At 41.0% G+C, this 284,889-nt stretch overlaps 5 protein-coding genes, 1 non-coding gene and 3 pseudogenes across 6 annotated transcripts; 3 read left to right on the top strand and 6 right to left on the bottom strand.

The window, feature by feature from the left end:
- The first annotated feature begins 392 nt into the window (after nucleotides 1–392).
- Nucleotides 393–12,014, top strand: CCNE2 (cyclin E2). Its single transcript, XM_075549475.1, has 12 exons — nucleotides 393–447; nucleotides 1,343–1,379; nucleotides 1,490–1,586; nucleotides 1,689–1,742; nucleotides 2,642–2,793; nucleotides 3,401–3,536; nucleotides 5,240–5,386; nucleotides 6,644–6,739; nucleotides 8,048–8,182; nucleotides 9,661–9,772; nucleotides 10,209–10,366; nucleotides 10,693–12,014. Exons 2-12 carry the CDS (start codon nucleotides 1,366–1,368, stop codon nucleotides 10,804–10,806), a joined length of 1,215 nt encoding a protein of 404 aa, XP_075405590.1. The 5' UTR covers nucleotides 393–447; nucleotides 1,343–1,365; the 3' UTR covers nucleotides 10,807–12,014.
- Nucleotides 11,957–60,414, bottom strand: INTS8 (integrator complex subunit 8). The gene is made up of 27 exons (XM_075549474.1): nucleotides 60,106–60,414; nucleotides 58,801–58,975; nucleotides 56,130–56,270; nucleotides 55,737–55,808; nucleotides 54,424–54,475; nucleotides 53,337–53,519; nucleotides 47,760–47,867; nucleotides 45,447–45,602; nucleotides 42,406–42,506; nucleotides 41,846–41,987; nucleotides 37,876–37,946; nucleotides 37,333–37,508; nucleotides 36,091–36,224; nucleotides 33,991–34,101; nucleotides 29,548–29,749; nucleotides 26,267–26,388; nucleotides 22,600–22,784; nucleotides 22,150–22,183; nucleotides 21,437–21,493; nucleotides 21,288–21,349; nucleotides 18,382–18,500; nucleotides 16,570–16,673; nucleotides 15,589–15,639; nucleotides 13,832–13,905; nucleotides 13,689–13,753; nucleotides 13,510–13,553; nucleotides 11,957–12,141 (listed from the first exon to the last, which is right to left on the bottom strand). Exons 1-27 carry the CDS (start codon nucleotides 60,233–60,235, stop codon nucleotides 12,025–12,027), a joined length of 2,988 nt encoding a protein of 995 aa, XP_075405589.1. The 5' UTR covers nucleotides 60,236–60,414; the 3' UTR covers nucleotides 11,957–12,024.
- On the top strand, nucleotides 44,622–45,053 carry LOC142448702 (large ribosomal subunit protein bL33m pseudogene; annotated as a pseudogene).
- Nucleotides 60,415–70,812: 10,398 nt separating the features above from the next.
- Nucleotides 70,813–123,031, bottom strand: DPY19L4 (dpy-19 like 4). Its single transcript, XM_075549476.1, has 19 exons — nucleotides 122,901–123,031; nucleotides 113,694–113,804; nucleotides 107,823–107,947; nucleotides 105,925–106,015; nucleotides 105,542–105,663; nucleotides 105,285–105,430; nucleotides 103,195–103,318; nucleotides 100,888–101,022; nucleotides 97,014–97,145; nucleotides 96,810–96,908; nucleotides 95,249–95,322; nucleotides 91,823–91,981; nucleotides 89,423–89,542; nucleotides 86,569–86,689; nucleotides 84,516–84,572; nucleotides 83,805–83,887; nucleotides 80,113–80,245; nucleotides 73,364–73,522; nucleotides 70,813–71,894 (listed from the first exon to the last, which is right to left on the bottom strand). The coding sequence occupies exons 1-19, from the start codon at nucleotides 122,914–122,916 to the stop codon at nucleotides 71,730–71,732; spliced, it is 2,172 nt and encodes a 723-aa protein (XP_075405591.1). The 5' UTR covers nucleotides 122,917–123,031; the 3' UTR covers nucleotides 70,813–71,729.
- Nucleotides 97,254–97,618, top strand: LOC142448703 (small ribosomal subunit protein eS27). Its single transcript, XM_075550609.1, has one exon. The coding sequence runs from the start codon at nucleotides 97,283–97,285 to the stop codon at nucleotides 97,535–97,537; it is 255 nt and encodes an 84-aa protein (XP_075406724.1). The 5' UTR covers nucleotides 97,254–97,282; the 3' UTR covers nucleotides 97,538–97,618.
- A 276-nt stretch (nucleotides 123,032–123,307) lies between the features above and the next one.
- ESRP1 (epithelial splicing regulatory protein 1) lies at nucleotides 123,308–186,046 on the bottom strand. The gene is made up of 16 exons (XM_075550826.1): nucleotides 185,915–186,046; nucleotides 185,289–185,417; nucleotides 184,042–184,155; nucleotides 180,564–180,678; nucleotides 167,996–168,094; nucleotides 167,810–167,864; nucleotides 166,242–166,352; nucleotides 165,989–166,121; nucleotides 165,846–165,888; nucleotides 164,193–164,494; nucleotides 160,997–161,215; nucleotides 158,817–159,003; nucleotides 155,031–155,199; nucleotides 146,341–146,491; nucleotides 141,084–141,193; nucleotides 123,308–123,461 (listed from the first exon to the last, which is right to left on the bottom strand). Exons 1-16 carry the CDS (start codon nucleotides 186,044–186,046, stop codon nucleotides 123,308–123,310), a joined length of 2,223 nt encoding a protein of 740 aa, XP_075406941.1.
- A 66,153-nt stretch (nucleotides 186,047–252,199) lies between these two features.
- LOC142448704 (small ribosomal subunit protein eS26 pseudogene) lies at nucleotides 252,200–252,556 on the bottom strand (annotated as a pseudogene).
- A 24,659-nt stretch (nucleotides 252,557–277,215) lies between these two features.
- LOC142448023 (ATP synthase F(1) complex subunit gamma, mitochondrial pseudogene) lies at nucleotides 277,216–278,344 on the bottom strand (annotated as a pseudogene).
- A 4,492-nt stretch (nucleotides 278,345–282,836) lies between these two features.
- Nucleotides 282,837–282,999, bottom strand: LOC142449613 (U1 spliceosomal RNA). Its single transcript, XR_012784747.1, has one exon. It is a non-coding gene; the product is annotated as a U1 spliceosomal RNA (small nuclear RNA).
- Between the last annotated feature and the right edge of the window lie 1,890 nt (nucleotides 283,000–284,889).

A 284,889-nucleotide genomic window follows, 5' to 3' on the forward strand; every position in this document is an offset into this window, starting at 1 on the left:
CCGCCCGGAGTCGCCTCCGGCCAGGTCGTACGCCGGCGCCAAGCCGCAGCCTTTCGCCACCGGGAACCGAGAGTTGCGGGTGGGTGGGGACGAGCGAGTCCTGGCGGGAGAGCTGCGGCTGAACTGCGGGGAAGTGGCGCCGCGCGGGAGGGCGTAGCTGAGGGCCCCTTCGCGGCCCGGCCTCGTCGTCTCGTCAGGTGAAGGGGATGCTGCGTGAGAGCGAGAGCGGGAGCGAGCGGTCCCTGCGGGGACGCGCCCTCGACTCCGGCGCGGGCTCCGGGCTGCCCTGGGCGCGGCGCGCGGGCCGGCGCGCGGGGGAGGGGAGGCGTGCGCGGGCCGGAGGTGTCAGTGTGAGGCGCATGCGTGCGGGGCGGGCCCGGCCCGGCCTATATATTGGGTTGGCGCCGGCGCCAGCGCCAGCTGAGGCGAGCAGTGGCGGGGCTGGCGGTGAGAAGGGGCCGGGATGAGGGGTCGGACAGCGGTCGGGGAAGAGAAGGACCCCCCCCCCCCCCGAGCCAATCCATCCCATCCGGCCGGCGGCGGGAGCCTGAGGGAGGCCTGGAGGACTAGGAAGCTGAAGAGAATGGGTCCCTGCATTCCGTCTGTCAGGACTCCCGGCGGGGGGTTAGGGGAGCGGCGGGGGGGGGGGGGTGCCCCCAAACGGGAGGCCACAGAAACCCTTTTATTCTGGGGGTGTTCCCCGCCCCATCCCTCACTGGGGGGGGGCTATCCCCCACGAGAGGACGAGGGTCTGCGTCCCCTTCACGGGGACAGAAGTTTCCGACCAGCCCAGCTTCCTCTCCGCTGGTCCTTCTGACCCGGAGTCGGGGTCCCGGTGCCCCCTCCCCCAGGCGGCCGCGGGGGCTGGAAAGGAGGGAAAGGCGCCGGGAGGAGGACGTGACACCAGCCTCGGTTGCCTCCGCCCCCTGCTTCCCCGCCACCGCCGCTCTCCAAATTGGCGCGGAACCGCTGCTCCGCGCTGCGCCTCCACAGCCCCCTCCGCGAGGCCGCGCCGGGCCAGGGCGGGAGCGGGAAGGTGGGACGCGGCCCGAGCCCCCCGCCGGGTGTGAGGGGGACCCCAAAAGGAGCCATTTAGGGGTGGGCTGCCTCCCTGCGCGTTCCAGGTACAAGGGGTGCTTTGTGCAAGTTTCGAGACCCTCGCGCCCCGTAAACCCAGACGGGTACCGGAACATAGCGATACTGAGACAGGAACAACCTGGCTCTCGCCTTCTGGTCTCGTCTCGTGGCGTGAGGGGCTTAGCTGGACCTTCGGAACCAGCGTCGAATCGGCACTGGAAAATGAATGACTTAGGAACCTGACTCACTCTCTTCACCTTTCCAGGGTTTTCAAACACCTGAAAGAAGATGTCCAGACGCAGGTAATTTTTTGGTTTTTCGGTCTTGGAGACGTGTTTTATTCAACCCTAAGTGCTGCCTTCAGGACGCATGACTTAGTAATGAAAACTTCCTTTTTAAAATTTCACCACAGTAGCCGTTTACAAGCTAAGCAGCAGTCCCAACCCAGTCAGCCAGATTCCCCTCAAGAAGCCCAGGTAGTTCAGGCCAAGAAGAGGAAAACCACCCAGGTGAGTTGAGAGGAGGGAGATTGATGGACTCATTCATTCATTCCTGGCTTACACCTTGGTTTACCAGTGGGTTATTTTATTTTTCTTCCCTCCATTTTCCAGGATGTCAAAAAAAGAAACGAAGAGGTCACCAGGAAACAGCAATATGAGATCAGGGTAAAGCCAAACTGGGCTGCATGGGTTTGAGGAAAAGAAATGTAGGTTAGGGCAATGGACAGAATTATGTTAATGCTTTGCCACGGAAAGATTCCTCTTTGATTTTTAATGCCCCAGAGGTCAGCAGGAAGGCACTTAACCTATTCGGGGTTTGTCTGCACTTGAACTGTGCTACAGCTGCAGAGTGAGGTTCTCTTCCAGCAGCAGGCAGTTCCTCTTTGTAAATCCCTCCCTCTTGGAGCTGCCTGGTATGCCAGGGCCCGCCTAATCTATCAGATGTACTGCTCTTTGTTCCCACTTTGACACTGTAGTGGCGAGTTGTAATAGCTGCTTCTTGGGCATAAGGGATGTGAGCTCACTCACTGTTACCTACCTATTCTTCCTGTGTGTTACACAGAAAGCACTTGAGGGGACAGTGCTTCTCTTTAACCAGCTTTGATGGCAGGAAAGGGTCCTTTAAGTAATTGATTCCACTTTAAGGTTTGCTTTTAAGTATTCCAACGTAACTGAGCAAGTTTTACTTTATAAAAACTACCATCACCAAAACAAAAATGACCCTGCCAAGGCCACTCCTAGTAGATATATAGGGAAAATTTGATTTTATGATCTTGAAAATGATTTGTATTTTAGACTTTAGAAGCAATTGTGTTGCTACCCCTCCTCCCTGCAATTTCACATATTACCAGAATTGTATTTTATTATATAAAATGGCCAGATTGTTAGTCTTTATGAAGACTGATAAGTTATATGACATATTAGTGTCAAGTTAAATTAGCTAGATGGTCAGCTTTGTTAGCTAACAATAGGGAAACTACAGACGGTTTAGAAATACTAGCTTTCATTTATGAAAGATCCAAGACAAAAGCTGGTTTCTTATTGCACTTATATTGTTTTTACAGAACTGTTGGCCACCTGTATTATCTGGGGGGATTAGTCCCTGCATTATCATTGAAACACCCCACAAAGAAATAGGAACAAGTGACTTTTCCAGATTTACAAATTACAGATTTAAAAATCTTTTTATAAATCCTTCACCCTTGCCTGATTTAAGGTAAGAAAAATTTCAGTAATTTTATATTAATGACTAGCTTTGTACTTAATATATGACCTTATTTTGAACTTTTTTATTGCCTTTATAATATAAACAAAGAAAATAGCTTTTTTTGATCATGTTAAAGAATCTTGCCTATAAGCATCGTATTCTTGGCAAATTATATGAATATTTAAAACTGATTCTCAAAATAATTAAGAGTAGTAACTTATTTCTGGTTTAATAATCGCAGTTAATACCTAAATTCACCGCCACCCCTAGGGCTTTGTTCTACTTTACCCTTAATGGATCCTCTTCTTGTAGATGATTAAGACTGTGATCTTATATAAGTGAGAATTTGAAAGCACTCTTTGAAATCTATTCGTTTAGGTTACTTTTAGTTCAGGTATTTTCTTTAGTACCTGCACCTTCTGCTTTTTCAGTGCTAAAGAAATGGCTTCCAAAATGAAGTTTGAAATATTTTCATAATTAACCGTAAGAGCTCTTCCTTTCAGGTTCAAATACCAAGTTGGATTTCAATGTCTGAAAGTTGAATTTATTTTATATAGAACAGATAGTTTGAATTATATAGACCATACAATTTAAACTATCCCCACCTCTTTCTAAGCTGGGGATGTTCAAATGAAGTTTGGCAAAATATGTTGAAAAAAGAGAGCAGATACGTTCATGACAAGCATTTTGAAGTTCTGCATTCTGACTTGGAGCCACAGATGAGGTCAATACTTCTAGATTGGCTTTTAGAGGTATGTTTAATTAAAAAGTACTAATGTCTCTGTATGAAGTGAGACTGTTTAGATGTAAAAGTGTTTTCTGTGTATACCCAATTAAGAGTATATTATTTGCTTCCCGCTGCCATCTTTTTTTAGTTCTATGATTGTTAGTGACAAAGCAGAAAATCAGTTTAAGAATGAAACCATATGGACACAGCCACTACATCTCTTACAAACCATACCCAAATTGGAATTCATATGATCTGAATATTGCCTTCTACCGGTGTCAAGAATACTAAGTGCCAAGGATACTTAAAGAGGTACAAAATGTCTACCGTATATACTCGAGTATAAGCCGACCAGAATATCAGCCAGTGCACTTAATTTTACCACAAAAACTGCATTAAAAATATGCTGAAACTTGGCTTATACACGAGCCTATACGGTAATTGTCCAGGCTTTGATTTCCAATAAAAGTAAAGAACCGGGACTAGACTTCAGGGACTTCAGAAGCAGTTTCTCTATCTGCTAAGACTCTAAAAGATTAATGATGGAGTTATTGTGTTAATACACACTGATTTTCCTTCAACCCTTAGACCTTGAATCTTTAATTTTTAAAAGTTGGATATAATAAATCCTAAAGAGGAAAACTGGGTCTTTTGACCGACATAACCATAAAATTTGCAGACTACAAAACAGCTTTGAGTCCAGTCATTTCTTATTAGAATGTAATTAAAATGGAAGGTTGTATTTCAGTCATGTGGGTGGGTATAAGAAGATAGTTGGGCTTTTATGAGTGTCTAAGGATCCTGGAAGCAGCATTAGCAGAGTTACGTTTTTTTTTCTCATGTGTAAAACCAACAGAATAGTGTTAAATTTAGTCTAGAAATGCAAAGATGGTTCAACATTTGAAAATCTAATCACCTTTTCTAGTTTAAAGGAGAAAACCACAAGATCTCAAGTGATGGAAAGCAAAGTTTTTAAATCCACATTCACTAATTTTAAAATATGCATTAAAAGATTTTAGTAACACAATAACTATCAGCAACTGCATTATCTCTACACTTTTGTTTCCTTGTTTTAAATTTTGGCATGATAATGTTACCTGTTTTTAAAAAGCCAGTGTTCTACCTAACACAAATGGAGTTGGAAATGATTTGATAGCAAGTGACTTATTATCCAGAAAATACTGCCTTTGAGTCAAATTTTGACTCAGTGACACAATAGGACAGAGTGTAATTGTCCCTTGTAAATTTTGAGTCAATTCTGACTCATAGTTAACCTTAAAGGACAAGGTAGAGCTGCCTGTTTTTCCAAAACTATATATCTTTACAGGAGTAGAAAGCGTCATCTTTCTCCTGAGGAATGGCTGGTGGTTTTTAACTGCTGACCTGTGGTTAGCAGCCCAACATGGCAAGGTCCACAGGAAAAAGAAGGGCTTTCTACTCCGGTTAAATAGTTCGTCTAAGGAAACTCAAAGGGGCAGTTCCGCCCTCTTCTATTACAGTAGCTATGTGTCCTGTTGACTCTGGCAGTGAGTTTATCTTATTAGGTCATAGTGACCTAGGTTCTGCTCCTATATTCACTGAATCACATCTAGTCCATAGCAGTGGGTTTTTGGTCTTAGCTTTGATATCCTTTAAAAAATGATTTTTAACATACAGTATGCTAAGAGATGACATTCTAATTTGGAAATTTTTAGAGGATAATATTTAAATGTTTGAATTCTTCTCTAGGTATGTGAAGTATACACACTTCATAGGGAAACATTTTATCTTGCACAAGACTTTTTTGATAGATTTATGTTGACACAAAAGGATGTCAATAAAAACATGCTTCAACTCATTGGAATCACTTCTTTATTCATTGCTTCCAAACTTGAGGTAAGTTCTGAAAGGTAATTCATACAGATATTCTAACTTTGTTTTTCTAATTAACATGTTAGTCCTAGAGTACACTACTATTTTTTACATGGAATCCTTTGGAAAAAGTCAAGTATACCTCTCCCCACCCACCCCTAGGTACATTTTCTCAATATTATCCTCACAATAAATTGTAGTTCCTATTATGATTAGGTAAATGTTTACAGAATAATCAGTTTTACCTCAAGCAACAATATCTTACCGTTTCATCTCATTGACGCAGTCTTTCAGTGTTACATTACTTCTTCCCTTTGTTTCCTATTTGCATTTCTCTTCCTTTCCTATAGACTTGTCTTTGTTCTGGCTATAAATTGAGCCCTAGGGCTGAGTTACTATCCAGACCTAAAGGATGGCTAAGGGCTATAGTCTCTGGGATCCCGTCTGTCTCCATCCACCTGCCCAGTAAATGTAGTCTTTTTTTTTTTAACTTAGTCCTTTTATTTGACTTATGTTCCCCCAAAAAGACCAACTTATTTTCCCTAAAGAGTATATTACAGATACCATCAGTACTTTTCTCTAAAAAGCTTGGTCTGTCTGGTTTTACAGCCAGGAAAGGGATTACGATTATGCCCTAAATGCAGTTAAATGTATTGTTTTTTTTCCAACTATGCATCTGTTGAACTTTACCAGCAGCTATCCCCAAATCCTGTCAGCTTTCATAAATAACTTTGAATTCATTCTGTCTTCACAGGAAATCATACTGTTTCACATCTTTCTACACTGAAACCCTAATCGTTTGCCTTTTCCTAGACATCTCTTCCTCCTTTCAGCGTTACTTACCTGAATGGCTCAAGTAGACCTCTTGTCAGCCAAAGCACACTTAAGTTTTTTTTCTTAAATTTTTTATTAGCCATACTTTTGTACCAGAGTAAAAGAATTATTGTTTCTAGACCTTATTGCTGAATACCTTGATTTGGCCAGACAATAAAACTAAGTAGTGTTAAATATTACTAATTTTGAAAAAATTGAGGTAAGACTCTAGTAGTAATTTATTAGTTAAGACTCAAGGTCAATTCTATTCAGTGATTATAATCAGTATAGTATGGTTAATTTAGTTATTTAGATACAAGAAATAGAGCTATTGTAGAATTGTTTTATCTATCAGAATTTGGATAGTGTCTATTTTATAACTTTATCGAGGTGTCTTTTTTAAAAACTAGTTAGCATAGAGTTGTTTCAATTGCAGCTTTAATTGTATTTATTAACTCCATTTTAAAGGAAATCTATGCTCCTAAACTCCACGAGTTTGCTTATGTCACTGATGGTGCATGCAATGAAGAGGATATCTTAAGGATGGAACTCTTTATATTAAAGGTAATAAATATTATTATTATTTCTAGTTGCAATTTAGTGACAGTTATAACTAAATTATAAAGGCTGCATTGTAAATAAAGGAGGTTTTAGTACTAGGATCTAGTTTTTTTATTTTTAAATTATTTTATTGGCTCATACAGCTAGGATCTAGTTTCTTATATTGATTAAAAGTGATAAAGGAAAACAGCTTTCAGTACATGTAGATATTTAGCATACCATGTATATCTATGAAATTCATAGTAACTCAAATTTCTATTTTCTCCAGCCCTTTCTCTACATATAGCAATGAAATAATTCTATTAATAGAAGGGTGGAGGAGAGATGCATAAAGGTATTTAGTTAGGCCTTCAATTAGAGCAGTGATTCTCAACCTTCCTAATGCAAGTGACCCTTTAATACAGTTCATGTTGTTGTGACCCCCCAACCATTGCAACTTCATAACTCTGTACAGTTTGCCACTGTTATGAATTGGGCGACTCCTGTGAAAGGGTCATTCGACCCCCAAAGGGGTTGCGACCCACAGGTTGAGAACCGCTGAATTGGAGGTTAACAAGGTAAATGTTATTTAAGGATATGTAGTTAAGTTTAGATATCGTGGACAAATCAGACAAAGAAAACATCTGACACACTACTTACCCATTATTTACAAATACCTTCATTCCACTGTGAACTTTCTGATAGCGCTATTAGAATGAGATCTTACTGGTGTTTAGTAGGGTTTTAATAAGTTCTCCAGATTTAGATTTGAAGTACTGCTGATTATACTTAGGAAGTAAAAGGGAGATGGAATCCTTTGGCAGTCCTATAAACATTTAAACTTCATTTCTGTGTGTTTTAGGCATCTTATAAAAGTGAGGTCCCAAGGCTTGTTGGAGGAAAAAAATAACCTGTGGGATTTTTCTTTTTAATTTTATTTTTTTAACATTTATATTTTGACCATAAGAAGGGCTATCTTTTTAGAAGATAACATGCAAATGAAATTAGCCTTGAAGAAGTCATTAAATACTATTCAAAGGGCAATTTCAATAAAGCAGTGAACAGATGCAGGAGACCACAGGGGTTGTTAGAAATTGGAAAAGTTGGAATAGGATAAACAAATTTTGTAAATTAAAAGACAAGGTGGTCTTCATCAGTAACAGACTTAGTAAAACAAGCAGCTTTAGATTATGTCTTTAAATGTTTTTAATAAAATAAGAAGAGTCAATAATAGAATTCTGAAGATGTAAGTTTAAAGCAGATTAAGTTTCTTAAATGACTGTGATATGGGGTATACATTTGATTACCAAGCATTTGAAATTTCGTTAACAGGCTTTAAAATGGGAACTCTGTCCAGTCACAATCATCTCCTGGCTGAACCTCTTTCTCCAAGTTGATGCTCTTAAAGATGCTCCTAAAGTTCTTCTACCTCAATATTCTCAGGAAACGTTCATCCAAATAGCTCAGGTACTGGCAGTTTTATTGCACCCATGCTAATGTTATTGTTCATTTCTGGATCTGTGTTGGATATTTAGCCTCTACACTTGTATGTATGTGGGCTGTCAAAGGTGACAGCATACTGGATTATTATAGTGAGTTATTCACTCTGTAATTGACTAGAACAAACCTGTGCCCAATATAGTTGTTGCAGAATCTTGACACTTTTATGAGTACTTGCTGTTCTTTGAAGTATCACTGATGACACCTAAGTAGTAGTAAAGGGGAGATGGCATTCTTTGGCAGTCCTATAAACATTTAGTTTCTTCATTTCCTCAAGTGTTTCAGACATCTTACAAAAGTGAGGCCTCAGGGCTTATTGGAAGGAAAAATAACCTGTAGATTCCAACCTATTTATTGCTCTTGAGTCAGTTCTGACTCTAGCAGCCCTCTATGGGGTACTTTGGGCTTTGTAAGTCTTTCCTTGAGCAGCTTCATCTTTCTTCCAAGGAACTGCTGCTGGGTTTAACCAGAGACCGTATAGTTGGCAGTCCAAAATGTAAACCCAACACCATCACCACAGCTGCGACACCAAATCACTCAATTTTGCTTTTTCAGTTTAACTTTTCCAGGTTAGAATAAACTTTTTGACAGTGATGACTTGAGCCGGAGAAGGTGTCTTAAGGTGGTTGTATTAAGAGTGAAGAAAATACATTCTGTGTGGGCTGTGAAGATGCTGCACACGGAACTTAAGGAATGTGGGGTTTGCTGAGGGGGACAGGATGTTCAGTAACCTATGTTGAAATCTTTTAAATTTAGTCAGTATATTATGAACACTAAAACTGGACAGCCATTAAATATATTAGAAAGTTCTTCAGTCAAAATTTCCAGCATCCCAAATTGCCTTGAGCAAATTGTATCCTTCCGATAGAGGAGAAACTTTGGAGGAGCTGATAAATAATGTGGGAACCATTTCTAGAGCTCTAAGTTCACTTCCAGTTCTACACTGTGGACCCATGGGGAACACCATTCACAGCCAGCCTATTGGGTTCTGATTTAGTATAAAAGGCCCTTTTTGACCTAACTTTCCCACTTGCCTCTCCCATTTTTTTAAGAGGAATAAATACCTTATTTATATACTTAATTTCATATTTTCTTCCTGCACTTCCGTTTTAAGGGAAAGTGCTTTAAAGTGCGTTCTCCAGGCTACCCTGTTTTTAAGACTTCAAAAGCCTGTAATACCTGTCTCCCCAGTTGGAATTAGTTGACTTTCCTACCAGTACACATCAACCACACCGCTCAGGACTTGTCTCTTTACTCCCTGACACAGTCCCAAGACTTGAGTTCCTTCAGGTTGCTGCGTTCTCACTGGATCCCTAAAGCTTCAGTATTTCCTGGCATACCGTCAACATAAGCTTTCTAAAATATTAATTTATTACTGTTTATTGTAGGAGTATGTTTTACTCATTTTCCTAACGCAGTTATAATTTGATTTTTCCCCTTGTTAGCTTTTAGATCTGTGTATTCTAGCTGTGGATTCATTAGAGTTCCAGTACAGAATACTGGCTGCTGCTGCCCTGTGCCATTTTACTTCCCATGAAGTGGTAAAGAAAGCTTCAGGTAAAAGTTTTGTCTCACATTTGTTGACAACTTCCAACTTGTAAATATAAACGTTAGCATCCTGTTAAATATCAGGAGGCTTCAAAGAGTTCACATGGAAGTAAAAGATAATGAAAATTTTCCATGGACTTTTGAAGTTTTCCTGCAGACTTTGAAGTGAGTTGACAAAGATTCCTTCTGCTTTGTTCTTAGAATCCTTTGAGATTGACAGTTTTGTATTTAGAAAATACTGGTTAGACAACTCTGAAGTACTGTTCCCTTTCTAGTCATTGTAGTTTGAGAGTGATTTTTTTTAATTTTTACTTATCAATTTTGGTTTCTTTTTAAAATGAGTTTTAAAAGAACTACCTTAACATTTGGAAGCAATTTGTGAGTAACTTCCATATTGATGTACATCAGTAATGTAACCTTCACTTTTTTACGAACTTTTATCTAGGTTTGGAATGGGACATTATTTCTGAATGTGTAGATTGGATGGTACCTTTTGTCAATGTAATAAAGGACAACAGTCCAGTGAAGCTGAAGGCTTTTAAGAAGATTCCCATGGAAGACAGGCACAACATTCAGACACATTCAAATTATCTGGTTATGCTGGTATGTATGTTTGTAGCATTTCCCCCCTTGTCATTTGATTATCTAGTAAATCAGGAACTGATCCTAAGGCTGTGCAGAAATAAGGCAAGAAGACAAAAGTTCTATGACACACTGATTTCAAAATTTAGAAAAGTTAAGCTGTGAATTATCTCAACTCAATGCCAATAGCCCAGATAAGAGTAAAAACACATACTTAGAAGCACTTGAAACTGTACCTTTGAAAGAATGGGGTTACACAGACTAAGAAAGTTATTAGGTCTGGATACACTTGTTTTACTATGTGATGCTTTATCATAGCTGTTCATATCTGGTGTCTTCCCTTATAGGATGAAGTAAATGACATAAACACCTTCAGAAAAGGGGGACAGTTGTCACCCGTGTGCAGTGGAGGCATAATGACACCACCGAAGAGCACTGAAAAACCACCAGGAAAACACTAGACGTGAAAACCAGCAGACGTGTTGGAATTGACCAGTCAATTTAACACCAAAACATGCTGTGATTCTCCTCAGCACTCACTTAAAATGGGCAGTAAGGGAGAAATGTATTGTCTGTCAGCCATTAAACAGCAAAACTTGTTTACAAAAGATGATTTCATTCCCAAGGACAAGACAGAAGCTAGCTGCAATTTGTACCATCGCAATATTTTTTTCAGTCCAGTGTTACTTTGACACACTAGTAACTTTTTATTGGACGTTTGAACTGAAGGGCCACCTTAAAAGGTATACTAAGTGACGCAGGACTTTGTTAGCCTCAATATTCATCCATTCTGATTCTTAAAAAGAAAACTTGTTTACAAAGTTTGAGTTGTAATAAGGTAACTCATTTATCTACAGTTGCCATATAGCAAGCTGTTAAAAACTTGAATTTTTACAAATGGTAAAACTAAGCTGTTTTATAACTTGCCATAATGTATTTAACAGTAAGAAGGGCTTAGATGAACAGATGTTTAAATTGTGCTCTAAACTGTAGGGACTACCAAAGAAATTATACCAAGATAAGCACAATGGTTCCTATTTGGGGTTTGGTTTGGCCAGGTAAGTTGCTTTGTAATCATTTTTCAATACCACAACTTGGGTAAAAAAACATACCTTTTAAAACTATTTATATGAAAAAGTCACTTTATTACTCTGTCCCTAGGAGTTTCTTGAGTGTGACTTTGCTTTTATTTATCTTCCCCAAATTGTTAAGGCCTTTGTAGAAATCTACATTATAAGGGGTCAAAGTGATTAAAGTTTAGCATTTGACCTAAGCTCCTTTCTTAAGGAAGTAGAGCATTCATGTGTGCTGACTCCTAGAGAAATCTATTTATTACCGAAAAACAAACCTTGACACGTTTATGTGTGTATGTAGCCACCTCTACGTAAATCAATTAGGTTTATTAATTTCCGCCTCAAAAATGGAATTAGAAAAGAATTTTACTAGATAACTAGCTTTCTGTTACCAGGTGTGAATCTTTTCTTATGGAAAAAATATAAATTTAAGCTATTGTTATGGTATGAAGTCTGTATATAGATTCTGGGGGTTTTGTTTGTGTTAACTAATATTTCAGTATTTTGTCTTAAAAGAAACCACCACTAAATGTACATATGTATTAATAAACTTTTTTAATACTGTTTATTTTTAGGCCATTATTTAAAAAATAAAATCTTAACTGCTTAAAAATAAAGTTTTGCCATTGCTTGGAGAAACTTTTTTTTCCTTCTCTGTGCCGCCAGCTGTAACACTTCTTCTGGATTGCTTGCATTCAGTTCTGTCTGGCCAATGGCTTTTATCTTTCAAAAACAAAAACATGTGTTACAGCAGTAGGGTAAAAATAAAGTCCTGCTAATATGATACAGAATTACTCAGATGCTAACAGTGAAGCTAGTTTAACGATTAATTGAGCTGTTTCACTAGTAAAATCCATGAGTTATGGACAAATCAGCCCAGAGAGTTACTGCCACCACTCTTCAGAAGACCAGTTCATTACTGGAGCGTTTGTGGATTACCGTCAGTGACATCACATTAATAACGTTTTGTTGGCTTAGCTGTCAACTGAAAAGCTGGCCGTTCAATTACTTCGCAACTTCACTGGAAAACGTGGCGATCTCTTGGAAAGTCTACCTCTAGATAAACCTCTAGAAGCAGCTCTACTCCATCACATGGGGTTGCTGAGTCAAAATCTTTTTAATGACTAAAGCAGAAAAGATGACAATGGAACCTAAGCTGCAAGGACCTGTAAGACCTGGAGTGCTTGCTATACAGTAGGTCTTCAGATATGTGTAGAGCAGTAACCAGGAAAGATGAGCTAATGAGGTCCGTAAAAGCTTCAAGTAAGGATCTTTAAAATGTCATATGTGGCAGAGTTTGGAAATAACAGGAACTGGGGGGGGGGGAGGGGGGGATCCAAGTTTGCCTTGCAGTTCCAAGTAAATGGATAATGAGTAACTCCCAATTATGGGAAACTAGCTTTGTAGGGTTTTTTATTTTAAAGACACAGTATTTCCCATAAGTTATTACCATAAAAATTAGTTTTGAAAGAAAATAAACTATATCCATTTGTTGAGATTCTATGTATGATGGTATTATTACTAATACAGTAAGTGTTGGGAAAATTGAAAAACATGACATTTATGACTTCTTGGCCTGTAGTCAAATTTAAGTCATTCAATAAACACAGAGCACTTAGTAAACTTTGGACATGTATAGACAAAGCCAAGTTGCTACCCTTTGGGGAAATTAAAAAATACTACATCAGAGTCTAATGGGTGTTTGAAAAAAATTTTTACCAGGAAATGAGCATGAGTCTCAAAGGATAGCATAAGGAGACCCAAGGGAATTTAGCATTCCTGGCAGGACAGCATTTCCAAGGCCTGTAAGTGGTGACGGTTCTCACCATGTTCAGAGAACAAGAGGCACGAGGTAGATGGAAGCCACATCATATGAAGCCTTAAAGGCCATTTTAGTTACTGGTTTAGGAGACAGGAAACTAAGGGGTTGAGACAGAAATTACATGATACAATATTTTCAAACAAATTATGATAGCTTATTACCCAAAAAAGCTTTAAAATAAACACATAACCAAATCCTGGCAATGATTTAGGCTCACAAAAGTTTTTTGTTGGTTCAAATCTTAAATCACAAAGATAGAGGTAACTTACCACAATTTGTCTTTTATCTGTTTCTCCTCTTTTATGGTGAAGATCTGATAAATTAGTTATGAAAAATATATGTAATGAATATAGTATTTCAACTGGTTTTCAGTTCTGATTTTAAAAATACACAGTACCACTTTAATTTACAAAAATGATCTATTTAAGTCATTTTCCGTAAAGGATACAAGTCAAGTATTCCAATATGGTAACATCCCATATGTAGTCATAGTAGGAGTCCATAGCATCATGACTAAAAGATAAAAAGAAAATTAAACATCTGCCTTGAGATATACTTCCAACTCCATCTTACCTTAAACTTCATTCATACCTGTTTTGTTCCTGCAGTGATTTAAAGGCTGTCTTGTAGTCAATTTCTCTGAGAAACTGACATAAAATCGCCACCTACACAAACAAACAAAGACTTGAAATACAATTTTACTTTACTAGTGCCAACACGGACTGCCCCGTTTTTTGAAATGTAAATTTCTGGTATTGATTTAGTCTAAGAAGTTGAGAGGCCTTGCAGATCACTGGGTGAGTCAGCTCTTGGTATGGCTTCCATTTTATTTTAATTTCAAAACCTTTTGCATAAGTGTCCTGCCCAATAGATTCTTCAATGGGTGATCTAAACAAAATTTTTTTTATGCCTCCCCCACCCCACCCCCCAACCTAAACAAATTCTTATAGCTCTGTTTATATGTTGACAAGAGTCAACTCAGAAAACTAATGTGAAGCAGATGGAAAACTGCCAAACAGAAGTGTCACAGTATTCAAGGATACAGACAACACAGATTTAAATTTCTCACAGCTCAAGTGCAGAAGCTCATTTTGGCAAGATTTATGGTTCTCAATGCTGCTTAACACAAATAGACCAGATCTATTTTAAGCCACTGGTGGTCATAATGCTGCATCCGTCTTTTTTTTTAATGAACATAATTCATATACCATAAAGTTAATCTTTTTAAGAGCACACAAATATATGTATCCATCACCATCATCAATTTAGAGCATTAGCTTGAACACAGAAAATCTCAGACTCCTTAGTCATTACCCTCCAAGCCCACTTTCTGGTCACAGCCACAAGCAAACAAAACTTTCCTTCATGACTGGCTTCTTTAACTCAAAAGAGTCCGACTGGCACTGTCAAGTAAGTGTTGGACTGCTAACAGTAAAGTTGGCAGCTCAAACCCACAGCCTCTCCACAAAAGAGAGTAGAGACTGCCCTCTCATGTAAAGCGACAAAGCCCTGGAAACCCTGCAGAGGGTCACATTAATCAAAGCAAGCTCAATGGCAATGGTCCCTCAATACCTTGTAGCATTTGTCAATATTTTCTCTTTAGAGCAAACTGAGGTTATTTCTACTTTTGGGCAACATTATTGATAATAAGTAACAGTGTTATTAACAAGGATGTACATTTACAATTCCCTAAATAGACTGTAGAATTGCAGAGTTCTATGATAGCACTATGGGTTATGCATTGGCTGCTAACCTAAAGACCAGTAGTTCAAACCCATAATCCCCCCCCAACCCCGACCAAGGGAGAAAAATGAGGCTCTGGGAAAGATTCATTGTCTTAATAACCCTAAACAGGGTCACTTTGAATAAGCATCAACTTCACTGCATTGATTTTGGTTTTCTGGGTAATTTTATGTTTTAAGTTTTTAAGGAACAAACTTCCAAAAAGGTTGCAACATTTAACATTCCCACCAGAAATTTATGAGGGTTACAACTTCTTTACATTCTTATAGCTCTTGCTATTAGCTCTTTGGATTATATTTATGTCGGTGAATGTGATGTAGTTTCTCTTTATGTGTGTTTTTTTAGTTGTGGTTTTATTTTTTATTTCCCTACTGACTAACGGTACAGTATCTGCTCTTAAATGCAAAGTCAGTATTTTCTAATTCATACCTTTAGTTAAGTATAGTAAAAAAAAGAAAGAATGTGTCTGTCTTAAGTCACCATACACTTAAGTAATTTTGATAGGGAAAATTAAAGCTAATTCCAAGTCCCATGCTTTATGCTTTATATATATCATAAACTGACATACATGAAATTAAATCAATATTATAATATAATTAACTAACCTGTGTGTGGCAATTCAGCAAAGAACAACATTTTATCATTCGTTTTATTACCTACAAAAATAAAATTCTGATTATTTTTATAAACCAGTTAGTAAAACTCTTAAAATTTTATTTCAAAAGTCATTTGTTTTAAACCTTTGTCCTGAAATAATCTTTAGAGCTTAAACCAAAAATATCCCCCCAAATTTTCTTAAAACTAAATAACAGTTCAGCTTAACTAGTAAAGAATGTCTACCATGAGCATTGTGCTCTTGTAAAATCTATATGACATAGATAGAAGCAACTTGCAGGTTTAGCTGGGAAACATGGGACTGAGTTTATATAATTGGGAAAGGACATCTTAGATAAGGTGGTGGGTGAAAACAGCTGCATAATTCAAAGAATGCAATTCTTCGTTAAGAATGTAAAAAAATCTAAAATTGTACACATAGAAACGGGTGAATTGGTAAATGTCTGGCTACGTATATTCTCAACAATAACAAGATGTCATTAATTTTAAGCATTAAAAAATGCTATGTGTTAAATTATAGTATTTGTGGCCAGAAGAAAAAGCGATGCAAATCACAAGAAAATGAAAAAAATTTGAGTTAAGAAGTATAACCAATGTAATTTGACAGTTGATTGTATACTGAGCTTAGTGGAGGAAACTTACTGGCTAAGGGTAAAAAGTAGTGTAAACGGTTGGGTCAAGGTTGGAGGTTTTGCTTTTTAACAATGTGGATAAGTTGTTAAAAACATGGATACATTAATATATGAGTACTTTTAAAACCATGGATATGTTTGGGGAGTCTGGGCTTGGTAAAGTAAGGAATCCGTTTTGGACAGGGCAATCAAAACAGCAATGGTGTGTGGTTGGGTAGAAATCCCCAAGAGAAGCTGCCCTAGAGCAAGGGAGTTACCACCGCCATGGAAATGACAGAGTGCAGCATTGGAACATCTAAAGGTGGGCAAAAGGGAGCAAAATCCACGAAAACAACTTACCTGGTCCGTATAAACATCAGGGGGCACAGCTTTATTAAAGAAATCAGAACACACAGCACCTGCCTGGAGGTAATAGTGGAGAGCTGCCGAATGCTGGTTGGTGGCTGAAGTAGAAAACAAACAAAGTGCCACCTATCATTAGACAACAGCTGAAACCCAGAGGCGGCCATTTTTGAGGAGAGTCGCGTGTAACACTTTCAGTGAGTTGAACCAAAGTGATTCAAATCAGACCTAGGGATAACACTTTATACCTAATAGCTAGCTGCCCAGGACAATAATGAGAAAACCTTGGTATTTTTAAATATCTTAGCCCCTTTCAAGGAAATTGCTCTGCCTCCTAAAATTAATCTGCAGAAAACTTAGCTCAGATTTGTCAAATTTATTAGTACATAATTTAGTATTTGGAGTTAATTATTTCTCAAATGACCAAAGTAGATATGCTAATTTCTCAAGACTGTTTCAGAATCAGCACATCTATTCTGAATACAGATATTACAATCTTGATAATGTATTAAAATACACTTTAAAAAAAACAATGCTTGTTGATGCTCACCTTCCCGATATGATTGCTAGGTGCATAATAAACAAATGTGGTGAAGAAAGCTGATGGTGCCCCGCTATCAAAAGATACAGCGTCTGGGGTCTTAAAGGCTTAAAGATAAACAAGCAGCCATCTAGCTGGGAAGCCACAAAGCCAACATGGAAGAAGCACACCAGCCTGAATGATCATGAGGTATCGAGATAAGATCATGTATCAGAAGACCCACAACAAGCAATCATAGTTAGAGTGGAGACCCAAAGCCCATCTGTAGACAACTGGATATACCCGCACAGAAGGGTCACAAGGAAGGGACGAGCCAGCCAGGGTGCAGTATAGCACCAAGGAAACATACAAACATTCCTCTAGTTCTTTAATGCTTCCTCGTGCCCCCAGCCCCCCCACACTATACCCCAGTTCTACCTTACAAGTCCGGCTGGACCAGAGCATGTACATTGGTACAAATAGGAGCTCTTGACACAGGGAACCCAAGAATACAGATAAACACCCCAGAAACAATGGGAGTATCGATACCATGAGGGAGGGTAGGGGGAATGGGAGAGGAGAAAGGTGGAAGCTATCGCAATCGACATATATAAACGTTCCCGCAGCTCCAAACAGGGTGATGAACAACAGAAACATGGGTGAAGGTAGAATGGGAATATTAGAAATTTCCTATCAAGTCGGAAAATCCAATTTACATATACCAGAGGTCATAAACCTAAAACTCTAATTACCTCCAAGAATATGACTAATTATGAGGAGTGTCTGAAGAGACTTTAGTCAATGACCATCAAATCAATTCTGACTCAGTGACCTCACAGTTGAAGGGAGCGCCACAGGGTTGTGATGGTGTAGTCTCTCAGAAGTACAGCCTTGCCTTTCTAACAAGGTCCCTCTGAGTGGATTCCAACCACCCAACTTTGACTACAGACCATCTGTGCCGCCCAGGCACTCTCAGAGACTCGGCAATCTTTAAATAGCAATTTCATTCCTTAAACAATTTTACCAATTTATTAGATGAACTACTATCACTAAAAAAAAAAAAAAAAAAAAATCAAACCAAAATTTCTACACACAAAAAAAGCCAAAATGCATAAGTATAACAACTCTAATTTTATTATTTCAGTTTTACTGAAGATTTTGATATCTGGAAAATTATACTTGACAAAAATATAATAAAGTATTATAATAAAATACATTAGCGATGTATTTATTTGCATTTGTGGAAGTGCTACAGAAAGTTTCACGGATCATCCATACATCTTACTTACCAAAATAAATGTCAGCTTGGATAATCAGCCAGGCATGGTTGTTTGGATTGATACTTAGTGTGTACCGAACGAGTTCTTTCACTGTAATTGCCACAGCTTCAAAGTCCACGGACTGGAGGCTGGAGGAGAGACACTAGATGTCAATGTCCATGTTAAAAAAAGTTCATTTGAAATTCTGTTTAAGCATTTACTACAAAATAACAACAAATAAGACATAGCCATCATTTAGGCAACAATGAACATGATCAATATTACTAGTAGTAAATGTATAAAAACCATCCAAATACGTATGATAAAATAGGTAAAACTCACTTCTCATAAAAAAACCTGAAAACACTGGTTTCTGTTCTGTTTGCTTTACCCCAAAAATTCCAGATGTTAAGCTATAAGCCAAACCCACTGCCATCAAGTTGCTTCTAACCCACAGCAACCCCACATAGTATTCCTGAGACAGACAGCCTCATCTTTCTCTCAAAGAACAGCTGGTGAGTTTGAATTGATGCCTACCCCATACCACTACCACAGCTCCTTGTACATTTCATTGGTGCTATACTGCACCCTAACTGGCTCGTCTCTTCTCCACGACCTGTCTGTAATGGGATGTCCAGTTGCCTACAGATGGGCTTTGTGTCTCCACTCCGTACTCCCCCTCATTCACAAGGATATTTTGTTCTTTGAAACCTGATACCCCAAAACCCAAAGTATATTTGACTTTTTTTCCAATTATATAAGATGTCAAAATAGTAGAATGTCAAAATGAAACCCATGTGGTGTCTGCTTTTATGACAACTGTAACACTCAAAATTTTCTCACATGGTTCTGCAAAGAACCATAAACATAAGAGCACAAGCATGAACAACACTGCTTTCTGACCTTAAAACCACCTTGTGGCTTTTTACAACTCACTCACTTAGATGACTAGATGTCTCACTGGTCCCCAAGGAGCCAGGGATAGACATGGCAAATCTGCCACTTCAGAGCATTCATGGAAGCAATAAAAAGTCAAGAAAAGGGAAGGGAAAGGGATCTGTTATTCCGACCCTGCTGAGACCTGGAAGGCTTGGGATATAGAATGACATAGAAGATGGAATTCTGAAGATAAAAGCCAGGTTCACTCAACTAACACAGCTATTAATGAGCTCCAACCTCTGAGCCTCAAAAAGAACAGTAGTAGGGAACACAGGCTCTGGATGCACACACACAAGGTCCATGGCAGGGTGCTACACTTTATAAGATGAGCTTGGTCAAATGGCTTCTGTTATCCTCAAGGGCTAGATTTTTACATTCAGTCTCCCATGTGCCTGGAACACTGGCAAAGGAACAATGGCACCCAATTATGTATTTACTAATAAATAAGTTCAACAGATTCATATTACACAGAAAGTTACCAATATTAACAAGTCTATTCTTGAAGTCAATTAGGACTCTGGGTCAAGATAAATACTTTTAGTAATACCAAAATGAGTCACAGTTCATTAAGCCTGCAATGAGTCCTTCCATGCTCTAAACACCTATCTTAGCATTCATGTACTTACTCCTCACATTCCTAACACCCATGTTACAGGTGGGGAAACTGACACAGAAGTAACTTGTACAACGTTATCCACCTGGTACGTGGAGGTGGGATTCAAGGTCTCCAAGCCTGGCTCCAGAGCCTCTGCTTTAAAGCAGTCCTTTAGCTCATTTACAAACACATGTTGTAAACAAAAATCTGTTCAGAGTCTAACGTTAGGCCCCGATTAACACCAACAGGTAATACAACTAATGAACCAATGAATTAAAGAGGTAAAATTACTTTTAACTGATTACTGGACTGTTATCTAATATACCAAACGTTAAGTGAGTTACAGACACACTCCAGCACTATCTGGCTTGGACTGCCATGGAGCTTGCCTCATGTGCTTCCTGGAGACTGGCCCTCTGAGTTACAAACATCACTCAGGAAATGACGGCACGGCCCCTACCCAAGTTTTGGCTCACAAACCCTCGCTGGACACAGAGGTACTTCCAACCTTCTAACAGAAGTGGACATGGATTTCTTTACCATTTTCTCTACTGTCTGGTTCACATGATCTACAGTAACATTTTATTCTCCACAGAATAAACCAACAACTATGAAACAAGGGTGGACCTGTCCTTCAGGTACAGTGTGTAAAGGAGGATTGGGAGACGGAAGAACAGTTAATACGGAGAGGAAACTGGCTCTCTTGTATGAAAAGCTGTTATATGAATGACTTCCTCTTCTAGAAAAAAAAAAAAAAGAGAACATTTGTTCTCCCCGTCTGACTGATTTTCAGGCAATGAATATAAGAGAGACAATTTCTTAAAGCAATTAAGGAACTTCCAAAGACTACCTAAGAGGACGGGGTCCAAGAAGCACAGAATAAAGATTTTAAGGAAATATTAAGAAATAATAATTTTCAAATGGACAATTGTAAAACAGTTAAGATGCTGGGAACGTGACAGCCATCCTTTGGTTAGCTTTCACTTTCCACTTTTACCCACTGCCAAGTAGGTAGAGAAGTGTATTCTAGCCAGGTCTGATACACTTAGTTCTTACTTTAAAAAGGTAAGCCTTATCCATGATTTCTAAGAAGATAACTACTGTAAGAAAGAAACATTAATCTGTGAAAAGATGTATAGTCTTCCAATCAAATTATATTAAGCTTACCTATGTCACGCAAAATGGTTTCTAGGCCCATAAATATTATAACAATACTCATTGCTTTTGAGTCAAAGCTGAGGGTAGAACTGCCCCTGTAGGTTTTTGAGACTGTCACTCTTTAGAGGAGAGGAAAGCCTCATCTTTCTCACGTGGAGTGGCTAGTGGTTTTGAAATGCTGACCTTGTGGTTAACAGCCCAACTTGTTACCCAGAAATAATAGGTAAGCTGTAATACTTCTTACTTGGGAATGGAGGATGGCCAAATAGAAATGTGTTCAGCTGTAATGTCATTCACAATGTCCTCCTTAAAAAAACACAAACACATACACAACAGTTTAAAAAGAAATAGCTTTCAAATCATTTTTTAAAAAAGAAATTATAAAATACTGACCCGAACATTGTGAAGTTTCACAAAAAGTGATAAGATAATAGTCAAAACCAGTGGTTCCTGTGAGAGAGAAAACACAGACACCTTGAATCTTGATGTAAAAATCTTTGATGTATTTCTCCCATCAATTGCAGAGAGACCAAATGCTTTCTCATCTAAGCCCCTTACCTGGTTCCAGTGAAATTTTGGGTATGAGTATGCTTAGTATCAACTTCATTTTTAAGCTCATGAAAAAGTCAAAGTACACGGTTTATACAAGATTATCAAATATAACTGTCTTATGGTTCTACCTCCCGGCTCAATTCGCCGTTACTTTGGAAACTGAGTTAACAGGACCTCTCTTTCTACCTCCTTCCCCCACAAATTAAATTTTTATTCTTCAAAATAATAGCTAGAGGGTGAAATCTAGAACATGTCAATTAAATAAATATGCCATTAATTCTATCAAGCAACTTTATAACAAAGTTAGGTCCCAAACATCCAGGCTCCTAAGGAAACTTCCTTAAAGTTTAAATGTTTTCTATTCACTAAAACACGGCAAGGTAAATGCAAGATGAACTTCTACATTCGTATTATCTAACCTTCAATAATGATCATGGAAGGTAAGCACATTAGCAGATCACTTTTATAATTTAATCAGCACTTGAAGCACTCCATATTTTATGCATATCATGTAAAAATCAGCAGTAATTAGATCAATTTTTAATAAAACTTACCCGTAATTTTTTAATAAAAGAAAGCAGTTCACTCCTACAAAAAACAAAAATTTTTTGTATACACATTTAATATCAGAAATGAAAAATAAAATCAGAAAGAGATTATTCCTAAATGCCCAATTCTATTATGTATAAAAGAAATAAAATACTCTATTGTCAAACTAACCTAATAAACTGTCTTTCTTTTTTTAATCACTTGAGAAATCTTCAGTACTACTCAACCACATTAATTTTGAGCTTCAGTTGATTATACAGCAAGTGATTTTTAAAGCAACAGAGGGAAGACTTTCATGGGTGGCCATGGCAGACAGGTCTATGAGAGATCAGGACAACAGAATTCTTACAGATTATTCCCCTTTACAATACACAAGAATAGAGGTAGGATGTCCTTGATAAAGGACAAGCAGCATAATTAATAACAACTCAAACAATATGCTGGTAGAAACATACCGATACATTATACCCAGTGTTGACTCCCTTTGCTTTATTAAACTAACTCTGCCGTCATTTCCTCGCTTGTGCTGGCTGGACACACTGCAGATCTGAACAACGACTTCCCAAAGGTCTTTAGCAGTCCGTCTGCTTTCTTTAGGGCCTGGAAGTTCTTTGCAGGTAGCTGCTAAAAGCTGCCCAAGCTGGAACATGAAAACAAATAGGAAATACACAAAAGATAATTTGCAATGTCATGTACATATAGTTCTCAAGATACACAAGGTAGGGATACTTGCCAATACATAGCAAGCATGTTCATATTCTACTGTGCCACAGACTACCCTGAATAGGCAGGTTAGAACTCACTGGCTGCTGACAGATTTAAATCTTACTAGGGTTGAAAATCCGATGGTTCTACTGTATAAACCTCCTTGCTTCCAAACAAATATAGCATAATGAGAGCAAAATGAGTCTATTAAGAAAATATGAGGAAAAGTTAGATTAAAAAAGATAATGTAGAGGTATGTAAATTAGCAGAGGACACACCCACATCTTAAAAGGCCTTGTGAACCATATTAAAAATGTTGCTCTTCATTCTATCAGACTACTACCTACTACTGCCTTCCTTGCTAGAATTGGAAGATCCAAGTGTTTATAAATTCGATGTCCTTTGCATTATGTACACAGTTTCCCACTTTGATTGTGGGGGGAGATGAGATGATTACAAAGGGGAAATTTTTTAAAAGAGTAAATTCCTTTATGTGAGTGAAATTAACCAAAGAAACTAGAAAATACATAATAATTACAACACAAACATTAGAATTGCCAAATTCTATCAAGACCGAATAATTGGCATTCTTCCAGACTTTTCCAATGCATATAATAAACTATGGTAATTATCTTGGAATATATTTCACACTATATTCTATTATTTTTATATTTTAAAATCATTTTATTGGGGGCTTGCACAACTCTTACCACAATCCATACATACATCCATTATGTCTACCACATTTGTACACTTGCTGCCATCATCATTCTAAAAACATTTGCTTTCTACTTGAGTCCTTGGTATCAGCTCATTTACTCTCCTCCTTCCCCGCTCCCTCTCCCTCATGAACCCTTGATAATGTATAATTATTTTGTCATGTCTGACACGATCCGATGTCTCCTTTCACCCACTTTTCTGTTGCCTATCCCCCAGGGAGGGAGTTATATGCAGATCCTTGTAATCGGTTGCCCCTTTCCCCCCTCCTTCCTGGTATCGCCACTCTCACCACTGGTACTGAGGGGTTCATCTGTCCTGGAATCCCTGTGTTTCCAGTTCCTATCTGTACCAGTGTACATCCTCTGGTCTAGCTGGATTTTTTTTTTTTAGGGGTGGTTTTTTTGCTGGTGGTGGTGGTCTAGCTGGATTTTTTTTTTTTAGGGGTGGTTTTTTTGGTGGTGGTGGTGGTCTAGCTGGATTTTTAAGGTAGAATTGGGATCATGAGAGCAAGGGGAATGAAGCACTCAAGAACTAGCGTAAAGTTGTTTCATCGTTGTACACTGCACGCTGACTGGCTCGTCTCCTCCCTGTGACCGTTCTGTAAGGTATGTCCAGTTGCCCACAGATAGGCTTTGGCTTCCTAATCTGCACTCTTCTTCATTCACACCGACAGGATTTTTTGTTCTTTGATGCCTGATACCTGACCCATGGATACCTCGTGATCGCACAGGCTGGTGTGCTTCTTCCACATGGGCTTTGTTGCTTCTGAGCTAGATGGCTGCTTATTTATCTTCAAGCCTTTAAGACCCCAAATGCTCTCCCTTTTGATAGCTGGGCACCATTAGCTTTCTTCACCACATTTGCTTACGTACCCGCTTTGTCTTCAGCAATTGTGTCAGGAAGGTGAGCAGAGGCCCAATGTACTGCTACCTTAATACTAAACCTGTAAATATATGTATGCACACAGAGCTACTTCCCCATCATTATATAAATATATTTGAATATGTACATGCCTGTACTTAGACCTCTATAAATGCCCTTTGTCTCCTAGCTCTTTCCTCTATTTCCTTTTACTTTCCTCTTGTCCCACTATCATGCTGTACCTTCATTTGGGTTTCAGTAATTCCTCTTGGTTACACTGTCCTTGAAATCCCTAGCAGGCCTCCTACACCTTTGTCAACACTGATTTTTGATAACTTGTTCCCTTGTCCCTGGGTTTGTTAACACCCACTTCCTTTCCCCCGCCCCCCTCCCTTCCATGTCCCTGCCCCCCAACCATTGGTCTCAGTGTTTTCTCCTCCAGATTGTTTATCCTGCCTATCTTATTTAGATAGACCTGCAGAAATAATAATATGCACAAAAACAGGACAGAGAAAAACAAAGCAAAAAAAGAAAAGCCTGTAAATAGTTCAAGGTCTGTTTGTTGTCCTTTGGTAGTGTTTTCCAGTCAAGTCTGATGGGGCGCCACGCCCTGGGCCCACAGTCTATTTTTTTGGTATTCCCAGGGGACTTCCTTGCTCTGCTCCCCTTGCTGCTCTGTTGCACACCCTTAGTGTTTTGCCTCGGTGTGGTACGGATAGATCGGATGCAATTCCCACACTGTGTCTCCAGTGTTGAAACCTGTGGGGCTGTGGGTCAGTGAGGGATGTCATGTCTCGTGGTGGGACAGGCCATATGGTCCTCCCTTTACAATGGCTGCTCTGTGCGGGAATATTGTCCTCAAGGCTTGGTGAGCTAGTAGGTGCTCCAATCTCTCTTCCTTCCCCTTCATTTGCCCCTGTGTGCTCTGATCAGACCTGTCCCTGTCTCTCAGCGGTAGCTTCAGTGCTGTCCTCTGAAGTAAATTCCTCTGGGGGGGAGAGGTGGCTGTCCACATAGTTGGGATTGGGGCCGGCCCCTAAGACTTCTCCACTGGTTCCCTGCTTCATGCCGGTAATATTGCATTCACATCTTAGAGCACGGGGATGATTGATGTGTGGTCCCTCTTTCCCTTTCCACACTATATTCTAAGTTTGAAAATGGCTCTCAAAATTTTATTCTTGGCAAAATACTGCATATACTCGAGTATAAGCCGAGTTTTTCAGCACATATTCAATGCCATTTTTCTGTGGTAAAGTTAGGTGCCTTGGTGGATATTCAGGTCGACTTATACTTGAGTATATATGGTACCAATCCACACTGTAGATCTCAGTTTTCCATCACTTAAAATTACTAAAAGTTTGGTTATAAGAACTTTAGAAAGGAAAGCTAACTAGCCTCTAGGTTAGCTTGAAATATGCCTAAATATTATTGGTTAATTAAATACTTTTAATTTTCATTGTTTTTTTAAAAATCGGGGGCTCTTACAGCTCTTGAAATATTCCATATTATCAAGCATATTTGTACATATATTGCCATCATAACTTCAAAAACATTTTCTACTTGAGCCCTTGGTATAACCTCTTCTTTTTTCCCCTCCGCACCTTACCCTCATTAGCATTCTTAAGAGCTACAAGTTAGCAGAAAAAATATTCAAGCCATTAAACCATTAAAGTCAAGTTGAAATATCAAAAAACTGTGCTTTTAATTACAAATCAACAAGTCACTTTCCATCCTTACATTATATGAGAAAAATTTGACAAGTTCCCAAAAGTAGTTTAAATCTAAAGAAGCAGGTATAAAAGTATCAGTCTTTAATTTAAACTAAAGTTTAATTACCTTTACATATGGATTACTCTGAAGCAAAAATGCAGGAACTTGCAGTGTAAGGTACTCATTTTCTCTCCAGTTTAACATAAAAGCAACACACTCCTCAGCTATAACTTGGCGAAGAGGAATATCTACAATGCAAAGAGCAAGTATCATTAAGTGAAAATATAATTCAGTTGAAAAAATAAATAAATAAATAAATAAGAAGTGCTGCCTCAGGAGGTGGCCACTCTGCCGGATTCCCGAGGGCTCCACTCACTCAAGAGGACAAGGGAGACTCGGCACCCATGACAGAACCCACCAGAGTCCCGCTGTGCACCGCAACTCCGCACAGCAGTGCAGGCAGCCAGAGTACGGCTAGCACCCTCTTGGTGAACCAGTGAGCATGAGGCCGTGACCCCCACTGAGGAATTTGCTAGGGGAGCACACCAAGAGACAGGGCCAACGCTAGCCTCAGGAAGTCCATTTTGATCTTTTGTAGTAAACAGAAAGGGGAAGAAAGGATGTTGAGGTACCTTACTTATGCACTTTGAAGCATAGCCACAATTCATAACAGTAGCGAAATTACAGTGAGGAAGCGCAACGAAAATCATTTTATGGTTGGGGAGTCACCACGAGGAACTGTGTGAAAGGGCTGCGGCACTAGGAGGCTGAGAACCACTGCTCTTGAGAGAAAGATCTATAACTGAAAAGTGGGACGTATCGTCAGTTAAGCTCACTTGGTGTTCTTGATAACAAAATCTGGTCAATTGCAAATAAGCATGCTTTTCTTTTTGTTTCCTGTAGAGGGTTATGAATCTACCTCTTTCAAAATTAACCTTGTATTACTAGAAAACAATCTTTTTTCCTTAAAAATGAGAGGGCAGGGAGAAGATGGCAAATGATACCAGAGATCGACACATGTCCCCTGGCACACAGAAAATGTGCCTACCAATCCAGCCCTGGCATAACTGCAGTGAGCTACATTTGTTAGACAAGTCGACGCTGACCTCGTTAAGTCTCACCCAAGTGAAAGAAAGATCTGCCCTATGGGAAATACCTGTTCTAACTTTTCCTGTTTGAAACTATACTTCCTTTCCTTCTCATTTAACATATAGCACCAGTTACAACACAAATTGCTCAACATTCACGAAGGTAGGGCTTCTATAAACCCTGTGCTGCGCCATGAGTCCTACAACAAAAGGAGGGGAAAAGAGGACATAAGCTTCAACAACTGAAAAGTCCGAAAGGCAGGACCCAGACATCAGTGATGCAAAGGTCTTCCTTCCATCCACTTAAAAGGGCAGAAGCCAAGTGCTGATGTGGGGCTGGTACAAGGAGCTGCACTTCTGTCTCTCCTTATGTGATGCTGGTACAGTTCTTTCACCTCTCTCTGTCTCCATTTCTTGACTCACAAAAGGAAGATAATGAAATGGGAGCTACTTCACAGAGCTCTTTCCTAGTCATGCACCTAAAACACTTGGGGGCAATGTCTGGTGTGTCATTAGCACTCCATAAATATTAGTCTTATTCTTTTGTTTTTCATTTTAAAGAAACTATGTCTCAAAAACCCATCTGTAAAACTCAAGTAGCAGTCTGCACTTGGGTCCATTCTTCGTAAGATGTCATACTGGAAGGCCCTGGTAGACTAATGCTCAAAGGGCCTTCACCAATGAAGTGCTAACAAGTTGTAATTTGGAAGATCCAGTGTGCTAGCAATCTTTTTGATTTATAGTATTGTAAAGGTGTGGCATACTGTAGCTAATCTAAATACTCTCTAGGGAACCACCAGCCGCTCTGTAGGAAAGAACCGGACTTTCTACTCCCACAAAAAGTTAACAGTCTGAGAAACACACAGGCAGTTCCTACCTTGTTCTATAAGGTCGCTATGTGGTATCAGAATTGATTTGTTGGTAATGAGCTTGATTTTGAATTTAGAAGTAAGAGTTCAATATATAACCTCCTCTGGGGAATGGACAACAGAAAAGTGGGTGAAGAGAGATGTCAGACAGTGTAAGATATGACAAATTAATAACGTATAAATTATCAAGGGTTCATAAGATGGGGAGGCAGGGAGGGAAGGGAAAATGAGGAGCTGATACCAAGGGCTCAAGTAGAAAACAAAAGTTTTGAGAATGATGAGGGCAACAAATGTGTAAATGTGCTTGGACACCATGGATGGATGTATGGATTGTGAGAAGGGTTGTACGAGCAACATATAAAATGACTGAAAAAAGAATTTAGTACTCAGAATATCTAAAGTAAAATTACTCAATCAGAGTAGCCAAGATAAATCAATCAATCCAGTGGCACTCCAAGAAGCAGCGCATGCAATAGCGGCGTCTATTAATCACATGTTAAATAGCTAGTTCTCTCTTTGGTTGTGTAGCTTCCTTTTTCTTTCTCCTTGAAGTTTAGTAACCTTATACTATGATGCAAGTCATAATTTTCCACTACTACTTGAATACAGTTTATAAGCTTGTAACTCACAATATCATTCCTCATTTGAAAATGGAGTCAGAATTGACTTGGTGGCAGGTTGGGTTTGGAAAATACTCTATAGAACAAGTAAAATTAAGAAATAAACTGTCTTAGCTAAGAGATGTTTTTATACAACAGATGTGATGATTTGTTATAAGCCCCTTCCACACTATGATATTTAGAATTAGAATTGGACCCTCCCAGTCTATTCCTAAACAGCAAGTTCCTGGCTCACTACACATCAGTGAGAGAGGGCTTCTGACAGTGATAATAACGATGAACACTTCCTTGTAGCCTTGAGAAGTTTTGATTCTTCTGTAGGACACTGAATTCATTCCACTAGAACCTCAGAATGTGCCTGTACTGGAAACAGGGTCTTTTTCAGATGCAATTAGTTAAGATGAGGCCATCCTAGACAGAGTGGGCCCTACATCCAACGACCAGTGTCCTTACAAGGGGCTGTACCATCCCACAGGAACAGGATGTGAAGGAAACAAGGGGCCAAGAAATGCCAGGATTGCTGGGAGGCACCAGAAGTTAGGAAAACTCAAGAAAGGATTCTTCCCGGGAATGCTTGGCGAGCAGAACCACGCCAATACTGAGAGAGACTTCCAGCCCGCAGCACTGTGCGGTAGCAGGTTCACTGCCACAGCAGCACAAGGACCATTTCCGCTACGTTCCTATGGGACAAACGCCATGCCCAAATTCAGTTTTAGGAGCGACATCACTTTGTATGGATAGTAAAAGTCCACTACGTCCTCTTTTACGTGTCCCTCCACACTCATTTGAAGGTTGAATTTCTGCAACACAACTGTGTTTAGCAATCTTACCAGGAAGTCTCATTTCCAGATAGCCTCGAACCCTACTAATCAGGTCAGAAGGCGGCCGCTCTCCTGAATGCGTCGTTCCAGCTTCATGTGCGTGAATATCCAAAAGCAGCATCTCATTCAGCATGACCTGACGAAGTTTGGGTGAGAACTCTGTCACCAACTCCAAACCAGCAGAGAAGAGTTGTTTTGCATGGGCAAAGTCCTAGAAAAAGACATGTCAGAAGACATCGTTCCTCTGGTGTCAAAAATTTGTGTGTCTCAGTATGTCCAAGAACACCAACTATGTCTAAGAACAGAGTAACAGGGAAAAGAATTTGCTTAAATATTTTAGTGCGAAGTTAGATTTTTTTCTTATCTTCACATTATTGATTTATTCCAATGAATATTAAATTTTCCTGAAATTTTTCACAGCAAATGACCAGTCAATTATAAAGAACAAACTTAGCTTACTTAATAAGGTTCACATAAATAATCAAATAACAAAGACTTTTTATAACACAGATGTAAAACTCAATGACAAGGCACCTTCTCTAACTAAAATGTTCAAAATGAGTTCTTAGACCTTGTATCAGGATTCATATTCTGAAATCTTTCCGTACAACTCTATTAGCCTATATCAATAAGTAATAAATCAAATTGACTAATACATCAAGTCAATCAAGTCAGTAACTAGCTAAGCTCCTTCCTAACCTAGCTCATCGGGAATTGCTCTAAGGGTGGCTGCCCATCATTCTCTTTCCGAGTGCTGTACTCATTCTTCTAAGCCAAACTCTGCCCACATCTCTCCAAAGACCTATGTGCCTGATTTACTGACCCTCTGCCGTTGCTCTCCTGGACCTCAGTGCCACACCCAGCACAGTCCACTTCTCGTTCCCCCAGTCTCCAGTCCCTTGGCTATTTTGATCACACATTTGTCTGGTCCCTTCACCCATCACACCATTTGTTCTTGGACCCTGTGCTGCACTCCTGAGGGTTCTGTGCTGTCTTTTTGTTAGGTAACCTTTGGATGACTATCAAATCTGCATCCTTTGCCATGTCGACATCCCATCAGGCCTACGATGTCAATTGATGGCACAAATTAACACTGGAACCAGGAACTCATAATCCACTCTTCAAATGCATTCATTTGCTAACGCTGTCAATGTCCTATTACTTCCCACAGTCAATTAATTACTAATCAGTTCAAGATTTTACCTCTTAAACATTTCTCCAATAGAGTCTCTTTTGCCTCACCCCTCTAACACTTCTGCCACTTACTAGCTAAGTGACCCTGGAGAATTTTACCTTTCCATCTCTGGTTTCTCACTTTTAAAAGTGATATAACATTTTCTGTCCAGTTTTGTTGTGAAGGAGGAGACTAGGAGATGAAATTGTAACAGTCTGTGTTATTTTGGATATAGGAGAAAAGCTGCTGACACTGCAGATGTAATCAGTTATAGCCTATTATCAGCTTCCCAATGATTCGTAATCATCAAGAACTACGAAGTCCAATAAATACAGCATGTGGTGGTGCAGTGGGAAAGGAACTCGGTCGCTTACTACATGGTTGGCAGTTGAAACCCTCCAGCTGCTCTGCAGGAGAAAACTGAGGTTATCTGCTTTCATATTCAGTGTCTTGGAAACCTCCCCAGGGTTGCTAAGTTACAATCAATCAGATTACAGTGGGTGGCTTCCTCAAGCCAATAAGCATGTGAAATATAAGCAGTACAAACTGAGTTGTACTGTAAATGTGAAATACCAGATTTTGGATTTTAAAGACAGGTGTTGTTGACTCTGGTGCCCCAGAGTCAGGTCTAATTCAGTGATCCTATGTACCACAGAACAAAATACCTGCTCCATTCTTATAATTGTTAGGCTTGAGTCCATTCTTGCAGCCACTGTGCCAATCCATCGTGTCCGAGGCCTTCTCCTTTCCCCCGGCACTCTACCCACCATGCTGTCCTTTTCCTGAGTCTGCTCTCCCGAGAGAGAACATGTCCAAAGTAGGTAAAAAGAAAAGTCTAACTAGCCTCACTTCTAAGGAACATTTTGGCTGGACTTTCCACACAGATTTGCTTGTTCTCTGGAGCCCCTGATACTTTCAATATCCTTCACCAGCACCGTAACTCCAGTTACCGACAACTGCCACTGAGGAGAGTCTCGCAGGCCAAGCGTAGTCAGCCGGACTGATCTCAGCTTCTCGTCACACTGTCAGTATCTTTCGCCACCCTGTACCTGCCTAACTCTTGCTTCACCACTTCAGGTTGAGTTGGAATTCAGGAACTCCAATTTCCAAATGCTGTCTTTTAACAATTCTATAAAACTCAACAGCACTATTAATTGTGCAGCTACACTGTCATATAATTCAGTATTTCACATGCTTCAACTTCCCATACTGCAACTTCGCAAATTACACAGATACTACTATGAAAGTAATTTTAAGGTATTTTTGGTTGTTTTAACCTTCATGTCTAATCTTTATCAACTGAACACTAAAAGATACAAATCATAATGTTGTGTAGACTTGTAAAAAGGCATAGAGCAATAACCATGTGCTCAAACCACCTTTGGTATATGTATGAGGCTAAGAGAAAATGAACCAAAATACCTTTTAAAGTATTCTTTTTAAGGCCCATAACTGTAGTGGTGTTAACAAACCCAGGGGCAAGGGAACAAGAAGTGATCCAAATCAGTAGTGAGGAGGGTGTAGGAGGCTTGGTAGGGCGTGATCAAAGGTAATGTCACCAAGAGGAATTACTAAAACCCAAAGAAAGACTGAGCATGATAGTGGGACGAGATGAAATTCAAAGGAAATAGAGGAAAGAGCTATGAGGAAAAGGGTACCTGTAGAGGTCTAAATAAAGGTATGTACATATGTAAATATATTTGTATATGAGGATGGGGAAATAGATCTATGTGCATATATTTATAGGTTTAGTACTAGGGTAGCAGAAGGATATTGAGCCTCCACTCAAGTACTCCCTCAATGCAAGACTGCTTTGTTCTATTAAACTGGCATTCTATGATGCTCACCTTCCCAACACAACCGCTGAAGACAAAGCAGGTGAATAAGCAAATGTGGTGAAGAAAGCTGATGATACCCAGCTATCAAAAGAAATAGCATCTGGGGTTTTAACCTCCTTGGCAGTAATCCCGAGTGTGGCTTGGGGTAAATGTTAACTGTCTACTAGAGAGAATGAGTAATTTCTTAAGAATTACAGGTCTACAATATAAAACAAATTTTATGCAAAACCATGTACCGCTTTGAGTACAAAATTATTGACATAATTAGACCACCAGGGAGGTTAAAGCCTTGAAGGCAAACAAGCAGCCATCTAGCTCAGAAGCAACACAGCCCACGTGGAAGAAGCACACCAGCCTGCGTGATCATGAGGTGCCGAAGGGATCAGTTATCAGGCATCAAAGAACAAAAAATCATATCGTTGTGTGCTCACCTCTCTGATAACGAACGATCACTGAAGACAAAATGGGTGCATAAGCAAATGTGACAAAGAAAGCTGATGGTGCCCGGCTATCAAAAGATATAGCGTCTGGGGTCTTAAAGGCTTGAAGGCAAACAAGCGGCAAGCTAGCTCAGAAGCAACAAAGCCCACATGGAAGAAGCACACCAGCCTATTTAATCATGAGGTATCGAAGGGATCAGGTAACAGTCACCATCAGAACAGAAAATCTTATCATTGTGAATGAGGGGGAGTGCGGAGTGGAGACCCACAGCCCATCTGTAGGTCACTGGACATCTCCTTAGGGAAGGGTCTCGGGAGAAGATGAGCCAGTCAAGGTGCAGTGTAGCAACAATGAAACATACAACTTTCCTCTAGTTCCTAAATGCTTCCCCACCCACCCATTCCCCCGCCCACTATCATGACCCCCATTCTACCTTACAAATCTAAACAGATCAGAAGATGTACACTGGTATAGATGGGAACTGGAAACACAGGGAATCCAGGGCAGATGATACCTTCAGGCCGAGTGGTGCGAGTGGCGATAGGGAAGGCGAGTTGAAAAGGGGGAAACGATTACAAGGATCTACATGTGACCTCCTCCCTGGGGGACGGACAACAGAAAATTTGGTGAAGGGAGACTTCAGACAGTGCAAGATATGACAAAATAATAATTTATAAATTATCAAGGGCTCATGAGGGAAGGGGAAGCGGGGAGGAAGGGGAAAAAATGAGGAGCTGATGCCAGAGGCTTAAGTGGAGAGCAAATGTTTTGAGAACGATGAGGGCAATGAGTGTACAAATGTGTTTTACACAATGGATGTATTTATGGATTGTGATAAGAGTTGTATGAGCCCCTAACAAAATGATTTTTTTAAAGAGAAAAAAAGGCCCATAATTGAGATTTTTAAGATCAAAATGCTAACAGATTTCGATCCCCGACTTCATGCTATCACATGGAAGCATATCATTAACAAGTAGTTTAACAGATGTTTTTACTAACCTTAACAGTACTGCAGTGCAAACCTTTTGCCATGAGAATATAAACCAAATCTCTTGTTAAACTGTCCTTGATTCCAAGGATAACACCACTATATACAGAAGGTACTTCCCACTAGAAAAAATAAAAATATGTAAATACAGGGAAACCACAAAATCTATATAAGAATATCTTGTAATAATCTTTGAACACATCAAAACATTCATAGATCATGTTCTGAAAGGAAAACAGTAACTGTCATGAAACGCTAATCAAAATATATGAAATGCGCCAGTCAGAAATAGTTACATGGATTGTAAATGTCTGAAGGATGGTCCATAGAAAAAAGTAAATAAAAGCAAAACCCTGATGTACATCTTTTCGTCTTGCAGAGTGCGGCTGTGCGGGGAGGGAGTGCGAAGCAGAGGTGCAGAGGGACCTGACAGTGATACTGCTCCAACTGCACCAGGTGCTGCCCGGCTAGCACAGAGGCTTGCCACCCGCGACAAGTTCACAAAGACCAGCTGCTCTGTGGGAGAAAGATGAGGCTTTCTACCCCTGCATCAATGTGCAATCTTAGAAACTCACAAGGGCAGTTCTCCTCTGTCTTGCAGGGCGGCTGTGAGTCGGAATCAACTTGACGGCAGTGAGCATGGCTTTTGTGGTTGGACTGCTCTCAGACCATGCTGTGGGTGACACCGCTAAGTCAGAGAACAGACACGTTCCCCAGTAGCCGAATCTTTTTCTTATGTCTCTCTAGCACGCCTGCTTTATGTTCCTAAAATAAGTTCTAAAATGTGTGCACCTCCATATTAGTCATACATTCCTCTGGTCTGTAATCATTAGGTATGGACCAACGGAGCTGGTAAAGTTACTGGTTTTGTCTGTAATCAAAATGGAATTCATTGAGCTCTAAGTCGTGCTACTTTCATCTACGGCCTAGGATCAAATGCCCTACGGTTAAACTTAGTCTAATATTGAACAGTCAGTACCTGTCCTAGGAGGTTGATATGGATTAATTCATGTGACCCTCACAACCATACCATGAAGGAGTCGACTACCTCCATTTCACAAATAAGATAACTGAGACAGAGAAACATTTATTAACTTGTGCAAGGTAATACCGCCAGTAAAAATGGAGCTGGGAGTCAAACTCACAACATGTAATCCCACAACTTCCTCTCATAACTATCTGTTGCATTTCTTCATGGGTAACGATATAAATACTGAGGAAGTCCTATTAGTATTGAGAGTATTATTTCAACTTACTGTACTTCTGTTTGTTTGTTTTTGTACTAGTATGTTTAACCTCATCAAATAGACAAATTTCTGGTTGCTTTACAAGTAATGTTCACAGAGGAAGACACAGAAGCATTCCTGTATTACTTTAATCCCTCCTGTATCTATGAGCTATTTCTCTCATCTGTCTACCTACATTCCTCTCAAATAGTACTTGACAAGCCATTTTCCACTTGCATTTCACACGTGCCGAAAAATGCATAAATAGACAATCTCAGAAATATCCACTGGGAGCTGTCTTTTTTTTTTTTTTTTTAAGAACATCCTAAGTTAAAACGAAGTGATTCCAGACCACAGGCAGGAGACTTCAAGATGGCATAAATTTTTTTTTTAAACTCTACACAGGAAATAGCAATGACTTACTTGGTACAATTGCATGACTAATATTATATATATATATATATTTAAGGAGATCTGTGGCACCATGCTTAAGCCTAAGCGTTTAACTTCTAACTGAAAAGTCAGTGCTTCAACCTCACCAGCCTCTCCAAGGTTGAAAACGGATGCTGCCTGCTGCTGTCAACATGTACACACCTGGAAAACCCTATAGGGACAGCGCTATTCTGCTGTTCTCTGGGGTCACTGAGTTGGAATTGACTTGATAGCTGGTTTGGTTTTTATATTTTATTTATATATCTACATCTAAATTTATAGCTATATTTTAATGACATGAGAATACTACGACAAAAATGAAACACAAATTCATTTTTAAAGAATACTTTTTATGGATATTCTCAGGGGACATTATTGCATGTGAAAAGCCTCGATTGTTTTTCATAGAAAAGAGGTCTTTATCTGATCTGTTCTGAACAGACAGTCCTGTACCTTGTTAGACACTGTCCAGAACTGGCGCTCTGCAGTCATACCATGCAGTTCGATTAAAATCTGCCGAGTCCTCCAGGGGTCCACTGACAAAAGAAGCTGGTGCTCCAGCTGCCCAATGGTGACACTTGCTGAAGCTTAAGAGAGAGAAAAATCAGATCTCAACTTCAACCACGCTTTCATTAAAAAGTCTAAGAATACAATAAAAAAGTCTAAGTGTATATGTTTGTATGTACTGCATGTATTAATTCACCAATTAAGTTAAAAGTAACTCTTATACAAGTGATTTACTGAACATAAACCTAATACATTTTATTACTATACTGAATACAAGAATGCAGCTAGGACATAAATAAACTGAAAACTTATACCAAGGTGATAGTGAATGATTGGCTAACAAAAAGACTGTGTCTAAAGAGCTAACTTGTATAAACTGTCCTCTTTGGGACAAAACGCACTAAAAAAGCAAGCACAAATGCTAATCTTGAGTAATATTTACAGCATCTGCTCTCTGAGGAGCAAGGAGGTGGTTTTCTCGTCCAATAGAACCAGGGGTGGGTCGCTGCTGGTTACATACAGCTCAGCTTTCAGAGACAAGTCCTCCAGGGTACAGCTCTGGCATGTAGCTGTCTCCATGTTACTGCCTTTCTTTACAAAAGGGAGGGAGGGCCAGAGCAGCTACAGTTTTGCTTTTGTTAAACCAATCAAATTCTGTCTCATCTGTATTAACTTTTGAAGCTTATGCTTGTTTATAAAATAATGCTAAAAATTATAAACTAGTGAGGCAAAAAACAACAATGCCGCTTACGTTGAACCGTTAGCCCGATGGCAGTATCAGTGAGATAGGTCAAAATGCATGGAATTTGGTATCTAGTTTGGGATTTACCAATATAGTAGTGTAAAAACATCAGTTAAAAGTCCAACATATAAAAGTTGTACCTCCTGTTTTTTATCTTTTTTTACCTCCAACAATCTATTAGCAGCAGGTACACTGGTCTATGGTTCCCAGTTAAAATCCTTTATGTCTCTTGACTACATCCCCACTGTCCACAGACACAGCAAGAGTCTAAGCACTTAGCTATTTATATATGAAAAGAAATATGGAGAGCAGGTAAATTCCCATCAGCTATCGACATACATAAAAACAGTGGAACAATAAGAGGGCATCCTCAATCATATGTCAAGGCTAATTTGAAGAGATGGGCACAATGTGCCAACATTTAGCTAGCAGACTGGAGAGCTAACCTGGGATATCATAAAATGAAGTTACAGGCTTAATGCACAGATTTACTCTAGGGGATCGCTTCCTCATCTGATCAACAAGTAGCTTTCGTTCTTCATCTTTCAACAATGTAATGAAAAGCTCATGTGAAGAAATCATGAAAACATACTGCAGATCTTCCAACCCCAGACACACATTCCTAGATCAGTAAGAAATATTACAAAACAAAAAGTGTATAATTTAGTTGGGGAAAACAGTCATATTAATGAATTTTTATTAAGTTATTTAAAAAGCCCCCCATTCATAAATCATACAATAATACTTTCACTTTGGTTTTTATTTAACACTTTCGTGTCCATGCAACACACACACACACACACACACACACAAAGCAACTTAAATGATCCTAACATTTCATGTGGCAACACAGATTTGAATTTCACCTAGCCTGGCTAAAAATGGCAGTTCTTGTCTGGTTCTAAGATACTGAGGGCAAATACAAACAAAAAAGCAAACTTTTTTCAGAGGACTAAGGAAACGGTTCAAGACAATGTATGCTTACTTACTTTAAAAAAGCTGCCATGTTTTCTTTCAACAAATCTGAGGTTTTTTCTAAATTTATTGATCTTGAACATACCTAGGAATTAAGAGTAATTTTTACATGACGAATACTTTAAGAAATGCAGATTATACCTTGAAAAGTTAACATTATAAAAATTTTCCTTTTTCAACCCAAAGAAGCACAGATTTGGTATTAACATAAGTAGAGATAAGATCAAAGAAATGAATTATGGGACAGGGAGCAGAGACTGAACTTTTGAAAAGTTGTAGGTATTATAAAGATTAATCCAGGATGAGGGAAGAAGGAGAGGCAAAAAGAGGAGCTGACACCAAGGACTCAATGGAAAGTAAGTGTCTAGAAAAGAATTATGGCAACATATATATAAACATGCCTCATGCAATCGATATATGGTGTGTAATAAGAGTTGTGAGAACCCCCAAAATAATTATCTTCTAATTCATTCCCAGAAAAAATTAATCCATTACAATAGCACACATAGCAAAAAACAAAATAAATGAAACCTCATAGAAATGAAAACTTTTGTTCATCAAAAGATTTACCAAAACAATGGTAAGACTGGGAAATTATCTTTGGAAACATTATGTCCAGTAAGAATTTTTATTTTTTATTTATTTTTATGGCAACTACTTCTTTATTTAAAATGTTTTCACGAGTATAATTTTCTATCTATGTGGTTTAGGTGTCCAGTAAGAATTTTTAAGCATGAATAATATATACAAAAATTCAACAACAAAAAGACAAGCCAACCATAAACAAGCAAAGGACTTGACTAGATATTTTGCCAAAGAGGACCCCAAACATGGCAAAAGTTGAGCTAATTAACAAGGATGGTCTGATCTATTGCATTTCTGTCTAAACTTCTGTTTTTGAAATATTTCTTCATTTTAAAGTCAATTCAGCTCAACTGTGGGGTATACATAAAGAGGGATATTATTCCGCCTAAGAAAATAGTAAGGTACTGCTATTTACTACATGAAGGAACGTGAAAAGCATCATGTTAAGTGGAAGAGGCCAGTCATAAAGATCACTTCTTGTGTAACTCCAATGATCGGAAACATCCAGAATCGTTAAGTCCAGAGAGAAAGGCAGCAGGCTGGCCAGTCACAGGTCTGGGACAGGGGAGTGCAGTGGGAGCGATTTCATAATGAACTTGGGGTCTCCCTGAGGGGTGACATTGTGGAACTACCTAAGAGACAGTGGTTACATACTAGTGTGACTAGACTAAATGTCAATTAATTTGTTTAAAATGGTTAATTTTATAGTATGGGAATCCTATATCACTATTTTAAGTTATTCAGAAAAAATAAGACATCTTTATGAATGATGAAAACACTAAACAGATAATAAAGAAACAGTACTAATAAAATTTAATATTTAGATGAAGTGGACAACTTAAAAACATGTCAACGTTAACTTGAGAAAAAGACATTCTGATCATCACTGACAAAATTTAAATGATATAAAAAATCTTGGTACAAAACTATTTCCAGGGCCAAGTGGCTTCACCTGCCTCAATGTATGTGAGGTCAGCATGATATTGGCCCCCAGAAAAGCACAAACAGGGCAGGAAAAAATAACGCATGTATCTTACACATGAATAAGAAAAAGAACCTTAAAATAGGTATTTATTCCAGACACGTCTTGTAGTTTAGTACTTGAAAATCAATCCATGTATTTCACACTAACAGATTAAAGGGAAAAAATAGATGATCATCTAAGTAGGCTAGGAAAAAAGTACTTAATAAAATCTAAAAATCATTCACGGTTTTTAAAAAAACAGGAGGGTTGAACCATCTCAGCCAACTAAGGATAGAAGAAAACTTCCTTAATTTGGTGGGAAGAGTATGTATAAAAAGACCTAGAAAATAAACATCAATCTTAATGAAGTGAATCCAAGCTGTCCCTCTGGGGTGGGAGGAAACTGGGTCCCCTTACTGCCACGTCTACTGAACGTTCTCTGGAGATAAGAGCCAGCCGCACAGCAAGAACAAGTAAACAGAACAAACAACAAATTCCACATTCCTTATTCACACACGGATACTATCTAATTAATAAACATAAGCTACAGGTAATGTATTAGCATTTGAAAGCATCTAGGAAGGGTTTTAGATATAATGTCACTGCACAAAGTTCAACTGTACCTTTCTATTAATGTCTAAGTTATTTGTGTACAACTACATTAATGCATGTGATTTATGTAAGAATTCTATGAAACAATTATAATAAAATTATGAAGAGCATAAAAGAATGCCTAAATGAGCATAGATGTAAATTCTTCCCAAATTAATAAATTCAATGTAATAATTCCAAACTAAATTTAAATATGCTTATCTGTGAAACTTGAGCATCTGAATTTTCTTACATGAAAATGCAAAGGACAAAACAATGTAGGAGAACTTGCTGTACACGGTGCACAGGGATACCAATGCACAGGCAGAAAAAAGGAAAGTTGTGCCAAGCAGAACCCAAAAGTACGCCAACAGATGTCTCGACAACTGGCATACAATGGGATGGTACTATAACTGGTTGAAAAAGATGAACATTCATATGTGCAGGGGAGCGAGAGGGTGTGACATTAGACTTCTATTCCACATAATACAAAAAATTCAATTGTAGGTAGATTAAAGACCAAAACATAGAAAGCAGACTAAGCCATAAAGCTTTTAAAGAGAAAACTATAGACAATCCTCATGATATCAGAATAGGAAAAGTTCTCGTAAAACATACATAATTCACCATGTAAAAAAAAAGCCAACATATACAATTCACAAGTCATAAGGCAAAGACTGAAATTTTATTAAGAGTCTTTGAAATGACAAGAAAAATGCATAGCACTTGGAGTCAGCATCAAAAGATTAAATCTACATGAGCAAAAAACAAAGGAAAAGTTGTTAAATTCCTTAGTTATAAGGAAAATGGGAATGAAAACCTCTGAGAGAGAAATTCGACAATGCCAAGTACTTTTTCTCCTGCATGCTAAAAGGAATTTTAATTGGTGTTACCACTTTGATATTACCAAGTACCTTACAGATACATTTTCCCCAGGGATGTATCAGAGACAAACTGAAACACATATATTCAGTAGTACACTAGTCATTTTCCAGCAGCATAATAGTAAAAAATATATATAAGCAAACTGAATGTTCATCATACTAAGAAAGGACAAATAAATTGTGGCAGGGTCTTATAATACTTTCAACAATAAAAAATATTTTAAAAACTGTACACACAAAACTTAGATAAATGTCACAAATAAAATGTTGGATGGAAGAAGACAAAGACGACATTCTATATGATTCCATTTCTAAAAAGGTCAAAGTGGACAAAATGAACACTTTTTAAGAGTACATGTAAAAAAGTGCATGTAACTATAAAGAAAAGCAAGGAATTGATTACCACAAAAGTCAGGGTGGTGGTTTTCTCAAGAAGGGAGCTTGGTAAAGAGAAAAACAGTTGTTTCTAAACTGCTGGTATTTCTGGAAGTAATTGGTATATTGGTACTTCTGTCAATGTTGATTCTCAATCAATTCACAATTTAGAGAAGCCTTGAAGAAAAAGGTAGAGATCTGGCAGAAACAGATTGTGGAGTTTATAGGAGAAGCTAAAAGGAATGATTTGGGAGTTTTTAGTAAATCGGTGATTATTAAAACTTTCGATGAGAATTTAAAATAATATGAGAAGATAACTGAGTCAAGGACAGAACTGTTCAAACAAAACCCTACACGCAGAGTGAAAGGAGAGTTCACAAAGGATTGAAGAGAGCCAGTGAAGAAAACAGACAAAACAATCATGTCAAAGGAGAAGTTTAAAAGAGCTACAGTAGTGTCAATCATGAGCTAGAGTTGCAGGCAAGTCCGATGAGAACTGGAAAAGGGGTCCTGGATTTGGCAAAAAGAGGTCAATGTTCAACTTAAAGCAAAATCATTGAGCAAAACGAAAAAACAATGTCTTACCTCAAGAAGAAAGTCTATTTTCTCTTTATTAGATCTAAGAAATAGCTGGTTAAATTGAACACTAATCGTTCTACCTTCCAATATATCACGGACTGTGTTACAGGCACAGACTTTAAAACAGATTTCATCCAGAGCTTCATTTCTGTAGAATACAAAAGTAGATCCCCTAATATTATTTTAACTATAAAAGAAAAGGGGTACACTGCAAATCCATACTCACAGGAATGAGCGGTTTATTTTTGAGAAGTGGGATTTTAGAAACACTAGGTAATGCCACATGCCAAGTCCGGGGCCGACAAAACCCAAAATGGTCTGGAATTTATCAGATCACTTATTACTTATTAAGTAATAAGATAGAAGTCTACTGTGCATATTCTTTTCTCTCAAGAGCCTTTACAGCTGACTAGGACATCCGAGTGGCTTCTCTGGCCATGCTAGTATTCCTTATAATTGATAAGACTGACGCCACGGTCCAGACACTTTAGAGATGTGTGTTTGATACATTATAAGAGTACTTGCTCTTTTATTTTAAAAAATCAGTGATTTTTAAATCAACTTACCCCTGTTGAGCTTTCTGACAGAGTTCTCTTAGAACTGACCGTCGGAACTGGACAGGCAAACGAAAGGTTAAGTTATCTTCAATGAAAATCTTTATTACTTCCTATAACACAGACATAAAAGAGCATCATTTCAAAACTTATCACTAATTTCTTAACCAAAGTTTGCCTACAATGACAAATGCAAGTTAAATAAAAACCAAAGAAATATCTTCCTGGAAAAAAGTCCTTTCTTCCTAAAATTTATAGTCTCTTTCTGAAAACTGATGCTCCTGGACCCAAAATGAGCAGTGAAGGAGGAATACAGAAGAGGCACATCAGCTATATAATTAGAAACTTAAAGCAGTCTTCGAATCCACCCTAAGCACAGATTCATGTTACAAATAAAAACTCTTCACAATATAAAAACACTTCATTTAAAATCACTTAGCTGGGAAAAGTTTGCTAAGAAAGTTTCTTTTTTTTTTTTTAATTCTAAATTGGCACAATTTATTCTGTCAGTCTTCTTTTTATTTGATATAGTTTTTTGTTTTTAACATTTTATTAGGGACTCATACAAGCTAAGAAAGTTTCTAAGAAATTTAAATGCCTTAAAATATTACTTGGTGAATTACAGCAAATACACATTACCAAATATCTTTTTCTCATCTCTTAAAATACACATATATAGGAGGCTGGAGGCACAGGGAATCCAGGGTGGACGATACCTTCGGAACCAAGAGTGTGAGGGGTGATGCTGGGAGAGTGGAGGGTGAGTGGGTTGGAAAGGGGGAACTGATTACAAGGATCCACAGGTGACCTCCTCCCTGGGAGATGGACGGCAGAGAAGGGGGGGAAGGGAGACTCCGGATAGGGCAAGATATGACAAAATAACAATGAATAAATTGCCAAGGGCACATGAGGGAGGGGGGAGCGGAGAGGGAGGGAGGGGGCAGCGGGGAGGGAGGGAGGGGGGAAAAAAAGAGGACCTGATGCAAAGGGTTTAAGTGGAGAGCAAATGCTTTGAGAATGATTGGGGCAGGGAATGTATAGATGTGCTTTATACAATTGATGTATGTATATGTATGGATTGTGATAAGAGTTGTATGAGCCCCTAATAAAATGTTTAAAAAAATAAAAATAAAGATCAAATGGCAAGTGGGAAAAAAAAACAACAACCCCATATATATATATATATATATATATATATATATATATATATATATATATATATATATATATATAAAATTCACAAAAGAAAATCCTATGCAAAGATAAAATACTTTCCTAAAATAGCCTGGCACCACTAACATAAAACATTCTCAGAATTGCAACAAAATTGCTTTTGTCCTTAATAAAATAAAATTGCCATTGTCCCTTCCCAGCTAACCCTCACAGCATTTTCTGGTTGACTCATGTTGACACTTTATACCGCCACTGTAACATGTGCCTACCTAGGGATAACACTCCCTTCTTTCTTTCTTTAAAACACCTATGCCAGCTCACCCGTTTATTCCACTGGGGCAGGGATAACATTTCTAAGGTTAGCTGTGTACACATCTTCCTGCTCCAAGCGGCATCTTACAGAAAGAATTCTTATCTTGCTAAAACTGATCCTCACCCTCCATAAACGTGTAGTAGGTAGACATAACTACAAGAGCTCTAGCTTTTAGGAAATCATGTTTCGCTCACCTATCTTTCAAAACAGTTGTATCATATTCCCTCTGGCAAAGTGCAGAATTGGAGCATGACTGGCGACAGGTGGAGGAAGTGATAGCCCACCCCCTTCATATTTTCCACGAAAAAGTACATGAGAAGCGTGAAGTACAGAGCTGAGCTAAAAGCCCTCATGGAGATCTACAACGCCAAGTGTGTCACTTTGCCACTTCATGTTCCCTATTTTGAATTCAGTAACCTGAAGGCACTACTTACGTTCTATAACCATGGCTTGTAAATACAGATTTTAGAAGCACAAACGCTAATTCCTAAGTATTTTCATTATGAAACCAAAGATACGTGCCCAGCGAGGGGTGGGAATCTCAGACTGATTAAAACCTTTCCAGTAAAACTGAGATACCAGCACCAGGTTCACTGGCAAGGTCGGCTTGGCTATAGACCATCCAAACTTGGTAAAGTTGCTTATTTTCCAAGGCCTTATTTCTGGAGACGATCTAGTAAGGCTAGGCCACATATGGGTTCTTAATTTCAAAACAGCCATAAGACTTCAGGTTCCAGGCGGCGGTAGTGGTGTGGCGGCCATGTTCCTAACTGCGGTCTCTTTTGCCACGAGCAAATCAAAAAACATTCTGGTGAAAATGTTGAGCCAAGCTGGGATTGGGTGCTCCTTCAACACCAAGCGAAGCCGGCTTCGGGAGAAACTGACCCTTTTGCATTATGACCCTGTTGTGCAGAAAAAGTCCTCTTTGTGGAACAGAAAAAAATACGCTCCCTCTAAACAATGGATTGAAAATGAATTTGATTTATAAAAGAGAAGACTGGAGGGCGGGACACTGATTCAGAAATCCTGCAGAAGGTAATAAAAGAAGAGGAAATGGTCTAGAATCACTGCCTCGGGTGATTTGAAGGCCATTGTGAAGGAAAACAATACAGTGAAAGAAAGTTCTTCATATTAGGACATAGATCATTGTATCACATTTATTTATCTTCCTAGATATTTTTATCGTTCCTAATAAAAATGTTAAAATTTTAAAAAAAAGACTTCAGGTTCCATAAAACTAAAGATATTTACATAATTTTAAAAGTCCTGCTTAAAGAATTTCTTTCCAGTGTGTATTTTAAATGCGTGAACTCTACAGAAAGGACAATATTAACAATAATGAAGTGACACTGGTACAGTGCTTTGCCTGTGAGTTTATGACCCATCACTTCCCACTGATTCTCCTGGGAGCCTTAGGAAACAGGGTTAGTTATCATGAGCAAGTCTGAGAGTTGAACACACTTGCCCCAATCATGGACCTACTACACTATTAGTGAATTTGAATCCACTATTGTCTGGCTTCCAACTTTCGAGTAATATACCACTCCATCCCCATCATAGATCTTACCTGATAGTCACCAGACCGCAAACAAATGTGGACTTGACTATACGGAGTCAGCTGCTGAGAGGGGCTATCAGAAGAAGGCACAAGAACATCACACGCTTGACAGTAGCCAGCTAAGCGCTTCTCGTCGATGGTACCGTGCAGAGAGGACGAGCCTATCTGTAGAGGAAGAGGACGGACACCATTACCCATCAATGCGACAAACCACAGGCTAGCACGCAGAGAGTACATCCGAATAGTAACAAGATAAAAAAATGACAATTTCAAGGTTAGAGAAACCACAAAAAATGAACAGGTTTAGAATTGGTTTACCGAACTGCTGCCTCAGGCCAAATATGGCCTGTTTCTGCTTTTACACAGTCCTCGAGCCAAGAAGAATTTTTACAATGTCAAAGCGTTAAAAAAGATAAATAAATATATATTCAATTGGTATAGCTTGTGGTACACAAAGCTTAAAACAATTACTACCTGGCCCTTTATATTGGACATGGTTCTCTAGAGAGACAAACCAGATTGCTAGTAATTATATATAAATATATTTATAAAGATAGATATATAACTCAAGAAATAAACCATTAAATTATATACAGATAGATAATACAATAAATTAACAGTTAAATTATAAAGCAGTGAGACACTAGCAGTCCTTCAAGTTTTGAGAGCTGCCAGTTGCCAGTCCCCTTCTGTAGAGAGAGCTGGGCTATATATACCCAGGCAGCAAACAGCAAGGCAGGTCCCCAACTGTCATCAACTGTCAGTCCCCAGCTCCAGAGATGAACATTCCAATCATGTGGGCTTAAAGGGACCTCACCTTACAGCGACACAGTCCACAGGCTAGGCATCCCACAGGTAGTGTACCCCTTTAAACTGAGGCACAGAACAACCAAGGTGAGGCTCAGCAAGTCATTTATCCCTCTGCCCTTCAGTTAATCCTACTTGTGTTTATCGGCCAGGCGGGGACAATAAACTATAGCACCCTTTATAGGAAAACTTTGTCTACCCCTGGCTTAACATTTTCAGGGCAACATCTACAAGGTACACATCACTGCCACTTAAAGCAGGTATGACCATTAAGACCATGATTAACAGAGAGAAATAATATAAATATAAATTTTTAAAAATACATAAAACAAGCAGATTACAGGATGGGAGTGGGGTGATGGAAGAAACAAAGTTAATTTACTCTTCAGTAAATTAAAAAGAATGTTTCTACCATAACAGAAAATTGAGGGGAAAAAGAAATGTTTTGAGTTACTAAACTTGAAAAGCCATAAATTTTTAAGTATGAATTTCCTCAGGCAGACAAAATAGGGTTACCATTGGGTCTAAGATATATCCCTAAAGCATGTAATCTACTTCTCTGGTGAGGAAATGGGAATTTTTCTAGGCATCAGGCATACAAGAACCTAGATATATACTTTAAAATTCAGTTACCTGCATCATAAAAAAGAAATGCCAACTTATAGAACCCCTATGGCACCATGGGGTTTCTTTCAGGCCTAAGAGTAATGACAGAAGCATACTGCCAGACCGTCTCCCCAGAACAGCTAGCTGGTGGGCTCCAACTGCTGACCTTTGGGCTCACAGTCCAACACTTAGCCAAGCACCACCAGGATGTCTCCAAATGATAAAGCATAAAGAAATTTTATCCCTCTCAGTAACTAAGTAAATACAAATTTATAACAGTTTTATTTTTCACCCATCAAGGTAGCATTTGTTTTTTTACATTCACTGCTAATTAAAGTATCACTGAGAAAAATGTACCTAAAAAGCAATTTGATTTTACGTGTTGTAGCTATTAAAAATATCAATACTACACACACACACACACACACACACACACACACACACACACACACACATCAATACCTGTTGATATAGTAACTCTACTTGGAAGATTCTAACTTACACCATACAGAGATTTATACTTGGAGATACAGATGTTTCAGCTGGAAAATTAGTTAAAAGTAGAAAATTTAAACACCCAAATAAAGTAAATTAGTGTCTCTATAATGGAATATGATACATTTAAAATGTCAATTCTAAGATTTAAACAAGATCCAAAATAGTATATGTATAATATGAGTTAATTATAGTAAAAATACACAGAAAAACAAAAAGCAGAGTACATTAAAATACTAAAAAGGGTTATTCTCCAGATAGCAGTACAAAAGATTTGTTTTTTAAAGTTTTTTGTACTTTTTGAATTTTCTAAATTTACTACAATGGCCTTTTATAATCATTAAATAAAACAAAAGCCAAAACATATACCAATGTTTTAAGAGACTATTCAATGTCTGCCACCTCTGTATTTACCTCTGCAATTAGTTCTTTGGTTCTAAAAAATTTTTGTCTGGCATTTTCATAGACAGCTGGATTTGTAGAACCTTGCTGGAAGTATACTGCACCCAAATCATAGCACACCTGAAATGATAATGAGCAGCAAGTTGCTTAGACATTTTTCATGCATTCATTGAAGAGCTGACAGAACTCAACCAAATATCAAAAAAACAAACAAAACCAAACTCGTATGTATGGGTAGTGTTAAGAATTGGATGAGCCCAATAAAATGATTTTAAAAAACAAAAGAAAAACCAAACTCACTGTCATCGCTTTGGGAGAAAGATGGGCTTTCTACTTCCGATAGGAGTGGGTCTCTGGATCTCACAGGGACAGTTCTACCCTGTCCTAGGCAGCACACGTATGTTGGGAATGTTGGGGGGTGAGGGGTTCTACCCTGACCTAGGCGGCACACGTATATTGGGATTGGTGGGGGGGTGGGGGGGTTCTACCCTGTCCTAGGCGGCACATGAATGTTGGGATTGTTGGGGGGGGGTGAGGGGTTCTACCCTGACCTAGGCGGCACACGTATACTGGGATTGGTGGGGGGGTGGGGGGGTTCTACCCTGTCCTAGGCGGCACACGTATGTTGGGATTGTTGGGGGGGTGGAGGGGTTCTACCCTGTCCTAGGCGGCACACAAATGTTGGGATTGTTGGGGGGTGGGGATCAACGAGCAGTGAAAGCACCAACGTTCTCGGTTCCTAAGTTCACTGTTACTTCTTTATGGAGATATAATTTTATTACCATTTCTAATAACCTACAGAATTATTAGCAAGGTCAAACATAAAGATCAAGGGACTTCCCTACCTGGACCTGAGCCCAGGTGCACCAGGCCTGGCCAGAGCTCCCCTCTGGTGTGGAGGTCTCTGAGGAGGAGGGGAGGGCGAGGCCGGCGCTGCTGGTTCTTTTGTAATGTTTCCTGTTGGCGCTGCTGTGGTGTTTTCTTGTTTTGTTTTATTTTTTAAGAAAACACAAAAACCATCAAAAAAAAGATCAAGGCAAGCCAGCAGTCAGGATGCGAGCCCAACTGGTCTAGAGAAGGTAAGGACTGCAGTCAGTCTGAGCGCTCGACCCCACAGCCTGTATCCCCTGCAGCCACCAACACAGTAGGAGGGATTAGAAATAGCAGCTCTTGCTAATGCTTCCTCTGAGAACAAAATTTTATTGTCTCCGGATACTCTCTCATCCGTTCTCTGACTTCCTATCTAGGTGCAAATGGGGGGTGTGCGCTAGATGGATGATGCTCCAGGTAAACGTCTGGGATGTGGCAAACTCAACAAGGAAGAGGCCTGGAAAAGCTACTACCTGGAGCTTCCAGTTGTCACTGCAGGAAACTGTTTCTGCCTCCCACCAAGTCTCAGAAGGTAGGAAATTCCTTCAACACAGCAGAGGGGAATGGATGTGGGGTACCCCGCCCCAAAAAAAGCACAGGTGGGAGGAGGGAAGACAAATGGAAGAAAACATTAAGAATTTTAAATTGATGATAAAATCCTTCTAATTTTCCAACGGTTATTCCTCATAGTGAAACTTATATTTTTCAAAGAGCTTTCCTAGATTCATTGAATGTCAGAACTCCAACCTGCCTCAGATTATTTGGCTCAACTCATTTTTAGGGCTCACAAAGTGACATGTGTGCACCAAGTATAAAACCAAGTCATGGCAGAGCCTTTCATTAAAAGTATCGTGTATCCCCCCCCTAAACAGGATAAAGTTCAAACCCTTTGTCCTGTTCTTTAAAGGCCCTCATAATCTGGCCAAACTTCCTTCTCCAAAAATCTCTCTATTCTCTTTAATTTCATTCAGACCAGGCACCCCAATGCTCTATTCACATCATGTCCTAAAAATGAACTTCACTCCACAACCTTTTACCTTCATTTAAGGAGCTGGTGGAGCTGAGTTGGGCACGGCCCTGCTAACCACAGGGGAAGCGATGTAAACCCACCAGCCACTCCAGAGGCAAGAGTTTAAGTCTTTCTCCTGTAAAATTATAGTGTCTCGGAAAGCCTATATGAAGTTACTGTATGTTGAAATCAAACAAATGGCAGTGAGTGATTTTCATATGTCTGAGTCAACAGATACCTAATAATTCTTCCTGCAAACTCCTCAGCTGTCAGTGTCTCTAGTACTCATTCTTCACAACCATTGTAGATACTGCTGCGTGCTACTCAATGAATCAAGGGGGATAAATTTCCCATAGCCTCCAGAACAATATGAAGGAGCTTCAAAAGGTTTGTGTAAAGTGGAATTATGGGGGAGGGAGGAGAAAAAAGAGGAGTTTATACAAAGGGGTCAAGTAGAAAATGTTTTGGAAATGATGATGGCAACATATGTACAAATATGCCTGATACAATTGATGTATGGTATGTTATAAGAGCTGTAAGAGTCCCCAATAAAATATTTTTTTAATAAAGTGGAATTAAAAGATACTGGAATTTTCCCATGAACTTTTAAAGCTCCCATTTATTCCACATTAAATGCGTGGCTAACTTTCATTCGTGAGAGCCCCTATCTTGGGGAAAGGAGTGATTATACAGATGAACAGAGAATAGTCATATGTAGAGGTTCCTTTTCTAGGAAACGACTGTAAAGTGACCACAAAGGTAACTATCAAGTTTTACTAACTATAGCCCGTTGTTAAAGTGAAAGTTGCCAGCACTGGGGAGTGCAGCAGAACAGCAAGGGAATGGAGTAGCAAGGTCCCCAGGGAATGCTGAAAGTGGACTTTGGGGCCAGGGCGTGGTGCCCCAACAGACTGGACTGGAAAACACTCCTAAGGGCCAACAAACGATCCTTGAACTAACTACAAGCTCTTCTTTCTTGATTTTTTTTATGTGTTTTGTTCTTTGCCAGTGGATTGCTGTTGTTGTTTTGTTGTCTGGTTGTAGACTGTTGCTTTGTTTTCCTCTGTCTTGTTTTCGTGCATGTTAGTGTCTCCACAGGTCTGTCTGAATAGGACAGGCTGGATGAACTATCTGGAGGAAAAACAACGGGACCGACAGTTCCGGGGGGATTTGGGGTGGGGGGAGGAAGAGGGGTAAGGAAGTGGTGTTAACAAACACAGGGACAAGGGAACAACATGGGACCCAAAATGGTAGAGAAGTGGGAGTGGCAGGCCTGGTGGGAAATGATCAAGGGTAAGGTTGCTTAGAGAAGAGGTATACTCTAGCCCAGGTGGCGATGAAGCATGGTAGTAGGGCAGGAGGAAAGTCAAGGGACATGGAGGAAAGAGCTAGGAGTCAAAGGGCATTTATAGAGGTCTAGACAAAGACATGTACATGCAAAAATATATATGACGATGGGGAAATAGATCTATGTATCTATATTTATAGGTTTAGTATTAAGGTGGCGGAAGGACCCTGGACCTTTACTCAAGCACTCTGTCAAAGCATGAATACTTTCTTTTATTAAATTGGCACTCTACGATGCTCACCCTCCCGAAACAACTGCTGAAGCCAAAGCAGGTGAACAAGTAAATGTGGTGAAGAAAGCTGATAGTGCCCGGCTATCAAAAGAGATAGTGTGTGGTATCTTAAAGGATTAAAGATAAACAAGCGGCAATCTAGCTAAGAAGCAACAAAGCCCACATCGAAGAACACACCAGCCTGTGTGACCACGTGGTCCCAAAGTGATCAGTTATCGAGCATCAAAGAACAAAAAAATCATATCATTGGCTGCACACCTCCAAGATACGATCGCTGAAGACAAATGGGTGCATAAGCAAATGTGGTGAAGAAAGTTGATGGTGCCGGCTATCAAAAGAAATAGTGTCTGGGGTCTTAAAGGCTTGAAGGTAAGCAAGCAGCCATCTAGCTCAGAAGCAATAAAGCCCACATGGAAGAAGCACACCGGCCTGTGCGATCACGAGGTGCCAAAGGGACCAGGTATAAGGCATCAGGCAACAAAAAATATATATATACCATAGTGAATGAAGGGGGAAGTGCAGAGTGGAGACCCAAAGCCCATTTGTCAGCCACTGGAGATCCCCTCACAGAGGGGGTTAGGAGAGGAGATGGGTCAGTCAGGGTGCAATGTAGTACCGATGAAGAACACAGCTTTCCCCCAGATCCTGGATGCTTCCTCCCCCCAACTACCATGATCCAAATTCTACCTTGCAGGGCTGGATAGGGCAGAGGTTGTACACTGGTGCATATGAGGGCTGGAGGCACAGGGAATCCAGGGTGGATGATACCTTCAGGACCAGGGGTATGAGGGGCGATACTGGGAGAGTAGAGGGTGAGTGGGTTGGAAAGGGGGAACCGATAACAAGGCTCCACATGTGACCTCCTCCCTGGGAGACAAACAGCAGAGAAGGGGGTGAAGGGAGACTCCAGATAGGGCAAGATATGACAAAATAACAATCTATAAATTATCAAGGGCACATGAGGGAGGGGGGAGCAGAGAGGGAGGGGAGAAAAAAAGAGGACCTGATGCAAAGGACTTAAGTGGAGAGCAAATGCTTTGAAAATGATTAGGGCAAAGAATATACGGATGTGCTTTATACAATTGATGTATGTATATGTATGGATTGTGATAAGAGTTGTATGAGCCCCTAATAAAATGTAAAAATAAAATAAAAATAAGGAAATCTCAAGGGAAAAAAAAAGTGAAAGTTGCCAAAGGACCTGGGGTCCAGAGTTACAGAAAGAATAGAACTGTAAGACCCTTTTATAGCTACACATTTTCTCTAGGGGCATAGATTCTCTCCCTACGCCCGCCCTCCCCCAAGTCTAGACACATTGTAACTTTTTGTTTGGTTTCTTTTGAAGGGAGAGGGTATTTAATTGTTGTTGGAGCTTTATTTGTTATTAAAGGTATAATTAGATTTTTAATGTTACGAATGAACTACAAATCATTGACAAATTATTACATTCTCATCCCTTAAAATCACTATCTCCTAAATACAAGTGGGAAAAGACCCCAGAGGCAATGGGTCAAGTATTATCTTAAGTCAAAGTAAAGAGGGAAAGGCAGATACAACACTACAATGCTACAATGACTATATGAGATTGTCTCCATAAAAAGTATTATGCACTGCAGCCCCTCAAAGACCAGGGGAACGGAACAGGGGGGACCCTGCCCCCCCCATGCCCTCCTTGCCAGCCCCTTTGCCATGGCCAGGATCTCGGGGAGTGGTAGGGACAGTCTGAAGGAGAGGGGACAAAAGTGTGCGTCTGGGTCTGGTTACTGGTTACCAGGGTGACTGTTCTAGGGTGACTTCAGGACAGGCAGAGGCCACACCATCTCTGCATCCCAGTAAAGGTGGCCCCTGGAGTTGCGCGGCTGCGCAGAGGTTGGCACTGTGTGATGCTCAGGCGTCTCCCCATCCCAAAAGCGGCCTGATGGGAGCAGGTGGGGGGCCTTGCTCTGCCCTCCTACAGGGAGGGGAGCCATCCTAAGACACCAGCCTCAGGGACTTGGGTGGCTTGGGTGGGGTCTTCTGATCCTGAGAGCTGTTCTAAGAGCAGAGAACAGCATGGGGACATTGTCAATAAACAAATTCTGAGTCTCGAAAAAAAATTATCATGCACTGTTTAAATAGTAAAATAAATACCTGGCACTGCATTTCCTCGGTTTTGATTTTCAAACCAGCAGTAGAACTCTCAGTTTCTCCATTTACGGTGCCTGGCTCCACGGCCAACAGGTCTAGAGTTCTCATCGTGTGGACATAAAGATCCTTGTTTAACAGAAGGGCCGCCTCAAGTACTAAGATAGAATCAGCAGCCTGTTCTTTTAGCTACAGAAAGTCAGTAAGCAAGTCATTAAAACACAAAAACAGCAGTAACTGACCATATTAATAAAAAAACTTCATAGGACACTATCACACTGGGCTCCTTTTATAAAGTGCAACACAGCTGTAGTTGAGATAGGATTATCTTAAGGGGGGAAATTAAGTTCCTATTGTGAAACTTTAAAAGGACAAAGAAAAAAGATTAATGTGCTTTCCCCCTACATAAAAGTTTAAGAGTACAGGAAAATGCTTTTAAAAGGAAAATGCTTTTTAAAAGCTCTGCTTAAATTTACTCAGAAAGTGTTTCTATACCTCCAAGTGCCAGCCATTACGCACTAGACATCACAAATACAAAGAGCAGCAGTCTCCTGCTTTGATATTCAATCTACGCGAGCAAACCCATGTTCCATAAGCACAGCTGCTTACCTCCCCCTCCTCCTCCCTTGGGCTCCCACATCTTACCTAGTGTCTCTGGCACACTGTAAGTTACGTATGAGAATCACAGAGACCTTTTCCTTTTCTAATTATAAAATCATTTTTTAAAATCACATTTCTATTTTTATATAATTTTCTTAAAAATAACTGTAGTTTTTTTATTTTAAAAGTAATTTGCAAACATAATTAACACAGGTTTATTTCAGATATTTTAGAATATGTAGATCTCACCTGGAAGACTGATTTCTCCTACCTGTAAGTATTGTGATCTATTTGAGAAGAGAACCAGTGTAGAGCTCTCTACCATTGAAAGCAGAAAATCTGTGTGATTTAGAGCCACCTGAGCAACAAAAGCTCAGCTGCAGTCTACCAGGAAGACCCATTGTACCTGGGTCCTAACAACTCAACTTAGATACCTAGGAGTAGATCTGGCATCTAACCATGCGCTCAATGTATTTCAGAAATGCTAACTCACCACTTTCAAAATGTTTTCTGTTAACTCTTTCTCCTGCTGCATCTGATTCATACTAAAAAAAAATTATTGAAAAGGTGAATTTCAAATATTAGCCATAAGATTAAAAATTCAACACTTAAGAGCAATATATAACGGTTCAATTTAGGTAACCAAGTTTAATGCTATTTCTTATCATGCCTAAAATTAAGACAAAAATCATTATAATGCTCATTTATTTTCCATTACTTTCTCACTGGCTTTGCATTACCCACCCACACACCCTCTCATGTTAAGATAGCGGTTGCGTGCTGGGTGACTATACCAAGGCCAGCAGTCTCTCCCAGGGAAAAGGAGCCTATCTACTGCAGTAAGGAGGTGCAGCTGCAGAAGCCCACATGGGAAGCCCTCCCCTGCTACAAGTCATTCTGCGTCACAATCAACCTGATGGTAGCGAGTTTGGTGTCTTGTTTACTGGCAACAAAAGCCCATTTATAGTCAACTATAACCCCTTGTACAACTTGGATAAGCTGCCATTGGGATTTCAGAACTAGGCCTAAAACTGCAGATATAATCAACTGTAATTTTTTTGTTTAAAGTTCTCCCTCCGTGGCATTTTTTCACTTATGGCCATGTTTTTTTTTTTAAAGGGGAAATCTGTCAGTTCAAGATCTTTAAAAACCTTTACAGACTACTGATGGTCAATGCTGACTTTCATATCAATTCTAAATTCCAGTCCTTGGCTTCTACAGAATTTCGTCATGAGAAACCATCATGTTTCTTGTCAAGTAATATCATTAACTAAAATCTAAATTAATATTTACATATAATAAATACTGAACAAGGATATTTTATTCAATATAAACTTAAATGATAAAAATACGCTCATATTTTTAAGCAGGTCAGCTACTATTTATCAAAATGAATAGCAAAATTCAACGAATACTCCCCTTCTAACTCTGAGCTCTAGATATCTAGAGCAATCTTCTTGGGGGGTTGAAAATGGTTAACCTACGAGCTGCTGACTGACTGACTGGAGGCTGGAGTCCACCAGCGCGCAGCCTGGTGATGGCTGAAAGGGCAGCCACGGAGGACGTCATGGAGCACACTTCTCTGACACGCAGGGCACCATGAATCAGTGTCGATTCAATGGTAGCTGGCTAATCTGATATCTACTTCTCTGATTTTAAACCTTCAAACAAATCTCTGATGTAATTTTTTTACCCTCCCACTTCTGCTCTTCTGTATCAGGCCTTATGACAAGCTTATAAAACATATTAAATTGAAAAAGAAAAAAGGGGGAAAAAGCCAAGTGAAGATCATATCTGCCAACTTACACACTTAACTGAGGAGGTCCAGGTTTCACCTGCTTGACAGGAAAACTACTTTGAACAATTGTTCTAATTGCCCTGAAGAAAAGACAAATAAAAAGGAAATTTAATACATTATAAATATGACTGCAATCATTTCAAGTATGCCTTAGATTTGCATGATAAATTATCGTAAGTTTTAACTAGTACATGTGACAAGGCATCTGTGATTTGTTCTTTCCTTCTGGAAGCATGCTATTCTAATCTATGCAGTCACAGAAACCTCCTCCATCCCCACACACAGTTCCCAAGATCCTCTGAGAGATCTCTGCAACAGAAGGAGCCCGTCAAAAGGACGCCCTGGGGGAGCACTGCCCAACTAGAGAAGCCTCACACATATCTGGGGGTATAAATGTTTACCATCGATTATACAGCAGGACAGCCATGGCAGTGGTTGGAGGCAGAGTGGCCAGATCCAAGGCGACATGTTTTGTCCCGGGAGGAACTTTACTGATACAGAGCAGTTCATTGAGCAGCATATTCAACACTGGGACAGACAGGCTTAACCCGGGAGGAAAACAGAAAAGGAAAGCAAAAACAGTTAATTCAGTATCTTCACTGATAGTAATCATGTGGCTAAGGGACTCAATCTTCAGGGTCGTTTTATTACTCTGAAGATTAACAACTTACCCCAAAATAATGACACTGAAAAAATTAACTTGAAAAATGTACTGTGAAAACAGGTGAACAAACACAAAAGATAAAGGAGTCCCAAGTAGCACAATGATTAAGCTTGGCTGCTAACTGAAAGTTCAGTGGTTCAAACCATCCAGCAGTTCTTGGGAGAAATGACGTGGCAATCACCTTCTGTTAAGATTAAAACACAAACAAACTGCCTTCAAGTAATTCCAACTCAGCGACCCTATAGGTTTAGAACCTAGGAAAACCCTCTGGGGCAGGTCAACTCTGTCAAAGGGGGTCGCTGTGAGTCAAAAATGACTTGACAGCACACAACAATGACGAGGACAAGCTGCAAACTACGCATCATCCAGCTTCAATTAGTCTTCTGTCATCTACACCCTCACCCACTTCGCTCCCTTCTATAGGGTTTTGAAGCAAACCCCCAATATTTAATCACTTCCTCTATAAACATTTCGGAATATATCCAGAGGAGCCCCGATGGTGACTGGTTGCAAGCTGGGCTGCAATCTAGAAGACCAGCACTCAGTCATTCCAAACCACGTGCCACCCACCCTCGGGAGACAAGGTGGGACTCCGGCTGTCATCAAAAGTTAGTCTCAGCCTCTCCCAGGGCAGTCTACCCTGTCCCATAGGGTCGCTGACTCGGCATAAACTTGAAGGCAGTGAGAACGAAAAATTCAAAGTGTCAAAGCTTAACTAAACCATAATCTTAACTCCAAAATTAATAATGATGACTAAATATACAATTACTGTTCAATTTCCAATTGGCACATCCATACTTGTAAATATATTGCTATTTAATATCTCGAGTCTCCTATCAGTAGGTTCTTCCTTAGTACTAAAGAATAAAATGAGTTGTTTTCCCTCTTTTCTAATTCTAATGTTTACAGTTGGAGAGAATGTAGTGAAAAGGTTTTATGTTTATTACCACAAGTAGTAAACAGAGAACAAAACTAGCACAACTCTGAGATATAACCTAGCAATATGAATTGTGTGCCTTAAAAATGCTTTGGCACAACCCAGTGATCTTGAAATCTATCCCAAGGGTATAATTCAAAAATATAAAACAAAGATACAGCTTATTGGCAAAGCTATTTAAGGTCCTGTGGTGTAATGTCTCCACACTGGGGCTGCTAATTGCCAAGTCCCAGTGGGTAAGTGTTCCAAATGTTCCGAGGGAGGGAGGGAGGGAGGGAGGGAGGGAGGGAGGGAGGGAGGGAGGAGGAGGAGACTTTCTGTTCTCAGAGTTACAGTCCTAGAGGTTGCAGGACAGTTCTACCCTATCCTATAGGGTCGCTGGGAGTCAGAATCAGCCTGCTGGATGTTTCGTGATTTACAATAGTTAAAAAACTGGAAGCAGTCTTAATTACTGTCAATAGAGAGAAATTGAATAATTTATCTTTACAAGGGAGTAATTTTCAAAATACGAAATGATTTAATATTTAGTAATATACCATTAAGTGCGAAAAAAATACAAGGTATGATCACAACATTATTTAAAAATATATCAAGAAAAGAATACACAAAGCATTTAAAGTATTTCTCCTCTATTTTTCATATTTTATCTATCCATTCAAATGTTCTACAGCAAATAGGTTTTTTTTTCATTATAAGGGACTGAAAATAAAGCATATTATAAGTAAAGCCTTGAAAGTATTTATTTTTAAAGAAGTAAGCATTTACTCTAATATTTATTTTAATAGCTTGGGAGATCATGATTGTTTTTTTATCAGTAAAATTAAGAAAATTAATCCATGGCAAATCATCCATAATATGCAAAACTCATCAATTCTTATTCATTTTCTTCAGCTATGCAAAAGTAGTTTTTTTTTTCAAATTGAGTAATTTTATCTATTTACCACATAAAAATAAAATATTAACTGCCTCATCACTAATATTATTTATGGTTTAAAAGAATGTTTAGCTCAGAGCTTAAAATTGGACCACTACTACTCACAAATAAAATGACCGCCACTGCTTTTCAGTCATGCTGTATTTTGGGGCCATGTAAATTCATCTAGTATGATAAAGACATGCATTACCTTATACCTTTTGGAAAAATACATATTTTATTAAAAACACACAGAAAGATCATTTTTATCTTAAGGACATACATGTGGGAAAAGGCTTTATATATTCATATAGAAACCAAAACAAACCCATTGCCCATCAAGCGGGTTCCAACACATGACGACTCTACATAGTTTCTGAGGCTATAAATCATCACAGCCTCCTCTTTCCACCAAGCAACAAGTGGTGGGTTTGAACTGTCGACTGCATTAGCAGCCGAAGAGCTAACCCACAGCACTAAATCAATCTTCAAAATATGTGGAATTACCCAAGACATCCAAATAGTACTTCAAATGCAACACTTTAAAATTGTGGATACCTTTTCTCTAATATGTCTAAGTCCCACTTCAAATGTGCAGCAACTTTAAGAGCCAGTAATTTTAAGATGCGATTTCTCTTGTTGTCAGGTGGAGGCTGAACCTGGTTTTGCTCATTGACTGAAGGTTTGGAAGCTTGCTCCAAAAACTGAACAATAAGTTGAACTGGTGCAGGATCTAGGATTGTGGGGGTAAAAAAAATCCTCAAGTTAAGTTTTATTTACTTTTTTTCCCTCCCGCCTCTAAAAGTTAAGTTTTAATACAAAAGGATTTACTTGTATTTTGGCTGTCCCTGCTTTGCCACAGGAAGAATCGACACTGCTGAGACCTTACAATGGCTGGTAAGAATCTTGCTCTCACGTACCAAAGAACAGATAAAGGGTGAAGAAAGCCCTTTACCTGGAAGAACATTTGCCTGAACTGCCACCTAAACAACCAATGCCAATTAGAGGAGAGAGGTGCAGGCTTGACAATTACTGTTATGACACTTCATAAAGGGACCTGCTGCTGCTCATTACCTCTCTGCACCTGCTTTCTCCCAGGGGAAGAGAGAGCTCGCGGCCACCGACCTCAGTAGATGTGAACCTCAGAAGTGAAGCCCTGAGCAGCGTGCCTGGCACCCAGAAAGCACTCAACATGCGTTTGCTAAAAGGAATGAATTAAAATGGCACAATGTGGGTGCTGAAACCACTCGATACAACACTACGGTAACCACACACACAGTCGTGAACCATAGGACTGCACAAGCCTTATCTGAATTTGCAAATGCAAGCAGCCTACATGCTGGTACCTCTGCCCCCAATACCACCACAAAACTGGCGTATTACTCAGGGTCATCAGCATGCAATAGCCATCTGGGAATTGTTTCAGCATTTCCTGCTAGCCAAGATTTCCGTATTTAATGTGCACTGTTAATGAGTCGGTGAGACCTCATCGAGTAACAAATCCGTTAAATAAGAACCTAAGAGAAAACGACTTCGTATCAGGATAGCATTCCAAGAGTTGACTTTTCCCCAACCTCCAAATTTATACCAGCCCGAGTTCAGTAAGTTGAAGGGTTCGGATCCCAGCAGCAGCCACAGACCCTTCCTTCCCCCGGGGGCTCAAGCCTCCAAAGGGGCCCGGCCCCAGGGGTGCGGTGGTTTGGTTTTCCTTCGGCGGGCGCAGGTGCGCAGACACGGCCGGGAGCCTGGGCCAGCGCTCGGCGCGGTCCGTGCCGCCGACGGGCCGGGCTGCGGGGCTGCGGGGCTGCGGGGCCGCGGAAGGTGCCGGCGGGGCGGCGGGGCCGCGGCCCGCGCGGCGCTCACCCGGGCAGGGCTTGCGCAGATGCTTCTCCAGCAGCGACTCCTCCAGCAGGAACTCGAACCAGCAGGTCTGCGGCGGGGTGCAGGGCCGGCTGGAGGTGGCCGCCTCCCGGTCCGCCGCCTCCGCGCTCATCCTGCCCCCGCCGCCACTGCCCCCGGGGCCGTTTCCCGGCTCCAACCTGGCACTCGGACGCGGGCCGGGGCCTGGGAGGTGCGGAACGGCCTGCAAGGAGGCCGCTGGCAGCTCCAGCGCGAACGCCCTCGGAACGTCCGCGAAGCCCACTCAGCTCAAAATGGCGGCGTAGCGCCGCCAGCTCGGGCGCCCCGGCTCCGCCTCCCTGCAACCGCCGCCGGGCCTCTAGACCAATCGCCGTGCCGACTCGCCGGGAGGAGGGCGGGGCCTCCCGAGACCACGCCTCCTCCAGGTTGCTATGGGAGATGGCTCCCTCGAAAGCTGTCTCAGGTGCGCTTTTCTCCTAACGTGGGAGTATCTACGAAAAAAAAGGACCACATCTGTCACGGACATGCAACGGGCTTCGGTGTCTTCTTGTAACCCGCAAACGGGCAGGTCTAGTCAAACTGTGACCCAGTTGAAGTATACCTTCAGGGATTTCATTTCCACCATTTCTAAGATTTTCCTCCCGGAGGTCCGTTCTGCAAGTGCTCCTCGCTGAGGCCTCTAGCTGCGGAACCCAAACGACAGCCTACAATGAATCCAGTCTCTGCTTCTCAGAACTCTCAATATTTAGCACCTAATTCATCTTTTTGATAACCCCGGCTCAAGATATTGCTAAACCCACTTTACGTTTACCTCCATTTCTGCTGGCATAAGGATGGACAGTATGGGAAACACTAGCTAGGACTGCTCTGGGTCGGAAATGACTGGCAGTAGGCTGTTAACCGCAAGGTGAGCAGTTTGAAACCATCAGGTCTCTGAAGAAAGACGAGGCTTCTGCAGTCTCGGACACCACCAGGACTAGTTCTCCTTTTCCATGGGGTCCAGTCGCTATGACAACTTGACAACAGTGAGATTTTTTTGAGTCGGAATTCAACTCGATGACAGTTGGGTTTTGAGTTTTCAACTAATCCTCTTGACGTCCCTGCTAGAGATGTTAACGCCATTTTACATTTACGTCCACTCTATAATGTTCTTGTATTTTTTAATATGACTAACAAGTGGTTAAAATAGTGCGCACACAAAACGTCTTCAAGGATTGTGCAAGCCTTCGAGTTCATGACGTCTAACATTTGGAGAGCTTAATTTTCCTGAGGCGCAGTGGTAAAGCCCTAAATCAGCTGCTGCTCTAAACTCACCAGTCTCTGCAGGGGTATGGACGAATGTGGACCACACCTGTGACCTGGGGACCGAGAAGATGACACCAAAATGTGTCCATAATTTTGTGGTCATGGCAAAATTTTAATTAAAGTATCACTCATTACGAGAACATTGTCCTAAACCCCAGCTCACAAGTACTAATACGGGTATACCCACAGGGCTAAAACTACGCTAATTTATTTTTTGAACCTTAAAAGCCTAGATCTGCTTAGAACTGGATCAGTAACTGTGAGAATTTAAAAAGTAGAAAATTTTAGAAAGGCTTTTTATTTACTTCACTGCAGAATCATTTTATAAAACAATTTTAATATTTACATAAGCTGCATACAGAGAAGCTACGTCTAGATTAAAACTTTTTTTGTACCAAGATAAGCTGGTATTATTATAACATGTCTGAACAGGATCTAGTGTGAGACACAAAGATGGATAAAAGAGTTTGAAAATATGCCTTCTAAGAGCATAATTAATTCTGTTAGAATTGAATCATGAACAAAGAAGATCAAATTTAATAGTTATATGGAAGAATAATGAAATTGATGCTTTATGAAGAGCTTATGGGAATAGCCCAAGATAATTAGCAATTTATAAATGGATTACTCATTTAAGCAGGGCCATGACAATGTTGAAGATGAAACCTATAGTGGAAGACTATCCACATCAACTTTCAAGAAAACAATCTTGTTCTTGTCCTAAGTGAAGAGAACCAACAATGAAAGTGAAAATTCGTTAACATCATAGGCAACTAACTGGTTCAGTTTACAGTCTGACTGGAAAATTACAGTTGAGCCAGGTTTCTGCTTGATGACTACCAAAACTACTGCACATACATCAGCTGCAAATAAGCAGAACATCCCATGGGAATTTTAAACAAGTGGGAATAAGATTCTGAAGCATTTCTTCAAAAAAATTATACCAGATGAAACAGAGCTTATCAGGACAATCCTGAAAAAGCAGTCAGCAATGGCTACCAAGAGGCAGAAATGGTCCAAAGAAAAAGCAGACCAATCAAGACTGACGGTCATGGCCAACAGTTTTTAGGGGCTGCTTAAGGCAGTGGTTCCCAACCTTCCTAATGCCACGACCCTTTAATGCAGTTCCTCATGTTGAGGTGACCCCAGCCATAAAATTATTTTCATTGCTACTTCATAACTGGAATTTTGCTGTTGACCCATAAATATCTGATATGCAGGATGCAGTTACAAACTGAATGTAATTAAAGCACAGTGATTCATCACTGTGTAATTATATATTGTGATATTTATTTCTAATGACAAATGAAAATTTGTCTTGAAGCATGGTATAGCATAGGTAACAGTCTTCACGGCAGGTACTGGAATGTGGGCGTATCTGCATGTGGGCACACCTGCCTGGAGACGGATAGAGGAGTGGTGTCTGTTCCTTAAGACCATCGGAAATGTGTGTTTTCCAATGGTCTGATGTGAGCCCTGTGAAAGGGTCATTCAACCTCCAAAGGGGTTGAGAACCACAGGTTGAGAGCCGCTGGTTTAAGGTCTTTTACTTGTTGACTTTCTAGAGCAGGGGTGCTCACACTTTTTCAGTATGTGAGCTACTTATAAAATGACAAGTCAAAATGATCTACCAACTACAAAAATGCAAAACACATTTATTTTATTACATTGATTCATACATTGAGAACTCTTTATATGTACAACGTATGTTTATGTACTTTGCATAACCGCATGAGTCCATATTGCATAACACAATTAACTATGTACATTTTCTGCCATTACCTGATTTTACTCTGATGACTTGCGCTGAATGGAAGGATCCAGGGATGCGTAGTCCGGACAGTAGCTGCTGACAGCCAGCCTCAAGCACACTTCCGAATGATCATCAGTCATGGTGGAACGGTACTTGGACTTAATGATCTTTATGTGGGAGAAGGCTGACTCACATCAATAAGTAGAGCCGAATAATGCAGTCAAGGAGGGGGCACATGTTCTCATGTTTGGGTGCTTTCCCTCTGCGAGTAAGTTCCAGAACTGTTCCTGCGCTCTGGACTTCTGCTAAATGTCGGCTTGTAGCATCTAAATCCCCCATTCCATATGAAAGTGTCTTCTCACTTGGTCCAGCTCCCCCACTCATTTTAATACCCTTGCTTACGTATAAGAGAAAAAATACCAAGGTCTAAAAATTGGCGATAACTTGTTTGCGTATGCATTTGACACCTAAGATTGCATCTGATTGGCTGTGCTGTATATTGACAATTGATAGGTTTACATCTATTTTTTTAATGTCATGCGATCTACCCACAATGTATTTGCGATCAACTAGTAGATTGAGATTGACGTGTTGAGTACCCATTCTACAGGGCCACAGAACAGTAGCATCTACTAATTATGAGAGTATTTTGAGAAAGTTAGCCAAACTTTTAGCAGAAAAGAAAGCCTGGGAAATCTTCAGCAGTTTCTCCACAATGCTTCTGCTCATACCTCCCATCAGACAGGAGATTTTGTGATAATTTTGATCGGAAATCATTGGGCATCATCCTTACAGTACTCAATTGCTTTCTGATTTATTTAATCTTGATAAGGCATCCACTTCTCTTCAGTTCATACAGTAAAAAAGACTGCATTGGCATGGTGAAATTCCCAGGACCATTCATTCTTTAGGAATGGACTAGATATGGTTGGTATCATTGCTTACACAAGTATCTTGACCCAGATAGACCTTATGTTGAAAAACTTATTTTTATTGTTTACCCTTTCATGCACTTTTTGAAGTCTCCCTCATAAAATCTAAGATGATAGTAAAGCAATCACACCTCCTGGAATGGAACAGAACAGTGTTAGAGGTGCTCATTCATCTCTGCCAAGAAATTTGGAAGAGGGTTATCTGGCCAAAAAACCGTATTTGTTTCCATTTCAAAGGAATGTGATGCAAAAGGATGTGGAAATTATCACATGCAAGCAAAATTTTGCTGAAAGTAACTTTAAAATGCAGCACACATTGACAGGGAACGGTGACAAATCCAAGCTGCATTCGGAAGAGGGTGTGGAATGAAGGGTACCACTGCTGCGAGCAGAACCTACCAGGAAGATGCTTACTTGTACTTTATTTACTATGCAAAGGCATTCAATCACGTGGGTCATAACAAGTTTTAGATAACATTCCAAAGACTGAGAATTCCAGAATACTCCATTGTGCTTCCGTGGAACTTTACAGAGGCCATGAGGCAGTTGTTTGAACTTAACAATGGAATACTGTTTGATTTAAAATCAAGATATGTGTCTAAGTTGTACTATAATAATTATAATTTAAAATTTATTTCAACAGACTAGCCAAGTGAATCCAGCAACATATAAAAAAGATTATACAATATGATCAAGTAGGATTAAAAAGTATGAAAAAGTAGGAATGCAAGATTGTTCAGCAGTCATCACCTCAATAATTACAGAAAGTGTTTGACTAAATCCAACACACTTTCATGATTAAAAACACTCAACCTGGGAGGGTGGGAGAAGGAGGGAAAAATGAGGCACTGATACCAAGGGCTCAAGTAGAAAGAAAATCTTTTGAAAAGGATAGCAACAAATGTACATATGTACTTGACAACAAGGATGTATGGATTGTCATAGAAGCTGTTAAGAGCCCCCAACAAAATGATTAAAAAATAAAAACAATCAACCAACAAGGAATGGGGAACTCCCTCAGTCAGATAAAAGGGCATCTACAAAAAACTGTTGATATCACAATGGTAGAAAACAGAAAGTTCCTTTCTGCTTAAGGTCAGGAACAAGACAAGGATGTGCGCTTTCACCATTTCTACTAACTGATGTATGGGAGTTCTAACCAGAGCAATCAGGGGAAAAGGAAAAAGGCTTCCAGATGAACAAACTTCGAAAAACTTGAAAAGGACTATTTCCAAGTGCAGATGATATGATCTGTTTGTAGAAAGCCCTAAGAAGCTACAAAAACCAATTAGAATCCGTCATTAAGTTCGGCAAGTTTGTTAGACACAGGATCAATATAACAAGAATCAGGGTACCTGGTAGTGTTAAGCAGTTGACTGTAAATGAAAAGGCGAGGGGTCTAAACCGACCAGTTGTTCCCCAGGAAGACAAGGGGCTGCCCCGCTATAGTCACCGGAATAGTGTGGCCGTGACTCAAAACCTAAGAAAACACCTACCATTTGATTCAGCAATACCCTGCATATGAGGGTACACACCCAAAAGACTTGAAAGCAGACTCAGAACATGATGTTCACTGTAGCCAAAAGATAGAAACAACCTCCCTGTCCATCACAAGGTAGATGGAAAAACAAAATGTGGTACATACATACAATGGAATACTTCTCAGCCAGAAATAAATGAAGTCTTGATACATGCTATAACATGGATGCGAATGGAAAGCATTATACTGACATAGGACAAATATTATATGGCTTCACATATGAAAAGACAAGGCAAATGTATAGAACACAGTTCACAGCGGTTTCTAGAGGTGGGGAAGAGAATGGTGACAGACTTATTATGAATATGGCTGCACAGTTATTTTAATTTCTGATAATATTTGTGAAAAATAATATAGCTTCTTAGGCTGCTTACATACATTCAAATACCTCATGGGGTTTACATTCTTGGGACATCATAGTTAATTGGCCTACTGATACATTTAGTGCTCTTGTTCTACCTCCTAGTTAGATGCACAGTGCCCTGGGTCTCAGAATCCTGAGACCACCCAAGGCACAGCCATTAATCCCTTTCACATGAACAACAGAGAATAAAGGAGAGTCAGAAAGAAGAGGCAGATATGAAATGCATGACCAATTGCATCTATGACCAACTATCTCCTTTCCCTGGAGAACAGAACTGGATGGTACTTGGCTACCATTACTGAACATTTTGATCAGAGAGTCCATAAAGAATCCTGATCAACAGGGGAAACTATATGACCGAATTTCAAACGATTATTAGCTTGATACTTCCTGGAGTCATGGGACGTGGATGAACCTCTGAAACTATTTTACTAAGTCATCTTTAAACCTTAAAACAAAAAACATCCCCTGAAGTTGTGTTTACTTAAAATCAAATAATAATTAGCTTAATGCAAAAGGTTTTCCTTAATCGTTATGCTGTTTTGTGAAATACATAGGATCAAACTGAGAAAAGCCATCTGAAAGATTACATTAATGAGCAATTAAGAAAAGGTGAGCATGTCTCACACCTGGAAGAACATAGTCAATGTCACTAAACGGCACACACAGAAACTACTGAGTCATGTCTTCTCAACAGCAGCAAACTAAATAAAAGCATTTACTAACAACAAACAGATGACACTCTACAGAAACTTAGGAGGTAGATGTGTCATTTAAAATTGTGGCAAGTAGAAAGCAACTTGATGGTACATAACCACAACATATAAAAATCAATTTTATTTCTACGAACTAACAATGAACAAATCTGAAAATGAAATTAGGAAAATAATTACATTTACAATAGAACAAAAATAAAATTTAGAAATAATTTTAACCAAAGAAATGTAAAATTTACATTTTAAAAACATTGTTGAAAGGAATTAAAGAACATTTCAAATAATTTAAAAAGCATCCAATGTTCATCAACTGGAGGATTTAACATCGCTCAGATTGCAGTATCTCCCAAACGGATTCGAGCCAGTCCAACTCAGAACCCTAACAGATTTCTCTATAAAAACTGACAATCAGATTATACAATTCAAATGGAAATGCAGAGGATCCAGATTAGCCAAAAGAATTTTGGGGAAAAAAGAACAAAGAGGAAGACTTACATTACCTTGATTTCAAAGCTTACCAAAAGCAAGTCAATCAAAACGGTGGGGAACTGACACAAGGACGGGCATATAGGCCAGTGTGACAGAGTCGTCATAATGGTGAACCGATTTTCAACAGGGTGCCAAAGCTTCCAGCGGGGAGAAGATTCACTTTTTAACACGTGGTACTGAGTCACCTCAGTAAACGACTACATGCAAAAGAATAAAATTGGACTCTTTCTCCACATATGCAATTAATTAAAAACGAACCAAAGACCGACATGTAAGTGGTAAAATTAGAACAAAACTCTCTGAAGAAACCCCCAAGGGTAAACGTTTATGATTTTTGGTTTGGCAAGTCAAAAGCACAAGCAACTGAACTTAAAATAAGTAAACTGGAAATTCATCAAAATTAAAAACTAAAATGTTTTCAACCATTTGCAATCAAAAGGGCAGCATTTACCCAAGGGCAAAGTTGAGAAGGGGCAGTGAGTTATCTAGAGTATCTAATGAACTCTTACAACTCACTAATAAAAAGGCATTTCAAATTAAAAACTGGCAAAAGAATGAAATAGATACTATAGCAAAGATATACAAATAATGTCAATAAACATATGAAGGAAATGCAAATAGAAACCACAATGATACACCACCTGGCACACAAGGCTGGCTATAATTAAAAAGCACTGATGAGGATATGGAGAAATTGGGAGTTCCTCTATCCTGTTTGGACGCAGCCATTTGAAAAGTAGAAACACCCCTATAATCCTGTAAAGACTGTTCTGGGAAACCCTCTGGGGCAATTCCTCGGGGTCCTATGGAATCACTGTGAGTTAGGATTGACTCCATGCTGCCTAACACTCCTCAGCACATCTCTTACAGAACTGCAGATATAGTTATAGATGCAGCATTACGACGCTGCCAATGCTGAAAAAGCTCACTGCCATCGTCAACCGGGACTCACAGCTACCCTACAGGACAGAAACGAACTGCCCTGGGGTTTCGAAGACTTCACCGTTATGAGTAGAAAGCTGGTGATTTGGGACTGCTGATTTTGTGGTAAAACATCCAACACAAACCCTGCAGCATCACCAGAGCTGCTTGCTTCCAATGCTAAAGACTTATAAACAGAAAGGATTAAAATTAAGTTGCCTTCACGTTATATTTAGCAAATATGATTCTAAAAACAATCTTTTAGCATTATTTAAAACCTTAATGGTCAGGAAATAGTTAAGTCAAATGTACTCTTTTTGAATTTTCACTATAATTTTATTTGAAGTGCTAACCCTCGATATTGGACAGTTAATCATCACTTGCATTTTCAGAGCTGTAATTCACACATATTGGGATCAAAAACTATTAGCAACCAAGGAGACTTAACAAGTTGGGGAAACAGAAAGTATATTGAGCTATGACTCAAGAAGCAGTTTTGAAAGAGGTTCTTACTTATATAGAATTCATAATATATGCCATTTGAGTATTTGTGAATTTTAAATAAATTTATTATAAATTGACTTATATACAGGTTTTACATATCCCACCAATTTTATAAAAAGGCAAAACAAAAGGCACCAAAAATATTTTAACAATTCAAAAACAAAGAAGCAAAATAACTGATCTCAAAAGCAAATAGTTTCTATTTTCTTTCAAAAATTCAGTCAAGCTTTTGAGTTTAAATTTTACACTAAGATAATACTTTGATTCAACCCATTTATTGGACGTTCACCCCAGTCACTGTGTAAGACGCAGGGATGACAAGATGACATTTCAGAATGCCCTTCAGGAATTACTCACCTCTTTTACTGTTTCTTTAAAGCATACTTTCTAGCTCCAATTTGTTACATATTTTGACTTTCATTTCTGCTTTTCCTCTAGCCAATCGGGACCTGTGCAGAATAGTGCAACAGAACACTGAAGCTACTGATGATTTCGTTTCTGAAAAAAGATGTTGTCTTTCGATGTAAAAAGTAATGCTACAACAGTTAATGTTGAAATATAATACATGCTCCTTAAGACTGTAAAGCAGGGTCTACCAGTCTAACAAAAAGCACCAAGATACAGACATCCGAGCTGGAAAAAATATAAACCAGCAGCGAGTCAATGCCATATTCCTTATCGAGTAAGTTTATTTGTTGAGTTGTGTGTTCTGCATGTAAAGAGCTACACAAATGAACTTAGCATGCCAGAAATGCCATCTCTACTTTTAACAAATACTTGCTTAATTATTAAAGTTCATAGTGATGATTCTTTATGCTAATTAAAAGGTTATAAAATTTTTCATATGGAACAGAAAGAAATGTAAAAAAAAGAATATTATCCTTTTTTAAATGAAGTAAATTTAGAAATAAATAAGTTAAGGCACTTATTTCAATGGGTTTCCAACATCAAAGGTAGAATGTTTGTATTTCTTTGAAAGCCTTTTCACTCAAAAGCTATCAACTTTGTTTTATTGATACTAAAGCTATAACGTCAAACCTAGTAGCCACTCTAATTTCCCTAATTAGAATTACTTGAACAATTCTTCATAATTTGCTACTCCACAAATAAGGAACTTAATTCAATGTTCCCACTCAGTTTCTAATGCTATTGTTTTAACTACAGGGAAATAAAAGCAACATCATTTCTATAATAAACCTACATTCCCCTTTCCAACTAAAGCTGAATAAAAAATTCATTACATAAAAACTTGAATTTCTCCAAAATCTCTTTTAAGAAATAAGCCAGCAAAAGCAACTTTCTGATATAAAAAAAGGTTAAAACTAATTTAGCACATGATAGGATAAATCAATAAGGATTCAGTTAAATCTTTCATTATAAAGTAGTGTGGTTTTATTTCATCCAAGATATGCAGCCTAACTTTTAAATTATATGGTTTGTTGTTTTTTTAATTATATTGTTTTGCATGTCTTAATCCCAAGTACTACTGTGACTATTCACTGTGTACTCAGATGGCTATAATAATATGTCCATAATGCCTGAAGAGAAATACTGGTGACTAACTAGTAAGAAGTAGAAAGTCAGCCTGAAGGACACTATCTACAGCTAGCTTAATACAGCTTTAAAATTGTGTGAAACCATGAAACGAGAACCAATGGAATATACTGCTACATGACACTGCCATTAAACAACAGTTCTCAAACTCCCAAAGAGCAGAGTCCTCGTGCTAGTGTAAGAATGTAAATGTGCTTTCAGACTCTTAAAAATATATGTGTACACATATATGTATATGTAACAGAAAACGAAAATGATAGATACTCCCCTCTAATGTAGTAATTTAGAGTACTGAAAATGTAAATTTTGTAGCACACTAACAAATGAAAATGCTGAGAACCAATTGCTAAGCAGGTACATAAAGTAAAACTATATAAGCTTTGCATCTTATTAAAATACATATCTATCCCAAATCTCTATAGTACCAAATTAATTACTTGGAATTTTAAAACATGATTAAAATTGAAAATATTTCAAGGATAATTATTTAGGTGATGCAATTACTACAGATTTTATTATAGTTCTCATTTTGTTCTTAATGTTCTTAAAGACTGCATAGAATTTCTAAGTAACAGTACTGGTATTTTGTATCTGTCTAGAGTATCTGGCTATAGCTGCAGATGGTGTTGCTCATTTTGGTATACATATTATTTTGATAAATATTTAAATTTTAACTTAATTGTTCAGTCAGTAGAAAACATATGAATGTATCGATCATATACTTCACATCCATATTTTTAAAAACCCTGAATAAGATTCTTCCAAATATCCACTTTTAAAGATTCAAAGAAAGCAATGGTTACTGCTTTATCATGATTAAACTGGTATCAAACTTAGGGGAAAATGAAAAATAAACAAACAAGCCTAACGATATAGAAAATAACAAAATACAGTATATCATACATTATGTTAATTACTCAGAAAGTGCCCACTTATAATACGCAGATGATGAGACCAGTATCATGACAAATTCTTGGTGTTCTGAATACTGCATATATCTTTGTGCATATTTTTTTTTAATTCACTTTCTTTATATAACTTCTATTTTAAATTAAATGCTACATATTTTCAGCTAACATTCAAATTAGTTTTGTGATGATGTTTCAATTCTACTATCAACCATGAACAGAACTAGCTTGAAGAATAGTTCTTTCCATCTATCATATAATTATACCACATTAAACATTAAATGTTACGTTTGAGAGCTATACTCTGACCTGAAGTATACTCAATTCAAGATCAATATTAAGATAGAATATCTATGGGGAAAATCTTATAATATTTTAGAAGGTAAACCTTTTAAAGCCCAAATAATAGTAAGGAAGACATCTGGCTGGAATATTGGAGGGTGGCAGGTTTGACATTTCACCACAGGAGAGTCCCAGGTGACCTTGCTCTCCCACAGAGCTCTGCACACGGTTAGCTGGAACCGAGGAAACGCAGCAGCAGCTCTTCTAACGCGGATATTCCGATCTCAAAAGAACTGTGCAGGAGAAGAAAATCACATTTCACTTCCTGTAGTGCTAAGTCTTAAAGGCTCTGCTGCGCTTCAAGACTGGAAGGATATCACAGTATTGATTTTATATACAAAGTAGGATCTGTTCCAGTAAACTCTGGTGAAATAGTTCACATATGGAGAATAGTGAATTTTGACCTCATGACAAAATCGCCCATATTTCGAATAGGTCAACTTGTCTCCTTCTTCACAAACCACCTATCAAAAGATATGAAACATAGCATTAAAAGGCTATTAAACCTATAGGAGAAAAGCAAATAATGTGCAAATGACTATACTTATATGGGAAAAAAAAACATTGTTAAATATGAACCATAAAACATCATCGATGGTCTAGTAAATGGAAGCCTCTTCATAAGAGTCACATATCCATCTGGGGCTGAGACACCACTGTAAAATGTTTCCTATTTTTAAAAAATTCACTGGTGAAATTTAGAAGGCAATGTCTCCAGAGACCATTATCGTTTCTTGGAAGACCCTTGTCATGGAGCTTACAAAGGCTGAGAAATGGACACATTATACTTCCAATACATAGTCAATCTCTTCTTGTTTGTTCTTGATTCACCATTATCTAGTAAATGTTATGTCAACTAATGTGAATCTTTACATTCTTACCTAGCAATGTTAATTAAGGTGGCTTAAGTAGCATGAAGGAAGAGCTTTATAACATTGAAACACTGAATATAATTCTCATGTATAGGAAAGATACAAAGACAATTTTGAACCCATGCCTGGCATTACATGACAAAAATGACCAATACACTCAAAAACGGAGCAAAAAGGAGGGCAGACCTGAGCCTAGAAGAGAAGAGAAAGGCTCCAAGTACCAGATGCAATACACCAGTAATCACTGCACACCCAGTGCTTAATAAAACGTTTAGTTGCCAACAAACTAAAAGCACAGTTATCAAATATCAACAGAGGAAATCCAAAATACACATACATAAAACATTATGTTTTTTATTGCAAGATTAAGGCATCATAAAGAAAGAAAGATGGAAATCACTAAACAAATTCCTTACCTCCAAAATGAGGTAATAAGACAAAGAAATATAATTTGGGAAATCTTGGCTGCAACCAAAATGGAATCTGCACTCCCAGTGAGAATGACCTGCTCAAGTTCTCCTTGGGTTTCCACCTGCAACTTTCTGGGTGTTAGGGCATCGAGTCTACGACACTAATTATCAAGCACACCCACTGCCATCAAGTAAATAAATATAGAAATTAGGATCCAGCTACATCCTAACACTACAGTGGCTCCAAATACACACACTTTGTGGACTATAGGTAAGCTAATTTAAAAGGTACTGGGTTAATCTAGAAAGCAGTTTTCATAGATACCTATTAAATTATAAGAAAGTTCTCTCTATATACAAAACCTTCCTAGCTTCTGTCTATAGTAAGGTGAATAAAAATAAAATTACCATTTATCAATTTATGCCATCTTTTATTTACAAGTGTAGAAATACTGATTTTTTTAGTTGTAAAAACATCCAAATTTTCTTTGTATGTTTAAAACTACTTAAACTACTTTTAATAAGTTTGTTCCATGATTTAATAACCTCTATTGAAGTTCCAAAAATATTAAGTTTTAAGATTACAAGTTCAAATAATCATTTTTCTCAAAAGAGCAAAAGAAAAAAGGCTTAACTTTCCAAATTACTTACGTGCCCATTTGCGATGTCTAATAAATCTTTAACTCTACAGCCTCTCATGGTTCCCACCTCATTGCAGATAGAATCCTCTACAATTAGGTAACTAGCTTTGTACGATGTCAGTATTTTATAAATATCCTCTGCAGATCGCTTTGAATAGATCTGATAGATCTGAAAGGGCAAAATAAAAACTGATTTTAAACAGGATTTCAAAACCTCGATTAATCAAAAGTAGGTCAGCAGTTGAAAAACACCAGCTGCTTCACAGGAGAAAGACGAGGCTTTCTATTCCTGTAAAGTCAGTCTCGTGAGCCCACAAGGACAGATTCGCCTTCCTAGATCTAGGCCACCGAGTTGGAATTGACATGACAGTGGGGTTTTTCTTTTTAAAAAAATACATATACTGAACGTCTGCTAGGTTCTTAGTGCCGGGTACTATCTTTGAAAATAAAGATATTTACTCGTCAAAATTTTATTCCTGACCTTAGGAAGTGTATATTTACCTTTCAAAATGGTGCAAGGCTAAAGATAAAAAAATTAGCAAACTTAGTAGTGTTTGCAATTAAATTCTAAATTGTGTTAACAGTCATACGAAACTATGCAATGCATGAAGATTACAGAGGGCGTGCTGCTGTTCTTGTTTGGAGCTGAGTTGAGTTAGACTGACTGTGATCCCTACCACAGATGTATGATAGTGCATGTCTAAGTGGAAATCAGTAAGAGGGCAGATCTCTGGGTCTTTCCTCCTGTGCAGTTGGCTGATGAGTTCAAAGCATGAGCATTTTGTTTAGTAGCCAAACCGTTAACCATTCTGTCACCAGGATCCTTGTTTCCTTATTAATACCTACTAAAATTTTTTCTGAAATGTTAATATTGGGCCAGATCTGACTGAGAAAAAAACCAAAACTAAACATTATGCCAAAAGCATCACACGTTATTTGTCCCGGCAATAGAGAAAGAGGGAAAAAAACCCTTGAAATCTAAATTGATCAGAAATCCAATCTTCTTGCAGAATACTCAGCAGCTAGCCACCTGTCACTCCCAGGCCACTGCTCACTGATGTGCTAAGGATAGTATATGGCACACAAAATGCTAAAGAAGTTTCTCATTCATTACACTGGCCATGAAAATGAATGTATCTTATCCAATCTATATAGTTTTTTAATAGACATTTTTTAGGTTTTGAGAAGCCAAATATACTATAAAGATACTTAAAAAAATAAACACACTTCTATGAAATGTCTATAACTTACTGATTGCCTAAGGCAGCTTTTCTCAATCTTGGCACTATTCATGTTTTCTGAAGCTCTGATGGCCCAGTGCTCACTGGGCTGCTAACCCTAAGACGGGCGATTCCCATCAGCCACGCGTGGAGCGGCTGTCTCCTCCAATAAAAACGGACATTCTTAGAAACCATAAGGGGCAATTCTACTCAGATTAACTTATTCTTGGGACAGGCGGAGGCTAGCCAATACATGGTAGAATGTTAACTCTCTAAAGCAGATTTAATTATTACATACCTAGATTTATTAACAGTTTTTGATGATTCCCAATTAGATAAAAGTTTCAATTTTTCAGTGTAACATTCCAGGCCCTTCAGAATTTGGCCTTATTTTATTTTCTAGTTTTATGGCCATACAAATTATGGCCCATGTTATTTTTATCAGCCTGGGGCCATAAGAGGGGAGTTAAAGTGGAATAAAAAGATAATGAAAACAGATAAATGGAATTTCCCCAGCAAGTTTTAGAAGTGTCCTTACATGGTTTTTCCCCCAAACAAGTTTCTACTCATCCTACAAGGCCTAGTTCAAGGACTATCTTTTATGAAGACTTACTAGATTTTTTTAAATTAGGAAATCCATTTATTTCAAAATAATTTCTTTAGTTTTCTTTTTTAAAAAAATCATTTTATTGGAGGCCTTACTGGATTTTTTAGGATGGAATTGATGGCTCCTGCTTTTGAACATCCCATTTTACTTAAGTGTATGCAAATACAATGAAATGTAGTAACACAGTAATAACAAACAAAAGCTTAGCCATAGTACTTTATCTCATTTAATTCTTTTTAAAAATCTTTTTAGGGGGGCTCTTATATACCATATATACTCAAATATAAGCCGACCTGAATATCAGCACCAAGGCCCCTAATTTATTTTTAAATAAGTCATTTAATGGGGGTTATACAACTCTTATTACAATCCATATATACACCCATTGTGTCAAGCACATTTGTATATTTGTTGCCATCACCATTCTCAGAACATTTTCTTTCTACTTGAGCTCTTAGTACCAGCTCATTTTTTTCCCTCCTCCTTTCCCCAGTCTCCATCCCTCCCTCATGGACTCTTGATAATTTATAAATTATTATTTTTGCATGTCTTACACTGACTGATATCTCCCTTCACCCACGTTTCTGTTGCCTGTCTCCCAGGGAGGGGGTTATGTAGATCATAGTGATCGGTTCTCCCTTTCTCCCCCACCTTCCCCTTTCCCCTCCTGTATCACTACTCTCATTTTTGGTCCTGAGGGGTTTATCTGTCCTGGATTTCCTGTGGTTCCAGCTCTTATCTGGACCAGCATACATGCTCTGGTCTAGCCAGACTTGTAAGGTTGAAATGGGATCATGATAGTGGCAGGGAGGAAACATTAAAGAACTAGAGGAAAGTTGTATGTTTCATCAATACTATACTGCACCCTGACTGGCTCATCTCCTCCCTGTGACCCTTCTGTAAGGGGATGTCCAGTTGCCTACAAATGGGCATTGGGTCTCCACTCTGTACTCCCCTTCATTCACAATGATATGATTTTTTTGTTCTTTGATGCAAGGCACCTAATTTTACCACAAAAACTACATTAAAAATGTGCTGAAAAACTCAACTTATGCACGAGTATATAATAACAAATCATACATCTGTTATCTCAAGTGGACATGCATAATTATAGGCTTCAATAATTTCTAAATATTATATTTCTTCTTGAGCCCTTTAATATCAGCTCCTTTTTTTTCCTTCCCTCCTCTACTCTGCCACTCCCACGTATCCTTAATATATTACATATTGTTATTATTTATACGCATCTTACACGCCCATTCTATCCCTTCACCTACTATCCTGATATTCTTCCCCTGAGGAGGGTTGGTCTGCCATCATTGCTAACCACATTTAATTCTTAAAAAAAGGAAGTTAAGAACTTTTATTATTCATTCGGTCAGTATCCAACTGACTCAAGGTCACAAAGTCAGTGCAGCTCCCTCCTTAGCTTTAAATATATTTTAAAACTATATGAAATTCTATCAAATTGAAAAATAGAATATTTAGACCCACAGTCTGTCACTGGTATTAAATAGGAAACCAAAACCAAGCTCACTACCATCAAACCAAGCTGACTCATAGCAACCCCCTGTGGGTTTCAGAGACTATAACTGTTTATGGGAGTGGAAAGTCTAATCTTTCTCCTTTGGAGTTGCTGGTGGTTTTGAACTGCCAGCTATACAGATCACAGCCCAACGCGTAACCATTACACCACCCTGGCTTGTTACCATTTAAACCAAAAATTTTATATGTTCTTAGAACAAATATTATATACCTCTCAACAATAAAAAATGTATTAGAAGCCTCATCCATTACTAGTGGGAATATAAAATGATAAAACGTGGAAAACTGATGGGTATTTCTTGAGGTCAAGTGTAGAACATCCATAGGACCCCACAATTCGCACCCGAGGTGTACACACCGAATTGAAGGCAGAAACACACATAGAAACCTATTCAGCAATGCACAATGCAGCATATTACCCAGAAGGTAAAAATATATATAAAAATGTCTCAATGGATAAACAAACATGGTACATACAATCAGTCATGCTGAGAAACAAGGTACTGGCACATGCAACAAAAATAAACCTTGATCAAATAGAAAATGTTTTGAAAATGATGGCAACATATGTACATATATGCTCGATCCAACTGATACATGGATTATTACACGAGCTGCAAGAGCCCCACAAAAAATGATTTATAAAAAGTAAAAACAATGAGCCTTGAAAACAACAGACTGAGTGCAATAAGTCAGTAGCAAAAGGGCAAAAATTGTATGACTTTACTTACATGAAATAAGCAAATCATATAAAACCCAAAGAATAGAGCGGTTACCCAGCGTACAAGAGAGGATGAAAATGAGAATTCCTGCGTAGGAACACTGAGTCGATGCTGACAGTGGTAGACTAATGTGGAGCACAGAGTCGATGCTGACAGTGGTAGACTAATGTGGAACACGGAGTCGATGCTGACAGTGGTAGACTAATGTGGAGCAGAGTCGATGCTGACAGTGGTAGACTAATGTGGAACACGGAGTCGATGCTGACAGTGGTAGACTAATGTGGAGCACAGAGTCGATGCTGACAGTGGTAGACTAATGTGGAACACGGAGTCGATGCTGACAGTGGTAGACTCATGTGGAGCACAGAGTCGATGCTGACAGTGGTAGACTAATGTGGAACACGGAGTCGATGCTGACAGTGGTAGACTCATGTGGAACACGGAGTCGATGCTGACAGTGGTAGAATAATGTGGAACACGGAGTCGATGCTGACAGTGGTAGACTCATGTGGAACACGGAGTCGATGCTGACAGTGGTAGACTCATGTGGAACACGGAGTCGATGCTGACAGTGGTAGACTCATGTGGAACACGGAGTCGATGCTGACAGTGGTAGACTCATGTGGAACACGGAGTCGATGCTGACAGTGGTAGAATCGTGTGGAACACGGAGTCGATGCTGACAGTGGTAGAATCGTGTGGAACACGGAGTTGATGCTGACAGTGGTAGACTCATGTGGAACACGGAGTCGATGCTGACAGTGGTAGTGTCATGTGGAACACGGAGTCGATGCTGACAGTGGCAGACTCATGTGGAAGACGGAGTCGATCCTGACAGTGGTAGTCTCATGTGGAACACGGAGTCGATGCTGACAGTGGTAGACTCATGTGGAACACGGAGTCGATGCTGACAGTGGCAGACTCGTGTGGAACACGGAGTTGATGGTGACAGTGGTAGACTCGTGTGGAACACAGAGTCGATGCTGACAGTGGCAGACTCGTGTGGAACACAGAGTTGATGCTGACAGTGGTAGAATCATGTGGAACACGGAGTCGATGCTGACAGTGGTAGACTCATGTGGAACACGGAGTCGATGCTGACAGTGGCAGACTCATGTGGAACACGGAGTTGATGCTGACAGTGGTAGACTCGTGTGGAACACGGAGTGGATGCTGACAGTGGCAGACTCGTGTGGAACACGGAGTGGATGCTGACAGTGGCAGACTCGTGTGGAACACGGAGTGGATGCTGACAGTGGCAGACTCGTGTGGAACACGGAGTGGATGCTGACAGTGGCAGACTCGTGTGGAACACGGAGTGGATGCTGACAGTGGTAGACTCGTGTGGAACACGGAGTTGATGCTGACAGTGGTAGACTCATGTGGAACACGGAGTTGATGCTGACAGTGGTAGACTCATATGGAACACGGAGTCGATGCTGACAGTGGTAGAATAATGTGGAACACGGAGTCGATGCTGACAGTGGTAGACTCATGTGGAACATGGAGTTGATGCTGACAGTGGTAGAATCATGTGGAACATGGAGTCGATGCTGACAGTGGTAGAATAATGTGGAACACGGAGTCGATGCTGACAGTGGTAGAATAATGTGGAACACGGAGTCGATGCTGACAGTGGTAGACTCATGTGGAACATGGAGTTGATGCTGACAGTGGTAGAATCGTGTGGAACACGGAGTCGATGCTGACAGTGGTAGACTCATGTGGAACACGTTGTCGATGCTGACAGTGACAGACTAACGTGGAAACGGGTGGTGAGAATGGTTTCACAACGTAAACAGCACAACTGCCACTGAATTGTACATGGAGAAAGTACTGAGTGAGCCTATGTTTCATTTATGAAAACCTTTTTACTGGGGGGGCCAGCTAGTACAACTCCTCACAGTCCATCCATCCATCCATTGTGCCAAGCACATTTGTACATTTGTTGCCATCATCGTTCTCAAAACATTTGCTTTCTACTTGAGCCCTTGGTATCAGCTCTTCATTTTTCCCCTCCCTCTCCGCCTCCCTCCCTCACAAACTCTTGATAATTTATAAAATTATGTTGTCATATCTTATACTGCCTGACGTCTCCCTTCACCCACTTTTCTGTTGTCCGTCCCCCAGAGAGAAGGCATATGTTTTATTATGTCTATACTTACCATCATAGATATTTAACTTAGATTCTAATGTTATGGAGAGAATAGCCTCTATCTAAAATTAAATCAGTGTTTCATGAGCAATAGAATTTTTGTTTGAAAAGACAAAGTGTGTCAAGATATTAGTTGATAATCTTTTCATTAATTGGGTTAAGAATCCTATTTTCTTGGGAATGTTTCCTTTTTTAAATATAACCCATCAGTTTTCTGGATACTTTGTGAAAAATTAAATGTACTTTCTCTAAGAAATATGCAACACTAGTCATAAAACAATGGACTTAGTATTTCATTTTAGTTCTTAAATATACAAAAGGATTTTTGAAGCCCCCTTATATTATACAACTTCCTAAAACGAAATATAATTAATCCTTATGGTCTGAGATTATTCGTTGTTCCTCACTGTCTCTGCAATACACTAAAGACACATGCGGCACCACAGAAGGGTAGTGAGCAAAGTACAAGGGTGCTGTGAAAGATGCAAACGCAGCCTTGGAACGCCTTACGTTTTCATTCCTCTTGAGGAGATCGTCATCGTTGTACAGAGGCAAGCTTGTCACCATCCATCCGGTGCATAATTTAATCGCACCCATTAACTGTGGACTCCCTGCAAACACCGCTGCGACTGGAGCTTGTCTTCTACAAGGAACCATAAAGATTTTACACAAGGAAAAGGCAGTATGCTCTTGAGATCAGTGACGTATATCAACTCAGAAACACAAAGTGTTTGTGTACAGTTAAGTTTCGATTTGAGTTTTCATTAACTTTATTCATGGATTCATATAAAAAAACCTGAACATCTATGTGCCAGACAATATTTTGAGTGCTAGAGATAAAGAAATTAAGAAAAAAAAGTTCCTGCTATCAAGAGACATCATGAGGTGATAATAAACAATAAACATACATCTGTTAGGTGGTAATAATGCTACATTAAAAATTAGTGCACAATTAGGGGGCAGTGAGAGGGACAAGAAGGCATTATATTCAATAGCATGGCTAAGTTGACAGTGATGCTAAATTTCTCAAATTCATCTTTTACAAATATCAACTACCACAAATAAATTATTTCCAGAACTATCAATCTTCTGCTTCTTCCTTATTTTCACCCATGTGTCTGTATGCAGATAATGCAAATAAGATTTTTCCACTCTGAAACATGACCCCAAGCCCCAGATACATGCTGCTTACAGGGGTAGGACACCTACGAGAGGTCTCCAAACGCTGTCCTAATGCTTCCACTCATCCACACCCCCACCCTGCAGGGTCCACCAACTACATGCTAGGTAAACTGCTAGGTCATGGGAATGCAAAGATGACAGCATCTGACCAGTGTGTCGTGAGCTCCCAGTGGGAAAACAAACATGAAGCAGAATAATTATTCCATTGTACTACAAAGTACAAGCATCGAAAGTATCAGGTACAGTCCTTTCCTATACCTTTAAAAACAGTACATGGCATGTCATACATCTATATGGTAGATTTTCTTCTGTGATTGACAGCCCAAGACAGTATTCAGTGAGTACAGTGCTGTATGTAAAGCATTATTCTGTATACACACACACACATACACACACACAAGAAAATAACAGTTCAGAGTGCTATATATCAAGTAATTTTTCGGAGGTGTATCAGACAACAGGCCAGTTTTCTTTAAACTAATTTCAATTTGGGATTTCCTAGATTAAACAAGTATAATTTTAAACCCAAAACCAACCTCTGGGAGGCTTATACAAGGAAGGCTTCAAAAAATTAGTTCAAAAAAATGAATGAAAAATCTAACGGAGAATTGTGCCAAGTCAGACTGCCCCCACCCCCACACATCAGGGCGAAACAGGAAGGGAGTGCAACAGAACAGCAAGGGGAGCAAAGCAATTAAGTCTCTGAGGAATCCCAAAAAGAGGCTTCTGGGATAGGGTGTGGTACCTCAACAGACTCAATTAGAAAACATTCATAAAAGTAGACAGACAGAAAAAAAAAAGAAAAAAAAGTAGACAGACAGACCTGGTACTACTTACAGGCTTTTTTTTTTTTTTTAATGTATATCTACATAAGAGAGGCAGGATAAACAATCCTGAGGAGAAAACAGTGGGATCCATGGTTTGGGAGTGACATAGGGAGGAATGGGGTAGACAACAAACCCAGGGACAAGGGAACAACAAATGATCTAAAATCAATGGTGAGGAGGGCGTAGAATGCCTGGTGGGGTTTGATCAAGTGCAATGTAGCCAACAGGAATAACTAAACTCCAAATGAAGGTCGAACTTAATAGTGGGACAAAGGGAAATAAGAGGAGAGAAGTAGGAGGCAAAGGCCATTTCTAGAGGTATAAATACAGGCACATACATAAGCAAATATGTTTACATATAACAACAGGGGCATAGTCTATGTGCATATATTTATATGTTAAGTATTAAGGTAGCAGATGGACATTGGACCTCCACTCAAGTACTCCTTCAACGCAAGAACATTGTTCTAATAACCTGGCATTCTCTGATGTTCACCTTCCTGACACAGTCACCGAAGACAAAATAGCTGCATAAGCAAAAGTAGTGAAGAAAGCTGATGGTGCCCAGCTATTAAAAGATATAGTGTCTGGGATCTTAAAGGCTTGAAGATAAACAAGCAGCCATCTAGCAGGAGAGCAACAAAACCCACATGGAAGAAGCAACCAGCTAGTGTGATCACGAGGTGTTGACAAGATCAGGTATCAAGCATCAGAAGACCCAAAACAATCATATTGATGTGAACAAGGTGGGGGTCAGAGTGGATACCCAAAGCCTATCTATAGACAATTGGGCATCCCCTCACAGAAGGGTCACAAGGAAGGGCCGAGTCAGCCAAGCTACACTATAGCACCAAGGAAGCATACAACATTCCTCTAGTTCTTTAATGCTTCTTCGCACCCCATCCTCCCTCTCCCGCTCCACAATCATGATCCCAGTTCTACCTTACAAATCCGGCTAGACTAGAGCATGCACACTGGTATAGATAAGAGCTATCACAGAATCCAGATCAGATAGCCCCTTCAGGAACATTAATGGAAGTAGTGATACCATGAGGATAGGGGGAAATGGGGGGAAAGGAGGGGAGCAGATCACAATGATCAACGTATAACCCCCCCCCCTCCGCACACCCAGGGTGACAAACAACTGAAACATGGGTGAAGGGAAACTGTGGATGGTGTGAGATATAAAAATAATTTATAAGTTATCCGGGGGTTCATGAGGGTGGGAGAGTAGAGGAGAGAGGGAACAAATGAGGAGCTGATACCAAGGACTCAAGTAGAAAGAAAACGTTTTGAAAAGGATGATGACAACATATGTACAAATGTGCTTGACACATGTATGGATTGTTATAAGAGCTGTAAGAGCCCCCAATAAAATGATTTTTAAAAACCATTTGGTGGAGATTTTTGTTAGTCCATCCTTTCATTGATGGTATAGTCCTCTAAATATTCCTGTGTCATTTATGAAATACTAGTGTCACAGTGGTAAAGTGTTCAGCTGTTAATTGAAAGGCTGGCTGTCCAAATCCATCAGCTGCTCTGTAGGAGAAAGATGTGATAATGTGTTTCCCTAAATATTTATAGCCTTGGAACACCCATGGGGTAGTTCTACTCTGTCCTACAGGGATGCTCCGGGTCAAACTAACTTAATGGCAATGGGTCTTCCTTGGTTGGAGTTATGCATGTGTACGTGGTGGGAGACATCTCGACGGCAATTCCCTACATCCACTGGCCCAAGGCGTCATGTTCTGTGGGCAGCAAAGCCCACATCCCTTGGTTACAAAGATCAGCAAGCTATCCCCAAGCACCTCTAGGTTGGGCACAGAAGCACCTTCATGATTACCTAATTTCTCTACAATTGCTATGAGTTGGCATCGACCCCATGGGAGTAAGTTTGGTTTTGGGGAGACATTGAAGGTAGGTAGATTCTCAGGTTATCTAGCTTGCTATATCGCCAAAAATGGAAACCTAAAATTTTGAACTTAGCAATGCCATTTTTTCAAGACCACAGAAATGAGTTTAATTAGAAAATTAGAATAAAAAAATAGATATTCCTAAAAACAAAAAACAACATTCCTGAGTTCAGTGAGAATTCAGAAAAGTATTAATTTGTTATTTCCCCTAAATCCATCAGATAGTATATTATGATTATTTAATTCTGTAACAAATCATCCTGCGCAGTACAATTCTTACTTTATCCAAGTCATAAGTTCCACTGTATCTGGATCATAGAATTCCTGTAGTTCCGATAATTCTGTCATTAATCTTGGAAAAAACTAAAATACAAAACAAAATCCTCAGAAGGTATAAGTAACTAGAATGGTTTAAGTGTTCACAGTATTTCAAAAGACTAACTTAGCACTGATATCACGGGAAAAATATCATGGAGCTCATTGCTTTCTTTTAGTGACCTGCTCATTCTTCTCAATCTCAATCCTATCGTTCATTCATTGTCTTGATTCCACAAATATCTGTCATTTCCAAACAACTGATCCTTAGTTTTGCCTATCATATACACACATTTAAATAAACAGAATAAATAATTAAAGCAGGCTAAATGGTCTACAAAATAATTGATAATTAGTTTGATAGTATGGTAAACCAAAGAATTTGTATCATTTTACTAGAATTTAAGAAGGACTAAAACTTTTAAAATATTAAGACATATTTATTCAATTTAATTTCTGAATTATAAACTGAATTAAAAAGAGTATTATTAAGAACATAGGATACTAATACTCATAAATTAATAAAGGAATGTACTACACTATAACAGCAATATTATATTTTGTTAGAAAAATGTCTAAATAAGCTTCCTCCTTACACACAAATATATATTTATCACTACTTAGAAATAAAGTACAAAAAAAGTATATTTCAATAATGTAGACCTGATTTTCTTACCTCCTTCCATAAGCTAAAACCTATTATAGTAGGCACAGCCATGCTCAGAATAAGAGCCTAGAAAATTGAAACACAAAGAGTTACAAATAAATACATTTTAGAATGCACCTTTAAAGTACTTGATTATGACTACAAGTCTAGCAACAAATACCACAACTCACATTTCCTTTTAATTATGACCATTTTAGCCAGAAAAATTGAAAAGTAATCGTGAAAATTAATTCCTGGAGTGAAGATGGATAAAAGACCACTGAGTTTCAACATATTATGCTGAAGGTAAAGGAAGGCAGAAATATTGCCTATGAATTTAATGCAGAACATAAAAAGGCCAGTGCTCAGAATAGCATTTCAAATAGGCAGTCAATATTTGATAGTTAGCCAGGAATTTAAGTTATGAGAAGCTTATAAAAGATACTGAATTACGACCAAAAACCAACAGAAAAAACAACCAATATATGAGGGGCCTTAAAAAGTTGTTGGAAAACTTCTGTTATCTTTTAATTCCATCTTTTCGCAGAAGTATTTAAAGTAAATCTATAGAGATAGTAACTGGATTAATGATTATCCGTGGGTAGGGAGGTTGAGGAGAAACGGGCAGCTAATAATAACAAGTACAAGAATGAAGAAAATGTTCTACAACTGACTATGGTGATGACTGTACAACTCCTCTTGATGAATTGTATGGAGTGAATTATATACCAATAAAACTTGAAAAACAACATCATTTTGAAGCCCTCTCGTATTAATCGCATACTAATATGTTAAAGAAAGACTGTACATATTTCTGAGAATAAGACTGTCAAATATAATGTGACTATCATTAATTAATCATTCCTTCCAAAACTATTCTTCCTACTGATAACCCTGAAATTCACAAGGTCAAAAAAAACCAACCTAGATACATCCATGATTTATTCCTCTTCCTCTTCCTTCAATATTTAATCAATCTCAAAAAAATTTAATCAATCTCTAGGTAATATTAATCTTCTTTCCTAACTTTTTTAAACACTCCAGTATACAACAGTATTTATCAAGTGGGTTTGGAGTCAGAAAACCCAAAACATGAACTAGTTTCCAAACATATCATCTTTGTAAGCATTTAACTTAGCTCTCAACAAACTGAAACTTTAATTACTGTAATCCATCCTGGCCTGTACCTGGAAAATAGTCTTCTTATTAGATCCACCCTCAGGTCTGCCCTTCCCAGAACTGTAAAAATAATCTAACAGAAAACATAAGTCTGACTCTCTTATTTCTCTACAAAAAATATACCGTCATGTTGAGAAACTTAAGTTCCTTATCATGGCATTCAAAGGCCTCCATGATCTGATCAGCTTCTATTTCCCAGGTGTCATCTTTATATCATCTTTGCATCAAACTTGATTTGCCATCAAAACTAAATATATTACTCTTTTTCTTTGCTTCTGTTTTTTCAATCCCTTTGATTACACCATGGTCTTTGCTTACCTCTAGACCTATTCTTTCTATCATCAACAACCATTTCCCCACCTTCATTTGACTTGTCATCTTTCAAATTTAGACTGGAAAGTTTGAGTCCTGAAAACAACTGAATTAAGTAGCCTACTCTTTGTGTTTCAGTAGCAGCCTAAGAATATTTATAATTTGTTTTATGCCTCAGAGATTATGATCTACTGGATAAAATTAATATTTTATATTTATCTTTGTATTCCAAGCACCTAGACAGTCCAGAGTAAATTTCCATTCACATGGAAAACATCATCATGGAGCTAAATAAAACCAAGAAACATAAAAATTAATTCTTAATGGCTTCTCACATTACTCTTCCATTTTTACATTTTATTTTTTGTCTGCAATAAAAATCTTTACTTTTATCATTAGAAATTTTAAAAACTGGTTTTTAAAAACATCTCTTTTTCTACCATTAAGTCATAGTGATTTATTCCTGCTATTTTAATTGTATTAGATGTAGCTTCCATTTTAATTGTATTCCATGTGATTTCCATTTTTTAGCATTTGATTTTGTGTACCTGAAAGGGAAACAAGTATGTGACACAAAATAATAATGACTCACCAAAAGTATTGGATGTACAGTCCTTAATCGAAGCCATTTGAAAAGGGTCGTCCAAAGTTCTGGAGAACAGACACCAAATGCTGCTAACATGCACACATACGGAGTCCAGAGGTACTTTAAGCTGGAAGGTAAAAAGGCACCACAGATGGGATCCCTGTGAACATTAGATCAGCTATTTTTTAATTCTAAACTACTCACAGAATTATGGAATTCAAAGGAAAATTGAAAACACATAGCCTCTAATTTTCAGCAACAGTTATTCAGTTCTTAAATATTCAAGAAAGCATGTGGATTACTAAATAAGGATGGGATATAAGCAATACTATTGATGTGAGTGGAATAAAATTATATTCATAGAAAGAATACAAACTGTTACAGCTTTCCCAAAACCTGTAAAAATTTAAAATACCCTATATAAATCCACTGTCAGTGAGTTGATTCCAACTCAGAGTAACCCTACAGCACCAAGCTGAATTGCGCCACAGGCTTTCTGAGACTATGTATCGTTACTGGAGCAGACAGGCCTCCTTCTTCTTCCTCGGACCAGCTGGAGAGTTCGAACTAGTAAAACAACATGCTATAGTCAAATCCCTCCTATGTATAGCTCTGCACACTTACGTGAACAATTTAATCACCTCATTTCAGGTAACTGAGTCTATGGAAATATTAGTGTAAGTGTAAAAACCAGACCAACCTTACAAGAACTACTGAGGGAAGTTCTTAGAACAGTGACACAAAAGGCACCAATAAAATGATTTGAAAAAAACAGAAACAATAGTGAACAAAAACTGAAATTAACACATGACAACACAACTCAAAAGTCAACCTAGATATTAGTAGCCAAATTAAAACAAATCTGAAAGGCTAAAAATAGGACCGGCGATATATATTTGGAATGAAGTCAATTACAAAGTAAACATAGGAAGGAGTGTAGGTGTGGAGTTTCCAATGAAGAAGAAATGTTCAAAATAGAACAAACTGTCTTAACTTGGGAAGAAATTAATAACCACAGGGTAACTATAAAAAATGAATAAACCTCATCAAAATAAGAGGAAAATCATAAAGTATAAGTAAACACAAAAACAACAGAAATGACGAACATGCTAACAAAAACCCACACAAAATTAACTCAGCATAGAAAATTATGCAGTATAAAAAAACTAGCAGCAAAACCACAAAAAAACAACCACAGCAAAATCACAGCAATAAATTCACCCCTATCAATAATTACACTGAATGTAAATGAATTAAATACACCAAGCAAGAGACAGAGTAACAGAAGACAGATCTATACATGTTGCTTACAAGAAAACACTTTAGGAACAAAGACAAAAATTTCTATCAAGCTAATGGCATCCAAAAATGAAGAGTAGCAAATACTAATTTCTAACAGACTTTAAGACAGATATTAGCATGCAATACAATCACTGCCACCAAGTCAGTTCTGACTCACAGCAACCCTCTGGGGCAGAGTAGAACTGGCCCTTTTGAGTTTCTGACACTGTAAATCTTTAGAGGAAGAGAAGGCCTCTTCACCCTCGTTCAGAGTGCAGGTGAGTTCAAACTGCCGACCATGTGGTCAACAGCCCAATTTATAATCCATTATGCCAGCCGGGCTCCTAAGAGCATATGACTGAAGGGTCAGTTAAACAAAGGGACTGGCTCTAATAAATATCTAAGCACCCAATAAAAGAGCCTCAAAACACATTACGAAATTGAAGAGATAAGGACCAAACTCTACAATAATAGTAAGTCTTTCACTACCCTCAGTGAGGGGCAGAAAGAAACTCAAAGACAGAAACAAAGACGCAGAAGTAAGTCACACAATCAACCAAGCTGGCTTCATAGACATCCAGCACAAAACAGTCCAGTCAGCAGCACAATATCCATTCTTCTCTAGCACATATAAAATATTCTCGAGAATAGACCGCATCACACAACGCAAGTTCAAATTTAAAATACTGAGAAATTACAAAACATCTTCTCAGATCACAACCCTATAAATAGAGACATCAACAACAGAAATATCAAGGGAAAAAACTGAACACAAGGGAAATGAATAATACCCTGCTTTAAAACTACTCAGTAATTTAAAAAATTGAAAAATTTCTGGAATCGTTTGAGAACAGAAATACAACATGGCAAAAATTTTAGGACACAGTACAAATCGATGCTTTGATCCTATACATCTTCCTTACTCAGTGCCATCCAATCGATACTGAGTCATAGCAGCCTTACAACATAGGAGTAGAAGTGCCTTTATGGCTCTCCGTGATGGTAACTCTTTAGGAGAGTAGAAAGCCTCATCTTTCTCTTGCAGCACAGTTGGTGGTTTTGACCTAATGACCTTAAGGTTAGTAGCCTAATGCATAATTTACTATGTCATAGCCTCTCCACAGAAAATCCAAAAGACTAATAGGATATTCGAGAGTAAAACCCCCCAAACTTTCTTTCACTATTAACAGATTACATAGAGATTCTAAATACATTGCAATCATTCTTCAGCCTGATTCAGTGAGATGGATTGACATAGTGGTTGAAATAATGGGCTTAAACTGAATGAATTGTGGGGATGGTGTAGGCCCAGGCAGTGCTTTTTGTCACTGAGAGTGGGAGCTGACTTGACAATACCTAGCAACAACAAATTATCTTCGCAGTATTGTTGTGGGAGGTAACAGGGATGGTTTCCTCTCACAGAAGCGTGCCAGGGGTGTCCAAGGCTGTAACTGGTGGAGAAAGCGCATGGACACAGCCCTCCTCCAGCAGTAACCTTCCAGCTAACAGGTAAGACCTTAGCCATTGCTCCACCAGGGCTACACCTCTGGAAAAACACACAGATCAAATAAAAACTTACCCTTCTATAACCATTGCAAGAGAACCCAATAAAATAGTATGAATTACATGATAAATTATTTCTGGCCTTCCTCCAATCCGTCCATCTTCGAGAGTACCAGTTTCTTTCACTGACTTACCACTACAGAAAAGAAATGAAAAATTAACATACATTTTTAAAGGCCATACCTAAGATTGCAATTTCTTCATGAAAAGAAACATAAAAGGTTCTTATTATGGATTGAACTGTGACTCCCAAAGATATGTACTGTAAATCCTGACCTGTATGCCAGTACTAATAATCCCATCTGGGAATGAGTTTTCTTTATGTAGATGAGGCAATATTAATATGCAGTGTTTTAAGTCAATTTATTTTGAAACAAAAATAGTGTACATTAAGTAAGCAAGCAGAGATGGGAAAATACACGGTATTTTTATTAAAAAATATGTAAGTATTCAGCTTCTTTTGCAAACTTCAGGGGAGAGGCAGTTTATTTATTTTTAGAGAAGCAAGAATATAACTTTGAGAGGTAGTTTATTTTATAGCGACATGTAAAAATATTAGTATAACATGCTTAGGTTAATACTAGGGGAGAGGGAGCCAAACTGGCCAAAAAGAAAGGTACAACACAGGTGTTAACTGGAGTAAAAATATGGTACATGTCATGTGATATGAAAATCATCAAGAAGACAACCAAAAAAACCAAACTGGAAAGAGACAAGGCCCTCTGCCAGAGCAGAGAACAGAGAGCGCCTTCCAATGGAGCCTGAGATGCAGGTTGTCTAGCCACCTAGCTTGAGAAAAGCATTTGTTAAAGCCACCTGTTAGTGTTATGTTTGTCACAACAGCACTAGATAACTGAGACAGTTCTTAAAATTTGTATATTTTGCTAGTCAAATGCCTAATTTACTTATCTCCAAGTCTTTGTAAATGGATTTTAGAACCTGACGATAATTTTGTGAATACAAGAAATATAATAATAGGGATATTTTTAGGTTCTGTTTTCTAAGCTCAGTGAGCACTCCATTAACAGCTGCTAAATGAATATGGTTGAATCATAATTTAAATAACTAAGCTACCAAAATTAGGATATTACATACACTCTCTTTTCAAACGTGAAGAAAATATTTAAGAAGTCAAAACTTACAATTTAAAAATGGAAGAAATGATCCCTAGTCAACATTTGAGCAAATTAGTAAACCTGTGTATAAAAAATTAACTGTTTAAAAATTACTTCTATACTAAATTTGGGCACTACCTAATTAGATATACTAAAGTTGAATGCTTCATGAAGTTAGTCAATCACAAATAGCAAATAATGTGAGGCCACTACCCTAAGACTAAAAACCAAGACCACGACTTACACACAGAGTGTGATTGCACAACTCATTTTTTTTTTTAGGCTTTTGGTTTGTATTAAACTTGTGTGCCTGTGCGTGTGTACATGTGTGCACACGTGCCTATGTGTGCATGCCGTGCAGTTTGTCACTCTGAACTGTCTCTACTGTGACACAGACATTCACAGTTGACAGATGGCCTTCTGCTGTCGGGACCCAGGCTGGTTGTGACTATGCCACGTGGCCAGAGTTGTCCGGCTGACCTCGGCTGGCAGCCTGCGTCCGTGTGCACAACTCATTTTAAAGGTCACGCACACTGAGCCATGGAAGGCGAGGAGGAATGCTCTAAAATCGATGTGGCAATAATTGTAAAATTCTCCTTGAGATGACTGAACTACCAAATTGTATGATATGTAAATGATGTGCCAACAAAACTGTTGGGGGGAAAACCCTTACATACCAAAGGGAACAGACTTTAGAGTGGGCGGTTGGGGTGGTGATAGATAAAGCAAGAGTCTGAGGCTGGCTGACAGGACTGACTTGGGTGAAAGGGAGAGTGGAGGTCCATAAGAAGAGAAAGCAGAGGGATGGAGTAGAGGGGAGCGGTCTGAGAAGTGGTTTGAATCAGTGAATACAGAGTTGATGGGTTTGTGGTCTGAAATGTCAATGTCCCCACCCAATTCACAATTAAAAAAAACACTAAAACTAAGAGCTAAATTTGAATTTTTATCTGATTTGTTGATGCTGTTATTGTTAGTTGCCACTGTGTTCATTTCCACTTATGACAGACCCATGTGTGCAGAGATCTGCTCCATTAGGGTTTCCAAGGGCGCAGCCTTTCAGAAGTGGACTGATCACCAGGCCTGTGGTTCCACCAGCCTTTTAGCTAGTAGTCAAGGAAGTAACAATTTGTGCCACTCCAGAGGCTCCTTTCACCTGGGTAATTTATAAATGATACTTTTATATATCAACGTAGAGAGTGAATTTACAGTATGTAAATGTTGGAAGAGTATTGAAAAGAAGCATTTGACATATTTTCATAATATATTAGCTAGGACTGTGAATGACTGTCATAGGTACTTACTTAATTCTTCTAAAAATAATTTGCAACATAGAAAGAAAACAAATAACTAAGACTAAAATGTAGAAAGGTAACAAAGAAGACTGTGTCAATCGCAAAAAAAAATCTTGAGATGGGGCCTGCAGGGATTCTTGACAAAGGAGCCAATTCATTGTAAAATTCCTATAGAAACAGAAAACAAAAAACACGCCATTAAAAATTTCTGGTGCATTAAACCTGGAAATATAAAAGTACTTTTGATCTCAAGAAGAACGAAGCAAATCCCACATTTATTTCCTTTAATCCATTTGCTTAAAAGGTAACAGCAAGGTCTATCTTTTAGAAACAAACATGATTATTAGTAATCCTCAACAAAGCACACACTTTCATCACAACTATCCTGATCAATCTACAATTACGGTTTTCTTCTTATCAAGTCTCTCTAAGGTCAAACACAATTTTAAGGGAGACAACAAGTATCTAACTTCTAGAAGACCACTGTGAGTTAGAATGGACTCCCCCGCAATGGAAATTGCCCTGCGACTGCAGAACAGTTGAAAAGTAGCCAGCTGGAATGGAGATGCATGGGAAGTACAAAATGCACACCTTGTTTCAAAAAAAAAGGAGGAGGAGTAAGTAAAGCAATAAAACAAGACTACGCAGAGCAGTGAGGAGTGACATTTTAGGGTACTTTCACTCTCTACAGTGAATGTTTTAATAATGGCTGAAATTACATTAAGGAAAACTTATTTATTAAATGTTATTATATATATTCATCATAAAGCACTTGAGAGATATAAAACTCCGGAAATAGACTTCCTTGAACTATAGCTAGTTGGCTTTCTATTTTGAAACAACGCAGTAGTAGTAGTAGTAATACTAGTTGGAAAAGGTTGCTGCTGTCAAATCCATTTCCACTCAGAGAGAGAAAAGAATTGTCCCACAGGATTTCCTAGCCTACAATCTTTACAGGAATTGTCACAATAATAACTATTTACTAGGGCTGACAACTGGCCAGCATTATAGTAGGCTCCATGAAAACAGAGATGAATTATTACAGTGATTCTCAACCTTCCTAATAATACGACCCTTTAATACAGTTCCTTATGTTGTGGTGACCGCCCCCCCCAACCATAAAATTATTTTCGTTGCTACTTCATAAGTATAATTTGGTTACTGTTATGAATTGGGCAACCCCGGTGAAAGGATTGTTCAATCCCCAAAGGAGTCACGACCCACAGGTTGAGAAGTGCTGGTCTATTAGAAGCAAAAACTAAATAAAGGCATTAAATACAGTAAGATATAGTCATCCATTCGTTGAACATTTATGGAGCACGAACTTTGTGCCAGGATTTGTTGTAATTACTGGGGACAATATAAACACAGTCCAGCTTATGGACAAACATCTGTGAGTCCTACAACCCATCATGCTAAGGTGGCATAGTTAATCTTATTTAACACATGTATCTCAAATGGTAAGTAACTGATACAAGATGGCAAAAGGCACTAGTGTGTAAACTGGCAACAGAACTAGGATCACTCTCATCCTTTGATGAAGTGACTTAATATGGACCTTCTATAACTCCCAACAAAGGACAAAGTGGGACTATGTAAATGAGGTGCTTGTGGGTCTCTAAGAAGATTGGACAGGTTACTAATCATGTAAATAATAAGGTACAAGGCACCCCTGTGGGGACATGACTATGCTGTTGAGGTGTTGGAATCCTACCAAGGGGATTTGCAGTTTTGCCACCCTGCTAGGCACAAAAGAAAGTCAATCCCAGAGCATAGGTGCATTTATTGAACCAGGGGTCTCTGCATTGGAGCTTCCTAATTCCAGGAAACAGAGGGGAGCTATAGCATTAGAGATCGTGCAAGACAACCAAAGACATGCAGCAGAGAAATAGCAGCAGCAGAGTCGAGAGCAGACCTGTTATCAAGAGCTGATAGCTTCATGCCTAGGTGGACTGATGGAGCAGGGTACCTCTACCTACTTATCATCAGAGTAAAAGAACTTTGTAATGCTTGTCCAAGCAGCACAGAAGCCAAGTCAAGGGGTCGAGCGCAGAGGGAAAACTTGCAGGTGGGTGTGACTGAGAAAAGGCTATCCTGATCAAAGAACTATATATATCCTCCGTGTTCTTGAACCTCAGCTGTGAAGGTCTGGAAGTTCTGTGTGGCCACTGCAATGGTCACACCCAGAAGAGAAGCAGAGTGCCGTGGGAAGGATGGTTGATGCAATAGCAGAATCAGCCCTGGTCTGCTGTTGACGGGGTCAAAACCTTCTACCCACATTGTTGGGTTCCGAAGCCCTAGTTCTGTGCATGAAACCTTGCTGCCTTCCATTCTTTCACTGTATTTGTTTACCCATGCATAAAATCAATTTAAATTAGTTGTCTAGTATGTGTCAGGTCTACATATATATGTCAGTCTTATTCTTATGTAGCATATAATCTCTAAGAGGTCTTTATTATATAATATATAAATACTTTGTTAACTGTGATATATTACAAGATAGAAATTCCATGCAGAATCTCTATAAGTACATGTAATCACAGCAAATAAGGTTCCAAGATATATGAATGAGATAATTATATATGTATTTATAATATTTATCTTCTGGTATGCAAGTAGCCAGTCAGTACATAAAATTAGTTTATTTCAGAAATTTGTTTTAAAAAACACTACTATCTAACAAGAAGAAAATGAAGTATGATTTAAGCTGAGGAAAATAAAATTCTTATCATCTCTCCCAGATATTATAGTATCCTAAATTATTTCTTTTCTAAGTGTTACAGAGTTAGAAGGAGTCCCTGTTGGTTAGGTCTCAGATGATGAACAAGCCTGGCAATCTGATTTCATCAACATTACAGCCTGGAACACTCCATGGGACAGTTCTGCTTTCACATGGGCTGGGGTGGGTTGGACATCAACTCAAGGGTATCTGTCAACAATAAAGGTAGTTGTGAGAATGCAGAATGCTCTGGAAAGTGGACCGCTGCAGATGCAGTTAGGTTAAAAGTTAACGCCCTATCATCGGATCTTCCTTATGATCCCCTTAAAATGTGTTCTAGTTAATATTTGCTGCTTTCTTTTTGATTAAGGTTTTAAATGTTTTATTATTCTTGTTAGCTTTGGGTTTTTAATGTTTTCCTGTAGATGAAATCCAGGACCGGTAATCTATAGAGACAGTGACTAAAGTGGTGGTTCCCTGGGGTCTGGCAGGGGGGAAACGGAGAGCTAATAATAATGACTACAAGACTGAAGAAAATGTTCTAAAACTGATTGTGTTGATTATGTGCAACTCTTCTTGATGTGATTGAACTACTGAATTGTATGATATGCAAAGTATATTCCAATAAAACAGTTGGGGAAAAAAGTCTTATGCTCCCTGCATTGACTGTTTTCATTATTAGTAGTATCTACTTACCTACATAAAATTAAACTTACTTAGTCATATTTAGCCCAAATTTTACTTCAAGGAATTTCAGCATGTGTCCATTTTCTTTGTGTGGGACAAACATCTGAAAAAGAAAAGAAGTTAAACAGGTAACTATGAGTTCTATTTATAGCAGTAAGACTTTAACCTAGATCTAGAAAACACAGCAAGATTATAAAACACATACTCAAAACAAGAATTAAATACCTGTGTGACTATGAAGCAACACAAGTGATCTGTATAAGCCAACCATATTAGTTTTTACTTAAGTATAAAACTATAATGGGGTTGTGTGGTGAAGTCAACTTTCTTAAAGGTTCTTCTATCTACTCCTAGCTCCCATCAAATGATGGGGTGGGGGCGTGAAAATACAGTGTGTGTAACACTAGGAGAGGCCTGGCCGTGAGGATGAGCTGTCTCTGCAGGAGGAAATCGGGAGAAAAGCCACCAGTAAAAGCACATTCAAGCTCTGCGTGTGAAGTGACAGAGGCAGTGACCAGAGGGACCAGCCGGGGCTGCATCACAGAGACCACAGAACAGAGCAAGAGAGCCAGGCTAAGGCAAGAAGGAGAGGGGAAGGGAGAGGGAGGGTGAGAGGTGAGCAGATAATGAGAAAACAGAGACGTGACAAGGAGACACAGCAACTGGCAGGCCTCCTGGGCCGTGAAAGTAACGGCCAAGGGAGCACATGGCTGAGAGCTGAGGCCTTGAGAGAGACTTGGCTGCTGGCTAGGAGAGGTGTTGCTGTGGACCTATGTCAGCTTCGTTACAGTTTTCTAATTCTAGCTTACAGCAACTTGTTAACTTCCCTCATAAATATCCGTATTTATGAGTGTTAGCTGTGAGTTCTGTGTGGCCATTGAGACAAATTACTGAACACAATGGAAAAACTGAATGCTTCAGGGGAATGGTTGGTATCAGAATAGAGATTGATGGTTGAAGCATGTCTGGCCTCTGCCTTGTGGCAACAGGCCTTGGGCGGGTGAGGAGCTGGCTTCTCCTCCTTTGCATGGCCAGAGGAGAGCAGATATGCCCAAGTTTTTCTCTCATGTAAGAAAATAATAATTTAAAAAAAAGAATTTTATTTCACCTGTTTAAGTACTTTATCAACTCTTTTTTTTCCCCGTTTTCATGTCTTTGTATTTTTTTTTACATTTTATTAGGGGATCCTACAACTCTTATCACAATCCATACATATACATACATCAATTATATAAAGCACATCCGCACATTCTTTGCCCTAATAATTTTCAAAGCATTTGCTCTCCACTTAACTTGATCAACTCTTGTAAACACCATTTATTTACCTCACTTATTCCAAATATTGCTTAATGTTAATTGGGTACTGATGACACTTTAAATTATATGAAAAAGTTAAGTATGCTTGTTCTTAAAAAAATTAAAAATCAAAATTCCAATTTTTCACCCAATATGCTTTGTATGATCATGTTTAATTCAAAATTATACTGCATAAGCCCCATTATCCTGCTAGCACCTTCTCACTAAAATCTAGTCCAGTATATTTTTATTATTCAATTTATTTCATTCTATGAAACTCAGATGGTTACTTACCTTCATTATGATATTAAATGTAATTGTCAGAGTACAAACCAAGTAAAAATTAATCACTTTCATAATTTTAGCTACAAAAGTTCCTTTCTTCACATTTAGCTGTGGGGAGAAAAAATTCACATGTGAACAAAGAAATGAGGTATGAAAACAAGAATTTAAAAATTAATCACAAGAATTATATTGTTATAAGGCAATTCCAATTACCTGAAGGCACTTAGCAAGCATTAAGGCTGCTACTAAACTCAATAAAGGAGACACCAATAAAGCTGGATTCTCAAACTGCAGCAAATATCCCAGAAACAGAGAAAATAAATAGATTTTATAAACTTCATACACCTGTTGGGAGGAAAACCAAAATAAGTAAGAATAAACCAAAATACAGTATACACTTTTGCATTAGTTTTATTTAGAAAAAAATTATAAAGTAAGTAAATGCGCTTTTTTTTTCCGGCGCTGACGACCGCTCGGCGATCATGCCTCTCGCAAAGGATCTCCTTCACCCCTCTCCCGAAGAGGAGAAGAGAAAACACAAGAAGAAGCGCCTGGTGCAGAGCCCCAATTCCTACTTCATGGATGTCAAATGCCCAGGCTGCTATAAAATCACCACGGTCTTCAGCCACGCACAAACAGTAGTTTTGTGTGTTGGCTGCTCTACTGTCCTCTGTCAGCCTACAGGAGGAAAAGCAAGGCTCACAGAAGGATGCTCCTTCAGACGGAAGCAGCACTAAAAGGCCCGGAGTCGAGATGAGTGGGAAGCCATTCTAATAAACCCATTTTGGATAAAAAAAAAAAAAAAAAAAGTAAGTAAATGCTCTACTACAATTCAGGATGGTATCATGCTCTGGCTCTGGACAAAGCGTGTATGAAAGAGACTGAAGGAGACTTTGATGGTTACCAGGGGTGCATGGGTGGGGAGAAGAAAGGAAGCCATAGGCAACTGAACAAACAGGTTTAAATTAAGAGAAAGAAAGGCAATATACCACAAGAGGGAGATGGGCAAAAAATAAAAGATGGAAAACATGGAAAGCCATAGGGAGAGTTCGTAAGTTGTTAAAAATTTTTTAAATGATGATGTGTTCTGTAAACCTCCACTTAATTCGTAATAAAAAGTTTTTTAAAATATATACGGATCTAAATCATACTGGACTTACTGAATACAACTATTGGTCTCTACTTGGCCAAAAGGGGAGTAAAAAAAACCAACCCAAAACCTCAAGAGAAGAAAGCAGTCTGACATAGTCTACATGAACCTGAGCCTGAGGTCACATGGATCTAGCCTGAGACAAAGAACAAGACGGTAAGCAAGCTACCACAGCTGACGAGGGTCACAATAGATGGACTTTGATATAATGAGAGTCAAAGGACAGCGTTAAGGAAGGAGTGCGGAGTGGAGACCCAAAGCCCATTTGTAGGTCACTGGACACCCCCTTACAGAAGGGTCTTGGGGAGGAGATGAGACAGTCAGGGTATGATGTAACAACAGTGAAACATACAACTTTCCTCTAGTTCCTAAATGCTTCCTTCTCCCCCTCCCCCCCACTATCATGATCTCAATTCTCCCTTGCAAATCTGGCTAGACCAGAGGATGTACACTGGTACAGATAGGAGCCGGAAACACAGGGAATCCAGGGCGGATGATCCCTTCAGGACCAGTGGTGTGAGTGGCTATACTGGGAGGGTGCGGGGAGGGTGGGATGGAAAGGGGGAACAGATTACAAGGATCTACTTGTGACGTTGGACAGGGAAAGATATGACAAAATAATAATTTATAAATTATCAAGGGCTCATGAGGGAGGTGGGGAGAGGAGAGGGAGGGGGGAAATGAGGAGCTGATGCCAGGGGCTTAGGTGGAGAGCACATGTTTTGAGAATGATGAGGGCAATGAATGCACAAATGTGCTTTACACAATTGATGTATGTATGCATTGTGGTAAGAGTTGTATGAGCCCCTAATAAAACAATTTTTTAAAAAGGACAGCATTTAAAAAAAAAAAAAAAAAAAGGACAGCATTAAAAAAGAAGAAATCTGTAAGAAGCTAGATTAGAATTATTTTTTAAAATAAAGACATCCTCGCTATTAGAAGTTCGGCTACTTGCTCCTTTTGCAGGCCTCAAGTACTAGCTGGGAGGGCCACCAGAAGTTCTTCTGCACTGGTAATGTTCTACTTCTTGATTTGCGTACTAGTTGTACACATGTCCGTTGACTGCTTCTCAGTTCCAAACGCTCCCTCTATCCTGCCTCGTAATGATGGGGGTGGTACTCTGAACTACATTTTGCTTCTCCACCTGGCTCCTTACTAAGCCCTGCCAATATAAAATGCTAGAGGGAGGGTGCAAAAGTGGAAGAGGAAGGAACTTGCTTCCTATTGCTTCCTGTCAGCTTGGTGCTCCCGTTATCACTTCCCTTCAACAGAACAATTCCTTCCTGCGGAAGTAGCTGAGAATGCAGCTTCCATTTTACAACCGGTTGAGGTTGAAGAACCCGCAAACCCTAAGACCAGCCAACCAGAGTCCCTAAGGTAGGTAGGTATCTGCTTTCTAGAGTTGCTACCACTATGATAGTTTTATCCTTTCAATTAATAAGTCAGTAGCTTTGTGCCTGATTAATAATTTGTTACATTAAATTCTCTGTTCAAATAAAGGTTGGGGCTCATCAAGATTCTGAAAACGTGGGTATGTGAAATTAGGAAAAGAATAGAAGAGTAAGAATTAACTAGTATTTAATAAATGTGTGGTAAATAAAAGGGCGATAAGAAAAAGAAACCTTTATCTACTGTGGGTAGGAGGATAAATTACCATAACTATTCTGGAAAAAGACTTGACATTACTTAATTAGGTTGAACAGGTACAATAATCTTTTGGCTTCATCACTAGGTCTATATAAGAGAATTAAAAAGTTTGTAGAAAAATGCAATGAAAAGATAATGGAAACGTTTCCATGAACTATCTGAAGCCTTCTCATGCTCTAAGGAATAGTGCATGTACCTGCCAGGTAAAACATACAATCATGTTAATAGCAGCATTGGTCAGATAAACACTGGGGGTTGGTGGGTGGGGATGCCTTTTAATAACACAATGTATATATTAAAAAATTAATGAAATATAGTTTATACATCACCATGGATGGGTCTCAAAAAGCAAATGAGGAAAAGGTAAATAATATATTGTTCACAAGTCATGAGGAGATTCAAAAAGTTGTAGAAAAATTCCAATATTCTTTAATTCCAAATTTCCGTGAACTTTCTGAAGGATCCTTCATATTTTTTTAAGATTATAGAGCAGCAAAATTAATTTAAGGGAAATAAGTGAAAGTATTAACAAAAGTCAGGATAGTCAGCTTCTGTCAGGGAGGGAGCAAGAGTGGGGCTCCATTTCTGCATCTTGGTAGTCAAGAATTCATATTTTATTCCATAAACCATCCATATTCCTTTTTGTACAAGTTCTAAATTTTACCTTAAAGAACAAAAGCATAGAGATGGAGGAGATAAGGCCAGAAAATACATGGCAGCCCTGGGGTGATTTCAGAAGGCTATGTGGAAGGAGGAAGGAGCCCGGTGTACTGGATTACTCACTGGGCTCACCACAGCTCAGCAGCTGGAATCCAGCCATCACTCCACGGGCCAGAGAGAGGCTGACTGCTCCCAAAGAGATTTACAGGCTCGGAAACCCTGGGGAGCAGGGTCACTCTTGAGGTCGATGGCAGGGGGCTGGATGTTTTCACCATGTTTGGTAAAGGGGCAGCAAAAAAGAGGAAAGCCTCTGACAAAAACGACGGACACAGTGGCTGCAAGAATGGACTCACGCGTAACAATTGAGAAGGGCACAGGCCCGGGCAGTGTCTCTTTCTATTGTGCGTCGTAGGGTCACTGTGAGTGGGACCCAACTCAATGGTGCCTACCCATCACAAGGAGTTTTCAAAGTGCGTCCAAAGGGCTGAGGGAGATGAGCTTAACAGTCTTTGAGTATAAGCATAAATCTTTTCAAACAAACCTTAAAAGAGAAATGGTTTTAAAATACATGCTGTTACAACATTTATTCCTTAGATTTAAAATCAATTTCAAAACGCCATACAACTATACCTTGTCACTTTGCTCCAGTGAAAAGCTATCTAGTAGGAAGAGAGATATTGCTTGGAGAAACAGGAGGTAGTGGCTGTACTCCCACATCATCATAAAAGTGTACGTGGAAGCACTCATCAATAAGTAGCAAAACCTCTAAGGAAAACAAAAGAAAATAAGTATCAGTAGCATTATTATCATAAAATCAATGGGGTTCCCCAGGTTCCAGTCTCCAGGTTCAGAGTACACAGAGTTCAATCGATTGGGAAGTCGAGTTGTGCAGGGCCACAACTCCTGGGTGGAACTGTACTTCCATAGACTCCTCACACCGACAGTCTGGAGTTCTGTGTCACTGGAAAAATGGTTGATGTTATCAATGCAATTGCCTTATACCCCAGACAGATGACTGACCATGGTTTTTCTGCCTTTTGTTTGTTTGCTGGTTGGTTACTGTTGGTGATGGTAGTAGTCTTAAGGTGTTGTGTTTTTGTCATAATAAACCGCCAAAGTAAACCAAAGTTGTGCATAACCTGTGAACAAGCAGATGGCTTCTGGGCCCCCATTGAACTCTAGCCCCAATCCAAGAACAGATAGTTCTGATAGCATGGCCCTGCTCGATACTCACCTTCATTAAAGGATCACTGAAGATAAAAGAGGTACAGCAAACTGTGGTGAAGAAAGCAGATGGTGCCCAGCTATCAACTGGCATAGTATCTGGGGTCTTAAAGGCTTGTATTCAAACAAACAGCCATGTAAGTGAGGAGTCAACTAAGCCCACATAGAAGAAGCACAAGAGCTTGTGTGATCCAAAGATGACAATGATAAAATCTAAATATGACGAAGGGAAAAGTATCAGAGCTTAAATTGTGCCGCCCAATTTGCAGAAGGCTATAGAGGACAGGGGGAGCCCAAAACCCATCTGCAGTGTACCTAGTGAGATGAAGCCTCTGGCACATCCCCACTAGCCATGGGCAAGGGACTCAAAAAGCTTTACGGTCAAACAGAGACCACTGTAAACGTGATTACGCTAGAACGGTCTTGATACGTGCTCAGGTGACCTCTATCTTGACCCAACCTGAACTTGTTCTAGGCAAAAGAATTTCTTACTTGTTCCATGGCAAATTTCTTTCTGGCTTGTAAAATATTTATGGTGGTCTTTTCTCTCTTCCTTACTATTTGTATTTTTATCTTTATGTTATTTTGTTTTTGTTGTTATCATCTGTTGGGTTCCCCAGATTATGAGGCACAGGAGCAGCAGATACAAAGAGATAACTGATTAAATGGTTGATTGGAATGTGAGGGTGGGGGGGAGTAGGAGACAGGGAGGGTGAGTTGGGGAGAAAAAAATGAATGCGGGAGGGAGCACAGGAACTGACTGTGGTTATGCACATACAACGCATGTTAAAAGCAATTTAACCATAGAAATGTAGGACATGTGAATATTATATCAAGAAAATACACAGAAAGAAACAAAAGAAACCAAACTTGACCAGGAAGTGAAAGGAAAATAACTGTTGTGTAGGGACATGGGGCTTAGGTCAATGGTGATGGAATTATTTGGCAAAGGATATCAATAATGCTTACACAACTTAAATCATTGACACTGAATTATACAAACAGAAGTTGTGGAATCAGACAATGCTCTGCTGTGTATATTTTTGCTGTTCCAGAACTGAACACTGTGATGACTGTACAATTCTTCTTGATATGGCTGAATTACTGAATTGTATGACATGTGGATGAAGTGCTAATAAAACTGTTAAAAAAATAATTTAACCTATTAGATTCATAGCAGCATTATTACTGAATGTTTTATTTAACTCACTAGAGCCAAGAATTTTATCATTTGAACATGAAACAACATAGGAATATGTAAATAACAAACATGATACGTCTACTCGGCAGGCACATGGCAGACCAACACTAATCTTAAGCAATGAAAAAGTTAAAGTGAAATCATGTTTAACAGAAAGCAAAAACAAAAACTATGGGGTTCTTGCCTCAAAATCATCATTTTGTTACAAGGGCATAAGCTACATAACTCTAGAAATTTCATTTTTAAATCACAATTAAATCCTTACATAAAAATATAATTTGAAATAAGACATCCCAGATAGAGAGAAATCAACCAACTGTCCTTCAAAGTTGGTTGGCCACCACATTGAAAATTTCAGGAAGAAACGGGGGTGGGGGGAGCTCACAATCCAATCACTGAACAACAGGGTTAATCTTTATATCCTTATCAAGTAATGAGGCTTCATGAAATATAATTTTTAATATGGCATACTGCATTTGAACTATTTGAATTAACTGAGACTTGAATCTTACCTCTGCATATGTATTCAAATTGCTTTTTAAATAGCCTGTAAGTGCAGCAACTTGACACGCAAAATACGGTAATGCCCAGTTTTCTCTTAAAGGAATGGAGTATTCAATTCGCGTTGTGTCTACCCTAAAATAAACCACAGTCACATAACAGGACATTATATTGTATAGCATGTACTTCCATGCACATCGCACTGCACCCTTAAGAAGCCTGTCAGACAGACATGGACAGAGCCCCCACTGGCTCTCCACCATCTCTGAACAAGCTAATCCTGTTTCAAGGTTACTGGTCACCTCCCATCCACCTGCTCTCCTGGGAACGGTTAGCACTGTGTGACAGATAGATGGGACTCTGGGCAAAGATGAAAAAGGTACCCCTCTGTCAGCAGCCACAGGCCACAGCTTCCCCTCCTCCTCTAGGGAGATGGCGTCCCCTCTTTAAAGCGCAATCTGTATGACCCACCCCGGAAGCTAGCAGGCAGCACAATTGGGATCAGTCACTGATGAAACGTAGAGGTCCATGGGGCTAGACAGGTTACAGTGAAAATGACCAAAAACAAAGGAAGGCTGGACTATATAAGTTTGGAGGACTCTTACAGTCTGCAGGGACAGAGATGGGGCTTTCTACTCCTACAGAGTTCCAGTCTTAGAAACTCACAGAGGCAGTTCTACCCTGTCCTACAGGGTGCCTAATAGTCAGAACAGACTCGACAGCAGTGAGGAGGTTTTTCATTCTTACAACATTCTGCTAGTAAGAATGCAAAATGGTATGAACACATTAGAAAAGTTTTGTAGGTCCTTAAAATTTAAATACAAGTTAGCCATTCTACTCCTACTAGGTACTCACTTTAGAGATTTTAAGCATATGTCCACACAAAGACATGTTCATAGCTGCTTTACAGGTAACCATGAAAAATTAGAAACTACTCAAATGTCCATTAGAAGCTGAATGGATAAACAAATTGTGACTTATACCATATAATAGAATATTACTTAGCAATGTTTTTTAAAGGAACTATTGGAACTGCTATATGAATCTCAAAATAATTATACTTCATGAAAAAAAGCCACCACCCCACCCCAAAATAGATTCAGGCCTCTAACTGTATTTCTACAAAATTCTGGAAAATACAAGTAACTTACAGTGACAGAAAGCAGAGCACTGGTTCCTGGTGTCACTTGACTGCTTCCTGAGAGGTGGCTGTTTCAGACCTACCTCCCACAGGATAAACAAGATGTGACATCTGATCCTATAAAGATTACAGCCTTGGAAACGCTATAGGGAAATTCTGCTCTATGAATTGGAACCAACTTAATGGCAGTGGGTTTTGAGTTATGAATGTATGTGTGAATATATGAGCCCAAGTTAATATAATGCTTTTAATATATAATGTTCACTCTATTTCCCAATGGGCCAAACATTGGAGGAATTGTGAGGACGGCGCAGGGTGGGGCATTGTTTCGTTCTGTTTGCACGGGGTCGCTATGGGTTAGAACGCACTCTATAGCACCAAACAACAACATGCATCACTTTGAAATGTTCAGTCCTGCTAAAAGCTACAGAGAGGGGAAGCAGTGCTATGGAGCATCATCATATAAACATAAATCTATGACCTATGTCAAATAGAGCTCGATGGTACGTCTCAAACCAAGTCTCCATGCAAAGGCCTGCCCTATTATCCTTGTTCTGTTAGCTGCTGTGAGTGGATTATAAACCAGGCTGCCTCGTGTGCACGTTACAAACCAGCCCATAGGGTTTCCAAGACTGCAACCCTGTGCAAGCTGATCACCAGGCCTGTGTTCTAAGACATCTCTGGGCACATTTGAGCCGCCAGTGTTTCAGCTAGCAGTCTAGCACTTCACCGTTTGGAAAGCGCCTGGTTTTAAGAGCTCATGTGATGAGACCAGGTCCACTGGCTCATTTTCCAACCTTACAGTCAACTGTGCCACGTCGGTCTCATCATTCTGACAGCTTCTGGAGACTGGAAAGGAAGCCTTGAGGGGGTTATTGTTAGAACTCTGACTACCACAGGTGGAGAAATAGAAAAAAATAAGTAAAACAAATCCGTTGAGAGGGCTCTTTTGGTCTTTACCTATTAATAATGAACCATGCAACCGTCAGCATTCCTGCGAGCCATGTGCCACTCAGAAGCCAGCTCGTAGCAAACAACGCAGTCACGTAAACGCCTTGTAACCCAAAAACAATGCCAATGTAAAAATAAACGGGCTCAATAATCTCCTAGAGGGGAAGCCGAAAGAGAGAGAGAGGATTAATAGGAGCATAGTAATTACTTGAAGGATGATAAATATGTGAGGAAATAAATGGTAAGGTCAAAAGAACAACACGCACGTTGCTACCAGTTGCCTGATATAAAACGCTGGCGATAAGTTCAGGATATAGAGACATTTGCTGCACTGCATTGATGGTCCTCAGAGATACAGTTCTGTTATTGTGCGTCAGTTCATAAACACCTAAAGATAGAAAAGTTCTCCAGATTATTTGATTTTCTAAAAATTATGCAAATATTTCAATCAGAAGTTATAAGGTATTTTATCTTATCATCAAGAGAGATCCCAAAAGAGTAAGCTGTCTCATTTTCTAATTCTACATTCAGTACAATAAAGAGTATCTAAATTCTGAGATAAATCTTTATACTCAAAGGCTCCAATCAAGATGAGGAAGGTTTTTAGTTCAGAAAACTGTTATTAAAAATGCAAAATGGATGATCATACCTCTTTCAAATGAAGGCGCCTTTAACATATCTTTGTAATAGGAGTAATAAATGGCACTGTCACCCTGAAAGGTGATTTCCCGTTCAAGTTCCTAAAACAAAATGAAATGGTTAAATTCCAACATTTTAACTATAATTGTCCTTCTTTAACCACTAACAGCTACATTAATGAAGGTTTGAATTGTTCCATAATCTGGCAAATACTCTGAGGAAACACCTAAGGTCTAAAAACAAAAATCATTACAACTGGACCAACGAACACGGTTACGATAAACACAGAGGAAACACTGACGCTGTCAGGGACTTCAGCTTACTTGGATCCATAATCAAAGCTCAAGGAAGCAGCAGTCAAGAAATCAAACGACATACTACATCGCTTAAGTCTGCAGCGTAGGGCTTCAAGTGTCAAAGAACAGAGACGTCGCTTTGAGAACTAAGGTGAACCTGGTAAGTCATGGTATTCTCAACAGCCTCATGTGTTGACAGCTGGACAACAAAGGCGACTGTAGAACTGACGCATTTTAATTACCTTAAACACTCGTGAATAAGCCGAGTTTTCCAGCACATTTTTAATGCAGTTTTTGTGGTAAAACTAGGGGCCTCGGTTGACATTCAGGTCGGCTTATACTCGAGTATATACGGTAAGCTATTGGTGTAAAATATTGAAAGTATCGTGGATTGCCAGAAAAACCAACAAATCTATCTGCCTTGGAATAAATACATCCAGGATGCTCCTTAGAAGTGAGGATAAAAAAAAAAGAAATGAGGATAATAATAATTTATAAATTATCAAGGGTTCATGGATGAGGGAGGTTGGGGGAGGGAAGGAGGAGCTGATACCAAGGGCTCAAGTAGAAAGAAAATGTTTTGAAAATGATGATGCCAACATGTGTACAAATGTGCTTGACACATGGATGCATGTATGGATTGTGATAAGAGGTGTACGAGCCCCCAATAAAATGATTTTTTATTTAAAAAAAAAAGCGAGGGTAAAGAGACTTTCTCTCAGGTACTTTAGACATGTTATGAAGAAAGAGACCAAACGGAAACTCACTGTCAACGAGTCAATTGTGACTCACTGGGACCCCATGTAGGGCAGGGTAGAACTACCCCTGTGAGTTTCCAAGACTGTAACTCTTTACGGGTGTAGAAAGACTCATCTTTCTCCCAGATTGACTTATTATTCACAAATAAGAAAACTACAACAAAAAGTTTGGGCTTAGACAAAGTGAAAAGCCAGTGGTTCCTAACCACTCTCCTCATCCTCAGGAGGAAGATGTGACCGTCTGCTTCCAGAACGACCACAGGCTTGGAAGTCCTATGGGGCAGTTCCGCTCTGTCCTACAGCTCAGAATCAGGATGACAGCCATGGTAACATCATAAACTCTATCCACTCAAACGACAAATATATCTGACTATAAAGTTAAATCTGACAATACACTTAAAGACCAAATTATGAAAGTACTTAAACCAGACTTTAAAGACACAATGAGCTAATAGCTTTGTAAGCAGTCTGTTAATCATTTTCAATCTCCCACCAAAAAGTTTTAATCATAAAATTTAGAAATCAAAATACTTTAATTCTGCAATATTTATTGGTTGTTTCTAAAATATGAACTACCCAATCTACTAAAGTGCTGACAGACTATCATCCAAATTCTTTGAGACATGAGCTGCATGAAGGAGAGCAGTCTGAAAGCCTCCATTCTCTGACCTTGAAACACATCCTTCTAAATCTTTCAAAGCTGATACCAGGACTGGGTCCTCACAAGAACTTCTGGAGCACTTTGTTCCTAATGACTCTGTGTAAGGCATTTTTGGCTAGCTGGAAAACACAGTGGCCAAATTAATATTAAACACTACAACAACTTTCATATGGCCCAAATTCTTTCTTCTTACCTGCCTGTTGGAAAACCAGAATTTCCGTTCATGGTATGCTGACAAGTAAAGTGCGTACATCATACCGCTAGTAGCTGCTGCAAGGCAGCCAATGAAAACTTTTGCAAAGCGCTGACATAGAACATCTGTAAAGTACATCAACAGTTAGTACAGAGCCTTAGTGTGCAAAGAAAAAAAGGCAATCTACTTCGGTGGTCTTTCTCCCAAATCCCGTAACCACAGACTAATCATGCGAAAACCACCAGACCAATTCCACCAGAGAGCATATTACAAAATACTTGACTAATAGATCTCAAGTCTTTCAAGGTCATCTAAAACAAGGAAAGTCTGAGAAACTGTTACAGCCAAGAGTATCCTAAGCAGACACTGACTAATGTGGTGTTCTATAACAGAAAATGGTAAGGTAAACACTAAATAAATTTAAGTGAAGTGCAGATTTAGTAAATGTTTAGTAAATGTTTCAATACTGGTTCATTAATTGTAACAAATGTGCCCTACAAATAGAAATCTGCTAATGAAAGAAAAAACTCTGTTTGAGGGGAAGAGGGGATATGATATGAGAATTCTCTGCTTAATTTTTCTACAAATCTAAAAATATTTTTATATTAATGTCTATGCAAAATCACAGAGAGAAAAGTGTATTGGTGGTTACCAGGTATTAGGGGAGGAAAGTGAAGAGTCATTGCTGTTTGGGGTGACAAAAACTTTTGTCCAAGTGGGTAATGGTAGCACAACACAGTAAATGGAATTAATGTCACTGAATTGTACATTTAAAAATCATAAAAAAGACAAACATTTGTTGTACCTATTTTACAATTTTTATTTTATTCTATAAATTAAAGCCTGCCTGTTAACAACAGGTATCAGAAGGAATAAACTATCTAGTATCTGAGGAGAAACAGTGCAGGTTCATTCCAAATTACTACTGATATTTTTTCCTCTTTTATCAAGGAAATTTTTTTTCTGAGGAAAGATTTACACACTATAAACTACACTGAACTGCTAACACTTAAAGTGCAAAACTCAATGAGTTTTGATGATTATTTTTTAAAGGATCATATAAAACTGTGACATACATACACGCAAAGAAAAGAAAAACTAGGTCAGTTTTTAACCTATTTGATTCCAAGTACCTCAGTCTACCCAGAACTCCCTCAAAGGCTTAATTACATATATTGGGAGCTGTTTGTGTCAGAACCTACTCTTATTTCTTCTCTTTCTTGTCCAACAAAGGGGTTGATACCAGGGCTACTTCACAACTCAGCATGATGTGTGACTCCCGTGTCTTTGGTCTGGTCTTTGACCCAAGGACTCACCTTAATCAGCCCTGACCACCCACAGTATCTCCATCACCTATCACTTTTCTCTTTCAGGGGCTGAAAACAGGGCAGCTTTCAGAATTTTTAAATTAACTCTCTTCCCCTTCATTCTTGCTTGCAAATCGGCCAATTCTCTTCTAAACTCATCTCTTTCCTGTAGTCAACTGCAGCTACCAATAACCAAGAGATTTAGTAATAGCAATTTGCCAGTTCATCAGCTAAAATGATCAATCAGTGTTATGTTTTATATGACAGATACTGGTTATCTTTGGTGATGGGACTAAATGTGGGTGTATGGAACACAGCATGAGCAACCTAAACAGGATGCTCAGAAGTACTCCAGAGGGTGCCGGCACAAAAGAATTTGACATATGAGGGGGGTTTAAAAGTTTGTAGGAAGAAGGAATTCAAAGATAATGGAATTTTCCCGTGAACTTTTTGAAACTACTCTTATAAAAGATTTCAATAGTTCTAATAGAGACCAAAAAAAGGGGGGGGGGGAATCATATATGGACACATACATGTATAAAGACACATAGTCAGGTGCAGGTATATATACATGTAAACATATAGATGTAAACATATAGGTGCAAACATCAAATGAAGACACAACTCCAGCTAACTCTCCAGATGCAGGTGTGGTAAAGTGAAATTACTTACTTACAGCTCTTCTATGCATTTCTGTCATTCCCACCAAGTGATTGGGTAGGACCATGCAAATAAGGTGTAGAAAACTCTAACTTGAGGACTGGTCAGTTTTGCCATTCCTCTGAGGATGAGAAAGCTATGTCAGAAGCACGAAGAGAGAGACTCCCAGGGCCGTTCAGAAAGCCAGGTGTGCACATGAAGCACCTGTCTGAAGTGGTGGAGGCAGCAGAGGCCCCAGTGCCCAGGAGCTGAGACAACAAGGCAGTGAGGCAGAGTGATGGGCAGGCTTCTTGGTTCATGGAGGCAGAGGCCAAGAAACAGTGACTGAGGGGCTGAGGACGAAAGAAAGGCTTGGCTTCTGGCTGAAAAGAGGCACTGCTGTGGACCAATGACAGCATCCCTAGTTTTTCTGATCCCATCTTCCCTAATAAACCCCCATCATTGTGAATACTGTCTGTGAGTTTCTATGTAGCCATTGAATTGAATATCCCACCCAGCAGAGGAGTAGATCAGCATGGGAGGAGTGGTTAGTGACTGAACATGGTAAAAAGAGATGAAGGGTGGAGATGTGTCTGAACTCTGCCTTGTGTCAATAGGGTCTGTGGGAAGTTAGGGTCTCCTTTTTCCTAATGAAGCTGGAGGAGGTCAGATGCAACCCCCACACCATAGCCTCAGAGAGTAAATAAAAAGTCTGGCTATAAAATCATAGAAACCTTAATTAAACAAAAAGTACCCAAATGTAAAACTACCGTCTCTCCACACATCCTCCACCCCTTCTGAAGGCAGGATTTCCATCTCTGTAGCACAGCGTTTCCCAAAGTGGGTGACACTGCCCCTCTGCAGGGCAGCAGAGGAGGTGGTGCTGGACTGCAGACACCTACACGCTATCTTCTGCCCTTCGTTCTCGATTGCATTCTTGTCTGCAGCCCCGATCACAAACTACAGCATAGCACTTTCCACTGCAAGGAAGAACGGAGTCATGTTGTTTTCCTGAAAAGGAGGGAAGCTATGCTTACTCAAAGACTTCTGGGTGTTTCCACTGAGATCGTGTCACAGAGCAGCTTCGCTATTGTTGAAAGGTTCAAATCATGCTCATTCCAAATGTGGAGTTTGGGGAACAAAAAGAAACCTGACGGGTAAAACCAGGACTGTTGGGTGGACAGGACATGTTCCCCAGTAAAATTCTCATAGGACAGCCTTCACTATCCATGAAGACTAAGCAGGTACACTGTCATAATGAACAAAAATGTCTTTGTACAACTTTCCTGACCTTTTTGTCACCAATAGTCTTCAATTTTTAAAAAATATCCCTCGATGTAAGGCCCCATCATCAATCTGTGTCCTTTGAGAAATCTGGGACTACCCCTTTTGAGATCCCCAAATTTGTTACAATAATCTTCTTAGCTGACCTTTCTGCCTTGAATTGAACTGCCCTTACAGAGCCACTTGGAAGCCACTGTTCTGTGTTTGATTACACATCCCTCTTTGGTCACATTGGTAAATCCAAACCTCACCTAAGTGGATTTCTGAAAGAACTTTATGCAGCCACCCAATGACTGATGAAGCATGTTCAAGCATTTTTGTTTGGAATACACCTGTGCATGTACGAGCTAGAACCCTATTAGCAATAGTGTCTGACTTCCCTTTATATAACCAAACACATTCAGAGATGAGTACTCCAGGTTTAAAGGCTTAGGAGTATAGTCTCATAAAACAACTCAATCAAAAAGCAAACAATTCAATCAATGGTACAAAGCTCACATTCTGAATACTAGTCGAGTGAGTGTCATCAGGAAATCTTAAAATCTTGAAAGCAGCTTACTGATATACAACTCGAGCTGTCTACTTGTCAGGAGTAGAAACAGTAAGAGGATAAGTAAAGGCTCAGGGAAGGGCAAAGCCTACAAGGATGATCCCCTACCGAGACACAGCCACATCTACTGAGAGCAGAAGAACCAGCTGTGGCTAGCTACCTCTACTGACTCTTCTGTGCAAGGTCACAATAGATGGTTACCACATAGAATGGGAGAATATGTAAAACAAAACTTAAACCTTTAAGAATTAGAACCTTTAAAAAGTCCAAGAGAACTATTTGAGACTGAAGAACTTCCTGAGACTATTACCCTGCGACATTCTTTAAACCTTTAACCAAACATCTCCTTGTAACAAAAGAGCAGAGTGGCACACACACACAAAAGAATACTACACACAAGAACAGGGCTCCATTAAAAAAACGTATCTGTGTGAAGACCAAAGGTCACCAGTTTTTTACTCTAAAGCAAACATTAGATGATATCAGAGAGAGGACACAAGGGGCTTGGGAGAGGGGATTTGTTGCCATAAACTGATTCCATTTCCTGGTAATCCTGTAAGATAGAGTAGAACTGTAAGACTCAGAGACTGGATTTCTGAGGCTGGGAGTAGAAAGCCTTTTTGTTCTCCTGCTGAGCAGCTAGTGGATTTGAACTGCCAGGCTGACAGTAGTCCAACGCAGATGCCACTACTGCACCAGAGCTCCTTTAGGAAAAGAACGAATACTAAAAATGTAACAACCAAGCACAATTAAAGAGAATGTTGACACAATATGAAAAATGTAACAATTTCATTAAACAAGTTATGTGGGAACTATCCAATGGGATCCTATTTGCCTTGCTAAGTTTCACAAGTAGAGACAAGGACCCTGGAGAATCATGAACTGTAGAACTATGTGAAGTGCTGTCTGTCTGTCCAAGAAACTCACAGATGACTTTGCCCACAGCTTTTACTGGCCGTTTGGTCATGCCGGTACGATCTGCTAATCTCGTACCAAACTACTACACTCCAGAAGGAAAGGAGGTGGTCAGCAAACCACAGCTGTATTCAATTTGATGGCAATTGGTTTGTACAGTTTAGGCACAGGAAACTAGCCTTCTTAGTGAAGGATGTCAATCACATCCAAGTCCCTAGACAGCAGACACTGCGCACATTGGCAGTTTGATGCTGGAGGAATTAGCACTGTTTTATCACTCCACTGACAGAGGGCACTCTTGGCAGTACATATGTGGCTTTTCCTACACTTTGCCTCATGAGCCTTTTTCTCCCTGCTAATTTTGTTTTACAGTCCTTCATTGTAATGAACCATAGCTTTAAATATGACTATATACTACATCCTGTCAGTCCTTTACTGAATCCCTGATCCTTGACATAAGGCAAGTAATTTGTCTTTTTCGGTTTGTTGGTCTCTGGAGAAGGAACCATACAAAGACCTGCTGTAGATTAGAAGGCCTTCAGCTTCCAGCTTGATGACATGGCTGACTAAGGCTGTCTTCCTTGGGGGAGGGGGGGGATTGTGAGTATATTTTGTCTTAGAGAAGTGAGTATTTATGACCAAAAGGACCACAGTACAGTGCCCCGCAGTTTTTGCCTTCTCTATAAAAGGCTTAGGCATCCCTGCTCACTGCCATGTGGCTTGCAACACTAGGCAGGGTACGCTTGCCCATCGCATTGTGCGGCTAATTTAGATTTGACGGTGTCAGTACCAGTGGCAGCACCAGCCCAGCAGAAACTTCAGGCAGGATGCACCTGCTCTCCTGCTCATCTCCTCTCCCCAAAGGAAACAGATCCCAAGTTGAGGCTGCTCCTTCAGCCTATATTCCAGAATGGCAGGAGACGGGAAGTCAGTCACAGCAGCTGACCTACAGACAGACACAGGAGCGGACATGCAGCCACCCATGTAAGGTTAATAAAAAGTATGTGTTGTAAGCCAGTGGAATGCAGGGGTGTTCTACAGCAAAAACTAATGGAAAGTGACTGATACTCTTACCTACTTCATCATTAATTCCAAAATATGCACATACATTTGAGATGTTATGAGAAAATACCAGAACACCTCTGTGGTACCATGAAAATGCAAGGTCTGACTTACGCTTGGGAGCTCTTTCGGGAATCGGAGTGTCTTTGATTTGCTCTTCTTTGGCAGATTCCTTATTTTCTGCAAACTTGGGTTTTTTCCTTTGGCGCAGTTCTACAGTGGATCCTTAAAATATTTGAAATGGTTATTGCGACATTTCCATCCAACTGTTCTCATCCGTAGCCTAAGCAGATTCCCCTTTTCCAGGCTTAGGCACAAGTCTCACTACAATTGCTTAGTCCCAACAATTAACTTCTTTCTTCATAATTACTTTAATACCTATACGTGCCCCCTCTTGGAAGTCCTTTTTAATAAACCAAAGAACTCTTGACATAACATCATTTTGAAAGAAGTATATACTTTTTCATATTACCCAAGGAACAAACTGCCATTTAATAAGTGAGTTTATTATTCTAACTAACCTGACATTACCATGTGCATTATTCATGGATTATCATTATCTTTTAAAATATATTAATCATAAAACTATATTTTGTTCATAAGTTCTGTAGGCAATCTCATTACCATAGTACAGTCTTGTCCTTGATCTCTACATATGGGAAGTTCTGAGAAACACTTCCTAGTACTTGCCCTTTCTATTTCCAATTTAAAATGTAATACTGAAGGTACCGCCAAACCAGTAAACTAAATTCCAAGTTAAACAACAATTTACTATCTTCAGTTTAACCAATTCTACCCTTTGCCTAGAATTAAGTAATCTTCTGGAGTACTCTATGATTATAGTGTAGGAACCAGAAGTCCCTGTCAAGTTTATAACATGATATAATAATGTAACTCCTCCTTACAGGAACTTTTCTCTTACTAAATGGCTTTACTATAAAATCGGAGCCTAAAAAGAGGAGTCAACAAAAAGACATGAGCTGCTGCATCTGCTGAGACCGATGTTTTCTAACCTTACTGTGGTTAGTATTTTAAAATAGTTTCATAACAAATTCACATTTGCAAAAATATCTTTGTAAACATTGGCATAGTGATAAAAAAGCACTATATTTAGTAGATTCAATCTGATTCATCGAATTTTTACTTATTTCTATACTATCACTTATTTTGCAGTCAAGTTAGTGAGGCTGGTGCAGACATTAGAAATACTGTTATTAGAAAAGCAAACCTCAAATTCTGAGTATTTTTATCTGAGTCTAGATCAATGTTATTATATTCCTTTTTCAAGATGCCCTTTTAATTTTCCCCTGCCCTGGGTTAAAGCAAAAGTTAGAAGGGACCAACATGAATAAATATTTATTTAAAACCAAATAAAGTCTTCAAACAGTTAATATTTTCATTGTTTCGAAATATTACAAGGGAAAATAGAACTATAAAAAAGTTGCCTTAGTAGTTAAACCTTGCAATGATCAAATACACTAGTAGCATATTTGTATAACTTTATTTGAATAATTCCAGAAATCAAATGAACAAATCTACTAAGGTAGCTGACAAATATACTGTATATACTTAAGTATAAGCCAACCTGCATATCAGCTGAAGCACTTAATTTTACAAGAAAAACGGCACTAAAAATGTGTTAGAAAACTCGGCTTATACACGAGTATATATGGTAAGTGACCATAATCTACAAGGACCATGTTCTATATTCGACTTTGGTGAGTAGGGACCAGAGTCTTACAAGCTCAAGAGTGGTCATCTAAGGTGGAGCAACTACTGGTTTCTCCCAGTCTAGACAAAAGAGCGGTAGCGAAAGGCAGACGCAATGCAGAAACGGTCCAAAGGGCTAATGGGTCACATGAACATCAGGCTCCACCACGGAGACCAAAACTAGCTGTTTTCTGGCTACGACAACAAACGGTTCTGAAAGGGATTCCATTAGAACAGCCGGGATAGTGGAGGAAAATGGGGGTAACTTAAACAAAAGAGTAAGCTTACTAATCCTACAGAGGCTACTGGAATGAACCCAGAGACTATGGTTCTTAGTCACCCTTCTGGAAATGAAATCAGCCCTACAGTTCAATTTTCACCCCAAAACAACTCTAGAATAATCAACCATTTCAGACAAAAAAGGCAGCATTTACCCAAGGTCAGCTTACAAGAGTTAGGAAAGGAGGATTGGAAACAGGAACCACGAGGAGGAAGTAAGATAAGTGATGTTATATTGTGTGGCTTCCAATCAATGAGATAAAAAATATGTGTGAACTGCAGTATGGAGAACTGATCTGCTCCGTAAACCTTCACCCAATTCACAATTTTTTGAAAAAAAGAATGAGATCAATAGGCATGTCTTTTCGATGGGAAGGAACAGTCAGATATAAAGTGCTTCTTACAAAAAGCGTACTTTTCACTTTATTTTTTCACTTTCTTTGTTAAAGTCCAATTTAAACTACAAATTTTGCATAGATTTCCAAATGTGTAATATATACAAATCTTAACATTCATCTCTCAAAAATAAGCTTTAAGCAATCAACAACCACACAAATTGTAAAGGATCTATTATAGCCCCTTAATTATAAGATGCTATATAATATTTTAGATGCTATATAATTTATGATACTATTTTAATGGTAAGATGTAACGAGGTAAAAATAATCCCACATATATTACAAAAAACATTGTAAGAAACATAGGCATTGATATTAAGACATGTCAATTTTATTTCGAGCAGCAGAAAAGCGGGCAAAGGCCAAAGCACCTTGCTAAACAGGAAGACCAGTTGTGAAAGAAACTATGGGATTTGTTTGTTTTTCACTCTCTCATGCTTTCAGCGCTGCCAAGGAAAAACAAAACCAAGCTAAGCCATTTCGCGGATTCCGACTCATAGTGAAGGCTTGTGTGCTTGCAGAGGTGGCTCCCTAGGGCTTGGGTGGCTCATTGTCCAGAAACAGATTGCCAGGTCTTCTTTTGAGTTGCCTCTGGATGAAGATGAACTACCAATTTTTGGGTCAGCAGCTAAACAACTAACGATTTGCAAACTCCTTTGTAAAGATGTCACACTAAATAGCCTTACAGAGCAATGTTCAACTATGTTTACATGCCTGGTTCTTACCTCCAAGAAATCTATTAAAAATTCAAGATGCGCGGGCTGGTGACCCGCGACGCCGGACAGGGGCGTCGGGGGAAAATGACATCTTCCAAAGCACGTCTTGAATAAAGGACCCTGTGGAAAGCTCCCCTCGAAAGAAGGTGCTCGCTCGCTTTGTGGTAGTTGTGAAGCTGCCCACCAAGTTTGTCCGTGCTAATTGGAAGCAGCCAGGGAGAGTTGCAATCATGGGCCCTAGTTTACCTTAACAACAAAAATCCATGAGAGCTTAGGAATCTCCAGCTGCTTCCATGAGCGTTGATTGTGGATTCCAGCAAGATGAAATTCTTGACAACCTCACTCTTTTCTCCATTTACCATGATGCTGCCTATTGGCCCTTAGCACCATTATAATAATAATTTTTAAAATCGGATGTATCCTCCAGGTGTATCAAAGGAGACTTATGTAAATTAGTCATTATGTGTACATCCAGTGGAATATGTTGTAGCCAATCAGAGGGATGAGGTATGTGCAGTATGTGGGAACCAAAACAAAGGCAGGAAACTGTATACACACAATACTCCCACTTATATTCATGAAACGTGTGGAAAGATCATGTGAAATTGGCAACTGGGTAGAACTTTCACAGTGGATAGACAGATGCTTTCACTGCACGTTCTTTTGCATCCAATCAAGTCAATGTAGAAGGCAGTTGTAGAAGTATAGTAAATAACAATGGAAAGATGGTTGAAATATAGAATCTGAAAACTGTGCTGAAAAGTATGAACAATCTGGTCTTATTATAAATAAAATGGCACATATAAAATGAAAAAAAAATTCAAGATGCATACAATGGTTCATAATAACAAATGAGGGCGTCAAACCATTATTAGTGTTAATTTCTTGTTGGAGATGTTTTAGTATTTCTGAGTGTTTCTTTACCACATTAATACATTCAATTATGCATTTTTTAAAATACCCTATTTACTAAGATAAATATTTTATTAACTGATGTCAGATACAAACCTAACTTGTGTACAAATTTACCTTAAAATAGGCCTAGGGTTGGCCCCAATCCTAACCATATGGACAGCCACCCCTCCCCCTAGAAGAATTTATTTCAGAGGACAGCACTGAAGCTACAGCTAAGGGAGAGGGACACATCTGATCAGAGCACATGGGAGCAATGAAGGGGAAGAGTAGAGCACATCCTGGCCCACCAATCCTTGAAGATGATATCCCTACTCAGAGCAGCCAATGTACAGAGAGGACCATATGGCCTGCCCCACTATGAGACAGGACATCCACTCACTGACCCATAACCCTACAGGGGACAACACTGAAGACACAGTGTGGGAATTGCACCCGATCTGACCACACCACACCGAGGCAAAACACTAAGGGCATGCAACAGAACAGCAAAGGGAACAGAGCAAAAAAGTCCCAAGGAAGTACCAAAAATAGACTTTGGGGCCAGGATGTGGCACCCCATCAGACTCTATCGGAAAACACTCCTAACGGTCAACAAACAGACCTTGAACTATTTACAGGCTTTTCTCTTTTTCGTTGTTGTTGTTTGCTTTCTTTTGTTGCTTTGCTTTGTTCTGTCTTGTTTTTGTGCATATTATTATCTCTGCAGGTCTATCTAGATAGATAGGCTGGATAAACAATCTGGAGGAGAAAACAACAGGACCAGCGGTTGGGGGTACATGGGAAAGAAGGAGGTGGGGGAAAGGAAGTGGTGTCAACAAACCTAGAAACAAAGGAACAACAAGTGATCCAAAATCAGTAATGTGGAGGGTGTAAGAGGCCTAGTAGGGCTTGATCACGGGCAATGTAATGGACAGGAATTACTGAAACCCAAAAGAAGGTTAAGCATGATAGTGGGAAAAGGGCATTTATAGAGGCCTAAATACAGGCATATACATATGTAAATATATTTATATATGATGATGGGGGAATAGATCTATGTGCATATATTTATAGGTTTAGTATTAAGATAGCAGATAGACATTGGGCCTCCACACAAGTACTCCCTCAATGCAAGAACACTTTGGTCTATTAAACTGACATTCCATGATGCTCACTTTCCTGACATAATCTCTGAAGACAAAGCAAGTGCATAAGCAAATGTGGTAAAGAAAGCTGATGGTGCCCGATCAAAAGATATAGTGTCTGGGGTACTAAAGGCTTGAAGATAAAAAGCGGCCATCTAACTGAAAAGCAACAAAGCCCACATGGAAGAAGCACACCAGCCTGTGTGATCACAAGGTGTCGATGGGATCAAGTATCGAGCATTAAAGAACAAAAAATCATAGCATTGTGAATGAGGGGGAGTGCAGATTGGGGACCCAAGACCCATCTGTAGGCAACTGGACATACCCTTACAGAAGGGTCACGGGGAGATGAGCCAGTCAGTGCAGTGTAGCAACGATGGAACATACAACTTTCCTCTAGTTCTTTAATGCTTCCTCCCTATTAGCATGACTGCAATTCTACCTTACAAATCCTGCTAAACCAGAGGATGTACACTGACACAGATAGGAACTGAAAACACAGAGAATCCAGGACAGATGAACCCCTCAGGACCAGTGGTGAGAGTAGAGGGAAGGTGGAGTAGAAAGAGGGAACCGATTACAAGGACCTACATATAACCCCTTCCCTGGGGGACGGACAACAGAAAAGTGGGTGAAGGGAGACATTGGACAGTGCAAGACATGACAAAATAATAATAATTTATGAATTATGAAGGGTTCATGGGGAGGGGTGGGGATGGAGGGGGAAAATGTGGAGCTGACACTAAGGGTCAAGTAGAAAGCAAATGTTTTGAGAATGATGATGGCAACAAATGCACAAATGTGCTTGCCACAATGGATGGATATATGGATTGTGATAATAGCTGTACAATCCCCCAAGAACAAGATTTAAAAAAAAGAGGCCCAGGAACAGAACTTATTCATAATCTGAGAACTGCCTATATAATGTGGTGTTAACACAATGACCAAATAACACAATGTCCTATTTCGCAAAACAAAACCTACTGTGAATGTGAAGTGATGCATGATTGTACCCGGACCACAAACGGGCTTGCAAATATCTACATGACACATAGCAATTTTCAAGTGAAATATTACTACTGTTCTACTCAAGGTTCCCTCATCCCTCTTTTCTTTAATATTTCTTTTATGATATATATGAAATTCCTGATTATGCTATATCAAGTAACTTTTTTAAAGTAAGGTATTTTTTTGATGATCAAATTCTCAAAGAGTATCTTAGAGAAACACTATGTCAATGGAGAAGATTCAAGTGAATGTAAAACAACATTTGGATACAAGTCAATCATACTGTATTTAAAAGAAAAATAATTTAAGATATCCTCTATAAACTATTTCCAGAGTCCTGGTGGCACTGTGGGTTAGGCGTTGGGCTGGTAACTGAAAAGTCAACAGTTCTAACCCACTGACTGTCCCTCGGAAGATCGAGTTCATCTGCACCTGGGTAAACAATCTGCAATCTTGGGGACTTTATATAGGCGTTGAGTCCAAATCAACTTGAAGGCAATAGTACAGATGGATCTAATGTTAATGCCACAAATATAAGGCAATATGTATTTTAACTAAAGTATAGAGTGCCAAATAAATATAACACACAGAATACTTGCCACATAGACAAAGGTGCTACAAATATAATGATTGCTAGCATTATTATAAAAAAGTGAGAATTGAATTATTCATTGTGGATAATTACATCCAGCATCTAGCACAGTAGGCACCTAAATACTTTGGAAATTATAAATTTTGCTGAGTGGATCTACATTTGGATAAAATGAAATCCATTAAATGTTCCATACACTTATTCCATAACTACTTGTAATTCTACAAGCAACAGTCACTTCTTGCTGCTGAAATCACATGGGTATAGTTTATAGTGTTAGGGTCTTTTTGTTTCCATATTGCATCTATTTAGTTAGATGTAATCATAACTTCTTAAAGTATTTTTTCACTTTGCATTATGTAGAGTCTAGTTTTTTAAGCATAGCATGGTCATTCATTTATTTATTCTTCATATTTTGGCTTAAGCATGAAAGTGCTCCTGGAAGCATACGAACAAAGCTTATCCACCTACAACATAAAAATTTGTAATTGGTCAGAAAGGAAAACGTTATCATGAAATATTTGAAATAAACTGTAACCATAGATAAAAATAAAGAAACAAATGAGATTACATTCTTCTTTACTAATGCCAAACAGCTCTGAGTTTGAAGCTAGTCTTACATAGAATGTCTTAATTTATATCAGTTTCAACACCTTGGAACTTCAAGGAAGAGGAGACAAATAGAAGCAAGTGGGAATAAAGTAGCAAGTCACAGAGCCATTAACAATTATTAAAGTTAACTTTGACCACAAAAACTTTCCACTATATTCCTAAAATTTCCTCTTTTCACTCTTGGTTCACTAATGCTAAATCTAATGAATATATTATCAAACTCACAATTCCCTTCAATAACTCGTTTTTCCCCTATGAGCCTAAAATCTAACTGCTAGGTCAAATCACCTTATATACCTGAAAATGAACCTAATAGGGGTATCATAAAGTTATTATGATATATATATATATATATATCCCCCATTATCATTAACTTCATCACCCAAACCAAAAACTAACTCAGCGCCATCAAGTCAATTCACTTACAACGACGCTCTCATAGGACAAGGTAGAACTGCCCCATATGCGTTTCCGAGTGTACAACTCTTCCCTCCAGTGAAATGGCCCACCTTTCTCCACAAGCAGATGGTGGTTTCAAACCCCTAAACTTACAGTTAGCAGCATAATGAGTAACCACTCCGCCACCAGGGCTGTATCACTAGTTCTTCCTAAGCTCATTTTTTCCCTCATACTTACAATTTTTAAAAATCACTTTATTGGAGGTTCATACAACTCATCACAATCCGTACATACATCGTGTCAAGCACATTCGTACATTTGTCATCATTTTCAAAACATTTGCTTTATACTTGAGCTCTTGATTATCAACTCATTTTCCCCTCCCTCCCCGCTCCCCACTCCCTCATGAACCCTAGAACCATTTCCTATGAATCAATATTGCAATAATAAATCAATGTTCACCATGAGTGGGCATGGGGGAAACGTGTTTCCACCCAGTCGATTCCAACTCAGTGACCTTACAGAACAGCTGAGAGTTTCTGAGCCGGTCTTTTTTTTTTTAACAATTTATTAGCGGCTCATACAACTCTTATCACAGTTCATACATATACATACATCAATTGTATAAAGCACATCTGTACATTCTTTGCCCTAATCATTTTTTTTCTCCTCTTTTTTTTTCACATTTTATTAGGGACTCATACAACTCTTATCACAATCCACACATATACATAAATCAATTGTATAAAGCACATCCATACATTCCCTGCCCCAATCATTCTCAAAGCATTTGCTCTCCACTTAAGCCCTTTGCATCAGGTGAGCCGGTCATTTTTATGGGAACAGCCTGCGTCATCATCTCACAGGTGGATTTCATGGGTAGGAAGGGTCGACCTTGTAGTCAGCAGGTCAGCGCTTTAAGGAGGCGACACAGAAAGCTTCCCTCAACCCACCTTCTTTTCCCTTTAATGCCTTCCCAGTCCCTTCAATCCCGCCCAACTACTACTTACATCCTTCCCCCGTGTTTTTTGCATCTTTTTCTAACAACTAAATTTGACCTCCTTCCTTGTCTGCTCGCTCATTCCCTTGCAATTCCAAACCCCTGATTCTTGCCGCCTCACCCAGTGACTTTGTATTGGTCAGTCCGTCTCCATAGACCTTGAAAGGGCGCGCACGGAACGAGGCGCATTTGGCTAAAGCACTGTCCCCTTTGACGATGGTCCAGTCCCCCTGATTAACTCTCTCCGGCATCTTCAGAATCAATGTCCCAAGAAAGATCAGCCCCTCGCCCTCCCTCTCAAGCATTCCCTCACGGCTCGCTTTTCGCGCGACCGGAATCCCAACTTTTAAGTTTCCACCTTTGCTTCCCACTTGGGCCGACCAAACTTCGGGCCGTTCCCTGCTCCCCTCGGGGAGGTCTCCGCACACCCGTGGCCCTCGCCCGCGTCCACCTGCGCCGCCCCGCTCTGCCCCGTCCTCCCGCTCAGGCCTCTGGGCCCCTCGCGCCCCTGAGCCTCTTTCCCGGGACCTCGGGCGGCAGTTGGCGCGCTGGACCCCGGAGCCGTCACCTTCTTCCTCCGCCATCGTGTCCGCGGCGGCCGGGGCGCCCCTGCGGCTGCCGCGCGGCCTGGAGTCGCCCAGCCTCCGCGTCGCCGAGCGCTCGGCCGCCCCCAGACCCGCTCCCGGCCGCCGCGCCCCCACTTCCTGACCCGCCCCCCTCCGGTGTCACTACCAACAACGTCCCTTCTCGCGGCGCCGGAACCCGCGTGCCGGGAGCGGGCAGCAGCCGGAGCGTTTCGCCGCGGCACCCGGGCCTGCGCCGGGAGGAGGGGCCTCCGTAGCCGGGAGGCGGGGCCTCCGTGACCGGGCCCAGCCCACGCGGCCTGCTCCTCCCGCGGAGAGCGAGCTGGGAGCGGTCGCCCCGCCTCTTCCCGGTCACGTCCCACCGGCGGGGTCCTGGGCATTCTTCCGCCCCTCAGCGATTGCAGGAGGGCCGGGTCGCTGAGCGCATCAGCCAGACCTTTCGGATCTCGCGCCGCCCCGCCCCGGTCGCTTCACAAGCCGGACACTGGGCCGCTACGAGCTGGAACTGGTACCCAGGGTACTGAATTGCCCCGGTGCTTGCGTTCCTAAAGGATTTCGGAACTCTGAAAAACGCTCCGGTTTAGGAGCCCCTCTAGTCGAAAGAAGCTATGCTAGAAATGTAACGTGGGAGACCTCCAAACCAAAACCAGACTCCCCCGCCTGGAGTTTGAGGGTGCCTAGGAGTCGATGATGCCGCCTAGCGACCCAGAGCACAGGGCAGAACGAACTGCCCCTAAGCCCAGCTTTCTCCGGTTTAGGACAAACCCATGTGCGTTTATATTACAAACCATGAATTGAGAGGGGACGGCCTTCTGGAAGCCCGCAGCAATGGAACCGTTTTAAACGATGCTGTGGATGTCTTCACTTACGTGACACCTGACATTCTCCAACTAACTTGACCTTTTCCCTAACAAGTGCCCAGAGGTAAACTTAGGAGCTGACACGCACGCATTTCAGGAAAGTAAACTTTGGAGCTGACAGAATACTCCCTTTAGAGAGGGGGAAACCCCCAAGAAATACAGAAATCATGGGGTATGTGTGCATTTCTCATCTTTAGCAGGCAGCTAGGTTCTCCTAATAGCATCGTATCCAGCGAAGCTATTCGGAGAGATGCTATTAGTGTTCAATTCCATACAAAAGCAATTCCAAGAACTCTTTTTATATCCTGTTGCCTGTAATTTTTTTTTTGCCCTCAGACAATACTGGACAGGAGTTCGAAACATGGTCTAGGATATTAGTGGACCAGAAGACGCAAAACGAGAACAGAATACATAAACCTTGAAGCCACAGGCTACCGTAAGGCCTCCAGTAGCCTCCGGTCAGAAAGATGAGGCCATGTGCTCTCAGAAACACTGTGGGGCAGTTCAACTTTGCTCTTTAGGGCCATCATGAGGCAGAATCCACTCAACGGCAGGATTCCAGATGCTGGCAGGAGGAACTGCAGTGGAAAAACTACACCTCACGGGAGGTTAATACAATGACCGCTGACGCTGCTGCTTTCCAAGTGGAGCATTTTAAGATGATATCCATTCCTGCGGTTCCTTCATAATCACCTCAAGGGTTGATCCTTCAACTGATGGACTTAAATTGTGACTCTGAGCTCTCTATAAATAGGAACAGGGAGGAGATATTAAGAAAAAAATGACTTTTAAAAAATGGGATATAAAAAAGTAAAGAATTATTCAATCTTCAGATTGGCATCAGCAGGATTGATTGTGTTCCCTGGTAGAACCATGGTTTCCCTGAACCTAACAGCTTCCACTAGTGACTTCATAGATTTATTTCCCACAGGATAATGAGAGTGGATAGAGCTATCTCAGAATCTGTAATCTTACTATGAGAAGCAAAGGCCTTCATACCGAATAACAGTTCAAGTGGTTATCTACCAGAATTACAGTTGAGTGTTCAATGTGCCATTCTATAATTCCATAAGGGCAGATACTTCTAGAGACAATGCACCTAGCTAGTGGACATATACCCCCAAGATGGCTTGAGAAGACAACTTGAATAACAAACCATAGGTTGCTAGTTTCCCTTCCAAAATTTGAAGGGTCATTCCATGATCCTTTTGCCTCACTTTGACTAATCATTTATAATCTTCAAGTAGTCCACAATTTATGAGGGGGTTCAGTTCTGACAATGTTGATGCAAGTCACGTCTAATGAGCATCAAATGCCTCTTTTAAAAATGTTTAATTGTCTCTTATTATCTGTATTTTTACAAGTATGAACTGTGAAGCATTCGAAACATGACCAATGTATTTTAAGACATTAAAAAGGAAAGCATTTTACTGAAGAACAAGAGTTGGGTGATGTTGGCATCTTGTCAGTTGCATCAGTAACTCCACTTGTGGAAGGTTCTGGATTATCTGGAATGGAGATGGAGTTCCTAGCCAGAAAATTAGTGAGAATCATTTATACAATGCTTCTCCTTTTCTCTTCATGCATTTCACAATAATGTCTCCATGCTTCCAAAACCTGTTGACTTTAGTAGAACAGCCAGGATTTGAGGTCTTTTGTTAAAGCAACTGAAGCCCCTGGTGTAGTTTAGACAAAACTCCAGGTAATCCCTTCACTGTTAAAAAAAAATAATAACATACAATTTTCCTCTAGTTCTTGAATGCTTCCTCCTCCCCACTATCATGATCCCAATTCTATCTTACAAATCCGGCTGGACTGGAGGATGTACACTGGTACAGATAGGAGCTGGAAACACAGGGAATCCAGGACAGATGATCCCTTTAGGACCAGTGGTGAGAATGGCGATATTAGGATCTTGGCAGGAAGGTGAGGGAGAAAGGGGGAACACACACACACACACACACACACACACACACACACACACAAAACTAGAGGAAAGTTGTATGTTTCATCGTTGCTACCCTGCACCCTGACCAGCTCGTCTCCTCCCCACGACGCTTCTGTAAGGGGGTGTCCAGTTGCCTACAGATGAGCTTTGGGTCTCCACTCTGCACTCCCCCTCATTTACAATGATATGATTTTTTATTTTTTGATGCCTGATACCTGATCCCTTCGACAACTCGTGATTACACAGACTGGTGAGCTTCTTCCATGTGGGCTTTGTTGCTTCTGAGCTAGATGGCCACTTGTTTACCTTCAAGTCTTTAAGACCCTAGACACTGTATCTGTTGGTAGCCAGGCTCTACCAGTTTTCTTCACCACATTGCTTATTTACCCGCTTTGTCTTCAGCGACTGTGTTGGGAAGGTGAGCATCATGGAATGCCAGTTTAGTAGAACAAGGTTTTCTTTCATTGAGGGAGTACTTGAGTGGAGGCCTAATGTTCATCTGCTACCTTAATACTAAACCTACAAATATATGCACATAGATCTATTTCCCCATCCTCATACATAAATATATTTACATATATACATGCCTATATTTAGACCTCTATAAATGCCCTTTGCCTCATCGCTCTTTCCTCTATTTCCTTTGACTTTCCTCTTGTCCCACTATCATGCTCAACCTTCATTTGGGTTTCAGTAATTCCTTGGTTACATTACCCTTGATCAGGCCCTACCAAACCTCCTACACCCTCCTCACCACCAATTTGGATCGCATGTTGTTTCCTTGTCCCTGGGTTTGTTAACACCACTGCCTTTCCCCCCACATCCCCCTCTCCCATGTCCCCCAGAACCATAGGTCCCGTTTTTGTTTTTTTCTCCTCCAGACTATTCATCCAGCCTATGTTATTTCGGCAGACCTGTGGAGAGAATAATATGCACAAAAAACAAGACAGCAAACAAAGCAACAAAAGAAAACAAAACAATGACAAAAACAACAAAAGAAAAGCCTGTAGTTAGTTCAAGGGCTGTTTGTTGGCCTTTAGCATTGTTTCCCAGTCTAGTCTGTTGGGGTGCCAAGTCCCGGCCCCAAATTCTATTTGTGGTATTCCCTGGGGACTCTGTTGCTCTGTTCCCCTTGCTGTTCTGTTGCACGCCCTTAGTGTTTTGCCTCGGTGTGATGGGATCAGATCTGGAATTCCCACACTGTGTCTCCAGTGTTGTCCCCTGTAGGGCTATGGTTCAGTGAGGGATGTCCTGTCTCATAGTGGGGCCGGCCATATGGTCCTCTCTGGGGATTGGCTGCTCTGAGCAGGGATATCCTCCTCAAGGCTTGGTGGGCCATGATGTGCTCCACTCTCTTCCTCCCCCTTCATTTGCTCCCATGTGCTCTGATCAGACATGTCCCTCTCCTGGAGCTGCAGCTTCAGTGTTGTCCCCCTGAAGTAAATTCTTCTGATGGGAGGGGCAGGTGTCCACGTAGTTGGGATTGGGGCCGGCCTAGAGTCCTTATAGATGTTTAATACTCAGCTGATTCCCAACCTCCTGTAGGGAGCCTTCATGCATAGAGAGGGACAACCCCCTCTACTCTGCTACCTGACCGACAGAGTGCTCTTTCCTGTTAACATGTCCTGTGAACATGTCTAGCCATCTGTGCTCTCTAAGGAACATGCTGGCTGTACTTCTTTTGTTTGTTCTTTTGGCAGTCCGTGGTACTTTCAGTGTTCTTTCCCAGTACCATCATTCAAATGCATGATTCTTCTACGGTATTCCTTACTCAATGTCCAACTTTCACATGCATAGGAGGCGACTGAAAAAGAACATGGCTTGAATAAGGCACACCTGAGTCACCAAGGTTAACACCAAAGTAACAAAGTAACCTGGATAACAGACTGTCTCGCCACCTGTGGAATTGAGTATGTTAAGGTTGCCACACAAAATATAGGTCACTAATAAAAATATGCCCCACACAATATTTGGAGAATAATCATACAAAAATGATTTGCAATATCCATTTAATTGAGTGTCCTGGTTTTGTTTGCTAATCTGTCAGCTCTTGGTAAAATGGATTGAGACTGCCCCATTAAAAGTTACTTAGCACTGGATCTACTCAGGCCTACTGGGCACTTAGCAATAACTGATTAAGGCCGTTCTTGTTTAGATAGAGGGAAGGCAGATACTTCAGAAAGACTCAGCCATCCTAAATGACTTCTCAGTCAGCAAATCATGGCCACACCTGCCCTGTTGAGGACTAATCTCACATGCAAATTGTTGGATTTAAAAAACAAAAGAATAATTTCTGGAGGGGGATGTTTCCCACTAAAGTTAGGGCTTATCACCATAACAATTTTTTCCCCATAACAATTTATACTTAACAGGGAAGCTACTATGTTATTCGTCTTTTTTTTAAATACAGCTGAAAACAAGATCCTGAAAAGTCCTAGCGTTCCATAGCCAGTAGATGGCAGCAGCAGTCTCAACCGTGCGTAGCTGGAAAAAAGTCAAAAACGGGCATTTTTTCCTGAATGTACTGTAAATGCCATTATTACAAGATAGTGTGCATCTTATTCCCCTTGTACGTCCTATCCTTAATGTCTTGCCATGTTTGGGATGTGTACTTGTGTACAATCTGTTGATGACTGTGTGTGAGGGAGCCTGAGAACACACCCACAAACACAGAGCTGCTTGGGACAAAAAAAAATCCCTTTCTATTGTGAATTAGGCGAAGGTTTACAAGGCAGTTGTACTTTCATTCAGCAAGACACACGCCTGCGCTGCAATTCTCTCCAGGTGAAATCACGCGTTCCACTCCCTCTATGTACTTCCTGTTCCCTGTTCCTTCTGTTGGACATGGGCAGCTTGGAGTAGGAACACAAGACGGCAGGAGCAACATTCTTCCTCTCCTAAACCCTCTGAACCTTGTCGTTGGGTAAATGGTCCATTATCCTCAGTGGAGGCGAGTTCAGTTCCAGACCTGAAGGGGAAGTGGAGTGGACCCCACCAGCCTCTGCCCACCCAATACGCCTGACTGGCCTCTTTCCTGCTTTCTGTTCCATGTTTTCCTTGCACCCCTTCCTGAGCAGCTGGGGAGGGGGGTTGCCGAACAGCACCTAGTTCTTCCAATGTCAGGGTGGCAGACACTGCTCTGTGGGGTCCACTAGTCCATTGGACTAATCGCTCCCACTTGTTTTTCATCCTAGGCACTGCTCATTAAATTAGGACATAGAACGTTTGTGTGAACCCTGACGCCAATTGAGCTTGGTGCTCCCTCAACCCCCAAGCCCACTGCATCATTCCCTCACCGTTTGGTTATGTCTAAACTTCCATAACGTCGTCTCATTTGTGCCACCACACTCGTGGACATACTTTCAGCAATTACACATTACATAAGATACCCTGTCAAACACTGTCTTAGTGGATAGACTCACCTTCTCCTGCCTGTTCAGCCTGTGTCTCTCCAAGCACTTACTGGGAGATCCCCCACTGTTGTGGGTTTATAGAACAGTATTTGACTGTGGCTTTTAATTTTTTTCAAACAATGCCATATCTTCACCGGACTCCTGTTTTCCCCCTAAACTTCCTCTTGTGCACTGCCTTTGTGTTAGTCCAGTGTCAGGGGAAGCCAGCCCATAACACATCATTATGGGTCTGGTAGGCACAATTGTATGGCGATAAGTAAAGATTATAGTAAAGTTGTAGAGAGCATGAGAGATAGAAGAGAAATATAGAAATAAATGGAATCAGACACAATTCATGGTAGCAAGCTCCCCTCAGCCCCGCTTTGTGGTCCACGTGGAGAGATATTTAATGCTACCCAAGGCTTTTATATTCTTTGGGAACACACAAGTCCCCTAATTACAGGTGAAGACATACGTCACAGGAATGGGTTGTGCTATAGGTAATACAGTAATGGGAGGGGGTGATCCAGGGGTATCCACACAATAGGAAGAGGAGGGATTGGGGGTACACATGTAGCAAGATGGGCTGATTCTAGTCAGGATGGCAGCTGGATCTCCATAAGAACCATTAGCAGTAGGGTGTAAACCCCACCTACAGGAACCAACTAATGGTTGCAAGCTTCAGGGAGAAGTAATCCATTGTCTCCAGCAGCAGGGAGCAGGCCCATCCTGTGGTGTGGGGAGACAGCAGTCTGGCAGTGACTGCCTTTAGGAAAGATGTCTGTAAGAATCTGACCTCCCCCCACAATCCAGGTGGACTAGAGAAACAAATTCAGCGACACTTATGTGTACAATAGAGAACTTTATATCAAAGAACAATTGGATATTAATATCCCAGCCCAGATCAAGTCCATAAATCCAATATTATCCCATATATTCCTCTTCAGATTCATGCACCACATGCAATGATGTCAAATGCAGAAAGATCACAGGCCAGTGGGTGGAAAGTCTTGTGGATCCAGTGGTTCTGGAAGCATCTCAGCGCTAGCATGGCTCCTCCAGCTCCAGGGTTCTAGATCCATCAGCATAATTCCATGTGTTTTGTCAGCAGGAAGATGAAGTAGAAAGTGTGTGTCTGGCCTCCCGTGAACTATTTATCTGTTATGCCTCCAAAGGAGGCCAAGCTGTGACCTGATTGGCAGGCTAGATTCTACCTCTTCACTCTTAGTAGTCTCAAATTGACACCAGATTATATAACTATGACAGGCTTCCCCTTTACCCAAGTGAACATATCTACCCTCTGCTGCTAACCTTTGACTAACCCCTGCCCCCTCCAAACCATCAAGGAACACTTCTCTTCATGTGAAACTCGAGTCTTTGTAATAGTGCTCTTTTTGTGCTTCACTGATTTCACTCATGATCAAGTTCATGTTATTTCGCCTCAAAGCTATGCAGGGGAGATTGGATGAGTGGAAACAAAATATACATTTTTGAATGTAAAACTGACAATTTGCTTCCTGGATACCTACACCTAATTCACAATAGGTAAAAACAAGAATGGGTCAAAAAAACAGAATGGGTTATCACATTTGTGTTTGAATACTATGGAATAAAAACATTCTGGCCAAAAGGGGAAGCCCAGCTGGATGCAAACTCAGCAGCATGAAACAAAACGTGCTTGAGTTTACAATGGGAAGTTCTACAAGACAACTGGATGCAAGGAGTCCACTGGTGAGGCAAAACCAACACACAGGTGAGAGAGAGTGGTTGGGATGGTAACCCAAGCGGAAGTTAAGAATTATCATCAACTTTCACATGAAACTGGTGAGGGAAGTCAAGAGAAACCAAGGAGCAGGTTATTAAGTTCCATTTAAAATGTGCAGAGTTGGAAATACCTAGACATTCAAATGGAAATGACTGTCAGGTTGTTGGATATGGTAGTTTAGCTCCAGTGAGGTATGTGAAAGGAAATTAATTTGCTCATGGTGCTGGAAGACATTTAAGAGTGCTGATGAGAGCAACATAAAACCAGGCAGTCTGTTGTGAGGGGCTGCTGAGTGGGTTCCAAAATCCTAGTGATCTTACCCCAACTGAAGGGAACCCTACATGGCGCTGCCCCATCACGGAATGCTGGAGTCCATGACTGCAGTTCTGTGTCCATCAGCTCCAGGGTCTTGCTCTTCTTCGCTGACCTACTTTACTAAGCACAATGTCCTTTTCCAGTAACTGGTGACTCCAGGTCACATGTCCAAAGGGTACAGGAATGAAATCTCTCCATCCTCACGTGGAGTTTGTTCTGCTAGTCGTTAGTACTTTCAGTATTCGTCACCAGTACAAGAATTCAGTCTAGCTTTCATATGCATATGAAATGATTGAAAATACTGTAGGTTGGATCAAATGGGAAAGGTTAATCAAAAAAGGCATCTGAAAACCAGAAGAAATGGATAAACCCCAGGTGTCTAGTGTTTAATTTTACTGCAAATCATCCAAAGCACTCAGGTTATAAAATGCTAAAACTTAAGATTTGTAGTCTTAATGGCAAAGTGACAGGGAAGCGCACAATGGCGCTGCGGAACCATGGTGCTCTGTTCCGACACTGTGAGAAATGAGTGAAGAGTCGTGTAGTTAGGGGAAAAGAGCAGATAAAGGAGAAACTGAGTAGCAAGCACACCCACCTGTCTCCTCCAAGTCCTTTATCCTCCCTATCCCTCATCCCTATGCAACTGAGTAGGTTTTTCTTAACCTAAGCTCCAATGTCCTAATATCTCTAACACTAAAAATAAAACCAAGCCCACTGCCCTCAAGGTGGTTCTGACTCATAGACCTCCTTAGTGGACTGTTGGGAAGATCTATTTAAACAATACAGGACTTACTATTGCTGGGCACACATGCTGCTCCGTGGAAATTTTGCTGTAGCTTTTACTGCCCCACACTAAACATTTGTCAGCTGGAAGTTTGGCCCTAAATCTCTATCTTCCAAATGAAGAAATTGAGCTGAACTACTGAGGACATCCTCATGAATATGTAACCTTTAACTTAGGTCTAAATCAGATTCCCAAACGTATTTGGCGTCCAGTATTTAATTTGTGACAGGATTACTCGTAGCGCCACCAACCCACATCCCTGCAGTTAAAGCCTTTTGTACTAGAAGTCAGTAATCCAGGAAACCAAAAACGAACTAAAACTCACTGCCATCAAGACAGTGTCGACTCCGTTACCCTTATGACAGGATGTAACAGGCCCTGTGAGTTTCCAAGACTGTTCAAGGGAGTAAAAAGCCCATGGCTGGTGGTTTTGAACTGCTGACCTTGTGGATCATGGCCCAACTCTTACCACTATTCCAGCAGGGATCCAATACCAGCACCCACTGGGGACAGCACCCCCCACTTTGGGAAAACTGCTTTAACGTCAAGTAGCTTCCTTCTGAACTTTTCTCAGGAGGCCTAGATACGAGGATCTTTACTTAATACAAACGAGGCAACAAAACGTAGGACACCTTTTCCCTGAAGGTACCCACTCTGCTCTTACATCAGCCCCAAACCAGCCTGTGCTGGCACAGACAGCCTGCTGTCTGGAGCATGAGAGGCAGCTACACTCCAGTACTATTTATAATCCAGTGCCTCCCGTCATGAGTACCATCTCCAATACGACTCACTCACAAAACCTAAGCCCCAAACTCACTGCCAGCAACTCAGTCCTGACAGACTGCCACAGTGGGTTTTCCAGACTCTCCAACTTTCCCGGAGCTGTCCCATCTCGCTTCCAGAGTGGCTGGGGGTTTCAAACTGCTGACCTGGCCACCAGGACTCCTAATCTACTCCCATGAAATCCTCACACATCCTCATTTTAAACTTGCCCCAGAGAAACGGCTTCAAAATACTGAGTAAGAATGGACACAATTTTGATTAAAGCACATTGGGAGGGCCGGGCCTCAGCAAAGGCACAATAGGAAAGAATGAAGTGGACTGGGATTCAGAAATATTGATACTATGTTGTTCGAGGTTAAGCCAGTCCTAATCCATCGTGTCCCTATCTACAGCAGAGCACTCTGATCCTGTACTAATCGCCCGTGCAGTCACCGCTAACCAATTTCTGAAGGGCTTCCCCTTTTTGTTGACACACTGTGATAACAATTCCAAAGTACATGAGGCATTTCTCGATCCTTGCGCTACCCAGCTGCATTCTGGTCCAGACTGCTACCAAGACAGACCCCTCCTTCAGGCAGTGCACGACGTATTCAAGCTTCTTTACCGACCCCAGAATTCACGTGCACCAATTCTTTCTACATTTCCCTTACTCACTGTCCGGCTTTCCCCTGGCTATGAGACCAAACACGGCTTAGATCAGGATTACAGTGACATCTTGGCTGAACACTTGTAACAGGACCTTTGGCGGCAGATTTGCCGATTTAATTTCGCTTTAATAGGCTTTTTACAAGCTGTCAAGCAATTAGAACGCTAGTAATGAGACACATGGATCGAGCAGTAGTGTCTTTGACTATAACCACAGTTAAGAATTTCAAAATCAGAATTTAAATGGCTTATGATCTAAGGAGCTCCGGTTGAACAGTTTTTACCAATGCTTACGGTAAGCATGGAGGACGGAGGGAGAAGACCAACGCCCTAAGGAAAGGATAACTTATGCACACCCTTCCACCATTCTCATACTTCTAATTAAAAAAAAAAGCAGACATTGAGATTAAACAGGCAAGTTTTATTATCAAATGTAACAATTCTACAAAAATTCAGTAGGATTGTAGGAAGCATCACTGCCTAGCAAAGCTTCGGGCAGATAGCACTTAAAGGCATCGAGTACAAAGCATTTCTTTCTGATCCTAAGTGCCATTTTTACACAAATGGTTTTGGTTTTGCTTTTTGTCTTCCCTACTGAAGGTAAAGGAAGGGCCACAGCAAGTCAGCTGAAGAGGGCAATGTTTGGCTGTCCACTCAAGGTGTTCATCAAAAATAATGCTAACTAAATGAAAATAGCAGCCACAGAAATCTGCATCGCACTGCATCCAAGCAAAGAACAATGGAGTAACTTAAAAAAAATGTGCACTTAATCAAATCCCATTTTTCTCTTTGGAATTACATGAGGCAGTAGTACTAACTAGCTGGTGTCTAATATTGCACTTTTGTAGCATAAACACAGCTAAACACATAGTGCTGAACACTGACCACATCAGTCCTTGCTCACAAACTGCATCAGTGTTTGTCTCTAAGTCTAGCACGCCGACTATCCTCCTAATGTGTTTACGTTTTCATTGACAGCTAAGGCATCTCAGGGAAAAGTTTAAGGCTAGCTTACTATATACAAGCTTTCACTTCAGTGAGTATATTGCCTTCTATCATAGTCTCATTTTCTGTGTTATTAAAAACTATGCAGTTTTTCTCATTAAGGTCTAAACCATCAATGAAAGCACAATATAAAACAATACATCTGAAGCCACAATATTCAGTTACAGTTCAAACTAACAATGACTAACTACATGTAGCTGCTTCACTTTTGGCTTTGCATTTTGGGCCCTAGGCCATTCTTAAACCGCTGACAAAGGGATCCAACTTGATAACCCGGATGCTTTTTTCATAGGGGACATGATTTCTTCTCCTTGATTCTATCGTGTTCACATAGAAAAATAGTTTTGACTGGTTTTTAACTATGAGATATCCTGAAAACTATTGGTCAAAAGACTGAGGATTTAGTTTTATTTAATTTCTTCTCATAAATTTGTGATTTAAATAGTCCAAGACCATATTCTTAAATTACTTATTTAGTAAGAGGCATGATTGTGCAGAAGACAAAGAGATGGAGAGAAAGAGGGACATGCAAAAAATAATAATAAAGCTTTCATAACAGAGTTCATTGCAAAGATGGTAGACAAGAGTGGAGTATTTTTTTTTTCCTTTTTCTCCAAATACCTAAATCTTAGGAAGCATTTTTGATGCCACCTTAGCTGGAAGTCATCTCATTTTAAATTCACATTTTAAATACCTATTTTGCAATCAGCAAGGAGCCAAGTATGCTGCATGCTGCTTCCTAAAGGATTTGGCTTCATTGGCTCAAATTTTTCACTCCAACAAAAGATAGGGCACAGGGCCTCTCTTCCAAACATTTTTTTTTGCTGAAAATACTGCAGCCTGAATGTAGACAAACTTCCCCTGACGTTGCTAGTTTTCTTGTGTTGGACAGTAGCAGGATCACCATACATCTTTCAAACACTGGGAGAAAAAAAGAAAAAGAGCAAAAGAAGTCTTAGCAGCTACAAATAAAAAATGATTTAAAATTCCAATAGGATTTAATACACTTCCCCTCCCCCAGCCCCAATTTCACACAAACTTACTGGCATTCTTGAGGAATCACAGCCAGGGCAAAGGAGGTTTACGTGACGGCTGGCCATTCTCATATTTTCCCACCCTTTATGTTACTGTGCATGTATGTAGTAACGTGTGCTTTCACCTTTCCATTTGACTCGGCTCCTCTGTGCATAAACTTTCATTCTTTAGAATGACCCCTGGTTAGCCCAGCATTTTCCAGTATGTAAATGTTTAGTACTATTATTGAAGTAACTAAGACAGGGAAGGAAATGTTGAGACTTAAATTCGAAGAGACACACCAAATAATTTCTACTCCACTTAGAAGAAATAACAACAAATAAACCAATATTTAAATCAGTAACAAGCAGTAAGAGGCACGGACTGGTTCCGAGCATCTTCTATGGACGAATGAATTTCATGCGACAACCACCAGATCTGCTTTACCATGCAGTTTGTAACCATTTTACACAGGAAAATGGAAGCAGAGTGATTGAAGCTAGTACTTGGCAGACTCAAGATTTGAACTCTGTTAGGTTGGCTCCAGGATGCCATTTGATGTAGACACAGCACAAAAACTTTGAAACACTGAATTCAAGATAAAAGCAGAAGGTCTGAAATTATGGTGAAGACTCTTCAACACTGGAAATTCTAAAATTGAGATATATTTGGAATCACATATTTAAATGGAAAACATTAAAATACAGGTTCTTCATAGATTAGTATTTTGAAAACGTGGCTCACACAGTGATCACAACTGAGCTCAGCTCTTCCTCAATCACACAACTCTTGAGCTTGGTCTGCATGGCCACTGCAATACACCAGGACCGGCCGAGAAGTAGACACACGATACCAGATTTGGTAAAATGGTCGGAGATATGTCTGATCGCCACAACACCCACACCATGATTGCCTTGGTTCTTCTCCCTATGGAATCTGGAGAAGTTCTGATGCTCCTCGACTGCAGTTCCTCATGGGGACGGACTGGCTAACAGTGAAGTCAGCACACTGAACGCTTGGAGGCAGCAGTCAAGTTCATCAGCCCTGGGCCTGTCAACACTTAATGAATTCCACTTGGCGCACTCCGGTTCAGTTTATCAATCTGCTTAGGAAGGTGCAAAAGTTGCAATCCTGCATTTCATTAAAATATGAAAAAGGCTAGATGAGAATAAGATGAACTTTCTCAGATTTTTTTTAACCCTATGGAATTTTAAAGTCCGCCCTAAAAATGCAGGCTTTTAGCTGATAGCTAAAAAAATCTCTGAAGGGGAAAATATTTCTTTTTCCTCTTTAGCTGTAGAATATCAAATTAGTATATACAGGCACTTTTGAAAGTTAAGAACTGCAAACATTCACAAAATTTGCCCTTTCAGTACAGCTGTTAAAATGTCTTATTTTGCATGGAAATCGTCACCAGCATTACATGTACAAAGGAAAGTTTTTTCAGATATCTGGATTTCACCAACTAGCAGTCTGCTGTGAATGAAACGTTTAGCCTGAAATTCTGATCAGTGGTCTTAATAGTTTACTTTTTTATAAATAATTTTGATTATTACTTTTCTGAAAACCCAAATGAATAAAGAAAAAAGCCTCTCCCATATAGATGAAGATTTAAATAACCTCATTCTTCAACCAAAGCAACTTTGATAATCTCTCTCATTTAAATGAACAGAATATTCATTTACTTAGCTGTTCTTACCTATTACTACTATTCATAGGGCTTGGAAGGGAAGAGAGTGAAAGAGAATGTTTAATTTCAAGAGCGAGCCATTTCTCGACCCAAAATACCTATGAAATGAATGTTTTGGTCAGAATCAAATACCAGTCAATGGAAGAAAATTAAAATACAAAAATGGGATAAAACTCAGAAATCTCCCTCCCCAATATTATTTTTAATCCACATACAAGTCCAATCTTTCTACCTATGAATCCCGATTTCTGTATTCAACAATACCCTCTAAATATCAACTACATAGACTTAACACATTAAAAAGCCCAATAGTGATGCTGGCTTTTACGAAAAGCAAGGAAAACTTACTTTTTGGGTATATTACTTGAAATGCAAAAATGTATATAAAGGTCATAGACATAACCAGATTGTTTATATTCATGTCCAATTGACTATTAAGAAATTCATATGCATGTTTGTTTTGGCTTTGGTTTTTGGTGACAGCCTGAATGAGCATCACCTGACAATGAATTTGTTCTTTGAAAATTGATGTGAATGGTACAATAAAAATCAGGAGAAGAGACACGATCAATGATGAAAAGTGGCTCAAAAAAGACAAGAATGGGAGTATGTCACAGGTACACAAGAGTCAAAAAGAAAATTATAGTCGAGAAACCAAGTCTTCACAGTGTCACCAGTAAGGATTGACATCATATACTTAAGACACCTCACCTCTGTGGTACCCTTTCCAAAACACCTGTTGCACAAACCCAGCCATGATAAAAACACCAAACAAATCCAAGTGAAAGGACACCTTACAAAAGTTCTCAAGCCTCAAAACTGTCAAGGGTATGAAAATCAAGGAAAGACTCAGAAACTAAAATAGACCAGAGGCCACTGAATGCCATGTGGGATTCTAGATGAGGAAACAAAAGGGGACAGTAATGGAACTCGCACAATCTGAATAGGTTTTCATTAACAAATAACTTTGTACCTATGGGCACTGTAATCATAGTAACCAAACTGTTAGTGCATTTATATGGAACTTTATAGTCTGAACGACTTGTTCAGTCGTCACGCTAATCAATACTGAAGGGGCCAGAGGGGTGTCAAGTGACGTCACACCCACTTTTCAGGGCAGGGAAATGTGACTGGTTAATAGTGTAAGCTCTAGATGTACTCAAAACCCAGCGCCTGCTGACAAATTAAAGTCTCTCAGCTGACACTGCCTCTGACGGTACGATGGTAAATAAAAACAAATCTCTTTGGCTACCTGTAGAAGCATTTTTTCCAGCCCAACCAGGAATCATTTTCCCATGCGGGATGCTTTGGGATATCCTAAGAACTTATGAGGATCTGTGGGGTGGGTCTTTTTCTTGGCAATAATAAATATCATGTGCCTCTGTAAATATAATTTAGGTTGATGGGATCAAGGTTACAGGAAGACAAAACGCGTGATTGTTCTAACCAAGCCCGGCCACAGACTATGGTATCAAGTCATCATTTTCTTCTTTAAGAATCATTTTATTGGGGGCTCTTATCACAATCCACACATATGTCATTTTCAAGCACATTTGTAGATACGTTACCATCATCATTTTTCAATACATTTTCTTTCGACTTGAGTCCTTGGTATCAGATCATTTCCCCCCCTCCCTCCATCTGATCTTTTAACCGTAGTGAGAGCGCTTTGTACATCCAACAAATGTTTGTCCTCGGCCATGCTCTAACTGGGCTCATGGATAAGAGGGTCAAGAATGAAGCCTTCAGTCCCGGCTGGGTTTGTCGGTCTGGTTATTACCACTATGATTTTGTGAAAAGTGCCTCAGTATCCATTTTGAATTTCATTTCCCTATCTGTCCCAGTCACCTGTCCTGACACCTTGCAGGAGTTTTGTGGCACTTGAAAATCGAGCATGTGGGTTCAAGACTATTTTGAAGAACATGAACCACTTGAGTGGCATAAAAGATGGCTGCTGCTGATAAATTTGCTATCAGTATGAGGAATACACAAACAGGCAGAAGGTGGGAAAGGAAGAGCAAGCAGCAGAAGGGCAAAAGAGGAAGAAAGGAGACAGGGAGGTGAAAGTGTAGGAAGAGAAAAGGGGAGACAGGGAAGGATGAGGTGAAGAAACCAGGAGAAGGCCTCACCACAGGGTCAGTGGAGTTTTATGCCGCAGTGAATGCAATCTAGGAAGGTACAAGGCACAAATACCCATCACTGAGCTCTTACTTTGTCCAGCTTTTAATTTTGCTTTCTGTTCCCATGGGTTTAAAAAAGCATTTGTGTATTTTAAGTAACAACCCCATTAATCCTCCACCATGGTTAGCTAAGGAAGTTTAAATAAGGAAGAAAAAAAAAAAGATTCTGCATACAGACATTTCTATTACAGATGAAGCCACCACGCCACATGGCTGAAACGAGAACCCTGCAAGACGCAAAGTGCTCCGTACAGGATTATCAAGAGTCACTACCTGATTATTAATAGATCAGATCTGACAGCTCCTAGAAACGAAAAAATCTCAAGTAGAAGTCCTGTTCCTCCCCCTTCTTCACAACCATAAATATCACAATAAAAGATTATGGGAAAATAAACATCCAAAATTAAGGGCACACAGAAAGAAATGGAAAGAAAATATTCACCACGGTTATCCCTGGGTGGTGGAATTGATTATCTCTGAACCCAAATATATATTCAAACCTCTTCACAATGAGCACACAGGGCTCTTCCAATGTTTATTCCCAAGACTGAGATGAGCTCATTTACCCCAAATAATTCACAGTGCTTAAAGTTTTAAAAACTCGTAATATAAAGGCAATTTATTAAAGATTAAAAGAAAGACAAGCATTTTCTGAATGTTAACAAAACATCTGAAAAAGTCCGGTCACTCTACCATGGCCTAAATATAAAAGCAGAGGGTAGGATGGCTGAGATCCTTCAAGTGTTCCACCAAACGTTCTGTATGCCGAGTCACGTCCTATCCAATACACTCCTGGTTATATCAGGGACGCCACAGATGACTGAATGATGAACACTTGAAAGGACAAAAAAAAAAAGTTACCCCCAGGCTAGAATAATGTGCTTTCTCTCAGCACTGTGAAAAGACTGAAGACTGCTCTTTTGCAGTGTATCGGGCTGGATGCACACTGGCCGCCTCAGGCATCCGGAAACATCCCAGAACACAGCAGACAACCTTACCATCTCCTTGGAGGATGATTTAAAACAGAACTTCAGCTTTCACATGTTCAGGATGAGGAGCTGCAAACCCAAGGGTGATAGGCTGTCGACAACCTCACCCCAAATGGCATCCCACCCAAAGCCCTGAAGGCATCCACACTGCAAAGCTTGACAATGACATGCCAGGTGACCAACGCTGCTGCCGTCCCAGATGACAACACAAACCACCGCAATCCCGGAACAAGTCCCCTTATACAGAATGTCACTGTCCTTTCAGAAACGATGGTAGCTTAATAGTAAACCAAGTACTTTCTTACAAAGAACCAATATCAAGGTAACTTCTCCCGATTTAGTTTTAGAAGACAGAAAAGAAGTGGAGCAACAATCTCTAGTTGGTTTGAATGAAGCCAAGCCCTTAAAGTATCTCCAAGTCTGTATATTTCTCACAGGGAACACAACACATGATTTCCATACAGGCACGTTTTCCCTCACTGCAAAGTAACACACAACTCTCGTGTACAAATGTTGACTAAATACTCTCAACTTAGATGACTGCCTTCATTTTTATCTTTTTAATTGGTTGTTGTTCTTTTGTGCGGTTTAAAACTCAAAACAGTCCCATGTGCAGTATGCCTTTGGTAAAGGACCGAAGATGGGTACGTTCTGGACAGGAACCAGAGTATGACTGCCTTCATTTCTAACACAAGAAATAAGACTGAAAACTCTCACCTGACTCCTGGGGTAGGTTCAGATTCTAGAATGTTTTAGGTCTTTGTAGCTTAACTGTTTACATCATCATACAGCCTCACCTTCTTCTCTGAGGCTGCTCTAACTGCTGGGGCCCTGAAATACAAACCCACTCTTTGGGGAGAGTCCTGGCCTGGTCACTTGTGTGTACAAGTCCATCCTCGGTTGCATACTAAAATGCAAGTTAATATGAACAGGATCAAAAGAGGACCACACAGGCACTACGATGGTTAATATTTCCACTGAGTAGATGAACCAATAGTATTATAAGGCATTGGGACCACAGGTAACAAGACTATCGGAGCCCAGTCCTAACTGATTATCCCCACCCTTCCTTTGTCACGCCATACTCAACACATCTAAATATCAATGAACTCCACCTGAAGGAAAACACAGCATCAAATCACAGCAACTCACAGAACCAAACATCCCAGGTGTTTCACAGCTAAGCAGTACAGTGTAGCTATAACCGAATAGCAAAAATTCGAACACCAACCATTTGCAAAACATTATACAATAAACTCAATAGCTAATGATCTCCAAACAATTCAATGAATTTGAAATATGAATGGAAAAATCCTGTAAAGTAATCTAGAGATCCAAATAGGGCAGTGAGCAGAAATCAGCAATTAAGAAGTCCAAGATTGGGCCTACACTCAAGTACTCCCTCAATGAAAGAATACTTTGTTCTATTAAACTGGCATTCCATGATGCTCACTTTCCAGATACGATCAATGAAGACAAAGCGGGTGAATAAGCAAATGTGGCGAAGAAAGCTGATGTTGCCCGGCTATTAAAAGATATAGCATCTGGGGTCTTAAAGGCTTGAAGGTAAACAAGTGGCCATCTACCTTGCAAGCAACAAAGCCCACATGGAAGAAGCACACTAGCCTGTGTGATCACAAGGTGTCGAAGGGATGAGGTTTCAGGCATCAAAGAACAAAAATCATATCACAGTGAATGCGTGGGGACCCAAAGCCCATTTGTAGGCAACTGGACATCACCTTACGGAAGGGACGCGGGGAAGAGCAGAGCCAGACAGGGCGCGGTGTAGCAATGATGAAACATACAACTAAATTTCCTCTAGTTCCTAAATGCTTCCTCCCCACCCACTACCATGATCCCAATTCTACCTTACAAATCTGGCTAAACCAGAGCATGTGCACTGGTGCAGATAGGAACTGGAAACACAGGGAATCCAGGGCGGATGATCCCTTCAGGACCAGGGGTGAGAGTGTCGATACCAGGAGGGTGAGGTAAAGATGGGGAACCGATTATAAGGATCTACATATAACCTCCTCCCTGGGGGACAGACAACAGAAAAGTGGGTGAAGGGAGACATCGGACAGCATAAGACATAACAAAATAATAATTTATAAATTATCAAGGGTTCCTGAGGGAGGGGGTAGCGGGGAGGGCGGGGAAAAATGAGGAGCTGATTCCAGGGGCTCAAGTAGAAAGCAAATGTTTTGAGAATGATGTCAACAAATGCACGAATATGCTTTATACAAGTGATGTGTGTATGGATTGTGATAAGAGTTGTATGAGCCCCCAATAAAATGATTAAAAAAAAAGTCCAAATGAACACTGATGAAAGTCATTTCTCTGAGGAACAAAAACTGCCACTGATGACTGAACATGTGAAGCCAGCGACAGTGACAGGCAGAGTCAGAGTTGTTACATTGCCTGAAAACTCATTTCAAATTAAGAGACTTCTCAGCTAAAACAAACGCGCACGTCTATCCTAGTGACCATAATACCACCCCCTCCTTGAGCTATTTTCATATAGTTTGTCCACATAATCTGGTACTCATTCTATTGGTGCACTTATTTTATTTTTTTTAATCCAGCACCAGATAGTTTTATTAGAGAATTCTGCCAGTCCTCCAAGAGTTATGATCACAGCATTCAAATGGACTGTATTCTATCATCTATTGGTGCATTTATGAAAACGGGCACAACCCAGGCACATTTACAAGAATGTAGTTTTGATGACATCTCGCTGTAAACCATCAAAATGATCTTCCTATAAAGCCCTATTATGTTTTGGCTCTACCCTACCCAGAAAATGAAATATTAAAAACACAAGGTTGGAGTATTTTACTAAAGGATTTCTGCTCAGGGCAGAGGACCAACCACTCAAAGATTATATTTAACTATATTTCATCCTCCAAAGGGCACATATAATAAAGCTACACCTTCCCTTAGGATTCAGTGATAAACACTGTAAGAGTAATAAACATCGGGGGGGGGGGGGTACTTTTAAAACAAAACATTAAAAAAAAACCTCCAGTGATTGTCCAACCATAAGACAAATCCACAGCGGATCTGGAGTGCTCCCATGTACCAAATGGCTATGACGTGAATGACTGACAATTACTGGAAATAACAAAGAGGCAGCTTACTGCAAATGATGTGAAAGATTTTGAATTTATAATTCTCAACACCTGTGATACATTGTTTCAAGGATATATCAAAATAATTTGATATTCTGAATATCTAAGATCACTGAAGTTTCTAGATAATCCTAGCATATTGATTTGGTTAAGAAATTTTATGCATTTTAAAAACAAAGCCAAATGCCTTGTTCAATATATATTTGAAGTTATACTGGCAACCCTACGCTGACCTAAAATGCTTTTCCAGAAGTAACTAAAAAGATAAATAGCTATAAAGCGATGTTATATTAGATCAATTTTTAGGTGTATGTCAACTTTTCACTTATAAATATAGAAAGAATTACTATTAGCTGCTTTAGTTAAAATAAATTACGACCAAAAATAGCCACCACACCCTTCTTAGAAGGAGTTTTGTTCCGGTCCATTCCCAATGTGTGTGTAAAACACTTCAGTCTCTTCCGTGTGATTTTACAAGTTCAACAGTGACAAATTAAAACAACCTTAAAAGAAAAGTTAAAAAGGTTTTCTCCGAGATTAAACTGCTTTTAGAAAAGTTTTTGGCAAAAGTTTCTCCTCTTTCCCAATCTAATGATTTAAGTGATACAGACATCAACTTTGGAAAGTAGCTTTATATTCCTCAAAGCGCATAACTGTTAGAGAAGAGCCAAGACATCCTGACGGGGGTGAGGAGATGGAGACACTGAACACCTGACACTTTCTTCACGAAACTCTCTCACTGCCGTTGTCAACTCAGACTCATACCAGCCCTCTATGCGCGGGCCCCTGTGGGTTTCTGAGACTAAATCTTTATGGAAATAGAAAGCCGCATCTTTCTCCCAAACTGCTGATCTTGTGGTGAGCAGTTGAACGTGTAGCCCACTACACCGTCAGGGATCTTTAGAATGCACTATAACCATCAGTCATAAAATTTTTTAAAGAAGATGGCTTCTGGTCCATTTTGTATGTTTATTAGCAGTCAGAGATTTCTCAGAAAACATCCATTTTTTGTTAGAAAGACAATTAGGACCGGGCCTAGCATATAAATAACAGAGCATCCAGTGAGCACATCTAGCTGAAGATAAATGCACATTTTCCCCTTTCACCCCGCTCTCCCAAATGGTTAAACCCAATCATCTTCATGTATGAACTTAAATGGTAAGAAAAATGTAACTTTTTAACTACTTAAAACATGGTGTATCTTTTTCACTTATGAACATTCTGTACTATAACCATTATTAATTAAAATATTTTTTGTTAGCTTTTCTCAACAACAAAAAAACCCAGACAGACAATTGAAAGGTTTGGGGGCACATCACCTCAGCACTGGGATCATCTTAGCTGACATAACAATCCCCCCAGGATTCATGGATGCCAAGCTGGTAAAGTCCCTGTAATAGTGGAACCGTGTCCGCAAGCACAACCTTTATGGGATTGTACGGTCTTGTCCTGCAAATGCACGAAAGCTATTTTACAAGCCCAGAGCAGTTTCTCAACTCTAAAGACTTGACCAAAGTTCTGTTCCAGGAGGAGAGAGGACAATTTTAACTAAAATTGTGGGGTCTCAAAGCCCCCAGTTGCTTTGAAGGAGAAAAATATGAATATTGGCTTCCTATAAGGCCTTCGCCCTGGAAACAGGGCAGTTCTACTCTGCCCTTCTGGGGTAGCTACCCGTCAAGTGGACTCCATGGCTACAGGGTTTGGCATCGCTACAGGCAGGAAAGAAAGGCTGCAGGCTCCTGACTGTGGAGCGGTATAAGAGCTCAGGTAAAAGAGCTCAGGTCGCCTGTGACTATGACCTTTGAGGTGTGAAGAAGAGATTTTTTTCACTGTAAAGGGATTCTTTCCAAGAAGCCCCCTCAGGATTCCCCGGGGCATAGAATAGCCCCCTTTGCTTTTTCTCCTGGGGTTTACGGTGTCATCCTGGAGGCGTGATTCTTACAAAACCTCTCTCTCTGGGCTTTTTGAGTGGGAGCTATGTCTTCTATTCCCAAGTTTCTGTGAATTGCTTGGAAGTCTCTTTCTCACAATGATCCCAGATTTGCGCAAATATCATACACCCAGTGCCCTGAACTGTCTGGAAGGTAGTGAGTCCAGAGGGACACATGTGGTCCCCATAGTATGTATCAATATCCACATTTCATAACAAAATTTTGGAAACGTTCCTTGATTCAGCATGTCTTCTACTGATGAAAACATATGGTATCAAAAATAAGGTAGAAAATAAACTGGTCGTGAAAGGGTTAAGCCAGAAAACAACTCCTTGATAAACACAGCCCATTGCAGAGAGAGATGAGTGCCCTGCGCAGCCACCGGAGGGCGCCCTGCTGATGCTAACTGGGCAAGGTCAGTCACTGGTTCAATCCCACCAGCTGTCTGCTTCTCCAAAGAGACAAGGTTGCTTTGAATCAGAATTGAACCAATGGCTGTAGGTTGGTTTAGTTCATGTTATTTTTATGATTTAAGCAGGAGCCTCATTCACTTTTTAAATATTTTAATGAATATTTGTTCTAACAATGAAGGAAGTGGAATGTTTATGTGCTTTTTCGTGACAGAGTGTACCAGTCTTTGAGGAAAACACCTTTTCAGCCAATCCTGTAATTGAAAAAAGAAAATCCGAAACGTACTGCTATGGGCTATGATGCTCTTACCACACTAACCCCATTTCCAGAGAAGCACCAACAGACGCAAGTTGGAAGAACTGAGCTAACAGAAAGCAAGCAAGCCCTCACCTTGTCACAAACGAGCATTCACACAACTCGCCTCCCCTGGCTTGGTGTCCATAAGCAAATCCAACAGAACATGCACACACAGCGTTCAAAGACTCTCATTTCTTTCCTGGCTCCATTCTTTAGACAAATCAACTGAAGGAAGAAGGCCACTGGGTACTTTTTTTTTCTTTTTCCTTCTTCAAGCTACTGACCTGGTAACCTTGGAAGAAGTTAAGAATTTCCTTAACTCCAGTATTGTAGGCCAGGCCCTGCATTCTGACCATCGTGCCAGGCTGTGGAGGGGCACCGCTAAGATTAGCAGCTGTAGGGAAGTAGCCAAGACTATTAGGCGAACCTGGGGGGCTAAAGGGAGAGAAAGCACAGTAAACCAATAGGAATGACAACGTTGAATATTCAGTCTAAAAACATTATAGTTACTTAGGAAAACAGACTTTCTCAAGGTAATCTTTTCCACGCTTTCTAGAGCTACCGTATTTCTAGCCAAACAATGTGGGTACGTTACACAGTGTTGTAAACACTCTCTACATGGTAGTTTTCAGTGCATGCTATCTACATACGCATGTTATGTGTGGAAAATACGATCGCTGCTGTACCGAGACAAGTAGAAAACGGCTTAGAGCCTCTGGTTCTTATTTCCACAAACGCCAAAGTTGAAACTTAGACGTCAAAGCAGAGCTAAGTGCAAGGCTGCCTCAAGGATCCAGTGTTCACTGAGATCTTGGAAGAAAAGAGGAAGGGAAGAATTAAACGATCACAGCCACTCAACCACAAAGCACCCCTGCCAAGCCCCGCTCACTGATGATTAGCAGACAGGCATCAGGAACACTACTGGCAGGAAAAAGCAAGAAGACAAAGGGCTCGTAGAAGCCACAGCCATAGACACCGAACATTTCTGAAGTGATTCTTCCCAAAAGATCAACTGTCTTAACACACACACACACACACACACACACACACACACACACGCATTTCACAGTAAACAGTAACACCACCTTGCATGAAAGCAAAGTATCAGAGATAGGGCCCATGATCAATAACTTAATAAGACCTAACTGAAATGGGAGGTTAGAAAATTCAAAATACATAGATCATGGCAAGGAGAGAGTAACTATGGTCAGGACTAACTATGCCAGCTTTACCTTTGACCCCTATCCATCCTGGTTTCCACTACTACAGCTGATGCTCATCCTTACAATTAAAAACAAAGCACAGACAGGGAAATAGGAACAATTAAAAACAAACTGAACGCCTTACATTAGTTTAAGGGGTAATACAGACCCTTTGTTTTAGACATTCGCCTTATTTATCTTTCTAAGGAGGTAAATGTTCCATTTCCAAAACAAGGAACTAAAATAAAAACATTTTGTAATCTTTCACACACAATCCTATCTGACGGATTAATAGAAAAGGTACCAGAGGTGCCTGATAGCCCAACCACCTCTTCTTACTAGCAGTCACCTTGAATGAATCGATATCTCTGAACTTCAACTCCTTCATTTGTCAGCAGTGATTGTAACGCCTTCCAAGCTTGTCTCATGGAGCCCTGGTACTCTTGTGGTTGTGCACTGGGTTGCTAACTGCAAGGTCAGCAGTTTGAAATCACCAGGTGCTCGGCAGGAGAAATATGAGGCTTTCTATTGGCCTGAAATTAGTCTCACAAACCTTCAGAGGCAGTTCTATCTTGTCCTATAAGGTCACTGTGAGTTGGAATCGAATTGATGTCAGTGAGCTGTGTGTTTCACAGGGTGGTTGTTAAGATTCAACTATTTAACATATTAAAAGCATTCCTGTACTATAAAATGCCACCAGTTATGTCCTCTCTCTTGCCGTGTCCATAACTGCCAAACCACTTAATTATTAAAAAAATAAAAAGCCACTCTTAAAAGCAGAACATCAAGTTAATCAGCACAGCATGAGCAGAAGCAGAATGCCAGAACTTTGGGTCAGCCACACCTCCTCCTCCTAATGAGGCAGAAACACAATATAATTACTTTCCCAAACATTGCACATCCAGTTAGCTCTCCATCAAACCAGAACACAACCACCCCCATTTCTCAATGCCTTCTCCCTTCAAAACTGCCATCCAAACACGTATTTATGTACACCAAATGCCAAGAACTGAGTCAACTGTAGCTCAGCGAGCCTCACATACTAACGCCCCATGTATTTCAATACTGGATACTAAAAATATCTGTATTAGATAGAAAAACCAGGCCATTTCCATAAGATACAACTTAGTTTCATGGCTAGCCTAACATTCCAGGATTCTATTTGTCTTGCTTAAAAGAGTTCCTGTAAGCCAAATGTCCAAACTCAAGTACCTTTAAAATGCAATGAAAATACAATTATGGCAGAATAAAAAGTCCAACTAGCAACACAAGGCTATGCCAATTATAGAAACGATTCAATAATAGAAACTATTTGGATGAGGCTTAAATACAACACAACTTGGGTTCCCATTGTTAATGTTTGCAACGACTATTGTGGTTGTGCAGAAGGAACCACGCGGAAAATTCAGTAGACCTTTCACCATCGAGATAGTAAGAATCAGCACGAGGGAGTACCTTAATACAGGACAGGGTAGAGGCAAAAATCATTTTGCTGTCAATAGGAACTCGTTTTATGCAGCAGAATATCCTAAGGAATTTACTGCCAAAGCTACTAAGAGTACTACATGAGTTTTGTAGGGTTACAGGTTACAAGACCAATACACAAAATCAACTGCATTTCTATCCATGAGAAATGCACAACCTGAAAAGGCTAGTAATACGTATGGATACATTTTTAAAAGACGTTAAGGGAGACAGCAGACGTTGTAAAATATGAAAACAAAAATAATTTCTAAATTAGCAAGGCTTCACCAGGAGGATAGGAGAGGGGAAGGAGGGAGAAAGGAGGAGCTGATGATACTAAGGGTTCAAGTAGAAAGAAAGTATCTTGGAAGTGATGGCGACATGTGTACAAATGTGCTTGAAGCAACGGATGTATGGATTGCTATAAGAGCTATAGGAACCCTCAATAAAATGATCAAAAATTTAAAAAAAGATTTATTCAGTGGAAGCTGTAAAATATCATTTAGGGAAATAAAGGATCTATATAAATGGGAACATAGACCGCTTCTATGGAATGCTACCACTTCTTTAAATGGCAACACCCCCAAATTGATGCATAAACTAAACACAACCACTACCAAAATTCAAGCTGGCTTTTTAAAACTTACATGGAAACAAAATAGCCAAGACAGCCAAAATTCTCTTAGAAAAGAATAAAACATACTTTTCAACTTTTAAAACTTGGTACACAGTTATAGTAATCAAGAAATTTCGGCATTGGCGTTGAGGGTAGACTTGATAAGTCAACAGGATAAAATTAAGTCCACATATAAACTATTAAAATTGAGGCTTGTGAACAAGGCTGTGAAGACAATTACATGGAGAATAGTTTTCAATAAATAGTGCTAGGAAAACTAGGTAACACAAAACAACCAATTTAAGGCACTGCTTCACCTAATGCAAAATCCTTCACGCAAATTGGATCATACACCCTAGTATAAGAGCTAAAATGACACAAAATTTAGAAGGAAATTGTCGTAACTTTTTATTAACTACAAGATCAACAAATAAGAAAAAATGAACTGAACTTCATAAAAATTAAAAGCTCTTGTGCTTCTACAGACATTTAACCATTTGACTGGTTGAAAAGGCAACCTATGGGAAGAGATAAAGTACCTGCAAACTACCTGGCAAATGACTCGCATCTAGAATATACAAAGAACAGTTACAACTCAATAATAGACAATCTAATTATAATATGAAAAAAACGCTGAATATTCATTTCTCCAGATAAAAGATAGCCCAAAGGAATAACATAATCATCATCAGTCACTAAGGAAAGACAACGAGGAAATCCAAAATCCATGACCACTAATTAAACTGGGAAGCAGAGACATGGGTAGTGTGCTTCATACAGCCGGAGATCTAACATGGTGATGCCATGTTGGTAAAAGCCACATCACCCAGCAGTTCCATTCAACGTATGTCACTGTTCTCAAATTCATTGAGTCACAGTGACCCCAAAAGACAGTGCAACTGCTCCTCTTGTGGGTTTTCTGAAACGACAGCTCTTTACTAGATTTAAAAGTTTCATCCTTCACCTGAGGAGTGGCCGGTGGTTTCAAACCGAGCTTGTGGCTAGCAGTCCCACACGTAACCCACCAGGGCTCCAGGCATTTATTAACAAACACAATAAAACTCACTGCCATCCCATCAAGACTGACTCAGTGACCTTCTGCCACTGTGAGTCTCCTAGACTGTAACTCTCGAGAGGAGTAGAAAGCTCCATCCGTCAGCCCCATGGAGCTGGCTGGTGGTTTCAAACCACTGGCCTTGTGGTTCGCAGTCCAATGTGTAACCATGACATCACCAGGGCTCCTCTAGATATTGTTAGGTGCCTTCAAATTGGTCCGGCCTCACAGATCAATTGTTATAGTTCAGCCCGTGGTTGCAGCCACCGCAGTGTTTATCTCATCACCTCAAGCATCCTCCTTTCCTCCAAACCTCCCCACCAAGCACTATGTCCTATGTTCTTTTCCCAGGGACTGGTGTTTGCTGACAGGTACAAAAAGTACACCTGACCAACCTGGCTTCTAAGGAGCATTCTGAGCATGTGTGATGGATGGCCCCTGCCCCCGGCTTCTCCACCACCACCATTCAGATGAGCTCAATTCTTTCTCGGGTCTTCCTTATTCAATGTCTAGCTTTCAAATGCGTAAAGGGGGCTGAAAACACCAAGGCTTCAGCCAGGCACACCTGTGTCCTCAGAGGGCTATCTTCGCTCTTTAAAACTTTAAATAGGTCTTGTTGCAGCTGATTTGCCTCAAAACAATAGGTCACTTGCTTTCTTGATTGCTGCTTCCAAGACCATTGAAATTACTTATTTACACAAAAAAACTTATTTACACAAAATAACTTGAACAGTCACAATTACTCACAGCAGCATGCTACCTTAGAGCCAAAAAACTGAAATATGTTAAGTGGAGGAAAAAAAATCTAGTCACAGAAGATGACATGATTTTATTTATATGAACTATCCAGAAGAGACAAAATTATAAACATGTAGATTGTTGGCTGCTCAATGGTGGAAGAGGCCTCAACAGAAGGGCAAGGGTTCAGGTGTTTCTACAAAAGAGCACAAGTTTTTCAAGAAATGGAAATATTCAAAAATTGGTCTTCCTTAATGGCAACACACTCATGTAGGTTGTATGGTATGTAAATTTTACTCTCAAAACAATTTAAAACATAAGTAGAAAAGCTTTTCAATTAATTAAAGTTGACTGATCCATATTAATTAGTCACTTTCTGGGATATTTAATACTTCCCATGGGAAATGGAATACTCAGTTATTAGAAAACTTTCATCACATCCCATTAATTTAAAGGATTAAGGAGTGCTTGGGTATAGAACCAAAGAGAAAACGTTAAACACAGGAGTAGCTTCAAAGAATGTGTGGACTTTCTGTCCACACAGAAGGAAGGATAAAATAAAACTTATAAAGATTCAGAGAAAGGTAAGGAATTCAAGCACAGAATTTTTTTAAGTATCCTCTAAAAAGTCACCTGTCAAATAGGACTAAGTTATATTAGCTATAGAGGATTTCAGATTCCTAAGAAAAAAGATAAATAACAGACTTACAAATTAAAACTAAATGTTATCAGTTATTGACTAAGTGACTGTTTTGTTGGAGTCTACTGCATTTGATCATTTTTATGTCATGTTTCAAATAATTATAAGCATATTTAAAACTTAAATTCCTCAACTGCTCACTATATGAATAGTCTTTAGATTCGCATAGGACTACTGCCTCTGTGAAAGCAACACTGAATTCTTACTGAGAAGCAGTGGAAATTTGGTAATTTCTCTGGCTTGTGTCAACAAGGCAGAAAAGCCAGAGAACCCACCATTCCCAACCACCACCACGTATCCTTGGTGCCACCACAGCCTGGTGTCATTTCATTAGACGCCAAATTTCTCATTAATACCCTTTTATGCTAGTGTATAGTATTCCACAATTTTCCTCATAACCAAATTATATTCAATTTGCTAACATTGAGAAATTAATGTCAATGACAGAATTTCAATAGCCTCAAATATCCCATAGTCATGTCCTGTTGTACATTCCTGGTTTTTTACAAAAGCGGGCGATGTATTTTATTATTTTAAAATCTGCTTTATAAATTTAGCGGTATAGATTAGAGCATAGAACACTCATGAATTATGAAATGTAAACAAAATAATTAAACACGATAAGGGGAAATTTAGGTTTATTAACTTAAATATAATACACATGATCCTTTAATTCATAATTTCCACTTTTAAGAGTGTCCTATAGAAACATTATAATAGCAATGGGCACATAAAAATTTAAATTTCTAGTACAAAAAAAAATCCACCTACACTCAGGTTCCAAATTCATAAGACACTAGAATAGACCAAGAATGTCAGTTCCTTCTACACTGGGGCCTTCAAAACGGAGACTCCCATTTCATTGTGCTGAGAAACTATTTCTAAAAGATTTCTACTTCTAACAGAGCTCTGGCTAGGGGTCTGTGGAAATCAGATGGTGTGCCCAAGTGTACCATGGGCATGAGAACAGACTGTGCCCAGCCATCAGGGTAAGTACAGTCTACCCCTGACATTCTCATGACGTAAGACACGCTGACACAGAGCTTCCTCATAACCAGAAGACACCACCAGGCAAGTCATTGTGCTAGGTAGGGTCCAAGGAAGGCAACAGATTGGGGATCGCTGTGGACACGACACTCAACCAGGAAGTTACCGGTGCTTCTGAGTCTAAAAACCACCACCAGGTGACTAGGTCAATGGCTTTCTCCCTATTGTTCTTCTCCCAGTAGAACAGAAAATACCGTATATATTCATGTATATATACTGTATATATTCATGTATAAATGTGCTGAAAAACTGGAGCTCGGCCTATACATGGGTCAGTGATACCCCAGAGAGGCGTAACATCTTGCTGAGGTCCCGAGGTAACTGGATGAGCGCTTGTTATCTCGCAGGTGATTGCCATTTCTCCGCTGTTCATTCTTTGAATGTTTGTTTACTCACATCTAACCAATCAGAGCCGTCCTACGACATTTATCTTTGAATAAGCCTTTTAAAGACCGTGTGCGAAGGATGTGGCATGAATGGATGTCATCTGGTCAAGCCCAACTAACAAAAGGAGAAAATCTCATGAAGTCTGACATAGAGTTAATAGCAAAGTGGGTTCGAGATGCATGGGAAGACATTCCAGAAGACATGGTGCGGACGTGCCTTCCAGAAATGTAGTATTAGTAATGCTACGGATGGCAGTGAAGACTGTGCCTTGTATGAAAATGACAGCAGTGATGGTGATGACGGCGATATCAGTGAGGACAGCGTCTATGATTACCTCACACCAGCTGAAGCTCTGCTTGGGATATGGATGATGATGAGGAATCCAGTTTTGAAGGATTTTAACTCTTTACATTTTAGCTTGGTTGCTGATTGAGCTCAGGGAATAGTACTCTTAAGGTATCATTGTTGATAACTTATTGTTTTTGTTGAACCTATTTTCCACTTACTGTGCTGGTTTACTAATGTTAAATGACTTGTCCTTTTATTTATGTTTTTTATTTAAAATAAATATTTAAATACATCACCCCACTGATGTCTCAATTTTTAGTGATTTTATTTTCATTTTGTTTTGATTATTGAAACTCACCTATAGCTTCTGCATTTTCCACCCTAGGCTTATACTCGAGTGAATCAGTTTTTCTGGTTTCCCAGGTAATAGTTAGGTACCTCGGCTTATACTCGAGTATATACGGTAATTTTCTATAGTGTTAAAGAATGTTTTGAAATTTCCCAATGAAAGCAAAAAAAGTAATTCACGGTGACTACAAGCTACCACGAGTTCTTGCTCAGTACTGGAACACTCAAGGTAGCGGTGGAAGGACACAAACAGCCAAGATACGGAAGAATGAGTCAGCTTCAGTCCACCCAACAGAATACCAGCCATCCATACCGACTTCATTTTAGTTCTGAGCAGTGTTTGTTACATCAAAATATATTTCATATCTGATATACATATACCATATATATCTGACTTTACAAAATTAACCCATTTTTTGGCGGAAGATTTTTAAATGAGAGGATATATGCTGGGGCTTAAAAAGTTTGTTTTGGATAAATGAAAAGACAATGGTATTTCCCCACAAAGTTTCGGAAAACCCTTCATATACCCAGTTAGAATTCCAGGCAATCAGACTGAAGGGAGTTCCCCTCTGCCCTCCTGCTCCCACAAATATTTGTAGTGCCAAAAAGATTAAGTGACTTGTCCCAGTTAGAAGAAATGAAACGAAAACTTCTCTCAGCTCCCCACACTGACGCAGCATTCCCGTCTTATATACATGCTACCCTCTGAAGGCTCAGTACAGACACACAAATCAAAGATTTAAAAAGATGTTTACCCGCAGAAAGTAGTCAAGAGTCCAGTTCTAGATGGGGTTATAGAAAAATTTAACATGTATTCATTTACTGTGAATTAAAATAATTCCTTAAAATGATTCCCATCATGGATGTCCTGCTTTGTGATTCATTTACATTCCATTGCCTGCCTATGACAGAGATTACGAAAATGTTAAGTTGTATACACAGGCAACCTAAAAGATTATGTTGTCAGTATATGGTTTAAAAAGAAAACTTACTCGCCAGTCCGTTTTGAAACAACAAGAAGCTATTCGCTGTCATGCTACCTTTCCCCATAAAGACAAATATTCTTTTGTGAGCGCAGTCACTGGTTTATAAAAGGAGCCCTTTGTTTCTGTCCTTCGGAGACTAACCTGGGATAGTACGCTGTGTAATTCATGAAGAGCTGAGTGCCTGCTGGATAGTAGGCTGTGGAGGGCTGGAGGGCTCGTGGATTCAAAAGCACAGAGGGCTGATAAATGGCAGCTTCCGTGGGAATAACTGCTGCAGGAGCTGGAAATGTGTAGGAGGGAGGAGACAAGCCTAAATAAGCAGAGAGAGAGACTTTGAGACACATTTTCATCAGCCAACATAAATGTAGTAACATTAAGGCCATGAGACCACTAGTCTAAAACAAAGTTAAAAGAAAGGGTTCTTTATGTCACCCCGTGCCATTCCCGTTCAACTATATAGGTAACCCTAAGAGGTAATCTCCAAAACCATACTCCATCAACCCAAAGAACTGGTCTTAGCGTGCAAGCTTGAAATCTTTGTGGAACTTTATGGTTGCCGTGCAGCATTTCTCTGTACTTCTGAACGCCAGTTACCACAACGCAACCCTTTGAGGAGAGACATATAGGACTAACTTTTAGTAAAAGTTCAAACTAAAACCTTGTTTTCTTCATTTGGGAACAGTATGTTGCTACTTCTTTTTTGTCATCTATCTCTGCAGTAGAGTTGTCTAAGAAAAAGTTATGGGAAAACATCATTCGGTGGTATCATGACTACAGCTGACCCTTGAACAATGCAGGACAGGAGGTTCAGGGTTGTTGGCCCCCTCCCCGATAAATGAAAACACTCTTTTAACATTAACATATTAAAAAGAAAAAAATCCCCACTCAGTGGATCCACATTTCAAACCTGTTGCTCAAGGGTCAACTGTACTGTGCGATGCAAGGTACAGACTGTTCCCAAAGCGACTGGCCTGACAACTGTACTGCGCGATGCAAGGTACAGACTGTCCCCAAAGCGACTGGCCCGACAACTATACTGTGTGATGCAAGGTACAGACTGTCCAAAGTGACTGAAGCAACAGGTGGTAGATCAGCTGTGTGTTTCTCACCCCCAGTCAACTGAGAGATTCGTTTTTAAGTTACCTCGAGTTTCAAGTCTATTAAAAAAAAAAATCCAATCTAGGAGATGGCTTCATATAAATAATGTGCAAGTCTTCCAAAAAGATCAGATGATTTAAAAGCTACTCAGATTAAACAGGGACAAGAGGAAAAAAATATTCTTTACTTTCTGATTATTCCAAGATTTTAGGGGCCAGAAACTCTCACACCTGCTTGCCATTTACTTAAGCAGGTGGGGTGTTGACAATTATGCAGGCTGTTTGTACCCAACGGGGGAGAGAGCTGGGCTGTCTACTGAGCTTGCGGCGTCTGTCGGTACTTTTCAGACCTAGCCCCGCTCATATAGCTTCAATACCAGGCACACAGACATGGCCTTTTCATATTTAAAAGCTCCAAAATGAAGTCTAAGGCTCTTTCTTTAACCCTTTTAAGCACGTTCTGCAATTCCATGGACTTACACGGGAGTCTCAGGGGGGCGATCACTGCACTGGCTTGGCGGCAGCCCTACTTCCAAAACACTCAGCCCAGAGAATCCTTACCGCAGAGTCCTGCCATCACGCAGATGCCAGCCGTCCTGAGTTGGAGTCACGTTGGCATCTAATGCTCTGGAGACCAGTTAATTAAGCACTACACTGAATGAGTGCCTCGACCAAAGACCAGCTTACTGACTTATTTCAAGTTCAACACCTACACATTTCTTACAGTTATGATTCCGGGGCTTATAGGAGGACAAACAGGACAAATTGAGGCACATAAGTTGTACAGAAAAATTCTAAGTCAATGCTATAGCACCCACATGGAATTCATTAAACTACAGTGTGGCATATCAAGAAGACAAGCATTTCTAGAATGAATACACCTTAAAGACCTTCTGGTGGCACCGTCATCAAGTCATTAGCACGGCTACCCCACAGGTCAGTTGTCTGAAGGAACTAGCCAGCAGTTCACAAGCCATGAAACCCAATGTGCAGCTCTACTGGCGCGTAAGTGGCCACTGAAGGTTGGAATCAACCAAGAGCACAAAACAAGTTTAAATCTATTCTGCCTCAAAACGGGAAGGTGGAAGAGGTTTGCAAATAAACACATTAGGTTAATATTTGGTATTTCTCAAATATAAGGATAACTATTCTTATGTTCAAGGGATTGGGATGTGCAGTTAGCTAGAAAAATGAAGCTGACCTGCAAATGATCCTTCAAACTGACAAAAACTTTAAAACAGCAGTGAGATCAGCAGTTATTTCTTTAACGTACTCAACAAGAAATACGTTAGTGGGAATGATAATCAGTCACCCTGTAACTAACTGCATTAGTCCTTGAGACTAATAAAAAGTTGCAATTACGTTTCAGTTTCTGGAGAAAGATGCAATCTTCTGTAATGAATTTTATCACACATTAATGGGAAAAAGCCCAACAATAAAAAACACATCCATTAATATTAGGGTGTATAAATTGGAACTGATTGAAAACAAACAAAAAAAACCCCAAGTAAACAAACGACAACGACTGAATTTTAAATGAGGAAAAAGTCCACAAAGACCAATTTTCCTCTAGGGAGAGCAAGAAAGTGAAAGAAGGATAAAGGTTATTACATAACACTTTGGATTGTTCACAATAAAGAAATCCTCCTTTGCCCGATGAGCAGCACAAGAGGCGATCACAATGGTTGACTGCCATCGCTTGTGTTTTGCAGACAGGAGACGTAACACTACAATGATACTCTCATAAACCTCATCATGGTTTTTCAAATGTGAACAGCTCATTCAGGAACTTAGATATTCACCCAGAGCAAGCAGAAGGTAAACGGAATAGTAGCATTAAGAAATATCAAGGGGGTGAAAAAAGGATTAAGCGCCACCAAGTAGTCTGTGGATTATACTTGACATCAAACAGGTTCGGCAGTATGGATCCTGCTTTACAAGAAAGCGGCATCCTAAAATACTTTATTAACATCAACTACATAAATCCAAATTTACTTTCTAAGGTGTGTTTGCACTGTACTCTACGGGCTAGTCTTTTAAGATACCCAACATGCCATCTAAAAAGTGTAAGCTGTGTAAAAATGACCCACGTCCTAACACTGCACGCCCACTAGGCTCCACAGTCAAGAGCCAGAACTCGATCTCTAGAGTGAAGGGCTTATTCCCCCCAGATAGGATTTCAGGAGGCTTCCACGCAGGGGTCAATGAGCAAGAGCGGGGCTTGGAATTAAGCACTGATGCTGAGATCCAATGGGAACTTTGGCTAATTTATTCACGCATTTCTATTTTGGAATCACTTGCTTCTTGTAGATATCCTGTGAAGCAAAAGAATCGCTCTTCAGAGTATCCTTTCCACAAGAATACGTGACCCCCCCCCCCCAAAAAAAATATAGGAAGTGCCAGATGGGCATGAAAGCATCTTTTAAGATGAGCTCAGTGTGTGTGGAATTTTATTTAATTTAAATTTTCAGTCATACTCTCCATTTTACCAAGAAATGCACATTATAATACTGACATAGCCATGTTGACTCCCAGAGTCAGTGCTTATCTTGAGCACACTAAGCTTGAGAAATGAAGTGCTTATCACTGGAAAAGCAAGAATATAATTTGAAAGGAAGTATTTGTAGCATCTCTAATTACGGGTGTCCACAACCAAGGTCTTAAATGATTACCAGATACTACCGATTTCAGATGGGAAAGCCTTCCGTAACCACTTCACCGGCCTCACAAAGAACCAGGGACACAGAAAGTTGTGGAAGCAGCTTAAGCACCTACCAGCGTAGAGCGTAGAATAGCGCCAAGACCCAAGGAAACTTACATGGTAACTTACATGGCGGTGGGGACAAGCCATTTCGGTTTAAAGTGCCCCCCATTAACACAAAGTTCATCTCCTCAGCTGAACACTGGAAGACTTCAACATATCTGTCCTTCATCGTTTTTTTATGGCACTTCTGCGCGGCCATAAATGCTCTGTCGGCAGACTTCATCTGGATAAAGGCATCTCCCGAAGGGCGGCCCTGAGTTTGTGGGGGAAGAATAAAAACAAAAGGAGACTGTCTCCCTCAACAAGGAAATGGTTGCTTATGAAACACCCAATGTGACAAGACAATCACCCATGGAACTGACACTGTAACCACAAAATCTGGGTGACAGTGTGATCGCCTGAAATTTGGCTTGCATTGCATCACCTAATCACCAGAATGGCCCACAAAACCTTGAGGAAACAGTTTTGAGAGCTCATAGCTGAAACTGAGCCTTTTGGGTTTCTTTTCATTCGTATCAGATGTACATGATTCTGAAAGGGTCCCCTTGTCACTGCGGTTTCCAAGTATAGGATTGTATATTGGGTTTTTATCCTTCCGAAAAATCTGACTTAATCTCACTCCACGGAGACAAGTTAGAAGCAGAGCCAGCACCAGGGCTTTGCATATCCTCCTACGTGAAACTGTGGAACACCTTGCTGCAGCGACCCATTTACTTTGCCCTCATCCCCGAGCCAAGGAAGGACTGGGGCTGGGCAGCCGCGAGGAAAGAGTGGAAGGAGTTGGGACCAGCAGAACAGGGAGGCCACATCAGCCTTGCTTGGGAAGTTTTCTAACTCTGGCGAAACAGTACCGATGCAGATATGTCCTCTGCAAACAATAAACAGCTTGCCAAGTAACCCTCGACTGAAAACCCAGCCTACAGATGTCTGCTCTAGAGAACCAGGACGCTCCAGGCATCTCCGTTTTACTCAGCATGACCATTTGTTTCAGGGGAGAGAGCAACACCGATTTCTAGGATTGCCTTTTTGTTAGGTGGTTTCCTTTATGATTCCGAAGGACCATTTATCCAAATTATTACCATGCAAGTTACCATAAGAGCTACCATCATCAGGCAAATTAGCAACAAACCCAGTACAAGATAGAAATCTAACAGCTAAGAGCCCCACTGTCATCCAAGAGGCCTGTCTCCCGAGTGCAATCCCAGTAGGTCGTGTGGGTAAATGAGAGGAAACTGTGCCTGCGGTTGTTAATCAGAGTGCTCTTGGGTTACAAGGAATTTGGTTCAACAAGGAATTATGGGGGAACGACTATTAGTCATGGAGCAAACTGAAAGGGTAACTAGTTACAAGAAAAGTTGTTCAGTGCAGTACTGACATCAGAGGTAGAACGTGCCCGTGTTGTGTAGACAAGGCCAGTAAATACTACTTTCTGATTCCTTGTAGCAGTGCTAGGTGCTTTTCCCACGGGATGCGACACACTGTGGTTGTGAATGTGAACAAAACTCCGAGTAACCGGTCAGAAATTAGACACTGGAACACAATGTCCCCAACCTTTAGTTTTATTTAACCCAAAATGTTCAGAAAACATCCGGTTTTCAAAAAGTAACATAATTTTGCTTTCAGTAGTTTCAAAGTTTTCATGAGAATTAATGAGCTTTAAGAGTTCTAGAATGCTTTTCTGTTTACGATAACACAAAATGGTGGAAAAAATATTGAGTAACTAATGTGTTAAGTTCTACTTGGCAAGTGAAATCAAATAGTTACAAAGTGAACTACTACCATGCCGGCATAAAAAATCGCTAAGGGTCCCCCCTGTTTAAAACCCCAATCATTAATAGATATGAATGCCCATGTTTCACATATTGCTCTCAATGAGGCAGCTATAAGTCCTCAATAAGTTTATAAGGAATTCATAGATTTCAGCTAGTCTATACAATTGACATGATCATCTCTAACTAGGTATCATCTAAGATTGCTTTCACAGGATCGCAGGGTTGAGTAGTTGTGATGGGAAAATGTTTTACAGACTGATGTAGATGTGTGACGCCTGTCTGACACGTGTGTCTGTCACATGTCACACATGTGACAAAGAAATCAGAGCTGCACTTGAATGTTAAGATTCTCTAAAGCCTTCTTTCATTGATAATTCAATCTTTCATTTGAAGGGTCCCAATACGTACTTTTGCTTAAAAAAAAATATTCTGAGACCCTTTGATAGTCAGATTAAGTTCTAATAAAAGACTTACCTGATGATTCAATACCATGTGGACCCCATGAGTTCGAATATCTGTGGAGAATTCCCCCAGGAAGTCCAGGATGTCCTCAATGGTGGCTGCATAGGGAAGACCCCGAAGGCGTACACAGTCTCTGACATTTGTAGGAGGCACAAATTGCTGAGGTAGTACTGGAATAATGGGCGGGGTTGGAAGTGGGATGAGAGGGGCCGAGGAGAATCGATTCAGCACCTGTGCTCAAAGCAAAACAGAAATGACTTATAGTCTCATTACGCCAAGGAACCCTATAGTCCAACATAGGTTGACCTGGAAACCTGTCAGAAATGCAAGCTCTCAGGCAGACTTGCTTAAATCCAGTCCTGCATTTATAACAAGATCCCCAGGTTATCCATGAACATATATCAGAGACATACTGATGAAGACAGGTGTTCATGCTTTTCAGCAGGACATCCACTTTCAATACTTGAGACCCAATACAATAGGCACAGAAGAGTTAGCTTAGATGGTGGATCTGCCTACCTGGATGGACAAATGTAACCCCTCCGGCCTTGGAAGAAGTTCCCTTAAAGATTACAACTTCGGGAGGGGGGAGCGGGAAGGGAGGGGAAAAAAAAAAGAGGACCTGATGCAAAGGGCTTAAGTGGAGAGCAAATGCTTTGAGAATGATTGGGGCAGGGAATGTATGGATGTGTTTTATACAATTGATGTATGTATATGTATGGATTGTGATAAGAGTTGTATGAGTCCCTAATAAAATGTAAAAAAAAGAAGAGAAAAAAATGATTAGGGCAAAGACTGTACAGATGTGCTTTATACAACTGATGTATGTTATGTATGAACTGTAATAAGAGTTGTATGAGCCCCTAATAAAACGTTTAAAAAAAAAGAAAATGATGAATGTACAGATGTGCTTTACACAATTGATGTATGTATGGATTGTGATAAGAGTTGTATGAGCTCCTAATAAAATAGTTTAAAAATAAAATAAAAAAAAGATTACAACTTCAAAAAAAATCTGTACTATCACTAAATGTACATTATTGAAGCAATCAGATTTCATTTCAGGTAATATACAGTGTTCTCCTTAATATGCCCTTCCAAGTTAACCCCCAGACCAAAGAAACAGGAAAAGAATGCTGTAGTAAAACTGCCACAAGCCTAACAACGATTACGAGTTACATCAGAATAAAGTGTACGTGGATAAGGATACAAAGCAGATATAGGATAATTAATAGAAAACTGTGGGGGGTGGTGGTGGTGATGAACTACAAGACAAAACGCTTTTATTTTTTTTAGATTTATAAGAATCCTTGAAGGCATAGTGGGTTATGCGCTGGGCTGCTAACTACAAGGTCAGCATTTCAAACCTACGAGCTGCTCTTCCAGAGAAAGATGAGGCTTTGTGCGCCTGTAAAGATTCACAGACTTGGAAACCCAAAGGCCCAGCTCTACTCACTCTATCCCAATGGATTGCTGAGTTGGAATTGACTCGATGGAAGTGAGTTTTTTGTTGTTGTTTTTTCATTCATGAGAGTGAATTGTCCTAAAGCCAGGTACTAGATAAATAAAATTTAAAATCCTCGCTGCTATGGAGTCAATGCTGACTCATAGTGACTCGTACTGGGGGGTTTCTGAAACGGTAACTGTTTATGGGTGTAGAAAGCCCAGTTTTTCTCCCACAGAGGTGCTGGCAGTTTTGAACTGTGGACCATGCAGTTCACCGCCCAATGCATAACCACTATGCCACCAGGGCTAAGTATGTGGTCAGTTAGGTATACACTAAAGAAAGCACTGCTTCTAAGGAAAACGATGATAAGGCTCTGGTTCACTTTTGTCCTCTTTTAAATTTAAAGCACATCAGGCAGTTCAAAGTGCTGTGTTCTCCAGCTCACTGAATAAATTATCACTATATTCCTTAGTGTTTATCCATTCAATAAAATGGAAAATACAGAATTAACCCCTCCCAAAAATGTGTCCTAAACAATCACACCCTATGTATCTAAAAGCCATGTGAAAAAACGACACCCCCCCAAAAAGACACACACACACACACACCACACACCCCAATCCAAAAAATGTCAAGACTAACAGACAGGAAGAGTTTTATAGATTATCCAAACAACACAGAAAAAGAATAAACACCAGGAGGAAAAATTAATGCATTCTAGATAAATCCACAACAAGAAATGGTCAACCTTGTAGTGCTCGGACTGAATTAGAAGCCCACGTATTTATTAAATAAAATTATTTGTTAAAAAAACACAGTGGTAGAACCTATGACTAATTCAATACTTTTTAAATCAGTCCGGAGGGTAGAATGATAGTGTGAGAGAGTCATATCTGAATTATGCAGCACACATGATGGGCAAACTGACTGTACCTAAGGCACCGGGGCAGCACATTTTAAGTGAAAATTTCCACTAAATTTCTTCCATTTAAAAACTTAAATAAAAAAAAAACTGAAATTGAAATTTTACTTTTCTTAAGGGATTTCCATACCTGGGTCTTATTACTAGTACATGTTAGAGACGCTATTAACCCCCATCTTATGCCTTAAAACTAAATTCTAAAAGCTAGTCAGAACAGGACCCAAAGGGTTTACCAGCAGCACATGAAATCGAGCAACCAATTTTAAAAATAAGTTTGGCAAGAGATTAGTAAATACTTTGAAAGCACACACCTCAGAAGCTATTCTAAAGAATCTAGTCAGAGAAGATTTATAAGCACGTTTATGTAGGAATGTCTTATACTGTAGGATAAGTGAAATGCATGCTAGAGGTGGCTCTAGATAGCTTTCACATGCACCGTATAGACACTCCTTGCTGTAGTCAATTCTGAATCAAAGTGACTGTAGAACAGGGTCGAAAGCTTCCCCTGGGTTTCTAAGACAGTAACTCTTTCCGAAGTAGAGCCTCATCTATCTCCCGATTTTGTATCTAGTCAGGAATTATTAAAGACGAAAAATTTTTAAAGTGGATGTACTTTTAAGCAAGATACACATTACAGTAGTATTCCAAATACAGAAGAAATCCTTGGAATTTTTCTTAGTGTAAACAACGAATAGTGGCTAGCTTCAGGCTATGAAAGTAGTTTGTTTTTTACACGTACTTCTCATGTTTTCCGAATTTTACCACAGTGAATAATCCCGTTTCCAGATTAAAAGAACAGAAAGAGAAGCAAAGCCATCACCATGCTTTTACAAACCAACCTGCTGGACTTCAGCCGCTGTGCTCCTGAAGAGTTCAATGTATCTTTTACCCAGCAAGTCCTTATGTTTCCTCAATGCGTTCTGCGCATATTCCTCACAGGCAAACAGGACAAAGGCATCCCCCGTGGGCCTCCCGTCTGGGTAGGTTACAAAGAGGATGCCTTCTTTCCCCCCAGTGATGGGGCAATGCTGTCCAAAGAAAGCCACCACTTCCTCCGCTGTGGCCGTGAAGGGCAGGCCCCGCATTCGAACAATCACTTGATTTTCCTTGGAGAGAAACTGGGCCACCTCGTTGGATGTTCCTAGACAACAGAAATGTCATGAACATGTCCATTTTTATCAAATTAAACATGGCTAAGCCTGTGAAAACACCAATTTTACCAAATCACACCCAGCTAGATTCTAGAATTTTCACACACACACACACACACACACACACACACACACACTCTATAATCGAAAACAAAACTTTTCAAAACACAGCTAAAATTTAGCAAGCTGTCTGGACCAGCCATATTTTCCTAAGTCACTGCAGGGGTTAAAAGCACGGGTCCTAGAGTCAGAACGACTGGGTCCAATCTCCTTTGCACCATTACTAGGAATGAACTTAGTCAAGTTTAACCTCTGCGCCGTAATTTCCTCATTTATAAAATGAGGACAAAATTAGCTCCTCCATAAACTAAGAGAATCAGATTCATCCATACTTTGGTGGCTTTTGCTTCCATTTCCTTGAATTAGTTCACATGCTGAAGTACAGGGAAGGTATAATGATGACCACCCCCCCCCCCCAAACTCAGCAGGCAGGTTCCACATTTATCAACTTTCTGTCAATGTAAAACATTTTCTATAGAGCTGCTATGTAGTAAACGCAGGTATTTGGCGACATAACATCTGCTTATGTCTACGTGTCTCTTTCCCCTCCACAGCCAGAAAGGAATTACTTGTGGACACTGGGCAGAGAGAGCTAGTCTTGCAAAGGAGGGGTAAGTGGGCATGAGTCTTCCATGTAGGTGTCTCTGGCCAGTCCCACCTGGCTTCTAGCCTTTACCTGGTAGCTGACCCTCTGGTGATGGATGAGCTTTGAATTCTGGCCCGAAGCCTCACTGCAGGTAAGGACTTCCCCACCCTTGTTCTGAGGCTCGTAATCTGCAGGTGCACCAAGAAGTGGGAGCCCCCAGGGGAAGGTCTTACAGTACTAGGAGGTCTTCTCGAATGTGCGAATATGGTGGAGCTCAATCAGCCTTTAGTTCCTGATAAAGACCTGACCTTACTGGCTGTAGGTGTATGGCAAGGTTGTTTCAGAAACAGCATGTTGCGTCTGATTTCCTTGGTGAAGCTTCCTGACCCAACAATCCCCCTGCAAGTCACCAAAGCCCAGTCTACTGCCACAGCTCAGCTCAGCCTGCTTACTCCTGCACACTGTCTGCACTGCTCCTTTCCTTTTTGTAACACTGTTTTAAATGGCGATTGAAATGTGCCAGGTTGACTCCCAGCTTGGGGGCAAATGTTCTACATCATCACACTCTGACACTATTGGAGTTCTCTTTCTCCAATGTCTGGTTGGGAAACAAAACTGCCATGGCTGTATTTATCTATCCTTGCTGTAGGTGGATAATCTTCCACTTCTGTTCTTACGACACAAAAGGCACTCACCACCAGCAATTTTAAGAAAATCCTCGCCCGTCGCTTTATAAACCTAAGGGAAGAAAAGGGAATTGGAACACACAGGTTTCTGAGCATGTCATCATCTGCAAGTCCTCGTTCGCGGGGTCAAGCAGGGGAGGCTGAGGGCATACCTCAATGTACCGGGTGCCCATGTGATGCTTGTGCCTCTGCAATGCCAGGTCTCGGTGTTCTTCACTCACAAACCTAACCAGAGCTTCGCCATTCCTTCTACCCTGAGCATTCAGGCAGAGTGCGGCACCTCCCCTTTGGAAACGATGAAACAATGAGAGGCAGGAAAGAAGGTAAGGTGGCAGAAAGTGTTCGGAAACCCCTTCTCCCTCCTCCAGGATCACTGCAAGAAGAGTAAGAGAGAAGAAAACCCACTTGGCAATATTGAGTCCTTTGAAGAATCTTGCGATGTCTTGATCCGAAGACTGCCATGGTAACCCTCGTGCCCGGACCACGGTGTTGTCATCAATTAGCTCCATCTTGCTGCTGTGAAGCAAGCAGAACTTCACGTTGCGCCAGGAATGCTAGCAAGTGGGACACCCTCCCCGCAGAGCAAGTCAATGCACCTAGCACACGCCCAAGTTTGAGTTGCTCGGGGTCCAGGTCGACAAACACTGGCGTACCCACTTCATCAACTCAAAAACCTATGGACACGGCTCACTATCCACTTGCCACGGAGTAGGTTCCAGTCCCTAGCGACCCAATCACTAGGTGGTTTACCAGGGGAAGGTGGCACCGTGCAGGAGCAACACATCTAGCTCACCCCCAAACCACTCGCTCAACAAGGAGCTGCTACAACCTCACAACCACGCAGGTTTCCCAATTCACGGGAAAGAATGATCTCATAGCCTAACTTTCCCAGAGCCGAGAACAGGGTCAAATTTATCCTCAAGATCTGGCACGAAGGAGGTTTAAATTCAATTTCTAGGGAAAACTGAGGAACGGCATAGAGCCAGTAATTAACTCCATCAGGAATGTGCTCATGAGGTCAGAGATGGGCCTTCGCAGTCCCTGTCAAGGTAGGGAGCCATCAGGGAAGTCCTTACAGAGTGTTTATGGAAATGCTTGGATGTCCCCACACCTGAATGAGTCATTTGCAAATCACCTATTACATATTTTGACATCGCTTGATGTTTTAGTCCTCCCATGTTTGGATTTTTCAGCACTCCTAGGAGATTTCCTAATGATTCACTTTCTCCGCGACTAAATAAGCCTCGAAGTCATTCTACAGGCAACGTTGTCAAAAGTTTGTTCACTTCAGGCACCTGTGACAATCTCATGGGGCAACTTATTGCTGTGATTTAGAAATTCAAACAGGTCTGTCTGGGATCACAGAGATACCACCCCTGCACACTCCTCCTCGCCTATTTCCTCTAAGCGGGGCTGACAGCACAGGCTTAAAACTACCCCGGCTAAAACCTTGTCAACTCTTGTCGGCTGGAGGTTGTTCCTCCCACTGGGCATTCTGAGTGTGCAAGGATGGGCTAGTCAACGAGACCACAGAACGACAGACCCAAACATGGGCTAAAACTTGGACACAAAAGGGGAAACACCAACTCGGGTCACACGTGAGTGAGTACAACACGTTCTTTAAATAGAAACCGGTTATTAGTGGTCACACCAAGGGCACTTCCCACCATCCTTACCACGCTGCTGTTTAAATCAGCCTTAAAAACGTGCCTCACTGGTCAGTACAGGAAACACGTCAGTAGGCGATTCAGAGACCACCAGGCAAAGTTAGGTCATCTTAGTTCCTAGTCTTTACCTGTGTCTTTCATTAACGATGGCGCTACTTAGATTATTCCACATGCCATACTGGAATTAAGAAAGGTTCCCTCATATTTAATGCGTACATTTGAAATGCTTTTTCGCTCATCACAATGTCAAGTGGTTACTAAAATGTAAGAAGGATTTAACATCCCAATATGGAATTAAGTACTTACCAAGTGCCACTCTCAAATTTGTAATTTACTCTCTCTGGATCTGAAAACCTGTGATCTAAAAATTAAGAGTATATAAGTTATCATTTTAGCTATGGGAGACACGGAGTTGTAGAAAAAAGTATCGATTAGGAAAAGGTAGTGGGTTGAAATTGCAGGGCCCCATTCTTCTGATAGAGCAATACTTACTATAAGGTTCTGAAATCATTGCTAAAATTATGTTCCCCATATGTTCAACTTGAGAGGCTCCATACCGGAAGAGTGAACTATTTTTCTCAAAATTCAAACCTGCAAGATTAGGTTAAGGATATTTTGGAGGGGTAAAATGAGATAGCTTCTAACCCAAAATTAAACTCACAGAGACAAGGCCAGTAAAATACCCACAGACAAAATAAAGTTCTAATCTAAGAGTAATTGTTTCCCATCTGTGATCATTAGGTTTATTGTGCAACTAAGGTTCTGCAGGAACATGGGGGTGGCGTTTAATTAGGTCACAGCTTGAATGGCAATGACCCAGATAAATGGCCTTCCAGGCTGGCCTCCCTCTTACCTTCTCTCTGGTGATGGGACCAGTGAACTGCCGCCTGAGCTAGTCCTTGCCTTAGCCCTGTGTAAGCGATGCTAACTGTGGGTTGAGCCCACCCCTGGATCCTGTTGCCTTGACAGGCATCCCTAGAGTGCGAGGCCCCACAGGGACCTGCTTCACTGGGCTCTCTGCTCAGCCCCACCCTGTCTGTCTGCAGCCAGCTGGCCACTCTGCTGTCTTGCCAGAAGGTAGATTCTGATGTCTGCTTGCTCGACCTTGGACCTTCAGGATACGGAGTTGAACTTTGCCCTCTGTCCTGCTGTGTGGACTAGGTAATTGCCTGGTGTGTTCCTTCTCGCTATATAAATCTATCCACACACACAAACACACAAAATCATAAGTGTCCTGGTTTTTGTTTCTCTAGAGAACCCTGCCTAACACAGCCTCAACCTGTGGACTCTTCACACATGCTGTCAGGTAAAATGGCAAAGTCAGTCTGTCCTGAGGTATTACCAATAATAAAATCTCTCTTTACCAAGTAGTAGCAAATACATCAAAGTTCCCTGGTTGGCTCTAACCATAACTATCCAATTATTCCGCAAAGGTTAATGATTTGAAGGCGTTCTGCTCAACACAATGGGGCTATGAGTTAGAATGGGCTCAGGGGCAGCTACCCCCACTCAAAACAAATGCCCGTGTGTTGAACACTTCTGGTTTCCACCCACACAGCAAGGAAACAAAGCTAAATAAAACGGCTCATTCTACTGATCTGTGCAACCCAGGCGAGGCAATGACAACGCGTCACACAGCCGGAGTTTCCCAGGTCAAGGCAATGGGGTACTGCGTAAATTTGAAGGGATTTGCTTTAGAAGAAACTTAGAGTGTGGATGGTGCTATTTACATGGTGCAGGTTTACTCAGAACTTCCTATCTAAAACACTGGTCTGCCCCTTAAGACATCGTAGCTTCAAGAGCAGCACATATTTGCCCTTTAAGGGCTCACTTTTAAAAACAATTCCAGCAGAGACAAACTGGCCAAGGTCAGCACCTTCTTTGTGCAAAACAGAAGACATGGTTGTAAGCATATCTTTTCTTCAAAACAATTACCATAGGAACTTAACACTGCCATTGGGAGGTTCCAGTTATTTTTAAGTTTCAATATCATTATGAGTTGAATTGTGTCTCCCAAAAATGTGAATTATAGCTACAATTGTAGCCTGTAGCTACAATCCCATTTGGGAATGGGCAGTCTAATGTTGATGAGGCAAGATTTAGATAGGTTACCTGTTGAGCCAATCTCCTTTGAAATACAAAAGACTACATAAGGAAGGAAGCAGGGGGAAGAAAGAAAAAAAAGAGCCAAGTCACAAGAAGAGACAAGAATCTTTTCCAGCGTCAACAAACCAACCAACCAATAACACAGACTCAAAACAACTCACTGCCATGGAGTCAATACTGACTCATAGCAATCTCACAAGACAGGGTAGAATTGCCCTGTGAGGGTCCCAGCCTTTCACCCTCAGAGCTGCTGGTGGTTTCGAAAGGACACCAGGGCTCCTCTCCAGAGCAAACAGAAAATGAAAACCTTCTCCTAGAGCCAATGCTCACCATTCAGACTTCTAGCTTCCTAAACAGAATCTGCAAAGAAATGGTTTTCAGAGCTATCCACCAGTTCTGGCATTTAATAGCAGATTAAATACTCCATCACATTTTGTATCATATATGCATAAATCTGTAATATAGCACGCCAGTAACCACACCAGCTGATTGTACCTTTTCACTGATGTTAAGAAGGAAAACAGTCATCTGTCTAGTGGTTAAGTTAACCTAGTTTATATGGTTTTCTAAGTGGTATTTATAAAGTTACAAGATTAAGGTACATTAGGAATCAGTCCACATGAAAACTTACGAGGACACTACCAAAACTCAGCTCATTCCAGCCAAGAATGAATATAGGCAGCATTTCTCTGAATCGTTATCCCAATCTATTCTCAATTCAAAATCCATTTTCCGTTCATGTGCCGCCTATCCTCTTCTTTTCTCCGGTAAAAGACTCCACCTCGTCACCATGTTCTTCCTCAACCAGCTTCATTTCTCGGCTGTTAAACGTACTACACATTTGGACATGTAGCTACACAAAGGTACTGTTTACGGAAATATTGCAAAAGCACAGAAACCTTTATTAAAATATCAAAATTCAAAGCTACCAGGGAGTTTCCAAAAGGTGCATTGAAAAATTCCAATACCTGACAACACTATTTTCCATGAGCTTTTTGAAGCCCATTCATAGTTTCTTGATATACGTATACATCATCGCTTCTGAAGGCTGTGTTTCCTTCCACCCAACTTTCCTGGATTCAGCATTCTATTTACACTGTATCAATATGGCAACTTTAGATCCTCAAACTACTCAAACTGAAGTCTGAGGAGTAAAAATTAGTTTGAAGGTGGATTGTGGAAGGTTTTTTGATGAAATTCCCCTAAGACGGTCCTTGCTACCCTTGAAGAATGAGCTGGTGCATGGTCATGATGGAAAACGTTTCTTGGGCAGCCTTCCTAGTCTTTTTCTCACCAATGCGGTTCTCTTCCTCACTACTCCCCATGCACACCCCTGTGTCTTTCAAGAAACTCCATCAAGACTACCTTTTTGGAATTCAAAAAGCAGCCATCACCTTCTGAGCCGCTGTGAGCTGGTGTAGGCCCCCATGGAAACCACTGCTTTGATTCAATCTTTCTTTGAAGTGTTTTACAGAGACAACTTGTCTACATACATTCACTGATCGCAGACATGACTTAAACCTACATTGTTTGGAATAAACCCAGGCATGCATTAACTAGAAACCCAGGAGCAATACTTTTTGATTCACCCTTGTATGTTCCTTGGCAAGTTATTTATCTTATAAACTTCAGCTTATATGTACACCTAAATTTATAGTAATATTTGCCTCCCATGGTGTGTGTGCGTGTACAAAGACAAGCCCAGAGCAGAAAGGAAGTATGTAAGTGACATCTTCCTCCTCCTCCATAGAATCCTTGGCTGCCTACTTGCATAGGCTATAGCAGAGGGATGCTTTTATGAAGAAGAAAAAATCTCATCTTAACAGATGCTAAATTGTATACTCTCATAGCACCAACATGAAATGTAAATAATTTCTGCATTTTCCCCATCTAACTTTAAGTCACTTGATGTGGAAATAAATATGTCACTTGCTGAAGGATTTAAAAACCAAGCCCAGATGTCTACGCAAAGGATCAATGGTCACTAATTGGGGTCATCACAAAAAAGCTTCTTCCACAGAAGATATCGCTAGAAAACAGTTATCAAACTCCAGCGCCACTTTCACGATGCATGACCACAGGACAGAAAAGTAGGAATGTATTTATTGCTGTGAAAACAAGAGTCACAAGATGAAGGAGCTCTGAGGAAGCAAATGACCCGAGTGCTGAGGATGGTAGGTTGGGGGTAGGGTACTTAAAGGACTGGCACAACCAAAGACAGGGTGATCATGCAAACACTCCAAACAATCAAACTATTGTCTGGAACCCTACAATTTGAACACTTCCAAACTTGCAGGTCTACAATGAAGCAAAGGTAGACAAAGTAGACAAGGAATGAAGACCATTGTATAGGCTAGGGTTTCTCCCTCTTGCCACTATTAACGTTGTTAAGCAAATCTTTCTTTGTTGAGATTAAGGCAAAGCTTCCAGTGCATCATGAAATGTTTAGTAGCACACCTGGTCGCCTTGCACACCTGATACTGTGACAACTAAAATCTCCAGACATGACCGAATGTTCATGTTCAGAGGGCTCCTAAATCAAGCCCCATTAAGAATCATTGGTATAGGTGAAGAAGGTTGATGGTGCCCGGCTATCAAAAGATACAGCGTCTGGGGTCTTAAAGGATTGAAGGTAAACAAGCGGCCAGCTATCTCAGAACAAACAAAGCCCACATGGAAGAAGCACACCAGCCTGTGTGATCATGAGGTGTCAAAGGGATCAGGTATTAGGCATCCTCAGAACAAAAATTCATAACACTGTAAATAAGGGGGAGTACAAAGTAGAGACCCAAAGTCCATTTGCAGGAAACTGGACATCCCTTTACAGAAGGGTCGCAGGGAGGAGACGAGCCAGTCAGGGTGCAGTGTAGCAACTATGAAACATACAACTTTCCTCTAGTTCCTAAATGCTTCCTCTCCCTCCCCACTATCGTGATCCCAATTCTACCTTACAAAACAGGCTAGACCAGAGGATGTACACTGGTACAGGTATTTGGAAACACAGGGAATCCAGGACAGATGATCCCTTCAGGTCCAGTGGTAAGAGTGGCGATACCGGGAGGGTGGAGGGAGAATGGGGTGGAAAAGGGGGAACCGATTACAAGGATCTACATATAACCTTCTCCCTGGGGGTCAGACAACAGAAAAGTGGGTGAAGGGAGATGTCGGACAGTGTAAGATATGACAAAATAATAATTTATAAATTACCAAGAGTTCATGAGGGAGGGGGAAGCAGGTACGGTGGGGAAAATGAGGAGCTGATGCCAGGGCCTTAAGTGGAGAGCAAATGTTTTGAGAATGATGAGGGCAATGAATGTGCAAATGTGCTTTACACAATGGATGTATGTATGGATTGTGATAAGAGTTGTATGAGCCCCTAATAAAATGATTTAATATTAAAAAAAATTTTTTAAAAGAATCATTGGCACAAGCTAGTAGTTTTCAATAAACATCTGCAACTCCAAGTTCAACCCTCAAAATCTGTCTAAGGACTCAGCCAGTTCTTACATCTAAGGGTGTTTTTTCCTGCACCGATTTTGGAATGGCCGAGACCACTCAATAAGCACCATCTGATGCTGTACCGAAATACGAAGGCATGCAGATCTTATGAATAATACACATCACGGGAACGAGAAACATGCTCACTTAGCACAGGGCTGACACATCAACCTTCTTTTCCATGGCCCCAAATGAATAGATTTTATATTTGTAAAGGACTGTTTAAAACAAAAAACAATATGCACAGAGACCATGGGTGGCCCACTCAACCTAAAATATTTGCCATTCGGCCCCTTCTATACAAAAAGGTTGCCGACCACTGAACTAGGTAAGTGAAAATGGCAAAAAGTTGGCCAGATATAAATAAAGCCACAAGAAAGTTTATCACACCACAGTTTTCTCTGGCTCAGCTTTAGACATTAAGGGAAGAATTAAGTTTTTGGAGGACTAGGAATAGGAGAAATGATCTATTCAAGCCCCTTTCTGTCTCCATGTTACAGGCCTTCAGAGGCTTTCCCAACCTTTGCTCAGGCAACTCCCTTCTACAGAACTCTGTTCTTTCTAATCCTCTCGGAATCACATCATGAGCAAGTCCCACCCAGCACCAAGGCCTTCTGTCATGTTAGGCTACAACTGTCTATGTAAAGCCCAGTCATACAGTGTCCCTATCTGATCCTCTATTGCTCCCATCGACGAAAGCCCCACTGCCCTGTTAATAATCTGTTGTCAACTAAGTGGTGGTGTATCCTCCGCATCATCTTATGCCAAACAGTCCCTGTACTTCCTTCCAATTTTCACAACACCCTGCTGGGTAGAAGATAATGAAGTCAAACATGAAGAAACTTGGATTTAGAGTTCAGTAAATCACCCAGTCACTCACCTGGCAGAAAACAGAGCTGACTAAATATGTGTATATAATTCCTCAAACCAAACTTAAGAAGCCCTGCCTAATTTGGCGTTGAGTAATACTATCTGAGCAGTTTTAAAAACATACATGAAAGCCACAGATGTCGCTGAACAATTTGTGTAGAAAACGTTAAATGAGGACCTAATTTATCATTGAAAACATGATAAAAAAGTGTTGTTTTTTTTTAAGTCAAGAGAAAGGGATGTAAAAAAAAAAAGAAAAAGGTGCAGTACCCTTTCATGCAGAAGCAGATGCGTAGCTCAAATATTTCACTTTTTCATTAAGAATGTGCTCTTGACCTTTGGTACACTTGGTTCCAAAAACACGCAGCAGCATGTTTCCATTCAAGCATCAAACGCAAGGATCAGCAGAGCTAAGCTGCTAACAACTTTAAAGTCACCCAACCCCTCGCATGTCAAAACCGCCCTTACACATCTCTCAGGAAGGTTTGTTCAATCCGTAAGCCTTCACAGAAGTTAACAGGAATTACACAAAAAAGAGGTGGAAGTTGGGGGAGTGAGAAAAAAGTTTTAATGCCAATTCTTTCCCCTATCAATTTATAATTATATATTGAATTACTGCCCTGTGCACGTCTGATCTTGAGGGAAGGAAAGATGAGTCTATGCTTCCTGATTAATGGCTAGTCATGCAACTTATTCATTTTGCCCTCGAGGCAGCCACAACAGAGCGAACAGGCTTAGCAAGCTTTACCAAGGAGAAATGCCACGAGGAAATGAGCAAGAGCATAGCCAGCCATGGTGGGAACAAAGCGAACATCACAGGCTCCCAGGCTCCCCCCGCCCCCCGCCAGGGGCTGCCTTTCCACCAAAGGCAGAAGGAGGCGCTCAGAAGTCTCTAAGGGAAGAGGAGAACTTTCCAAAGTGCCATCGATTTACTGTGAAACAGATTTGACGATTTAACCCACACTGACGTTAGCAGAGGGTGAAATTTAGAAAGAAGCAGAGAGATTTTCCAAAGTTCCTCAATATTAGTGGATTGGTTCAGAGAATTATTTTTCTCTTCCCAATTGCCTGAAAATGCGAAACATTTGGTTTCAGAATACCCAATTTTCAGGTCCAAACATCTTTCAACTAATGTGTTTATCCCTAAGAGGTTCAAACACACATACAATAAACACAGACAAGCTTATGACGCCATCCTAATTCACAACTCCAGCGCAGTGCCCCTACCCTTCGAAGACCAGCCTTACCATCCCGTTGGCTTACTTTATTTACAATACAGCACAATCAGTTTGGTGCCCATACTAAATACTGAACAAGAGAGTACAAAAGGATAAAATGTCAAGAAAAATTAAGAATCAGCAATAAACCAAACTCACTACCACCAAGCCCATCTGATCCAGTGACCCCATAGGACAGGGAAGAACTGCCTCTGGGGGTTTGGAGAATAGGGCTGAATTATTAAATTTCAGGATATGTCCATAAACCTAATTTTATACACTAGGCTCCTATAACTATGTGAAGGAAATGTTCAAAGCAATGAATTACCCGAATCACCCTCAACTGCAGTTGCTGCATGCTAATAAAAACAGACTCTGTTCGTGGTCTGTTCTACTATAAAGTCAGCTTCGAAAGAAGCAAATTAGGAATCCACTGCAACCCGACACGTAAATACCCACCTAATTTACAACAAAACTTGTTATGAAAGAGAATGCCATTACAAAACACAAGACGAAGCCAAGGCAATGAGTTTCTTTTCACCCATAATAAAATGCTAGAAAAAGACTCTACAACTAGAGTTGTAACTCTACTTCCTTCTTTCCAAGAATTAAAAAATGAAGCCGCTACCTAACCACTGTGACTTCAGGAGGCAGTACTGTAACGCATGGCCTTTCTAACAGAGCGGGCTGACTGGTCAGTAAGATGGAGGAAGCGACCATGCAACAAAAGAGATGAAAAAAATTTTTTTACACTTTAGAGAAACACGTTTAACTGGGATAAGCCAATGAGTAAAAGGAAACCTCCTGATGGCTAGAATTCTGAGACCTTCCAGAAAACCAAAACTAGATCCAGGAACCCAAAAGCTCCCATTTTAGAAGTACATTATTTCCTCATTAAAACAGGCCACACATCATTAACATAACAAGTCATTTCCCAGAGCTGCCCGGGAAAGCACATGCTAGCCATTTAACTCATCACAGACCACCACGGAGAGATGCTGCTGCTTTGGCTCATTTAGGCTGACGACATGCCAAGGATCATGCCCTGCCCACCACCCTCACCACGTGCCCCGCCAGCCAACAAGCCCAACTACGAACCCAGCTTATCTGTACACTTGGCAATAGATATTTAAAATCCCTTGCATACAGACAGGTACCAGTGTTTCTCTCCACTTTGTCCGCAAGGTGATGTACGTTTGCAGGGCTCTGAAGGTCCCGTTCAATTCATCAGGATAAATACCATGGTGAGCACACGAGTCCTACTGTAGCTGATAAATGAAGCAGCTACATTAACCTTAAAGTTCACCCACATGCCTAACACTGGGAGCCCTCTACCCAGTCCTGAGAGAGACTGGAATGGTTCTAAGTGAATACGCGTTTAAGTACGATCTTAAATCAATAAGGAAGTCCTTTTCTGAGTCCTTTGGCAGGCGTTTTTCCTCCTTTGGGACAACCAACCGCCCGGTAAGGAACTCAGGCATGCAACCGTCCCGGAGGCTGTGTGGCAGGCCACGCGTTGAGCAAGCGGTTGCACACTGGACCGCACTGTCTACTCCCATGCCATCCTCGGAGCGAGGTGGAGAAACTGAAGCTTTACAGCACAGGACACACTGCTGCCGATGCCTGCAATCCCACTCCTTGCTGAAGCTTCCAGCTCCACTTCTCTACAAGTCAATGTACTCATTAACCCTTGGGAAGGGAGGCCAGAGTAGCTCCCTGAGGAAGGTCACACTAGTGAACCAGTCCTTGTTAATCACGACAGAGCAGCACACACCTCACACTAGATAGGACTTTCACAGCCCTCAAACCGACTTCCTTTTCACAGTGTGTACTCAGAAAACAGGAGGTAATAGAGGTTTAAATAGGAGTATTTAGAAAGACAACCTCACCCCTAAATAATCTTCATATATTCTAGAAAATAATAACACCTATTAAAGGAAAAATTTCCCGTGACAGGGACTTGGGCCCAAATGCTGGAGCACTTAACTAGACAAATCTCTAAACCTTCCTTTCCCCAGCTATAAAATGGGGATGACACTTCCCCCGTACTGGGCTATATTCTTTTTTAAGAAAATAGCACCCCACTCTTTTCTTCACCAGCTCTCATTTCCAAGGCTGCACTTTAAGGTCCTGAGTAAAAACTTTGCCAAATGAAGTAAGCACAATAGTAGCGTGTTCATGGATGAGAATAATCAAATCCACGAATAACAAAGCTAACACCACCACCACACACACACAAAAGAGGCTAAGAAACCAAAAGAAGGTAATTCTTTCCAATAGTGTTGAGAAAAAGTCAGGGTCGATATTAAATAATGTGCTTTTAAAAGAACGGCTGTAAAGTCATTTATACAAATAATTCCATACTCAAAATGTCTTTTCGTTTCCCCCAAAGGATCTACAAAATTTCTTCATCAAAATAAACCCACCAGAGCCACAATCCCTAACATCATTACCATCACCACCTTCCTTACACGATGAAGTAAAACTTACAGACCACCACCCAAGGTTCACCTGCTAAAGGTGTCAATGCTGTCTTATCTCCAGTGGGAACTGGGTAATTCAAAGGCAGGCAATAAAACTGCAAGCAGAATCCCGAGGCCCAAAGCCCAAGGATAGAAGAGCTTTTATAACAATACAAAAAAAAAAGAACAATACAAAAACCAAGAGGGAGGGTAGGTGCCAATAGGAGAATCAGAACAGCATTCAAGACATTCCTAAGCCCTTTTCATTTACAGAGCACCTAATGCTCACATAGCTTTCACTTGGAAATACCTGAGCTAAAGGTGAGGCTTGCAGAAGTCAAGGAAAGCAAAGTCGCAGAGTAGCAGGGCCCAGCAAAGCCAGGCTCTGTGCCTCTCCAAAAGGGCGCCTCAGGCTCTTCCATCGCAAAATCACATTCTCATTCCCGAGACATACTTGGAAATGCTGCTTAGCATTCGAGTTCCACATATTCATTTTGAAAAAGATCCCATTGCTTTCATTTATTTAAAAAAAAAACAAAGGCAACCCTGTTACGAACACAAAAGCCAGATAGACAAGAATTCCTTGGATGTAAAGTTAAGAAACCACTACTTAAGACACTTAGGAAATAAAAAAGGACTCAGGATACTGTGAAGGCTGAAGCCATCAAGGCTCCAAACAAGCCAATAATGCCACATGGCGACAATTACTTTTATTTAAAAGACAAAGCCAGAAAAATACGGGCATTTTACTGCAAAGTCAGTCAAACTGGATACTCCGTCACTTACTCCTTACCAGGGTTGGCAGGAGACTCTTCCTCCTGGTTGGTTCATCTGGTGGGGCAGGTAATCCTCAGGAGCCTATGACACTCCAACTACTTGGCAAAACCACTTTAAGATAGTTTTACTTATTAATAATCACCCTTATAGTTTCAAATTCCAATGTCATTTCATTACTAGAAAGAAATTGTCCAGCGGTTTGAAAGAATAACACAGCTCAGGCATGTTGGAGTTAACACTTTGCATAGGTAAGGACAAGTTGATATTCAAATTTGCAAAGACTCCTGTTGGTTTTCAGGTCTAGGATGAACAGATGTCAGAAAATACTTAACCAAAGCAGCCCTGTGAATTAAAAACCACTGTTCTGACAGTGTTATCATTTTTTCCGTTAGATGGGCAAGAAATACGCAAGCAATTCATTAACCAAAACACTTCAGATGAAAACCTATGTTCATATTGTGATTATTAACGAAGCTACAACTCTAAGACTCTTCCCAATGGAAGCCAAAGACTATAATTAGTTTTCCTTTAAAACCTAACATAGTTTCCCACGTTTATCAGTGAATGCCATTACTAAATGGCCAATACATCCTCTAATTTCAGGTACATCCTTTAATTTAACCTTTAAAAAATCAACTCTAATTTTGCTTTAGTTACCGTTCATGTTTAGTATAATCAAATACTTCCAATTTTCATCTCCACCCTTGAAAACCAACTGCTAAGCACAAGGTTGCAGAGGTTCAGTTAAAGGAGGCAAAGAATGGGCATAGGATCACACTCATTAACCTAATGGTCAGAATGCAACCTTTTAAAAAGTATATAATACAAAGAGGCTTCAAACAGTTCATGGAAAAATTCTGCATCGTTTAATTCCATGTGTCCACGAAATACTCTTGAAGGTCTTTTCCCCTAGACTATTTTGTTCTGTTCTACACTACCTCAAATAGTTAAGCAAATCACCAAACAATGGAGAGTTCTTCTGCTGTCAGATACATTCTTGCAAGAATCCCTCTAACGGAGCTTATTGCCCTCTTCTAAATGCCACTTCTAAATCACAAAACCAACAGTCCCGCTAACTGCTTCTGGAAGTGAGACAAAAATGAGTTTGACCTGCTTATAATCAGTTATCAAAAAAATTTTTAATAGAAAAAATTCATGCTTTAGATGCTAAAAAAGAATGGAAAACTTCCGGAGGGGAGGGTGCACTAGAACTGATTGTGATGATGTAGATAACTCTTTTTAAAGGCGATTTAACCATGGAAGTATGTATGTGACTACTGTATCAAGAAAACTGCTTATACTACTACTAATAACTCTAATAAAAGGAAACATTTAACTGAACATCTGTAACCCCTAAGTTCCTGAAAGAATTTAGATCCTACTTTATGCTGGCTCAGATTGTTCAGAGAATTGCCTAACCCCCTTCCATTACTCATCTAATATATTAATACTTAGCACTTTAAATAAAGACTTTCTGGATGAGAAACAATAGATCATTCCAGATCACAAGATCTGTGATTATAAAATTTACTTTCACAAGAGCTAAGCCACCAAATACACTGTGCTAGTAGTGACAGAATGTGGGAAAGTCCTGATCCATTTTAACATTTCCAAAGATGGCCGACTACAATCACCTGAGCCTCAGGTGGAGGTTGAAAACACGGAGAGCCACTGAACAAAAGTTAGTAAGGACCATACCTTCCACATCTACTTTTGGAAATCAAATTTTTATCCATTCCAAAGAAGTCAGAATAAACTGAAGAACAAATGGCCTTGTTCTACATTAAAGAGAAAGCTTTCACATTCTCTAATTCACTTCGACAAAACAACTTAATTTTCTAAGTAAATTCTATTTTCCTTGTGTTCACCTCACATTCACCTCCAAATCCATTCAACGTAACAACCATTGTTCAAAATTCACTAAATTACAACTATTTTGAAACAGGCCTTTAGTTGTAAGATTCATTCCTTCTAACACATTAGGCAATTTTTGGATACATTGATAGGCTAACAAAATGTGCTCAAGTCTCTTAAACTACCATTTATTTCCCCTGAGCTATCTTTTCAAATGACTCTTTTTTTTGTTGTTGTTTTTTTTTCAAATGACTCTTGAGCCGTCATAAAGGATACACTCTGCCATCCCTCTAACATCCAGTTTGTCAATCTCAGGTGAGCCGGGGCAACACTTCTTGAATTCTTTTCGAAGATCAAAAAAGGAATAGAAGCATTCAGGCAATAAGACATTCTGTGGAAGAATGAAGAAGAGCTCATTAATCAAGCAAATGTGGTTCAATGCTTCTCTAATAATTAGGAACCTAAGACTTAAAATGCAAAAACACTGATTTATTCTTTATAGCTTCGTCTGTCCATTACAATACTAGAGTGCCTGTTTATCAACTAGTCCCATGAAGGGAAAAAAAAAAGGGAGAGAAAAAATGTCATCTTATTTTAAGGTAGCTTTTTGGCTCCTTAAGATGACATTTTTCCATCTTTCAAAGTTTGTTGCTCCATTACATAGTTCTGAAGCTGTAATAAAGCTACATTTTCGAGTCTAGATTATAACACTCCCAGTCACTTCAGATCATTTGTCTTTTCAGGCAGCATCATCCACCCTCTCAGTCTGCACATTTAATAGTAAAATTTATTTTGAACTACTGGGTGCATGACAATATATCATGGATAATTAAGGAATCATTAGATTAAAAATACATTCTTGATTAACTGGAAATGATTATTTCTGTACTGTAGTTCCACATCCGTTTTAGTCACCATTATTCTTGGTGGTACCCCACCACTCAAATTAGAATTAAGAAACTATAAGTCCAAAATAAAGTAGAAATGTCATCTCTTACCCTGATTTACCAGCACCATTTTGAGGTTATTAAATTAAAAAAGCTCAATTGTCCGCATTAGTAGTAAATATTATATTACTATTTCATTATCTTTCTGGTGAAATTAATAAAAAACTCAATGAATAACTCTTAAAGATAAATGTTTTAAAAACCAAATTTAGGTTTTTCTGAGAATTTCAAAAAATAGTTTTGTGTGTTCACTTGGTGGGATTTTTACCTATTTGTACACATGACCCCTAATACGTACATAGCCTTCTAATATATCCTTCGATTCACATTGCCTCTATGGAATTCTATCAGACATGACTATCCCTGGTAGAATTTGAAATTAGAACCACGACTGCAATCGTGGCCCCCCGTTTCCAAAAGGAGGTCCTGAAGACTGCCTAGAACATGCTCATTACAGAACCACTAACACAGGAGACCAAAAGGGGAACATCTGTCCCGGGGTAAAGCTAAGTAAGGAGGCAGGGAAGGATAGGAAAGGAGGAAAGATGCTAGGGCAAACACAGGGAGGAAGTGGAATGATTGCTGTTACACTGAGGGGCTGTAATCAGTACCGAAAAACGTGTATCAATTGGAAAACCATGAAGCTCTGTAAACTTTGATCCAAACCGTAACAAAAACAAAAAGTGTTAGAAAAAATTTTAAATTCATTTAAAACTTGTTTTAATGATACAAAACGCAAACAATAAAAGATCCATCTTAGACTTAATGAGAATTCATATTTGCTTGCCCTTTAAGGGACATAAATTTATGTACAAATATGCTTGATACAATTGATGTATGGACTGTTATAAGAGCTGTAAGAGCCCCCAATAAAATGATAAAATACACAATGCATTTTTTATAAAAAAAGATACATGAAGAATGATTACAAGGAAAAAGAAAATGTTCTAAATTTGACTGGTGATAATTGTACAACTCCTCTTGATATGATGGAATTATTGAATTGTATGACAGGGGGATAACATGCTAATATAACTTTAAAAAGTTACATCAACTTGCCCTTATTTTGTAAGTACAACACATTTTTTCATCACAATCACTTTCACTTGCGGCATGTGCTGTTTTTAGTAATTGAAAGGGTTTTCTTGCAGTAAAGGAAGGCTAAATAGGATCCATGTGTGTTCATTTACCCACAAATTTGACTTACAGACAATTTAGGAAAGCATCTCATTTGTAACCTTGAAAGTACCCTTCCTTGGTTTTTTTCCTTCGGACTTACTAAACGATGCTTTCGTGACATTAAAACAGGTCTGTGTAATCATCATCTTCCTTATAAAAGTTACTCGTTTCTACAAATACATCCTAATTGTTCTTAAAATACAAAATTAATATATGCAGGGATGTCAAAATTAATCTATGCAGGGATTAAAAGATAATGCAATTTTCCCCCACAATATTTTTTAAATCCTGTCATATATGGTTTCAGTAGCAGGATTATTTCCCTATGTCAATTCCCTACTTTAGTAAATACTCAAAATTAATTAATTTAGTATCATAATGAACATATTTCAGTTTCTTGTGCTTAGTCAAAAATTGCAATAAAAATGACCCAGGAAAATGCAAACTTTTCCCTGTAGATGTTTTCCCGTATCCAATGTTGTACATCAAAAATAACAACCAACACTTCTCTCTGATCTAATAAGGATAGGAAGAATTATCCCTCCCCATTTGAATCTGAGGAAAAAGTGCATATATTATGTAATAAATACACTTTGTTAAAAAAGAAAACCAAAAGATTATGGTATAGAGAGTAATCTATCATTAAAAAAAAAAAAAAACCTTACCTTTTCCAAATAATTTTAGAGCTTGCTGCCAAAGAGTGATTCTCAAGACACAGAAACCTGAGCTGCTTTTACAAACATAATTTACCTCATTTCCCTTTTCCCAACTTGAATAAAAAGAAAATCCACAGACTACTCACATATACCATCTGCTATTTACCAGCCAGACTCATCTGATATGGTGACATCTAAAAACCAGCTAACTTTTATAATTTCAAGCTCAGTACCTGCCTACCACAATAAAAAGTTACAGCTCAAACTATTTTAAATTGATAAGAGCAACTACATTAACCAAGGATTGGCTACAGTGGATTTGCTGTCTAGGCTCTATTTTCCCTAAGTCAAGTATTCCTGGGGAGGAAGGAATATCGCAAGGAATATTATATTCTTCTTTCTCAATCTTGTCCATATAAAAAAACTAGCAAAGGTAAAAGATGGGGCTCACGTTATGTTGAAACAAGATTTGATCCGTTTCTATCATTTATTTAAAGTCAAAGAATAATGTACTGTATGTAATGTTTCACTAGCCATATTAATTATAGCATACTATAGTCTTCAAGTTGTACAAAGCGTTTCAATAAAAATTACTAGAATTACAACGAAAAAATGTTTTGTTGAATTTGTTTCCCTCCTTCCTTCTAGAATAAACGATTTTCAACATAAATGAGAATATTATAATGTATTAGAACATACTTCCCTTCTCCCGTTTATAGTTATTACAAATATTCAAAATCAGATCCTACAACTTTGAAAACGTGTGAATGTTGTATCTCTGAATAACGGAAGAAGGAAAAATAAACTTACTAATCACTGAAGAATTTAAGATGACTGCAATTCTGAAAATCTATGAATCGTGTGGTCTGTTTTTAAAAAGATAAACTCGAAGAACCCATTAAAAAGAGAAGAAAAAAAAAAAGCCTCCAGTTACCCCAAAGGTACAATTTTTCTTCGAGAAGACAGTCTTACCTTCTTGGAAGCCTCGGGATGCAGAATTTGCCTGACGTGAAGCTGCCCATCAGTACAGAGACAGAAGGAAGTCCCTACCCCAATATTCAGTTCGTTGCTCACTGACTGGTTAAACTGAAAAGAACAAGGCAGGCACAAGGATGCAATGGACGCCAGGATTTACAAACACTGTCAAGTGACCCCGCTTTGGTGAGAACCAGTGAAAGAGTGCCAACCGCCTGCACGCTTCCTTTTAGATCTGCAAGCTTTCTAACCAACCTGGAGGGTTAGCATGCAGGGGACACTAGCCCCAAGAGAAGCGAGTCAATGCATTCGCCCTTCCATTCTCAATAAGTCCATTCAAAACTTTAAAATCAGAGGTCTCCTTTCATCAGCAGGTTGCCTTCAGATTACATCATTCCCTGGTGGTACTTTTTTTTTTTAAAGGCTTCAATGTGCCAGGCTTGAGAGATGCCAGTTTCTAATAAACAAGCATGGATAACGGCCATCTAGACTTCGTGAAAATCTGGCCACGCGCTTTCTGGAAGAATAATAACTTTTCTCTCCTAATTCCCAATTCGCGTTCTGGGCGCGCGGCGCCCTCCCCTTTCACAGGTGTTTAGCGCCCCGCTCTGCGTCCTGCTCCGTCGCGGGGAGGCCGCCGCAGCACCAAGGTCTCAGGTTCGGGGCATTCCACCACTCTCCTCCCGCGCGGACCACGCAGTCGGGGGCATGCTTCCGGAACCCCACGCGGCCCGCACACACCTGGGCTCCGACTAAGCCGCGGCCGCCCCTCCGCAGGCCTACCCCACAGCGCCCTCTGCCTCACGGCGGAGCCGCAGACCCAAAGCGCGGAGGACCAGCGCGTCCAGGTGTGGGCCAGGGGATGGGGCGCCAGCTTCCAACTACCCTCGTGCCCCTCGGTGCAGGCACCACGCGAGCGAAGCCCAGAGCCTCTCTGGCCCCGGGCACCACTCGGCAGCACCTCCAAAACTAGCGAGTTTAAACCGAAGGCCCTGGAGGGGGGGGACGGGCTGAGGGGGGGCACAGGACCCCGGCCCACCAGAGCGCCCCCGACTCGGTCGGCGCGATCCTTCCGGCCAGGCTCCCACCCACGCGCCCGGCGTGTTGCCACCCTCCGCCCCGGGCGGTGTGCGTGGACGCCCCGCGGTGGCGTGGGACCCGGCGGGGCTGGGCAGGGTGGGGAGGGGAGGGCGCCCGCCCGCCCCGCACGGATGCGGGTAGGCGGCGTAGCCCCAGGCTGTCACCTGTCGGAGGGCTTGGTCCAGCTGCGGCGCGGAGGGCAGGCTCTCGGCGTCGATCTTGGTTTCTTGTTTGCACTCCTCCGTCAGTTCCAACTGATCCGGTCTAACTAGTACTTCGTGCAACTGTCCGACCTCCAGGGCGAGCAGAAGTCAGTTACCCCCTCAATTAATGCGGGCGCCTCCCTCCTGCGCCCTCTCGCTCCGCGCCCCTGCCCGGCCGGCCCGCGCCTCTCCGAGGGTTGGTGCGGCAGCCCAATGCAGGTGCTCCAGCCGGCGCCTCGGCCCCCGCCCCGCCCCCACCCGGATCCAGTCCTAAAGGCCCTTCAAGTGGGCGCTGGACCCCAAGGACCCACCCTGGCTCCGCTTCGCGTCCCCGATGGGCAAAGTACCTGGCTCCGCGGCGCCGCCCTCCCACCTGAGTCACATTTCGGAGGTCTGAAATGGCTTCAAAGCGGCTGGCCCACAAGTTTGGTTTTATTCGGGACGCCCTAGGCCTCGGGTCCGGGCTCCCCAGAGTGAGCAAACGGGCACTTGTTTACCGACACCTCCTCCCCCCAAACTTCCACAGCAAACTTCTCGCCCCATGCCTTGCAACCAACCAACCAGACAAGAAAACGTGGAGGGAATACCTTCTTGTTAGCCAGATCCACCACTTTCCACACCAGCAGGATCAGTTCCTTCTCATCCGAGCCCAGTTTGGCCCCAGTGGCCCCAGCAGTGATCCCAAAAAGCACCACCAAGTAATCCGGAGACGCCGTCATGACGAGAGGTGGGGAGGGGGAGGAGGGGGGCCGGGAGGCGGTGAGGTGGGGTGGAAGCGAAAACTAGAGAACCGGTGCTCAAGCTCCTTGCAGAGAAAAGAAAGCGCGCCCACCCCCCACCCCCCTCGCCGCCGCCGCCGCGGGTGCAAAAAGGCGGTAACCAGCCACCCAAGCCCACACCTGGCCCGTGCTCCACACCCAGGGCAGGAAGGGGGGTGGGAAGGAGGACGCGGGAGGCCTTCCCTTTCTGTATTCAATTGCCTGCGCGTCTACGCTAAAAGCCGGGAGCCTGGCTGCACCTCCTGGAGGCGCGCGCAATGGCTGAAAGCTTTTCTGTTTTGGGATGTGGCTCTACCTGCCCGCCCCCTCCCCCACGTGGTGCAGGTAAGAGACACCTGGCGGCGCCGCCCATTGGCTCCTTCGAACCACGACGTGGCAGCCAGCGGGGGAGGAGGCCTCTTGGGGAAGGGGGGTGGGGGCGGGAGACAATGGCTGGATGAATGGAGAGGGGAGGGCGGCGCGGGAGGAGGAAGGAGAGACGGGAGGGCGGGGAACGGGCGGTTGCCACCCAAAGGGTAGCTGAGGCCAGACGAGGAAGGGGCGGAGGGGTGAAGGAACTGAGGGGTCGTCCCGGAGGCGCCCGGAAGGGGGTGGTCGCCCTTGAAGGGAGCCGACAGGTGGTTCGGAAGGGTCGCACGCAGAGGCCAAGGGAAGCCAGAGCTGAGGCGAGGAGCGGAAAGCTGGCCGGGTCGCGGCCACTGGGAGGAGGAAGGCACCGGCCTACGGCCGCCGGAGGTGGCGGGGGCATTGCCCTGCACCGGAAAAGCCGCTCCCGAGCCCCACACACCTTGCAGTGCAAACAGCGGGCGGGCCCTCCGGACGCTCGGCCCCGGCCCCGCGGCGCTGCGAGGGGCCCGCCGGGCGCGCACAGCCCGTCGCCGGGACTCGGCCTCCAGCGAGCCGAGCTGGCGCGAGGCCCTCGTCCCCATGGAGCCCAGAGCCCCTTGTATCCCGACTCCCCGCCATGGCTGTGTCTCCTCCGGTCCCGGCTGGACTGGAAACTAGGGCGGGAGGTCCTACAGGAAAGGCCTCCGCTCCACCCACCGGCCCCCGAGCCTGACAGCCGCGCGGTGGGTCCCGGTGACATTTTAGAGGGAAGCGCCGCAAGGGAAGCTGGCTCAAAACCCAGCCAGGGGACGAAAGACTAATTCTCGGCTTCAGGCGTCCCGAGCTCCGGACTCATCTAGTGCAATCAAGCAGCCGCACACCCATCACGCAGACAAGTCTGCGGGCAGCTAGCTCCTCGGGACGCCGCTCGGGGGGCGCAGGGGGAGAGGCGCCGAGGCCCGGGCAGGGGAAGGCGGCTCCAAGGCCGCGTCCGCGCCTTTCCTAGAAGTGGGCGCGGGCGGAGGCGGGGTCGCCGGCGGCGCAGGTAGCACCCGCCTACCCAGAGTGAGGGTGGGGGCCCGGGTCCCCGACTGGAAGGTCGGCGAGCTCCCGCGAGAGCCTCGCGTCGGGGACCGGGCGCCCGCAGTGCCTCGCCCAGCCTGCTGCTCAGCGCCACCATGCCGGTCCCGCGGGCGCAGGGGCTGGGCGGGACCTGGAAAAACCACCCAGCTCGCTCTGCTGTGGGCGAGGCCGCGCCGAGGAGCCGGCTCCCGCGAGCTACCTGCCCGCCGGCGGGGACGCCGGGCGCGCTAGCGACGGAGCAAGTGGGTGGGCGCCGCTCCCAAAGCTCGGCCCCGCCCGTGTGTGCAGACCTTTGGCGTTCCGATTAATCTTTCCTGGGCGCCTTTGGATAAACCGGGAAATTTATTAGCGGCGCGTTTGCCAGGGATTCCAAAGCGTTCGCCCAGATTGAAATCGCGAGTCCCAGAGACGTGCTTTCTATGTAAAGAAGTGGGATTCTAGTAGATTTGTCCAACTGGAATCCCCCACAGGAATTTTTGTTTTGCTTTGCTCTGCTCGGCTCTCTGATGTATTCCCAGGGCTTGGAACCGAGCCCGGCGGATACTAGGCATTTAACAAATATTTGCTGAATGATTTTAATGAGGGACACCCACCCATCTTTGCAGCTCTTTGTCTTTTAAGCCTAGGGCATAGGTCATGGCTGCAAAGGTGAGATTCTGGAAAAGGAAGTCTTTTAAATCACAGTTTCAAACGAGTACGCGCTCATTCCTGAGCGAACGTGGTTTTGTTAAATTAAACTTGTAAAATGCAGCTACCCTAGAAGGGAAAATACAAACAGATCGGTTCTGAATAGAAAAACGTTGCAACGCCTGTGCTACGTCTATAAATAATTCTAAGATTGGAAGACTAATCAGCAGGACCTGCCTGAGAAAAGCGGCAAGCAGGGAAGCTTGTTTAACGCGTGGTTTCATTCCATAGGCGGCCTGCTGGCGCAGCCATTGCTGCTCCGCCGCTAACCCAAGATCAGAATTCGAACCCATCCCGTAGCTCTGAAGGGAAAAACCTAGCCAGTTTGCTTAGCAAAGATTGTTAAGTTCTGTGGAGTAGAGTGCAGCCTAGAAATTCCTATGGGGCAACTCAGCCCTGTCACATGGGGGCACGATGAGACAAATTCGACTCCACAGGCATCTAATAACCACCTCATTCAAGCACCTAAAACTCCCCAAACAAATCACTGTCTGTTTTTGATTTGTGTAATTTTATTAGGCAAATTTGATGGTTAATTAATTAGTATGTATTTCTACATCGCCCATATCTCGATGGCACCTGACAACAATATATCCCCTAAATATGGTTTCCAGTTGATAACAGCAATTGGGAAAACTAGATAGGAAGTGTAGAGGGCAGTGAGGATATGTTAATCCGGGAGGAAGAACTCAGAGGGAAAAATGGAGACTCAAACTAAGGGACTGGCTACAAAGAGACTGGACTGTGTTCTTAAAAACAGCAAAACCATAAGAGCTAGAGACAAAACTTTCAGAGTAAATGAGATTAAGAAATATAACAACTATGTGTAGTATGAGTCTTTTATCTTTTAACTGCATTTTCCCACAAACTTAGACATCCTCTACTATCTAAATATGTGGGTATATGTATATATGTATGTATGTATACATATTGTCCCAGTAATGGATATATATAGCTGCATTATATATAATTTGATATATATATATATCCCAGTAATGTCATATATAGATAGATACATAAGAGTCAGAGAGAGAGGACATTACTGGGACCACTGGAAATTTGAATAATTTTTACTATTAAATAATAGTTTAAAAAATTAACCAACTAAATAAATAAATAATAGCATTGTGTCAGTGTTCATTTCCCAATTCTGTAACTTGCTAAGTTTCATCAGGAGATGGTTCTTTTTTAGGAAGTACATACTGAAATATTAAGGAGTTGAAAGGGACCAGGTAATGTAGCTCAAGAGATTCAGAAAAAAACTATGCACAGAGAGAATGATAAAGCAAATGTGTTGATATGTTAACATCCGAAGTACTTGGGTAAGGGAATTATTTATACAAACACTCTTTGGACACAAAAGAGATCTGTTGGTAAGTGTGCCTTTAAGCCAGATTTGGAGGTGAGTCAGAACAGGTGCATTCTGTTCTTATTCAGCCTTACTTTAGTGCAGGAAAATGATTTAAAAGCGGCCCGAGCAGCAAGTGAAGGTGATTGAGATAAAGAATTTGTTGGGAGAACTTAGTTCAAGAGCCCTGGTAGCTTTGTGGCTAAAGGTCAGTAGTTTGAACACACTAACTGACTCACGGAAGAAAGAAGTGGCAGGCCGCGACTGTGAAGATTGACAGCCCTGGAAATCCTATGGAACAAGTCTACTCTGTTCTATGGGGTCATTGTGTGTCAATCAGTGTGTTTGGTTTTGGTGGGATGAGGTTCAGTCATTTCAAAGTGAGAGAAATGTCACATCATTGGACAAGGACAAGCTGTCCTTTAGTTGGAGATTCACAGTATTTGCAACTTTCTATAAGCCTATGTTATTTCAGAATTAAGCGGTGTTTGGTTTTTCTTTTAAAGTAGCCAAGAACTTGTTTCTACCTCTCCCATTTTGGTGTGCTAACAAGACTCCATGTTGGGGTTTTCTCTTTTCCTGCACTAACCTAATCCTTTATGCTCCATTTTCTCTCTCTTTTCTTTAGTAGAAGGAAAAAGGAAAGTTCTGCTTTTTCTTTATAAAAACCCTTTCATGTACTTCAAGGTTGCTATTAAATAACCTCTCCTAGACTAAATAACTGCAAGCTCTTTAAAGCTTTCATTGTGAATCTTACTTTCTTCTCTTTAACTAGTTCCATTACCCTCCTTTGACCTTTTCCAAGTCCTTTATCACTTCAGAAAGCAGCTCTTAAATAGATAAAACTATGAATGTCTAACTAATGTCACAATGGCACTTATTACTTGTGATGCACTTTCTTTTTAAGGCTATGGTGGCAAGCACTCTAAAGCCCTTGTGTGGTACAAATGTTAGCAACTTTAGCTGCTAACTATAGAGACACCTTAAGAGCCCTGGTCCTGTAGTGGGTTACGCGTTAGGGTTCTAAACACAAGGCCAGCAGTTTGAAGCCACCAGCCGCTCCACGGGAGAAAGGTGAGGCCTTCTCTACTTTCATAGTTACAGTCTCGCTGTCATTACAAGATGCTGAGGCCCTGCGCAGCCCAGCAGTGCGGCTACTGCTGCTGCAACTGCAGGAAGCAGCTCACCTTCCATCGGTTCCCATCCAGCCACCCAGCGCTCTTGAAGGAATGGGTGCTGAACATCAGCTGGGGCTACTTCAAGTCAAAGCAGCTTGTCACCTACTCAGAGCACTTTTCTCCCCGTGCTTCAGCGCCTGTGGGAACTGTCAGAACCTGAAGCGCAATGCCGTGCCCGCAGTGTTTGCCTTCCTCGGTGTTGAAAGTGCGTTATGTCTTTTCCTAACTTAAATGATCAGAAAATGCACAACAGAACATTCTTTTTTTGCCCCTAAAGAGATTCAAAACCCCCTTTGTACAACAGTGATTCAAGAAAGGTTGAGTTTCCCAGCTGAGATACAACTTCTTCTCCTTGGGAGCAAAGAAGAGTGAAGAAAAGCAGACTCAAGAAAGCAATTAGTCAAAAGATTATTGAACCCTGGGTGTGGTAATTACATAATCTGTTGTCAATTTGAAAGGATTAAGAGTAAAGGGGTGGAGTTTAGCCTGTCAATCAGGTCCCAGATTGATGACCTCATTTGGAGGCGCTAAGGAGATAAATAGTTCACCGGAGTCGGGCACATGCTCACTCCCTGCGAGCTATGCTGATGCAGCCAGAGTTCTGGAGCTGGAGAAGCCACATGGAGACCCACATCAGCACTGAGATGCTTCCACCACCACTGGATCCAGAAGCCTTTCTGCCCACTGGCCTGTGATCTTCCTGCATTTCGCATCATTGCATGTATTTCGTGAGTCTGAAGAGGACTTTATAGATTGATATTGGACATATGGGCTAATATCAGACTTAAAGACTTGATCTGGACTGCCCCGGAATGTTTCCTCAATATTCAATTTGTATATGAAGCTCTTATACACATATGAGTGTCTATGAATTTGTTTCTCTAGTCTACCTGCACTAACAATGGGAAACACGCTTCCTAGAGACCAGAAGAACTAGATGGTATCCAAATACTTGTGCCCACTATCCCGATACTCTGGTATGGATCACAATAGAAAGTTCTAGAGAAGAAAGGGAGGGTGGGAGAAGGAGCAGAAAAAAACTTAAAAATCCTAAAAAAGACCAGACTTACTAGTCTCCCGTAATAGTGAAACCTCCGTGACTATGACCCTTAGACATTCTTCAAGCCCAGAACTGAACCCACCCCTGAGGTTCCACCTTCCCCTAAAACAATAGATAGGCTTATAAAGAGAAGAATAATACCAGGGAGGATTATTTCTACTCGGTATAATCAACCATACAGACTGAAAGGACAGGGTTTACCCAAAAAATAAGGTTCAGGAGGCAGAAAGGGACAGGAGAGAACAAATGGAAACAGGGAGCCCAAGGAGGAAGAGTTGCAACTGACACCCCTACACAAAATCTCTATAAATGATAGAACGGAAAATTGTTCTGCCCTGTAAGTTTATACCCAAACTTCAGTAAAACAACAGCTCCCACACCCCTTCAAAATACACTACAATGGATGAGCCAGTGGCTCAAGAAATGGGGAGTTGCAAGCCTGAGCCCTGGCCTCCCAAAGAGGGTGGAGGTAGGGATGCTTGGAAGCGCAAAGAATAGAAAATAAGCCAATTTTCTTAGCAACAACAAAGATGCAATATCTTGTCCTTGGGTACAGAAGTAGATACCGTTTGACATCTTGATTGTGATGAAACCACTGAAGGATTTATAAGAACAACGATTTACACAAAGAAATGTTTGTGTGTTTTTTAAAAGAACATGTTAGAGATGAAAGGTCTATCAAAAAATACAGAAATTTTTTTGTAAAAGAAAATGTTAGTCTCAGAAATTCACCCTGGGCAGTTCTGCCCTGTCCTATAAAATCACATGAGTCAGTCGAAATTGAGTCATGGCAGTTGGGCGTCTGGGAAGGAAGACCTGACAATTCACTTCCAAAAATCCAGCCATTGAAAACCCTGTTATAAATCAAACTGGTATCAGTAACTTGAAAGATTAAATAGGAACCTCAGGAGACCGTGAGTTTATGTTAATAAATGAAGAGCTCAAATAAAGTTAGAAAAGATCCACAACTTGAAAAATAATGTCACTAAGTTGTACATGGTAAAACTGTTGCAGGGTCCAAGAACATTTTGAAGCCCTCTCATGTAATTCCAACAACAAAATTAAAGGAAAGAAAGGAAATTATGAACCATAGTTCCATTCTGACATACCCTGAGTCTCCATCCAAGGTGTTTACCTGGTCACAGTAACACTGCATTTGCTGACACTAGTGTGGTTTCAGACATCCAGGTCTGTCTAGGGAGCTCTCCATTGCTCATACTTAGTTCTCATGTACCTAGAAAGAAAGAGAGAGAGAAAGAATGAAAGAAAAAGTTTTCTAAAGTAAAAATATGAAAATGTTCTGGAATTAGATTGCTGAGATGCAGTTGTAATAGACCACATTTTAACACTCCCTGGACAAGTGTACCCTCTCTGAGATAGGGAAGTAGTGGGGGAAATGATGGTCATGATAACTAAATGAATTATAATTTTAAAGAATTCTGTGCATTATACATTTAAATAAATTACTGGTCTGAACCTTTATTATAACAATTATTATAGTCTGTCTGAGTAGAAAAAGTATGGGCTTAATAGTCAACCCTGCCATTTGTTACCTTGTGACCTTGGACATAGTCCTTAACCTCCCAATGACTGTTTTCTCACCTGTATGAGTAGTAGGTTACAAGTCAAAGACAGCAGCCACAGAGACTGAACTTTCTGACCTTAGCTTGGATTCAGACATGATCACAGCTTCCCGAGGTCTGCTTCCATGTCGTCTGCCTACACATCCACCTATTTGGTTGGTCAAGGGTCAATGGAAATAATCCTCACCCTGCTTTGGGTCTGTTGTGTAAAGTGCTATTGAGAGAGTATATTTGGTTGGAAGTGTCATTTGGAGACAGAGAAGAACAATTTTATAATGAGCCCACTATCACTTCTATTTGCATGTCAGTGTTCCCCTACCAGAGGTTTAATCTGCTATCAAAGTCTATAAAAAGTGTGATATTTGGTAGACACATTCAGTCATGCATTCATTAATACTTCTTGATACCATATGAAACAGAAAATGTTTGAAAATGACGATGGCAACAGATGTACAAATGTGCTTGACACAATGGATGTATGTGTAGCTTGTGATAAGAGCCATAAGAGCCCCCAATAAAATTATTATTAAATAAATAAATGCAAAAGAATAGAGAAACACCAAATGGTCTCTGTCCATAAGTCGCTACAAACAGCAGTAAATGTTCTAAAGGTGAGCAGTGTTCTAGGGAGGCAAGGAAGGGTTCTCTGAGCAATGACATTTGAGTTGAAATCCTTATGTCAAGCTTAGTAAACAGAGATGGGAGCAAGTCAGGGTGAGGGACAGTGGCTACTAGCCAAGGAACTCAGCACAACCCAGTAGCAAGAGTGTAAAGGCATTTGGCACATGGAAATGGGTAAGGAAAGGGACAGAGACAGCAGGTGCCTGAGGAATCGCGCTGGGGGTTTCTGTGCCCACCTCGTCACCGAATTCCACTGACTTCCAGGCAGTTTGCCGAGTGATAACAGGCCTGGATTACTCTCCATTCCCAATATGATCACTCTGACCCCACGCTATCCAATCTTTTACCCATGCTGACAACAGCCCTCCACTTTCCCTGTGCATCTACTGATTCTACCTGCACTCACTTTTCCTGTGGATCCACTGATTCTCAGAACACCAGATTCCACACATCTTTAAAATTAATTATTTAAGAGAGGAAGGAGGCTATAATAGAAGTTATTTCTATTTTACATTATGCTACATGCACTCACTGGCTGCTATGGAGTAATTTCAGACTTACAGCAACTCTAACGGACAGGGTAGAATTGCCCCTGTGGATTTCCAAGATTGTAACCCCTGATGAGAGTAGAAAGCCTCATTCATCTTTCTCTATAATTTTTCTAAAAGGATATATATATTTTAAATGATCAGTTGTGGGTCTCTTCACTTCATAGAGGTTACGTCTTGGGCTGAGGTCTACATGGTCAACAGTTTCAAACCACCAAGAGCTCTGAGGGAGAAAGACAAGGAAACTCGGGGGATAGGGTGGGGGGATGCTGTGACTTAGCATTGATTCAATGGCAGAGTTTAATCTGATTTGGTTGTTTTATAAAAGAAGGTATATTTGAAAACCAAGAAGAAAAATGGGCATAAAGAACAACTTTTGGATTGCCTATATGAGTTTTTATCTGTCAGAATTAGCTTTCTGGAGAAAATTCACCACACTGTCATTTGTCTCATTTGGCCCCACATTAGAAAAAAAATTAATCGTAAGTCAGGATTTTAGAGTCAATTCCTTGATCACTTTTGAAAATTACCAAAATTTGTGTTGTTCTTGTTGGTTTTGGTTTTGTCATAATATGACACCAAAGCAAACCAGAGTTGTTCATACCCTGCGGACAAGCAAGAGGATTCTGGGCTCCACGTAATTCTAGCCCCAATCCAAGAACAGATAGTTCTTAGTACATGGCCTGATACTTCCCTTCATGAAGAGATCACTGAAGACAGGGGTACTACAGCAAAGTGTGGGGAAGAAAGCAGATGGTGCCCGGCTATCAACTGGAATAATTAATGTCTGGGGTCCTAAAGGCTTGTATTCAAACAGCCATGTAAGTGAGGAGTCAACTAAGTTCACATCCAAGAAACACACCAGCCTGTGTGATCCAAAGATGACTATACCAAAACCTAAATATAGTGAAGGGGGAAAGTATCAGTTTAAATTCTGAACCCCCAATTTATAGAAGGCTATGGAGGACAGTGGGAGCCCAAAATCCATCTGCAGAGTATCTACTCAGAGTAAGCCTCTGGCACATCCCACCTAGCCACAGGCTAGGGACTGAAACAGCTTTACTATCAGACAGAGATTGTGATTGTTGTAAACTTAATGATAGTGAATAGAATCATGATACTTGGTCAGCTGACCTCTCTCTTGATTCAACCTGAATTTGCTCCAGGCTCAACTATTGCTCACTATTCTGTGACAGAAATATCTTCTCTGGCTTTTAAAATATTGTTGGTGGTCTTTTCTTTCTTACTCTTTATCTTATTATTTTCTTCTTTCTGTTAGGTTTCCTATTTATGAAACTCAGAGTGGAGGCAGAGAGACAATAACTGATACAATGGTTTATCAGAAAAGGGGTGAGGGGAACTGGGCAGTGTACAAAGACTGCGGGAGGGAGCATTAGACCTGATAGTGATGGTGTATGTACAACATTTTTAAAAAGTAATTTATGGAAGTATATGATATGTGAACATTATATCATTTGCTTAGGGGGCATTGAGTTTACTTTAATAATGGTGGAATAATTTGGGAAAGGTTCCCAATATTGGTTGTACAACACAAAGTATAATTAATGGCTCTGAATTATACATGTAGAAATTGTTAAATTAGAGAATGTTTTCTTTTTTTTTTTTTAGAGAATGTTTTCTTGTGTATATTTTTGCCACAATGGATACAAGGAAGAAGAAAAGGTTCTAAAGTTAGCTGTGGTAATGATTGTACACTTCTTCCTGATATGCTTCAACTATTAAGTTGTATTATATTTGGATGAAATGCCAATAAACTGTTAAAAATTACCAACGATTAATTTTCTTAAAACTTGCTTCTGCTTTCAAAATTAATTTCAGCATATACTTAATCATTTTACATGTCTAATGGTTTTATAATGGTTGAAAATGAAAAACTAGTTCCCAACCTTTCCTGTCTCCCAGCTCTGTTCCTACTTCTCAGTCACAACTACTTTCTATTTTCATTGTTTTCCTGTTTCCCTCTTCATTTGTAAATCACAAGCACTTCCTTCCATTAAAAGTATTTACTATCAAAGTCTCCTTTTAACCATGTTAGTCCCTGTCTTAGGTTGTATGTAAGCTATGGAACTAAGTATGAATATACTTTCACATTGGGGTTCTGGTGGCAGAGTGGGTCACACCTTGGGCTGACAACCACTGGGCCATTGGTTCAAACGCACCCACTGCTCCAGGGGAGAAAGATAAGACTTTCTGTTCCCAACAGCTGGAGAAACCCACGGGGCAGTTAGATGGCAGTGCGGTGTGTTGGGGTGTTGTTCTAGGCAGCTTCCCAGATAGTCTGGCCCTCAGTGGTTACCTTCATGGCCTGTTGCTTAACCACTATTTATTTCGAACAGTCACTGACTCTCTGAAATTCACTTTCTGTTGGGTGCCGCAGAGTGCTTCTTGTTTATAGCGGTCCTATGTACGGCGGAACGACACATCGCCTGGTGCAGCACCAGGTTCAGAAGTAAGTTCGGACCCGTGGTGGCAGACTGTGCCAATCCGTCTCGTCGAGGGTCAGCCTCTTTGTCACTTGTCCTCCACTTCACAAGCATGATGTTCTTTTCCAGGAGCTGGTCTCTCCTGATGACATATCCAAACCATGTGAGACGAAGTATTCACATTCTCCTTTTCTTAAAAAATCATTTTATTGGGGGCTCATACAACTCTTATCATAATCTATATACACATCCATGTATCAAGCATATTTGTACACTTGTTGCCATCATCATTCTCAAAACATTTGTTTTCTACTTGAGCCCTTGGTATAAGCTCCTCATTTTAAAAAAAATCATTTTATTAGGGGTTCATACAACTCCTATCACAATCCATACATCCATCAATTGTGTAAAGCACATTTGTACATTTGTTGCCCTCATCATTCTCAAAACATTTGCTCTCCACCCAAGCCCCTGCCATCAGGTCTTCATTTTTTCCCCTCCCTTCCCCCTCCCCCCTCCCTCATGAACCCTTGATAATTTATAGATTATTATTATTTGTCATGTCTTACACTGTCCCATGTCTCCCTTTACCCACTTTTCTATTGTCTGTCCCCCAGGGAGGAGGTTATATGTAGATCCTTGAAATAGGTTCCCCCTTTCCACCCCACCCTCCCTATGCCCTCCCAGTATCGCCACTCACACCACTGGTCCTGAGGGGATCTTCTGCCCTGGATTCCCTGTGTTTCCAGTTCCTATCTGTACCAATGTACATCCTCTGTTCTAGCCAGATTTGTAAGGTAGAATTGGGATCATGATAGTCGGGGGGAGAGAGGAAGCATTTAAGAATTAGAAGAATGTTGTATGTTTCATCGTTGCTACATTGCACCCTGACTGGCTGGACTGCTCCCTGGGACCCTTCTGTAAGGTGATGTCCAGTTGCCTACAGATGGGCTTTGGGTCCCCACCCTGCACTTCCCCTCATTCACAATGATATGATTTTTTGTTCTGATGATGCCTGATACCTGATGACTTCGACACCTCGTGATCACACAGGCTGGTGTGCTTCCTCCATGTGGGCTTTGTTTCTTCTGAGCTAGATGGCTGCTTGTTCACCTTAGGGATGTTCTATGTATTGCTGGAGTCAGCAAAATTCTACTGGCTAGAGCCCCCAATAAAATGTTTTTGTTTGTTATTCTAAATCTACTTGGTAAAGTATACCGCATATCTAAGGGAAAGAATTTAACAATGGTAATGAAAGCAGCCATAAGAAGAACAAAAACAAAACCCACAGCCACTGAGCCAATTCTGTTCATAGAGGCCCTCCAGGCGGTTGTCAAAACTATAAATCTTTATGAGAGCAGACAGACTTATCTTCCTCCTTCAGAGACCTGGCCAATTAAGTGATCATTAATTGGGAAAATGTACACCTTTAAAGGAGAATCTATGTGCATATATTTATAAGGTTAGTATTAAGGTAGAAGAGGGACATTGGACCTCCACTTAAGTACTCCCTCAATGCAAGAATACTTTCTTCTATTAAATTGGCATTCAATGATGCTCACCTTCCCAACACAACCGCTGAAGAAAAATGTGTGCATAAGCAAATGTGTTGAAGAAAGCTGATGGTGCCCGGCTATCAAAAGAGATAGCGTCTGGGATCTTAAAGGCTTGAAGGTAAACAAGCGGCCATCTAGCTCAGAAGAAACAAAGCCCACATGGAAGAAGCACACCAGCCTGTGCGATCACGAGGTGTCGAAGGGATCAGGTATCAGGCATCATCAGAACAAAAAATCTTACCATAGTGAATGAGCGGGGGAGTGTGGAGTGGAGACCCAAAGCCGATTTGTAAGCCACTGAACATCCCCTTTCAGAAGGGTCTTGGGGAGGAGACGAGACAGTCATGGTGTGATGTAGCAATGAGAGAAATATACAAGTTTCCTCTAGTTCCTAAATGCTTCCTACCCGTTCCCCCCCCCCCCGCCCCACCCATCCCACTGTCATGATCCGAATCCTACCTTGCAAGCCTGACTAGACCAGAGGAGGTACTCTGGTACAGACGGGAACTGGAAACACAGGGATAAAAAGGACATCCCCTTAAAAAAGGACATCCCTTGTTCAAATCTGTGTCCTCGCTTTTGCTAGTAGATGCGTCAGCTGACTTTCTAATCAGTATGTGTTCTACAAACACTAGCTTGAAAAAGGTGGTTATTCTGCAAGAAAATAAACACATCACTAGCAGTTATTCTCTCTGAAGAGTCAGTAGTAGGTCAGTGAAGTTAATGGGAGAAAACAGGAATGAGGATATCAGAAGTTATAATAAACCTTTTTTAAAACTCAGCACAATCTATGTGCCAAGTACTATTCTAAGGCCTTGCAAACATTGTCACTTAGCTATCACAATAGCCAAATCAAATGGAAGTAACCTTTTTACCTCAAGTTCAACTACTGGACATATTTTTCCCTTAAGAAACCATGGATTGACACAATGGATGTATGTATGGATTGTGATAAGAATTGTATGAGCCCCCAATAAAATTTTTTTAAAAAGAAACCATGGAAAATGAAATAATTGGTTCCGATGCCCCAAAATTACACTTATAACTTCACTATGGACACTTTTAGACTTCTCGCACATCACTGTCTCAGATACACTATTGCCGTCGAGCTGTTCCTGATCTATCCAAATTAACAGTCACTGCTCAGCCACTTCGATGCCCTGGGTTCTTTGTTTCCTAGGTAACAGTTTCACACCTTTCACTACATGAGCCACTTTAATCACATTTCCCCCCAAAATGTGGATAATGTCGACTTCGCCATGTTCTATTCAGCTGTCAAACTAGACAAGCCACAACTCGGTTCAAATTTCCCAGTGATTTCTTTCTTAACTTGACCTTAGTCCTCACAATTTTCTTCTTTGCTTCACTGCTGGTACCACTCACTTTCTTTGGAGCCATGGTGACAATATTTTATGCAAATAAAGTGCAAGAAAAAGCACCAGGACAATTTTTTTATCATTTTATTAGGGGCTCATACAACTCTTATCATAATCCATACATACATCAATTATGTAAAGCACATTTGTACATTCATTGCCCTCATCATTCTCGAAACATTTGCTCTTCACATAAGCCCCTGGCATCAGGTCCTCATTTTCTCCCCTCCCTCCCCGCTCTCTCCTCCCTCATGAACCCCTGATAATTTATAAATTATTATTTTGTTGTCACAAAATACCACATATCTTCCTCAGAGTTTTCCGACACCACGTGTGCACGAACAATTAGAAACACTCACATAAACAAGGCTACAGTCAGCTATTTAATATTTTAGTCATACCACACACTAAATTTTATAACATAACCAACATACAAATTGCTTACAGGATCACCATGGTCTTAAGGAGGATATAGATAAAAGAAGTAACATTCTTTAAGAATGAAAAATAGCATGGTACTAAAATATGTCATAAAAACTTGTCTTCTGCAGAGAACTTAGTAGGTATTGTGTTCCAATTCCCTCATTTCACAAGAGGCCAAAGAAGTTCATTGACTTGCCCAAGCAAGGTGGCCCAGCTAATTAGCAGCAGGACTGGATGCAATGCTCAAGTCTCTTGCCTCGCAGTCCAACGCTCTCTGTTGTGTCCGTGACTACACCATGTATGCTCTCTGAGAACATCTGAGACTTTCAAGATGGGAACCTGAAGATGTCCACATAGTTGGTGTTGCTTATAAAAGTACATCTCTTCTTAAGGTTTTAGTAAGGAAAACCTTCTTGGTGGAGGGATTTTGTTGACTGATGGTAAGGGATAGAAATAGGATTTGGGCCCCCATCTCCGATGCTGACATATCTCTTCTGGCTATCTGGATACTTGTTCTAGAACTACTTCTTGGCACATGACAATTTGTAAGGATTTTGGTAATGAGGCAACAGACAGGGCTAAAATTTAGATGAGTCATTTAAAAACATCCAAAAGAATTTTAAAATGGATGCATTCTTTTGATTTGGGTAAACCTCTCTGTAAAAGACATGGAGCTTGAGGACATTACCTCTGCGATTGAACTTGAAATCAAATATTAGGGTAAAGAGAATAAAAGACACAAATTTCAAAGAGCTTAGTTGACTAGTGTGGCTTGAACCCTTGAAAAACAGCTTTGGCCCAGGGCAAGTGTAAGAAGGAAACCAGTAAACCAGCAGCACTGAAATCCTTTTCTGAATACTTTCGTCACCAATCTGACCGTCTGTTTTCTAGCCTCACTTTGCCTTCCTCTAACTGGTGTCTCCTCTCTCAGCTCTGCACCCTCCTATAGAAGCTGGGACTCGGGATTCACCTAAACTCTTCACCTTGATGATTGATTCCTACGGGCTCTGACTGGAAGTTGGCTAACAAAAGTGTATCCCATGACTCAGGTACTGGCTCCATGCCCCTTTGGTATAAAGTCCTCACCATCTCTCTTGCCTTCAACACAATGGCAAAACAGTAGCAAATGATACCTGGTGAAGACCTGAATTGCTCATTCAGTGCCTTCCCTATCTCTCTCCAGCCTGTTCATCTCCCACCATGTCAGCCATAGAAATGAAGCTCCCCGTTTTCTCTTCTACCAGCTTAACTCCTTTAAGGCAGAGCTGGTCACCACTCCTCTGAGCCCCATCAACTGCCCCTACTTCCTATCACACATTTTTTAAGATCCTCTTGGCCCAAATGGCTTTCTTTATTGATGAGTTGGACCAAAGGTTCAGAAAGAAAATTTGGAAAATGATGGTGGCAACATATGTACAAATGTGCTTGACACAATATATGTATGTATAGATTGTGATAAGAGTTGTTCGAGCCCCCAATAAAGTGATTTTTTAAAATAATTAATTAATAATTGATACTAAACCTTCACAAACTCTGCCAAAAACTAGAAGACAAAGGGACACTTTCCCAGCTAATTTTATAATGCCATATTGCCCAGATACCAAAACCAAATAAAGGCATTACCCCCAAAGAAAACAGAACAAACAAAGCCAGATCAATATCCCTTATGAATATGGCAAATACAGCAAACCAAATCCAGCAACATATTGAATAGATTATGTACTATGATCAAGGTTGGTTCAATCTACAAAAAAACCAATCAATACAGTATACTGCCTTCAATATCACATATTAATAGAATAAAGGATGTATGAAATGCTGAATGTAAAACTATGATCTATTCTGTAAACTTTCAGCTAATTCACAACTTAAAAAGAAAATAGAATAGGGGATGAAAAGCACATCTAAATTGACACAGAAAAAAATATTTGACAAAATCCAGCATGCTTCCATGATAAATTTTTTTCAATAAACTAGAAATAGAACACACTCAACCTGATAAAAGGGCATCTGCAAAACACTCTCTGCTAAAATGTGTTCATTGGTTAAAGAATGGCGCTTCCTCTCTGTTTTAGATATCCAGTGCCACTGCACTAGACAGCCCACAGTAGATGGCGTTAACAATTTGTGTTCTCACAGTGGAGGAGGTTAGACATCCTAATCCAGGTGGCTGGTTCTAGGAGAAGGCTCTCAGTCTTTCAGGTCTGGGGCCAAGTCATTGTCTCTTCATGCTGTGTCCTGGCCCATTGGAGGTCTCCAGGTGACTTGGCACCAGGCTTTCCCCCTTTCTGTCCTGCTTATTTAGTTCATCTCTTTTATCTCTCAACATGGATGGACTCCAGGTATGCCTTATAATAATCTGCCTCACTAGTACAGCAAAGACAGTCCACTCCCAAATGGGATTGTAACTTCAGACATAGAGGTTAGGATTTACAACACATGTTTTGGGGAACATAATTCAACCTGTAACATTCCCTACGATCAAAAACAAGTCAAGCAGAGGTACTTTTATTATTTCTATTCAGCATAATATTCATGGCTCTAGCTGGGGAATGAAACAAAACAAAAAAGAAATAAACAACTTCTAGATTGGGAAGGAAGAAGTAAAACTATCTCTAAACCCAGATGGCATTCTATCACATATATGCATATGGATATCTATTTCTATATCTATCTATATCTCTACACACAATGGTGGGAAACAAGCGGTTTGCTGCCCTAATGACTTTTTTCTCAGATAATATATATATGAATAATATTTTTATTGACATATGTGGTAGTTAGTTACTAAAATGTGGTAGTTTGCAAGTTGGTATCAACTTGCAGAGGAGTGGAGTTTAGCCTGTCAGTCAGGTCGCAGCTTGATGACCACATTTGGAGGCCCAACAGAGATAAATAGCTCACTGGAGGTCAGATACACACACTCTGCTTCCTCTTCCTGCTGACAAGGCACATGGAGCTACACTAGAGTTCTGGAGTTGGAGGAGCCATGTGGAGACCCCTGCCAGTGCTGAGATGCTTCCACTGCCACTGGATCCACAAGATTTTCTACCCACTGGCCTGTGATCTTCCTGCATTCAGCATTATTGAATGTGTTGCGTGAGTCTGAAGAGGAATTTATAGATTGATATTGGACATATGGGCTAATGTTGGACTTATGGACTTGATCTAGACCGGGTTGGGGAGTTTTCTCAATGTACAATTACTCTTTTATACAAAGTTCTTTTTTAGACACATATGAGTGTCTCTCAATTTGTTTCTCTAGTCGACCCGGACTAACACAACAAATCTTACTCATTCCAGTATATCCCTTCCCTTCCAGTTTTGTTGTTCAATCCCGTCACGTGGGGCTATACAATCATCAGTGCTCTCAAACTACCATCTCCCTCCTTTCCTCCCCTCCCCCTCTCATTCCCATACCGTTAAGGGACCCTAGGAGTTAGTGTCTCTGAGGAGTTATCTCTCTTGACTACCATGTATCGAGTGATCTTAAATGAACAAATGAACATACACAAGTCTAACATGACCAGTGAGGTATATCACATACGGATCACAATAGTAAGCAGAGGAAATTCTAAAGAACTAGTGGGTAGTTCTGTGGTTCTTCAGTGCCACACTGTACCCTGGATTTATCTTCCATTCCTTGAGACCTTACTAAGAGGGACTATCCAATTGTCTTGGTGGTGCACTTTGGGTCTCCATTACAGTCAGTTCCTGTCATATAAATTTGGAGGTGTGTTTTTTGAATTTGTGATACCTCTTCCCATTGACACCTCATGATCACACAGACTGGCGTGCTTCTTTCATGTGGGCTTTGTTGCTTCCCTGCTACATTGTTACTTGTTTAACTCCAGGCCATTAAGACCCCAGACACTATAGCTTTTGATAGCCAGGCACCATCAGCTTTCTTCACCACATTTTCTGTGCACCCATTTTGTCTTCAGGGATTGTGGCTAATGACTGTTTCAAGTATTAAGAAAATAGATATTGAAAAGTAGTTTATTATTTCATACAGTTAATACTTAGCAACAATAAAAGTGCTACACAAAACTAGATTATAAGAGTTTTAAAATATTAATGAAAAATATTAAGAAGTACATGACAAAACAATAAAATTGTTGCTTAAGGTATTTCTATGATGTCTTTTGATTCATGTCCGTATTTGCAATACTCTTTACTCTTATCAGGGCATCGCCAGCTGTGTGATTTATCCTTAAGCATCTTTTCACTGTAGGAGTAGGATCTCATTCCTTTAGAGAAGCGGTTCTCAACCTGTAGGTTGTGACCCTTTTGGAGGGGTCAAACGACCCTTTCACAGGGGTCACCTAAGACCATCAGAAAACACATATTTAATAAAAATTAGAAAGAAAACACATATTTCCAATGTTCTTAGGAACTGAGATACTGCTCCTCTATCTGTCTTCAGGCTGGTCCACCCACATACGGATATACCCACATATGACTACCTAATGTGAAGACTGTTACCTATGCTACACCAGGCTTCAAGACAAAAATTTCATTTATTTGTAATTAGAAATAAATATTTCACAATATTTAATTATATATTGTTTTTGTGATTAATCACTATGCTTTAATTATGTTCAATTTGTAACCATGAAAATACATCCTGCATATCAGATATTTACATTATGATTCATAACAGTAGCAAAATCACAGTTATGAAGTAGCAACAAAAATAATTTTATGGTCAGGGGTCACCAGAACATGAGGAAGTGTATTAAAGGGTTGCAGCATTAGGAAAGTTGAGACCCACTGCTTTAGAGGTAGGCCAATTAGATCATAGTCGGTGCATTGATAGATTAGAAACAGGCGTCTTCTCTTCTGCTGAACTTACAGCAATTGTTCTGACAATATTTTCGCTTTCTGAATACATTCAAGAATTGCATAATTTAAAAAAATACATAATTCACTCATAATTTCTTGTGGGAATGTGGGGCATAACACAAGCTGAAAGAATGACAGTTTATCACCCTCTAGTTGTTTGGCACTTTTTCTCTTTACATTATATATTTGTTTACAGAAGTACCAAATACAAGGGAATTAAAATTTAGTATTTAATCAAAAGTATAATGAGTTCTATGAAATGAATAAATATTACAAACATAGTTCCATCTAAAGTTTTATACCTATGGATAGAATGAACATTACCATGGGTGCTTAGAATATGCTGTTGAGCAAATGAACTTTAAAAAAAAGGGAATATTAATTTGTGATTTTCACATTGGGTGGCTGCCCAGCTACCTACCTTAGAAAGAACTCTGATTAAAAGAACAATTTTAATAAATAGTTTGCCGAATTCAACAAAAAATTTGGTATCTGTTCTGCTGAACTGGTGCATACTAGCTGAATCCCACCACTGGATAGATTATATAGATGATAGATTGATAGATAGATATCAATAAATAGAGATATCTATTATCTATCTATATATACACACAATAGATATATGTTGGATATATCTGAAGCCATGGTGTTTTCAATTTCCTCATATGCATGTTAAAATTGCACATTGAATAAAGAAACCTGAAGAAGAATCGATGCATTTGAATTGTGTTGCTGGTGAAGACTATTGAAAATACCATGGGCTATCTAAAGAACAAACAGGGCAGTCTTGGAAGAAGTATGGCCAGCACGCTCTTTAGAAGCAAGAATCATGAGACATCATCTCATGTACATTGGACATTTTATCAGATGAGATAAGTCCCTGGACAAGGGCATCATGTTTAGTACAGTGGAAGGTCAAGGAAAAGAAGATCCTCAACAAGGTAGATCGACACAGTCACTGCAACAATGGGCTCACACATGAAAGCAATTGTGAGGATGGCAGAGGAGCAGAAAGTATTTAATTCTGCTGTACATAGGGTCCCTGTGTTGGAACGGACTGAACAACATATGTCTATACATACATATATGCATATACATACATATTCCTTAAAATCACTAAAAGCTATTAGAACTAATTATTAACAAGGCTGTATAATACAAGTTCAATGTATATTTCTATATATGAGTAATAAAAATGTGAAAATTAAATGAAGAAAATAAGGTAATAATATCCTAGAAGGCATGAAGTAGTATCTCCTTACTTACTGGCCACTGACATGTCTTCTTTGCTGAAATGTCTTTTCAAGTCCTTGCCCATTTTAAAATTGGTTTACCTGATTTAAAAAAAATCAAAATATAAAAAGATAAAAAGTATTGTTAAGGGCATAGAGAAATTTGAACACTTGTATATTGATTGTAGAAATGTAAAATGATGCAGCTGCAGCAGAAAATAGTTTAGTGATTTGCAATACCCAAAGAATGGAAACAACCTACTATTCATCAACAGATAAATGGATAAGCAGAATTGGTGAATGCATACAATATTTTTGAGACATGAAAAATCCTAATAAATGCTACTACATGAATGAGCACTGAGAATATGCTAAGTAAAATATGTCAGACACAAAATAACAAAATTTGTATGCTCTCACTTATTAGAATATCTAGATTGGACAAGTACATAGAGACAAAAATTAAATTAGAGGCTATCCTGGATCAGAGTTAGGAAGGTATGGGGAATCATTGTTAATAGGTACACAGTTCCTTTTTGGGGATGGTGGAAAACTTTACAAAACAAGTAGTGATGATAGGTTAACAACATTGTCTGGTTAATGTCTGTGTTAGTCCAGGTAGACTAGAGAAACGAATCCAGGGAAACTCATATGTGCATAAGAAAGAACTTAATGTACAAGAGCAATTGAATATTGAGGAAACATCCCAGCCCAGTCCAGATCAAGACCATATGTCCAATAGTAGCTCATATGTCCAATAGTCATCTATAAATTCTTCTTCAGACTCATGAAACACATGCAATGATGCCAAATGCAGTTAGATAACAGGCCAGTGTGTGGAAAGTCTTGTGGATCCAGTGGCCGTAGAAGCACCTTAGTGCCTACAGGGGTCTTCATGTGACTCCACCAGCTCCAGGGCTCTGGCTATATCAGTTTAGCTCCATCAGCCTGGTCATCAGTTATGTCTAACACGTCAGTAAGCATGTGTCCCACCTCCAGTGAGCTATTTATATCCTTACCACCTCCAAATGACATCATCAAGCTGTGACATGATTGACAGGCTAGACTCCACTCCTCCACAAGTTGACACCAGATTATGTAACTACCACAATGTCACTGGACTGTATACTTGAAAATAGCTAAAATGGCAAATTTTAGATTATGCGTAGTTCACCACAATAAAATAAGCAAGTAGTAAGGGTACACCTTCATGACTTTGGGTTTGGCAATGGTTTTTAAAATAACCATTCTAAAACCACCAGCCACAAAGTGAAAAGGAGAGAAATTGGGCTTCATCAAAGTGGAAACTTGTTTTTATCAAGGAGACCATCAAAAAACTGAAAAGACAACATATAGGTTGAGAGAAAATATTTGTCAGTCATACATCTTGTGGTAGTTACATAATCTGGTGTCAGTTTGAGACTTAAGAGTGGAGGGGCAGGTGTAATTTAGCCTGTTAATCAGGTCACAGCTTGGTGACCTCATTTGGAGGCAATCCAGAGATAAAAAGCTCACTGGAGGCAGGACACACATCACTCCCTGCAAGACATTCCCATTGATAAGCCACATGGAGACAGGCTGATGACAGTCAGAGCCCTGAAGTTGGAGAAGCCACATGGAGACCTACGCCAGTGCTGAGATGCTTCTACCACCACTGGATACACAAGACTTTCCACCCACCAGACTCTGATCTTCCTGCATTTGGCGTCATTGCATGGCTGCGTGAATTTAAAGAGGAATTTATGGACTATTAATAATATATGGGGTAATATTGTACTTATGGACTTGATCTGGAATTTATGGGCTAATATAGACATATGGGGTAATATCAGATTTATGGACTTGATCTGGACTGGGCTGGGCTGTTTTCTTGATATACAATTGCTCTTTTATATAAAACTCTTGTCTGATACACATATGAGTGTCAATGAATTTGTTTCTCTAGTCTAATCAGACTTACACACATCTGTTAAGGGTCTAGTCTTCCATAAATGTAAAGAATTCTTGCAAATGGACAATAAAAAGACAAATAGCCCCATTAAAATGGACGAGATTTGAATAAACTTTTCTCCAAAGAAGATGCACAAATAATCACATGAGACGGTGCTCAACATCATCACCCCTTAGGAAAATTCAAATAAAAACTACAAGAAGATACCATTTTATTCCTATAATGCAGCTAAACTAAAGACAGGTAGTAGCAAGTGTTTTTAAGGATGGGGAAAAACAGGAACTTTCTCATACACTTTTGGAGAAACTAAAATAGCATAACCACTTGGGAAACAATCTGTCAGTTCTTCAAAAAAGTTAAACACAGATTTATCATATGACTTGGAATTTCGCTACTGAATGTATGAGGGAGTACCCCCAGCCCAAGTTTTTTTCAAAGCTATGTATTTAATTTTTTTACAAAGCAACCATATGACCTTCAAAGTATTTTCCATTATACTTAATGTATTTGTAAAATCTGCAATTACATTCTTGGAAACATTTTTCTTTTTCTTTTTTTGGAAACATTTTTCAAACGCATCTGTTTGGATGACTGACAGCACCTCCCTTGTTCTTTTCTTTATCTCTTCTACATCATCAAACCAGTCTTTTCATGTAATTGTTCATTTGCGAAAACGAAACAAAGTCCACAGAGTAGGTTGAGGTGGGTCAGATGCATGGGCAAGAGAGACAGGCTGGTCATGGCTGCGTGCGCAGGTGCATTGTCGTGGTGGAAAAAGCAGTCCCATTTGGCAAAAATCAGGCCTTTTTTTGTTGCATACTGTTATGCAATTTTTTCAGAACCTTTCTATATAAATCTGGATTGTCTATATTGAGGTCTCTATAAAAGTCCCTTGCCCAGGGGGGAAAGGGGAGGGAGGGGAAAAAAAAGAGGACCTGATGCAAAGGGCTTAAGTGGAGAGCAAATGCCTTGAGAATGATTGGGGCAGGGAATGTATGGATGTGCTTTATACAATTGATGTATGTATATGTATGGATTGTGATAAGAGTTGTATGAGTCCCTAATAAAATGTAAAAAAAAGGGAAAAAAAGTCCCTTGCCCCCTGGTTCTTTCCTCTATTTCCTTTTTACTTCCCTCTTGTCCCACCATCATGTTTGACCTTCATTTGGGTTTTAGTAATTCCTTGCTTCTACATTGTCTTTGATTGAGCCCCACTAGGCATACAGGACCTTCCTTCCATTGATTTTAGTTCACTTGTTGTTCCCTTGGTCCTGGGTTGGTCCCCCCCCCACCCCATTTCCTATCTACCACCACCCCTTCTTCCATATCCTCCCGGAACCATTGGTTCCATTCTTTTCATCACCAAACTATTTATCCCACCTATCTTATCTAGGTAGACATGCAGATTAATAAGTGCAAAAACCAGAAAAAGCCAAATAAAACAACAAAGGAAGTCAAAACCAACAAAACAATAACAACATAGAGCCCTAAATATAATCATATATATATATGTATATATATAGATATATATATATAGAGAGAGAGGGGGGGGAATAGAACTATGTACTCATATCTATACATTAAGAATTCAGGTTGCAGACAGACATTGAGCCTCAACTTAAGTACTCCTTTAACACAAGAACACTTTGTTCCAACAATTCAGCATTCTGTGATGCTCACCTTCCTGACAGGATCGCTGAAGACAAGATGGGTGCATAAGCAAATGTGGTGAAGAAAGTTGATGGTGCCGGCTATTAAAAGATATAGCATCAGGGGTCTTAAAGGCTTGAAGATAAACAATCAGCCATCAAGCTCATAAGCAACAAAGCCCACATGGAAGAAGCACACCAGCCTGTGTGATCATGAGGTGTCGATGGGATCATATATCAGGCATCTAAGACCCAGAATAAAATCATACCCAATGTGAATGAAGGGGGGCATAGAGGGAAAACCCAATTCTCATCTGTAGACAATCAGACATCCCCTCACAGAGGGGTCACAAGGAAGAGATGAGCCAGTCAGGGTGCAGAATAGCACGGATGAAACACACAACTTTCCTCTAGTTCTTTGGTGCTTCCTTCCCCACACTATCATGACCTCAATTCTACCTTACAAGTCAAATTAGACCAGAGCATGCACACTGCTACAGATAAGAGCCTGTAACACAGGGAAGCCAGGATAGATAACCCCTCAGGGCCAACAAGGAGAGTAGAGATACCAGGAGGATTAAGGGGGAGTGGGGAGAGAAAGGGGGAATTGATCATAAGGATAAACCTAGAACCTCCTCCCAGGGGGACGAATAACGGAAAAGTGGGTGAGAGGTGATGGAGGACAATGTAAGATATGGAAATAATAATCTATAACTTATCAAGGGTTCATGAGGGAGGGCAGGCTGTGGAGTGAGAGGGAAGAAATGGAGAACTGATGTCAGGGGCTTAAGTGGGAAGAGAATGCTTTTGAAAATTATGATGGCGGCAAATGTGCTTGACACATTGGAGGAATGTATGGATTGTGATGAGATGTAAGAGCCCCCAATAAAAGTTTTGTTGTGTTTTGTTTTTAAGAAAGAGCTTGGTTAACGGTCCGTCCTGGTGGAATGAATTCCAAATGCACTAGGAGATGACATTTCTGTCCGTTGGGAAATTGACAGAAGTCCAGAAAGGTTTGTCATCAATCTACATTTCACCTTTTTTGGAATGAGAAAATCACTCATATACTCTAGTTTTCCCCATAGCGCTGTCCTTGTAAGCTGTGTTGGACATCACAACTGTCTCTGCATCATTTTTCCAGAACAGAAAATGAAATTTCACAACTGTACCCCGTTCTCTTAAATCGGCCATCACAAAAAACAAGATTTGATCGAAACTGTTTTTATGAAAAAATTCACTGTGCCCAGAGAGAACCTTCCCAGGTGACGCCACTGGGAACCCAAATACCCATCAATTTATGAATGTGTAAATCAGGTATGACATATCTATCTAACGGAATATGATTCTGCTGTAGAAAGGAGTGAAATACTGATACACAGTACACCTTGGATGAACCTTAAAAGCATTATAATAAGTGCAAAACACCTGTCACAAAAGGCCATGTATCCGTATGATGCCCCTTGTAGGAGATTCCCAGAATAGAAAGGGAGCTCCATAGAGGCAAACTGTAGATTAGCTTTTAGCTAGCTAGCACTGCTATAACGAATGCCGCAGATGGTGGCTTTAATACGTAATTTTATTTTCTTACAGTTTAGGAGTCTAGACGTTTTAAAGCAGGCCACTGTTTCTAGAAGGCTCCTCCATTAGCTCTAGAGAAAGATCTTTGTCTGTTTTAGTTTCATCTCTTGGACAATCTTCATGTGACTGGGTATCATCCTCCAGCTCTGATCACTTATTCTCTTCCTTTTATCTTCTGAAAGAGAACTACGTAGCAAAGACAGCCATTCCTACATGGGATTATAACCACAGGCATATAGACTAAGAGTCACAACACATGTTTTGGGTGAACATAATTCCATTTATAACATTCAATCCTTTGGCCCTCAGAATCCATGGTCTTGTCACATGCAAAACACACTCATCCTATCACATTATCTGAGGCCTTAAATCCACTCAAGCCTAAAATTTCATCTTCTGAATCATCTAAAGCAATTATGGGTGAGACTTTACATATATTTCACCTTTAGCAAAATGACTTTGTGAACCTGTAAAATTGAGACAAGTTATGTACAGTTGTCCCCTGAATAACTTTGGGGTTAGAGGTACCAAATTCCCAAACAGTCAGAAATCCACATATAACATTTAACACCTGAAACAAATTCCTAATAGCCTATTTTTAGCTAGAAACTGTACCATAATCAATCAATTAACATATTTGGTATACTAGGAGGGAGCTTTAAAAAGTTTGTGAAAAATTCCATTTCTCCATAAACTTTTTGAAGCTCCCTTGTATTTACTTCCATAAACATTTCTACAGCCTCTAATATTCTATATAAAGTCATTGTGAGTCAGAATTGACTAGATGGCTATTTTTTAACAATAATTTTATTGGGTGCTCTTACAGCTCTTTTTTCATATAATTATCAACAAGCAAAGTTAAAAAAATCACTTTATTGGGGGTTCTTACAGCTCTTATACATACATCAGTTGTATCAAGCATTTGTCCATATGTTGCCATCATTATTTTCTAAACATTTACTTTCTATTTCAGCCCTTGATATCAGCTCCTCTTTTTTTCCCTCCGTCCCCCTTTCCACCCTTGTGACCTTTTGACAAATTATTATTATTCATATCTTACACCCAAACACTGTCTCCCTTCCCACATGGTTTCTGTTGTTCTTCAGCCTGTGGGGGTGGGGGGGGGGAAGGAGGGGAGGTATGGTTGTGTGTCAGTCATTGTGATTGGTTCCCCCTTCCTCCCCTTCTCTCCCCCCCTCACTCCAATCCTGCTGGTGTTGCTACTCCCATGTAGGTGGCAATTTTGGAGAGTGTATGTGTTGTATACTGCACACATATAAAAGCTACATTTTTAATAGAAAATTTTAAAACTTCACAAACAGTACAAGGTTTTCAAAGCTACTAGCGACTGCAACGGCTTGACAAATTTCCTTTTCGTTTAAAACAGTGGTCCTTAGGCTGCGTTCAGTTATTTTGACATGGTGAGCAATCACGGCTGCAGACCTCGGGCTGTGGCACACATCAGGCAGTTCACCTTTTACTTTAAAAAATAATTTTATTGGAGGCTCTTATAACTCTTATCAAATCCATACATCCATCCATGTGTCAAGCACATTTGTACATATGTTGCCATCATGTTGAAAGCATTGTCTTGCTACTTGAGCACTTGCTATCAGCTCATCCCCCTGCCCAGCCTTCCCTCATGAACTCTTAATAATTTATAATTTTTTTTTCATGTCTTACACCAACCGCTGGCTCCCTTCACCCACTTTTCTGTTGTTCATCCCTCTGGGAGGGAGTTATATGATGATCATTGTAATCAGTTCCCCTTTTTTCCCTCACCTTTCTCTTCCCGTTCTGGTATTGCTAGTCTCATTATTGGTTCTGAGAAGTTTTATCTTTCCTAGATTCCCTGTGTTGTGAACTCTTTAAAAAAATATTTATTTATTTATAAGTGAGCTCTTATCTGTGCCAGTGTACATGCTCTGGTCTAGCTGAATTTGTAAGGTAGAATTGGGGTCATGATGTTGGGGGTTGGGGAGGAAGCATTAAAGAACTAGAAGAAAGTTGTATGTTTCATCGGTGCTAGCCTGCACCCTGACTGGCTCCTCTCTTCCTGGTGACCCTTCTGTAAGGGGATGTCCAATAGTCTACAGTTGGGCTTTATGTCTCCACTCCGCCCTCCCCCTCATTCACATCGATATGATTTTATTTGTTCTGGGTCCTTAATGCCTGATACTTGATCCCATCGAGACCTCATGATCTCACAGGCTGGTGTGTTCTTCAATGTGGCTTTGTTGCTTCTGAGCTGGATGGCTGCTTGTTTACCTTCAAGCCTTTAAGCCCCAGACACCATCAGCTTTCTTCACCACATTTGCCTATGCCCCATTTGTCTTACAATGTCTTACAATGACTTTGTCAGCTTCTTGGGGGCACTTCCAGCATCACTAGCAACAGTTTGCACCAAGGCCTCACAGGGCTCCTTAAGGGTTATGGCATTGCACTAACTACAGTGAAGACTATACTAGAACTACAAATGATCCTTTTATGGCATGCTAATTTACTGCAGAATGAAGTGCTTACCTGGAGATGATTGCATAGTGAACATAGTGTCTTCAAAGAAAAAAAATAAACAGTCCAATGTGATTCAAACTCATGTTGGGCCAAAGTCAACTGTATTGCCAAGGTATAATGGTAGAACAGGCACAATGTAGACATTTCCATTCTGAATGGCATGAATTAGAGGGAAAGAAGGAATAAAAGGCATCAGTAAATCCAAACCCCAGTACAACTTCTCAAGACTCGAAAATAATCCTTTGTTCTTTGGAACCCTCTGGGCAAAGCGCCCTGGCCTCCCGACTCTGGGCGTTGACTATGTCCTCTGGGTTTTAGCCCCACCTGCCAGGCCCATGGGCACAAGTTGGCTCCCTCAGCTTTCAAAGACACCCTCATTGTCATCAAGTCAATTCGAGTGCAAAGAACCCGTATAGAAGAGGATAGGACTGCACCTTACAGAAGAAAAGCTTCACCCTTCTCCTCCTGAGCAGATGGTGGATTCAAACCAAAGACCTTGTGTAGCAGCTCAGCATGTAGCTCACGACCCCATCAGGGCTTCTTTCTCTGAGCTTCATGCAACCCTCTTCTCCTGGTCCATCTGAGTTGCGACTTCACCCTATTCCTGGTACTGAATTCTTTTGTAGTTATTTAATGCTGTTATAATAAGTCTCACACACCTCATGGCATGGATGGTCCTAGAGAACATTCTCTCTCATACTGCCATTGAATCAGTTGTGCCTCATAGCAACAGGGTAGAACTGGCTCTGCTTTTGAATCTGTAATTCTTTTTTATTTTTTTAAGAATCTGTCATTCTTTACAGGAACAGAAAGCCTTGTGTTCCACTGGATGGTTGGTGGTTTCCAACTGCTGACCTTCCGGTTAGCAGCTGAACACATAACCAACCAGGGCACCTTTGGAGAACATTATGCTGAGTGAAATTAGTCAATCACACAGGGACAAACATTGTATGACGCCATTATTATAAAAAGGGGGAAAAAAACCAACAACACCCAAGACAGACTTTCATACCCAAAGGAACATATTTTGGAGTTTACCTGGGGTAGGGAGGGGCAAGAAAAGGAAGAGAAAACAGTAATTACAGGGTTGACAGGTATGGACTTGGATGAAGGTAGAGATAGTAATCCACAAGAGAAGAAGAGAAACTGAAGGAGTGGGGATGTAAACAGGAGAGGGGAATTGACAAGTACCGTATATACTAGAGTATAAGCCGGCCCAAATATCAGTCAAGACACCTAATTTTACCACAAAAACTGCATTTAAAATGTGCCAAAAAACTCAGCTTATACTCGAGTATATACAGTAATTCAAACTGTTGAATACAAAACCGATGCCTGAAATGTAAACTTCCCTCCTAATTCAAAAGGCAGTTGGGTGACCTGAAGAAGGGGATACTACTCGGTTTTAAATCAGGAAAGGTGTGCGTCAGGGTTGCATCCTCTCACCACACTTTTTAAGTCCATCTGCTGAGCAAATCATCAGAGACGCTGGATTAGAAGAGTCTGCATCAGGATTTCAGAAGGCTTGTTAACAGCCTGTGTATGCAGATGACACATCTTTGCTGAAAGTGAGGAGTAATTGTAGCCCTTGCTGATGAAGATCAAGGATTGTAATCTCCAGTACGGAATACAACTCAGTGTGAGGAAGACCAAATCCTCACGACTGGACTAATTGGTAACATCATGATAAAAGGTTGAGATTGTCAAGGATCTTGCCTTACTTGGATTCATGGTCCACACTCAATGAAGCAGTCGTCAAGAGAGCGAAAGATGTATCGTATTAGGTCAATCTGCTGCACATGACCCCTTTAGAGTATTGAAGAGCTAGGACCTTGTTTGAGGACTCAGGTGCGCCTGACCCAAGCCATGGTGTTCTCTGTTGCATCATGTGCCTGTGAAAGTTAGATACTGAATAAGGAAGATGGTAGAAGAATCGATGCATTTGAGTTGTGGAGCTGGAGAAGAATAATGAAAGTGCCATGGACTGCTAGAAGGACAGACAGGTCTGTATTAGAAGTGCGGTCAGAGTTTCCTTTCAGGCAAGGACGGCAACACTTCCTCGTATATGCTCTGGACATGTTGTCAGGAGAGATCAGTCCCTGGAGAAGGACACCATGTTTGATAAAGTGGAGGGGCGGTGAAAGAGGACGGCCCTCGACGAGATGGATGGACACAGTGGCTGCACCAATGGGCTCAGTTTTAGAACCAATTGTGAGGACGGTGCAGGACCTTGCAGTGTTTCATTCTGTTGTGCATAAGGTCGCTATGGGTCAGAACTGCCTCAATGGTATCCAACAACAACCACCTAATTCACAATAAAAGCTTGGTACAGGGGATCACTATGGCAGCAGCGTCGCAGTGGGGCTGGCCTCCAGCTGCAGCCTGCTGTCCTGCCCACAGCTGCTGCTTCCTGACTGTGCCCACGTTGGGAACATGCCCCTGACCGCCTACTGCTAGCTGGGGGCCCTGGGCAGGGGCAGCTATGGGGGGTGACACCATGCCACCAAAAAACAGAACCTCTGAAATGCCTCCAGTCGAGAGTGGCAGTGCTGCTGAGCAGGCAGTGGAGTTCTCAGTTGAAGCACCACCACGTTGTCACCTACAAGGGAGGGGGGAAAGGCTGCTTCACATCATTCTGGGCTTCTTGGAAGGAAGGAATCTGTACCAAAAGCTCCAGGAGCAGAGGGGCTGGCTCCTCCCCGAGAGTCAAGTGGTGGAGAAGTTTGCCCAGACCGCCTTGGCCCTGCAGTACTTACATGAGAAACACAGCCTTCACCAAAATCTGAAAACACAGCCTTCACCGAAAGCTGAAGTTTCAAAATGTCTTCCTGGCTGTGTTAGTCTGGATTGACTAGAGACAAGTTCATAGACACTCCCATGAGTGTAAGACAGAACTTTATATCAAAGAGCAATTGTATATTGAGAAAATACCCCAGCCCAGTCCAGATCAAGCCCATAAGTCCAATAGTAGCCCATATGTCTGATACGAATCTAAATTCCTCGTCAGACTCCCAAAACACCTGCAATGATGCTGAAAGCAGGAAGATCACAGGCCAGTGGGTGGAAAGTCTTGTGGATCCAGTGGTGGTGGAAGCATCTCAGCACTGGCAGGGGTCTCCACATGGCTCCTTCAGCTCCAGGGCTCTAGCGTAACTCCATATGTCTTTTCAACAGGAACACACACACACACACACACACACACACACAGGAACTTCAAAAAGCTACAGGAAAAATAGAATTAAAAGGTAATTTTAACATGAATTTTAAAATATGTGTGTATATATATAAATAAATATTACAAATATAATATTCTTCTTTAAGCATTACTTTTGTTGTAAGAATATCTAAAGTAAAATTACTGAATCAAAGATTAGCCACACAAAAACAAAAAAATTATGTTTCTAGGTGACACATGAGAAATAATGCATGTAATAGTGACTTCTTTATTTAATCACTTGGTAAATACCTAGTTCTCCCAATGGTGTGTGTAGCTTCATTTTTATTTCTCTCTTTGATTGTCATGAGGTTCAGTAGCCTTCCACAATCATAAGCAATCATTCCTTTCCATTTCTTGAATACATCTTATAATCTTGTAGCTTAGAATAGCATTCTTCTCATTTAAAAATGTTTGGTTGAGCTGATTCTGACTCATGGTGAACCTATGGGACCGTTTCCAGAACTGTGAGTCACTGTGGGTGCAGACACCTCTCCTTTCTCTCTTGGAGAGGCTGGCAGGTCACCGACATTATGGTTGGCAGGTTGGTGGTCTTATGCTTGGTCTATCAGTCCATAACAAAAGAAAAAGGGTGTTTGAAAATTTGGCCCCAATATGTTTTCGGGTCAAAAAAGAGATTGTCTATTAATAGAACTTTGAATTTTGCCACCGTTTTGTAGACTTGTTCTGTTTACACCAAGAGTGTGAGATTCCTTTTGGTCAAACGTTCATGTTACTCTGTCAGGATATGATACTTTAGGGAAAAGGAAAAAAAATGTAGAAAATAATCTTATTTTAACTTTTAAATTTTTTTGAAAATAATCTTAACCTTTCATTGCAGATATGAATTGGGCTGCTAACCTCAAGGTCAGCAGTTTGAAACCACCAGCAACTCCACAGGAGAAAGATGGGGCTGTCCCATAAGCAGTTACAGTCTTGGCAACTCACAAGGGCAGTTTTCCAGCTCCTTAGGGTCTCTATGAGTCAGCATCGACAGGATGGCAGTGAGTTTGGTTTGGTTTTCATTGCAGGAAGCAAAACTGTGCAATAAAACAGCCAGTTTACCCTGATTCGTCTGAGGTGGAAAACGCATATTTTCCTTAGACTGCCACCTATGTTACAGCTTATGTTGGAGCCCAGGCTAAGCCCCATGCCAGCACAGGCCTGGGCACCAGCACCCCATGCCCCTGCACTGACTACTGCAATGTCCAGAAGCCCGGGTCCAGGAAGCTGATCTCACTGTCTCAGAAGGTACGGTTTTCACCCTTCCTTACCTGATAGGGTATTTCTTCAATTAGGCCCCGAAGCAGGCTTTGATTTGGCCGGGCAATTCCCTCTAAGGGAGGCATTTCATGGCATTTAACGAAGATGAATGATCCCTAGGGACTATATTTGTGCATACCCATTTCCAATTGATAGAATTGGGAAAATTATTCCAAGATACACTGATACCACCAAGGGTTTAAATCATCTCAAGTATAAGTATCATTTGTATCCTGATCAGAGAGAAACTGTGGTGGGGTTGGCCATCCCAAGACTTGAAGACAACTGCAAAACTCACTCACTTCCATCAAGTCAATTCCCATGGCAACCCTGTGGGACAGAGCAGAACTGCTGCCTGTGGATTTCCCAGCTGTGGATCTCTGCAGGAGCAGGGGGCCTCCTCTTCTTCCTGGGAAGCAAGCCCAACTCCAGACTCACCTAGCCACTGGGGCGGTTTAGCGACTTTTTAGGAATTCAATAGGTTTTGCTGAGTTTAAATACCTAATTTCCAGGCCCCTTTAGCAAGCCCTTGGAGGGGAAGAATCAGAGAAAACTCTCTAGGGCCAAAAGGAGTTTGAACACATCGAAAGAAAGCTGCTAACTGCCTCGGCTTTAAGGCCGCCAGGTAGCCAAAAACCTCTGGACTTGACTCATCGATGAGAAACAAGGAATAGTACCGAGAGTCTGCACCCAGAATGTGCATCCGGAAGGCCTTCAGCTTACATCCCCACACAACCAGGCGAGGCTGTCTAGGGATGGCTAGCCTGTTTCTAGACAACAGCTGTGTTGTTCTTGTTGTTCCATGCCATTGAGACAGTTCCAACCTATGGTGGCCCATTGGACAGCAGAACAAAACACTGTGCAGTCCTGCACATCTTCACACTTGTTCCTAGCCTTGAGCCCATTGTTGCAGTTGCTGTGTCAGTCTATCCCATTGAGGGTCTGCCTCTTTTTCACTGCCCCTGTGCTTCCCAAGTATGATGTCCTTCTCTAGAGACTGATCTCTCCAAAGTATGAAGATGAAGTCTCACCACCCTGGCCTCTAAGGAGCACTCTGTGTTGACTCCAAATTGTGTGCCACCGCTCCTTAAGCAAAACGTTGGTCCTAGCTGACTGCAAAAAGGATGGGAAACTATCAGGCCATCATCTCCCTTAACCCAAAACCTTAAGATGCAAGAGATAATCCAGCCATGCTCTTTTCTGTAACTGGAGCGTGTCCTTCCATACTCTCATAATTGTATACAGATAACTAAACAAGTGACTTCCCGCAGGCCAGGCTTAAGAGACCCAGTCCTAAATGACCCTGACCTATTGATGGTCATCGATGGAAGTGTCTTTGTGGACCAAGGATGTTGAGAAGCAGAGTGTGTATTGGTGATGCTGATGGAGATTTTGGATGCTGCTGTCTCACCCCACTTGAGACTTCTTTCTAAAACACTGAACTCATAGCTCTAACAAGAGCCTTACTCCTAGGACAAGGTAAGCAGTGTATGCTTTCTCTCTACCACATGCTCAGAGAGCTATTTAGAAAGAAAGAAGGCTGCAGAATCCAGCCCCAAAAGGAAAACAAGCATGCTCTAGGAATCTTGCAAGTATTTTTTTTGATCAGCGATTGAAAATATCGTCAGTTAGTAATTAAAGTGTCAGTTATCAAAAAAGACAATGATACAGAATGTGTTGATAGCTAAAGCTGAGCCTTAAGATACTTGAGTAATAGCTGAGAGAACTACAAGGAGAAATAGAAAAATCCAACAATATAATTGGAGAACTCTACATTCTTCTACCGGTAATCGGCATATCTAGCAGGCAGAAAATTAGTAATGACTTAGTTGAACTAAACAGCATCATTAATCATAATGTAGATGCTTCTCAAGTGTATATAGACCATTAATCAAGACAGACCACATCCTGGATCATAAAACTCACCATAAAAACTTAAAAGCATCGGAATCCTATAAAATATGCTCTCAACCCACTCTGAAATTACCCTGGAAATCAGTAATGAAATGATAACTGAAACATTTGTCCTACTGTGGTGGCGTGTGTGTTGCTGTGATGCCAGTTTCCATGCCACTGAAATGTCAACTATCAGGTCAGTGAACATCCAGAATAAAAGTTAAAAGAAAGGAATGAACATTTACTTCTAAACACCAGTCAGTAAATATGGATCCTATGCATCCCAACCAAATATTTTCTGACATAACAGCAAACAAGAGCCCCCTCAAAGTACACAACGGCTGTGCTAATGGGCTACTTTGCACTAACAATCATGAATATGGAACAGGATCATGAAATGTTTTCCTTTTTTAATTATTATTATTTAAAAAATCATTTTATTGGGGGCTCGTGCAATTCTTATCACAATCCACACATACATCCACTGTACCAAGCACATTTGTACTTTTGTTGCGATCATCATTCTCAAAACATTCGCTTTCTATTTGAGCCCTTGATATCAGCTCCTCATTTTCCCCTCCCTCCCTGCCCCCTTCCTTTATGAACCCTTGATAGTTTATAAATTATTATTTTGCCATATCTTACCCTGTCCGATGTCTCCCTTCACCTACTTTTCTGTTGTCTGTCCCCCAGGGAGGAGGTTATATGTAGATCCCTGTAATCGGTTCCCCCTTTCTACCCCACCTTCCCTCCACCCTCCAGGTATTGCCACTCTCACCACTGGTCCTGAGGGGTTCATCTGTCTTGGATTCCCTGTGTTTCCAGTTCCCATCTGCACTACCGTGCATCCTCTGGTCTAACCAAGTTTGCAAGGTAGAATTGAGTTCATGATAGTGGGGGGGGGTGGAAGCGTGTAAGAACTAGAGTAAGGTTGTGAATTTCATCAATGCTATACTGCACCCTGAGTGACTCATCTCTTCCCCACTACCCCTCTTCAAGGGATGTCTAGTTGTCTATAAATGGGCATTGGGTCCCCATCACACACTCCCCTCATTCACGATGATATGATTCACCTCCCCACCTTTGGTGCTTGACACCTGGTCCCCTCGACCCTTCGTGATCACATGTGCTGCTTCTACGTGGGCTTTGTTGCTTCTGGGCTAGCTGGCCGCTTGTTTACTTTCAAGTCTTTAAGACCCCAGATGCTATATCTCTCAATAGCTGGGCACCATCAGCCTTCTTCACCACACTTACTTATGCACACATTCATCTTCAGCATTTATATGGGGAAGATGATCACACAACGATGGTTTTTGTTCTATGGTGTCTGCTATCTGACCCCGTCAACACCTTATGATCACACAGGCTTGTGTGCTTCTTCCCTGTGGCCTTTGTGAGCTAGATGGCCACTTGTTTATCTTCAAGCCTTTAAGACCTCAGATGCTATATCTTTTTGATAGCCAGGCACCATCAGCTTTCTTTACCACGTTTGCTTATGCACACGTTTGTCTTCAGCGATCATGTCAGGAAGGTGGGTATCAGGGAATGACCGTTTAGCTGAGCAAAGTGCTCTTCTATTAAGGGAATGTGCATGAGGAGGCCCAATGTCCACCTGCTACCCTACTACTAAACCAATAAATATATGCACATAGATCTATTCCCCCATAATCATAAATATATTTACATATGTACATGTCTGTATTTAGGCCTCTATGGATGCCCTTTGCCTCCTACTCCTTTCCTCTATTTCCTTATGCTTTCCTCCTGTCCCACTACCATGTTCAGCCTTCATTCTGGTTTCAGTAATTCCGCTTGGTTACATTGCCCTTGGTCACTCCCTACCAGTCCTCCCATCTCCTCCCTGCCACTGGTTTTGAACCACTCATTGTTCCCTTGGCCCTGGGTTGGCCAACACCTCCTCCCTTCCCCCACCTCCCACTTTCCCATACAGCACACCCCCACCCACCCGCCAGGGCCATTGGTCCTTTGTCTTCTTCTCCACATAGTTTATCCAGCCTATCTTATCTAGATAGACCTGCAGAGATAATAGTATGTGCATAAAATTTCAGATGGCCTCAACAGCACCAAACAAAGTGGCACATAAGAACATGGTGATGATGGCAGCAACACAGACAAACTAACAAACAAAAAAGCCACTGACATACAAAATCTAAAAGAAGGGACAAAGAATAATAAATAAATAAAACAAAAGCCTGTTAATATTTCAAGGTCTGTTTGTTGATCTGTAGGGGTGTTTTCTGGATGAGTCTGATGGGGTGCCAAGACCTGGCCCCAAAGTCCATCTTGATACTCCCTCGGGATCTCCTTGCTCTGCTTCCCCTGCCGCTCTATTGCATACCCCCAGTGTTTTGCCTCAGTGTGGTGGGGTCAGCTCAGTCACACATCCCACTCTGTGTCTCTGGTGCTGTCTCATGTAGGGCCATGGGTCAGTGCAGGATGTCACATCTCAAAGTGCGGCTAGCTATATGATCTCTATGTATTGGCCGCTCTGAGCTGGGCTATCACGTACTCTGAGCTTCGTGGGCCCTGGTGTGCTCTACTCCCTTCCTCCCCCTTTATTTGCTTCAGCTTCCTTATGGGTGTGGTAAGTCGGTTCCTTTCCTTCACCAGATGAAAATTATTATCATTTTCATGTTTTAAACCAACTGCTGTCTCCTTTTACTTTCTTTTCTGTTGTTTGTCCCCCTGGGAGGGGGTTATATGTAGATCATTGTGATTGGTTCCCCTTTCTCTCCCCACCTTTCCCTTCCCCTCCTGGTATTGCTACTCTCATTATTGGTCCTGAGAGGGTTATCTGTCCCGGATTCCCTGTGATGCAAGCTTTTTTTTTAATTAAATTTAATTTTTTAACATTTTATTAGGGGCTCATACAACTCTTATCACAATCCATACATATACATACATCAATTGTATGAAGAACATCTGTACATTCTTTGCCTTAGTAATTTTCAAAGCATTTGCTCTCCACTTAAGCCCTTTGCACCAGGTCCTCTTTTTTTCCCCCTCCCTCCCCACTTCCCCCTCCCTCATGAGCCCTTGATAATTTATACATCGTTATTTTGTCATATCTTGCCCTATCCGGAGTCTCCCTTCACCCCCTTCTCTGCTGTCCGTCCCCCAGGGAGGAGGTCACATGTAGATCTTTGTAATCGGTTCCCCCTTTCCAACCCACTCACCCTCTACTCTCCCAGTATCGCCCCTCACACGCCTGGTCCTGAAGGTATCATCCACCCTGGATTCCATGTGCCTCCAGCTCCCATATGCACCAGTGTACAACCTCTGCTCTATCCAGACTTGTAAGGTAGAATTCGGATCATGGTAGTTGAGGGGAGGAAGCATCCAGGATCTGGGGGAAAGCTGTGTTCTTCATCGGTACTACATCACACCCTGACTGACTCATCTCCTCCCCTAAACCCCTCTGTGAGGGGATCTCCAGTGGCCGACAAATGAGCTTTGGGTCTCCACTCTGCACTTCCCCCTTCGTTCACTATGGTATGTATATATATATATATATATATATTTGGATGGTGCATTATACCTGGTCCCTTTGGCACCTTGTGATCGCACAGGCTGGTGTGCTTCTTCCATGTGGGCTTTGTTGCTTCTGAGCTAGATGGCCGCTTGTTCACCTTCAAGCCTTTAAGACCCCAGACACTATCTCTTTTGATAGCCGGGCACCATCAGCTTTCTTCGCCACATTTGCTTATGCACCCGTTTATCTTCAGCGATCATATCATGGAGGTGTGCAGTCAATGATATGATTTTTTGTTCTTTGATGCCTGATAACTGATCCCTTCGGGACCACGTGATCACACAGGCTGGTGTGTTCTTCCATGTGGGCTTTGTTGCTTCTTAGCTAGATTGCTGCTTATTTATCTTCAAGCCTTTAAGACCCCAGACACTAGCTCTTTTGATAGCCGGCACCACCAGCTTTCTTCACCACATTTACTTGTTCACCCACTTTGGCTTAGCAGTTGTGTTGGGAGGGTGAGCATCGTAGAGTGCCAATTTAGTAAAAGAAAGTATTCATGCATTGAGGGAATGCTTGAATAGATGCCCAAAGTCCTTCTGCCACCTTAATACTAAACCTATAAATATAGACACATAGATTTATTTCCCCATCCTCGTATATATATTTGCATGTACCTGTCTTTGTCTAGACCTCTATAAATGCCCTTTGACTCCTAGCTCTTTCCTCCATCTCCCTTGACTTTCCTCCTGCCCTACTACCATGCTCCGTCCCCACCTGGGTTACAGCTATACCTCTTCTTTACATAACCTTATCCTTGATCATTCCCTACCAGGCCTGCCACTCCCCGCTCACCACCATTTTGGGTCCCTTGTTGTTCCCTTGTCCCTGTGTTTGTTAACACCACTTCCTTACCCCTCACACCTCCCCCTATCCCAAGTCCCCCCAGAACTGTTGGTCCCGTTGTTTTTCCTCCAGATAGTTCATCCAGTCTGTCTTATGTAGACAGACCTGTGGAGATAATAACATGCACGAAAACAAGACAGAGGAAAACAAAGCAACAGTATACAACCAGACAACAAAACAACAACAACAAACCACTGACAAAGAACAAAACAAAACACATGAAGAAAGAAAAGCTTATAATTAGTTCAAGGATCATTTGTTGGCCCTTAGGAGCGTTTTCCAGTCCAGTCTGTTGGGGCACTGCGCCCTGGCCCCAAAGTCCACTTTCAGCATTCCCTGGGGACCTTGCCACTCCATTCCCTTGCTGTTCCACTGCACTCCCCCAGTGCTTTGCCTCGTTGTGGTGGGATTAGGTCAGGTGCAATTCCCACACTGTGTCTCCGGTGCTGTCCCCTGTATCGCCCTTGGTCACTGAGGGGCATCATGTCTCATAGTGGGGCCAGCTATGTTGTTCTCTCTGTGGACTGGCTGCTCTAATCAGGAACATCATCCTCACGGCCTTGTGGGCCAGGCTGTGCTCCATTCTCTCCTCCTCCCCCTTCATCTGTTCCCGTGTGCTCTGATCAGATATGTCTGTGATGCAAGCTTTTATCTGTACCAGTGTACATGCTCTGGTCTAGCCGGATTTGTAAGGTAGAATTGGGGTCACGATAGTGGTGAGTAGGAAGCATTAAAAAACTAGAGGAAAGTTGTATGTTTCATCATTGCTAGACTGTAGCCTGTCTTGTCTCTTCCATGTGACCCTTCTGTGAGGGGATATCTCCACTCCACACCCCCACTCATTCATATCAATATGAATTTTTGTTCGGGGTCTTTGATGCCTGATACCTGATCCCATCGACACCTCATGATCACACAGGCTGGTGTGCTTTTTCCATGTGGCCTGGGTTGCTTACACCCTAATCTTACCCTGTGTGATGTCCAATACACCACATAATGAACTGTCATTTGGACAGTGCAGAGGCCCCATGTACCTCCAAGTGGTTGTTCATAATTTCAGGACAATGCCCCCTTGGAAAATCACTCCTGTGGCTAATAATACTCTGCCAGGGAATCGTGACTTTTTCATGTTTAACACTGGATTGCAACCTCAAAAGCAGGAATAATCCACTGTGTAAAATATAACAAGGGTTTCTCCCCTAATATGGAAATCAGGCATGGGGAAGGAATTCAACTATAACCAGATATTAAGAGCTCATCTACTTCCCCAAGGGATGGACCTAGCCCTTGAATGGTCTAGGGTCTTGAATGTCCCAAGCAGTAGCAATAGGAGGAAACCAGATAAATCATTGGATTTGCCACCAATTGACCCAGCCTAGGCTTCTGAGCCCCTATATCAGTCCCATTCTCTGATTTATCTCTTCCTCCCTGGTGGTCGGACCAGCATGCTACTGCTGCTTGAGCTAGTTCTTTGCCTCAACTGTGTGCTGCACTACCTGTGGGCCGAGCCAACCCATGAATCATATTGCTAGAGCTTGTGGCTCCTTTGAGACCTGTTTCACCACACTGCTGGTGGATGATACATAGCTTGAGCTTGAGGCTGGTGGAACCTGTTGAGTTCCGGATCCCATTGGGGCCTGTTTTACTAAGCTCCTGAGCTACTGGCTGTTGCTGACCCACCCTGCTGCCTGTTGTCTGCAGGCAGACTCTGTCTGCCTTGCCTGAGGGAAGATTTCACTGTCTGCTTCCTTGACCTTGGACTGGCAGTCCCCTGAGTTGAAGGACTTTCAGTATATTAGCTATTATATTCCTTTCACTGTATAAACCTATCCTTATATATATATAATTATGTGTCCTGGTTTTGTTTCTCTAGAGAACGCTGACTAACATACTGATTTTTGTCCTACAATCCCCAAATGCTCCCTAGTGCAGCAACCCCTACTCCATCAGTTCCAATCTATGCCTGGCTGGTTTCATACACTTTTTTTTCTCATATTTTCTGTTCACAAGTCTTTGTAATTTCATTAGCAAGAATGATGAGTGGCAGGTATGATCCACAAAGCCAGGGGCACACATTCCAACCAATCATTTAAAGATTTACAGCTCTTTCCCTCTTGTAACCAGACTTTTGAGAGTTCCCAGCTTAGGAATTCAAACCACAGAATCCCAGATAGCCCTAATGACAACCTATCCTTGCATGCTCCTTTGAATACATCTTTTTATGTGAAGGAAAACCATACCCAGGTAACTGCAATGGTCAGTCCAGAAGTGGGTTGTACACCTGGACCATTCACTCTTTATTGGGAACACGTCTAGGGTACATTTGATGGTTTTTTTACTTCCTCCACTAGAATGTACCCAGGGAATGGATCCGCCTAGCAAAGACAATCAGGGAGTCAGCAAAACTGCTCTCCCAAGGAAGTCCTGAGGGAATACCAAAAAATAGACTTTGGGGCTAGGATGTGGCACCCCATCAGACTCGACCAGAAAACACTCCTAAAGTCAACAAACAGACCTAGAACTATTTATAGGTTTTTCTTATTTTGTCATTGGTTTGTTATTTTGTTTTGTTTTGTTTTGTTGTAAATTTTGCTCTGTCTTGTTTTTTTGTGCATATTATTATATTATTATCTCTGCAGGTCTATCTAGATAAGATAGGCAGGATAAACAATCTGGAGGAGAAAACAATGGACCGATGGTTCCCGGAGATCATGGGAGAGGGGGAAGTGGGGGAAAGGAAGTGGATGTTAACAAACCCAGGGACAAGGGAACAACAAATCATCTAAAATAGATGGTGAGGAGGGTGTAGGAAGCCTGGTAGGGCTTGATAGAGGGCAATGTAACCTGAGGAATTACTGAAACCCAAATGAAGGCAGAGCATGATAGTTAGATAAGAGGAAAGTAAATCCTGTTCCTGGATTCTGTGTGTCATGAGCTCTTATCTCTTATCTGTACCTGTGTAAATGCTCCAGTTTAGCTAGAACTGAAAGGCAGGACTGGGGTCATGATAGTGGGGGTTGAGGAAGTCTCAAGGAACCAGGGAATATTGTGTGTTTCATCAGTGCTATACTGCACCTTGGTTGACTCATCCCTTCCTTGTGACCCATCTGTGAGGGGATCTCCCATTGTCTACAGATGGGTTTTGAGGTCTCTGGTCTGACCCCCCTCATTCTCAACATTATGTTTTGTTTGTTTGCTTGCTTCTGATGCCTATTACCCAATCCCGTTGATGCCTCATGATCTCGCTGGCTGGTGTGCTTCTTCCTTGTGGGCTTGTTGCTTCTCTGCTACATGGCTGCTTATTTAACTTCAAGCCTTTAAGACCCCAGACGCTGTATCTTTTGATAGCTGGGCACCTCTGCTTTCTTCATCACATTTGCTTATTCATCCATTTTGTCTTCAGCAATTGTGCCAGGAGGGTAAGCATCACAGAATGCCAGATTGTTAGAACAAAGTGGTCTTGAGTTGAGGCAGGGCTTGAGTAGAGGCCCAAAGTCCATCCACTACCTCAATGTATTGTCATGTAAATATATGAACATAGACAATACCTCTGTTGTTATAAATTTACATATGTACAAACCTATGTTTATACCTCTATCCATAGCTTTGCTTCCTAGATCTTTCCTCTGTTTTGTTTTACCTTCCTCCTGTCCCACCATCATGCTCACCCTTCTTCTGCCTCTTAGTAATTCCTCTCAGCTAGATTGCTATTGCTCCAGCACCCCCGGGATCTGTACATTCTCCTTCTTGTTGATTCTTATTCCCTAGTTGTTCCCCTGTCTATGGCATTGTTTGCTCACTGCTCCCTCCCCCGCCTCCTCCTCCCTCGGGAACCATTGGTCCCAGTTGCTTTCTCCTCAAGCTTGCTTCCATGCCTAGCTTATATAGGTAGGCAAACCAACAATAATGGAGACAAAACAAAAGAAATGAAGATTGAATAAAAAGAAAAAGGGGGGGATAATAATAACCAGGAAAAAACCAAAACCGAAACAAAAAGCATACATAATTCCAGGTCTGTCCACTGACCTTTGTGACTCTCTCTCCCCACGGGTCCTGGGGGAATTCTGGGAACTGCCCCTCCTAATCTGAAGTCTAGTTTGAGGGTTCCTCCGGGGCGTTGTGGCTTGGCTTTGCTCCCGGTTGCTGATCTGTTATGTTCCCTTCTTGGTTTGCCCTGCTGTGGGGGCTTCAGAGCAGAGGAATTCCCTGCCATGTGTCCCCAGTATTGTCCTCTGTCTCAGTATGCTCCAGTGAGGAGACATCAGGTCTCAATGATATTGTTGGCTCTACAGTCCTCACTGCGCCTTAGCTGTTTCATGCAAGGATGTTGTCCTCCAGACTTGGAAGGCCGATATGTGATCTAGACTCACTCTCTCTTTTTCCTTCTTGGTTCAAATTCCTACTTTGATACAGTATGTAAAATATGATAAAATGTCATATTTGGGGGACTAGGATGGAGTTGTGTGAGACACAGATATTTTTCATAATTTTTAGGTAGAGACTTAGATCATGATGTTTAAGTAAGGTGGGTTTTGTTATTTGCTACTACAAACATTTAAAATAAAGAGCTTGTCCTCTAAATAATGATTTAACAGTATCTGATCTGTTAAAGAAAAATATTTGTTTTAATTGTATAAGAAAATAATGATATTGTGGGCAGGATTTGCTTCTTGACTTAAATTTTATTTAAGAGAATGCACACATTGCAATTAAATACACATATTATAGATGTGCTTAATTTTCAAAGATATTGCATTTAGAGGAAGATATTCACAATTGTGCTCTGTCATTGTCATAAGAAAGCAATACAAGGGGGATTCAAAAAAACTGGTGGAAAAATCTCATTATCTTTTCATTCCCTTATCTTTTTCCATATCAAAAAATAATATCTTGATTATGAATGATATTGATCAAATTACGTGGCTGTTAAAATTGCACTGGGAGTGTGTGTTCTTCACAATTCACCATTAAAATCTCTTCACTCAGGGAGATGTCAGAGAGGGCAAGATATGACAAAATAATAATTTATAAATTATCAAGGGTTCATGAAGGGGGGCAGTGTGGGGAGGGAGGGGAAAAAATGAAGACCTGATGCCAGGGGCTTAAGTGGAGAGCAAATGTTTTGAGAATGATGAGGGCAATGAATGTACAAATGTGCTTTTACACAGTTGATTGTGATAAGAGTTGTATGGGCCCCTAATAAAATAATTTTTTAAAGAAATTCATGAAGAAAAAAAAAAGAATAGAAAATAAAATAAATAAATAAAATATCTTCACATATAAATGCTTACCTGAAAAAAAAAAATGCTTACCTGACTCAGGATACTTTCCAGTTCTGCAGCTTCTTGAATTCTTTCAGTGTATATGAAGGACAAATTAAGTTTTCAAATATCTCCTACTGCTCCAGGTTCTTGCTTCTTTCGCTCTGCCAGACTTACAGACAGGTGTGCTGGCTCTGTGATTCAGCTTCTTCAGGCGGCTGGCACGGTGTCTTCAGAGGAAAGAGGGGCCACCCACACGTGAGGGTGCACCTTTGAGTGTTGTGGCATGGCTGGACGATAGAAAGGGAAGGAAGGCAGGCTGATGGATGAGAGATTGGGAACAAAGGGGTCAACATCTTGAAATCTCAGGAAGATTGGAACACTGCTGGCTGGGAAGAAAAGGAGACAATAGAGTGCGACAGTTAAGAGAATGTATTTGAGAGACCAGATTGGTTCCATTCACTCACCAGCTGTAGGATCTTGAATAAGTCGCTTAACCTCTCTGAGCCTCATTTTTTCATCTGTAAAATGAAAATCAAAGAGGACTGATGTGAGGATTAAATGAGCTACATTACCTGGTCACCATTTAGCCCAACTGATGTGAGGATTAAATGAGCTACATTACCTGGTCACCATTTAGCCCAACTGATGTGAGGATTAAATGAGCTACATTACCTGGTCACCATTTAGCCCAACTGATGTGAGGATTAAATGAGCTACATTACCTGGTCACCATTTAGCCCAACTGATGTGAGAATTAAATGAGCTACATTACCTGGTCACCATTTAGCCCAACTGATGTGAGGATTAAATGAGCTACATTACCTGGTCACCATTTAGCCCAGGCCTTTAGCCTAGTTTAATAGGTATTCTATTTAAAAAATCCTGTCAATATTTAGGAAGTTGGAACATTTGAAGGTTATTTGAAATAATATCTATCCTGTAAAATTATTCTAAAGTATGAGTAACTGTTTTCTAAATAAAAGTAATTATTTCCTAACAAATTTTGATAGCATTGCCTCATATATCAATTATAGCAGGTTTTCATTGTATTTCCATGGTTTGCTTCTTGACTATAGACCGGGGACTTTTTGAACAGTGGGGTGAGGCCTCCTTCTTGATTAAGTTCACAGGGCACTACGCATGTGGTAGCCATCAGTAAATGTTTGTTGGATTGAATGTGGACGCCATTCATAGGACTGTGACCGTCCAGATAAATAAGAAGGGCCTCCCGGGAAGGACTCCAGATGACTCAGGGCAGGGGTGGCACACTCTGCTATAGACTAACAGCCTGAAGATTTAATTTTGGTTCTTATTGAGTGAACTTACAAGCCTCCTAGAAACTTACTTTCAGAAGATCCCCATCTCTTGAGTTCATTGTTTCATTCTTCCCTGGCTGCCTACTTATAAAATTAAAATAAGCATCGTATGGCTTATTTATTTATTTTAATTTTTTTGGAAGAAAATTAGTGGCTTAGTGGTTATACATTGGGCTGCTAAGCTCAAGGTCAACCATCCGAACCACCAGCTGCTCCACAGGAGAAAGAGCAGGCTTTCTACTCCTGTAAAGAGTTAGTCTCAGAAACCCACAGAGACAGTTCTACCCTGTCCTACAGGGTTCTATGAATTGGAATCAACTCGATGGCAGTGCGTTTGATAATCATATTCTGTTGACTGATTGGACATACAAAGAGGAGGTAGCTGCCCTTAGTGAGTCAGAACTCTTGTCTGTTCTTGGGGTAGAAGAAAAAGTAACCAACTAGCAGTCAGAGCTCAGTTCCGAGTGAAGCTTCACAGCTTCCTGCTAACAGCACTGGTTGAGTCCCTGCCTATCCAGTGTAGGACAATCCCTGGCAAAATGTAAGTAGCAACATGAACTCTGGGTTAGCAGCTGAATCCCATGTAGGAGGGTGATTTTGTCTTGGATGTGGTTAACCTCCTCTGGCAAGTGAGCGAGACTGTTTCGTGTTAAGGAAAGCAGTCTCCAGAAAACAAGGAGAAAAGGCCTGCTAAATATTTGTTGAAGAAATAATTCAGAAGGGGTCAGTGGGAACAGCAGGTTTCTGACTTTACAAGTGTGTGAGGACAGGGTGGAGGAGTTGTGTGACTAAAGCAGGGAGGTCACCAGGAGGCTTCAGAGCTGAATCTGCAGGCTGGGTGAAGGGGGTGGGCAGACTGGCTGTGACAGAGATGAAGTTGCTGACACCTCACCTGTAGCACTTGACTGAACTACGGAAGAGAAAAGCATGGGGGAGAGAGTCTGAGCCAGCATTTTGTCTGCGAATGGACCTAGTTAAAATGCCATCAATGAACAACATCGTTGAACAACAAATAAATATTCAGCATACATAATAGGTAGGATTACAGGCACACCCCAATCTGAACTGCTTCCTTTCTCCTCGTCCTCATCAGACAAGAATTGCTGGGTGCTCACGCCTGATTCTTTCCTGCCTCCATACATGCTCCATGCATTAGTCATTGCCTTTGCTTGGAGTAACCATTCTAAGAGCACTCCCCAACCCGCTTAGCCCGGTGTGACACTGTAAATTTCACAGCTCGCCCAAAGAACGCACCCTTAGCACATGAGATGTTGTCTCACGCTGTTGGAATCTGCCTCATATGGTGCCCGTACTTAACCTGTGCTTTCTGGCATGTTTCATCCGTCTCTTTGAGGCCCTTGTCCTCCTGGAACAACTTCCCATCACAGCAAGCGAATACTGGTTTTGACAGACCTGACCCACCGAACATGTATAGCAAGAGCAGTCAGAACATTCAGGCCGCCTAGGAGCAAAAGTACTTAGGACCAGGAACCAAAATTTGAGAGAAAGACATCCCCAGGCCCACCCAGAAAACATTTGAAACCGAGGGGTCGGATAAGCCAATATTCTATAAAGTATTATAACCCTACCCTACTGTATATTCATGTCCATTACTTAAAAATCTGTTACATATTCATAACATCCTCAATTTACTTCCTGGTGGACATGTGAAACTGCCCTGCCCCACCCTTTTTTTTTTTTTCCAGAAGTTGGCCTTGGCAATTCTAGCCCTCTTGCTCCTTGCTTGATCAACCAAAGCAAACTTTCCTCTTTTATTTTCCTCCAGTCTATGTCTCAGTTTCTGAGCCTTACTGAGCAAGACCTGGATTGGTAACAAGTCCCACTAGCTCCTTGTCCAAGACTTAAATTTCCTTTGATGATTAGCATAGATCAATGAATTAGTTATTAGATCAACAAGGATGTATTATATCACTGAATACATACAATGTTAAGGACAAAGAGACCTCAGTCGAGTTCTAATATGAAGGAACAAAATATATAAACAAATCATCTTAAAACTATGTAATAGTTTTGTTATGTTATAGCAGCTTTATTGACATAAAATTCACCATTTTAAAGGTACCGCTCAGTAGCTTTTAGTATCTTGCGAAATTGTAAAATCAACATTAGCATCAAAAAGAAACCCTGTACTTGTTAGTACCAATTCCCCATCCTCTTTTATGTCCCAGACCCTGGAACATAAGGGAAGATACATTGCATTGGATTTATCTGCTGTACAAGATCTTTTTAAAGTGTTGAAAAGCAAGAAGGTTACCTTTAGGAATAAAGTGTGCCTGACCCAAGCCATGACATTTTCAATCACCTCATATGCACGTGGAAATTGGACACTGAACACGGTGCTGGAGAAGAACACTGAAAGTACTGTGGACTGCCAAAAGAGCAAACAAATCCTGGAGGAAGCACAGCCAGAATGCTCCTTAAAGGCAAAGATGGCAAGACTTTATCTCACATACTCTCCTGACACATTGTCAGGAGAGACCATTCCCTGGAGAAGGACATCGTGCTTGGTAAAGTATCAGGGCAGTGAAAAGGAGGCGGAGCTTCAACAAGATGGATTAACACCGTAGTTACATCGATGGACTCGAACATAAGAACAGCTGTGAGGACGACACAGGGCCGAGCAGTGTTTCATTATGTTGCACAGAGGGTGACTTTGAGTAGGAACCAACTCAACAGCACCTAACAGCACCACCACCACCACCCTGGGGTATGGCCTATACCACTTTTTATTTTACAAGAGATAAAACAGAGGTAAGTGAGCAGAAAAAGTAGGACCTCCTGTCACCAAGAAAGAAGACCCAAGAGCAGAGCATGTCCTTTGGACCTGGGGTCCCTGCACTAAGAAATTGCTAGACCCAGGGGAAGATTGATGCCAAGGCAGAGAGACCTCTGCACCTACAGGTGTTAACAAGAGACCTTTCCTAGAGTCATCACAACTAATGCCGTACACATGGACTGCTACTTCCTTAAACGATGGGAAGACTAATTCATCTTCTCAAAGCCATTCAATTGTGACGTTTCTGTTATAAGACCTCTAGGTAACTAAGGTATTGTTGATATATTGTAAATATTGTCTGTTCTTGTTCTAATAAAATCTCACTGAAGGACAGACGAATGTTGATTTCCATGATTCTGTAAAGTTGTTTTCTGATTCCTAACAAGCAGCTCTTAAGAAAGAAATAAAGGATTGGGGAAAAGTTGGGTACTATCCAGTGGTGGGATTCAGTTGGTTCACACTGGTTTGGCAAAACCAATACCTAATTTTTGCTGAGTTCATTGAACTGGTTGTTAAAATGATACTTGTAATCAGGGTTATCTCTGACATAGGTGACTAGGCAGCTGCCCAATGTGGAAGTCACAAATGTACATTCCTTACTCATTTATAATATTCATCTGCACAGCTTATTTTAAGTGCTCTTTTTATAATGTAATCTCTTTTTGTGTATCTCTTTTATTGTTCTTCTGTAAGAATTAACTGTATGAATTAATATACTACCTTTTGGAATACCATTTTTGTTTTTTTTAAATACAGGTTGTTAAATTACTTGAATCCCATCATTGATGTTATCAGCACCCAGTCATGATATTATAACTTGGATACAATGGCAAAATTGTTTCCCCAAAATATTTATATCATTCTGTGATTAGAAACTTACATGACTCTTTGTATCTAGGTTATAAGCAAATGAGTGATATCTTATAATAGTACATGGGGACTTTAGAAAGTTTATAGAAACATGCAATTAAAAGAGTATAGATTTTTTTCGACGTTCCCATATAATGACGGAATTGAGAATATTTTGAGCCTGCAGAAAATGTTTCCTATTGAAAACCTAGTAGAAAACAGCCTCCGATTTGGGAAAATAAAAAAGGATCCTATCTTGATGAAGTAATTAAATGCATTGCCTCTCAGATTATTATTGACTTTATGAGAGATTGAAGACTATCTCAATTAATTTTTGAGTAACTTCAATCACTCTGGATAAACTCCAGAATGCCTTGAAAAGTAATAGTTTTAAAAGATCAAATAGAGATATGGTAAAAGGAAGATTGTTATCAAGACCCCAAAATCTATGGACTGCACCTAATGGAAAATTGGTCTTGTTTAAACATTGACATAGGTCTATGATCCCAACCCTTTACACGGTCTCCAACCCAGGATGCAACAAATTATTGAAATGCTAAAGAAAACTGGTAGGGGAAAAAAAAAAAGAAAACTGGTAGGGAAGTTTTAAAAGAGCTACTGCAATATTATCAGTTACTATCCTGTATGTTCACAGTATAATTCTGAAAAACACTTCAAGGTGCTTCCCAATTAAAACCTTTTACCTTTTAATCCTTTGTTTGAATGGTGGGTAGATTTCATTCAACCTTTATCTCCAAAGGATTATGAATATATATTAATAAAAATGTATAGGTTTTCACATTTGTAGAAGCTTTTCCTTGCCAAAATGCTACCACAACCTCTGTAGCAAAATCACAAAGCTCTTTCAAAATATTATACTCACTTTGGAAAACTGAAAATCTCTTTGTAACAACCAGCGAACTAAATTGTTCAAGAACTATTTAGAATCTTTCCCATTCTCCAAATATTGCATTGTCCTTATCATCCTCAATCTTTTGGTTACCATATATACTCGAGTATAATCCGACCTGAATATAAGGCAAGGCACTTAATTTACCACAAAAACTGCATTAAAAAGTGAGCTGAAAAACTAGGCTTATACACTAGTATATGTGGTAAGTAGAAGAATCAATGTTTAAACTCCTGTACCACCGGGCATTCTAAAAACAATTGAATCATTAAAGTCCAACTTTCTAACTTTTGGGAAACCATAAATCACTTTACTTTAGTCCTTCTGAGTTCAAGACCCATACCTTGTTGATCTCAATTTACTACACATCAAATAATTACTGGAAGGTCTACAGTATTGCCAGCACTGACCTTAATATAATGCAAGCTGGTTCATTAGCATATTGCAAGTCTTTAAGGCATTTTGCTAAGGTCTCTCATTTGTACGTTAAAGAAGCTTTTTTTAAAAAGAGATAGATATCCAGGAAGTCCTTAGAATTTCTCCTGGGGAGCATGCATTTTGGATAAGAGATCAACTAAAGAATGTTTTAGCTGGAAGGGACTCTATACAGTCTTTCTCACAAGCCTTGTACATCCAAATTAGAAGGTGTAAAACCCTGAACCATGTGTCACAACTGAAAGAAAGAAAGAAAGAAAAAGGAGAAAGAAACCTTAGACTTCCCAGGTCACTGGAAAACTGAGAATCAGATTGAAAAGTTTACTGAGATAGAAGCAGGCGATTCTGAAAATAGACAGCTGATCTCAAGATAATGGAACAAGACCTCATACAAGTTGTTGACATTTTGGACTCTTTTATAATCACAGCTATTTTTATGCTCAGTGTTGCTCCGTGTTAGGCAGGCCTTGTCATTTGACTCAATGGCAGTGTCTTTGGTTTTTGGTTTGCATGGGGGCTGAAAAGGGGGACACCACCACCACCACCACCAACAACAACAACAACAAAACCCACTTTCATGGAGCAAATTTGGTTCATAGTGACCTTATATAGGCTCCCAAGGCTATATATCTTTATGGGAGGGAGCAGGTAGCTTCATTTTTATTCTGTGGAGCAGTTGATTGGCTTGATCTGTTGACCTTGAAGTTAGCAATCCAATGCTTACCCAACAATGTCACCAAGACTCCTAAAAAGGGTGGGGTATATGGTATGGTAATGTTTAAATAAGGTTCTTGAGAGTCTCTGGATGGCAAAAAAAGAGGGAGGCCAAATTCCATTCTTCTGGATGTGAAAGAATTGAGAAATCTAGCATACTCCGAATTGACAGGATTGAATTGGGACTCTAAGTTTAATGGCCTTAATTTTGCTTCAAGGTTCATCTCTGCTTTAAAGTGTGGGCATATGGGGACAGGAATGGAGGGAAGACAAAGCAATGGCCCATTGTGCGGATGGTTGTTAACTTGGGTGGAATGGAAGGTAGTAGTCCATGAGAGGGAGAAGCGAAATCAAAGAGCGGTGACAAGTAAACTACTGGAGTGAGGGATTAGAAAATAATTGGATGAGGGCACCTGAAAATCGGGGGTGTTTTACATCATAAGATAGCTGTGCAGGGAGACTCTTTCTTCTGCTTTAAAGCTATAACCCTTGTACTAAATTCAAGTTTGCTAAATAGGAAATGTGACTATACTTAGACTAGCCTAGGAATTTTGTTAAGTGCTTTTTTATTATAAGCATATTTTCTCAGCAATAATTAGAGTACTTTGTGTCTGTCTGGTTGCTCTGTGCTACCTTGGTTCATGAACTGCATTATCCCTCAATAAACCTCTTCTGTTTCCATGATGCTCACCTTCCCCACACAATCGCTGAAGACAAAGCAGGTACATAAGCAAATGTGGTGAAAAAGCTGATGGTGCCCGGCTATCAAAAGATAGAGTGTCTGGGGTCTTAAAGGCTTGAAGATAAACAAGCGGCCATCTAGCTGAGAAGCAACAAAGCACACATGGAAGAAGCACACCAGCCTGTGTGATCATGAGGTGTCAATGGGATCAGGTATCAGGCATCCAAACAAACAAAAAAAAATCATATCATTGTGAATGAGGGGGTGTGTGGAGTGGGGATGCAAAGCCCCTCTGTTGGCAACTGGACATCCTTTTACAGAAGGGTCACGGGGGGGGGGGGGGGGGGGCGAGGAGACAAGCCAGGCAGGGTTCAGTGTAGCAACAATGAAACATACAACTTTCCTTGAGTTCTTAAATGCTCCCACCCCCGTCCCTCCCACTATCATGATCCCAGTTCTACCTTAAAAATCTGCGTAGACCAGAGGATGTATGTGGGAACTGGAAACACAGGAAATCCAGGACAGGTGAACCCCTCAGGACCAGTGGTGAGACTAGCAATACTGGGAAGGGAAGGTGAAGGTGGGGTAAAAGTGGGGAACCGATATCAAGTATCTACATATAACCCCCTCCCTGGAGGATGGACAACAAAAAAGTAGGTGAAGGGAGATATTGGACAATGTAAGACATGACAAAATAATAATTTATAAACTATCAAGGGTCCATGGGGGAGAGGAGAGCGGGGAGGGAGGGGAAAAAATGAGGAGCTGATACCAAGGGCTCAAGTAGAAAGAAAATGTTTTGAGAATGCTGATGGCAATAAATGTACAAATGTGTTTGACACAATGGATGGATGTATGGATTGTGATACCAATTGTATGAGCTCCTAATACAATGATTTTTAACATAAGTAAATGAACCTCTATCTTCTGCTTACACATTAGCTCACTGCCATCCAGTCAGTGTTGACTCCTGGTAACCCCTGCGGATTCCCAAGATTGTAACTGTTTACAGAAGTAGAAAGCCCAGTCTTTCTCCTGCAGAGGTGCTGGTGGTTTTGAATTGCCAACCATGCAAATCGCAACCCAATTTGTAAGCACTGCACCACCAGTACTCCCTACCCACCAGGGCTCTCAACTGGACTTTCTATTTCCATAAGCAGTTAAGTCCCCGAAACCCACGGGGAGTTGCTAGGAGTCAGCACGGACTCAATGGCAGTGAGTTTGGTTTTCTGGTTTTGAGATTTTGCTTACACATTATGTTTGCTCTGTGCTGTGCTAACATACACAGCTATCGCCCGCTTTTCCCAAAGTGTGCTTTATACTACTTCGTTTTCATACAAAAAACCTACGTTAGTAACTGTTTTCTCTGACCAAAAGAAATGTGAAGATGGTCGTTAACTTTTATGAATAATGTTCAGCATTTGTTTGGCAGCCAGCGGTGGCATCCCCAAGCTCCCTTCCAGGGAACACACTCAGCATCGCAATATCAAGCCACCATCGCTTTGAATTGTTGCCTGTAAAGACTAGATGTTAACTTTTTTTTTTTTTAGGTTTTATGTATTATTTGGTAGGTTATTTGGCCTGGGAATACTCAAAAATTTTTTTCCAAATAATGGATCCCTGGGCCTGGGGTTCATGGCTCAGGGTCATAGTCTTAGGGAACACCAAGGTAAATTGGGATAACATGGTCCACAAAGTCTACAACCTACTTTGGTAAGTAGCAATTGGGATCTTAGAAGTAAGTGGCTGTCCATCTAAGGTGGTCCTCTCTCTCCCTAGTCACAGGAAAGAAGAGTGATGAAAACTGGAGACGAATGGAAAGAATTGGTCTCAGGTACTAATGAATCATGCAAACATTAGTCTGGTGCCAAATGTATTTTCTGAAATAATACTTTCTCTCTGGCTTTTCTGTCTTCCTTCAGTGCCTTTACCAGAAATGCCTCTGATATACATAATTCCACCAACAGCTTCTTTAAGGAGATCTAGACTTTTACTATTAAGCAGCTTAAAACTCTTCCAACCTCCACCAGGCCAATCCTCCAGGTTCAAGAAAAAGAGAAAACCTTCTAGAATTGGCACTCTGAATTCTGATTTCTAGACTCTTCAACTCTGATAAAGTACATTTAAAGTACTTTGTTGAAACCACCACTTATGTTTTTTTTTTTAATAAAAACGATTTCATTCTTTCCTGGGCATTGCTTCTTACCTGAACAATTAATAAAGTATGGTATATTATAGAGAAACCTCATATGCAAAACACAAGAAGACAGGCAGTACCTTGTTGTATGTGAAGACGTTTCAGGAGACAAACATTATATATCTCCAACTTAACTAAAAGGAGCTGGACATTAGTTACAAATTGATTAATTACAAAAGGAATTAATATTTAAGAAATGTTTTATCCAATGGAAATTAATCTAACAAAACCAGGATATAACAACATACTGATCTATACAGAGCCAGCTTATTTCCTAGTTTAAGTTCTTCAATAAATATAGGCTCAATGAGGTTGATAGTGTATGAACATTTAAAAACCTGTTAAAAAGGTATTCAACTTCCGAAGACTTAATGCAGCTTCCTCAAAGCAATTCTCAGAATTGAGAACTGACTTAATTGATCAATTGCAAATATTATTTACAAAAAATGATGCATTTGAATTGTGGTTTTGCCAAAGATTTCAGGGAGTCCCAGTGGTATAGTATGTTGTGTTGGGCTGCCAACCACAAGATCAGCAGTTTGAAGTCACCAGCCATTCTGAGGAAGAAAGATGAGACTTTATACTCCTATAAAGATTTACAGACTTAGAATCCACTAGGAACCTGTTCTACTCTGTCCTATAAGGTCACTGTGACTCAAAATTGACTCAATGGCAGTGAGTTTGGGCCACGGGCTACCAGCAGAACAAGCAAACCTGTCTTGGAAGAAGTACAGCCAGACTACTTAGAAGTACTTTGGACATGTTATCAGGAGAGACCAGTCCCTGGAAAAGGACATCATGCTTGGTAAAGAAGATCAGTTTAAAAAAAAGGAAAGCCCTCAATGAGATGGAATGACGTTGGGGTTCCAACGTTGGGCTTAAAGACAACAGCAATTTTGAGGATGGTGCAGAACAGGCAGTGCTTGGCTCTGTTGTCCATGGAATCGCCATGAGTGAGCACCAGCAGGCGGGCACCTGCTTCTTCAGAGAAGCAAACCAGTGGCACTTATCAACGTACATAAGGAGACATGCATATGAAGGAAATGCCTCCTGCGCCCAGCTGTAGACATGGATGCGTCCAGTTTGCTTTTGCTGGGGACTTTCCTGACTCTGTTGGCTGCTTGAGCCGGGGAAGCCAGGAAGCAGGAAGATCTGAGGCTCATATGAAAGAGCAGAGCAGAGGTTATGGCAGGCCTCAGTGAGCCCCAGAATCAGCAGGCACTATCAAGGGAGGAGCCAATGAGCCACAGTCTACTACTTATCGATAAGGATAGGCCACGCTCCAAGGAGATATCATCAATTGATAGTGACCTACCTGCACCTTGTGGAGGAGACATACTACCACACTACTATGGGTCCTGGTCCAGCCAAGTTGATACCAAATCTAACTATCAAAGCACCTAACATCAACAATAGCTTTTTTTTTTTAAACTGGAGGCTCTTACAGCTCTTATCACAATCCATACATATATCTATTGTGTCAGACACATCTGTACATATGTTGTCATCATTGTTTTCAAACATTTTCTTTCTACTTGAGCCCATAGCATCAGCTCCACATTGTTGTTCCCCTCCCTCCCCAACCCTCTCTCCCCCATGTCCCTTTGATAATTTATAAATCCTTTTGTTTTTCTATGTCTTACACCAACCACTGTCTCATTTCACCCACTTTTCTGCTGTCCATCCCTCTGGAAGGGGGGCCATATGTCAATCATTGTGCTTGGTTCTCCCTTACTCACCCCCACCCCCAGACACCCTTCCCCTCCTACTATCGCTGCTCCCCGTATTGGTCCAGAGGGGTTTATCTGTTCTGGAGTCCCTGTGTTGTAAGCTCTTATCTGTACCAGTATACATGTTCTGGTCTAGCCAGATTTGTAAGATAGAGTTGGGGTCATGGTAGTGGGGGGAAGAAGCATTCAAGAACTAGAAGGAGGTTGTGTGTTTCATCAGTGCTATCCTGCACCCTGACTGGCTCTTCTCTTCCTGTGGCCCTTCTGACAGGGGTGTCCAGTTGACTACTGATGGGCTTTGGGTCTCCATTCTGCCTTCCCCCTCATTCCCATTGATAAGCTTTTTGTTTGTTTGTTTGTTTTAGGGTTTTGATGCCTGATACCTGATCCCATTCACACCTCATGATCACATCAACAATAGCTTTTACTGAAAACTTTTCTAATTTTTTTAACTAATAACTATAATTAGTAAAGGATCCCACATTGCATCGTGGGTTACATGTTGAGCGTAAAGTGAGCAATTTGAAAGCACTAGCTGATCCACTGGAGAATGAGGAGGCTTTCTATTCTTGTAAAAAGGTACAGTCTTGGAAACCCACAGGGGCAATTCTACTCTGTCCTATAGGGTCACTATGAGTTGGAATCCACTCAATGGCTGTGAATGTGGAGGTTTTTCTTTTTTTAATAATTAGTAAACTCAGTAAAGATATATTTCTGTTTTGGATAAAATGAGTCACAACTTACTGGGTGTGTTAAGTGACTTTGTTAAACTTTCAAAATCAACTCCAATATTATATATATATATAATTATATTTTAAAAGGACAAGGTTATGTCTTACAGTATTTCTTTTATAAAGCAAATGTATTTTTGCTGTTAAGAACTTGACAAGAACACTGGCCAAGAAGCAAAAATCCATTACAAGTTAATCCTGTTTTTGAATGTGGGTGAAACCCAGCTCTGCTACATGGAAAGTCAAGTCTTCCCAAGCCTGACCGAGCAGGTTGGTCCTAGGAATGTGCCACAGGCATCACCTGACGAACAGGCCTCTGCACTTTTACCAGTAAAAAGAAATCCCATCGTTATCTCAGCACATCCTACTAAGGTAGTCAGTAGGGCTGACTGTATGAAGACTTAAGCAAGGTGGATATGACATGCTACGCAATGTTAAAAGTATGACAAAGGGGGGTGGAGGAGATGTTGATGTTCATTACATCACTCTGTTTTCCAATATGTTTGAAAGATTTCATAATGCAAAATGTAAGATGCTCAAAACCAGTGGGCGTCGAGTTGACTCCGACTCATGGTGTCCCCATGTGCGTCAGGAGAATTGTACTTTGTGGGACTTTCAATGGCTGAGCTCTCGGAAGGAGATCACCAGGCCTTTCTTCTGAGGCACCTCTGAGTGAGTTCAAACCACCAACCTGTCAGCTAGTAGTTGAACACTTAGCTTTCTGTACCACCCACAGACTCTAGCCTAGGACTAGCAACAGTCAAAGCCGTGGAGTCCGGAATATGCGTATAGCAAAAACTTGTTAGAGAAAGAAACTAAAATATGTTCCATTAACACGTGTGACAAAAAAAACAAAACAACGTAAGACTACATCCAGTCCAAAGCAGAAATATTGCAAGACGTGGGGGTGGAAAAGGCAGTTCCATTAATTCCCAACTCTCACAGATTCCTTCTCCATATAAATACTCCTGTCTAACTGTATTTTCAAATCTTCCCTTTCTACTCCAACCACGCCCCCCAGCCAGAGGTTTGAAATACCATTGCAGATGGAGGTAGGAGGCGCACACGTGCCGCCTGGGTGGGCCCCTCACCACCCATTTCAGGCCTGCGTGGGACCCACATGCGCCTGTGCCCGGCCTCTTCGGCGCTCACAGCCTTGCCTAACTTACTCTCATTTTACCGCTCTCCCACAGTGGCAGGTTGGAGGGGACTCACTCTTCTCTCTTTTATCCGGTTCCTCGCAGGTTGGCATACTTCACTGAAATAGCTTGTACTCTTTCGAGACTGTAAAACCTAAACTTCTCCAGTCCTTCATAAAAACTCACTTGGATTACACAACAGGCTTCGGCGCGTGAATTCTTTCCCATGCGAAGCCAAGAACCGAGGTGTCACCCACTCGAGAAACCTCACAAGGGGACATCGTGGAGAATAACTTACTTAGCAGCAGGTGCCTGGAACGCATCTCCCACCTACGAACGTGAAGGTCTCCCTCCACGGCAGCCCAGGCCTCTCAGACTCAATGTATGGACGCTGAGAGGCTCTGCGTACACGTCCGGTTCTATTTCCCGCATACCGTGGGCTGCCAGACGGGAAAAAGAAAAAATCTGCTTTGGAGGAAGTAGAGCCAGGATGTCCTGTTAAAGCAGGCATGGTGAGACTTCGTCTCACGTACATTGGACATGTTATCAGAAGAGACCACTCCCTGGAAAAGGACACCATGCTTGGTAAAGTAGAGGGCAGGGAAAAGGAAGAGGACTCTCAATGAGATGCATTGACAGCGCCTGCACCAAGGGGCGCGAGCATAATTGGGAGGCTGGCCCAGGACTAGGCAGTGTGTGGTTCAGTTGCACGTAGGATCACCACGAAGCTGAGCCAACTCCCTGGCAACTAACAAGAACCTCCTCATCCTCCAGCTGCCCATTTCACTCTACCTTCCTCTCTGGTCCACTACAGAGGCAAAAAGTATACTTTATTTGCAATGATTCCTAAATCTTCCCTTTAATGCTGACCCCATCTCCCCCCCCCTCCCCATTAGGGGGCTGAGCTTCCATCCTAATTCTACTACTCAGTAGGTAGATGGCTTTAGGCAATTTACTTAGTCTCTCATGAAATGAGGACTCCCAAACTATTAAATACGGTATCAAAGCGGCACCTCTCATGTTTGATCAGTCAGTGCTAGCTACGAACACCTCCATGTAGTTAGTTTAAATACATGGGAAAATTCTTTGTCTCAAACTAGCCTCATTATTTTCTCTACCTGTAAACCAATTTCCTAAGCTCCCTTTCTTGACTCTGCTAGTTAGAATCCCCCGTCATACCAGATTTCCATTAACCCTCACAAACCTATCACAGGTGTGTTGTCTTAATGTTCTCTATTTTACCTCTCCGGGTACTAATGCCCATTTCAATGACTACATCAAACTCACTAACAAAAGTCGTGATTAAGGGATTTATTAAGGAAGTTAGTGAGTTGTAATTCCAGTGAGAAATGCTCAGGGTAGAGTTGTTTATCAGGACATGTTACAAAGTTCTTTGAGGTCTGCTAATAAATGCCAAAAGGGACCTACCACTCTGCTATAAGCCTCAACCCGAAGGCAGTCAGCTCAAGCTCTGGGTCAGTAAATCCATATCCTTGAATTAAGTGTCCAGGGACACCCCATTCTAGTAAATCTCAGCCCCAAGACACTCAGCTCCACTTCTGAGGGTCAGCAAGCCCGGTTTGCCCAATTAAATGCACAGAGGCAACCCACTCCTCAGGCCAGCCTCCTGCACAAACGCACTCATTCCACTGCTAGCTCTGTGGAGTGGGAAGTCCACCACTTGGTTCCACGCTCTGGCTCCTGGTTTTGCTGTTGCTCCTCTGATGCTACAGCTGTTTTATGGATCCAGGAGGTTCACTGTGCAGGGATCTTGGGTCCAGAAACCTCACTCAACTCCTGGCTCTTGCTGGTAATGAGGTCCCTCCTCTTGCTTGCACAGCAGGATGGCATTAAAGGGTGTCCTGTTCACAATGACTCACAGGTGAATCTTATCAGTGTTTTCCCACATCTTCTTTGCATGTAGGAAAGGGTCGTTAGTTGGTAGTTGGAGACTTTGGCTAGAAGAGTCACATTAAATAATTAACAGGCCCTGTACATTCTCATTCTTAAAATCTCATGCCCAATATCACCTTTCCATCTCTGCTTCCTCTGTGTGGTCCATTCATCTCAATGACTATAAGAGCCTCCCAATCAGTCTCGCTGGCTCCAGGGTTGCCCTCCAATGACCTAACCAAAACACCACTCTTTTCTAAACCCTGACAATGCTTTCAAGTTAACTATCCAACCAGGCAGCCTGAGTAACAGTTGCTGGTAACCACTAACCTTCTGGTTAACAGCCCAAGGTCTAACATTATCTCACTCATTCACTGCCATAGAGTGGATGCCAACTACAGGACAAGGTAGAACTGACCCTGTGGATTTCCAAACAAACTGTAGAAAGCCCCATCTTTTCCTCCCAAAGAGTGGTTGGTGGTTTCAAACAGCTGACCTTGCAAATCAAAGCCCCTGTGCATAACCACCATCCCACCAGGGCCCCCACTGGGGCTCCTTAATTGTCTCCAGATTAGCTCTACACCACTGGTGCTCAAAATGTCACCTCCAGATTGGCAGAATCAACAGTGCCTTGAGAATGTGCTAGACATGCAAATGAAAATTCCATTCCTTCTGGATTGGGGGATGGGGCTCAGTGGCCTGGGATGTGACAACCCAGAAGCTCACTAAAGTCTTGAGACCCACATTAGAATCACCGGGAAAGTCTTCCCACTGCACAGCAGACCTCAAATCATTCGTCTCTGGGGTGCAGCCCAGCCGCTGGGCTGTGTTTGTAGAGCGCCCCAGAATTGCCTACTGCAGCCATGGCTGAGAACCGCTGCTCAGGTTCACCTTACTCTCGGTTAACACTTGCCAGGTATTAATCACCTGAATGTGTCAAGCTCTGAGTCATCTCAATTTTTACATATAACCTTGACAACAATCTCTGGACTTTGTTGTTATCATTTCCACTTTAAAGAAATGGATATTGAGGTTTGGGAGGGCTTGCCAACAAATAGGCCAGTATGCAAATGATTTGACTAAAAATCTGGACCACAGGAAGAACTCAGGCTTAGGAACTGTCAAAGGTGGCTTTTGTGCTGACTCTGGAGAGAGACCCTGAATGGTGGAAACCCTTGCAGTTCTCAACCTTCCTAAAGCCGTGACCCTTTCATACAGTTCCTCATGTTGTGGTGACCCCCCAACCATAAAATTATTTTTGTTGCTACTTCATAACTGTCATTTTGCTAGTGTTATGAATCGGGCAGCCCCTGTGAAAGGGCCATTCGACCCCTAGAGGGGTTATGACCCACAGGTTGAGAACCGTTGCATTAAGGGCTCCAGCTGAAAGCTGGTAGCTGACGCCTCCCCAGTTGTGCCTCAGAAAAGAGCCCTGACGAGCTGCTTCAGAAGGTCACCTCCTATAAACATTCTCCGCAAGGTGATGCAGAGGGTCAAAGTAGAGACCCAGAGCCCGTCTGCAGATTACTGGACATTCTCACACAGATGGGCTGCATGGAAGAGAAAACATATCCAGGGGGCATTTTAACGCCTTCAAAACTGTGGTAGTTACATAATCTGGTATCAATTTGGGACTTGAGAGGATTCGGAGTGAAAGGGGTGGAGTCTAGTCTATCAATCAGATCATAGCCAATGAGGCCTCTGTGTGGGCATGATCTTCTGTTGGGAATTCTGGAAACTCTTATATTTTCCTCCTTGGAAACAGGAGACATTCTCTCCCTCCCCTGCCCTCCATCCCTCCCTCCCTCCATACTCCTTTGCAGATGCTCTACTGACAAGGCTGAACCCCTGCTAGACAACCCTGAGGAGAAGTCACATGGACCTACCCTGATGCAGCCCTGGGTGCTGGAGAAACCACATGGAGATCCCTGCCAGAGCTGAGATGCTTACACCACCACTGGACTCACAAGACTTCCCACCCACTGGACTGTGATCTTCCTGTCATTGCATATGTTTCGTGAGTCTGAAGAGGACTTTCTAGATTGGTATCAGACATTTGGGCTAATATCAGACTTATGGACCTGATCTGGACTGGGCTGGATGTTTTCTCACTATTCAATTACTCTTGTATAAACCTCTTTCTTATACACATATAAGTGTGCATGAATTTGTTTTTCTAGTCTACCCGGACTAACACCAACACATAACACTTATAGTTCTCTAATCCTTCCTCCTCCTACTAATAGGATCTCATCCCTACCTGCAAATCCCATTAGATTGGTGTACATACAGCGACACAGTCGAGATCTTTCAATATATGGAATTCAGGATAGTCATCCCTATCAGAAACAGTAATGATTCCAGGAGGGTAGGGGATGGGAAGGGGCAGGAAGGTAGGAGAAGGGGGAACAAATAGCAATGACGGACAGAATAACTCACCTCAAGGGGGATGAATACCAGGATAACAGGTGAAGGGATAGAAAGGGTTGGTGTAAGATATGTATAAATGATAACAACAATACATAATATATTAAGGGTTCACGAAGGTGGCAGGGTGGAGATGGGAGGGGAAAAAAGAGCGCTGATATCAAAGGGCTCAAGAAGAAAGATAGTGTTTAGAAATTGTTGATGCCAACAATTGTACATGTCTGCTTGATAGAATGGATATATGGACTATTATAATATATGTAGTAGCACCTAACAAAGTGATTTATTTAACTAAATAAGAGATAAATATATGCAAACAAAAAGGCAAAAGAAGCTCACCTCCTCAAAAACTTTATGGATCTTGTAACTAACAATGCAGGCTCTATCCAAGGTACTACTTGGTGATAAACCCTCAGTGAGCCTCAGTTTCCTCAAGCATCAAATGGGAACAATTACTATTTTGTAGAATTACAGGAGCCCTGGTGGTGTTGCAGGTTACTTGTTGGGCTGCTAACCCCAAGGGCAGCAGTTTGAATCCACTGGCTGCTCCAACATGAGGTTTCCTACTTCCCTCAACAGTTAGTCTTGGAAACCCGAAGGAGCAGTTCTACCTTGTCCTATTGGTCACTGTGAGTCAGCATCGACTCGATGGCAGTGAGTTTTCAATCTGGAGCTACCCTTACTTGCCACCGTATGTCAATCAGCCTATAGTAGTGTGGTGGCTTTTATGCTGGCACGATGGTGGAAGCTATCCCACCAGTATTTCAAATGCCACCAGGATCACCCATGGGGGACAGGTTCCAGTGGAGCTTCCAGTTTAAGACAGACTAGGAAGAAAAGTCTGCATATGTAATTCTGAATATTAACCAGCACTTAGCCTGTGGATGCCAACAGTATATTGCTGGAAGATGACCCCCATAGTTTGGAAGGCCCTGGAATGCACATGGTTTAACCGTGGCCCGGGGCAGACCAAAAATCATGGAGATGGTATGGAACTAGGCAACACTCATAGACTGTTAGGACCTGGCAGGTGGGAACTGACATTGCTTGGGCATCTATTTGTCTTGGACATAGCAATTACATTCTTCGGTAATATTTTTTTTTTGTTTGTTTGTTTTTGTTTTTTTTTTCTTCGGTAATATTTTCCACTAGTTGGTTCTACTTCCATTTTCTATTATCCGCTCTGTCTCTACCCACCTCTGTCTCTACCCATTTTTCCAGCACATAGAAACCCAAATAGGGTTTCTGAGACGGTAAAGCTTTACAGAAGAAAATAGCTTCATTTTTCTTCCACAGTGCAGCTGGTGGGGTTGAACTGCTGACCTTGAAGTTAACTGTCGATCTCTTAGCAGCATTCCAAAAGCCAACCTCACTGCCATCAAGCCGATGTCTACTCCACCCTACAGGACTGGGTAGAACTGCTCTTTGGAGTTTTTGAATTTGTAACTCTTTACAGGAGTAGAAAGTCCCATTTGTCTCCCAAGGAGTGGCTGGTGGTTTCACATGGCTGATCTTGCAGTTAGCCGCCCACATGTAACCACTACACCACCAGGTCCTTCCCAACAGCACTACCAAGGCTTTAACCGGAGCTAATGCTTCTTTCTCCATTATTTGAATCACCTGCACCGAATCTGTTGCTTAAATGCATGACATGAATCACCTCCCTTTTCTAATTTGACAGCCCTTCCACACAGGTCAGCCTCCTCTTCTGATGAATTGCTTCTTCTCTCTCATTCAATGCCAAAAGGCCCTGCCCACCATCAATTCCTAAGAGTAATTAAAGTGTTGCCTTGCACTCTCTTTGGCTGATGGTGCATATCTTATCATAATCTCTCTGGCTGGACGACATGAACACCATCGTGTGTACAAAGAACACCCAGCCTCCAGGGAAGGCTCCAAAGAGAGGGGCCCCCTTCTCCGCTGAGATTTGTCAGTCTGGAAGCTTTCCACTCCTGCTGAGAGAAACTCCTAGACTCCGACAAAACGAAAAAGCACTTTAGAGAGGGAAGTTTTAGACCCTCCCTTTTGTTTTGTAGGTGAAGAAGCAAACTGCTCTAAGTCAAGGGTCAAATTGATGATCGAGCCTGGACTATAATTCAGATCTTCTAACCCCCAACAAAGGAGCTCTGCTGGTGTAGTGGTTACATGTTGGCCTGCTAACTGCAGGGACAGCAGTTCAAAACCACCAGTGGCTCTCCGTGGGAGAAAGACTGGACTTTCTACTCCAGTAAAGAGTTAACAGTCTCAGAAACTCACAGGGGCAGTTCTACTCAGTTGTTTCAGGTTGCTAGGAGTGGGCAGCGACTCGATGGCAGTGAGAGGGAACCCCAGCAGAAGGGTCCCTGGGGACGCCATGGCTGAGTGCTTGGGCTGCTAACCCAGAAGCTGGTATTTCAAACCCCCACCCCACCCCAGTGACTCACAGAGAGAAAAGACCAGCCAACCAGCTTCCATAAAGATTCCAGCCTAGAAAGCCATCAGAGGATGGCTGTGAGTCAGAATCCATCCAATGGTTCACAACAGCAACCCCCAGCAAAGTATTTATATCAGGAAGCTGTTTCATAGCAACGGCTCTTTAGGATTGGGGTTGCAGTTATGTGACTTTACAGCAAGAACCCTAAAAATTATACAGAGAGAGCCTGTGTACCCTTAGCCCACTTCCCCTTAAGAGTAACGTTTTGCAAAACTATAGTGCCATATCACAACCAGAATATTGATACTGGTTTGATCCACTCCTCTATGGAAGTTTAAATGTTAGCTTGTACTCATTCATGTGCACTGATACCTATGTCAGAATCTCCTAAGTAGGTTCAGGCATGCATCATCACAGATGAGAGATTCAACAGGGACACTTGTGCTGTCCTTTCATGTCCACGCTGACTTCCTTCCTGCCCATCTCCTCCCACCCCTCCCACTGTACTTTTTACCCTGTTCCTGGCAGGTGCCTCCGGGCAGCTCTAACTCACAGTGCCCCTATTTTTGAACAGAAAGCAACAAACCAACATCTTAACCAACTTGTGTTGGAACCCATGGTTGTGGCCACTGTGCCAGTCCATGTCATTGGAGGGCTTCTCTTTGACTTTCCAGAACACGATGCCCTCTCCCAGAGACTGGCTCTTCCCAACAGCGTGTCTTCAGTTCTTTGAGCGCTAGGTATGTGGAATGTGGGTTTTCCTTTTGGTTTTGCCACCCCATTGGTTTTGCACATTTCATGGAAAGACTACGTCGTCTTCTTAGACTGACTTGAAAATTGTTCTGTTGACCTTTTTCACTTCATTTCTTCCATTTGCTTTCACTTTCTTCATTCTTGAGTAAGTCTCAGAGTCTCTTCTGACATCTGCTTTGATATTTTCTTTCTTTCTTTTTTTACATTTTATTAGGGACTCATACAACTCTTATCACCATCCATACATATACATACATCAATTGTATAAAGCACATCCATACATTCCCTGCCCCAATCATTCTCAAAGCATTTGCTCTCCACTTAAGCCCTTTGCATCAGGTCCTCTTTTTTTTATTCCCCTCCCTCCCCGCTCCCCCCTCCCTCATGTGCCCTTTGTAATTTATACATCGTTATTTTGTCATATCTTGCTCTATCCGGAGTCTCCCTTCCCCCCCTTCTCTGCCATCCCTCTCCCAGGGAGGAGGTCACATGTGGATCCTTGTAATCAGTTCCCCCTTTCCAACCCACTCACCCTACACTCTCCCAGCATCGTCCCTCACACCCTTGGTCCTGAAGGTATCGTCCACCCTGGATTCCCTGTGCCTCCAGCCCTCATATGTACCAGTGTACAACCTCTGCCCTATCCAGTCCTGTAAGGTAGAATTCGGATCATGGTAGTTGGGGGGAGGAAGCATCCAGAATCTGGGGAAAAGCTGTGCTCTTCATCGGTACTACCTCGCACCCTGACTGACCCATCTCCTCTCCTAAACCCCTCTGTGAGGGGATCTCCAGTGGCCGACACTTGGGCCTTGGGTCTCCACTCTGCTTCTTTCTTTCTTAATGACCTTTTGCTTTCTTCACGTCTGATGTCTTCTTGTCTTTTCACAATTCCTCGGGTCTCCAGGCATTAGTGTTTAGTCCATCCAGTCTGGTCTTTAGACGTGCTCTAAATTCAGGACAGCTATACTCAAGGTTGCATTTTGGCTCTCATGAACTTGTTTTTTGGGGGGTTTTTTTCCATGAAAAATTTCCACTTTATTTCCTTTCAGGGTTTTCTTCAGCCTCTAATCTTTACATAGGCTTTGGAGGAGGTCGTGGGGCCGCACCTGCAGGTCTAAATCGAGGTGGCGGGGTTCGGTCCTTCCCGGCTTCGCGTGACCGGTTCCTGACCGCCTTGCTGTGGATGGCACAACTCACGCAGTCACGCAGCTTCACGTACAGCTTGGGAAGCACGTATGTGTCGAAGACACTCGCTTCACAGATGTTTCTGACGGCCGCGGCCTCCTCTATGTTTCTTATGATGAACTTCTTAATGGCCTTGTCTTTGGGCGCGCAGCGGGCGCAGTTCGTGCAGCCGATGGGCTGAACATGGCCGCGGCCCTTCTTGGCACGGCCGTTGTTACGCCTTTTCTTTGTCATCTCGGAAGCGAGGACGCGAGAGCCATGAACTTGTTTTAATGTTTTCAGTTTCAACCTAAATTTGCAGAGGAGCAATTGACGGTCTCTTCCCCAGTCAGCCCTGGGCCTTGTGGCTGCTGATATTGAACTTCATTATGGCCCCTATTCATAGATGTCGCCAGTTTAATTTCTTTGTATTTCATCTGGTGTGGTTCACAGTGTAGTCACCACTTAGGTGGTTCAGAAAGGGCCTGTTCAAGGAAGAAGCCACTGTTCTAGCAAACTTAGCTCATGAGATCAACAGCTTTGCTTCTTTCCTGAAAACCACGCTTCCAGCCACTATTCCTTTCTCTTTGTTTTCAACTTTTGAATTCTAATCTCCAGTAATTATCATTGCATCTTAATCACATGTGTGGTTAATTTTAGACTGAAGAAGTTGGTAGAATTCCTCGATTCATCTTTGGCTTCGGTGGTTTGTAAAACTGAACAACAGTGGCATTAACTGGCCTTCTTTGTACTCATATAGTGTTCTTTTTGTGATAAATGTGTCGCCATTCCTCCTGAATTTGTCATTGAAGAGGAAAATGTCCAAAGAACAAAAAATCATATCATTGTAAATGTGGGTGAGTGCAGAGTGGATACTCAGAGTCCATCAGCAGGCAACTGGACACCCCTTACTGAAGGGTTGTGGGGAGGAGATGAGCCAGTCAGGGTGCAGGGTAGCAATGATGAAACATATAACTTTCCTCTAGTTCTTAAATGTTTCCCCCCCTCCCACTATCATGATTCCAATTCTACCTTACAATTTTGGCTGTACATTGGTACAGATGGCAACTGGAAACACAAGGAATCCAGGACAGATGACACCTCAGGACCAGCGGCAATGCCTGGAGGGCGGAGGGAGTGTGGGTTGGAAAGGGGGAACTGATTACAAGAATCTACATATGTATAGCCTCCTCCCTGGGGGATGGACAGCAGAGGGGGGGGAGATGTTGGACAGTGTAACATATGACAAAATAATAATTTATTAATTATGAAGGGTTCATGAGGGAGGGGAGAGGAGGAGGGAGGGGGAAATGAACAGCCGATATTAAGGGCTCAAGTAGAAGGCAAATGTTCTGAGAATGATGATGGCAACAAATGTTCATATGTGCTTGACATAATGGATGGATGGATGGATTGTGATGATTGTATGAGCCCCCAGTAAAATGATTTTTTTAAAAAAGAGGAATGTCATTTATTCTTGAATTTGTCATTCATTTGTAAATGATATGAATCTCCAATTCAAAATGGCCAATACTTGTCTATTTCTTCTCACTACTGGCTGTGATATTGATCATTATTCTTTCCATTTCATTTTTGATGACTTCCAATTTTCCTAAGTTCATACTTTGTACATTCCACATTCCGATTAGCAATGGATGTTTGCTGCTGTTTCTTCTTATTTTGAGTACTGTCCTGGCAGTAAATGAAGTTCCCGAGTCTCCGTTCCATCCATGTCATGAAGGGTGACCGTTCTTTGAGGAGGGAGCCCTGGTGGCGTCGTGGGTTATCAGTGGGCTGCTAACCACAAGGTCAGCGGTTTGAAATTACCAGCTGCTCTGTGGGAGAAAGATGAGGCTTTCTAGAATCATAAAGATTTACAACATTGAGAACCCCTGGGGCAGTTCAACTCTGCCCCATAGGGTTGCAGTGAGTCAGATTGGCTCCACAGCATTGTTTGGTGTTTGTTTTTTCTGTGGTACTTGGAGGGGGCTTTGCTTTCCCAGCGGTGTTTTAAATACCTTCCAACCAGAGGGTCTCATCTTCTGGCACTATAGCCGTGTTCAGCTGCTATTCATAAAGTTTTCAGTGATTAAAACCTAAGAAGCGGACTGCCTATTCCTGCTCCGTAGTCTGTTCTTAGCCTGGAAGCTCATTTGAAGCCTGTTCACCATGACTGACATTGCTGATCGTTGGCATGCTGGAGGCAGAGTCTGCAGCATCATAGCCACCCACAAGCTACACACTTGTCGAGCATGAATCCGTTTCTAAAATGTTACTGTTTCAAAAATGCATACGAATGGAATCACATAGTACTACATTGAGATGGGAGCCTGTGCTGGGGCCATGACTCATTTAATGTGACTCTTCTAACCAAAGGCTCTGTTACTCCCACCACGTGATCTTTCCCTGCATGGGTCTGGGTAAGAAGGTGGGGAAAGGCATTGACAGAACTCACCTGTGAGTAATTGTTAATGGGATACATTGCAATGGGCATCCTGCTGTGTATAAAAGGAGCCCTCTGAGAAGGGCTGGGGACTATCACTACCAGCCAGAGCCAGGAGGGCAGTGCATCCTGTGGACCCTGAGATCCAGGCCCAGTGAGCATCCTTGGTCCAGAAGACAATGGTGACATCAAAAGAGCAGCAGCAGAATTGTTGCCAAGCGCTGAGCAAGGAGCCATGACTGACTCCCTGAATGTCTGGAGTTTTTTCAGAATGATAAGGAAATAGACAGGGATGTTAGATGTATTCATGAGAAGGTATATATATTCTTACATATTCTAAAGCCTCATACATGCTTCAGTTTAAAGGGCTGTGGTAGTTACATAATCTGGTGTCAACTTGCAGAAGGGTGACGTCTAGCCTGTCAATCAGGTCACAGCTTGGTGACCTCATTTTTAGGTATGATAGAGATAAACAGCTGACTGGATGCCAGATACACACAAACACTCTGCTTTGTATCCCTGTATCCCTGTAGCGACGCTACAGCCCTGGAGCTGGAGGAGCCACGTGGAGACCCATGCCAACGCTGAGATGCTTCCACTGCCACTGGATCCATGAGACTTTCCACTCGCTGGCCTGTGATCTTCCTGCATCCAGCATCATTCCATGTTTTTCATGAGTTTTAAGAGGAATTTATAAATTGGTATCAGACATATGGGCTATTATCAGACTTAAGGACTTGATCTGGACTGGGCTGGGATGTTTTCTCAATGTTCAATTGTTCTTATATATAAAGCTCTTTCTTCTACTCATATGAGTGTGTCTATGAATTTGTTTCTCTAGTCCACCCAGACTAACACAGGGACCATGCGATTTTTAATACATTGTTCAGGAGTACAGGATGTGTTCGGGCTTTTGTGTTCCAGGAGGCCAGAAAGTTTTACTGGGAGGATTAGTAAGTTGGTTACTTGAAAGTCTCTTCATGCGTGGGGGGCCCAAACTAGTTGAGTCTGGCTTGATTATTTTCTGAGAGCATCAGCTAGTATCTGAACGACAACATGGAGGTTATTTATGGCAATGCATTAGCACAAGAACAGGATAATATTAGCTACCAGATCTGCCAGTTTTACTATTTTATAGACACTCCTTAATTAAGTCTTAAATCAGACAAAGACAAAATAAAGACAAGTCATCCAGATAAGGGAGACTATCAGTAAGTACCGGCCACACTGGTGTCCAAAGGGTCCTAATCATAGACCATAGAAAACAAAGAGCATCTTCATAAAGTCATAATTGATGGCAGACCCACTAATCGTGGGAGGGACGTGGGTGCTGGGTGAAGGGAGCATGACTGAGATGCTCACTTGCAGGTTAGAAAAGTTTACACAATTAATTGGTTCTGGGGCCCTCTGACTCGTTGTCTACTTAGTGGTTGAGGTCTGTCTACTGACGATGTGGCCTGGTACCCCAACAGGCAAGGTCCCTGAGGGCCAAGTCTGCACCTCCTCAGGCTGGTTTGGGGCGTTATAATGTACTCTAAAACACACTCTGCCTTAGGGGAAAGGAGCCGTCACACTGCTGGTGGATGGTCATAAAGAACTTCAGTGAAACTCCCACTGTAAAACGCAGTCTTGCACAAATTAAACGCTGTAGAATTTAAGCTCTGCTGCAGTGTGTATGGGGTGGTGTGAACTGCAAAGGGAAGTGTACACGTCAGATGTCTTAGAATCGCCTGTTTAAAGGCAAATGCCACTTTAAATGTTGAATTTTGCCTACTTCTCAGAATATCAAATTACTCTTGTTTGGGGAGTTTCTTTCATTCTGCTGAATTCAAAGGGGTGAAGAGTTTGTCAGGCCTCCCTGGAGAAATGGCTTACCTGAGAGGAGAGATAACACATCTGCTGATGGTGAAAAGTCTGACTGTCCATCTTCAAACTGCAGAATAGCATCAAAGTGATGAAAAACAATTATACCATTTAATACAAAAAAGCCCAGTTTAATGGCAGAAAATAAATTTCCAATCCTATTCATGCATATAAAATCTCAGTCGTGAATACCAAACAAGGGACTCATCGCCATAGAAAAATCTAATCTCAACACAAAAAATATGAATACGCCAATTAAAAATGGTCAGAGGGCATGAACAGTTTATCAAAGAAAACTGGGAGCCAAAAAATGCAGAGAAGAATTCACGATCCCTAGCCATTTGAGATGAAATAACACCTCTCCCCAGAATTGATAAGAAAGCTCAAAAAAGCAGAAACAGCAAATGCTGGAAGGGGTGCAGAGCGTTGGACTCCTCAAGCACTCTGAAGGAGCTGTAAAATCATACAACCCCTCTGGAAAGGGTTATTACACGTCCTCAAGCCTTTAGGAAGAGACATACTCTATGAGCCAGCAATTGCACTACTTGGAACATAAAGAACAGAATAAATATGTGAGATAAATGCATTTGATAAATGCATAAGCACTACCGGAATCAAGAACATAGTACAAACGGATTTGTGCACACTTGTGTTCCTCACAGCACTACTCACAAGATCACAAAGACAGAAGCAACGCAAGGCCCTCTGGTAGAAGAGTGAATAAATGAACTCTGGCGTGCGCGCCTGAAATACCTCACGCAAGTAAAGCACAACGATGAAACGGCACCACCTTATGACGTAGCAATTAGCGAAATACAATCAACGGGAGCTAATACCAAAGAGTGCACAAACAAAGAAAATGTTTTGAAACTAATGGTGGCAGCAGTTATACACTCACGCTTGATCTAATTGAACTATGGATCGTCATAATATCTGTCAGACCTCCCAGTAAAATGGAAGGAATAAAGAGGAAAGCTCTCAGTGAGATGGACGGACACAGGGACACAGCGGCTGCAACAATGGGCTCAGACACAGGAACAATGGTGAGGACGGCGCAGGACTGGCAGTGTTTCAGTCTTTGGTGTAGAGGGTCACTGTGTTAATCTGGGTGGACTAGAGAAACAAATTCACAGACATTCATATGTGTTTAAGAGAACTTTATATCAAAGAGCAATTGTACCTTAAGAAAACATCCCAGCCCAGTCCGGATCAAGTCCATAAGTCCGATATTACCCCATTTGTCAATACTAGTCCATAAATTCCTCTTCAGACTCAAGCAACCATGCAATGATGTCAAATGCAGGGAGATCACAGGCCACTGGGTGCAAAGTCTTGTGGATCCAGGGTGGTGGGAGCATCTCAGCGCTGCCATAGGTCTTCATGTGGCTCCTCCAGTTCCGGGGCTTTGGCTCTATCGATAGCTCCATGTGGCTTGTCAACAGGAATATCTTGTAGGGAGTCGAAGCAGAGAGCGAGCATAGTTGGTCTCCAGTGAGCTATTTTACCTCCTTCCTGCCTCCAAATGAGGTCATCAAGCTATGACCTGATTGACAGGCTAGACTCCACCCCTTCACAACTTGACAGGAAATTATGTAACTGCCCCAGTCAGCATAGGTTGGAACAGACTTGATGGCACCTGACAATTCAGTCCATAACAGATAGCTTTAAGGGGGAGTGTGGGCGAATCGATCACAATGATCCACGTATAATCCTCACCACCCAGCATGGCGAACAACAGAAACATGGGTGAAGGGAGACAGTGGACCGTGTAAGATATGAAACTAATCATTTATCAAGGATTCATGAAGATAATAGGGTGAGGAAGGGAGGGGATTAAAATGAGGACAAGGGTGCAAGTAGAAAGAAAATGTTTTGAAAGGATTGATGGCAACATATGTACAAATGTGCTCGACACAATGGATGTCCACACAATGGATGTCGACACAGTGGATGTGATGTCGAGACACTGCTCAACACATTGTGATAAGAGCTGTAAGAACCCCCAATAAAATGATCTAAATAATAAAGATCTAGAACATCTCCTTCACCATATATATGTATATAAACATACACACATATTTCTTTTTAAAATCATTTCTCTCAGTAAGTAGCCAGAGGCAGTAAGTATTGCAGCGACATCTTCTGAGGTGTAGCCATCACTCTTACCTGCCTTGTTTAAAGCTATATTTGTATCAGTGCCGACACAGGCCAGCTCAGCCTGGGAGACTAGCCTTGCTTCTGTACTCCAAGACAACCAGAAGATCCTAATGCTTGTTTATATAATGAGTTATGTTGTTATAAGTTCAAAAGAAGCAGAAAGGGGTTTTTCAAAGATGGACATATTTAAAAAGAGAAGTCGCCTGTTTCTAATGTCAAACACAATGATTATTTTCTAATTGGCCTACCTTTAAAGCAGGGTGTCAAACTGGAGACCTATGGGCCTCATGCGGCCCACGATGCTCTGAAATAAAGTGTAACGAGGGAATTGTGTGTACTGTATTGTCTTGATCTCCCCTAAGCACTATTTTCTTCATCACAATTTTTTCTATTTTCATTTTATTTCAGAGCATCGTGGGCCACAAAAAAATTACCTCAGGGGCCGCCTGTGGCCCATGGGCTGCCAGTTTGACAGCTCTGCTAGAAAGGACTGGGGTCCTACTCCTACAGTGAAAAAGAGGGTTAAGAAAAAACACATAGCAGATGATGCTTGGATAAAAGCCAACATTATTTCAAATGTGGATGCCAATCAAGAAGCAATATGCCCGAGAGAAACAGGGACTGGATTGATGGATAAAAGTCCTTCTCTCTATTTAACAGAGAGAGACTCATCTACTCTGGGTCAGGATAGCAACTCAACACAGAACTATGTATATGGTCTTTCTTTTGTTCCTTTCCCTTTGTGTATTATTTTTCTTTTGAGTGTCTGTCTGTTTAAGATAGGCAGGATAAGCAAGCCCAAGCAGACAGCGAGGGGCCAGTGGTTCATGGGGGAGGGTAAGGCAGAGGAGGAGGAGTGGGGAGGGGAGCAATGACCCAACAATGAGAGGGACAGGGGAGGAACGGGTGGCGTTTCTGGTCCTGTTTGATCAATCAAAACATATCCGAGAGGAATTACTGAGAGGTGAACGATGGGAAATTCATGATTTCATGATGGTGAGGCAGGAAGAAAGTAGAAAAGAAAAAGGAAGAAGAAAGTAAATATTATATATATATACGTATAAAAATAGATATGCATAAATGTAAAGATATAAAGACAGGTATACTTGACTGTGTGTATATGTTTATCTTGATATGTAAATATAATAAGGAAGCAGATGTACTTTGGGTCTTTACTCAAATCTTACCATAGTGAAAGAACGGTTTGGTCTAATAAATTGGCACTGTTTGATACTCACCCCCAACCATGATCACTGAAAACAAAATGGGTGCATAAACAAATGTGGTGAAGAAAGCAGATGGTGCCAAGCTATTAAAATATATAGCATCTGGGGTCTTAAAGGCCTAAGTTAAAGTGGAGAGCAAATGCTTTGAGAATGATTGGGGCGGGGAATGTATGGATGTGCTTTATACAATTGATGTATGTATATGTATGGACTGTGATAAGAGTTGTATGAGCCCCTAATAAAACGTTCAAAAAAAAAAAAGGCCTAAGTTAAACAAGCGGCCATCTATCAGGGAAGCAACGAAGCCCACATGGACTTGACACACCAGCCTGTGTGATCATCAAATGTCTACAAGAATAGATATCCAAAGTTCAAAAAACAAGCAATCAAATTGACATGAAGGAGTGTGGACCAAGAGGAGACCCAAAACTCACCTGTATGATAATTGGACAGTCCTTCATAGAAGGGCCACATGGGAGGGATGTGAATTCAGGATGAAGTACAGCACTGATGAAACATATAACTATCCTCTAGCTCTTGAATATTTCCTCCCCTCACTATTATGGTTCGTGTTTTACCTCATTAATCTTGTTAGACATGATTATGTTCATATGTATAATTAAGTTCATTCGATGCATGAAAGCCAAGATAGATAACTCTTCAGAAATAGTATTGGGAGTAATGATTCCCTGAGGGTATGGAAAGGGTATAGGGGAGAAAGGGGTGGAGAGAGAGTTGATAAAAATGATAACTGTATAATTCCACTCCAGGAGAACAAATAACAGAATTGTAAGTGAACAGATATATTGACTGGTGTAAGACATGGAAAATAACAATAGTAGTATATAGCATTACAATAAGGTTCCGGGGGGGGGGCGGGTAAGGAAGGGATAAAGGGGAGCTGATATCAAGGAGTTCAAGAAGAAAGAAAATGATTTGAAATTGAGAGTGGTAGCATTTGTAAAAGTATACTTGATCTAACTGAATTAAGAATTGTTATAATATCTGTAAGAGTTCCCAATAAAATGATTTTTAAAGCCATATGGGAATAATCTTAAATAGCAGTTTTATTGCTTTCTGTCAGGTATTATTTAATATTTTTCATTCATCTTTTAAATTGCTTATGTGGTAGTTATATAATTGTTTGTCAATTTGAGAGATTATGAGTCAAGGGGTGGGGTCCAGTCTGTCAATTGGGTCAAAGCCAATGAGGCCTCTGTGTGGGCATGGCCTACTCCTGGGAATTCTGGAAACTCTGCAATTTTTAATACCTTGGAAGCAGGAGAGGCTCTCTGCTGATTTCCTGCAAGACATCCCTGAGGAGAAGCCACATGGACCTACCCTTAGGCAACCCTGGAAACTGACTTTACATCCACTGGCCTGTGACCTTCCTGCATTCAGCATTATTGCTTGTGTTTTGTGAGTCTGAAGAGGACTTTATAGATTGGTATTGGACATATGGGCTAATATCGGACTTATGGATTTGACCTGGACTGAGCTGAGATGTTTTCTCAATACGCAACTGCTCTTGTATATAATAAGCCTCTTTCTTATACACACATGAATATGGCTATGAATTTGTTTCTCTAGTCCACCCAGACTAACACAATTTATAATCTAGTTTTGTATACATATTTTATTGTTGCTGTGTAAATACTAACTGTATGAAATAATAAACTATTTTCCGCATTTATTTATCTATTTATTTATTTAATACTTAAAACAGTCATTTAGGGAAGCAAACCTATTGTTAAATTATTTGAATCCCGCCACTGTATAAAGAGCTCTAGTCTTGAAAGCCCACATGGGTAGTTCTGCCTTGTCCTGTAGGGTCAGAGAGTTGAACTCAATGACAGTAAGTATTCAAGAAGTTAGTACATTTCTACAAGCGAGGATCAGCAAACAGTAAGGATACAGTCCTTAATTCACAGCAATACCTCTCTTCAGTCAGAAACCAAGTTTCTTTCCCATCCTCAGCCTCTCAGCCACATGGTCCTTTTCCCTTGGCATCTTTTTTGTGGCCCAGAAGCCCGCCTGTCACTCAGTCTCACAGTCCCATAATCTCAGTGCTGCTCCTCTTAGTTTGTCCCATGTATCTAGTGCCTCTGGCCTCGGGTTTCTGCTACTTCAGACCCAATCAAAACACCCAAACTTACTGCCATCAAGTAAATTCTGACATATAGTGATTCTATAGGATAAGGCAGCCCCTGTGGGTTTTCAAGACTGTAACTCTTGAAGAGGAATAGAAAGCCTCCTCTTTCTCTTGAGGAGCTGCTGGTGGTTTCAAACTTCTGGCCTTGTGGCTACCAACCCAATACATAACCCACTATGCCACCAGGGCTCCTTGCTGCTGGATACAGAGACCTAGAATGTGCTCTTCTGAAGGTCCTGAGATTTCTCTCTCACATCACATGAAGAATGATGACTAGAGGAGCCGTATTAATTGACTACTTCTCAAAATAACGTATTTGTTTATTTTCTGTATTCATTCTTTTGTGATTGATTTATTTCACTCAATATAATCTCTTCCAATTTTAAAGAGAGAGCACAATCTTGGCCAAAGGCAGAGTGCTTTGGAAGGTGGATTACCACAACCTCTCTCCAGCCAGCAAGGAGGGACAGTCTCTCTTCAGGACTTCCCTCGGCGTGTACTTGATGGAGATCACTGTACTGGGCACAGTGCAGAGGGGGCTTTGTCAAGAGTCATGCCCTATCAGATATGCCCTGATGGCCTAGTGCCGAAGGCCTTGCACTAGTTTTGTAAGTGTTTCTATCTAACATAATGTGTGTGTCACAATCATGGTCCTGTTCCCTTTTATGTCTTTCCATCTGTAATTGTGATGTATTGACCTGCCACCAGTCATGAATTTGTGACTATTTCTTTTGGTTACATGTCTTACTTAATTGGCATCCTTACTGAATCCTGTGACTCCATCATTGCGGAAAAGAGAGACTCTTGTGTAGGGAAGCCCTTACATTCATGGGTTGGAGATGAATCCCAGTCACATTCTCCTAACTAAAGTGCACCCCAAGAAGTCCCCCTGTAATAATGCCCGTTTTAAGGTGCTGCTTGCAAGCATGTGCTTACTATATACTTCCAGGTTAACTGCTTGAAGGTTAACTGCCTGAAGGTTGTCTGCCATTGAGTGATCAAACCACCCCACCCTAAGTATGCCCCACTCCCTTCTGATAAGGATCATAGATTGCTCTTCGGGAGAAGAGCTCAGGGGTAATTAAAGTCAAGCCAGTTTAGAGATGACCAAGATTAAGTAGCCATCTTAAATCTATAACCTGCCCATCTTGTTACATATGTGCCTTCCTGTCAGGAGTATGCCCCGAATACCTCCTTTTCCTGTTACATTATGCCCTTAGTATCTCCCTTTCCTGTTACAGGTATGCCTCTAACACACCCTCTTCTTGTAATGTATGTGTATGATGTGACTTGCATGACCGAGACGATATGAGCCTGTGAGAGAATACATTCGCCCCTCTCTGGTTCCCGTTTGAGCCCTTACATGCCTTGCCTGTTGTTTCTCTCATTTACTCTTCAATTACACAATCACCCTCCAGGACCCATTTTGATGTGGAGGTTGGTCCTCTGCACATTATGATCTTGTGCTAATGGCCGCCCTCATCCAGGTGTATGTTGTCTTTCAACATTTAATCAAGTTTTCCTTAAATTATATTTCAGATTAAGATACTTCTGGACCCTAAAACACTACTCTCAAAGAATGAGCAGCTGCATTGTTGTGATGGAGGGGAAATGCCTTGGTGTAGCTTTCCGGGTCTTTTTCTCATGCACAAACATTTCCATTTTCTTAACATGTTCTCATAAGTCCCATGAGGGTCCTGAGTCCTTTGAGAAAATCTACAAAGATTACCCCTAAGGAGTTCCCCAGACAGTCACCCAACCTTATGAAACAGTCACCTTACCTCTCTACCTTGATTTAACGTGACTAGATAGATCCCACTGTTTTAATTGGGCCTTCCTTTTTTGAAGGCACCTTAATAAGGCACCAGTGATCACAGAGACATAGTTTTTTAAAATCATTTTATTGGGGACTCATACAACTCATCACAATCCATCCATCCATCCATTTTGTCAAGCACAAGTGTACATTCATTTCCATCATCATTTTCAAAACATTTTCTTTCTACTTGAGCCCTTGGTATCAGCTTCTCATTTTCCCCCTCACTCCCTCATCCTCCCTCTCTCATGAACCTTTGATAATTTATAAATTATTATTATTTTTCATGTCTTACATTGACTAATGTCTACCATCACCCACTTTTCTGATGTCCATCCCCTTTCTCCCCCCACCTTTCCCTTCCCCTCCTGGTAATGGCTACTCTCAATATTGGTCCTGAGGGATCTATCTGTCCTGGATTCCCTGTGTTTTCAGTTCCTATCTGTACCAGTGTACATTCTCTGGTCTAGCCATATTTGTAAGGTAGAATTGGGATCTTGATAATGGTAAGGAGTGTGGAAAACAGAAAGATTTCTCCCAAGTTGTCTCCTCCATCAAATATGTGTCAAATTTAGCAGCTTGCAAATGACTGTACACTTGGAGGTCATCAGAAGTAGGTCAGGGTTATTCTCCCTGAGGATTATCAGCCATCTAGACCAAGCAGACACAGCTGTTTATCCCACAACAAATAGGACCCACTCCCTTCTGATAAGGATAGTAGTTGTCTGTTTCCTTGTAGGAGACCCCAGAGAGGTCAAACCTGCCCAAGGATGACTAAGGCTAGGCTGCCATCATGAATCTAGGGTCCACCCATCTTGTCACATGTATAGTACTAGACCTTCCCATTCCTGTGGGCACACCCCTAGCTCATCCCCTTCCTGTCAAGCTTATGCCTATCATACATCCCCTTCCTATGATGTGTATGCCTACTGTACTGCCCCTTCCTGTGACTTGTGATTAGCTATAATCATGTCCCCCTAATGAGATATAACCCTTGGTTAACAATAAAGTTGGGGTTCTCCTGCTCTCAGTCCCGGAGGCTCTCTCCTGCTCTTGCAGCCGGGCTCCCCCCACAAGGACCACCAAGCACGGCTGAGGTGACCATGCTATCATGAAATGTGACTGACTCCATTATTCCAATCTCTCCTCTACCTCTCATGCTCTCTATGACTTTACTATAATCTTTACTTATTATCGCTGTACCATTGCACCTACCGGACCTGTGATGATTCGTTGGGGACTCTCCTCTCCCCACAGAGGAGGAAGCATTTAGGAACTAGAGGAAAGTTATATGTTTCATCATTGCTACACTGCACTCTGACTGGCTCGTCTCCTCCCCACAACCCTTCTGTAAGGGGATATCCATTTGCCTACAAATGGGCTTTGGGTCTCCACTCTGCACTCCCCCTCATTCACTATGATATAATTTTTTGCTCTTTGACACCTGATACCTGACTATCAACACCTTGTGATCACACAGACTGCTGTGCTTCTTCCATGTGGACTTTGTGACCTCTCAGATAGATGACTGCTTGTTTATCTTCAAGCCTTTAAGAACCCAGACACTATATTTTTTGATAGCCAGGCACCATCAGCTTTCTTCACCACATTTGCTTATGCACCTGCTTTGTCTTTAGTGAACGTGTCGGGAAGGTGAGCATCATGGAATGCCAGGTTAATAGAACAAAGTGTTCTTGCATTGAGGAAGTACTTGCGTGGAGGCCCAGTGTCTGTCTGCTAACTTAATATTAAAGCTATAAATATATGCACATAGATCTGTTTCCTCATCATCATATATGAATATATTTACATATGTACATGCCTGTATTTAAACCTCTGTAAATGTCCGTTACCTCCTAGTTCTTTCCTCTGTTTCCTTTTACTTTCCTCTTGTCTCATTATCATGTTCAAACTTCATTAGGGTTTCAGTAAATTCTCTCAGTTACATTGCCCTTGATCAAGCCCTACCGGGCCTCCTACACCCTCCTCACCATCGATTTTAGATGACTTGTTGTTCTCTTGTCCCTGGGTTTGTTATCACCCACTTTCTTTCCTCCCCCTCCTCTCCCATGTCCTCCTGGAACTGTCTGTCCCGTTGTTTTCTCCTCCAGATTGTTTGTGCTAAAGACATGTTTAAATAAGCCCATGCATATATGAACTCTTGGAACAATATAGAAATACATACTTATCTTAATATTAACATATACATTTGAGTCCAAACTCACTACCATCAAGTTGATGTTCTATAGGACAAGGTAGAACTGCCCCTGTGGATTTGACTCTGTAACTATTTACTGGAATAGATAGTCCCATCTTCCTCCCATGGAGTGGTTGGTAGTTTTGAACTGCTGACCTTGCAGATCACAGCTCAATGTGTAACCGCTATGCCATCAGGGCTCCTCACATTTGACTAACTGATGTTACATAAAACTGTGTGGATATGTTTCTACTTAACTACAGATTCAATTTGAAATGGGATAGATCTCATTTCTCCATCTCAGGAGAAAAATGTGGCAGTGTACTTCCATAAAGATTATAGCCCTGGACACATTGGAGGAATGCATGGATTGTGATGAGATGTAAGAGCCCCCAATAAAAGTATTAAAAAAAAAGATTACAGCCTAGGAAATCTCGGGGGCTGTTCTAATGTGCCCTACAGGGTGGCTATGAGTTGCAATCCATTTGACAGCAATGGCTTTTATTCTACTCACTGGAAAACAAGTGATAAATATAAAGATTGGTGAAAAAAATTTACAGAAGATAAACTTAAAATTTGGAAATTCGGGAGGGTGGGGTGGAAAGGGGGAACTGATTACAAGGATCTACATTTAATCTCCTCCTTGGGGGATGGACAATAGAAAAGTAAGCGAAGGTCCCAAGGAGACATCAGGCAGTGTAAGATATGACAAAATAATAATTTATAAATTATCAAGGGTTTATGAGGGAGGGGCGTATGGGGAAGGAAGGGGTAAAATGAGGATCTGATGCCAGGGGCTTAAGTGGAGAGCAAATGTTTTGAGAATGATGAGGACAATGGATGTACAAATGTGCTTGACACAATAGATATATGTATGGATTATGATTAAGAGTTGTATGAACCCCTAATAAAGTGATTTTTTTTATTGGAAATTCTACCTACTGACCTTTCAAAGTAGGAAAAGGTATTTATTCTGTTACAGTGGGAATATTTCTAGCCAGTTCATCTTCTATTCTTTATTTAGCTAAACCAGAATTACTTGAGGAACTCTTAAAAATATACACTACATTTCAACCTTCCCATCCCAACCCATAATAATCCCATGGTTCTGGGAAAAGATAGAAAACTTGTATTTTGTGTATTTCTCAGACAATTTGAAGTTCAGTCAAGTTGAGATGCTCTCCTATTTAGAGTCTGTCTGCAAAAGTCCCCAGATAGACTTTCTCTTGACTTCCCTGGCCATTTCTCTTCAGTAAGATCTGCCCCCATTAAAATCAGTCTTCCTTCACAACCTGGTTTCCAGTAGATGTTCAACCTCACCACGCCCTGGAACTATCCTTCTCAAGGTCATTGTCACTTCTCTTTCTCAACAGTTCAGCAGCTGCTGATGTGGTGGACCACACCCTCTAGATTTGAAACACCTACTTGCTGGATTCTTCCAATTCAGAAGTCATCCTTCTCAGCGATTTAGCAGGCCTCACCACCTGGGCCTCCCCCATTAAAGTCTTGTGCCTTGGGGGGCTGACAGTTTTTCTCTTTTCTATCCCTCTGTCCTGAGGTGAGAGGTGACCCATTATGACACTTAGCTTTATATACTATCTATCTGCTAATGGAATTTACAATTCCTCCCTGTCCTTTTTCCAGAGACGCCTACTTGACATCTCCATGGGAAAACTAATAATCATCCCAAACTTAGCTGGTCCAAAATAGAAGTCTTGATCTCCCCCACCAACAAACCTGATTCAGCAATCCTCCTCATTTCATTTTATCAGCACCACCATCAACCAATTGGTTAAGCTAAACATGTAGTAGTCAGCCTGCCTCCCCTCCCCATTCTAATCTACCTACAAAGTACTGCTCCCCCTCCCTGTTCCTTCTGGGCCACTATCACTTCTCATCTACAGTACTGTCACTACTTCCTCATTGATCTCCATTTTCATTCTTCTCTCCTTCCAGTTGATTCTCTACTAAGCAACTCTCTTCTTTAAAAAAAAATCAATGCCATCAGACCACTTTGCTGTTTAAAATTTTCTAATGACTTTTCATTTGCAAATATCCAACCCCTTACTTGATACTTAGAAAATTTTACCATGAAAACTATAATAAAACCCCTTTGTGACCCAGAAAAAGCAAACATTACTAGTATCTTGTATTTGCTCTTGTTCTGTATTAAAAATTTTAAATGACAAAGAAAAAGAAAAATTTTAACCAGCTAGCCTCTCACTGCCCTCGGGTCTTTGCATTGCAGGCTCTTCATTAGCACTTAGGTTTTGACTCAAGCATCACACCTCAGAGGGAGCTTCCTAAGCATCATATCTGAAGATTCCTGCCTGCTCCCCTCCACATCGTCCCAACCTGCCTCATTACCTGACTTTTACCATCGCCTTCCTGTATGTTAAATTTTATTTATGTCTGTACTGCTGGCCCACCTCCACTACAACGCAAGCTGTTTCTCCACCAAGCAAATGTTCAATTAATATTGTTTAATAAGTTACTCATTTGCACCATAGTATAAATGCAACTGACAAATACTCGAAGTATTCCATTTTTCCTGAGCATTGCATTAATCAGGATCTTTAAGATGAAGAAAAAGCAGACTGGTAAGATTTCAATCATTATTTCATGACTAAGGAGAAATCCCTTACCACTCCCCAGAAAAATCGTACCTTTCTTTTATAGGCCACCCCCATTTTCTGTCTGTACTTGTTTCTGGATCACCTCCAACTTTCCGGGGAGGCTCCCTCAGAACACTGTGCTTTCTAGTTGGAACCACCTCCCCTCTTTTCAGAGATGTTTAAGTATCCAAGCTTAGACATCTGTTTGCCGGAGCCACACCTTGGGTGCCCAGGGTACAGGGCCCAGCTGAATCCTTCACAATCTGTGTCTCAGCAATTTCCAGGCGCCGACTGCCCCCTCCAGGAGCCCTGGTAGTGATGTGGGTTATGCATTGGGGCTGCTAATTGCAAGGCCAGCACCTTGAACCTAACAGCCCCTCCAAGGGGGAAAGAGGAGGCTTTCTACTCCTGTCAAGATTTACAAACTCGGCAGTTCTGCCTCCTTGGAGAGGGTGGCTCTGTGCCTTGATGGCAGTCAAGTTTGGAGTTTGGGCTTGCTACCACCTCAGAATGATCCTCCTTGCCAAGCCACACTCTCATCCCACCTGCCAGTTTTGCTTAACCCTTGTTTCCGGTAGCTTTCTGGGAGGTACCTTTTCTTGCTTTTATTTTTCTTCTTTCTTTTCACTCACTAAACGCTTACTTCTGTCTCCAGCTTCCGCATTTCCTGAAAGCGGTTCGCTGTCACTGCTGCCCTCTGCTAGCCGGCACTGGAAACGCGCTCGGTGAACGCCAAAGGCATCCGTCCTATTTCTAAAGGCAGCTCCATCCTTAGCTGTCACTGCAGGAATGACCCAAAGGGTGGAAAATATAATGTTCTCTTTTTTCCTCCATTTTTTTCAGACCGAATATAATGTTCTACGAATCATAATGACTCAAAAGAATTTAGAAGGTGCAAAAATTTCCAAGCCAGAGAACTTTCCTCCTTAAAGGTGATTCTCCTTTGTGCATAATTAAAGACAAAACAAAAACCTCTTTTTATTGTTTTCCATTCAATTCATCCCATACCTTTTGTTTCCGATGGTCCCCACAAGGTAACATCGTTATCCCATTTTCTCCGTTTCCCATTTCCATTCCTCTTCTCCTGACCCTTTTGAATTTTGCCCTTGAGTAAATACTGTCCTTTTGACTGCAAATAGTCCATTATTCCAAAGTGAGTGTGACAGGACAAAGCGATGGGGAGGTGTTCTCTTCCCGACTGCCTGCCCCAGCAGAATCAGCTGCAGGGCCACAGTAAAGGGGTTGGAAAGAAATCCGGTACACTAATTAAACACCTATGGGGAAATCCAGAACTGAGCATGCTCAGCTAGGCCCAGGTGGGAGGTACATCTGGGCACACAGACTAGGCACCAGCCAAAAGAGATCACCCAGATGCGCCTGAAATCAGCTAATAAGATCAGCCAAAAAAAAAAAAAAAAAAGATCAGCCAGTACCCTCAAGCACGCCTCCCGGCCGGTGGGGGTAAAAGCAGGACCAAGAGCCTTCTCTCTCTTGCACGCCAAGTGGGAGAGTCCCTCTGTGTCCGTTTTGGGTTCCTCCGGCTTTGGGTTCCTTCTTGTGGCTCCCCAGCAGCTCTGCGCACCTGTACCGGTGTTCCTTCCAGGTGTTTTTCCACGCTCCCCTGAAACGGCTGTTTTCAGTCACAGACGTTCCCACTGCCCCCGGCCGCCGTGAGGCCTTGCACACTTTCCAGTGATGGTGTGTACTCTTGAGACTGTTTTCCCTTATACAACTCACTTGGTTTACAGAAGTGCTTCTGCCACCTGAATTCTTTCAGCGTTCAATCTCGGAAACCTAACACGTGGACCTCCCGGCGTTACTGTTCCTCTCCTAGGCCTGTCCAAGGGCCATAAGCTGGGGATTTTCCCAGTTACTGTGTGATCAGGAAGCCTGGCCCGTTTGATGACTCAGTGCTGTTCCCCTTAGCTTCCAATACCGTCTTTTCCAGAGCAGCGGTAGTGGTAGCCATGCACCAGATACCTCCTCTGGTCTCAGAATCAGCAAGGCTGCTCTTGTGTGACCCATTCACCTTTTCTTCCCTCCAGCCAGGGTGAGACCAATAGTTGGTTCATCCTCGATGGTTGCTGGAAAGCTTTTAAGACCCAGTCAAGTCACCTGCTCACCTAAGTAGTCGAGAACCTTGATTTGCAGCTCTATGAGCACAAAACTTTAACCACCTCTGTGAGACTCCACTCCTCTGGCTTCTGTGACCACAGTAGATTTGCTTGTTGCCCTTCATAGACCTGGAATCATAATACAGACTTTTTTTATGCCTGGCATTTGTCACTTAGCATGTTTTTGAGATGTATCTGTTGTTGCATTTTTTTTCCACTGCTGAAAAATCCTCCATTTGCTGTCTATACAATTTGAAAATTGGGTATTTGGCCTGCTTCCATATTTGAGTTATGAATAAAGATTCTGTGAACATTTGTGTATACCTTTTCATGGACATATATTTTCTTTTCTCTTGGGAAGTTACTTAGAAAAATTGCTAGTTCAAAGGTTTGGCATATACAGGTAGTCTAGGCATACGCAGGTAGTCCCTAACTTACAGTGTATTTGAGTTAGGGTGAACTTCATATTATAGCATATAATTTGTTGATGGTATCATTCTCAGATGTTGATCACATATGTTCATTTTATGATTTATTGTTCAAAGCACTGTTAAATTTATAGAAATATTGCAATAAAAGGCAATAATGATGAAGGGGAGGAAAGATATTCAACTTACGTCAGACCCAACTTACAAAAAAAATCTTCGGAACAGAACCCTGTGGTAAGGCAGGAATGACCTGTATTTCGGTTTATCACAAGCTGCCAAATTTCCAAAGTGGCTGTGTCATTTTACATTTTGGGAAACAGTAAACTGGTCATATTTAGGTAATAGATAACGAGACGTTGGGACTATCCCTATTCTATGCTTTCTTCCATGTGACGGCTTCAGAGTGGTGCAAAACCCAAAGTCACTGTCACTGAGTGGACGCCGACTCATAGTGACCCTAAAGGACAGCATGGAACTCTCCTGCAAGATTAGGAGACTGTAACTATGGGAGTAGAAAGCCTGTCTTTCTCCTGCGGAGCAGCTGGCGGTCTCGAACTGCTGTCCTTACAGTCAGCAGCTCACTCTGTCACCAGTACACCCCCAGGGCTCCTCATCATGCCGCCAGAATAGGAAGAGCTGTGGGTGGCAGGTTCAGCTATTAGACAGATTATTCAACTTGAATGACAAAGGTCACACAAGGATTGACAAGAAATTGGTCAATCGTTAGAAGATTTGTTGTTTTATCATTTCCCTAAAAAAGATTGTGTACTCTGGACACATAGTGCAGGAATTGTGCCCGATGTGACCCCACCACACTGCGGCAAAACACTAAGGGCGTGCAACAGAACAGCAAGGGGAGCAGAGCAACGGAGTCCCCAGGGAATACCAAAAATAGACTTTGGGGCCAGAACATGGCACCCCATCAGATTGGACCGGCAAACACTCCTAAATCAACAAGCATATCTTGATCTATTTACAGGCTTTTCTTTTTTGTCATTGGTTTTTGTTGTTGTTTTGTTTTCTTTTGTTGCCTTGTTTTTGTGCATATTATTATCTCTGCAGGTCTATCTAGATATGATAGGTGGGATAAACAACCTGAAGGAGAAAACAATGGGACCATGATTCTGGGGGGGGGGACATGGGAGAGGGGAAGGTGGGGGAAATAAAGTGGGTATTAACAAACTCAGGGACAAGAGAACAAGTCATTTAAAACCGATGGCTCCAGGAACCCAAGTGGAAGGCGAATTTTGAGAATGACGAGTGCAACGAATATATAAGGGTGCTTTGCTCAACTGATGTATGTATGGATTGTGATAAGAGTTGTATGAGCCCCAATAAAAAGATTTATTAATTTAAAAAAAACAAAACCGGTGGCAAGGAGAGTGTAGGAGGCCTGGTAGGGCTTGGTCAAGGACAATGTAACTGAGAGGGATTACTGAAACCCCAATGAAGGTTGAACTATGATAGTGGGACAAGAGGAAAGTAAAAGGAAACAGAGGACAGAACTAGGAGGCAAAGGGCATTTACAGAGGTTTAAATACAGGCATGTACATATGTAAATATATTTATATATGATGATAGGGATATAGATCTATGTACATATAGTTATAGGTTTAGTATTAAGGTAGCAGATGAAAATTGGGCCTCTACTCAAGTACTCCCTCAACGCAAGAACACTTTGTCTTATTAATCTGGCATTCCATGATGCTCACCTTCTGATACGATCGCTGAAGACAAAGTGAGTGCATAAGCAAATGTGGTGAAGAAAGCTGATGATGCCCAGCTAGCAAAAGATATAGTGTCTGGGGTCTTAAAGGCTTGAAGATTAAAAAAAAAAAAAAAGGCTTGCATGTCCCCAGAGAATATAAAAGCCTTGGTCAGCATTAAAGGGTCTCTTTCTCTCCCTCCACGTAGATCACCAAGCAGGGCTGAGGTGAGCATGCTACTATGAAATGTGTCTGACTCCATTTATTTCAATATTTTTCTTCTAGCTCTCATGCTCTTTATAACTTTACTATAATCTTTACTTATTATCGCTGTACAATTGCCCCTACCGGACCCATAATAATGTGTTAGGGGCTGGCTTTCCCTGGCAAAGGGGCACTGATTACAATGTTCTTCATATAACCTCCCTGGGGGACAGACAACAGAAAAGTGGATGAAGGGAGACATCGGTCAGTGTAAGACATGAAAAAAAAAAAAGATAAATTATCAAAGGTTCGTGAGTGAGGATGGTGGGGGAGGGAGGGGAAAATGAGCAGATACCAAGGACTCAAATAGAAAGAAAATGTTTTGCAAATGATGATGGTAACAAATGTACAAATGTGCTTGACACATGGATGGATAGCTGGATTGTGATAAGCATTGTATGAGGCCCCAATAAAATGATTTTTTTAAAAAAGATTGTGTACTCTTGCCTGTTCTTTAAATAAGCAGGTGGAAACCTGAGTTAAATTGGGTCCATATTTCAAATTTATTTTAGTTACATTTTTATTACCCCTTATAGGCTTGAGCAACTCACCAAAAGGCCACACTCCAAATCCACCAGCTGCTCTGCGGGAGAAAGATGAAGCTGTCTGCTCCTGTACAGAGTTACGGTCTCAGAAACCCTGTCTAGGGTCACTGTGAGTCAGAACCCATTTTCCTCTCCCCCTTCCTCCCACCCTCATGAATCCTCGATAAATTATAAATTATTATTATGCTCCTGTCTTGTACTATCTGCTGTCTCCCTTCACCCATGTTTCTGTTGCTTGTCACTCTGGGTGGGGTTGGGTGGGGGGTGGTATGCTGCTCATTGCGATCGGTTCCCCCTTTGCTTAGCAGGCTTTTCTTTGTGTTTTGGACTATGGTTAAAAATAGGAGTATACGTAAAAAACAAACAAACATTAAAAAGGAGCGTATGTCAGAGTATGGCAACAAGGTGCCCGTTCCTACAGGCACAGATCTAGTCCAAACAGAATGGGTTCCAACACGTCTCAGTGATTAGTGGATGGCTACAGACAAGTTCTCTCGGCCACACACTTCAGAGCCTCTGAAGGGATCTAACGGGCTAGTTAAATTCAGTGCAGAGAGATCAGTTCAGAGGGTTATAGCAAATATTTTCAGGGATCCCAAAGGGGGTGATCTTCATAGATTTTCACAAAGGACAAAAGATGATCATGGAGGCTTATTATGAAGAAGTTTTAAGAAAATTGAAAAATTCATTGGTGAGAAAAAAGCCAGTCAAGTTATGTCGAAAATATTATTCCACCACAAACAATATACTTGCTTATTCTTCAAGGATAGCAAGGGCTGTCTTACAAGACTTTTGTGCAGTCACTAAAGGATGGGAATCCATATAATCCGAGTTGAAGGCGGGATCAGCATCAGAGCCTAATTGTGAGAATTGGTGTGCAGAAGGCGGTGGAGGACAGTGGGAGCCCAGGAGTCATTGGTGGAACGACACAGGAAATGAGGCTCCGGAGAAATCCCCCCATCCAAAATCGAGGGGTGGGAGGAAAGCAGTCACTAAAAGCGTGCTTGGGAGAGGAGTGTAGAAGACCGAAGGCATAAATCTGACTTGAACAGTTGAAACTTTTTCATCAGATCCCCTTTCCGGGTCCACCCTCCCCTCCTCCACCACCCCACCACCCCTCCCCCGCCGCTCCCCAGTGATGCAGGCTGGGCCGGATCTGGTTTCCAAATCTCCTGGATTGTGTTGCTTTGTGAGGTTTTTGTTTGTTCATAGTAGAGTGTATCTCAGAGGTGTTATGTAAACGAAGGTCACACTCTTTAAGTTGTGTTATATGCTCTTCCGCTTTTCGGTATATGAAACCCAGGCTGATGAACCTATAGGGACAGCAAGTAGAATAAGGGGGAGGGGAATACAGTGGTGGCGGCGGGTAAAAGGGAGAGACAATGTCAAGGAGTTCATGTAGAAAAAGAATGCTTGGAAAATGATTGTGGCAGCAATTGTATAATTCTACTTGACACAACTGAAATATGGAATGATATGCTATATAAGTATTAAATCTCAACTAAAAAAATTCTGTTGAGAAACCTTATTCCCTCCAACCTGAAGCCCTGATATTTCTGTTTCTGACTCCTTTTTGTTCTCAAAATTCAAAGAACATTTCAAAGGAACACATTTTGGATCCCTCAAGGTGCCAAAATTGCCATTGTATAAATTGAAGAGCACAGAACTATTTGGGGAAAGGTAGAGAGATGGAAACACTAAATACGTCCAGAAGTATTTAGACCTAGAGGGCGGATATGTCAAGAAATGACAGCTTCACATTTTTATGTTTTTCTTTCAAAATAGTTTCTATGACTCTGTAGCAATACTTTTGACTTACCCTTATAGGAATAATAAGACATTTGCCGATTCAGCAATTCTTGCATGTACAATTTAGCGACATTGCCTGCATCTGGAACGTCATTGTTACGTCTAGTAAGGGTTTGCACCCTAGGGAAGCAGAACCACTTCACTTGCTGCGAGTTAGAGAGAAAAGAGACGTTTATGAGAAGGTGAAAGCAGAGGGAGATTGGCAGTAATACAAGAGATTGGTGTCCTCCCATTTGTGCTGAGAATACATAGTAATTATATACTTCTACACCAGAATGCACGTTTTGGGGAGAGTCCTGGACTTTTCCAATCCATGGACAATATCAAGTCACAAGACTATTATAAAATGTAAATGTCCTTTATAACAATCAGATAAAACACTAAGGACAACATTTATGATGTATGAGCAATTTCCCACCATGTCTTAATGACCCTTTAGGCAGTATTATCCAGATGATCACATGCCATGTATCTATCTGTCTTTGAGCAATACAGAAAGTTATGAAAAATTCATAGAAGCTGAAACCAGGATCAAGGCAAAAATGGTGTGAGTTAGGCAAACTACAAACAAGGAACAAGTCTAGGTTACATTATATGATCGCTATTGTTATGCGCCACTGAGTCAATGCCAAGCTATAGGACTACCTTAAAGGATTTTAAAAAATAATTTTATTGGGGGCTCATTCAACTCTGATCACAATCTATACATACATCAATTGTGTAAAGCACATTTGCACATTCGTTGCCCTCAATATTCTCAAAACATTTGCTCTTCACGTAACCCCCTGGCATCAGCTCCTCATTTCCCCCCCTTCCTTGCCTGCTCCCTCATGAATCCTTGATAATTTATAAATTATTATTTTGTCATACCTTACATTGTCCAATGTCTCCCTTCACCCATTTTTCTCTTGTCCATCCCCCAGGGAGGAGGTTATATGTAGATCCTTGTCATCGGTTCCCCCTTTCCTGCCTTATTATAGGATTTTCTTCAGTGTCTTGTGGGTTTGAACCAACAGCCTTTCTGTTAGCAGCCAAGCTCTTAACCACTTTGCTACCACGTATTTTTTATGCAACCATTGCCATTACCCTTTTAAAAATGATTCTGTAGCCATTAACCAAAGCTAAATACCTTTTAAGCAGTGACTCACACTCTCCCTCCCCCTTCATCCCTGCTAGACAATAATAAACTTTGGTTTCTATATACTTGCCTGCGGTAGTTACATAATTTCACGTTAACTTGAAGATATGGTATATAAAACTGTAGGGGTGCTATAGCACCTGTCAATCTGGTCACAGCCTGATGGTGCCTTCTTGTGGGCGTGGCTTTCTTATAAGGCGGGCCCTGGGAATCCCCCCTCTCTCTGCCTTCACCTTCCTGATGGCTGCCAGAGTAATGGGAATGTGCCCACCGCCATTGGATCCACAAGACTTTGCACCCACTGGCCTGAGATATTCCTGCATTCTGCATCATTGCATGTGACAGCGTGAGTCTGAAGAGTGATGTGCAGACTAGTATCAGACTTATGGCTTGAGTTTGACTGGGCTGGGATAGTTTCTCGACATACAATTACTTCTTGATATAAAACTCTTTTTTTTTGAAATTTTAAAATTTTTGTTTATTGTAAGATAATGTACAATGTCTTACTGTCTTTAATAACTGGAGCCATAGACGGACAAGGACAGCAATCAGCACAACACAGCCAGCTGCTGTCACTTCTCTTTTTTCACCTCTTGTCTGAGGATGACACTTGATTTTCATTAATCCAGAGCGGCAGCACCAGAGATGATTTCAATCAATTCTTTTGTGATGACAGCTTGGCGGGTACGGTTGAAAGTCAAAGTCAGCTTGTCAATCATCTCAGAAGCGTTCTTGCTAGTGTTGTCCATAGCTGTCATTCTTGCACTTTGCTCAGTGGTGGTGGACTCCTTTAAAGAGTAGTAGATAATGTTTGCCAGGCTGTATTCCTGGTAATTTTGCAGCACATCAGCATCAATATCATCATAGATACTCATGCTCTCTGCACTTGCAATGGTATTAAGGGAAAATATGGGCCTCTCATCTGTCTTGTAGGAGATGACAGAACTGAATCGATTAAAAATGATAGATCCTTCATCAAATTCATATCCAGAATTTAGTAATTCGAGGGCAATAACAGACGCATCTCCAAAAGTAGGGGGTTTCCTTCCCACTTCCTTGAACGTCACCAGAAACTGGTCAGAGTGAGTCCTATACAGTATGCCCCTGATTTTGTCACCAATTCCAACAAGCATAACTTCTTTGCCAGCTGCTGTGAGAGAGGCCACCTCATTTTTCATCTGTTTAGCGACTGAGGAATGAATAGCACCACAGAGTCCTCGGTCGGAGGAGACACCAATAAGGAGGTGTTTCTTCTTGTCTTCAGGCACCTTAATATCAGCTTTTTCATAGAGAGCCAGAGAGCCGACTCCGTACACCCGGGCCGGTTTCAGCTCCCTCTCAGCTCGGGCATATTTTGCTGCGGCTACCATTTTCATAGACTTGGTAATTTTCTGGATGTTTTTGATGGACTTGAGTCGCCTGGTAATTTCTTTCAAAGTTGCCATATTTCGAACTTGGGTCCATTGCGGCTGCAGAGCCCAGGCCGAGGCCCCCACGACGCTCGCCCGAGAGAACATGGTGAGGACGGTGCCAGCCCTGCTGAAGGTCGGTCAGACGGGCCTCACCACGCGTGCGCAGAAGCATCTCCGATATAAAACTCTTATGCTTATACAAGTGTCTCTGGATTTGTTTCTCTCTTCAGCCTGGTCTAACACATTGCCTGTTCTAACTATTTCACATATAAATGGGATCATTCAATATGTGACCTTTATACCTGGTTTATATCACTCAGCATAATATTTTCAAGGTTGGTCTGTGTTGTAGCATATTTCAGAACTTCATTTTTCTTTATAGCAGAATAACATTCCATTGTATGTGTGTAGTACATTTTGTTTATACAGTCACCTATTGATTAACATTTAGGTTGTTCCCACCTTTTGGTTACTGTGTGTAGTATTGTATGAGTATCCGTGTACCTGCATTGTACAGATCTTCCTCACTTTGCACAACTTGTACTTCGCCTCCTCAGGTGTAATACGATGAACAGCAAAGCGACCCTTGGTGTCATAGATCAGATGGAAATTCTCTCCGGTCTTGTCAATGGCGATGACATCCATAAAACCAGCAGGGTAGGTTATATCAGTTCGGACTTTGCCATCAATTTTAATGAACCGCTGCATGCAATTTTTTTTAACTTCATCTCCAGTCAGAGCATACTTAAGTCTATTTCTTAAGAAAATGATCAGTGGGAGACATTCTCTCAGCTTGTGGGGACCAGTGGATGGACGAGGAGCACACACACCAGTGAGTTTGCCCAGCATCCAATGCTTTGGAGCAGCTACGCGCTTCAGGTGCTTTTTGGGACCACGAGCCATGGCAGCAGCGGTAGAGTAGTGAACTCACGCGGCTGAGCAGCGTACTCCCTGGCGGAGAGACCGGAACAGGAGAATAAAAAATTTTTTAAAGATTTTTAGCGAACCTCTTAGTATTACATTTGTCTCTTCTCTCCTCCTCACCTCAAACTCTGGACGTAATAGACGAAGTAAATTCCATAATTTCTCTCCTTCATCTACTTTCTCCCCTTTACTTTTTGAAAGTTGAATTTATTGAGGTACAATTCACATATGTAAAATCACCCTTTTTAGGTGTACAATTCCATGAGTTTTGGAAAATGTAGCCATCACCACAATCAATGCATAGAACTTTGGTAGCTCCGTCTCTGTACAAGGGCACAAGTAGAAAGAGGCATGGTTTTTTGAGGCCACCTCTGGAGACTTGCTACATCCTAAACTCCCATATGGGCCCTCTTTTTCCCTTCTCATTCTGCATACTTTCCCATGCAATTTTATCTACTACCATTAGTTTAATCACTGACTCATGACGACTCCCACATCCGTGTCTCCAGAGCTCTGGACCTGACACGCAGCTATCGCCTCTTATCGGTGCCATGTGAAAGATAATGTGGTTTCCCAAACCTGCTCCTCTTCTGTGTGTCTTATTGTCACTCCTACCAATTACCTAGTGGTTTGTCTTTCATCTTACTTCCTACCTTGCTTTTAGTTCCCACAAATAATAGATTTCTGAGAATTATAAGTCTCTTATTTATTTCAAAAATGTCTTTGGTATCAGTTCTTCCTACTGCATTTTTTGTAGCTTATGATTTTTTGGGGGGGTAATCATTTTACTGGGGTTCTTATACTTTATGATCTTATTATCTCTCAACTACATAAAATCTCTTGTTTCGATACTCTCCTGCTCTAAGACCTCCTTCCTCTCCACCTTTCTCCCCTCATTTCCCATCTCCCACCTCTTCCCCCTTTCAGCTTCTTTCAATCTATCCTCAGTAGTCTGCAGAATTATATTTCTAAATGTAAATCAGATCATATAATTTTGCCACCCAACATTCTTCATTGATTTGTAACTCTGTATAAGATAAAATCAAAAGCATTTGCATCCTATAAAACATGTGTTTTCTATATTTTGCAATATATTTGCAGTTCCCTCAAATAACCTGTGATCTCCCCTTCTTCTGTAAGTTTCTCTCTTCTTGGAATTTCTTTCCATCCTTTATAGCTCATAGACACTTCTCCCTCAAGAGATGGAAGAACTTCCTCTTTTATGAACCCTTTCTTGATTTCCCCAGATTTAGGATTTCTCTCTTATGCTCTTATTATATCATTTGCATAACTTAATTACATTTGACCATATAACCTTCCCTAATCTTTAATCCTTCTCCCTGCTCTGAAAAATAAGTTTCTTCAGAACTCAGAGCACATCTTTTTCTTAACATATTCGCATTGCTTAACCTGGAAACAGATGTATCAGAATGTTTCGTTGCTAACAACAGAAGCCTGCTTCTCACTAACCTAAACCAAAGGGAATCTATAGCAGACCATCAGCTTACAGAATCAATGGCAAGGGTGGAGAGCCAAGTTTGGAACTAGGAAGGAACCAGAGGTGTTCTTGAGAACTGAGAAGCAGAAGTGAAGAGAACAGCCTTGTAATAGGGACTGAGTGGATGGATCTCAGCCATTTCTGTCTTTGTGACTGGACAAAGTTTATGGAGGGAATTTCCAAATGTCCTTCCTGTGCTATGCCCATCCCTAGCCATGAGGATAGGGCTCTGACTTGCCAGTGAAGGTGAAGTAATTTCTTGACAAGATGAAGGTGATGTTGGAAATGAAAATTGGTAGCTAAGAGCTAAAAAGAAAGGAACCCTCCCCCCCACCAGTAACAAAAATTTACATAGTGAAAAAACAAACCTCAAATTCAATGCTGACTCATAGTGATCCCCTGTGGGTTCCCCAGACTGTAACTTTCCTGGAGTAGAAAACCCAGTTTTTCTCCAAAGGAGCTGCTGGTGATTTTAAACAGCCAACCATGGGGACCACAAGCTGAGCCATAACCACTACATCCCAAGACTTCCTTACAGGAGTGGAAAGCCCAGTCTTTCTCTAGGGACGGGGCTGGTGGTTTCAAACTGCTAGCCTTGCTAACCCATAACCACTATACCACCAGGGTCTCATAGTAGCACATACTAAATCAAATCCCCCAAACCACACCCAAGGTCTTCTATGCCACTCTGACTCACAGCCTTCCCTAGATAAGGTTTCTGTGACTGCGACTCTTTCCCAGGGCAGACAGCCCCACCTTTCTCTCCAGGAGTGGCCTGGGGTTTAAACTACTGACCTCATTGTTTTCAATGGTTCATCACAATTAAGCTGCTAAACAATCTCTGTTTCCATACATAATAAAGATCATGAATTGAGTTTTTCTTGAATCATTGTATGTTGAGGATTTTTGAGTGTCTTTAGGGATGAAAGTGAGCGAGCGGTTGTGGAGTTTGTAATTATTAAAATTAGGAATGTGTATAAAACAATTTCAATGTTGGGAAGGGCACCTTGCATTTTATCTTGTACTATGGAGTCAAACATGCCTGCATGAGTAAAATTTGTCTTTCCTGGGTCTGTACATTTCGTGCTCATGTAAAAAAGAAATCGTTGGACTCTCCGTAAAGGTTTGTATGTGAGCCTGTACTAATATCTTAGATGCCTCCATGCCTTCTTCACCAGGTATATCCACAGTCCTTTACAGGCAAGAGTCAACTGTTTCAAGGATAGAGTATTTCTATGATTGCTTAGTTCTAAGGTTTCTGCAATAGTGAACTGCTTCATAATCAATATTGGGAAATATCTATTTTGTTGTATTTTCAGAATGTTCAAAACATTCTCTCAAATTATGCAAATATTATGCTGCTACCTCATAGAGAAACATGCAGTCCTTTAACTTTACTTCCAAATCTTGGAGAACCTGACTTGGCCTTTTACAAAAGCCGCAGTACATTTTTTTTCCCTGCAGTACATTATTCTACGTAATAAATATAAATACCTTCTGATGTGTTTGCATTTTTTTAAAGTAATAAATCATTTTATTGAGGGTTCTTTTTTTTATTGAGGGTTCTTAAAGCTCTTATAACAATCCATATATCAACTGTATCAAACACATTTATACATATGTTGCCATCATTTTCAAAACATTTCTTTCTGCTTGAGCCCTTGGTATCAGCTCCTCTTTTTTCCCTCCCTCCCCACCCCTCACCCTCGTTGACCCCTGATAAATTATAAATTTAAATTTCTATTGTTCGTCCCCCTGGGGAGGAGGTTATACATAGATAATTATAGTCGGTTCCCCATTTCTCCTCCTCCCCTCCCATCCACCCCCATGTATTTACATTTTATTGACAGTGTTTTCCGCTACTCTCTTGGTGCATGCCATTGTGTCTATTCTTCATCAATATTTTCTGCCACATTTAGAAGCTGAGTGTCTGATGGCCAAGGTTGTACTCTTTGCTACAACCTACACCCCTACAACTTTTCCCAACATGTATTAGAAAGACATTTTCATATCCGATCATCACCTAGAGATGTTGTAGGAACTGTTCATTGGTGACTCGAAACAGCCAACTAAATGATGGAGAGTAAATTGAACAGTAGACGAAAAATCAGTGCCTTCCAGACAATCACTGTGCCACATCCTATGAGATTAGGTGAATACACGTCACATATTGTGAAAATGGCATCTTCACTACATTCTAAAATTTTCCGTTGCATATTTTTCTTTCTTTTTTTAAACCGGGGAGAGCACGAACACAGTCCCCCACTACCACAAATTATGCAGTCGAGATTCCCACATTTGGGGAAATCGCAGGGGTCGGCACATCCGGAGTGCAATGGGTGAGCCTCCCCTGGGAAAACCACCTTCCTGATCATGGTCTCTCCCCTGCCAGGTAAGTATTCCATTGCATAATTTTATAATGCCTGGCATATTGACAACAGTGCTTTGGGACTGGTCTCGGCACCTAGAAAATCCAAAACCTCAAACTCCACACAAGTAGGTACCTTGACTTGCAATTTCTTCTCCAGTATGACTTTTGCGGCTGGTCAATGTGATACACGGCAGGCAGGATTCCCATCTGTTGCAGATGAATACCTGAAAACAGTAGCCCATCTGTATGAGAAAGCTCAGGAGTGCTATCGACCGACAAGCTGAACATTGGAGCTACACTTCTTTTACTGAAAACAGCTGGACAAGCTTCTATCATGTATTGGGTCTTTTACTTCTAAGAGACATTAGTTGTTAAGACATTAACAATGGGTTGCCCTCTCCTATGTGGTCATGCTTTGTGATGTGACCTGATAAATATGGATCAAACTGAGTAGGACATTGAGGTAACCTCCCCACATTTCTGTTTTGTGGGGGACCCAAACACTTCAGTTATTTCTTGATCACGGTTACAGTAACACTCACAGTGTATGGCAAAACAGCTTCCTAATGTTCCTGGTGTTCCTCAACTTGTGTTTCTAGTTGATGGGTCAAGCCCAAACCATGTGTTTAGTTTGTATAGGACAATATCCATCTCTGATTTGAACTGTTTCATGTTTATCAGTCATATTGGAGAGGCACTGATCCCTAAACTCATGCATAGCAGATGGAGAGCTAAACGGTTTAGGATTGGATAGTTGCCAACAAAATGATGTACTGAGAATGATGTACCGAGAAAGATGTACCGAGAATGATGTACAGAGAATGGAATGATATGATGGAGAAGGAACATGCTATCCGCTCCTTCTAACAATTCTCACCATGAGCTTTGCGCCTAGAGATGGTCTTTGGCTACAGAACTTTGCTTACCATCCAAACATTTTTGACACAAATTTTCAAATGGTCCACTTTGTTGTTGACAATCTCTTGCTCCCTTGTCTATTCAATAATGTACATCATTAGAAGAAAAAAATAATCCCAAAAGCAATATCTGCTAATAGGCTCTTTATGGGGTATGCAGGTGTGAACATTTCAGATTCGAAAGTAATTTCATTTTCTACATCATAAATTTTTCCTTAAAACTATAGCAAGGAATGGATACAACATTTGAAATAAATTGTTTTTCTTGAATAGTTAGTAATAATTTCAGGACTAGTGATACTATAACAATGATGTACACCTATTAAACTCAAACATTGAGAGAAGATGTTTGAGATAGTTACGGTTTATCGTGCCAACCTGGCTGATAAACACGTGTGGGATTAATTGAAGGGTGGAGAGATAAATGGCTTGGTGAGCCTCACCTTTCTGGTTCTCGGGTCTCTTGATTTCTGATGGTCCAACCACGGTGCAGCTGCCTTAGCCAGTTCCCTGCTTCAGCTGGCGAGACTCACTTCTTGCAAGACATCCCTGAGGAGAAGCCACATGGCCCTACCCTGATGCAGCCCTGGTTGCTAGAGCAACTGTGTGGAGACTCCTGCCAGTGCTGAGATGCTTACACACTCACTGATTCGGCTTTCCTCCTGCAGTTGGCCACATTTCATGTATTTTATGAGATTGAGGAGTACATTGTAAATCGGTGTCGGACATATGAGCTAATGTTGGATTTAAGGGCTTAGACAGCACTGAGTTGGGCTACTTTCTGAACGTACACTTACCATTTATATAAAACTCTCTCTAGTTTTCTGTGTATCTGTATAACTAACGCAATGCTTTTTCTGATTCATTATTTTTTAAAGAAGAATTTTTTGGGGGAATTCATAAATCCTTTTTTATCTTCTGTGAGTTCCATTTTTGTGCTCCATTTATTTGTTTCTGTTTAATTTGACCTGGATATGAAATCATGTCACTTGTCATACTTGG

The sequence above is a fragment of the Tenrec ecaudatus genome, chromosome 5 (genome assembly GCF_050624435.1).
Source record: "Tenrec ecaudatus isolate mTenEca1 chromosome 5, mTenEca1.hap1, whole genome shotgun sequence".
Classification (NCBI taxonomy): domain Eukaryota; kingdom Metazoa; phylum Chordata; class Mammalia; order Afrosoricida; family Tenrecidae; genus Tenrec; species Tenrec ecaudatus.

What these genes read in the sequence shown, in the direction of transcription:
- ESRP1 (XM_075550826.1), bottom strand. Translation starts at nt 186,046, where the DNA reads ATGACGGCGTCTCCGGATTACTTGGTGGTGCTTTTTGGGATCACTGCT. An exon ending in TGTTAGAGGGATGGCAGAGT is followed by an intron (nt 168,095 to 180,563) that starts GTATCCTTTATG and finishes CTAATCTTGCAG; the next exon opens with GTTTGAATTTTGAGAAAAAT. An exon ending in TGGCTTGTCCCCACCGCCAT is followed by an intron (nt 155,200 to 158,816) that starts GTAAGTTACCAT and finishes CTGCTTATTTAG; the next exon opens with GCTTGTCTCCTCCCTCCTAC.
- LOC142448703 (XM_075550609.1), top strand. Translation starts at nt 97,283, where the DNA reads ATGCCTCTCGCAAAGGATCTCCTTCACCCCTCTCCCGAAGAGGAGAAG.
- CCNE2 (XM_075549475.1), top strand. An exon ending in AACAGCAATATGAGATCAGG is followed by an intron (nt 1,743 to 2,641) that starts GTAAAGCCAAAC and finishes TTGTTTTTACAG; the next exon opens with AACTGTTGGCCACCTGTATT. An exon ending in TCATTGCTTCCAAACTTGAG is followed by an intron (nt 5,387 to 6,643) that starts GTAAGTTCTGAA and finishes TCCATTTTAAAG; the next exon opens with GAAATCTATGCTCCTAAACT.
- INTS8 (XM_075549474.1), bottom strand. Translation starts at nt 60,235, where the DNA reads ATGAGCGCGGAGGCGGCGGACCGGGAGGCGGCCACCTCCAGCCGGCCC. An exon ending in CTTTTATTAAAAAATTACGG is followed by an intron (nt 21,494 to 22,149) that starts GTAAGTTTTATT and finishes TCTCTCTCACAG; the next exon opens with GAACCACTGGTTTTGACTAT. An exon ending in TCACTGCAGGAACAAAACAG is followed by an intron (nt 13,754 to 13,831) that starts GTATGAATGAAG and finishes TTTATCTTTTAG; the next exon opens with TCATGATGCTATGGACTCCT.
- DPY19L4 (XM_075549476.1), bottom strand. An exon ending in ATTTGAATACATATGCAGAG is followed by an intron (nt 101,023 to 103,194) that starts GTAAGATTCAAG and finishes TGTTTTCCTTAG; the next exon opens with AGGTTTTGCTACTTATTGAT. An exon ending in TTTGGGCTAAATATGACTAA is followed by an intron (nt 91,982 to 95,248) that starts GTAAGTTTAATT and finishes CTGTTTCTATAG; the next exon opens with GAATTTTACAATGAATTGGC.